At 36.1% G+C, this 288,358-nt stretch overlaps 1 non-coding gene across 1 annotated transcript; it reads right to left on the bottom strand.

The window, feature by feature from the left end:
- Positions 1-260,597: 260,597 nt before the first annotated feature.
- LOC141662460 (small nucleolar RNA R71) lies at positions 260,598-260,704 on the bottom strand. The gene has a single exon (XR_012550576.1). It is a non-coding gene; the product is annotated as a small nucleolar RNA R71 (small nucleolar RNA).
- Between the last annotated feature and the right edge of the window lie 27,654 nt (positions 260,705-288,358).

The raw sequence follows: 288,358 nt of genomic DNA, 5'->3' as shown, positions 1-288,358 counted from the left end.
CAAAGAATGGGAAATTTGTCAAGGAAGGATGAAATGCCATTAAATGTGATGCTTGAAGTCGAGGTCTTTGATGTATGGGGAATCGATTTCATGGGGCCTTTTATCTCATCTTGCAATAATCAGTACATCTTGTTGGCAGTCGATTATGTCTCAAATGGGTCGAAGTTAAAGCTTTACCGACAAATGATGCAAAGACAGTGCTAAATTTTCTTCATAAGCAAATTTTCACAAGGTTTGGAACACCTCGGGTAATCATAAGTGATGAAGGATCACATTTTTGCAACCGTAAGTTCACTTCTATGATGCAGCGTTATAATGTGAATTATTGAGTAGCTACTGCCTATCATCCGCAAACAAATGGTCAAGCGGAAATGTCTAACAGAGAGATAAAGCACATTCTAGAGAAGGTTGTTTGTCCGTCAAGGAAGGATTGGTCTTTAAAGCTCGATGAAGCTGTTTGGGCTTACAGAACAGCATACAAAACTCCACTTGGAATATCACCGTTTCAGTTGGTGTACGGTAAGGGATGTCATCTACCTGCGGAGCTTGAGCATAAGGCCTACTGGGCATTGAAGAAGTTGAACCTGGATTTAGATGCAGCTGGTAAGAAAAGAATGCTTCAGCTTAATGAACTTGATGAATTTCGACTGCAAGCGTACGAAAATAACAAAATGTATAAGGAAAAGGTGAAGAGGTGGCACGATAGGAAGCTACATCCAAAGTTATTTGTGCCAGGGCAACAAGTTCTCTTATTCAACTCTCGGCTCCGACTTTTTCCTGGGAAGTTGAAATCAAGGTGGTCTGGACCTTTTATTGTCAAAACTGTGTTTCCACATGGAGCGGTGGAAATTTTTGAGAATGATCCGGACCAAGCATTCAAGGTTAACGGTCAGCGGTTGAAGCACTACTATGGGGACATGGCAAACCGAGAAGTGGTTAGTGCCATTTTGTTGACTACTTGAGAATGGTACGAAACGTCAAGCTAATGACGAAAAAGAAGCGCTGTGTGGGAGGCAAACCATGAATTGTTGTTACAGGAACCCTTAGAAGTTAATAACATATCCAAAAACACAAAAAAATCAGAAAACAGGGGCTGAAAAAAAAAATTCCAGTGACCTCCTGAGCGCCCGCTCAGCTTTGCTGAGCGACCGCGCAGCAAGCTGAGCGCCCGCTCAGCTTTGCTGAGCGACCGCGCAGCAAGCTGAGCGCCCGCTCAGTTTTGCTGAGCGACCGCTCAGGGGTCGAGTACCAGAATTTTTTTCAGTTCAGAAAAAAAAAAAAAAAAGAAGCAAAACACACAAAAAAAACAGTTTTAGCCCATAAACCCACGATTTATTCCCACTACCCCATCATTTTACTCCTTAATTCCCAAACCCTAATCTAATCCACACCCTATATATACATACACCTATCCTACGTATCTCCCACAAAATTCCTACACTTAAACCCTCTCACAAACATTAAAAATCAGTTCTTACACACTTTTATTCACGAATCAATGGCACCCAAGAGAGCACGCACTGTTGACAGCAGCAGCACAGTTCCTACTGCTGATTCATCGAGGGGTACTGCTGCAAGGCCTCGGTTAACTGACAGAGCTGCAGAGGAGGAGTACACTAGGCTGTTGGGGAAGCCGATTCTGAAGGAGAGGGGTTTTTACCATCAGGGAGGGATGGTGAGTTGCTGCCCATGATTGCAGAGAAGGGGTGGATAGCTTTTTGTGAGTCACCCGAAGCAGTACCGATGAGCGTTGTTCACGAGTTCTACGCGAACGCGAAGGCCGAAAAGAATGGATTTTCTGTGTTCCGTGGGCTGACGGTTGATTATCATCCTGCGGCGATTCACCGTGTGATTGGACAGCGAGAGAGGAAGCCCGAGGAGGAGAACTGGAATGAAAAGACTGCTGAGGATTTTGACTTGGATTTGATTTGTGCGACTCTCTATCGACCGGGCACAGTTTGGACCTGCAGGACCAGCACTAATGAGTATCGTCACTTTCTGGCGATCGCCATGAACAGGTATGCCCGTGCATGGAATGCATTTATTTGTGCTAATATTTTGCCTTCTTCGCATGCACACGAGGTCACAGTTGAGAGAGCATAGTTGTTGTGGGGAATTCTGAATGAGGAATACTATGTGGACCTTGGTGAGTTTATCTACCAAGGAATTCTGAAGTTTTTGAGGGGAGCGAAGCATATGAACATCCCTTATGCATCTACGGTTACGAAGCTATGCCGAGCAGTGGGAGTGAACTGGCCGGCTCATGAGCAGTTGTAGTTGCCAGCAGCTCCGATTGATTCTGGCACTCTGAATAGGATGCAGGAGTGGACCGGTGGTGAGCCTGAGGAGCATGGGCTGGGTTATCGTCTTCCAGGAGGGGGTCCAGCACGAGGTGCTACTATGGCTAAGCCAGGGCGTGATGAGGCTGGTTCTTCGAGAGCTCAGGAGGGTGCTGGGATGGTTGATGCCCAGTATAGGAGGCTTTCACGGCGGATGGATGCCATGTATGAGACGCTAAGCAGGTTTGCTCAGGAGCTCACCCTTGCGTTAGGAACTGCTTTTCGAGGCCTTGGAGCTGATATCCAGTGGCCAGTTTTTGGTGAGGACTCTGCATACCCGCCGCCTGATACTCCACCCACTGAGGGTGATGATGATGATGACTCCGAGTAGGTATACCCTGTGTTCCTTTCTACTACTTTCACTGAGGACAGTGAAGATTTTTAGTTTGGGGGTGGTAGTTAAGGAATATTGTGTGTGTCATTTAGTTGCATATTCATGATATTTAGTTCATATAGTTGCATAATTTATGCCATATAGTTTTTTTTTCTCTCATGCATTTACCATGATCCCTTTTGCAATGATTTATCGACTGAATTATGATATTGATGCGAGTGTAGTGATAGCATTAAAGTGATATTAAGTTGTGTAGGTTGATATGCATGCTAGAAACAATTGTAAGTCCACTAAGTCTTAGAGAATGCGTAAGGGCTAGATTGTTGTTATGATTTGGTTGTCTTCAAGGTCAATCTACTTATTATGCTTAGAATTCGATTATAGGTTCTTAGTGATAAAGACATGAAAAAGAAAAAAATTTGGAGAAAAAAATATGGAAGTTGTTGCTAGTTGTGGCTAGGCGTCAAATGGCAAGTAGCCGGCTCGCATATGGTGCGAGTAGTCTAGGGTTGAGCAAGATGGAGCGAAACGCACTTGCTCAGAAGTTATTAAAAAAAAAATTTTTTTTTTTTTTTTTTGCATAATTGATCAAGAGTGGGCTCTTTGGTATTCGAGTTATTAAGTTCTTAGGGGACTTTGTGCCTAGTGACCTAAGACTTTTAGAGTCTGGGATCCGCTAACCTAACGCTCGTTACATGGATACCATTGTATAAGTCTTTTGTGGACCTCACTCATTGCACGGTCAAATGAGCATTCGAGTTGTAAATAAAAAGCACAATTCCGTAGTAAGCTCCAGAGTTCTTGTAGTGTTGTATATCACTTTGTGCCTAGAATTTTTTATTCTTTGTATAATCATAGGATTGCCTTGAGGATAGTCTAGTCATAGTAATTGGTTTAGTTCCGAAGCATATCTGTTAAGCATTTGCACACACCACATTTCTGGCTGTATGTCCGTTTGCATCAGTTTATTGATCTTTAGTTGTCTAACTGCATTTGTTGAGATGTGACAATTTGGTTGGTTGATTGTAGTAAGGGGGATCGCTGCATTTTCATATAGATTGCATTCATGCATGTTTTTATTTGTTTTTGAGTCTGTGACGCTTGAGGACAAGCATCGATTTAAGTTTGGGGGTGTGATAAGTAGCATTTTATACCACTTAGAGCGTCTTAAAATGGCTTAAATTGGTGTCTTGAAATCAAGTATTTTGTGCATTTGATGCGTTTTTCTAGTGTTTATGCATTTCAGGGTTTTAGTTGCATTTCGGGGGAGGAATCATCAAGAATAAGCCTTGCCATGTGTTCACCATTGCGAGAGGAAAGAAACGGGCAGATTACGGTGAAGAAACGGAGCGAAATCAGAATTTTTCCAGTAGAGGTCTGAGCGCCCGCTCAACATTGCTGAGCGGACCGCGCAGCAAGCTGAGCGCCCGCTCAGCTATGCTGAGCGGCCGCGCAGGGTCGGGAAAAAAGACAAATTATTTTAGGACTTCTACTTCTGTTTGGTTTCCACTTCTATGTAATCTGAGTTTTATGGGACTATGATATAAGTAGATTTGAGACGTTTTCACAAGGGGGGATTGAAGAAGATTGTGTTTTTATGTAAGGAGTGAAGGAGATAAGGAAGAAGACCGATTTAGCACACCGCAACGAAGAGGAAGCATATATTCTTGTGATTCTTGTTTCGTTGTAATGTTGGATGCTAGTTTTCTTGCTTTGAACTTATTTACTCTTGTGACATACTCTGTTTTAATATAATTAGTTTAGTTATTATTTTCTTGTGTTTGTTTATCATGATTTCATATGAACCCATGATGACGATAAGTGCTATTATGGGCTAATCGTGATCATGGGGTTGCAACGGATTTATTATGGAATTCTTTAGTTAATTGTTTAATACTTTAGTGTGTGATGATTGCATGATATCTAGTATTGGTTGTGCGCATTCGTCTTATGTGCGTCGCGAACATATAAGATAGGGTGTTAATCTCTTGTGAAGCGACGGTGGATCTTGAGATTTAGAACTTGCCATGCTAGCATAGGTTCATGTACGTTGTGCATGATTAGTGGGTAACTCTAACAGTTTTATTTGCCCTATGTAATCAAAAGGAATAACTTTTGCTTAAATCGTTGTGTTGTCAATTTCTGTAGACATATGGGAACTCAACATAATTGATGACAATTCAACTTCTATCTTAATTGTGGATGCTTGGTAGAATGGTATTAGTACAATGAAAGTTGGCTTTTATCAGTTTCGTGTTATTCGATTAATATCATCACTGTCTCATGCTAAGGGTAATAACAATGGCTATAGAAGGAAGTAATAATGAAGTTGTGATCTCATGAGTGTTTTATTATTGATAAATTGAAGTGTTAGTTAAGTGATTAATTAAGTAGTTAATTATAGTTAATATTTAATCAACAATTTTAAGTGTTAGTATCTTAACATTGAGAAGTAATCATACATTGGTGAGTGAGTTTAATTAGACAATAATTTAGTCTGAGTCTCTGAGGGAACGAACTAGAAAGTATTCTATATTACTTGCGAACGCGTATACTTGCGTGAATATTAGTGCATGTTTTTGCCCTAACACTGTGATACAGGTTCAGCCTCCAATGGCCTTCTTTCATTTGATAGTCATGAGGTTGAAAACCCACAACATTTATCCCAGACAGTAAAGACAAACCCAGAAACAGAACAACCAACACTCTCTTACCAATAAAATGAAGTATGAATGAGCGTGAGGGAGAAAGTGCCTTAGTGCACCACATAAGGAAGGTTCTGAAGTCAACCCAACAGCTCTGTCTCCTACAAAGATAAGTAGTATTTAAACTGAGGCAACTGCTAGCCCCCATACATTTTCTCAAAAAGATGTTATGGCTGAAAAGGCACAAAAACAGTTACTAGATTCATCCTCTTAACAGGGTGCATCTATTAAAATTCGCCTGTCGGCCAGGGTATCCGATGTAGTGTCACCACCCTAAACATAAACAATTCTTGATGCACAAGGTAGGTTACACACACAAAGGAAGAGTTGACGGAAATAAGAGTTTCGACCATTTTAAGGCCAGATTCGATTGTTCAAGGTTTTTTAATGGACCAATTGCCTTTACAGGTGTTAGGAGAGGATACTGATCTAATAGCCATATGTCAGTGGTCAGTGTCTACCTCCCCAGGCTTAAATCACCTAGATGCATCTGCGGATATTGGATCTGACATAGGTGCAGATCAGCAACTTGTTGACAATGATTTAGATATTACCTGAGGAGTCACAAGGAAATGTCTTCACAGAAATTAGAAGGTAACTTTGATTTTTATGCTAAATTTTTTGGATCATTTTTTACCTTCCCAGAGTTCAAATCTTGAACCCTGAAAGGGAATCCAGCAACTTGTAGATTATGACTTAGATTCATCAGACGAGTTTAACAAGGACGGGGATTTGCGAACTCCCATTGCACCACCTGTGACCTCCTTAAGGATGGCTAAGGTGATTTTGTAACACCCCCAAATCCGGGGTCGGGGATCCGGGTTCTCACGAGTTCCATTTCCCTTAATAACACCCAATCTTAATAAACAATCAACTACTCTGTACTGTGACCCCACAATAAACACACACACCACCAGTTATAGTCTCAGAGATGAATATCCAAAAATAACAAGAGTCATTTTATTCCAAAATTATATGCCATTACAACTTAAAAGGGTTTCTGAATAAATTTACATTTCTTTGCCATTATTACAATTGATAAAGATACATAAGTCTGGTACATCAAAAGTTGAAAGCCTAGCCTATTGGTAGTTCCTACCTCAGCTACAGCGATATCAACGCCTATAGGAAACTATGGAACATTTCCTATCCGCTCGTGAATTGACAGCTTGGTCCTGTTCATCTTGTCTATCTAATGTTATGTGATAAAAGAAGAAAGCAAGGGTGAGCAACAAGCCCACCAAAATAATATGTATAATAATTAACAATATATGAGCATTCTCATAGTACTCATGAAAGTCTTGGTCAAGAAGAAATGAACCAAGCTGATATCTTAATGCGATGAAGTCACAAAATATTCAGTATATATACATATATACTTTTCAAAATCTTGGAAGTCCTCTTCCATGCATAATACACACAGAGTTCCAGTGTATAACTGTATAAAAATATTGTTGTAAGGTGATCTCATATATCTAACCTTGTCTCAACATTTTTCTGAAACCTTTGTCATTCGTAAGACAATCATTAACTAGATATAAGTTTAGAAGATGAAGTTACAAGATACTCCAATATACTTATATCTTTTCCGAATACTACTTGAACTACCATCGTTCAATGCATAAATAGTTCATCCCACAGATTAAGCTACAAGACAAGACTTGTATAGAATCAATCTTTTAAAATATTATCAAAATAAAATGAAGTTATGAGATACTTCATTTGATCCAAACATCATTTTGAAAACTTGACCCTGTCAACACTCAACAATCGCCCAACCGTAGCCTTTCTATCAAACTGCTCTGGGTAGTGTTGCAGAAATATCCAATTGGATGATAAACTCATTACGGGAGTTTGCCGCGCCAGGAAGACCACTTACGATGATCAGTCATAGTAGTGCAACCCCACCATTTTCTACATGTAGAGGAGAACCTGTCGGATTTACTTGTCAACCGAACACTGGACTCCTAAGGAATGGACCGTCTTAGCGGAACTTCCGGGCCATTTGGGCCAATATAATAAGGGTGGGCCGGCGCTACTCGACCACTTACGCCACTCCTAGTTTAGATGAAATCCATGACTCTGAAACTTAAAGCTCGTCCCCCCTTTCCCCAAGTAGAAACTTGTTGATACGGCTCCACCAAAAAGTCGTATCTAGTTGGAAAGGAAAACTCACCGATATTTCCAAGGCGATGCCTGTTAATGGATTAACTTGTTCAAAGAATTTTACTTCCCGAGTATTGGGTAAGTAATCAAAAACTCTTTTATCAAAATAGCAACTTTGCTGCGAATATAAAACACACCACAGAGCCGGATCCCTCAGGTTTTGAGCGAATATTTAAATCCCCTTTGAAAGGAAGATCTTAAATATATAAAAATGAGTTTTGGGGTCCGCTCTAACTTTTAAAATCATTTTGAAGACTCGCAAACATTTTTTTTAAGAATGTTTGGAGTGATGCTGATTTAATAAAATTAATCAGTCCCAATATATTAGGAAATATCTGAATATTATTATTTAAATAACATTCTCATAAAGAATAATCTTTATAAAAATAATTGAAGTAGAAGTTTTAAAACTTATACTCGCAATGATTATTAAATAACCAAAGATATATTATACGAAAGTACTATCTTTAATTGAATAATCAAAAGTGAGTTTGATCATCGACACATTATTCCTTAATAAAATAAAAAATAATAATTAGCAATTAATCAGAGTCATAAGTCCTTGAATGAATATTCAAAATAATATTCATTAATAAAATAAACGGAGTCATAAGCCCTCGAATGAATATTCAAAATAATATTCAATAATAAAATAAACGGGGTCATAAGCCCTCGAATGAATATTCAAAATAATATTCATTAATAAAATAAAGTTATCGAATAAACCTTATTTGATTCATAGTTTTAAAAACTATTCATATATATATAAAAATATATATATATATATTATACTCAGGAGCATCGACTCCCGGTTTTAGAAAAATGTTCTCCTTTGGGTCCCCTATACTAGGGGTATATGCAAATTACCGCTTATCTCTAGCATAGGTATTATCAACTGAATCAACAGATATATGTATCAAGAATATGAAACATGCATGCATATAGACCATATCACATGCTACAATATATCGCAAGAATTTGCTAATTAACCAATCATGCACTTATCATAAGATAATGCATATACATATATTTACATCACAACAACTGTATAACGGTTAGAAAACTTGCATGAGTGCTCCCGGATAGACTTAAGCTTAGAGTGGGTCCGATAACCTATGAACAACAACATAAGTCGGAATTAAACCCCGGTCGCTTAAGAAACTAGACTTTAACCATTTAGAGTCCTAACGTTCACTTTCGCGCTTAACGATTCACTTAAGTCGCTCGAGTACCCTCGGCTCCACCATTTTTAATAAATTAACCATTAAGAGTTTTAAGGCAATTCTCTCACGAGTGCCTTACCAACTACCTAATACTCTTTGCATAATTGTTTCATATCCCAATTAGTCATTTAAAGGGCCTTAACCAAGGTTTCAAAGTAAGGCGAGGGGTAATGGTTCGGTCGTGAAACGCCGTTACTTAAAACGGTCGTTTCTCCTAAACCGTACATCGGATTCAAGCGTACCACATATCAAAACGAAGCTCGTAACATGAAATATCTAAACATGGCAATGGTCAAAACCTAACAGTGAGTTCAAGGGTTCTGATGTTAAGAACAAAAACAGTCTACGGTAAATCGGGCATTACGACGGCTATGTTTACGCGATTACCCAAATTTATACCACTCCAAATCAACCCACAATCAACATCACACTCTTCTTCCATGATTTTTAGGAAGCGATTGTGAAGGAAATTGAAGATTAGATTCATGGGATAGCCATATCTATGTATAAGGAACCTTGGACAATTACCTCATGATTTAACAAAGCTTGGATCTTGGATTTTGATTTTTTTCTCTTTGAAAATGAAGGAAAGCCGAGAGCTTGATGAAGAAAGTGAAATAAACTTTGTGTTTTTGTGTTTTGTGATTTGTTTGCTTGGTTTCTAGCTTTTGTTTTTGATTAATTACCTTTTTAACCATGAAAAATTGTGTGGTTATTAATCAACCACACCTCCTTCCCTTATGTCATGCTTAGGTCATCATGTGATGTCACCCTCTCACACTTGTCCTCTTCTTGTTGGTTTGATGACATCATCATCCCTAACCTTCTTGATTAACTCTTAATTACTTGGCTAATGACCGCTGATCTGTTATACGGTTCACTTAACTTTCGTTTTCGTTTATCGTTTGAGGGATCATACCCGGAATCTTATTAGTTGGGTTTCCTTAACCTTTCTCAATAAATTATATTCCTTTTATGATCCTCTCTTATAATCCTTGAATTTAAATCCTTTTTATCCTGTTACGTTATACTCAATTCTTTCGGTATCTGGTGGATTTTCGGGAAAAATCAAAGTGTTCGGATTTGGATTCTGACGATCTTTACATACACTTATATACCACATAGAGTACTAATAATATCCCAGAAGATCAATAAAAGAACACCTACATAGTGTGGCATGAAAAGTTTTCTTATTCAGCATAATCAACAAAACACTATTCATAAGGGTTTCAAACAAAAATCCAAAATTGGGGTTATTACAGTCTCCCCTCCTTAAAAGGATTCCATCCCGGAATCAGATAGAAAATGAATAGGAATACTCTCTTAGCATTGCACTTTCTAACTCTCGAGTAAATTTTCCCACATTGTGGTCCTACCACCAAACTCTGCCTAGTTTGATAACCCTTCTCCTAAGCACTTGTCCCTTTTTCAGTCTATAACCCTTTCTGGTTGCTCCATATAGGTTACGTCTGGTTGCATGTCTAGGCGCTCATATGCCCCTATTTATCTGGCATCCGAATTACACTTCCTTAACATTGATACGTGAAACACGTTATGACTTGCTACATGTTCGGGGGTAGGGGTAGCTTATTTTCTATCTTCCCAATACGTCTTAATATATCCAAGGGTCCAACAATTCGTGGACTTAAACTTTCCTTTCTTTCCAACCCTCATCAATTCCTTTTTAAGGGAATACTTTTAAAAATACAAGGTTCCCTCCTTCATACTTTTTGTCCTTTCATTTGTCAAATCAGCATACTTCTTATGTCCATCTTGGGCTACTCCCAGCCGTCCTCTGATTAGATCTATTATATTCTTGGTCCTTTGGACCACTGCTGGTCCGAGCATCTTGCGCTCTGCAACTTCATCCTAACATAAGGGAGATCGACATTATCTTCCCTCAAAGATCTCATAAGACGACATCTCGATACCTGACATACGATCTATTATCGTGAGAAAACTTATCCGCGTTAAGTGATCATTCCAAATTCTTCCAAGTCTATTGCACAGACTGTTATTATAGCTTTTAGCATTAGAGCTTTTGCTTCTCAATACCCATTCATTTCCAGTTCGTAATCGCTACTACCTTCCATTCCTAATATTATATTGGTTACACCTTTGCTCGTTAGCATTCTATAACCTTTTAATAATCGCGTCAACCTTAGTATCACGAACACGTTAGAATCGGAATACCACCAAACTTTGTACCACTTCCTCTCTAGCTGCCTCCATCTTCGAAAGCTTGGTCCTTCATATAGAAGTAAAAGAATTTATTGAGAGATCACTATGATCATAAACACTTGTAACATTGCATAGTTAGTACAGAAGGTGGCCAGCCTTTAGTACTTGACAAGCAATTAAACAATAGATGGTATCCTACTCGGCTTCTATCACCCAGATAGATAGTCTTTCGACAATACCTCCCCTTCTGGAAGGGTTGTTCTTCTCAGTTTATATGAAATGAAAAGAAGAGAAAAGAAGGAATTGAAGAGAATTGTATATATGAAAAAATATACTGCCACAAAATATCTGGCTTGGAACCTACCTCTGAACTATAGAGGTTTGTCATAGGAGAACAAAACATATGTATATATATATATATCAACATCAAGTATTATCGCATCATATTTTTCATGCTTAAATATTTTTGCTATTCCGTCCATCATTCAATGGACCCATGCTCTTCCTCGAGCTTATACACAATCACCTTTGAAACTCCTTCGACATCGAGAATCGAATCTGGGATCTCATTCTATACATCATCGTTACTAGAATTCTATGCTTGCACCGCAACCTTCCTCGTATAGTAATACGACTCTCTATTGATAAGAAGGAATAAGTATTCACTAGGTAGATAATCGACCTAGTTTTTTTTTCTATCAAAGATAACTTATACGTCAACACGACCCGATTAGTGGTACTCAATCTCAACATCCATTCAAATACAACTCTCACGGTTGTAATCAGCTCATTACTCGCAGAATCGTTGCTGCATTACTATGGTCTACCACTGACCTACTATCGTCATTCACTTTCCATGAAATCTTAATATCTAACCATACGGAGTCCATACATGTCGTATAGAATTCTTCTAAGGAGTTAACATAATCACCATTCATAATTCATGAAGAACACTCCAAATTCTAACCTACTTTCATGACATGAAGCAGATAAAATTGCAGAAGAGTTTCAATCAAAGCAACGATAGCAGGTTAATACCATTCTTAATTATACGCCCTAAATAGAAGACTTAACTCAAAGGTTCGTCTAGTCCTTTTTGAAACATGGTCCTGGCTTATCTCAAGATAGTATCTTCTGAGATAGATAGCCCGCTCATGACGATTACACGAATTAAACCTTTACCAACTACTATTATGGTTAGGTATTGCACAGTCATTAGAAGGAATGTCAATCTTCCAAACCATAATACAACCATCACAGCTTTAATCATCATCACTGTATTCCTTTGGCACAAGAGCCTATAATTATCCTCTTACCTTTAAAGTATCGGCCACCTCTTTGGCTTTTCCTGATAGTAAAATTTCCTTACAGTCAATGTCGTTTGAACGATCTCCAACTAAATTTTCTACCTCATTTCCAATCACTGCTTGTGTGAAGATGTTTTCCTTAAAATCTGATGAGTAAAAAAAAATACCACCATTTTTCCATAAGTTATTGCCTCAGTCTTTAGAGGTTAATCATTATCACGACTGACTCTCGATCGTACTTAGGACATCTCTTATCTTGGGTCCTTCTTATTTTAACCATTCTTGACCTTCGTTGGGTTCAATCTATACCTTCTCATGGTTTAACATGTGCCCCACTTGGCATTATTTTTATTACGTCATATTTCCTTTATCAAAATTTCTATTCTTGAGAATTTTGAATATTACCTTTCTCCTTGTAAAACCTCTAAGGTTATCCTTGAATCGTTCCTCCTGTATTCCCTAGATACAGGGCATATCAAAATAACCTATACTAATACTAGAACCATTGTCTATATGTTTCTGAAAAAAAATTCTCCACTGATACTTAAAGGTTGTTATTACCTTAATCTTTTCCAATTCATACTGTCAAAACTCATACTATCCCTATTAAGGGTGAAATGCCAACTTTTATGCATTCCCCTAGGATTCATTTTAAGTTACCGATGTTTTATCTTTAATTCCACCTTTAAAAAGGTACATGCATCCTTTCATGGATAAATCAAGTCATATATCCCTGATAAGGGTGCCTTATTCAATCCTTCCCACCTCGATAGTATATGCCTAATTTCACAATAACATCTGTATTCAAAATGAGGTCAATCAATATAGCCTCCAAAAGATAACTACGGTTATCTACTTTTCTTGCTTGATTTGGTAACGATAACAAGGATGTTCTGGAAGATATTGATCGTGTTCAATGTGAATTTCTTCTTAATAATTTCGTATTTACTTTTGTTGTTTATTTCAACAGCCATCTCAATATTGGGATATCTCTCATTCCTGGCGTCGCCCTTCCTGGGTATCAAGCCACCGGTCTTACACTTCACATTCTTGAAGGTCACTTCCTTCATCCAATTTTCCTAATTTCTTACTTCCTTGTCTCCTCAGTCTATCCGCGTCTCATTATTTATCCTTCGAACTATCTCAAGGTTTCCTTGAATCCTCCCAACTTACAGGGGATAAAATATATGTATCTCTTATTCCTTCAATCATCAACTTTAGCTCATAGTGAATCATCCTCATCCTGACGATCACATACTTTTCTATTTCTATTACTATGATTCTTTAGGGTTTCCTCACACCCAACTCCCTTATCATTCCTCAAACTCTATTGCCTTTATATTCCTTTCCACTTCAGTTTCTTTTTATTTTTCTTTCTCTTACAATCATTTCATGAACCCACTAATTATTTACTTCAAACATCACGTCGTTCTGGGATTCTTGTCCTCCGAACGAATCTTTACAACTTTTACAATCTTAGATTCATAATTCATCATACTCGTCTGCCTTTGTTCTGGCTCTAAAGCTTTTACACTATCTCCATAACCTTGGAAATTACATTCCGGAAAACAATTGACTGAACTTTAATCAGTTTATTATAATCTCTTGATGCGTGCCTTCTTTGGCCTTTCACCAGCGGGTGGCCTCTCTCTTAGGAGGGTAAGTAACAAAAACAGTCTTTTGTGATTCGTCAATCATTTAGAATCTCAAATGATTCCTATATTTCCTTTAGCCAGGCTCTTGCCTCGACTGGGTCAACCTGTTCCTTGAAACTCTGAGAGCTTAGCGACTTAAAGGTCATGAAAGAATTTCCTACCGCATTGTTTCCTCAAGGTGGTGGTTGGGGATAATAGTCTAAATTCTTTTTAGACAGGTCCATGAATTGTCGTATAGGAGTACCGTCTCGGGTCTCCTTTCCTTACTCGACTTTCTGTTTCCTTAGTATGAAATATTTCATCCTTCTCCCATACTTGGGGTTATCTTATACGTTAAAATCCTCATTTTTCACTCCATTATGTTATGGGTTCCTTCTATCTTGATGGCGACCTCCATGACTATCACGTTCAGGGTTTGCTCTAAATCTTATTCCTCAACTAGCTTTCATCTAAGATTTCATCTTTAAGCTCTTGAACATTTGGAACCCAAATTCTGTAGGAATACCTTATTATTCCCTTATCATCTTTCTCGGTATTAATCTTTTATCTAATTGTTGGCTTTCTGCCTTCATTCATCACTTTTTCTGGCACAATATGTTCTTTTCCGATAATTCGGACTGTATTGCAATCTCAAACATCTTTTCGGTACCGGCTCCGGTTACCTTCACTTCTATTTTCATTTTCTCAAAATCTCTCATAAACTCTCCCAAAGACATTATCATCTTGAGTTTCTCCTTTTTTACTAGGGGCATCAGCCACCACATTGGCTTTCCCCGAATGATAAAGAATCTCCCAATCAATATTCTTGATTAGCTCTAACCGCCTCCTCTAGCATATGTTGAGCTCTTTCTACGTGAAAATGCACTAGAGCACTTATGGCTTGTGTAAATCTCGCACTTCTCTCCATACAAGTAGTGCCTCAAATCTTTAGGGCAAAACTATTGCCACGAGTCCAAGCTCAAGGGTGGGGATATCGAATTTTATATTCCCTTAATTGTCTCGATGCGTACACGATTACCTTGATGTGCTGTATAAGAAGCACCTTAATTCCTTATGCGAAGCGTCACTACAGATCACAAAATCTTCTTTTCCATCCGGTAATGCCACCATAGGGGCCGTCACCAATCTTTGCTTCAGTTCTTAAAAGCTGTTCTCGCATTTCTCTATCCATTCGAACTTCTCAGTCTTACGAGTAAGCCGCGTTAAAGGGGCTACTATCTTTACAAACTTGAACGAACCTCTGGTAGTGACCGGCCAATCCTACCTCTGGTAGTTGCCCTAACCATGGTCATCAATTCCTCAGTGGTCCTTTATTCATTCTTGTCAGGACCCTTCACAGGATCCTTCTCAGCGATAATCCCTTCTAGGACAACATCCTCAACCGCTACATCCTCAATATGAACATCATCCGGTCCCGTGTTAGGACGCTCTATCGGGTCCATAATCTGATCTCCAATAACTAATAAAACATCATCGCGTTGTTGCTCCTCAACCTCAGGGTTCGGAGTCCCTCTACCATATACGGTAACGAACTACGCTCCTATCACGATATTTATAAGGGTTCCCATAAGGGTTTTAACTATCAGTACTACGTTAGGTAGCCCGACTATGAACTTGGCAAGAGTTCTTATTATCTTAATGAACTTATTATCTTAACGTCACATCATCTCTGAAGTTTATAACGCTTAGCTCTGATACCATTTCTGTAACACCCCCAAATCCGGGGTCGGGGATCCGGGTTATCACGAGTTCCATTGCCCTTAATAACACCCAATCTTAATAAACAATCAACTACTCTGTACTGTGACCCCACAATAAACACACACACCACCAGTTATAGTCTCAGAGATGAATATCCAAAAAATAACACGAGTCATTTTATTCCAAAATTATATGCCATTACACCTTAAAAGGGTTTCTGAATAAATTTACATTTCTTTGCCATTATTATAATTGATAAAGATACAAAAGTCTGGTACATCAAAAGTTGAAAGCCTAGCCTATTGATAGTTCCTACCTCAGCTACAGCGACATCAACGCCTATAGGAAACTACGGAACGTTTCCTATCCGCTCGCGAATTAGGAGCTTGGTCCTGTTCATCTTGTCTATCTGATGCTGTGTGATGAAAGAAGAAAGCAAGGATGAGCAATAAGCACACCGAAATAATATGTATAATAATTAACAATATATGAGCATTTTCATAGTACTCATGAAAGTCTTGGTCAAGAAGAAATGAACCAAGCTAATATCTTAATGCGATGAAGTCGCAAAATATTCAGTATATATACATATATACTTTTCAAAATCTTGGAAGTCCTCTTCCATGCATAATACACACAGAGTTCCAGTGTATAACTGTATAAAAATATCATTGCAAGGTGATCTCATATATCTAACCTTGTCTCAACGTTTTTCTGAAACCTTTGTCATTCATAAGACAATCATTAACTAGATATAAGTTTAAAAGATGAAGTTACAAGATACTCCAATATACTTATATCTTTTCCGAATACTACTTGAACTACCACCGTTCAATGTATAAATAGTTCATCCCATAGATTAAGCTACAAGACAAGACTTGTATAGAATCAATCTTTAAAATATCATCAAAATAAAATGAAGTTATGAGATACTTCATTTGATGCAAACATCATTTTGAAAACTTGACCCTGCCAACACTCAACAATCGCCCAACCATAGCCTTTCTATCGAAGTGCTCTGGGTAGTGTTGCAGAAATATCCAATTGGATGATGAACTCATTACGGGAGTTTACCACGCCAGGAAGACCACTTACGATGATCAGTCGTAGTAGTGCAACCCCACCATTTTCTACATGTAGAGGAGAACCTGTCGGATTTACTTATCAACCAAACACTGGACTCCTAAGGAATGGACCGTCTTAGCGGAACTTCCGGGCCATTTGGGCCAATATAATAAGGCTGGGCCGGCGCTACTCGACCACTTATGCCACTCCTAGTTCAGATGAAATCCATGACTCTGAAACGTAAAGCTCGTCCCCCCTTTCCCCATGTAGAAACTTGTTGATACGGCTCCACCAAGAAGTCGTATCTAGTTGGAAAGAAAAACTCACCGATATTTCCCAGGCGATGCCTGTTAATGGATTAACTTGTTCCAAGAATTTTACTTCCCGAGTATTGGGTAAGTAATCAAAAACTCTTTTATCAAAATAGAAACCTTGTTGCGAATATAAAACACACCACAGAACTGGATCCCTCAGGTTTTGAGCGAATATTTAAATCCCCTTTGAAAGGAAGATCTTAAATATTTAAAAATGAGTTTTGGGGTCCGCTCTAACTTTTAAAATCATTTTGAAGACTCGCAAACATTTTTTTAAGAATGTTTGGCGTGATGCTGATTTAATAAAATAAATCAGTCCCAATATATAAGGAAATATCTGAATATTATTATTTAAATAATATTCTCATAAAGAATAATCTTTATAAAAATAATTGAAGTAGAAGTTTTAAAACTTATACTTGCAATGATTATTAAATAACCAAAGATATACTTATACGAAAGTATTATCTTTAATTGAATAATCAAAAGTGAGTTTGATCATCGACACATTATTCCTTCATAAAATAAAGAATAATAATTAGCAATTAATCGGAGTCATAAGTCCTCGAATGAATATTCAAAATAATATTCATTAATAAAATAAACGGAGTCATAAGCCCTCGAATGAATATTCAAAATAATATTCAATAATAAAATAAACGGGGTCATAAGCCCTCGAATGAATATTCAAAATAATATTCATTAATAAAATAAAGTTATCGAAAAACCTTATTTGATTCATAGTTTTAAAAACTATTCATATATATATAAATATATATATATATATATATTATACTCGGAAGCATCGACTCCCGGTTTTAGAAAAATGTTCTCCTTTGGGTCCCCTATACTAAGGGTATATGCAAATTACCGCTTATCTCTAGCATAGGTATTATCAACTGAATCAACAGATATATGTATCAAAAATACGAAATATGCATGCATATATACCATATCACATGCTACAATATATCACAAGAATTTGCAAATTAACCAATCATGCACTTATCACAAGATAATGCATATACATATATTTACATCACAACAACAGTATAACGGTTAGAAAACTTGCCTGAGTGCTCCCGGATAGACTTAAGCTTAGAGTGGGTCCGATAACCTATGAACAACAACATAAGTCGGAATTAAACCCCGGTCGCTTAAGAAACTAGACTTTAACCATTTACAGTCCTAACGTTCACTTTCGCGCTTAACGATTCACTTAAGTCGCTCGAGTACCCTCGGCTCCACCATTTTTAATAAATTAACCATTAAGAGTTTTAAGGCAATTCTTTCGCGAGTGCCTTACCAGCTGCCTAATACTCTTTACATAATTGTTTCATATCCCAATTAGTCATTTAAAGGGCCTTAACCAAGGTTTCAAAGTAAGGCGAGGGGTAATGGTTCGGTTGCGAAATGCCGTTACTTAAAACGGTCGTTTCTCCTAAACCGTACATCTGATTCAAGCGTACCATATATCAAAACGAAGCTCATAATATGAACTATCTAAAAATGGCAATGGTCAAAACCTAACACTGAGTTCAAGGGTTCTGATGTTAAGAACAAAAACAGTCTACGGTAAATCGGGCATTACGACGGCTATATTTACGCGATTACCCAAATTTATACCACTCCAAATCAACCCACAATCAACCCACAATCAACATCACAACCAAAATCCATCCATAATTCACCATAAAAGCCCCAACAACTCAATATTATCAACTTATACTGCTTCCCAATCATGAACTAAAAGCTTACTTAAGTTTTTTAACTAATTATCAAGATTTACAACTCCAAAAACACCACAAAACCAACTAATCTCTACATACACAACAATCAAGCCTCTCATTAACTATAATACTTATATTATGCTCTTAACATTCAATAACAAAGCTAGGTTAAGAGATTATACCTTCCTTGTGAGTGGGAGTAACTAATTAGCTTGGAATCACCCTTGAAAGTCCTTATCCAAGTTTAATCTAAACAAAAATTCAAGAACAAAAATTTAAGTTCTTGAAAAACACTATTCACCCTCTTCTTCCATGATTTTTAGGAAGAGATTTTGAAGGAAATTGAAGCTTAGATTCATGGGATAGCCATATCTATGTATAAGGAACCTTGGATAATTACCTCATGATTTAACAAAGCTTGGATCTTCGATTTTGATTTTTTTCTCCTTGAAAATGAAGGAAAGCCGAGAGCTTGATGAAGAAAGTGAAATAAACTTTGTGTTTTTGTGTTTTGTGATTTGTTTGCTTGGTTGCTAGCTTTTGTTTTTGATTAATTACCTTTTTAACCATGAAAAATTGTGTGGTTATTAATCAACCACACCTCCTTCCCTTATGTCATGCTTAGGTCATCATGTGATGTCACCCTCTCACACTTGTCCTCTTCTTGTTGGTTTGATGACATCATCATCCCTAACCTCCTTGATTAACTCTTAATTACTTGGCTAATGACCGCTGATCTGTTATACGGTTCGCTTAACTTTCGTTTTCGTTTATCGTTTGAGGGATCATACCCGGAATCTTATTACTTGGGTTTCCTTAACCTTTCTCAATACATTATATTCCTTTTATGATCCTCTCTTATAATCCTTGAATTTAAATCCTTTTTATCCTGTTACCTTATACTCAATTCTTTCGGTATCTGGTGGATTTTCGGGAAAAATCAAAGTGTTCGGATTTGGATTCTGACGATCTTTACATACACTTATATACCACATAGAGTACTAATAATATCCCAGAAGATCAATAAAAGAACCCCTACATAGTGTGGCATGAAAAGTTTTCTTATTCAGCATAATCAGCAAAACACTATTCATAAGGGTTTCAAAAAAAATTCCAAAATTGGGGTTATTACAGATTTCCTTGCAGGTATAGCTGGATTTTGGAGCTATGAGAGGAGTGATAGACTTGTGAGGATGAGTGTAAACACGAGTGGAGAGAAGAGTGAAACACATGTGAGGTACATGATACAGAATCACATACTCACAGTGAGGAAGAAAGAGAAACACCATATCCCATTCCCTATCCTTATATATGGTTTTTGATACTTCGAGTCTCGAATCTGTTTATGATTGGAACCTAACTCTTAGGGACCTAACATTTACAGATTGGTTGAGAATACTTCGAGACCTAACCAGTTGGGAGATAACAATTGGTAATAATTGGTGATCTCACATTTGGGAGGTATAAGGAGTTGGGAATATTGGTGAACATGATGATCAGCAGTGAAGCCATTTTGCAGAATTTAAAGGGACATGGTTGATCAAACTCTGACTTGTTATTTCTATTCCACCCAAGTGAAATATGAGAACTCCTTCAGACAACAGCATACATTCCTTCTCTTAGGGGGAGATAAAAGCTTAAATAATAGTTTGGAGGATTCCTCAACTAAGGGGGAGAAATAGAGGCAGGTGGAAAAAGATAAAGCATATAACCACAACACCATTGTTGTTTGTAACTATAGATCCTATTGTACGGGAGAGGTGGTAAACATGAGGTGATTTCCTAGTGATCAGAAGAAGTGATTGGTTCATCACTATTTTTCATAAGGGGAGAAGCTGTTTTCTAAAAGGGGAGTACCATTGGTTTTTAACTGCGGATCCTATTGTATGGGAGAGGTGGTGAACGAAGGTGATCTCCTTTAAGCAGTTGATTCTCATAGGGGGAGAAGCAAGAGAGATATGCGCTTCTCAACAGGAAATGTGGTTGTACGAAAGAAGCTGCTGATGATTACTTCAAGACTGAGAAGTGTTATCTGGCAGAGATTTGAAGAACCAAGGAAATGAAGATGGAACTACTTGAAGATCAGTTCAGTGCTAGAGGAGCAAGCATCTTTCATTTTAGTTACTTAAGAAATCTGGAAATGCACTATTTGATCCAGAAAACCAGTAGCATTATTTACAAGTCCTGGTACTTTACTTTTTCTAGTTGTTAGTTGAGTTATCCTCTCTATTTAATTTATTTATTAGGATTAACAATCAATAGGGGGAGATTGTTCGTGAGACTGCATAGCTGTATGAACAGTTACGTGATAACTCAACACGAGAACAACACTAGAACAGGACAGGTTTATAATACTATGTCTACATAAGAAATCAGAAGAAATGAAGACAAGGAAAATACAAAGAATCAAAGGATTAGAAGAAAACTTGAAGTCTGTTTATAGGTCACTGAAAGAAGCTCATTAATATGTTCATGCCTCAGTGAAGAATAAAGGTTAAAGACTTTCAGGGTTTCAGAAATGTTGAAGATTCAGTGTATAAGTGCTACCAGAAGATTTTAGTGTATCAGCATTGATTGAAGATAGATAGTGTATGAAGCATAGGAATCTAAAGAATTGAAGACATGGTATAGACAGAGGTTAAAGAAGACAGCTGCAGTCTCGAAGTTATACTCACTGACAGAAGTTCATTTATATGTTCAAGCGTCGGTGAAGAATAGTGAATGAAGTATTCAATATTGTAGTAGCAATGGTGACGTTGTCTAAAGTACCAGAAAGGATTTCAGTGAAAGTACATTTGTTTATTGACAATCAGTGTTAGAAGCAATGGATATTCACCAGCCTGTATCGGCCTAGAAATACAAGACAAATTGAATTAAGTTCACTCAATCCTAGTTGTTTGTGAACCAGACCAGTGCACCAAACATCATTATTCAGGAAGTGATTTTAATTCAGTTACAGAAGAAAGTGTTGATGCAGTGAAGAATGGCAGAACAGAAGCAAAAAAATTTTAAGGCAGAGTGCTTATATCCTTGGTCACCATAGAAGTATAAGGACTATTCCCTCTGTGTAATCTCAGTGGTCACCACAGAGCAGTCTCCATAGAGAATTACTCTAAGGCAACACAGTGGTCGCCATAGAGAATTACTCTAAGGCACCAACTGGTCGCCACAGAGCAACACATGATACACTGGTCACCATGGAGCATCAACTGATCGCCATAGAGCATCAATTGATCTCCATAGAGCATCAACTGATCGCCATAAAGTAACACAGGATACACTGGATTCCATAGAAGAGAAGACAAAGAATGTACCAGTCGCCATAGAACAATTGGTGATTTCCAGTGAATTAAACAAGCAGCAATTCTAAGATTTGTGTGGACATAATAATGCCACCTGTCCAAAGGAATTGAAAGTCTACACAGACGAATATATAACAATAAAAGAGATATTGTTGTTATTGTTGTTCATCTTCTCTCTGAAGGGAGGTGATGAAAACAAGAAACAAAGAGAATACAGCGAAGCTCAACACTTTCATATTCGTCTAACTTCTCACCGGAGAAACGTTATAATGCCCGATTTAACTCTTGTATATTTATAGGGGCATTATAATCGTTATCCGGTAATTAGATCCTTAGGCATACAAAAAGATAGATTATTGTATAGGATTTAATTTGTAATATCTTTGTAGAAGCAAGAACATTGTTGTTCTTGGATTGTAGCCGGTTAATTTATTTACCGGAGTGTAGCAACACCCCTCGAGGATATATATATATCAATATATACTTTTCCGAATATCTTGTGTTCCTCATTTTATATTCCTAAACATTATTCACCTCAAAAACACGGAACCACTAACCGAGCACTAAATCTATATCCGCTAAAGATTCGAAAGAATTTTTAATTTAGTGATTATCGTATTCAACCCCCCCCCCCCTTTACGATAATTCGGGACCTAACAATTGGTATCAGAGCTTGTTGATCGATATACAGATCAGATCCAGTGTGTCAGCCCAAACAGTCAAGTTCTCATATTTTCAGATTTTTTAACTTTCAAAAATTATCAATACTTGAGATTTTTGAATTTTAAATAATTTGGACTTAGCCATAATTTTTATTTCTGATTTATTTATTTTTCCATAAACATTAAAATTCTTAAATATAATTTTTTCTTAAATAATAATTTACATTTTATTTAATTTTTAAGCAAATCAAAATTCTTGAAAATTAGATTTTATGTAAATATTTATTTTTGATTAATTTATTTATTAAAAAATTAAAAATACTGGAAATTTAATTTTTCTTAAATATTTAATTAATGGTACTCAAGGTATTGGTAGACTCAAGATTCCTCCGGGCTCTTAAAGTGGACTTTAATCTTTTGAAGAAAATGAAGATCATGTGCTATTCAGACGGAAAATTCCCGATCACGGAAATTATAGATAATGGTTTTCTTACTCCAATGGAACTGATTTCAAGACCTACAGAAGAAAATTGTGGAACTTCCTCAAAGGCTTACTCCATAGGATACCACTGGGTTTTCAGACGCAAGAATTGAATGAAATTTCTACAGGTACAGTTTTTCTCGGAGATTTTAAGACAACTTTATGATTCCAGATTATACAGTCACACAGTGGTTTGTACCAATGCTATATTTATCCGGGAATCAGTGAGATCATACATGCATGAATTATGGAGGTCAGAGAGAATAGTGGGGACATACAGATATCTCAGTCATAGGTAGTAAAGTTTGAACCTCAGGACAAAATGTAAGAGTTACTGATAGCTGAATTAGATGAAACTTTGGTAGAATTTCTTAAGGGACTGGACGTCAGGGCAGTGTTTCACTTGTCAGGGAAGTTTAGTCGCATCACATTCACAAGGAGTACATAAGCTATATCCAAGGTCAAGTCTATCTATTCTGAAGCAGAGATTCTTACAGATTCAGTTCAAGAGGTGGTTGGAGACTGAGGTTGGGACATAAACAAGATTTGATAGCTACAGGTTTGACAAGCAATATGTGTCAAGTAACTATCAAGTTTTTTGTTACAATAGAACAAGAAGCTTGAAAAACAAGGATGAGTAGGGATTCAGTTGAAGAGTTGAGACAAAGGTGAAATGTTTTCTTAGGGAAGCAGCCAGTCAAAACTTATAGTGCATGGGAAAGAGTTGGGATGGATCAGATGACGAGAATAATGAATATCTTACTTTCATAGCAATCTCTGAAGATGATCCAACTCACATATCTCAGGTTTTTTCTTGAACCAATGCAATATCTTGTTCTCAATATTCAATGCATGATAAGATCTTAGTGTTTAAATGTTTAACACTCGCACAAGCATGATAGCATCACATATAGATAATGATGAACTAGTTCACTAGATTATTTTTCTGGTAACTGGTCACCAGAGAGCATCAATTGATCACCACAGAGCATCAACTCATCGCCATAGAGCATCAACTGATCGCCATAGAGCATCAACTGATCGCCATAGAGCATCAACTGATCGCCATAGAGCAACACATGATACACTAGTCATCATAGAAGAGAAGACAAAGAATGTACCAGTTGCCATAGAACGGTTGATGATTTCCAGTGAATTAAACAAGCAGCAATTCAAAGATTTGTGTGGACACAGTAATGCCACCTGTCCAAAGGAATTGAAAGTCTACACGGAGAAGCAGAATATATAACAATAAAAGAGATATTGTTGTTAATGATGTTCATCGTCTCTCTGAAGGGAGGTGATGAAAACAAGAAATAAAGAGAATACAGAGAAGCTCAACACATTGATATCTGTTTAACTTCTCACCGGAGAAACGTTATAATGCCCGATTTAACTCTTGTTTATTCATAGGGGCATTATAATCATTTTCCGGTAATTAGATCCTTAGGCATACAAAAAGATAGATCATTATATAGGATTTAATTTGTAATATCTTTGTAGAAGCAAGAACATTGTTGTTCTTGGATTGTAGCTGGTTAATTTATTTATCGGAGTGTAGCAACACCCCTCGAGGATTTATATATGAATATATACTTCCCCGAATATCTTGTGTACCTCATTTTATATTCCCAAACACTATTCACCTCAAGAACACGGAACCACTAACCGAGCACTAAATCTATATCCGCTAATGATTCTAAAGAATTTTTAATTTAGTGATTATCGTATTTAACCCCCCATTCTACGATAATTCAGGACCTAACAGAGAGGTTTAAGACTTTACCCTTATCATATGCCTGGCATGAGGTCAAATGTTGAATTTAGTATAGCTATGGCTCGTGTCCCTGTGGAACTACAAACACAGGACAACCAACAGAGGTCTTCCCAAGCTGAGACCATTTCTTCTATACCACTAGAAGCTAGGAAGCCAACCACTTCATCCTCTAAAAAGGGTGAAGTGAGTAAAAAGAAGAGAAAGCAGACAAATATGAAAATCATAAATGAGAGTGGTGAGGAACAACCAGGAACTGAGTCACCCTTGGTCAAAAAGAAACCAAAGAAGGCTAAAAACTTAGAGTTGACCACTCAAGCCACCTCTGCATCCTCCCAAAAAGATGAAGTTATAAAACAGGGATATGAACAAATTCTAGGGACATCCTGTCAACATGGTGTCTCTATTGAAAAGGTCACTCTCCCTAGTGAATCTTGTAATGAGTCTGCACAAGCAATTGAAGCAATCAAATGTATGGAACGAGAAATAAGGATGGCACACACAAAAAGAAAATATCTTTTGAAGCTCTCTCACTTACTCAGAGGGAGCTGCCAACACTCACTTCTGATCAACAAATTCTTATCTATAAAATTTCTTCTTCCTACATAGCACTTGAATCTAATTTGAAAGTGAAATCCCACTCAAGTGACTTGGTTCAAGAAACCTTGTTCACCACCCAGACACCTAATTTTAAAGGTGAGAGGCTACTAGTTGGGGTAGACCTTGATGATATCATGACAAATATGGGGGATTCATCAATTTTCACTAAAGACGTCATGGTGGTTACTAATGCACCTTCATGTGCAAATCAGTCTTCACAAGCTGTTAGGTTTGAGGGTAGTATACTTGAGTGGGAGCTATTTAAATAATCTTCAATTCCATTGAAGGTTCCTGCTATAAGAACAACTCCCCTCATAACCCTAGCTAAAATTACACTAACAATTGAAGCTAGGAGTTTAATTGCCAGTAACCCTGCTATGGGAGAGGAAAGTACATCACATTTATGTGATAGTGTTCTGCGAGAAGCACAAGGGTTTGAGGCTGGTGCACATGACAGTAACCCAACCAAAACCCCTTCAATTCAACTGGAGGTTCCCACCACAAGTGGAGAACAACACCCTATCATAACCACAGTGCAAACCGTGAGTCAAACTGTGACTCATGTCACAGGTGGTTCTGTTATCCTATCACCTTCACACCCAACCAATCAACCTTCCACCTCTCAACCACAAGAACCTCATCTCATTTCCCAATGGTTACAAGAAACAACAGCTCAATCCTCCACTACTGATGATCTAGTGGTTGATCAACTTGATGGCCCTGCACAAATATCACAGCAGCTTCTGTCAAACAAAGACTACAAGGCCATCATGCTTTCCTACCAGACATATGTTGAAGCTCAACAAGCCAAGATTGTTAATGAAGCTGGCCAGGATGCAAATTGTGATGCATGGCTTGACAAGGAATTTTTAATTGAAATGGATGATGTATTAGCTCAGTTCAGGGAAGAATACCTCAATATCTTGGGAAGCAACTCCAGATCCTTATCTCCTCAAGAAGTTTAAGAGGTAATCAATGAAGTATATAAATCTCAAATCAAAACTTCCCACAACTTTGGAAAAGCACTTCAAATTACTTTTACTGGGCATCAGGATAAAATCATGAATATGGTTAGAGAAAAGATGGACCAAATCATCCCTTTACGAATAGAGATAAAAAATAAATTCAAAACCCTTGCTGATCAAATGACAAGATATTATGATCTAAGTGGAGTGGACTCAAGTGTCAAGAATCTTAGAACCTTCTTTGTAGCTCTGCACAACCAAGTCCAGGACCATATCACTCACTTCAATGACACAAGACTGAAGCTGGATCAGATGCACTCTAGAAGATACACTCCTTCATCCTTGCTCATGAAAGAAATTAAAAAGGTTATGTCGGATACTTTTGGGGTCTCTACTTCCTCCACATCCCACTCCTCATCTAACTTGCAAATTTAAGAACTTTAACAAGAGGTGTCTTTTTTCCAAAATTTCAATGACTCACTTAGTGCATAAGTACATGCTCTCACATCCTTGGTGCAAAGTCAACAAACAGATATCAAAACCCTGGTGGACTCTCACAAGCATCTCCAAATGCTGAATATTGTGGCTTTGGGAGCCATAATGGGGAAACTCAATATACCATTGCCCTCATTGCCTGATGATGTAAGTCCAGAAATACCAACTCCCGTAATCATGCCTGTCAACTAGCCTTAGGGGGAGATATAAGCTAGGATTCAACAATCCAAGGATGCTGGTAAATCTAAAGATCATATCACATCAACTAAGCATGGCCAAAGTTCTTCACAAGCTCAACCCTTCAGAGATGTGGGAAAAGACATACTCAACAAGGATGCAGAAGGACCAAATCAAGATCAAGAATTCAGTGAACTTCTTGCAGTCCTAAGGATGTCTCTTTAAAATAGCTACATCATCTACAAAAGAGCATTGGCCAAGAACATCAACTTCATTAGGGCAGTGGTTGTGGAAGTCAATAATTACTTGGAGAAAAGGATTATTGTAAATATCAATGATGATAGTGTGGACAGATGTCTCCAGGTGTCTCTTCCACATCTCAAAACCTTGAGAGCATCTGAGCTGGATGTAGTGATTGACATTACATGTAGTCGTCACCGAGGACACCCAATTACTTCATGAACTCAAAAAGGATCAGATAGATGTTTTTCCAGAAGATTATCTATATCCAAGTAAGGGGTGACCTACATCTGTTCTCAGTCCAAGAAATGCAAGATCTTCAATGTTCCTAAGAACTGTGTAAGAAGACACATAAGGCTGATTATGACAGTTCAATCTGATCTGAAACGCAAAAAGCACAAGAAAATTGAAGATGAAGAAATGATCAGAATTCTTGAAAGGTAGCTTGTGAATGTTGATACCATATTGCCAAACTCACCATACAATTTAAAGGATGACAAGGATGATTATGAGCAGAAGCAAGTTGATCAACCACCTTCTAACTCAAATCCAAGTCAATCCTCTAGAACAACTGGCAGCAAAGAAAAAAAGAAGGATGTGAAGAAAGCAGATAAGAAGAGGAAGGAAGATGAGAGGAAGAAAGGGGATGAAAGAAGAAGAAAGAAAAGGAAAGATGGCTCAGAACCACAGAAACAAACCCTACAATTCCAAATCAATCAGACTCAATCCACTAAACATTTTAGCTCAAACACTCAAACATCTTTCACCTCAAAGCCAAAATTTTTGTACAAGCCAACTGCAAACTCTCTTCTCAAAATCCCAATCATTACCAGCCAAACTAACCTAAAGAAAATCTCAAACCTACCTTCATTTAAACAACCAACCAAGATTCACTTCAAATCTGTTGGGAGAAAAAAAAAGAAACTGCAAGTTACTGAGAGATCTCTCTGGAACTTTTATGATCAATATGACTTTTTGTCACTAAATTGGTGCCTCACATATGAAGAATACTTTCAACAGCTGCCTGAAGAAATAGTCAGAGTCTGGGTTGTATCCTATGCAGAAATCAGAATATTATGATGATAATTCTTTCACTTTACTTGGCAATAACCTAATGGACACACTTTCAACCATAGAATTCAGAAGAGTGATCAGTTTGATGAAGGATAATGATATAATCACAAGGGCCTGTAAAGCTGTATTTTATGTATGGGTGAGAGAAATGGATGAGAGAAATGCAAGGCAAAGGCTGAAAAGGAAGAAAGAGATAGAAAGTATGCAGAAAAACTTGTAAGAATTGAGAAAATATCAAATGAACTTAAAGCAAAAGGGATGAAAAAACTTTCCAAAGATGGACATTTTCTGAATATAAAGGTTGGCAGATTCTCTAGATTTTGAGCTGGTTACTTAAATGGTCATTCATTAGATGAGTGGCTCAAGCTTGTAGAAGCTCTAGGAGGAACTGAAATTATAGAAGAACTTGAAGTGTTAGTAACTCTTAAGGATCTCATTAGAAAGGAGCCATGCTATGAGGATTTTATGTAATGAATGCACTTGTTAAAACTTCTATAACCATTCAATGTTAAATATTGTAATTCTGTCAATTTTTTATGTAATGTTTATTATTCATTGTAGCTTGTGGTTAGTCTTTTTACTATGCATGAATTTGTGATAAGCAATCTTCCTACAAATTGGGGGAGATTGTTGTGCAAGACATGCCTGTACTAAAACATGACTAAGTCAAATTGACAGCCCTAAGTAAGTTATATGATAATGTAAGTTTGTACTTTGTATTATATTACTCGAGTCTGTAAAATTTTAAATGAATTAGACTGGAGTATTTTTCTGTAAACAGTCTCAAGTCTAAGAATAAACTCTGGAAGAAGATCATGAAGATCATGCCTCAGAGACATTGTGAAGAAGCTTGGAGTTGAATAAATCTGTTTTGAGAAAAACATTCTAAGTCAAGAAATCTACATGTCACAGATCAATTTATATGGAGAAGTCATTCGAGAACTCCAGAATGACTTATCGACAAGTCAAAAATAGCTTATAGAGAAGTCTCAGAGGTATCAACAAGTCAAAATGAAGATATGAATATTGGAGATATCGACAAGTCATTTCTGCATTAGAGAAGCCAGAGATATCGATAAGCCAAAATAAAGAGAAGAAGATTTGAGATATCGACAAGCTAACTCTACATGCGAAGACTTGGAGACGTCGACAAGCTAAGCTCATTCGAGAACTCAGAGATCTCGACAAGTCAAGCTCATTCGAGAACTCAGAGATCTCGACAAGTCAAGTTCACATTCGAGAACTCAGAGACCTCGATAAGTCAAAATACTTGTAGAGAACTAAGAGATCTCGGTAAGTCATTATACTTATCGAGATGTCATTTCTCTATAGTTCATATTGGAGATCTCGACGTAAAACTCAAAGTACAAAATGAGACCAGTTAAAGATCCAAGATTATCAATCAAAAAACAAATCAATCACTAATTTGAAAAGTCTACAAAAAGCAGCTTGAAGAGTACAAGATCAAAGGCCAAGATTAACTGTCAAAGTAAAGTCACAAACATGCACGATTTGTAAAGATACACTAAGCCAGAAATAGATAGTATTAGTTAACTTAAATTAGGGTTTATTACATGCTATTGCATGCTGTGTAAAACTTGTGTTTACTATTCTATAAAGTAAACACTGGATGCTTTGTTTTAGATTGGAACAAATAGATCTGAAAAAATTTTGTACTCTCTCAAGGAAGAAGCTGAGTTCTTTATCAACAAAGAATCCAGGAATTTTGTAGCAAGACATACTTAATTTTAATATAAAATTAAGTGAGTTTTGAAGATTTGTGTTCTTTGTTTTTATTTCATTATTTATGTGTTAACACAATTCACTACAAAGAAGACTACTCTGTTCACCAAACCAAATATAATTCAAGAAAAGCCCAAAATCAAGAAAAACACATTCACCCCCCCCCCCCTCTGTGCTTTATTCATTACCTAACAATAATGGTGTAACATTTGATACTATCACCAAATGAGACAATACCCGTAGTAACTTTTCAGATGTTGTTCAAAAGAGATTTATTACTTGTCATGTGCCATGAACAACCACTATCAATATACTAAACATCTTTCTTAGCAACAAGGCACATATATATGAAATATTAATTAAACCTTTTGGTAGCCTTCTTACTTGAGGGTCTGGGTGTTAGTACATGTTAGATATATTTGATAATATCATGGCTAATATGATTTATGTTTAGTTTTCATATCTTACTGGAAGTCAGGACTTAAGGATATCGGTACTTATATTATCAGGAGATAATCATCAGAAGATGGATATCAGAACTTAAGTACTAAAGGACGTTCAGATAAGGACAGCAACTGATTAAAGGAAAGAAGATCGAGATAAACATAAGAAGAGATATGCATGAAGAAGGAATTCTATGAAGAATAGAATACTTGGAAGAAAATATATCTGATTGATATATCTTAGGAAGCAGAATTATATTCCATTCAATTAGTGATTATCTTGTAACTGTGTAGTATATAAACACAGACATAGGGTTTACACTATAAGTGTTATCATTATCGAGAATATTATTCATTGTAACCCTAGCAGCTCTCGTGATATTTGTTCATCACTGAGAGGTAACAGTTCCATACTGTAACAGAGTTTATTGTTTCAATAAAGTTTGTTTTCTGTTACTTGAGTTATTAAAGTTCGATTTGATTGTACTTTACACTGTATTCACCCCCTCTACAGTGTGTGTGTGACCTAACAAGTGGTATCAGAGCCTATCTGTTAACACACAAACAGTTTAAGATCCAAACACAATCATGTCTGACATAGAAACTCCAACTAAGCCCACCAAAACTGAAGAACCTCCAAAAACACAAATTCAAAGTCGGTATGAAACCATCAGAGTTCCTATATTGAGATCATCTGAATATGCCATATGGAAGGTGAGGATGACCATGTTTCTGGAAGCTACAGATCCAGAATATCTTGATAGAATCAAGGAAGGACCTCACAAACCAACCAAGCTCGTTGTTGCAGTTGCAGGTGAAGCAGCAAATACTGTACCAAAGGAGAAGAGTGATTACACTGCTGAAGATATCGCGTCAATTGCTAAGAATGCCAAGGTACGACACTTACTGCATAGTGCCATTGATAATGTAATGTCATACAGGGTAATTAACTGCAAGACTGCAAAGGAGATATGGGATGCTCTGGAAACAAGGTGTCAGGGAACTGATACAATTAAGAAGAACATGAAGACAATACTCACTCAAGAGTATGAACACTTTGACTCAAAGGATAATGAGTCATTGACTGATTTATATGATAGATTTGTCAAACTCTTGAATGATTTGTCACTGGTTAATAAGGAGTATGATCTTGAAGATACAAACCTTAAGTTCCTGTTAGCTCTTCCTGAATGCTGGGATTTGAAGGCAACAATAATAAGAGACAACTACAATCTTGATGAAACAACTCTTGATGAAATTTATGGAATGCTCAAGACTCATGAACTTGAGATGGAACAAAGAAGCAAGAGGAAAGGAGGAAAGTCAAGGACAGTTGTTCTTAAGGCTGAAGAAGAATACCCCAAGGCAGCTACCTCAAGGAAAGACAAGGGTAAAGCTCTTTTCACAAAGTCTGATACTGAGTCATCAAGTTCTGAAAGTGATGATGACTCAGATTCTGAAAGCTTGCCTGAGACTGATGCTGATGAGGAGATGATGAAGCTGTGTGCTCTTATGGTGAAAGGGATCACAAAGATTGCATATAGGAAGTTCAGGAAGGGAAAGAAGTTTTCCAGGAAAGGCACAAGTTTTGATAAGAAGAATTTCAGAAGATCTGAGGGAAGAGGAGGAAAGTCTGATAGAGGAGATTATACCAATGTCAAATGCTATAAATGTGGTGAGAAAGGCCATATATCTCCTGATTGCAAGAAAGTGAAGGGTGACAAAGGCAAGGCTCTTGTCATAAAGAAGAAAAGCTGGACAGACACCTCAGACTCTGAAAGTGAGGAGAATTATGCTTTGATGGCAAATGCTGATAAAGCAAGTGCTGAAAGCAGTTCTGAAGCTGCTGATTCAAAGGTACCTCAGACTACTTATGCTTTTCATACTGATGATATTAATGAGTTGAGAAGATATCTTAAAACCATGTTTCTTAGTTATAGAGATCAAACTTTAACATGTGAAAGATTAACTTCTGAAAACCTTGCTTTTAAGAAAAGAAATGATTTCTTAGAAAAAGAGTTAGTTATGTTCCATCAAACTCAGAAAGATAGAGATGATGCCTTTTATGTTAGGGATGAAGTGCTAAAAATGAATGAAGCTCTAAAAACTGAGTTAGAAAAGGAAAGAGAGGTTATCAGGACTTGGACTAACTCTGGCAGAACAACTCAAAATTCGCTAAGTAGTGAAAATTGGAAGGAGGGCTTAGGTTATGGAGAGGATAAGAATGATAAAGGAACTGTAGAAATTAAGCCTGTTGTTAAGCAAAAGCCAAAGTTAAAACCTGTTAAGTTTGTTTCTGTAAAGTCTGATAATAAGAAATCAGAAGTTAAAGAGGGATTAACTTCTGACAAACTTAAACAGGAAAAGACAGCTGAAGTAAACATAGGTTTAATGACTAAGAAGCAGCTTAAGCATAAGCTGAAAGATGTTAAGAACGCAAACAAGTTAAAATCACTTAGGAAAAATAGGAATGGAAAGGAAGGTGTGAATAAAAGCAATGATTATAAGCCTGTTCCTAAAGCTCCTAGGAAAACGTGTCATAACTGTGGAAGTTCTAACCATCTGGCCTCTTTTTGCAGGAAGAATAAGAACATAAACTCCTTACCTTCAAAGTCAGGAGTTATGAGTCAGTCTGTTAGATATAAGCCACAAAATCCTTATTTTCATTGTGGTAGTTTATGGCATTCCATTTATACTTGTAAGGAATATCATAGTTTGTACTATGATTATTATCAAATAAAACCTTCTTTAAAGAAAGTTTCCATTGTTCCTTCTAGTGTAAATTCTGATTTAAAGTCTGATAGTGTAAGTTCCGATAAGAAAAATGTTAACATAAACTCTGATGCTAAATCCGCTGCAAATGTTAACAAACTTGATAAGGCCATAGGATCCAAGCAAGTCTGGGTCCTTAAAACTAATCATTAGTGGTCTTTGTGATTGCAGGGCAACAGGAAAAATATCCTAGTTCTGGACAGTGGATGTTCAGGACATATGACTGGAAATAAAGCCCTGCTATCAGAATTTGTGGAGAAAGCTGGCCCAAGTGTTTTTTATGGAGATGGCAACATTGGAAAAACATTGGGATATGGCAATATCAATCTTGGGAATTTCATCATTAAAGAAGTAGCTCTGGTCTCAGGACTTAAACACAATCTGCTGAGTATAAGTCAAATATGTGACAGAGGTTATCATGTTGATTTCTTTGAAGAACACTGTGAAGTTGTGAGTAAATCTAAAGGCAAAGTTGTTCTGAAAGGATACAGGTGTGGTAACATTTATGAAGCTAAGCTTTCAACAAGTACGGATGGTTCTGTAATCTGTCTAATGAGTATAGCATCAATTGAAGAAAGCTGGAATTGGCACAAGAAACTCTCTCATTTAAATTTCAACAATATAAATGAGTTGGTCAAGAAAGATCTTGTGAGAGGACTGCCAAAGTCAGTATTTGCTCCTGATGGCCTTTGTGATTCTTGTCAGAAGGCCAAACAAAGAAAATCTTCATTCAAGAGCAAGACTGAATCATCAATTCTTGAGCCTTATCACCTTCTACATGTTGATCTATTTGGTCCAGTAAATGTCATGTCTATTGCAAAGAAGAAATATGCTATGGTCATAGTGGATGAGTTCACCAGATACACATGGGTGTATTTCTTGCACACAAAAAGTGAAATTGTATCCATCTTGATTGATCATGTCAAACAACTGGATAAATTGGTCAAAGATTCTGTGAAGACAATAAGGAGTGATAATGGCACTGAGTTCAAGAATTTGATAATGGAAGAGTTCTGCAAAAACCATGGAATTAAGCAGGAATACTCTGCTCCTGGAACTCCACAGCAAAATGGAGTTATTGAAAGGAAGAATATAACTCTCATTGAAGCTGCACGTACAATGCTTGAAGAAGCAAAGCTTTCAACCTATTTCTGGGCTGAAGCTGTGTAGACTGCTTATTTTACTCAAAATGCAACACTCATTAACAAGCAAGGAAAGGCACCATATGAGATGGTGAAGAAAAAGAAGCCAAATCTGAAGTATTTTCATGTATTTGGATGTAAGTGTTTTGTTCTTAAGACTCATCCTGAACATCTATCCAAATTTGATCTAAAAGCTGATGAAGGAATCTTTGTTGGATATCCACTTTCCACAAAAGCCTTCAGAGTCTATAACTTGAGAACAAGAGTGGTCATGGAATCTATCAATGTCTCTTTTGATGACAAGAAGATTACTGGACTTGAAGATTTTATTGATCATGATCAGCTGAGATTTGAAAATGAAGACTCAAATTCTGATACTGATAATCCTGACAATCTAAGTCCTGATACTACAAACTCTGATAGATTAAACTCTGATGTTATTGAAACTGTGGTGACTACACCAAAGGAAGATGCACCTATGCAGGGGGAGCATACTCAAAGATCTTACCACATCTTAAGAAGCATCAGAACATACAACTGGCTCTTCAAGTTCTGATTCGTCAAGTTCTGATAAGCCAAGTTCTGATAGTTCTGAAAATCCAAATTCTGAAGAATCCAACTCAGAGAGCATAGTTTCAGGGGGAGCATCAGAAAATGAAAATGAAGACAGCATGGATCATGGGGGAGCATCCAGTTCTAGAGAAAACCTTCCATCTGCAAGGAAGTGGACTGAATCACATAGACCTGATTTGATAATTGGAAATCCTGATGCAGGTGTCAGAACTAGAACAGGTACTTCAAACGAATGTCTTTACAATTCTTTTCTTTCTCAGACTGAGCCAAAGAAAGTGGAAAAGCTCTTCAAGATGCTGATTGGGTGCAAGCAATGCAGGAAGAGTTAAATGAATTTGAAAGAAACAAAGTCTAGACCCTAGTGCCAAGACCAAAGAATAGATCTGTTGTTGGTACAAAGTGGGTATTCAGAAATAAAACTGACAGTGATGGCATAATTACAACGAATAAGGCAAGGCTGGTTGCAAAAGGATATTCTCAATAGGAGGGAATTGATTATAATGAAACATTTGCACCAGTTGCTAGATTGGAAGCCATAAGGATATTTTTGGCTTATGTTGCTCACAAAAAGTTTACTGTCTTTCAAATGGATGTGAAAAGTGCTTTTCTCAATAGAGAATTGGAGGAAGAAGTATATGTTGAATAACCTTCAGGCTTTGTAGATTCTAAATATCCAGATTATGTCTACAAGCTTGATAAAGCACTTTATGGACTTAAGCAAGCTCCTAGAGCATGGTATGAGACTTTAGCTCAGTTTCTTCTGGAAAGTAGATTTAACAGAGGAACTATAGACAAAACATTATTCTACCTCAACCATGGAAATGACTTACTTCTGGTCCAGATTTATGTTGATGATATCATTTTTGGTTCTACAAATGACAGACTTTGCAAGAAGTTTGCCAAACTGATGCAGTCAAGGTATCAGATGAGTATGATGGGGGAACTTAGCTATTTTCTGGGCCTTCAAGTCAAGCAGAATGAAGAAGGCACTTTTATTTGTCAAACCAAGTACACCAGAAACTTGCTGAAGAAATTTGGAATGCAAGATTGTTCAAGTGCATCCACTCCCATGGCCACTGCAACAAAACTGAATAAGGATACTGGTAAATCAGTAGATATTACTGATTATAGAGGTATGATTGGCTCTCTACTCTATCTAACTGCTAGTAGATCTGATATCATGTATGCTACCTGTCTTTGTGCAAGATTTCAAGCAGATCCAAGAGAACCTCACTAAACAGTTGTGAAAAGAATATTCAAGTATCTTAAGAGAACAGCTGATCTGGGATTGTGGTATCCCAGAGAATGAGATTTTAAACTAATAGGTTACTCAGATGCAGATTTTGTAGGTTACAAAATTGACAGGAAAAGCACAAGTGGAAGCTGCCAATTTCTTGGAGGCAGATTGGTTTCTTGGTTTAGCAAGAAACAAAAGTCAATTTCCACATCAACTACAGAAGCAGAGTATATTGCTGCAGGAAGCTGTTGTGTACAAATTCTTTGGATGAAGAATCAGTTACTAGATTATGGGTTAACATATTTCAAAATCCCTATTTACTGTGATAATCAAAGTGCTATTGCTATGACAGGTAATCCAGTTCAACACTCAATGACAAAGCACATCAGCATTAGGTACCACTTCATAAGGGAACATGTGGATGAAGGTACAGTGGAATTGCATTTTGTTCCAACAGATCAACAACTAGCAGATATCTTCACAAAACCACTGTGTGAAGCTACTTTTACAAGATTGGTAAATGAACTTGGAATGGTTTTAGGTTCTTTCTCTAAATTTGCTTAGTTTTGTTCTGATGCATCAGACTTTATGATCAGTATTTACAGAAATTACTCTCTTTGTGTATTCTGTGCTTAATTAAAAATTTGCTTAACAACTGACTGTTGTCTGATGTAACTTTCTAAACTCTGAAAATGATATGTCCGTTTATGTAACTATTCGATCCTGTGAGGATACCTGTGCTAGATACTGACCTAGTAGTCTTAAATAAACTAGGGATCCCATGTTAGAAGTAATTATTTCTGTGGAAATCTATTTGACACAAGCAAATTCTGATATTGAACTTAGTTGAGTTTACTTTATCTATCTTATTACTAAGTCACAAACTAGAATAATGCTTCTCATCTGTTAAGTTCTGACGCTAGTAAAACTGTTGAATGTACTAAGTGCTGATAAATATTACGATCGGCATTTTATGTAATATTATCTGTGGATTTTGTGTGATATTAAAGCTGTAAGTGAATATACTTAATGGTTGTACCTTGTGTAAATGAAAAATTTCTGCATTTTAAATTTGCTTTATGTAGTATATGATTTTTTCAAAGCGAGAGTTTATTTATTTCCCTTATTTTTAATTTATAAGGAATATTCTAAACCTTGGAGAAATTTTCTTTTAAAAGTTATTTTATTAACAAATTTCAAAAGTGATTTTATAAAATTTCTAAAAATCCAAGTTATTTTATGGTATAAATTTTATAATTTTTGAACTTGTATTTTATTTTATAAAAATAAATCTTTACAAATTTTATTGGTTATAATTATCAAATTACATAAGAGACCTTGCATGCAAATCACCCTTCTATTCTCGCAAAGGGCAAATAAGACTTTTCCAACCCCACTAACTTATTTGATTATTACCAAATTACTACATTAGCCTTGCATGCAAAATGGCCTAACTTTAGCTAAAGGACATTTTTGTAAGTTCTCACTTCCACTCATTATTTGTCAACCAAAAAGCATAAAACAAAAGTTTAAGTGGGAGAAGTCATTCCACTCATTCCACACTCCAACACCCCACAAATGTTTCTCCTCCCCCCTACCACCCTTGCTCTCGGCCGAAGGCCAAATTCCCCACCCCCCTTCCATTTTTCAATTCATTCTTCATATTCCCAAGTGTAAATCTTCTACTTACATTCATCTTATATACTTTCCAAGTATTTTGTGACTTAGAAGTTGAAGTTCCATGGATGCATGTGCAGTTCTTATGTGATCTCCAAAGAGCAACTCTTGATTCTTGTGAATTCAAGAGCTCTCTATGAGATATATTATGTATATGTGCTAACTAAGTGTTTTATGGAGATATCATGCTTTAAAATCCTTTGCATGCTACTGAAATTTCATTATATATTTATGTTTAGCCATGCATGCTAGTTTTAAGACATTAAAATGATGATCAACCATGTTTTGCATGCTACTCTTTTCGAAATCATGTTGTTATGTTCAAAAATCTATAAATTTCTTATTAATAGTTAAAAGAAGTTATATTTCATAATTATTAAGGATGAGTAATAGGTGCAAGTCAATTTTGCAAGCATTTAAAACTTTATGCCTAGCCGAAATCTTGTTATGTGTTTTCCATGAGTTGCATGTCATATTTTTAGTTGCATGTTGTTAATTTTTGGGCATGGATGATCTCCCCTTCTGTTGAGACACTATTTTAGGACATTAAGACACTAGGTTTGCTTTGGAAAGAGTTGGGTGCTTGGTTTTTAAGTTGGAGTTAAGGTGGAAAGGGATTAGTTGGTGTTTTCATTTTTTTCCAGATTTGATGCACTAGTTTATGGGGAAATTTTGAATGAGCATTTGTTGTGCACTTTGAGGCCCAAGCCACCAGAAGTTAGTATTGGGAGTATATAAAAGGTTTTAGGAGTTGGTTGGAGGTTTGCATGTCGTTTGGTTAGGTGCACAAGTAGAATCACAAAATCAGTCCAGCAGGGGATAGTTTTGTTGCAACTTAGAAATAGGGAAATTGACCATGTCATGGGTAGGCCCTCATTAGGCCCTATTGGGCCTTAGTTAGAGGGAGTAACATAGAAGTGTTTCCAGCCATAGTTCATAGGATATGAGTTAGAACCATGTGTCACAAGTTAATTCAAGTCAGGGCGTTTTCTGCCCAGGAAAACAGGGGAACCTTGGACTTTAAGCTTAGGCCCAAGCTAGGCCCTTGAGCCACATCAAGTTTGGGAGATGCCCTAAGGTCAGGAGAGTCTTGTGTAAGAGTTTTGAAGGAAAAATTGTAGTTTAAGAGTGTCTAATGCACTCAAGAAACCATAGTTCTCATTCTGAAATTTACACCAGTGAGTACTTTCACTTAACATATAGTTTTAGAACACTTAGGAGTGAGATCTAGGTTGACCACCATAGTTGTAAGATAGTATAAGGTCCGTAGAGCAAAAGGCCCAAGTGAGGGTCAATAGGTCTTGGATAGTTTAGTAAAGGCACATCGAGTTAGGAAGCCAAAATTAGAAGACTTTGTCTAGTTTAGCGACCAAGTGACTTAAGTTGGGGGATCGAGATCATCCAAGCCTAGTGTTGCATTATGGTGTATATGGTGTTATTTGGTATTAATATATGATATATGAGTATATGTGGCTATGTGTGTGCAATTATATTTATAAGGTGAATATAAATTAAGTGCATATAGGCCTAAGTGCCATCCGTGTTTAAATTCGGGTTGTAAATAGGTTGAGTTGGTGAGAATATATTATAATGAGGATTATTATTATTTATGTAGGATCTCGAGACGAGGGAAAACTTGCCATAAAGGTTGAGTGAAGCTTCCAGTTGCTCCTACCAGTCAGACCAGACCAGCCTTTCTCAAGGCAAGTGATTCAACATATCTTCGTATTCACTGCAATTGTGTAACAAATAGTTCATATACATTGACGTAACTATCCTGAGTCATTTTAATATATTTAAATCAACATATCTTATGTTCATCTTTGAATCATATAGAAATGCCATGAACCCTCGAGTACGTATTACAAAGTAGTCTTATCATGATAGTATATTAAAGTAAAATGAATGCCATGATAAAATAAAGGGTAGTTATAACTCTTGGTTGATTCTCTTGATTAATATGCTGATGATTCCTAAGTATTGATATCTCATCCTGATACTTGAACCCCTATTGAACCTTACCTTGAACCCTGATAGTCAGATACTTATCAAAGTGATTCCTCATTGATTGATACCCCTCTTTCTTATCCTGAAGCTTGACAATTCTGATATATCCTGAGTTAAAGATCATTTCTGTATACCTTAACACCCTTAGTATTCATGAAGCTTATCTTCTTGATGATCCAGCACTTGAACCTTGATGAGAAACCATTGCTTAAAGCCCAATTTGGCATTATTCTTTTATAATATCCAATAGTCTCACTAAATCCCCTTGTCCAATCTTTGATATATGAAAACCAATCAGTTACTTTAATAGAGTATAGTTTTGTGAATCATGGCCCTGAGACCATATTTCCCGTGTTTCGAGTTGATCTATTATCCCTTGATAAAAAAAATGTTTACTGTAAAAGAGATTTTGTTATAAATCGGCATCAGTTTTTGAAATAAATAAAATGTCGATTTTCAGTCCCAAAGGGGGATAAATGTTTTCTTTGAATAGTGGATCTGGACTGAGATGCGAGTCCTTTCCACACTTATATTGTAGGCTTAAAAGTTGCCTAGGGATCCCATTAATGTTTTAGAACCCAGCGAGGTTCGGGATTACTTCGCAGCTGATCACCGGCTGTAATCCGTAGCGTCATAAAATGATTTTGATTAAGATATGATTTTAAAATTGTTTTGATACAAGCAAAATGATACCACCACCCATAGTTTTATCTCTCGTTATCATTGGTTATGTCTTTCCATTGTCATTCTTTAATGTATATCTCAATTTATGTTTTGTATCGTACTGTTTAGCACTTGTTGAGCATTTGGCTCACTCCTTGCTTTACCCTGATATTACAGCTAACAGCTATGGTTAGATTCAAGCAGACTGCCCGTAAGACCTGTGATGCTGATGCTTATGTTCGAGCTCAGGTAGAATAAGACATAGTAGTTTTGTGTGAGGACTCGCTATTTAAAATCAGTTGTAATAGATGGTAGTGTTGGGCTGTTCCAAACCCTAAACTGCAAGATCTTGGAGTTGGTTATGTTTACTTCTTTTTAAAATGTTGTAGTAGTCATATTTAATTTGTTGTTTAAGTTGGGGGCGTGACAGGTTTTGGTATCAGAGCTACGGTTTAGAGTCCCTGGACAGCCCAATTAGGTTATATGATATATGTGTAGGTTATAGATAATATGCGAGAGAGTAGGTTAAGTAAATTTATTATTAATACTCCTCTTATTGGTTTGTTAGCAAAGGGCGCATTCCTCGTCATCCTCTGGATCGGACGACACTGTTGCTTTCTCCGTGTATGCTGAGTTAAGGCGCGAGTTCGACATGCTTCAGGGCAAGTACGACCGACTGATAGACCGACTGAAGAACGTGTACCCGGACAGCCGAAACTATGAAGGGAAGCCCAATGAGCAGATGACTGCGAGACTTGAGACCTTGGTTCAGTACGTCAACACTAAGCTTGAGAAGATGCCAGCGCACCGGGACCGTACCAGCCAGTATGTCATTCAGATGGTGGCGGATGAGCTCCAGAGCATTGTGAAGACGCTTCGAGAGGAAAAGACTACCAAGCCTCGTTCAAATGGAGTGGAGCCTTAGTTCTTTCCATTTACCTTTCATGTTGTTGTACTATCAGACTCCGTAGAATCCCCAGTTGTTTCCGTTGTTTCCTTTAAATAAGCCTGTTGATCCTAGAATCAGACTTTGTCCTAATCCAGATGTATTGTGACCTTTAAATTTCAATAATCATGCACTATTATTCCATTTGCTCTCAACTGTTATTTTACGCTCTTATATACATCGCCATATCTGCTTAATTTGAAACTTGACCTCATATGTAAATAAGAATGCCATTCGATACCCTCGGATTATTTTATCTTTCATATATGTTTTGACATAACTCTTATTTCAGGATCATGCCTCCCAAAAAGAAGAACCCAACAACCACATCCACCACAGACCCAAATATTCTTCGACTACTGGAAACTTTACAACAGCAAACCAATGCTATAGCTGAACAACAACTAACTCTTCAACAATGAATTGAAAACCAAGATAACCGTGAACCACACCAACCACTTGAACCACCAGTACCACCTAGATAAGTTGTCACTTTCAAGGCATTTCAGAATGTGAATCCACCTGTATTTCATGATAGCACTGATCCAGTAATAGCTAACACATGGATTAAGGAGATGGAAAGGGCTTTTGAGTTGGTACAGTTAGGAGACGATCAGAAGACGCCATATGCTACTTACTTCTTGAAGGGCGAAGTCATCTATTGGTGGGAGTCAGTAAAAGCTATGGAAGCAACTCAGCAGGTTTCTTGGGAGAGATTTAAGAAGTTATTTCTGGACAAGTATTACCCTAAGTACATGCAGAATCAGATGGAGCATAAATTTCTTGAGTTGAAGCAAGGGAATATGACTGTACTGGAGTATGAGAAGAAGTTTACTGAGTTGTCAAGGTTTGTGACAAAGTATACCAGCACTGAGGAGGAAAAAGCAAAGAAATTTCAGCAAGGATTGGAGCCTTGGATTAGAGATAGAGTGGCTATGTTTGAACTTGAAACCTACGCGGGAGTAGTACAGAAAGCTGCTCTGATTGAGAATAATGGGACGCAGTCAATGAAGGAAAGGGATAACAAGAAGAGGAAGGTTCCATTTTATGGAGAAAAGTCTGAAGCAGGAAGTTCATAAGATCGGAATGTAAAGAGGATTGGATTCCAGAAGGGCGGAAATTTTCAAAAGAAAGGAAATTTGGGCAAAAGGCAAGAATCGAAGGGGAACAACCAGGCAAGCCAAGGGCAAGTTGGAGAAAACAGGTTCCAGAGACCGGAATGCAAGCACTGTGGAAGAAGGCACCCAGGAGTATGTAATAAGTTGAGCATGACATGTTATAGGTGCAATCAGAAGGGACATTTAGCAAATGAGTGCAAGATAACGAAGCCAGGAGTTACATGTTACAAGTGTGAGATTAATATTTCGGGGTATAAGTTTTCAGCCGACTTGATACTCTTCAAGTTGGGAGAGTTTGATATAATTTTAGGTATGGATTGGTTAGGAGAGAATAACGCCCAGATTAATTGTAAGACCAAGAAAGTGTATTTCAAGGCGAAGAGTGGAGAGAAGGTAGTATTTAAGGAGCATAGGCAAGAGCAACTATTTCTTATAATCGTTCAGGCTAAAAAGCTACTTAGAAAAGGTTGTGAGTCGTTCCTAGCGTATGTAGTGGATTCAGAAAAGGGCAACCCCAACATAGAAGATATCCCTGTAGTTAACGAGTTTCCCGATGTGTTTCTAGACGAACTACCAGGCTTACCACCAGATCGACAAATCGAATTCGAGATCAACCTTGCTCCAGGCACGGAACCAGTTTCAAAGGCCCTATATAGAATGGCACCAGCAGAAATGAAAGAGTTGGCGAGCCAGCTACAAGAATTGTTGGATAAAGGAGTGATACGGCCAAGTACGTCACCATGGGGAGCACCTGTTCTGTTTGTAAAGAAGAAAGATGGGAGTATGTGGCTATGCATAGATTATCGGGAGTTGAATAAGGTAACGATTAAGAACCGCTACCCGCTACCAAGAATAGATGACCTTTTTGACCAGTTAAAGGGAGCAAAATGCTTTTCAAAGATTGATTTGAAATCGGGATACCATCAATTAAAGATCAAAGAAGAAGATATTCCCAAGACAGCATTTAGAACTAGATATGGGCATTATGAATTCCTAGTAATGCCGTTTGGATTAACCAACGCCCCGGCCACATTTATGGATTTGATGAATCGAGTATTTAAGAAGTATTTGGACAAGTTTGTCGTGGTATTCATTGATGACATCCTTATTTATTCTAAGTCGGAAGAAGAACATAAACAACACCTCTGGATAGCATTGGAGATACTTCGTCCAGAGAAGTTGTATGCCAAGTTTACCAAATGTGAGTTTTGGTTGAAGGAAGTTCAATTTTTGGGGCATGTCATTGGAAATGAAGGAGTTAAAGTGGATCCGGCAAAGATTGAGGCAGTTATGAGTTGGGAGAGGCCAAAGACTCCTACGGAAGTGCGAAGTTTTCTAGGATTGGCAGGATACTACAGAAGGTTTGTCAAGGATTTTTCGAAAATTGCCATGCCATTGACCAAGTTAACCAGAAAGAATCAAAAGTTTGAATGGAGTGCAGAATGTGAGGATAGCTTTCAAGAGTTGAAGCAGAGATTGGTAACAGCTCCGGTGTTAGTGCTTCCAGATGACCAAGGAAACTTTGTGATATTCAGCGACGCTTCACATAAGGGTTTGGGCTGTGTGTTAATGCAACACAGTAAGGTGATCGCGTATGCGTCAAGACAGTTAAAACCACATGAGTTGAAGTACCCGACGCATGACTTGGAACTAGCCGCCATAGTATTCGTACTTAAGATTTGGAGACATTACCTCTACGGAGAGAAGTGTGAAATCTACACAGATCACAAGAGTTTAAAGTATATTTTCACTCAGAAGGAGCTCAATATGAGGCAAAGGAGATGGTTGGAATTGATCAAGGACTACGATTGCTCGATAAATTACCATCCCGGAAAGGCGAATGTTGTGGCCGATGTACTAAGCAGAAGGAGAGATTGAATATGATGGCAACACCAAAGGAATTGTCTGAAGAGATTAAGAAATTCGGATTAGAACTTTGTAAATATGGAATGGTTGAAGAAGTTTGTCGTGCAATGACTTTTCAGCCAACACTAGTGGAAAAGATAAATAAATGTCAAGAAGAAGTAATGGAGAAAGAGAAGAATCAGTTATCTGGAAAGGAGATTAATACTCAAAGGGATGAGCAAGGGATACTAAGGTTTTCCTCAAGAATTTGGATTCCTCATGTACCTGAATTGAAGAATGAGATCCTACAAGAAGCCCCTGATTCAAGATTTTCAATCCACCCAGGAAGCACCAAGATGTATCGGGACTTAAAGCAGAACTTTTTGTGGCCAAATATGAAGCGAGACGTGGCAGAATGGGTTGCGAAGTGTTATACTTGTCAAAAGGTGAAGGCAGAACATCAACGACCAAGCGGATTAATTCAGCCCCTAAAGATTCCAGAATGGAAATGGGAAAATATTGCTATGGATTTTATAGTGGGACTACCACGAACGAAATCCGGTCATGACACTATATGGGTTATAGTTGATCGTCTTACGAAGTCGGCGCATTTCCTTCCAATAAACGAGAAGTCGTCATTGGACAAATTGGTTCATCTGTATGTGCGCGAAATCGTACTAAGGCATGGAGTACCTGTATCAATAGTTTCAGACAGAGATCCCCGATTTAACTCGAGATTCTGGAAGCAATTTCAGGAATGTCTTGGCAAGAAGTTGAATATGAGCACGGCATACCACCCGCAGACTGATGGTCAGAGCGAAAGGACAATTCAAACAATCGAAGACATGTTGTGCAGTTGTGCAATCGATTTTGCAGGAAGTTGGGATGACCACTTGCCGTTGATTGAATTCTCTTACAACAATAGCTATCATTCCAGTATCGGCATGCCACCATACGAAGCTTTGTACAGGCAAAAATGTAGATCACCAACAAGTTGGGATGAAGTAGGAGAAGAAAGAATTCTCGGCTCGGAATTGGTACAACAGTTGCATGATACAGTCAAGTTAATTCAGAAAAGGTTGCTTGCTGCTCAAGATAGACAGAGGAAGTATGCGGATCCAGCGCGTAAGGATGTTCGATACCAAGTTGCTGAAGCTGTTTTGCTGAAGGTGTCACCTAAAAAAGGGTTGTTTAGATTTGGCAAGAAAGGGAAGTTAGCACCTAGATATATAGGTCCTTTTGAAATTTTGAGTCAAGTGGGGAAGGTGGCCTACGAGTTGGACTTACCACCTCAGTATCAGCATGTGCATAATGTGTTCCATGTATCGTTGCTTAAGAAGTACAATCCTGACGCTAGCCATGTGATATAATATGAACCTGTAGAAATTCAGGCAGACCTGTCATTTGTGGAGCAACCTGTCAAATTACTTGACTGGCAAGTAAAGAGTCTTAGGAATAAGTCGGTAAAGTTAGTGAAAGTACTTTGGAGGAACCCCAAGGTCGAAGAATCAACTTGGGAGTTAGAGTCTGATATGCGTTCCCCGTATCCTCATCCGTTCTCTTAGATTCTGGGGACAGAATCCCTTAAGGGGGAGAGGATGTTACGACCGGCATTTTATGTAATATTATCTGTGGATTTTGTGTGATATTAAAGCCGTAAGTGAATATACTTAATGGTTGTACCTTGTGTCAATGAAAAATTTCTGCATTTTAAATTTGCTTTATGTAGTATATGATTTTTTCAAAGCGAGAGTTTATTTATTTCCCTTATTTTTAATTTATAAGGAATATTCTAAACTTTGGAGAAATTTTCTTTTAAAAGTTATTTTATTCACAAATTTCAAAAGTGATTTTATAAAATTTCTAAAAATCCAAGTTATTTTATGGTATAAATTTTATAATTTTTGAACTTGTATTTTATTTTATAAAAATAAATCTTTACAGATTTTATTGGTTATAATTATCAAATTACATAAGAGACCTTGCATGAAAATCACCCTTCTATTCTCTCAAAGGGCAAATAAGACTTTTCCAACCCCACTAACTCATTTGATTATTACCAAATTACAACATTAGCCTTGCATGCAAAATGGCCTAACTTTAGCTAAGGACATTTTTGTAAGTTCTCACTTCCACTCATTATTTGTCAACCAAAAAGCATAAAACAAAAGTTTAAGTGGGAGAAGTCATTCCACTCATTCCACACTCCAACACCCCATAAATTTTTCTCCTCCCCCCTCCCACCCTTGCTCTCGGCCGAAGGCCTAACTAGCATGCATGCTTTAAAATCCTTTGCATGCTACTGAAATTTCATTATATATTTATGTTTAGCCATGCATGCTAGTTTTAAGACATTAAAATGATGATCAACCATGTTTTGCATGCTACTCTTTTCGAAATCATGTTGTTATGTTTAAAAATCTATAAATTTCTTATTAATAGTTAGAAGAAGTTATATTTCATAATTATTAAGGATGAGTAATAGGTGCAAGTCGATTTTGCAAGCATTTAAAACTTTATGCCTAGCCGAAATCTTGTTATGTGTTTTCCATGAGTTGCATGTCATATTTTTAGTTGCATGTTGTTAATTTTTGGGCATGGATGATCTCCCCTTCTGTTGAGACACTATTTTAGGACATTAAGACACTAGGTTTGCTTTGGAAAGAGTTGGGTGCTTGGTTTTTAAGTTGGAGTTAAGGTGGAAAGGGATTAGTTGGTGTTTTTATTTTTTTTCCAGATTTGATGCACTAGTTTATGGGGAAGTTTTTAATGGGCATTTGTTGTGCAATTTGAGGCCCAAGCCACCAGAAATTAGTATTGGGAGTATATAAAAGATTTTAGGAGTTGGTTGGAGGTTTGCATGTCGTTTGGTTAGGTGCACAAGTAGAATCACAAAATCAGTCCAGCAGGGGATAGTTTTGTTGCAACTTAGAAATAGGGAAATTTGACCATGTCATGGGTAGGCCCTCATTAGGCCCTATTGGGCCTTAGTTAGAGGGAGTGTCAGAGAAGTGTTTCCAGCCATAGTTCATAGGATATGAGTTAGAACCATGTGTCACAAGTTAATTCAAGTCAGGGCGTTTTCTGCCCAGGAAAACAAGGGAACCTTGGACTTTAAGCTTAGGCCCAAGAAGGCCCAAGCTAGGCCCTTGAGCCACGTCAAGTTTGGGAGATGACCTAAGGTCAGGAGAGTCTTGTGTAACAGTTTTGAAGGAAAAATTGTAGTTTAAGAGTGTCTAATGCACTCAAGAAACCATAGTTGTCATTCTGAAATTTACACCAGTGAGCACTTTCACTTAACACATAGTTTTAGAACACTTAGGAGTGAGATCTAGGTTGACCACCATAGTTGTAAGATAGTATAAGGTCAGTAGAGGAAAAGGCCCAAGTGAGGGTCAATAGGTCTTGGATTGTTTAGTAAAGGCACATCGAGCTAGGAAGCCAAAATTAGAAGACTTTGTCTAGTTTAGCGACCAAGTGACTTAAGTTGGGGGATCGAGATCATCCAAGCCTAGTGTTGCATTATGGTGTATATGGTGTTATTTGGTATTAATATATGATATGTGAGTATATGTGGCTATGTGTGTGCAATTATATTTGTAAGGTGAATATAAATTAAGTGCATATAGGCCTAAGTGCCATCCGTGTTTAAATTCGGGTTGTAAATAGGTTGAGTTGGTGAGAATATATTATAATGAGGATTATTATTATTTATGTAGGATCTCGAGACGAGGGAAAACTTGCCATAAAGATCGAGTGAAGCTTCCAGTTGCTCCTACCAGTCAGACCAGACCAGCCTTTCTCAAGGCAAGTGATTCAACCTATCTTCGTATTCACTGCAATTCTGTAGCAAATAGTTCATATACATTGACGTAACTATCCTGAGTCATTTTAATATATTTAAATCAACATATCTTATGTTCATCTTTGAATCATATAGAAATGCCATGAACCCTCGAGTACGTATTGCAAAGTAGTCTTATCATGATAGTATATTAAAGTAAGATGAATGCCATGATAAAATAAAGGGTAGTTATAACTCTTGGTTGATTCTCTTGATTAACATGCTGATGATTCCTAAGTATTGATATCTTATCCTGATACTTGAACCCCTATAGAACCTTACCTTGAACCCTGATAGTCAGATACTTATCAAAGTGATTCCTCATTGATTGATACCCCCCTTTCTTATCCTGAAGCTTGACAATTCTGATATATCCTGAGTTAAAGATCATTTCTGCATACCTTAACACCCTTAGTATTCATGAAGCTTATCTTCTTGATGATCCAGCACTTGAACCTTGATGAGAAACCATTGCTTAAAGCCCAATTTGGCATTACCCTTTTATAATATCCAATAGCCTCACTAAATCCCCCTGTCCAATCTTTGATATATGAAAACCAATCAGTTACTTTAATAGATTATAGTTTTGTGAATCATGGCCCTGAGATTTAGTACCATATTTCCCGTGTTTCGAGTTGATCTATTATCCCTTGATAAAAAAAAATGTTTACTGTAAAAGAGATTTTGTTATAAATCGGCATCAGTTTTTGAAATAAATAAAATGTGGATTTTCAGTCCCAAAGGGGGATAAATGTTTTCTTTGAATAGCGGATCTGGACTGAGACGCGAGTCCTATCCACACTTATATTGTAGGCTTAAAAGTTGCCTAGGGATCCCATTAATGTTTTAGAACCCAGCGAGGTTCGGGATTACTTCGCGGCTGATCACCGGCTGTAATTCGTAGCGTCATAAAATGATTTTGATTAAGATATGATTTTAAAATTATTTTGATACAAGCAAAATGATACCACCACCCATAGTTTTATCTCTCGTTATCATTGGTTATGTCTTTCCATTGTCATTCTTTAATGTATATCTCGATTTATGTTTTGTATCGTACTGTTTAGCACTTGTTGAGCATTTGGCTCACTCCTTGCTTTACCCTGATATTACAGCTAACAGCTATGGTTAGATTCAAGCAGACTACCCGTAAGACCTGTGATGCTGATGCTTATGTTCGAGCTCAGGTAGAATAAGAGATAGTAGTTTTGTGTGAGGACTCGCTATTTAAAATCAGTTATAATAGATGGTAGTGTTGGGCTGTTCCAAACCCTAAACTGTAAGATCTTGGAGTTGGTTATGTTTACTTCTTTTTAAAATGTTGTAATAGTCATATTTAATTTGCTGTTTAAGTTAGGGGCGTGACAATAAACCTCTCTTATCAAAAGAAGAAGAAAAGATTCAAGGATTAAAATTCAGGTACTCCTTTGAGATCTAGAGTAAAACTGTGGAAGGAACGACCCAAGTGCATTGCTGGTATTAAGTAAATATACATCAGAAAAGCAAAATATTTTCTTGGTGACTTTTCACACTCTACGATTACGGGAGAAATACTCTGATAATAGCATAAATTCTGATAAGCAGTCGTGACTCACTCACACTGAGAAGCCACTGTAAAATGGAATTTAAAAAGATGCACAAAATTAGCACAAAATAGTTGAGGTGGACTCAAGCATGAACTCATTCAATAGTAGGTTTCAGAATAATGACAGATTTTTAGTAAAGTTTTAGTTATGCCTTATTTCTAAGATGTACTGAAGTGAATCAAACTTTACTCTTTGTCTGATATTTAGCTTACTGCACACACTAAACACTCCATATGAATGATGAAAATTACTGTGGTGATCAATGTTATTTTAGATGAACAGTTTCTGTGTCACATTGCATAAATTCTGAGGACAAGTTCTGATTGCATGTTCTGATGATTAAGTTCTGAAGAATCTAAATCAGAATTTGTGCGAGGACTTACTAAGATAGGCATTCATTTTTCTAGTAGAGAAATTATGTTCTGATAACTGTTAAGTTCTGATATAAGTCCAAGTTCTGATATTACATTCTGATCCTTTACTTGACTTATTTGTGGATAAAATCTAAAAATAGTCTCATTTTAAATCAGAACACGTTTGGGTAGAATATTAACAGTCCATATCATTAGGGATAGTGGTTCACGTACATGTACAGTAATTTTTACTTGTTACTTGTGCGCATTAACCCTGACTTACACTTCCAATGACTGTTTTTGTCTTCCCAGTCTAGGGAGACGAGGTAGAATTAATTCTACCTGTCAGCATTAAATTCCCTTGCGTCTCTTGGCATTCTTTTGCCTATATAAACAACCACTTCACATCAGCCTTCGCATCAACTCTTTTATCACAAACTCATCTTCATTTTCTTTATATCAAAAATACCATGGTAAATTATAATATGCTTTTGAACTATGAAACATTCAACATGGAGCTGTGCTGTGAAGCCTGGCAGCAGGAATGGCACGTCACTGTCATTCCTGATGAGATATGGGACTCAGTTCCCCAGGAGGTACTCACCCACCTCCTGTTCTTCTACATGGATTACCATCGCCATCTGGAGCGATTGGAGGAGGAAAGGCTGGAAGCTCTCCGCCAGCAAGAGCGAATCATCCGACTCGCTATTCTGTTTGTCGAGAGTTGGAAGAAGAAATGATTTATTTTCTTCTTCCAGTTTTTCTTCATCGTCAGCCTTGCCCTGCTTCTTGAGCTAGGACTACTTCTGTTGATGTTAGGTTTAGCAGCTTAGGACAATCTTGTAAAACTTCTGATGTAATTTAAATTTCATGAATGTATTCTCTTAATATATTAATGAAATTTCTTTTTTTTGCAAGTTCTTGTCTCTGAGATGTTCTGTAATGCATTGATAAATCCTGATAAATTTTCATATTCTGATGACCATTACAATTTAAATTTAAACTAAGTTCTGATTTTATGTTATCAGTACTTGTTCTCTCGATTTATTTTGGTCATTCTCACTCAAATTTTTTTCAAAATATTGGTGTTGCAGTGAAAAATAATTGAATAAGTGGGAACAATTTCAATTTTGAATTAAAACTGATTTACCTTGATTAATGGAATTACTGGGTAAGTGGAACGGTTTTTCCTTGAAAAACTGCAAGTGGTTAAGTAATGATTACTGTTTTCCCGTGCCCATTAACTATTCATTATTACTGCATGTCTGACAGGTGTCCAACGGTTACATTTTGTTTAAAAGTATAAGTAAGACAGAGAGAGGATTTTCTAATCTTTTATTCACTTTTATACTTTATCTCTCTATTTGCTTTTACTCTCTTTCTACTCCTGACGTTGGTTTTTTATTTAGACATTTTATCAAACATCTAACAGGCACTCTTAAATCTCGATTTTTCTCATGGCACCTAAGGATTTGATCATTGATGGAGCTAAATTTGTTTCAAACAACTATGCTACAATTCTCGATCATGCTAAAGCTCCATCTGAGTTGCATTTTGTGCAAGATCTTTTTGTACACAGTGAAATCGGGTATGCATTGACCCAACCTTCAGTCTTTTCCGGCCAACAAGTTCTGACGTTTTGGCGGACTGGGCACTTTGATAATGGTGGTACACATGGTACTCCCAGTATTTTTTTCGTAGTGGATGATTCTACACATGTGGTAACTCCTGGTACAATTCGAAAGGATCTACATTTACCAGAAGGATGTACTTTTTCAACCCCGGAGGAATCAGCTTTTAAAGAATTAATGGCTAGTTTGGGGTATGAGCAGAGTTTGGCAAAGCTTGGGCAGTTGAAACGGGCTCATATCAGAAAGGAATGGAGTTTCTTCTTCGACTGTATCACTAAAGCTTTTGGGAATAAGTGTTCAAATTTTGATGCCATCCCTATAATGAGTCAGCACATCGGGTATGCTATCATTAACCAAACTCATTTCGATTTTGCAAATGCTGTGATAGGTTTTATTGGGGATAGGATGACAGAAGATAGGAATGTTGTTTACTTTGCTAGATTTTGTCAGCTTATATATAATTTTTGTTGTGCTGATGAACCCCAACCTACCACTGACTTAACTGCACCTTTCAAAATTGCAAAACGAGCCTTTAATGATTTGGTAAATGCTGATCTTAAGAAAATAGTGGTTAGACCTTTACAGATTCCTCAGTCTGTAAAACAGATCTTGGTAAATGCTGATCCTGACACCTATAGATCTGTTTATCCTGATATCCAATCTACCACCACATCTCAAACACCACAGCAACCAACAGAACATACCACTCATACTACTCAACCATCCCTCAGAACATATCTCAAATCATATCTCTCCACTTCACAGCCAGCTCAACCCTCATCCTCAGCACCTACTGTGAAGCCTTCATCTTCCAAGCCTAAGAGGACAAAGACTGTTCCTCAAACACCTCAGAAGAGAAGGAGGATTGTTTTGAGAGATGAATCTGACAGTGAGGAATAGGTTTCTACATCAGAACCTGTTGTCAAAGAAGCTGAGAAAGTGACTTCTCAGAAGGATTCTGGAATTGGGGGATCTAAGCTTCACAAAAGACTTAGAAGAATGACTGTTAATGAAACTCCTAAGGAATCCATATCTTCAAAGAGATACAAGAAACAGAGGGAAAAAAGGCCAGTTTCAGATGATGAAGAAGTAGCAGCTAAGGAAGGAGATCAGGAATCTCTGATCTCACAAGAAAAGGAATCTGCTAAAGTCACTACTTCTCCATCAACTCCAACTCAGGAAGCTGTTACTGAAAAGGCCAACACACCATCTGTGTCTCCTGTTCAAAAGTCTGTATCTCCTGTTGTTCCAGGCACAAGTGCTGAAATTGATATCCAGAACTTGGTGGTGCCTGAAGTACTTTACTTAGAAGCTCCAACAATAACTAATCCATCAACTACACCTGTTACTGATGCTGTTCAAACTCCAGAATTATCTACTACACCTTCTCTGCATCTAGATGCTGATGATCAGAATATAGGTGAGCATCAGGATATGGCTGTTGATAAGAAATTGAAATCAGATCAGCAATTAGAGGATGCTCCTGAAGCCTCCATTGCTACTCATACTGTTGTTTTATCAGAAGATACTGATTCTATAAGTTCTGATGCTGCAAATGCTGGAGATACTGGTGATGCTGCTCTAACTACAGATGTTGATGAAGCAGGTCCTTTAGGACATGCCCCTCAATAAACAGTTCTTAAATCTGAACTTGTTAAGAAGTTTGTTACCAGAGAAGCACCATTGCCTTGGAGTGAAACTCCTGCTGGTCAGGAGTGGACTAAGGAATTGAACTCAATTACTTGTGTTCCATCTGCAAAGAATCTGGCTGTGCACTTGACAAAAGCTGATGAGATGTTAAATACTGATGATTTCAAAACACAACTTAGAGTCACTACATTGAGTACTAAACATCTACAAGGTCTCCATTCAACTACTCATGCAGTGCTACACAAGATTCAGGAAGAATTTATCAAACAGGAACAAATTCAGAAAATTGACAAGAAAAAGTTCTTCCAACCTACCTTTGACAGAGTTGCTTATATTGAGAAGACTCAAGAGAAACATCAAGCTTAGATTGATGATATTCTGAAAAATCAAGCTTCTCAGCAATCTCAACTTAGTGAAATCCAAGCCTCAGTGGAATTGCTTGTCTCTCTTCTTTTACCTGCTGATGCCAAAAAGGGGGAGAAAGTAATTAAGTCCAAATGCAAGACTGATAAGACACTGAAGGGGAAGGATGATGAAAGGGATGACCAAGAAAACTCTGGAATGGGTAGAGGTCATAGTCAAGGTAGAGGTTTCTCATCAAGAAAAGCTGAAATCACAAGTCACAGGACAAGTTCTGATGCTGGAAAAAGAATTAGTTCTGCTACTGGTAAAAGGATAAGTTCTGATGAACTTTTAGATCTTGATGAAGAAATATCAAGATAGATATTTCTTCAGGAAAATCCAGGAATGAACTTGGAGAGTTTAATGGAAGAAGAAGCCAGACTTAAATCAGAAAAAGTCACATCTAAATCTGAAGCTTCTGGTAAAAAGACACTTCCAAAACTCAAAGGCATTGTGATAAAAGAAAGGACAAATACTGAAGCAACATTGGCTAAATCACAACCACAGATAGATCCAAGATCCAAGGGTAAAGAAAAAGTTGGTGAACCTATCAAGGTTTATGTGCCTCCTGAGAATGAAGAAATTACTGATGAAGATGCTGATCTTGCTCTGACTTCAAGAAAAGTTCTTAAGACAACCTCTGACATAGCTCAAGTTGTTTAGAGTCAAGAGACAGTAAGTTCTGATATTTCGAAGAAGCAAGTAACCTCTGACATAGCTCAAGTTAACTTGATATCAGAAGATAAATCAAAGAAACTCCTACCAGGATTCACTAAAGCAAAACAGACTCAACCTTTGAATACTGCTGCAAGTGGTTTTGAAGCAAGAGTGGTTACTGGAAAGGAAGCAAGAGATAACACTGGATTGGGAAGTGCTGATGAAAGAAGAATACAGAACACTACCAATGATCCAACTTCTATCAGAAGATAAATCAAAGAAACTCCTACCAGGATTCACTAAAGCAAAACAGACTCAACCTTTGAATACTGCTGCAAGTGGTTTTGAAGCAAGAGTGGTTACTGGAAAGGAAGCAAGAGATAACACTGGATTGGGAACTGCTGATGAAAGAAGAATACAGAACACTACCAATGATCCAACTTCCTTGAGTGAACTAGGTATTGGAGCAACTCTTGAGAGATTGAATTAACTAGAATCTGTACAAATGGTTTACCATACCTACTTGAAAGAACACATCTTGTTGTACTTCATGAAAGATGGTAGAGTTTATCATATAAGGCAAAATGCCATTCCATTGAAGTATTTTAAAGAATTGGAGCATGTACTATTCTTACTTCAAGTGAATGACAGATTGACAGGAAGTGCTGCAAACTATTTGAAGGATCAGATTCAGAGACAGAAAAGGCTTTATTCTATTAAGTCTGACAACACATATGTTCCAAAGTACAGAGATCACAAGGGTGATATAGTTGAAATGAAGCCCAACACTGCTAAGATTATAACTACTTTTCTGGGTTACAGGGCTGTGGAATTCAATCTTGAGTCTGATAAAGCTTATTTGATCAGACTGGATCAGGATATAAGAAAAGCTAAGATTAATGATCTCAGGGCTGTAATCTTTCAAATTGGTGAAGATACTGCAGAGCTTAAAGATGCTAAAAGGAGGATGATTGATGAACTTAGATATGCTGAGAGATGTTTGTTGAAGAACTATCTCAGAACAACTCCTGACATCAGAGAGATCAGAAGATGAAGCCAAGTCAAGATCTACAACTGATTAAATTCTGATATTTGTACAGACTGAAGTTGTTATCAGAAGTTAAAGATTGGTAAAGCTTTCAGGACTGCAAGTTGTAGTTATCTAGTCTAATTCTCATGCATTTGTACTTAATGTTTTTGACATCATCAAATATCTGTTAAACTTGTATATTATGCTAATTTACAAGTTGGGGGAGATTGTTAGATATATTTGATAATGTCATGGCTAATATGATTTATGTTTAGTTTTTAGATCTTACTTAAACAGGATAAATTAGTACTTACTGGAAGTCAGGACTTAAGGATATCAGTACTTATATTATCAGGAGATAATCATCAGAAGATGGATATCAGAACTTAAGTACTGAAGGACGTTCAGATAAGGACAACAGCTGATTAAAGGAAAGAAGATCGAGATAAATATAAGAAGAGATATGCATGAAGAAGGAATTCTATGAAGAATAGAATACTTGGAAGAAAAGATATCTGATCGATATATTTTAGGAAGCAGAATTATATTCCATATCAATTAGTGATTATCTTGTAACTGTGTAGTATATAAACACAGACATAGGGTTTACACTATAAGTGTTATCATTATCGAGAATATTATTCATTGTAACCCTAGCAGCTCTCGTGATATTTGTTCATCACTGAGAGGTAACAGTTCCATACTGTAACAGAGTTTATTGTTTCAATAAAGTTTGTTTTCTGTTACTTGAGTTATTAAAGTTCGATTTAATTGTACTTTACACTGTATTCACCCCCTCTACAGTGTGTGTGTGACCTAACAGTAAATCATATGGCGTTCGAGAATTTGCTTATAAAAATTTAGGCATAAGATATTCATCATTTATACCAAAAAGATTTCGAGATGCTTTAATCCTATTTAAAATGTCATAGGGATTCCTACGAGGAGCATATGTCATATATTTTGGAACAATATTAGCATTTACAAGTCTCATATATGCAAGATGCTTCATGTGTTGTCTATATGAATTATCATGATAATGCATATTATGATCAACATGAGATCTATTTTTTTGCACATAGTTATGAATTGGTCTATTTTGCAAATGAAGCGTATTCCTAGGGCATAAAATAAGTATTGTTCTTACGAGTATGATCATTTCCATTAAAATTCTTGTTCATCTTTTCTTATTTAAGAATGTTAAAAAATTGACTAACATTAGTACTTGTACTAGATTGGTTTTTGACATTTTGTTGTTGAAAACTAATTGGTTCTTGATTATAATGAAACTTTGGTTGCTTTTTATCATTTTCAGTGTTTTCTTTTATTTTGACCAAATTTTATTTTATTATTTTTCTTTATAAGTTCACTTTTAGGAATCCGTTTATACTTCCTTTTTCTTTCACCTACTTTAGCTTTGCAATATAGACTAATATATCCGTCTTTATTACAATATGAACATTTGTTCGAGGATGACTTAGGAGATTCATCCTTTGAGGTTTTAGAAATTTGAACTTTTTTTAGGTGGAGTGTTTGAATCATATCCTAAACCTTCCCGATTATGTGATTCCTCAGAGTTAAATACCATTGATCTAATATGGCATTACTCTAAGTGAATTGTTTAATAGTTTTCTCAAGGTTTCCCTTTTCTATTAATTAGACATTGATCCTATTATTTAGAAAGGTTTCTTGATGAGCTAACTTATGAGATTATTATTATTTTCGGTTTGAAGCTTATATTCTTCCAACATAACCACTTTAATTCCTAGATAACTTATTCTCATTCATTAAGTTTGGTTTCAAATTTACTAGTTAATTTCATAAATTTATAATCCTTTTATGGTAGGATCAATTGGTAGTCAAATTTCTTTTCTTTAAAGGATTCCCGAAGCTCTCTTCAACATCTCACGTTAAGGATTGTTCAAGATCTTTTATCGTTCACTATTTTTCTCATTCACTTGAATCAATGATTTATTTCGAATTTTTAAATTTAAGATATCTACATGGAGATCATTAGTATTTTTGGATAATTAAATCTTTTCATTTTCCATCTCTTCCGCTTGAAGTGTTAAGGAAGCAATTTCGATTTCGAGTTTTTGAATTGTTTCTTCCTTAATGTTTACATCGAATTTCAAACATTTTTTTTGAGAAGAGAGTAAATTATAATATTCTATGTCGTTGACTTGAGTATCGGCCGACCGAGTGACCTCTTTTTTTAGTTCAAAATTTATTTCTCACATTTTATTCCTTTCGGAATTAATGATAATAAATCGTTGGCTAATATCGTAATTACTAGTTTTCATCCTTTTTACAAGGAGCAATAAATCAAAGAAGTTTAAGTTGGTATGATCAACATTAGACATATTTAAATCAAGATCATTACTACTACTAAAAGAAGCCGAATTATCTAAAGGATTACGGCTTACCTTTTAATGAGTAGTGGAGCTTTTCTTTGATGTTTCTTCGTCATCGAGTGCCATCAAGCATAAGTTAACAACCTCTTCGCTTTGTTCGGGAGCTTCTTCATTCACTAATTTCCATCCATTTTCAGCAACAAAGCTTCGGCCTTTAGCCAATTTTGGACATTCACGTTTAAACTGAACGGGTTGTTTACATTCCAAACACATATCATGTTTTTTTCATTTGATGGTTCCTTAGGCTTAGATGCAACATATTTGTTCGAAAAATTTGAATTATTATTTTTATTATTATAACCAATATTTGCTTGCTGCATAGATTTACCTTTGTTCAAGTTCGAAGATCGGAAATTATTACTTTCATAATTTGGTCTTCTTATCAAGTTAAATACGTGTTATTGGTTGCTTGACATTGTGACGGCCTCTATCCTGGGGTCAGGAGTTGACATCACCAAACACATTTACCAAAATATAAAACAACAAGATTATTATTAAAATATACTAACTTGACCCCAAACCAAGATCCGATCCAGGTTCAAGTATGATTCAGGTTCTCATTATTACAAACCATTTATTCAACATCTAACACACTCTAACTTTATTCAGCAACTCGTCAGACCTCATGGTCTGACACAACTACCTCAGAGGAGCCGGGTCCAAAAGGGGCGGGAACACGGGTATGTCTGACTGGTCTTCTAGGCATCTGCGAGATATACATGACAGTTTTCCAGGGTGAGCATAATCGCTCAGCAGTACCAACATATGAATAACATAATAAAAAAAGTAATGTAACAATAATAGGAACAGAGCTGTAGTCAAGGCATCAACATTATATAATGAAAATCGAAGATAACTGGATGTCACTAACTAGCATGCTTTATCAAAACAACGTAGTAGTGTACTATGTAAATACCAGAGTCCAATTTTAGCATGCTAATCACATTTATAAACCGTTGTATCAACCACTTATACCCTTACGGGAATCACAACTTGAAATCAGATACGTACCAGATATGTGAAGACAGCTGATCAGGCTATCAACACCAGACGGCTCTAACTGCCATCCCATTTACCTGTTCCGGAACTCAGAGACTAGCTAGGTCTCTGACCTGCTATACTAATCGGTTATATAATGTGCGCAACCGAATTAGCCTCTTACGCCACCTCAATAGGCCTACTCTGGCCCCTATATATCCCATATCTGATCATTTTATCCAGTTTTCAAAACACTTGTACCTATCTCATTTCAAAAACATTTATTTAACTAACACACATATAAAATCCAGTTCGCAATTCATTTCATTCGAGATAGGTACCTTTCGAAGTTACTTTTCCCCAAAATAATTTGAAAACAGTGATTTATATCTACAAAGGATATGTAACTTAAAACATTTCTGTTCCATTACGAGAATAAAACATTTAGTTATTCATACATAGTGAACCATACAAGAATGGTCAGGGGTACTTTCCTTGTAACGCTTTACCAAACCCTAAATAGCTTTCACACTGATTTCAATCCTGGGAAACTCGGCGGGGATCTACAAATACAGAATAACCTATTCAGTTATACCGACATGCTTGATATCCTCAAATCCTAATAACCTAATCCGATAACCCGACTCGTATGTTATTACACACATAATCACGTAAACACGTAATCCGAACACAAATAGGGGTAACACATATAATATAAGTATGTACGTTTACAAATACATTTTTCGAAAATTTTGGCAGCAACTCCTTTGTTTATAAGACTACCCGTCGATCGCAATCGACGTCCAAATTTCACAATAATCCAAAATCTCAATTTGCAACACCATTTCACAATACCAAAATTATTTACATATGAAACTGGTTATTCGAATTATTTTATTTATTTACAAAATTTAGGACTCAGAACAACGTCATCACCATCCACCGTTGACTCACCGAAGTTTATTGTCAACGGCGGTATAATTTATTGGCGCCCGATATAATACGGGTTCCCAAATAAATTACGCCGATTAAAATAATTTTCTCGCAACAAAAATTTTTATATCACGAATATTATTCGTTTATTTTCTTGCAAAAAAGAAAAGAAAATTAATTTTATTAAAATATCAAACCCATCTGCATAAACAGGCCCAACAATAAGGCCTGAAACACCCGGCCCAAACTGCAGCCCAAACCACAAAGAGCCCAACAACATCATAGCCCAAAAATACAGCCACCACTGTCACCGCACACACGGTCTTACGGCCGACGCACACACACAAAACACGAACCACACACACATCACAAAACACACATACACATATCACAAAACACACACACCACAAAACACACACACACACATATCACAATAGCACACACAGATATATACATACATGTATATATATATATATGCAAGGAATTGAATCACAATAGAACTGAGGAAAGCCGAAAATATTACCGAAAGTAGAGCTACTGGAGATAACGCCGGAAATGAAAGGAAGAAACAGAGGAAGATAGAAAAGAAACTGAGAAACGAGAGAAGAGAGAACAACAAGGAGAGATAAGGCGCGTGCCACAGGGGAAGGGGGTGTGGTTTATTAATTTTTTTTTTCTACTTCTCTGAAATTGCAACACCTGTTAGCCTGTTTATTGAGAAGTAAACACGTAGCAATTGCGATAAATATGAAGGTTTAAGGGCCCAATTTGTCCCGATAATTTGAAATTAACAAATTTAGGTGTACGAAAAATGATTTCAGAAAATTACGAAAATAATATCAAAATGTCATAAATATCCCGAAGTTTACAAAAACATAAATTTTGAAATTTTTAAAACAATTTTTAAGGTACACTTTCTACCCGATTTTCAACAAATAACGAAACGACGTACGGGTGAAACGAACCCCGAATTTTTTTAAAATAATTTTAAAATTCTCAGAATAATACGAACTTATAAAATATAATTTCATGATTTTTGAATATTTCCATAATTAAATATGGATTTTACAATTAAACATACTCAGAAAATCATTTAAAAATAAATAATTAATGGAATATTGATTTCTTAATTTTATAAAGTTCTAAAAATAATTATTAAAATCATAAAATTATAAAACCAATTTTAGAGATCATCCAAATATTTATGAAATTAAAACTGCAATAAAATCACTTTTACAAATGAAATAAAATTGTATAACTCAATAATAAAACAAACAATTCAATCCCACATATCAACAGATCACAAATAACTAAATAACAATCAATAACTACTGCCAAAATTAATACACACATTTATTTAATTATTTAAACCATTATTACACTTTTAGTTATTAAAATAAAAAATACACAAGTCATATCCTTTCCCCCTTAAAAAGATTCTTTTCCCAGAATCTGACTTAGTTAAACAAATGAGGATATTTATCAAGCATGTCTGACTCTAATTCCCAAGTAGACTCTTCTACTCGAGGATTTCTCCACAAGACTTTCACTATGGGGATCGACTTATTCCTAAGAACTCGCTCTTTACGGTCTAGGATTTGGATCGGTTGTTCCACATAGGACAAATTTGGCTGAAGTTCAATCGGTTCATGTTCTATGACTTGATTCAAACTAGGGATATAAGGTTTCAACATAGATACGTGGAACACATTATGAATGTGCTGCCACTGCGGTGGTAACGCTATCTCGTAAGCAACCTTTCCCACTTTCTTCAAAACCTCAAAGGGTCCTATAAATCTAGGGTTAAGTTTACCCTTCTGACCAATCATACTAACCCTTTCCAAGGTGATACCTTTAGTAATACCAGAGCTCCTATTTTGAAGTCCATATCCTTCCTCTGCAAATCTGCATACTTTCTCTGTCTATCTTGGGCTGCTTCTAACCGTTTCCGAATCAACACTATTGCATCTCTGGTTTGCTGAACCAACTCAGGACCTAATATTTTCTTCTCTCCTACTTCATCCCAATATAATGGTGATCTACACTTACGCCCATACAAAGCTTCGTAAGGCGGCATCCCGATACTGGCATGGTAACTGTTATTATACGAGAACTCAATCAAAGGTAGGTGTTTATCCCAATTACCCTTAAAATCCCAAACACAAACTCTCAACATATCCTCTATGGTCTGAATCGTTCTTTCACTCTGTCTGTCTGTCCGTGGATGATAAGCGGTGCTCATATTTAACTTTGTTCCGAGGCACTCTTGGAATTTAGTCCAAACCCTGGAATTAAATCTCGGGTCTCGATCTGACACTATAGACATAGGCACTCCATGTTTGGTAACTATCTCATCCAAGTATAACTTAACTCGCTTTTCCAATGAATACCTTTCATTGATCGGAAGAAAATACGCAGACTTAGTCAATCAGTCAATGATTACCCAAATAGCGTCGTGATTTGCTCTCGTCCTTGGCAATCCCACTACAAAATCCATAGCAATCTCTTCCCACTTCCATTGGGGAATCTCCAAAGGTTGTAACAATCCACTCAGTCGTTGATGTTCCGCTTTCACCGTTTGACACACATTTCACCTACTTACCCAATTGGCAATATCCTTCTTCATTCCTGGCCACCAAACATTTCTCTTCAAGTCTTGGTACATCTTAGTACTACTAGGGTGGATAGAAAACCAGAGTTATGCGCTTCGTGTAATACCTCATTCTTCAATTCCGTTACATTAGGAATCCAAACTCTGGATGAAAATCTATACAAATCTTGATTATCTTTTTGAGTACACAACTCTTCTCCCGTCAAAGTATCTGACTCTTGTTCTATAACTCCTTCTTGACACCTTTTGATCTTTTCCATCAATGCCGGCTGGAAAGTAACTTCATATAGTTGCTCTTGATTCTCACTAGGTACTCAAACCTCAATCTACATTCTTTCCAAGTCTTGGGCTAGTTCTTCCGCAATCTTAATCATATTCAACCTTTCTTTTCTACTCAAGGCATCCGCCACCACGTTAGCTTTACCTGGGTGATAATTAATCGAATAATCGTAGTCCTTGATCAGCTCCAACCACCTTCTCTATCTCATGTTCAAATCCGTCTGCGTGATTATGTACTTCAGGCTCTTATGATCCGTATAAATATCGCATTTCTCTCCATACAAGTAGTGACGCCATAACTTCAGAGCAAACACTATAGCCGCCAATTCAAGGTCATGAACCGGATATTTCTGCTCGTGAGGCTTTAACTGTCTAGAGGCATAAGCAATAACTTTGTCATGCTGCATTACTACGCAACCCAATCCTTTCAAAGAAGCATCACTATAGCTCACAAATTTTCCCGTCTCATCTGGAAAGGCTAATACTGGAGCCGTCACTAATCTCCGTTTCAATTCCTGGAAACTTTCTTCACACTTTTCCGTCCAAATGAACTTTTCATTCTTTCTGGTCAACTTGGTTAATGGGGATGCAATCTTCGAGAAATCTTTCACAAACCTTCGATAATATCTTGCTAACCCAAGAAAACTTCTTATTTCCGTCGGTGTCTTCGGTTGCTCCCACTTTGATACGGCTTCAATCTTTACTGGGTCTACTTTGATACCTTCCATACTCACCACATGTCCAAGAAACTGCACTTCTATCAAAAAAATTCACACTTGGATAACTTTGCATATAATTGCTTTTCTCTTTTTTGAAGAGCAATCCGTAGATGCGTTGCGTGATCTTCTGGATTCTTTGAATATATGAGGATGTCATGAATAAATACAATAACAAACTTATCCAGATACTCCTTATACACCCTATTCATTAAATCCATAAAAGCCGCTGGCGCATTCGTTAATCCAAACGACATCACTAGAAACTCATAATGGCCATACCTTGTTCAGAATGCAGTCTTGGGGATATCTTCAGGCTTTATCTTCAATTGGTGGTAGCCAGATCTTAAGTCAATCTTTGAGAAATAACATGCTCCCTTAAGCTGATTAAACAAATCATCGATGCATGGCAAAGGATACTTATTCTTTATCATCAACTTGTTCAGCTCTCTGTAGTCAATACACAAGCTCATACTTCCATCCTTTTTCTTCACAAATAGCACTGGAGCACCCCACGGAGAAACACTGGGTCGAATGACTCCCTTATCCAATAGTTCCTGAAGTTGCTGAGCCAATTCTTCCATTTCTATTGGGGCCATCCTGTATGGAGCCTTAGAAACAGGTTCAGCTCCAGGTATCAAATCAATGGAGAACTCTATCTCTCGATCAGGTGGCAATCCTGGTAACTCTTCTAGGAAAACGTCAGGAAATTCTCTCACTATGGGAATCTCATCCAAAGTAGAGGTCTCTTTCTTCGTATCAACCACATGAGCCAAATACGCCTCACATCCTTTCCGCAACAATCTCTTTGCTTGCATTACTGAAAGGAACTTTTTATCCTACCTCTGCCCTTGGTAGTTGATCCTTTTATTATCTGAGGTATACATAACAACTCTCTTTTTCTTCCAGTCAATATTCGCCTTATATAGAGACAACCAATCCATACCTAAAATAACATCAAAGTCTCCCAACTCGAAGGGTATTAAGTTAACAGGGAACATATACCCTGAAATCTCTAGGGAACATCTAGGACAAAATTGACTTACGGGAACCTTATCTCTATTAGCCACTTCTATGGTCAAAGGTTCCTCTAAGTCTTCCAACATCAATTGCATTTTATTCACATAATTTACAAATATAAAAGATTTGGACACTCCCGAATCAAACAAAATAATAACAGGTACGGAATTAAGAGAAGGCGTACCTGCAACCACATCAGAATTATGAACTGGAGACTTCTTGGTCATCTTAAAAGTCCTAGCTCTAGCAGTACTAGTTGCTGGTCCTTGGGACACACTTCTTCCAACATTATCTTGGATCACCGACTTGCAATTCCTAGCTATGTGTCCCACTTTGCCGCAATTAAAACAAGTGACTCCTTGAATCTCAGACTTACACTCCGTGGAATAATGACCTTTCTGCCCACACTTAAAATAGTTGATATTTTCTCGGCACTGTCCACTATGCTTCTTCCCACATATCTTACAATCAACTACTGGCTTACTAACCCTCGTCGAGGAAGAGTTAACTGAAGTAGTACTGGGTCTAACCTGGGGAAAATTCTGCCTCTTAAACCTCTTATTCTTACTCTTTCCAAACCAATGCTGGAACTTCCGACTTGCTATTCCTGTTTCTGACCCAGCAGGTCCACTTTCAAATTTCCTCTTCTTCTCACGCTGCTCCTTTGCAGCTAACCTCTGATCACTCTCTATCACTAGGGCATCCTGAACTACCAAGTATATGTCTTGAGTTGTAAAGCTACAACTCCACTCCTTATTTCTGGCTTCAACCCTTGTTGAAACCGCTTCGCTCGTTGAGCTTCCGAACTCACATATTTCGGTGCTATACGGGCCAACTCCGTAAACTTCACTTCATATTCTGTAACACTCCTATCTCTTTGTTTCAATTCCAAAAATTCCATCTCCATTTGACTCTAGAGACAGTACGGAAAGTATTTCTCCAAAAACAACTCTGTAAATCTGGCCCAGGAACAGGACCTTCTCCTTCTAGGGCTCGCGTAGATTCCCGCCAATAATTCGAATCATTCCTCAGAAAATAACTAGCATAATCCGTCTTTAAATCCTCACTCACCTTGGTGAGCGGAAACGCCTTTTCCATGTCCTTTAACCATATCCTGGCAGCAACAGGATCTACTTTTCCTTTAAACTCTAGGGGCTTTACTGCCTGAAAAGACTTGAAACTAACACCCTGATTGGTCCCCCTCATCTCATGATGCAGCTGGATTTGTAGTTGATGTTGTTGGATTTGATGTTGTTGTTGTTGTATGAGCTGTTGTTGTTGTTGTTGTTGTTGTTGTTGTTGTTGTTGTTGCTGCTGCAATTATTGTTGCTGCTGCTGGAATTATTGCTGTTGGGCCAGCTGTGTAGACTGCTGACACAACAAATTCATCAATTTACTCATGGAAGGATCCCCAGTAGATCCGTTATTGGGTTGAGAGTTTCTCTTTAGTGGCATCTCCTGAAATATAACAGTCATATATAAGAAAATGGATTGCTCCAGGCAGTTTATATTCATGCGTCAGGAGAGCGTTGCCACTAAGACAATATCCTCATCCCCAGTTTAATTGGATCCATTCTGAGTGAATGATTATAATCTAAAAATGCCAGCAATAGAAGCAACAATAATAGTAACAACAATAATAGCAACGCACAATATATATAAAAACTGAACAATGGAATAAAGCAGCTACAATACAATAACCAACAGGATCCAACTAGTACAACTGAAAATCCAACTGAAAAGAAACCATCTGAATACTCACCAAAATCGGCTGTCATAGCTGCCCTGCCTACTACAACCTATCACAACATAATATACATATACAAAGTAAACAACTATAGAACTCCTGGAAGTCAACTCTGAGCTATGTATCTCTCTGCTGCAAACCTGGTCTAGCCACTACCACTGCCACCAATGGAACCTAGCTCAAACACTAGACAGTTCACTAGGTCCTGATACTCCACAGCTCTGAACTCTGAGCTAATGAAACGGTCAACGGATCTAGCCCTCTCAACAGCCATCTGGGTCAATACTCGCACATGGGCCCGCACCTCAGGGGAAGGGGCAGAAATGCCTTGGAAAGGTGCAATAGGTATCTGATCAAACTGAGCAGCCAATCCCGGACTCTGATCTCTGATAAAGGAAGTATTCACCGCTCGGTGAACATGGTAAGGGATCGGTGAAGAAGTACCACTAGGGGCCACAAGAGGTACTGGAGGTCTCATCAAGGAAGAACTAGGACCACAGCCGGGAGGGAAATCCCTAACGGTAGACACAGACCTACGTACCCAACGGGGACGAGTACCAGGTCCAGGGATGTCTCTCGGCACAAAGGAAGGAACTGGTGGAGGAGGCATAGGGGTCTCCTCGGCAACAACATCCAGGGTCCTCTCAGAATCTGAGCTATCCGAGTCAGAGGGATTCTCCCGAGGTGGAGAACTCGAAATCACAATAGGCCACTGTCAACATAATAAATATACAGGGAAGAATCAACCAGGTCAAGGCAATTCTATTAAAACATTTAATAGATGTCAGGGTAATGTCGTCGGAACCCTCGACTGACTCTAAAGGTTTGCTCCTCTATATGAGTTGCTGACTCACACCTAAAGACTCCCGTTATCACCTACTCGACACAATCCCTAACCTGGATTAGGGACTTGAACCTGTAGCTCTGATACCAACTGTGACGGCCTCAACCCCGGGGTCAGGAGTTGACGTCACCAAACATATTTACCAAAATATAAAACAACAAGATTATTATTAAAATATACTAACTTGACCCCAAACCAAGATCCGATCCAGGTTTAAGTATGATTCAGGTTCTTATTATTACAAACCATTTATTCAACATCTAACACACTCTAACTTTATTCACCAACTCGTCAGACCTCATGGTCTGACACAACTACCTCAGAGGAGCCGGGTCCAGAAGGGGCGGGAACACGGGTATGTTTGATTGGTCTTCTAGGCATCTGTGAGATATACATGACAGTTTGCAAGGGTGAGCATAATCGCTCAGCAGTACCAACATATGAATAACAGAATAAAAACAGTATTGTAACAATAATAGGAACAGAGCTGTAGTCAAGGCATCAACATTATATAATGAAAATCGAAGATAACTGGATGTCACTAACTAGCATGCTTTATCAAAACAACGTAGTAGTGTACTGTGTAAATACCAGAGTCCAATTTTAGCATGTTAATCACATTTATAAAACCGTTGTATCAACCACTTATACCCTTACGGGAATCACAAATCCAAATCAGATACGTAACGGATATGTGAAGACAGCTGATCAGGCTATTAACACCAGACGACTCTAACTACCATCCCATTTACCTATTCCGGAACTCAGAGACTAGCTAGGTCTCTGACCTGCTGGACTAATCGGTTATATAATGCGCGCAACCGAATTAGCCTCTTACGCCACCTCAATAGGCCTACTATGGCCCCGATGTATCCCATATTTTATCGTTTTATACAGTTTTCAAAACACTTGTACCTATCTCATTTCAAAAACATTTATTTAACCAGCACACATATAAAATCCAGTTCGCAATTCATTTCATTCGAGATAGGTACTTTTTGAAGCTACTTTTCCCCAAAACAATTTAAAAACAGTGATTTATAACTATAGGGGATACGTAACTTAAAATGTTTCTGTTCCATTACAAGAATAAAATATTTAGTTATTCATACGTATTGAACCATAAAAGAATAGTCAGGGGTACATGCCTTGCAATACTTTACCAAACCTAAAATACCTTTCACGCTGATTTCGATCCTGGGAAACTCGACTGGGATCTACAAATACAGAATAACCTATTGAGTTATACCGACATGCTTGATATCCTCAAATCCTAATAACTCAATCTGATAACGCGACTCATATAGTTATTATACACATAATCACGTAATTCGAACACAAATAGGGGTAACACGTATAATATAAGTATGTACATTTACAAATACATTTTTAGAAAATTTTGGCAGCAACTCCTTTGTTTATAAGACTACCCGTCGATCGCAATCGACGTCCAAATTTCACAACAATCCACAATCTCAATTCGCAACACAATTTCACAATCCCAAAATTATTTACATATGAAACTGGTTATTCGAATTATTTTATTTATTTACAAAATTAGGACTCAGAACAACGTTATCACCGTCCACCGTTGACTCACCGAAGTTCATTGTCAACGGCGGTATAATTTATTGGCGCCCGATATAATACAGGTTCCCCAATAAATTACGCCGATTAAAATAATTTTCTCGCAACGAAAATTTTTATATCACGAATATTATTCATTTATTTTCCTGCAGAAAAGAAAAGAAAATTAATTTTATAAAAATATCAAAGCCATCTGCATAAACAGGCCCAACAATAAGGCCCGAAATACCCGACCCAAACTGCAGCCCAAACCACAAAGAGCCTAACAACATCACAGCCCAAAAACACAGCCACCACTGTCACCGCAAACACGGCCTTACGGCCGGCGCACACACACACAACATGAACCACACACACATCACGGAACACACATACACATATCACAGAACACACACAGACCACAAAACACACACACACATATCACAATAGCACACACAGATATATACATACATGTATATATATATATATGCAAGCAATTGAATCATAATATAACTGAGGAAAGCTGGAAATATTACCGGAAGTAGAGCTACCGGAGATAACGCCGGAAATGAAAGGAAGAAATGGAGGAAGAAGGAAAAGAAACCGAGAAACGAGAGAAGAGAGAACAACAGGGAGAGACAAGGCGCGTGCTACAGGGGAAGGGGGTGTGGTTTATTAATTTTATTTTCTACTTTTCTGAAATTGCAACACCTGGCAGCCTGTATATTGAGAAGTAAACACGTAGCATTTGCGATAAATATGAAGGTTTAAGGGCCCAATTTGTCCCGATAATTTGAAATTAAGGAATTTAGGTGTACGCAAAATGATTTCAGAAAATTACGAAAATAATATCAAAATGTCATAAATATCCCGAAGTTTATAAAAACATAAATTTTGAAATTTTTAAAACAATTTTTAAGGTACACTATGTACCGGATTTTCAACAAATAACGAAACGACGTATGGGTGAAACGAATCCCGAAAATTTCCAAAATAATTTTAAAATTCTCAGAATAATACAAACTTAATAAAATATAAGTTTCATGATTTGTGAAGATTTCAATAATTAAATATGGATTTTACAATTAAACACACTCAGAAAATCATTTAAAAAAAATAATTAATGAAATATTGATTTCTCAATTTTATAAATTTCTAAAAATAATTATTGAAATCATAAAATTATAAAACCAATTTTAGAGATCATCCAAATATTTATGGAATTAAAACTGTAATAAAATCACTTTTACAAACGAAATAGAATCGTATAACTCAATAATAAAGCAAACAATTCAATCCCACATATCAACATATCACAAATAACTAAATAACAATCAATAACTGCTGCCAAAATTAATACACACATTTATTTAATTATTTAAACCTTTATTACACTTTTAGTTATTAAAAAAAAAAAATACACCAGTCGTTAAAGACATCCTTTCCGTATCTTTGAGTTTTACTTCGAAAAACCCGATGAAGGTATCGCGAAAGTAATGCAATCTCTTGTTCATCGAGATTTTACAATTCTTCGTTCAACTCATCGTCATTTTCATCTTCATCGATTAATATTATTTTTAAGGCCATATTTTTATGCATGTCTTCAACTTTCGAAATGACCTTTTTCGGAATATTATCTTCCTCGTATGTACAAAGATTTTCGAATAAGCTATCGATTGAATATAAATTTAGGTTATGCATTTCCTTTATTATGGTAACCTTAAATTTCCAACTAGGAGGTAAAGCTTTTAATATTCTATGATTTTTCTCATTCGTAGTATAAGTTATCCGAGTTGTGAAAGTTCACCAATTATACAAGTAAATCTCATTTCCATATCGATGATGGTCTCGCTTTCGCGGAGTTTAAAATTTTCATATTCTTGAATTAAAGTATCCATTCGAGATTCTTTAATATCTTTTGTACCCTCATAAGTAATGACCAATTTATTCCATATTTCTTGTACGGACTTGCAGTTATTAACACGTTTGTATTCTTTTTCTACAAGTGCACTAGTCAAGTCCTTTTCCGCTTTAGTGGCTATGTTCATTTAACTTTATTTTTCGAGGTTATATTCACTAACTCATTTCTCGACAAGTTCATCATCTACGGTTTTCATAGGTACAAGAACACCATCCTCGATGGCCATCCAAACCTTGACACCTTATGATTTCACGTATATTTTAAAATGAGTTTTCCAAGTGTCAAAGTTTATGCCGTCAAATAGAGGTAATCGAGAACTTGAGAGTCCTCCCCCCAACCAATCGTAGTCAACTACGCCATTTAAAAGTTGTCCTTTTTACGATTTTACTTAACAACTTTTTATACTAGTCGATAATTCGTTAGAATCTACTTTTTGTCTTGTTCCTTGATTACCCTGATAATTGATATATACGGTTAAAAGCACTGCTCTGATACCAGCTAATAGGTCCCGTGTAGAGGTAAGATAAGCTAGAAGGGGGGGTTGAATAGCTTATCACCTATTTTCAAATTTATAGTTTAGTTTTCTGAAAATTTCTTTTCTCCTCTTTTACTTTAACTACTTATATGCAAGTATGTTAAATGCGAAATATAAAGATACGAAAAGAAGATAGATGACATAGAGTCCACCCACCCCTAGTCCATTCCCCGAGCTAATCCCCAGACTCGACATTTTATCTATTATAAATTTACTCCTTTATAGCAGGCGAAGAAGCCGTTACAACTAAGCACTATCTATTTATCTTAGAGTGTTACACACAAGTAATCTCCTCAAAACAAAATAGCTAAACTATGTTACGAGAACTACCTTGGAGTGAAACAACCTAGTCACCTCCTCAAGTGCTTGGAATCCCATTTGTAGCCTAAGTACTTCTACTTCTTTGTTGGTCTTGGGTCTTAGGTCTTAGATCTTGGGTCTTTCCTTTTCCTCATGGTGCAAAGGAGACTAACTCCCCATTAGTACGGCTAATACTTGGGTCTCAGAATAAGGATCACCTCACTGCACTATCACCTCATATCAAAGAAAATAATACGAGCTACTTCCTTAACCTGGTTGAGATAAAAAAAGTGTCGGATGCCATTATGCGTTAAGCTAGTGTGTAAAATATTATAAAGGTTGTCGGGATATTCCACACGAAGGATAAATCACACAAAAACTGAAAGAAAAGTAAACATGAATGCACTATAATGTTCTATTTAGCCGAATATAAACAAGAAAAGGCCGAGTAGAATTATTAACTCGCGAGACGAAAATGAGTTACTATAATTTTGCTCTTCACGTCCTTTTAAAATATGAACTCTTATATGATTTCAGGACTATGATATAAATGCTATAGCTTGCTATATGCACTTGGTAAATATATTTAATCAATCAAAATCTGACCAAGGCACCGAGGACAATTATTCGACTAAATGTGTAAACCGAATGCTTTTCTGTCTCGTTTCTTTAAGTCCTTTCAAGAGATAACTTTGAAAGAGGGTCAAGGAATTAATAAAATAAGACTAAAGGTAGCTAATTACACTTTCTATATTAATAAAAAATGAAGGAAAAGACGAGGCACTTAGGCTTTGTATTCGGCCTAGACTGGCTCGAATGGGTCGAACAAGTTTCGAACTTGTTTTGATCAAGTTCTAGTGGTCAAGCTTGTAAGACTCTTTTTCAATGTACTCACCTGATAATCAAGAATAAATTAAAAAATCCAAGACCAGGCTTAAGCTATATTTTGATTTACAAAAATCAAGATATAACCACTTAAGGTAGATACGAGTTTTAGGGACGTAGGTTTGAATCGAAAATCGTTTAGTTGCCTTTTTTACTTTGATCTTATTGAGTCAAGTACAGAGAATTATAAGATCATTAGATAAAAGCTATAAAACTCTTCTCAAGTTTCAACTAAGGCTCCAAAATGTACTAAACGAATAAATCAAGAACAAGTACGTTTTAATGCCAAAGTACTCGAAACTTGTAATAACAAAGTGTAAAAATGATAGATCTAGCAAGGATGGGTTCCAATATACTTATTACATTCAAACGAACCAATTTATGATTGTTGACCTTACAAAGGTCCAAGTTCCTCAAATAATCGAGTGGGCTACAAGAGATACGAGAAGGTTTCGTAACCGAAAACACACATAAAAGTCTCCGGATATGGCCGAAAAAGGGTGTTTCGCTACTGACTTGGAGACAAAAATTAATAAATGTATACAAAAAGTCAGCAAGATGATAGTCTTGGAGCTGCTCAAAGAAGAGTCCGAGTGGGTGTGTGTTTGGGTGAAGAAATGTGATAAAAGTTAAGCCAAAATCAAGTTAAAATATGAACAAAAGATGGCCAGAACTCAAGAAACGTTTTTGCTATTCAAGAGAAGTTGAATGAGTGTTTCAAGACTAGTTTTTATCATCATAAAGTTTGCTCACCAAGGACCTGAAAGAATGAGAGGTTTAGGTGCCTTTTTATATCAAAAAATGTGTACTTTTTAGCTTAAAAACTAAGCAATAATTTACAAAGAAAAATCAAACAAGGGCTGCATTTCTAGGCTATATCAGGTTTGGGGAATTCAAATTTGAAGACAAAAAGTGGATGGGACATTTCTATCATTTTTGAAATGAATTAAAACTGAATAGTACGCTTACCGACGACCGGAAATGTGTTTTTCAACGAAAATTGAAACATCATTCAAAAATTATGAAATTTTGAGGATCCTTAATAAATAGTCCCAGAAGAACAAAAAAAAGTTCACTTTAAAATTCATTATCCTTCTATGACTTATAAGCGACTGTTAAATCAATTACGTATCGATTTTAGGGGTCCCGGAAAATAATCATCCAAAATTCAAGAAATTGTTTTACATGGTAGAAGGTAATATGCAAGTGAAAAATTTCAAGTCTAAAGGATATCTGGAGAATATTTTAGAATTTTTTGAATGTTAAAACATCCTTCTGGATCGACAAAAGTGCACATTTATCTTTACCAACGAGTAAGACAAACAATTTGTCTTCTAAAAAAATTGAAACATAATATTTCTTATAAAATATATACTAAAAAATCAAACATATAATATATACTATAAGGTTTGAGGAATAATTAAGTTTGATTTAAAAATGATTTTATCCGAATAAATAAGGATTTACGGGCATTTTTGAATAAAATCGATTTTTGTCTACCGACAAGGTTTTTGACGCTATAAAATTGAACATAAATATTCATTAAATATATTCAAATATATTTGAGATTAAAACATTTTAGTCTGACTCGCTTTTAAATAATCTGATCAGTCTTGGCTCGTAAAAGCAGTGTTTGAATTTCCTTGGAAAATGTGTCTTTAGTCGATGCCTTTGTATATTTGACATAAACAACCTAATGTTGAAATCTCCTTCGGTTGATTATATATATATATATATATATATACTAAGCCACGTGTAACAAAATGTGTCAAGAATATATTTTTGAGAGGTTTATCCAGAATATCTTACTTCGATTCGATTCTGGTAAGTGTCACACAAGAAACCCTAAGGGAGGATTTTAAGTGACTTAGAATATAATTTAATTCTCACTTTTATTTTGACAAATCACCAAAACCTAAAGGTAAAAGTATTGACCTCTCGGATCTTTTGGATAAATACGAACAAATATTATTCCACCAAACTATACAAGAGTTATACAGTTGATATAATTGACAAATATTGTCTACCTAAATAATCATGTTTTAGAAGAAAAACCTAAGTTGACCTAAGGTGTGATGAAATATGGATCTTGGCACACTAGAAAGGATATAGAAGATATTTTTTCCAACTGATAGTTAGGGCTATTTATTTGATAAAAATAGTGGAAGATATATATTGTAAATATATATGAATAATCACTTGAACATAATTTAATGATCATCTGTAGGTTAATTCATTTTATGCACTTTAATATTGTAGATATCAAATAACACAAATAACTTCTCTATGAAATAGTCCTTGAGAAGGACAAGTTAACATGAAATATTTTCTCGAATGACATAGGAACTTGAGGATCATCCTATGGTTCAAGTATGTCACTCAACCCCCTCCCTTTTTCTTCTAGCTGTGAATGAAACATGTGTTAAATAAAATGCTTATAAGAAGCAAATTGATGCTTATACTTACAATTATGAGTGTTGAACTTTAAAACATGTGTTTAATGTCTTATACTTACAATTATGAGTGCTAAACTTTAAAAGAAATGAAAGCATATTAATGCTTATGATGTGATTGAGCACCTTCAAAGGACGTTTGAAGGATAGGCTCATAAAGAAAGATTTGACAATAATTAGGCACTATATATCCGAATAAAAAGGAGAGTAAGATCCGGTTGAACCACATGTTCTAAAGATGATAGGTAAAAATACCTTGATATTTTGGGTTTAAAGATTGGTCTAGAGACTCATCTTAATTTGATCAATAAATCTTTAAACAAGTTATACTCTTAGTTTGTTATGAACAAAATGTATGAGATAGAAAAAACACCCACTAAGTTGTGAGGCATGTTTAGAACTGTTGAAAACAACATGGTAAATGAATGAACTACATTCATATTGATGTTGTACACATGGAATGCAAATGGAAAAAGAAAGTGGACAGGCAAGGTGAAGATATGATCTTATTTTATGCCAAACCAAAGTCCAATCCCAAAGGGCTGGTGAAGCCTAATAGCGGTGTATCTAAAGAAAAAGATTGTAACTTCTGTGGAAATAATCGGATGATTGGAAGTTAAACTATCGATTTTATTTAGTATATTTGAAGAAGAATACCAACAACGGTCAAGCTTCAGGTATCGGGTTATAATTGGAGCAAAAGTTGTTTCTCTAGTTGGAAAACTAGGTACCTAATTTCGCCCATAAGGCGCGATTGGGTACTTGGTAAATTGGCATTATGTGTCTGCCTTTAACGGATACATTATATCAATTCTTGTCAGGACAAGAAAGGTTTTTCATTTTAATTAAAAAAATATAGTTTTATATTTTATTTCAGTGATAAGGCTCATAAAGTTGCATAATTAGTTAACAATTTATATGTTCTAAAATGACTCAAATTAAACATTATCTCCAACATTGTCCTTTAATCCATATTAATGATAAACGCATTTCAGAGTTACACATATATGAATACTTGGATAAGTTTGATTGTGAATCATATGAAAGATTCGAACCTTGTCTCATTGGAAATCTGACAAAGCTTCTACTACCTGATAAGGTGAAAGTACCACCAAATGATTAGGACTTATACATAATGATGTATGTGATTAAATACGTTTGATGGAAAGGGGTGGCTTTTACTACTTCATAAAATTTACTGATGACTTCATTAGATATGGATATGTATATTTTATGAAGACCAAATCTGATTCTTTTGAAATGTTCAAAGAATATAAAGCCGAAGTAGAAAAGCAAACAGGGGAAAGTATAAAAGTTCTACGATCAGATCGTGAAGAAGAATATTTAAGCCTCATATTCTAGAGTTTCTTAGAGGCGTGTGATATTGTATCACAACTTACTCCTAATGGAACACCTCAATGGAATAGAGTTTCTGAGAGGAGAAATCATACCTTGTTGGATATGGTACGATCGATAATGAGTCAAGCGGATCTTCCATTAGTTTCTGGGATTATGCTCCATAAATGGCTGCATATACACTTAATCGTGTTCTGAAAAAGCGGTTCAAAAGACTTCATATAAGACATGGACTGAGAAACATTCATAGCATGTCATTTATAAAAATTTGGGGACGTGAAGTGTTTTTGAAATATTTAGCCATTAACAATCTTGGACAAAAATTAAATAGATGCTATTTTGTGAGATACCCAACAAAGACTAAAGGGTATAGTTTATGTAATCTTACCGAGAACAAAGTATTTATTGCTCGAACCATTGTGTTTCTTGAAGGAGAACAACTTTCTAAGAAAATCTGCGGGAGGGCCATAGATCTTGATGAAGATAAAAAACCACATGATGACATTGAACCAGAGTTGGAACCAGACCAGGATGTACATTAAAATGTAGAAAGTGATCATGTTCAGAAAACACATGTTATTCGTAGATCTAGTATGATTCACCATGAGCTTTAAATATATGATGGATTTCTCTAAACTCAAGATGGTGTTGTGATGCTTATGGATAACAATGAGCGTGTTACTTATCAAGAATCTATAAATATTTCAAAATCCAAGAGATGGATGGAGGCCAAGAAATCCCTGATAAAATCCATTTATCAAAATAAATTATAGACTTTGGTTGATCCATTATAAGGGGTAAAACTTATAGGCTGTATGTGGATTTTCAAGAAGAAAATTGACATGAGTGATAAATTACAGACTTATAAAGTTCATCTAGTGGAAAATATTTCAAGCAAATTCTTGGTATAAACTATGATGAGACCTTTTCACCAGTTGCTACGGTCAAGTTCATAAGGATTTTGCTAGCAATAGCTGCTTACTATAACTCTAAGATCTGGAAAATATATTTGAAAATCACTTTCTTAAATGGGAGCCTTGAAGAGGATGTATATATGATACAACTTGATGGTTTTATCAATCCAAAGATTGCTAAGATGGTCTGTAAGTTGCTTATATCTCTTTATAAATTGAAGAAAGCCTCAATGAGATGGAATATTCATTTTGATGAAACAATCAATGAGTTTGGCTTTATTCAAAATGAAGATAAATCATGTGTTTACAAGAAGTTTAATGGGAGTCATGTGGCATTCCTAGTATTATATGTAGAGGATATATTACTAATAGAGAATGTTATACCTTCTCTTTTTAAGATTTGGTTGTAAAATAGTTTGTCAATAAAAGACTTAGGTGATGCTACCTATATGTTAGGTATCAAGATCTATAGTGATAGATCAAGGAGATTAATCGACCTAAGTCAAAGTACATACATTAATAAAGTATTGCATCATTTTGGGATTCATGAAGCAATATCTCATGGGATAGTGATCTCATATGATAACTACCCTAAATCTTACATTATAAAGACCGTCTTAGAAAAGTTTCATATACTTTAGTAGTTGGATCTATAATGTAATCAATAATATGTATGTGTCATGATGTTTCATATGATTTTAGCATGACGAGCGGATATCAGTCTAATCTAGGTGAGGATAAGTAGATAGTTGTCAAGAATATTCTCAAGTACTTAAAGCGGACTAAAGATTCATTCTTGGTAAATGAAGAAGATAGGGAACTGCTTGTAAAGGGTTACACTAATGCTGGTTTCAGAAACTAATTTTTTGGATAGATAAGGATAACTTTGTGTCTAAGGCTGGTTTTATGTTTTATCTAAATGTAAGTGATGTAAGCTGGAATAGTTCACAGCAAGAACATTGACGATTCTATAATGAAAGCCGAATATATTAATGCTTTTGAAATAGATAAGTAGACTGTTTGGGCATGTTCCTAGGCGATATCACCTTATAATGAGATTAATGATCAAAGAGATATATATATATATATATATATGTTAAGGTCATACTAATGATAATGTTGCAGACCCACTAACTGAGGATTTGTCACATCAAATGCATGAAGGTAATACTAGTTTCATTAGTATTAGACACATGGGTGATTGACTCTAGTGCAAGTGGGAGATTATTAGTGTTTATGACCTAGAGACAATATTTTAATGTTTTAGTTTAATACATTTGGATTATTAATGTTTATGTTCTATCAATTATTCCCTTTATAATTTAGTATGTCTTAATTAACTGCAATATAAATGTTAGATTAATAAATGTCTTTGGAATATGATACACATTCTATATATCTAAGTACGTAATTTAGAAATGAGATTATGATAATAATATCAATATTCCTAAAGGTCCCTAGCCGAGTTCTATTAGTAAGGAACAATAATAAATGCATTAATAATGGTGCATTTATTGACTGATGATCACATCTCACTAATCATAGGTATAAGGATATTAAACTTAAAAACACAAGCACATGTATTTGTATATATACATGGTGCTAGATATACCTAATTTGAGAATCTATATGTTTGTGGTGTGCTTAGACTTGAAATCATTATATTTCTGTACGAGAATTATAATACTTTGATTACATTAAAAGTTACGTTTGACCGGGTAATTATAAAAGTGCATTTCATGTATATTATGAATCATACAAGAAATATAAATGATCTAGAAAGAAAATAATACTCTTAATTTTAGGAGTGGTATCATTGACCACTTGTATGAGCTAGATTATGAAATGCGTGACCACGCTCAAATGTTGATTCGATATGATAGTCTACTCATTATTCAAGGAAACCTGGATTAAACTATGACGAGAATGACACATTACATGCCTCTAGTTTAATCTATAATATGTGGTTATATGGATTATATTATATTGTACATTATTCATGAAAGGTTTAATCGATTACCGATATAATTATCATTACTTGGGTAACAATGATGTATTATTGGATGCCGCTCATTTTTTATGATTTTAAATTAGATTTAAAATTTGTTGCCAACGTAATAATAACTTATTGGGTCACACACAAAGAATGCTTGAAGGATTATTTAATTTATATTGGATTTAAATAAAATTAAAGTAATTTGAAGTATTTAAAATATTAATTAAGTATAACTTAAATAATATTATAAATAATGATATTCGCATTTATTAATATTAATTATAAAATTCAGTTGTTAAATAACTAAATGTGACTTAATTAATATATAAATAGGAATTTCAAATTAATAATAACTCCTAATTAATTAAAAGTTATAATTAAATTTTCTACTCTTTATATAATATCTCTTGTGAATGATTTTTAATATGAGACTTTTACTAAAATTCCTAGCCACCAAGAGAGAAGATGGAGAGAGAGTAAGAAGAGACGTTTTTGTGCTAGTACACATCTGATCCTTGAGTTCAAGCATTCGTGTGGATCCCGATAAAATATGATTTAAAATATGAACTCTTATATGATTTAAGGACTATGATATACAAGAATATAGCTTTCTATATGCACTTGGTAAATATATTTAATCAATCAAAAGCTGACCAAGGAACCGAGGATAATTATTCGACTAAATGTGTAAACCAAATGCTTTTCCGTGTCATTTTTTAAGTCCTTTCAAGAGATAACTTTGAAAGCGGGTCAAGGTCTTAAAAATAGAAGACTAAAGCTAGCTAAGTGCACTTTCTATATTGATAAAAAAAAGCAAGAAAAAGACGAGGCACATAGGCTTTGTATTCGTCCTAGACTAGCTTGAATGGGTCGAACAAGTTTCGAACTTGTTTTGATCAAGTTCTAGTGGTCAAGCTTGTTAGATTCTTGTTCAAGGTACTCAATTGATAATCAAGAATAAATTAACAAATCCAAGACCAGGTTTAAACTATATTTTGATTTACAAAAACCAAGATTATAAACACTTAAGGTAGATACGAGTTTTAGGGATGTAGGTTTGAATCGAAAATCGTTTAGTTGCCTTTTTCACTTTGATCTTATTGAGTCAAGTAAAAGGAATTATAAGAGCATTAGATAAAAGCTACAAAATGTTTCTCAAGTTTCAACTAAGGCTCCAAAATGTACTAAATGAATAAATCAAGAACAAGTACGTTTTTATGCCAAAGTACACGAAACTTGTAATAACAAAGTGTAAAAATGATAGATCTAGCAAGAATGGGTTCCAATATACTTATTACACTCAAAATGACCAACTTATGATTGTTGACTTTACAAAGGCCCAAGTCCCTCAAATAATTGAGTGGGCTACAAGAGATACGAGAAGGTTTCGAAGTTGAAAACACACAAAAAAGTCTCCAGAAAATGGCCAAAAAAGGGGGTTTCGCTACTGAATTTTCAAGTATTAAATAGATACAAAAAGGGAGCAAGACAATAGTCTTAGGGCTTCTCAAAGAAGAATCAGAGTGGGTGTGTGTTTGGGTGAAAAAAAGTGATAAAAGTTAAGCCAAAATCAAGTTAAAGCATGAACAAAAGATGGCCAGAACTCAAGAGATGTTTCTTCTATTCAAGATCAGTTGAGTGAGTGTTTCAAGACTGGTTTTTATCAGCATGAAGTTTTCTCACCAAGGGCCTGAAAGAATGAGATGTTTAGGTGCCTTTTTATATCCAAAAATGTGTACTTTTTAGCTTTAAAACTAAGCAACAATTAAAAAAAGAATAATCAAGTACAAGGGCTGTGTTTCCAGGCTAAGTCAGGTTTGGGGAATTCAAATTTAAAGAGAAAAAGTGGCTGGGACATTTTAATCATTTTTGAAATGAATAAAAACTGAATAGTACGCTTACCGACGACTGAAAATTTGTTTTTCAACGAAAATTGAAACATCATTCAAAAATTATGAAATTTTGGGGATCCGTAACAAATGGTCCCAGAAGAATAACAAAAAAGTTTACCTTAAAATTCATTATCCTTCTATGACTTCTAAGAGACTGTTAAATCAATTACGTATCGATTTTAGTGGTCCCGGAAAATAGTCATCCAAAATTCAAGAAATTATTTTACATGGAAGAAGGTCATATGCAAGTGAAATATTCCAAGTTTCAAGTCTAAAAGATATGCGGAGAATATTTCAGAATTTTTTGAATGTTAAAACAGCCTTCTGGAGCGACTAAAATGCACATTTTTCTTTACCGACGAGTAAGACAAAAAAATTGTCTTGTAAAAAAGTTCAAACATAATATTTCTTATAAAATTGATACTTTAAGGTTCAAGTAATAATTAAGTTTGATTTAAAAATAATTTTATCCGGATAATAAGGATTTACGGGCATTTCTGAATAAAATTTGTTTTTGTCTACCAGCAAGATTTTTGACACTATAAAATTGAACATAAATATTCATTAAATATATTAAATTATATTTGAGATTAAAATATTTTAGTCTGACTCGCTTTTAAATAATCTGATCAGTCTTGGCTCGTAAAAGCGGTGTATGAATTTCCTCAGAAAATGTGACTTTAGCCGATGTCTTTGTTTATTTGACATAAATAACCTAATATATAATATATCCTTAGGTTGTTATATATATATATATTTATATATCCTAAGCCATGTGTAATAAAATGTGTCAGAAATATATTTTTGAGCGGTTTATCCAGAATATCTTTGTTCGATTCAATTCCGGTAAGTTTCACACATGAGACCCTAATGGAGGATTCTAAGGGAATTAGAATATAATTTAATTCTCACTTTTATTTTGACAAATCACTAAAACCTAAAGGTAAAAGTATTGACCTCTTAGATTTATTGGATAAATATGAACAAATGTTATTCCACCAAACTATTCAAGAGTTATACAGTTGATATAATTTATAAATATTGTCTACCTATGTAATCATATTTTAATAGAAATGCCAAAGATGACCCAAGGTGTGATAAAATATGGATCTTGGCACACTAGAAAGGATGTGGAAGATATTATTTTCCAACTGATAGTTAGGGCTATTTGTTTGATAAAAATAGTGGAAGATATATATATGTATATATATATATATTGTAAATATATATGAGTAATCACTTGAAATAATTTAATGATCATCTGTAGACTAATTTAATTTATGCACTTTAATATTATAAATATCAAATAATAAATAACACAAATAACTTCTCTATGAAATAGTCCTTGAGAAGGACAAGCTAACACGAAATAATTTTCTCGACTGACATAGGAACTTGAGGATTGTCCTATGATTCAAGTATGTCACTCAACCCCCTCCATTTATCTTCTAGCTGAGAATGAAACATGTGTTAAAACAAAATGCTTATAAGAAGCAAATTGATGAGGCAAATGATGTTTAATGTCTCATACTTACAATTATGGGTGCTGAACTTTAGAAGCAACAAAAGCATATTAATGCATATGATGTGATTGAGAACCTTCAAAGAACGTTTGAAGGATAGGCTCTTAAAGAAAGATTTGACAATAAATAGGCACTATAAATATGAATAAAAGGGAGAGTGAGATCTGGTTGAACCACATGTTCTAAAGATGATAGGTAAAAATACCTTGATATTTTGGGTTTCAAGATTGGTCTAGAGACTCACCTTGATTTGATCAAGAAATCTTTGAACAACTTCTACTCTTAGTTTGTTATGAAAAAAATGATGAGATAGAAAAAACACCCAATGAATTATGATTCATGTTTAGAACTGTTGAAAACAACATGGTAAATGAATGAACTACATCTATATTGATTTTGTACACATGAAATGCAAATGGGAAAAGAAAGTGGACAGGCATGGTGATATTTGATCTTATTTTGTGCCAAACCAAAGTTCAATCGCAATGGGCTTTTGAAGCCTAGTACCAGTGTTTCTAAAGAAAAAGATTGTCGCTCCTATGGAAATAATTGGATGATTGAAAGTTAAATTGTCGATCATATTTAGAATACTTGAAGAAGAAGACCAACAACGGTCAAACTTCAGGTATCGGGTTATAATTGGAGCAAAGTTGTTGCTCTAGTTGGAAAATTAGGTACCTAATTTCGCCCATAAGGCGCGATTGGGAACTTGGTAAATTATTATTGCGTGCCTGCCTTTAACGGATATATTATATCAATTCTTGTCAGGACAAGAAAGTTTTTTATTTTTATTAAATAATAAAAAATTATTGTATTTCAATGATAAGGTTTATAATGTTGCACAAATAGTTAACAATATATATATTTTAAAATGATTCAAATCAAACATTACCTCCAACATTGTCCTTTAAGACATATTAATGATAAACACATTTCAGAGTCACATATATATGGATACTTGGATAAGTTTGATTTTGAATCATACAAAAGATTTGAACCTTGTCTCATTGGCAATCTGACAAAGCTTCTACTACCTGATAAGATGAAAGTACCACCAAATGATTAGGACATATACATAGTGATGTATGTGATCCAATACGTTCGATGGCAAGGGGTGGCTTTTACTACTTTATAAGATTTACTGATGATTTCATTAGATGTGGATATGTAAATCTTATGAAGAACAAATCCGATTCTTTTAAAATGTTCAAAGAATATAAAGCCGAAGTAGAAAAGCAAATAGGGGAAAGTATAAAAGTTCTACGATCAGATCGTGAAGGAGAATACTTAAGCCTTATATTCAAAAGTTTCTTAGAGGAGTGTGATATTATATCACAACTTGCTTCTTATGGAACACCTCAATGAAATAGAGATTATGAGAGGAGAAATCGTACCTTGTTGGATTTGGTATGATCGATGATGAGTCAAGAGGATCTTCCAATCAGTTTCTAGGATTATGCTCTATAAACGGCTGCATATACACTTAATCGTGTTCCAGAAAAAGCGGTTCAAAAGACTTCATATGAGACATGGACTGAGAAACATTCATAGCTTGTCATTTATAAAAATTTGAGGACGTGAAGTGTTTGTGAAATGTTTAGCCATTGACAAGATTGGACAATAATCAAATAGATGCTATTTTGTGAGATACCCAACAAAGACTAAAGGGTATAGTTTCTATAATCGTACCGGGAACAAAGTATTTATTGCTCGAAACATTGTGTTTCTTGAGGGAGAACTACTTTCTAAGAAAATCTGCGGGAGGAACATAGATGTTCATGAAGATCAAGAACCACATTATAATATTGAACCAGAGTTGGAACCAGACCAAGATGTACATCAAAATGTTGAAAGTGATCCCAGATAAAATCCATGTATCAAAATAAATTATAGACTTTAGTTGGTCCCCCATAAATGGTAAAACTTATAGGGTGCAAGTGGGTTTTCAAGAAGAAAATTGACATGGATGATAAATTACAGACCTATAAAGTGCGTCTAGTGGATAATGTTTCAAAACGATTCATGGTATAGACTATGATGAGAGCTTTTCACTAGTTTCTACCATCAAGTACATAAGGATTTTGCTAGAAATAGCTGCTTACTATGACTATAAGATCTGGAAAATGTATGTCAAAACCGCTTTCTTAAATGGGAGCCTTGAAGAGGATGTATATATGATACAACTTGATGGTTTTATCAATCCAAAGTTTGCTAAGATGGTCTATAAGTTGCTTCTATCTATTTATAGAGTGAAGCAAGACTCAATGAGATTGAAGCAAACCTCAGAGTTTACTAATGAAAATGTTGCAAACCCTCTAACTGAGGCTTTGTCACAGCAAAAGTACGATGGTCATACTAGTTTCATTAGTATTTGGCACATGGGTGATTGGCTCTAGTGCAAGTGGGATATTATTAGTGTTTGTGCCCTAGAGACAATATTTTAATGTTTCAGTTTAATATATTTGGATTATTAATTTTTATGTTCTATCAATTATTCCCTTTATAATTTAGTATGTCTTAATTAACTGTGATATAAATGTTAGATTAATAAATGTCTTTGGAATATGATACACATTCTATATATCTAAGTACATGATTTAGAAATGAGATTATGAGAATAATATAAATATTTCTAAAGGTCCATAGTCGAGTTTTATTATTAAGGGACAATAATAAATGTATTAAAATTGGTGTGTTCGTTGACTAATGATCACATCTCACTGATTATAGGTATAATGATACTAAACTTAAAACACAAGCACATGTAAATGTACATGGTGTTAGATATACCTAATTTAAAAATCTACATGTATGTTGTGTCATAAGTAATTCTCACTGTTATAATAATGTAATGGTGCTTAGACTTGAAATCATTATATTTTTATACGAGAATTATAACACTTTGATTACATTAAAAGTTATGTTTGACCGAGTAATTATAAAAGTGCATTTCAGGTTTATTATGAATCATACAAGAAATATAAATAATCTAGAAAGGAAATAATCCTCCTAATTTTAGTAGTGTTATCAGTGACCTCTTGTGTGAGCTAGACTATGAAATGTGTGGTCAAGCTCAAATGTTGATATGATATGATAATATACTCATTATTCAAGGAAACCTGGATTAAACTATAACGAGGATGAAACATTACATGCCTTTAGTTTAATCTATAATATGTGGTTACAGGAAGTATATTATATTATATATTATTAACGAAAGGTTTAATCGATCACCGATTCAATTATTATTACTTGGGTAGAAATGATGTATTACTAGATGTCGCTCATTATTTATGATTTTAAATTAAATTTAAAATTCATTGCCAACGTAATAATCACATATAGGGTCACAAACAAAGAATGCTTGAAGGATTATTTAATTTAAATTGGATTTAAATTAAATTAAAGTAATTCGAAGTATTTAAAATATTAATTAGGTATGACTTAAATAATATTATAAATAATGATATTAGTATTTACTAATATTAATTATTAAATTCAGTTGTTAAATAACTAAGTGTGACTTAATTATTATACAAATAAGAATTTTAAATTAATAATAACTCCTAATTAATTAAGAGTTATAATTCATTTTCCTACTCTCTATATAATATCTCTTGTTACTGATTTTTAATATGGGACTTTTACTAAAAGTTCTAGCCACCAAGAGAGAAGTTGGAGAGAGAGTAAGAAGAGACGATTGTGTGCTAGTACACATCCGATCCTTGAGTTCAAGCATTTGTGTGGATCATGTGGTGGGTTTCAAAAATTCTAGTTTTCACATTTTTTATTATAGTTTCTGTTATGTTTTATTCCTCGAAACCCTTCAATAGCATCAGAGCTTCTTGCAAAAAGCATTTAATTTGTTTATGTGTTGATTGGTTTTACGATGATAGCATGTATACGATCTGCCATGACAGTTATGTATGTGATTTTGAATGTTTTACATGTTGCTATATTTATATATATGTATGTATGTATATATTTTGAATATATGATATTCATGAGAGTTTTATAATCATATGATGATTATATAATCTGTATATATACTGATATATACATTTTTTTTGTTCTTATTATGAGAATCATATTTGACATGATATTGAATCGCATACAACATATTTGCTGAAATCTGGGTCTCGTGTCCGATTTTCGCAAACCAGTATCTTTTCCGAAAGGAAATCACGTATCTAAATAAAACATATGACTAAAGCTGTAATATCCGGGATATCGCGTCCAATTATTTTATCAATATATAATTATTACGTGATTATTATGTGAATTTTAATGAATTATTTGATGATTGATATTAATATTTGGGTGTTTATATCTGATAAAATTAGGATATTTTAATTTTTAATTATCCAGAATAAAATACAGATAATTTTGATATTTTTTTCTGGGATATTTTTTATTGTTATGTGATTTTATAACGATTTATAGAATTAATAATGATTACTTTTTTCGTAATTATAAAATTACTTTTTATAATCAGAAATCGTCCCACTTCAACCGTTTTTGTTTTTTTACAACCCGAAACTCTTCCGAAAACTCCTTCCTAACCTAATCTGATAATTCTGAACACTTTTCGTGTTTTGACTTTTTCGATCCGAGGTACGGTTTGACCCGTACGAGTCCCAGCGTAAAATTTTTGATACGCTAATCATTTTATAAATCGGTAAAACCCTTATTCTCGAAAGACGGGATGATATTACTTTATTTTTGTATAAAATGTTTTATAGGAAGCTCAATTTTGATAATTATCCAAAATTGATATTAAATTGTATCATTTTACAGTTACTTAGCGGCTATGTATCTATTTTCGGATCCGATATATAAATATAATCATCGAATTATTCAATAAATAAAATATGGGATGGTTCTGTCAGCTGTGCGTTACTTTATTATTAATTATGTGTAATTAGTTCGGTGTGAAGATTAATTTTATAATTAATTATTGAGCTATATGAATTCATTTTTGCTTTTAAAATAATTTTTATTAAATATTTATTCTCTTAAATGTAAAAGTTGTTTCAAAAATTATTGTTGTTGCTTTATAATTTTATTTATTATTTTTAGGAATTTATAAAATTTTCTGATTATTTATCTTTAAATGGTTTTCTGATTGTATTTAAGGGTAAATTTTGTATTATATTCCAGAATGCTTCAAAAATCACAAGATTCATATTTTATTAAGTTTGGAATATTTCGATAATTTTAAAATTATTCCGGTAAATTTTTTGCTTTTATTTACTCACGCGTTTATTCATTAAATAATTAAAATACGGGTCTGATGTAAGTTCGAAAAATGATTCAAAAATCATAAAACTTTTATTTTACTAACTTATGGATATTCAGAAAATTTTGATATGTAATTTATAATTTTTCGATAAATTCTTGCGCGCAACTGCTTCGTTAAATTACAAGAACACGAATCAGAAATTGGAAAAAAATTAGTAAAATAAATAGTAATTACGATAAGGCAAACAGAAGGCGGTAAACACAGCCTTCATCTCTTATTTTCTTAATCTCTCTACGATCTTTCAATGTCATCTCTCTCTATCGATCTGTTAATCTCTCTCACTCTTTCTCTTTCTTGCTTTCTTCCTCCTTATCTCTCTCCTTCCCTTCTGTTACTCTGGTGCTCCCGTGTTTCCGGCGAGTTGTCGCCGCCTACCTCCTGCTTCCTCTATATATATATATGAACGTATGTATATGTTTGGATGTGATCTTCTTGTTTTACTTCATGTTGCCTCCGCCCCTCACCGTTTCCGGTAAGGACGGTGGCGCGTGGCTATCACAGATGCGTTTTTCCGGTTATTCCTTTTTCCGATTGCAATTGCTTTGCTTTGGTTGACTGTGTTGCCTTGCTGTTGCTCTGTTCGATTGTTTTTGATTGATTAAATTTTATTATTTTATTTCTTGCAAGAATTATTGAAAATATATATATATATATTCGTGATATAAATATTTATTTCGTGTAGGAATAAATTATATTAATCGGTGAAATTCGCGTAGGATGTCCGATAAATGGAAACCCGTGAATTTTACCGTCGTCGACGATGAGCCTCGGCTAGTCGACGATGGACGGTGATGATTTTTATCTGAGTCCTACAGTTATAAATTAAACAAATTAGTTCGTGGAATTAATTTCGAAATTAATAGTATGAATAAATTATAAAAATACGAATAAAAATATAAAATACGAGTGATAATAGTAATTAATTGAATCGGAGGTTGGGATTTGTGGAGTTTCGAGGATGTGAACCATAATTGTTATGTGTATTGTAATAATACATATAAATATGAGTCGGGTTATGAAATCGTATGGGTAGAAGAGATAGTGGTATTACGTTCAGCTAGACGATTATCTGAATTAGGGTATTTCAACCTTGTGGGTCCTAATCGGATGACCGAGGAGTGACGTTGGACTAAGAATAGCCTAGTGGTCAATCATCAGACTCGATGAGATTCCAATCGAAGGACATGATGGATAGAATTGTATCCAGAATAGGCTAGTGGTTTGATGATAAATCCGAACGTTCAAGTCGAACCAAAGTCAACCAGTAGTAGTGGTTAAAGCTTATCAAGGCAAGTATTCCTTACTTTTCTCGTAACATACTTCAAATATCTCTTCATTCCTATTATAAGTTCAGAATAATTAACTATTTTATATTTCGCTGCAATTACTCTTAATTATGCAAGTTCCTTTCATTATTGTTCCTATATTATCGATTGCTCTCTTGAGCAAATACCCATTCTTTCGTGTTATTTGCGACCCCTGAATTGGAATGTTTTGAAATCAAAATGATTTGACATCAAAATACTCTACGGGCTGGATGGTTACTGTAAGGGCCAGTGATGAGCTGGATCCTATGGGCCGGGGATGGACCGGACCTTTGGGCGATGGTGCCTGGGTACCCGAATGGATCTATATATTGAGATATAGATATAGATCTACACTGTATCATGACTGATCAGCAAGGTATGAGTGTGAACTAATGTCCATTCTAAGTTATTGTTGATCGCTATTAACGGCATTCTCTCTCGAAAAGTTTTATGACTCTAAAATCGGACAAAACCCAGATTTAGGAGATGAATCTGGGAATTGCTCGTGACTTCTGTTTTATAATCCAGGGTTGGTAACAACCAATGTTTATTCGCTCAACTACTTCAAAGAAATAGAAATGTTATAAGCTATTTAAAGATTCTGTCCGGAAAAGTTCTTTTGATATTGATACTTGAAAATCACTTATATACTTGCTGGGCATTATTGGCTCACTCTTACTTTGTAAATTCTTATTTCTCAGAAGCAGATAAGGATAAAAGTGAATAGCTTTCGATAGACAGCAGAAGTTAGAAAGATCTCCGCTGCGAGAGGACGAAGATGTTAGAAAAATAAGACAAGGGCATTAGTACAAAGTTATTTAAACTTGTATTCTAGTTGTTGCGAATTGTAGAAGGTTAGATTCTTGTTTCATACCATAACCTGCAAATGATCCGGGTTTTAAGGGGTTATTTATATATTATTTTATTTTATGTAAAGATTGTTTAGTGATACCAAATCTTGACCCCGGATTTGGGCTGTTACAAGTTGGCATCAGAGCAACAGGTTATTGGTCCCTGAAATAAAAATAGGTGAGAGTAAGATAGGCGTGATATGCCATATATAGGAAATACTTAGGCATACTCATTTTAAGTTCGAATTGAGTGCGAATTAGGATTAGCAGGTCCGATATAGAATTGGTAAGATAGGATTGTTGAGGAAAGTGTAAGGTGAATATCGTTACGCTATAGATATATTGAGTTCTCAGATCCTATAGTAATGAGGAGTTGACAGCTCGACGGAGACTGGGTATGTTACACTACTTTTCAGGTGGTTTTAAAGGAAAATGTAATTGATTCTTGTGAGAACTTCATGTAAGGAAAGCTAGGTGAGTTTTAGTACGATTTAACTTAGAATTAGGTAATAGGACAAGCTCCACGCTGGAGGCAACGAGTTGATGGAAGCTGATGAAGAACCAAAGTTGCAAGTTTCAAAGGCACCACCGTTATGAGAAGATTTTTATCACTTATCGGGAGCCGCACCAGGAATGATATTTATCTTATTAGATATAGGTAAGACTAGCAAGAAGGTGCGACCTTATCTACAAACGGAACGTCGAATTGCATTAGTAGTCTTAAGCATAACATCAAGGACGGCGATGAGAATGTCAAAAATAGTATCAGGCGTCAGCATTGGGTTAGAGTTGCGAATAAAATGGTATACAACGATAGAGGAAATTTCATCAACCGATAAATGCAAAAAGAATCTAAGGAGAAATAGGGAATACACCAAAGTGGAGAGATCCTTATACAGACATTCTTTTAATTAGATACTTCATTAGCGAATTATAAGAATAGCAAGTAACTTATATAGTAATGATGACCAAATATCTGATTTTTAAAATCTTAAAATGAGTTTTTTCGAAAAAGAATTTTCTTAATAAACTTTCAGAAGATCTTTGCATAAAATGAGTTTCACAATTTGGTTGTCAAATTACTACTTAAGTTCTTGTTATTATAAGTAGAAAATGACCTAAAAGAATAATGGATCTAGACTCAGTGTTATTAGTTCGGAGGACCAAGTAGACCCACTACCGGGAAGAAAGTTTAAAGTTTTCCCGTGAAAGACGGATGTAAACTTTGTTCAATAATATTAATAATTGAATCAACATGTTAAAACATTAGTTACCCAATTCATGAAATTATTAAAAATTTAAAAAAATTCTTGATTCGAACAGACAAAGGATGATTGAAGGAAATGGAGGACTCTTCCAGATGATTGGAGAAAAATCGTATTTCTATCGACGAAGTTGAGGCGTTGCGTGATCGATGGTTATTCTACGCGGCATAGATGAAATTGGAAGCAGTGATTATAAATTTCGTAAGGACGTGATTATGATCAAATCATTAAAGCATCTATTGTGGAGGCATTTCCAGACGACATTCCGAAGTTATAATGTGACCTAAATACTAAATCTCATATTCGAATGATTCCTGAAAGCATACGGAAGTGAAGCGTGGACGGCGATCAACGCTGTCATTCTTTTCTCTAATACGATAGCATATGTTCTTCTTGGTTCTTGAATACGTATGAGCTTCTCGTATCGATAAATTATATGAGGTGAAAATGAAAGAAAATTTATTATATTCCTTCTAAATTATTTCTCTTCTCAAATTATTGATTCCTGATTGACACAAACAGTGTTGTGGTGTGACGCTTTATCGAAATGATGAAGAGTCGGGTGGGATGCCACCTAATCATGTGTTGTATGCCATATAGTATGAAAGACTGGCCATATTGAGTACAAATATGGTTGTCTCATTCATATCTAAATCTTCACTTATTCTTCTTCCTTCAAATTATGATTTATTGACTTGCGGATTCTCCCAATCATTTGTTGCATTGTTATTCCTTATCCAGTTTTTCAATCAAAATCATATTCACAAATTCTCATTTTGCATAAAATTGCAAGCCGGTAAATGATGAACATCTGCGGGAAAGGAAGAACGAATTCACCGATAACGTGGTTGTGGCAAAGACATCAAGTCAGACAGTTGTTCTTGTTACGAGAATTTCATTAGTACGGTAGATTACGTTAACGCGATGCACTTCAAATCAGAAGATTTCGTCATGAAATGAATAGTTAGTCAACTGTAATAAATTAATTATAAAATAAGGAAGAAAAGCTGTGAACACTAGACAAAACGAATGAGTGTTGGGACGACAACCGAAGGTCAAGGAATTCTGAATAATAACTTAGGCAGGCAATAAATACGTGAAGCATCCCTTCGACGTGGGAAGATATTTGTCGTGAAGATTCAAGAACGAAGAAATCTTAATTGCAAACAAATTTTGAACGTGTTCTTCAAGAAATTATGAGGTTCTCTAACTTGAGTAAATAAGTGATGATGAATTTAATACCTATAAGCGGGCCAGGGATGAAAGTTCGATACGAGAACATAAGTGGAGATGAATAAATGGTGATTCGACCGTGAAACCTTTTAAGAAATAATGATCTGATGATTGAGTTTCACCAGATTGTGATGATGATAATTAAGACATGCGTGGTTATTAAAAGATAAACAGATTAGTTAATGAAATTGAGTGTGTATTATCAAAAATAGAGGATTGGTGTGATTAGTTGAAGGATGCGGTATAATTCTTAAAAGTACCTATACATAATTAGTGATGGCAATAAATAAGTTAAAAAGAATCGCGAAATAAAGTCCTTGAAAAACAACAAGATAATTTTAAGTTCATTAATAATATTCTGTAATACTCTAACAGAATTAAAAAAGGTATAATTATATTAATCATTGTTGGTTAAAACCGTAACCCGATTAAAAGCAATGCATGTTATATGAAGATAGTAGTATATGTGATTAACAACGTGACGTATTCTGAATTATGTTGAACTAATAAATTTGGTTGATGAAAGTGGGCGGATATGATTGTGGATGATTTGGTTGATTGATGGTGTCGGCTTGAGTCCGACTGGTAGTTGATAGTATAGGGGAAGTGCTGCCCAAGTTTTTAGAAATTACCCTACTTTTAAGAATACAGAAGTATATTTTTATTCCCAGTTGTACTCCAAATGATTGTGATCTTGGTTCTTGAGAAAGATTATTATGACCAAACCGACTTTATATAATTGGTCTTTGATTCCAGTTAGCTAGTCATCACTTGGTTTAATTTATCGATTAAAAGAGTTAATTGATTAATGTTACGAACTAATGATCAGTTAAATGGAGATCGATTCCAATTAGATTAAGTCAAATTCTGACATGATTTTCAGATCCGAAATCAAAGCGATTAGAAATTTGGAGAAAGTAATGGCATTGGCAGAAATCGGAAATTTAGTAGAATTGGCGTGATGTTACTGCAGGCATGAGCGCGGTTTTATCTAGATGAATAGGCCTTTGCAATAAATAAGAAGAACATTTTTCAAGAACTGAAGGTTTAAGAAAAAACAAAGAAATTTTATCCTCTGTAATAGCGTTTCAGGAAGGACTTGAACGAATACCCATATCGAATGATGACTTAATAGAAGATACTGTGAAATACTGGAAAACTCGCAAATCCAAGTATCCGATGTAAGGCATAGACTGACGAATTCCGCATGTGAATTCAAGAAAAAGAAATGTTAATCAATTGGGGAAAGCCAAATATGCAATCAGTGATGATTTAAGCGAGGTTAAGAAAATAGCTACCGATGAATTTTGATAATTTTGTTAGTAAGAATTTAAGTATTATAAATAAAAGCCTTCATTCCAGTATTAACTTCAGAGATGTCTTATCTAATAATGAACATATTAGTATTATCAAAAAAAAAGAAATTCCTTATGTTTGAAAGAGATAATGAATATTGAGAATAAAGAACTAATTAAGAAAAGAAGTGGAATCAAAAGGATGATAAAGAAATTTTATAAAATAGTTCAGGATATAAGCTAGTTGTAAACGTCAGTTGTGCCAGAACTGATATGAGAATGAAGTGAAACGCCGATAATTGGAGATATGAATTTCATTCAAAGAATACGCGTAAACAGGGAAGATTAAACAAATATATTAGTGGCGAACTCTTAGAGAAGAGCGTTACAATGAATCTCATATCAGAATTCTCTATAATTAAAATACAGTCCCGAAGGTTCTAACGAATGATTTACCAAGGTTAATTCAGAGCATGAGGTAAAATTTCTCATTGGTTACTGCACAGAGTCGAGCTGGTGTCAAAAGCCCGTATCGTATGGCTCAGTAAGGATTAAGTAATTAGTTAAGGAAATTTCAGGATTTTGGGATGAAGAAATAATGAGATAGAAATAATGAGATAAGGTGTATTTCGCTTTCTGCACATGTGGTCATAGAAAAGAAGAATGGAGGTATGAAGTTATGCATTGATTATCAGAAGTTATAATCTTGAGGTCACACTAAAGACTGTGTTTATAGTAAGGTATGGGTATTATAAGTTCTAATGATATTATGTACCCGTCAGTCCTGGGGATTAAATTAACATAGTGTATAAGGAGTATTTGGATAGTGTAATTGTATTTCTTGATAACATTCTCGCCCTTTCAAGGACTAAGGAAGACCAAGTTGAACGCCTGAAGAAATGCATACAAAGGGTTGAAAAGTAGCAACTGCGTTCTAAGCTTCAAAGGTATGAATGCAGGTCATAATTGATGATGAGCTATGGAGGTTTGGTTAACTACCAACCAGGCAACGTTCATTTAGGGACAGATGTCTTGAGTAGAAAAGAAAGAGTGAAAATCATTAAGATTGCTGGGGAGTGGGTAAAGGAATTGGAAAAGTTAGAAATTGAAAATCAGGTTTTGACTCAGTTTCTGGTTCATGTTGATACTTACTTGTTGTTAGATATCAAAGGTGGTATTAATATAGATGATTAATGTTGACTTCAGTATGGAATTTTGTGAGCGTCAAAGTTTGTATTGATATCAAATTTGATATGACAATAAAATGAGTATTATTACCAAGAGTTCGGTTTTGAATAAAGTTATGATTCATCCTATTCCAAATTAATATATTTTCTTCTAGATAGTAAAAGATTCTCGCTCGATTAATCTACTCGATAGTGATTAAAAAGAAATTGAGGTATACTATTAAGTGGTGAGTTAAATCCAATTGTCGAGATTTTCTTTTTAACTTTAAATTTTAGAATAGACTTAAGATATCTAGAAACCGAAGACGCCAGGAGTTCCGTATATGATTCGCAGATGAATGAAAAGTACAGGAGATCGATTAAGGGTTCTCGAATATGATTAAAAATGATCATAGGTCAGACTAATTGAACAGAAGGAGACATGGAAAATAAAGTAAATTATCCAGTGAAAATGGATGGCATTCATGAGCACGAATTATTAGAATGAGAAAGAATATAAAATTAGTATAAATTGAGTTAGTCCTTGAGATAGTAAGAAAGTAGAAAAATTGTAAATGAGTGGCCTTGTTGTCACAGGTATAACGAGTTCATAAGACTTGTACATGGATGTAACCCGGAAGAGCAATTTAGCTCCATATGTAGAAAATAAAGAAGTGAGTCAGGTTGCATGAGCAACTGATAAATTTTAATGTCAGTAGGAAACCGTTGAATAGTAATTACAGGAACGAGTCCTGGGAAATTATAAGTGAGATACTTGAAAAGTATGATTCTGAGGACATTATCTTTTAAGGGGGGAGGATGTAATATCCGGGATATCGTGTGCAATTACTTTTATCAATAGATAATTATTATGTGAATTTTGATGAATTATTTGATGATTGATATTAATATTTGGGTGTTTATATCTAATAAAATTAGGATATTTTAATTTTTAATTATCCAGAATAAAATACATATAATTTTGGTATTTTTTCTGGGAATTTTTGGATTGTTATGTGATTTTATAAGGATTTATAGAATTAATAAAGATTATGTTTTTCATAATTATAAAATTACATCTTAAAATCAGAAATCGTGCCACTTCAACCGTTTTTGTGTTTTTACAACTCGAAACTCTTCCGAAAACTCCTTCCTAACATAATCTGATAATTCTGAACACTTTTCGTGTTTTGACTTTTTCGATCGGGGGTACGGTTTGACCCGTACGAGTCCTGGGGTAAAATTTTCGATACGCCAATCATTTTATAAATCGGTAAAACCCGTATTCTCGAAAGACGGGATGATATTACTTTATTTTTGTATAAAATATTTTATAGGAAGCTCGTTTTTGATAATTATCCAAAACTGATATTAATTTGTATCATTTTATAGTTACTTAGCGGCTAAATAATCTATTTTCGGATCTGATATGTAAATATAATCATCGAATTATTCAATAAATAAAATATGGGATGGTTCTGTCAGCTGTGTGTTGCTTTATTATTAATTATGTGTAATTTGTTCGGTGTGAAGATTAATTTTATAATTAATTATTTAGCTATTTGAATTCATTTTTGCTTTTAAAATGATTTTTATTGAATATTTATTCTCTTAAATGCAAAAGTTGTTTCAAAAATTATTTTTGTTGCTTTATAATTTTATTTATTATGTTTAGGAATTTATAAAATTTAAAAATCAATATTTTATTAATTATTTATCTTTAAATGATTTCCTGATTGCATTTAAGGGTAAATTCTGCATTAAATTCCAGAATGCTTCAAAAATCACAAGATTCATATTTTATTAAGTTTGGAATATTTCGATAATTTTAAAATTATTCTGGTAAATTTTTGGCTTTTATTTACTCGCGCGTTTATTCGTTAAATAATTAAAATACGGGTCTCATATAAGTTCCAAAAATGATTCAAAAATTATAAAACTTTTATTTTGCTAAATTATGGATATTCTGAAAATTTTGATATGTAATTTATAATTTTTCGATAAATCTTGCGCGTAACTGCTTCGTTAAATTACGAGAACACGAATCAGAAATTGGAAAAAAAATTAGTAAAATAAATAGTAATTACGATAAGGCAAACAGAAGTGGGTAAACACAACCTTCATCTCTTATTTTCGTAATCTCTCTACAATCTTTCAATCTTATCTCTCTCTATCGATCTGTTAATCTCTCTCACTCTTTCCCTTTCTTGCTTTCTTCCTCCTTATCTCTCTCCTTCCCCTCTGTTACTCTGGTGCTCCCCTGTTTCGGCTTTGCCGCTGCGTTTCTAATTTTCCGGCTAGTTGTCGGCGCCTGCCTCTTACTTCCTCGATATATATAAGAACGTATGTATATGTTTGGATATGGTCTTCTTGTTTTACTTCCTGTTGCCGCCGCCCCTCACCGTTTCCGGTGAGGACGGTGGCGAGTGGCTATTACGGATGCGTTTTTCCGGTTATTCCTTTTTCCGATTGCAATTGCTTTGCTTCGGTTGACTGTGTTGCCTTCCTGTTGCTCTGTTCGATTGTTTTTTATTGATTAAATTTTATTATTTTATTTCTGCAAGAATTATTGAATATATATATATATACAAATATTTATTCGTGTAGGAATAAATTATTTTAATCGGTGAAATTCGCGTAGGATGTCCGATAAACGGAAACCCGCGAATTTTACCGCCGTCGACGATGAGCCTTGACGAGTCCACGGTGGACGGTGATGAGTTTTATCTGAGTCCTACAGTTATTAATTAAACAAATTAGTTCGTGGAATTAATTTCGAAACGAAATGTATGAATAAATTATAAAAATATGAATAAAAATATAAAATACGAGTGATAATAGTAATTAATTGAATCGGAGGTTGGGATTTGTGGAATTGGTTTGTGATTGGATTGTTGTCGTGGATTTGACGTCGAATCGATTCGACGGGTAGGCCGATAAACAAAGGAGACGCTGCCCGATTTTTGGGAAATTAATTCTGAAAATACCGGAACGTAACCTATAATTATCGGAGACGTCGAACGAGGATATGTAATTAAATTTTACGAAACCTAATTACGGGTTGAGACAAGATATTTTATAATTAATCGATTACCTTATTTTTTAAAATAACGAGTATATGTACTTTCCGAAAATAAGTACCGAACCGAGTTTCAAGGATGTGAACCATAAATGTTATGTGTATTGTAATAATACATATAAATATGAGTCGGGTTATGAAATTGTATGGGTAGAAGAGATAGTGGTATCACGTTCTTCTAGACGATTATCTGAATTAGGGTATTTCAACCCTGTAGGTCCTAATCGGAAGACCGAGGAGTGACGTTGGACTAAGAATAGCCGAGTGGTCAATCATCAGACTCGATGAGATTCTAATCGAAGGACATGAAGGATAGAATTGTATCCAGAATAGGCTAGTGGTTTGATGATAAAGCTGAACGTTCAACTCGAACCAAAGTGAAGCAGTAGTAGTGGTTAAAGCTTATCAAGGCAAGTATTCCTTACTTTTCTCGTAACATACTGCAAATATCTCTTCATTCCTATTCTATGTTCGGAATAGTTAACTATATTATATTTCAATGCATTTACTCTTAATTATGCAAGTTCCTTTCATTATTGTTCCTATATTATCAATTGCACTCTTGAGCAAATACCCATTCTTTCGGGTTATTTGCGAACCCTGAATTGGGATGTTTTTAAATCAAAGTGATTTGACATCAAAATACTCTACGGGCCGGATGGTTATTGTAATGGCCAGTGATAAGCTGGATCCTATGGGTCGGGGATGGACCGGACCTTTGGGCGATAGTGCCTGGGTACCCGAATGGATCTATATATTGAGATATAGATCTACACTGTATCCTGACTGATCAACAGGGTATGAGTGTGAACTAGTGTCCAGTCTAAGTTATTGTTGATCGCCATTAATGACATTCTCTCTCGAAAAGTTTTATGACTCCAAAACCGGACAAAACCCTGATTTAGGAGATGAATCTGGGAATTGCTCGTGACTTCTATTTTATAATCCAGGGCTGGTAACAACCAATGTTTATTCGCTCAACTACTTCAAAGAAATGGAAATATTATAAGCTATTTAAAGATTCTGTCCGGAAAAGTTCTTTTGATATTGATACTTTAAAATCACTTATATACTTGATGGGCATTTTTGGCTCACTCTTTCTTTGTAAATTCTTATTTCTCAAAAGCAGATAAGGATAAAAGTGAATAGCTTTTGATAGATAGCAGAAGTTAGAAAGATCTGCGTAGCGAGAGGATGAAGATGTTAGAAAAATAAGACAAGGGCATTAGTACAAAGGTATTTAAACTTGTATTCTAGTTGTTGTGAATTGTAGAAGGTTAGATTCTTGTATCATACCATAACCTACAAACGATCATTTTTATATTATTTTATTTTATGTAAAGATTGTTTAGTGACACCAAATCTTGACCCCGGATTTGGGATGTTACAAAAGCCATCATCGACTCGTCAATAAGGCATTTGACGTCGTTTAAGCCCTGTAATCTGCGATTTAATGTTATCAGGTTTAATTTCGAATTTTCTGAATTTTACCATATTTGATTTTTATGATTAGATCATGATGGGTATGATATGTTAAGATCAGATTATGTGTTTTTAAAATGTTCTTATGTATTAATTGAGCATGGTGGATGGTTATGGCTTATGACCTTAGGTTAATGGTTTTGGTTTTTAAAATACGGCTTGCATGTCGTTTTATCTTATAATTTTTAAATCTCGAATATAACTCGAGTTCTTCTTATAAGTTCATTTTTATATTTCATTCTTTTAATGTATATTAAGACATGAAGATTTAAATATCAAGGAAGGGTAATCTCACATGGAGGCCATCCAAGGAAGCAATACAAGGAAGAGACAACTCAAGAAAGAAGACATGTAATAGTTAGCTTGTATTTATTTTCCACAATAGATTGACCTAGATCTTTGCAATAGCTTGATGAAAATCATATAGGATGAAGCCATAACCAACCACGTTAACTTTATTGCACTTTACAGATATATGCTCATATAATGAATGTATGTGTAGAGTAGTTTAATGATGCATGCTTAATTAGATTTAGGATATATGTATTAGATAAGACACATATGCCATTCTGGCTAAACAAGATAAAATCTGTAATGATTTAAGATTTTAAAATTAACAAACGATTATGAGATTCTCGTGTTTATGAAATGCGGAATAAAATACGATTTTCTTTATTTCTGGCATTTGGAGATTTTATCAAAAGCAGGTTCATTGAACTTGTAAGGTTGTTGGTTTAAGCAAGACCGTTGTGACTCCCTCACTACCTAGAAATAAAACCATTGACAAATATTGATTTGAAGTATTTTGTTCATGGAAAATTTGGGAATCTCTTTATGATGGGATCAAGATTGTTTTAAAATAATGAAACCTTAAAGTTAATATGAAGTTGATCAGATGCCTTCCAATGAGTCCAATGCGTTAACCCCTAGATTGATAAGTAGCGGGTTCGCCAAAGCAAAGTACTCCCATCCATCGTGGGAGATGTGTTGAAGTATATTGATACTTTTTTGTTAGGTCACACAACAATATAGAGGGGGATTGAATACAGTGTTTATACAATCAAATCGATTTCAACACAAGTATGTAGCAAAGATCAAATATATTCAATAAATTCTGTTACAATATGAACTGTTGTTCTCTCTCAGTGATGAACAATTATCACTAAGAGCTGCTAGGTTACAATGTATAATCTTCTAGATAATGATAACACATATAGTGTAAAACCCTAAGCTGTGTTTATATAGTACACAGTTACAAGATACATTCTAATTGATATGGAATACAATTTTGTCTCCTAAAATATATCAATCTGATATCTTCTACAAGTCTTCCAGTCCTCTAACTCTTTTCATGCATATCTTCTATTGTTTTAGTCCAGATCTTCTCCTGTAAATCAGCCGCATTCCTTATCTGAAAGTCTTCCCGCACTTAAGTTCTGATATGACCTTAAGTTCTGATATTAAGTTTTGACTTCCAGTAAGTCCTGATTTGTCCTGTTGTTAAGTTCTAAAAACTAAGCACAAATCATATTAGACATGACATCTCAAATATATCTAACAATCTCCCCCAACTTGTAAATTATGCAAAATATACAAGTTAATAAATTTGATGATGTCAAAAACATTTAAGTACAAATGCAATAAGAGTTTAACTAGATAACTAACTATAACTTACAGTCCTTGTAGCTTTTACCAATCTCACTGAGTCTATCTGAATCCATAATGATTCTTGACAAAGTTTAAAATCAGCTTTTCTTCTTTATTCCTCAGGACTTGAGATAGTGTAGCTTTGAATTGCTTCAAATCTTCATCTTGACTTCCAATCTGGTAGATTGCAGTCCTTAGAGTAGAGATATGGTTTCTTTCTAAATCATCACCCAGTCTTATTACCTTTGGATGAGAAGAATCTTCATTGTAGCATAGACATTTCTCTTTCAGAATCACTTCAAGTTTAGGAAAATCCTTCTTCATTGGAATCTCACTTCCATCATCTTCAACTATATTTGAAATGAATTTCGTAACCCTTGAACCAGAAATTCTAGCTTTATCTCTTATGGTCTTCATTATGAAAGTTGACCATCTCCTGGTAATTTTAGACTTTACCTCTAAAAGGTAATAAAAGAATTGAAGTTCTTTCAAAGATTTGTTCAACACATCTGATTCTGACATTTGATATGTCCTTCCATCTTCAAGAAATAGTATCGGATTTTCTTTGACATTATGCTTATCATGAGCATCCAGTACCACTTGAACAGAGATAACCTTATCAAGGTGTTTTTGTGTAACATCTTCAAGAGGTTTGTCAGTTAACAAAAATGGATCTCTAGTAGTAACTTCAACTCCTGTCCTGATATTAGCTTCATCAAAACCTAGCCCTGCTCTGTCTCTTGGTTCTCTAGCATTTAACCCAATAGTCATAAAATCAGACAGTAATTGGCTTTTCTTTGGATCTGATGGTTTGACATTTTTCCATAGAAGTTTCTTTTTTTCAGCTACTTTCATCTTGTCTAAATCAACTTGAGCTATGTCAGAGGTTGATTTCTAGATAACTCTATCAGAACTTGTTGTTTCTGTTATAGCTTGCAGTTCTTCACTCTGAACAACTTGAGCACTGTCAAAGGTTGTATTTGATTCTTCAGAAATCTTCCTTCTTTTCAGAGTTTGAACATCTTCATCTTCAACAAGAGTATCATCATGAACTTGAACCAGTTTACACACTGGTTTCATCAGGATTTGAGGAATTTTCATCTCCAATGGCTTGGTTGGTTCATCAACTTTTCCCTTCCCTTTATCTTTGGGATCAATCTCAGTCTATGATCTAGTCTTGGGCTTTGATGCCTCAATATTTGACTCCTCCTTGATCACAATGCCTTTTTCCTTAGGCCTTAGAGGTTTTTTTGCAACAGAAGCTTTTGGCTTTAGATTTGTCTTTTCAGCTTTAAATCTAGCTTCTTCCTCCTTGAGATTTTCTAAATCCATTCCAGGATTATGCTTCAGAAATAATCTTCTAGCAATTTCTTCATCAAGTGTCTAAATTTTGGGATCCTTGTAGTAGACTGTAGTCTGCTTCCCCTTTAGCTTCATAGTTTGCAAAAACTTCTGAGAGTCTTGACTTCCACCTTGTATCATAACATCAGGCTTTGTCATCAGACTTTTCTTATCAGAACTTGATATTAGATTTTGTTTATCAGCACTTGCTATCAATTTTGAGCAGCTTCAAAACTTGTCTTCTTTTGAGTAGAAGATTTTCTTGCATCAGTAATTAGTTTCCTAGAAGAAACCTTGCTTCTTTGACCTTGACCTTGATCTTTTCCATGACCTCTACTCTTATCAGAGTTTCCCTGGTCATCACTTTTATCATCCTTCTTCTTCAGTATTAGAGTAGGTGAGCATTTTGACTTAACTATCTTCTCCCCTTTTTTGGCATCATCGGGTAGTAGGAGAGAGAAAAGAAGTTCAACTGAAGATTGGATTTCATTAAGTTGAGCTTGTTGAGAGGCTTGATTCTGCAGGACCTCAGTAATTTGGGCGTGTTGCTTCTCTTGAGCTTTTTCAATTGCTTCAACCTTCTCATGTATAGGTCTGATAAGTCTTGACTTGTCTAACTTGAAAGTCATATCTAGCTTTTCAGCTGACTCAAGAAGTTTATCAACCTTAGCATGAGTTTGAGAGTGTAGACCTTGAAGATTTTTGGTAGACAGAGCTGTGTCTTGAAATCAGAATTTGTGAGAAACTCATCAGCTTTTCCAATATGGTCTTTTAGTACTTTGGAGCTTGGAATGAAATCAGTTTCATTCCACTTCTTGGTCCACTCCACACCTCTGTGAGTATCTTCCCAGGGAATAGGTGCATCCTGTTCAACAAATTTTTGGATCAATGCCTCCTTTCCAAGAATAGGAGCTGGAGTATGTACTGAAACACTGTCTTCAGAACTGGAAGAAGACTCATTATCCTCTGACAGTACAAGAGTATGTGAGGCAACTGGAGATTCTGGAATAACTTCATCTAAATTCTGATCATAAGAATTTATCTCCAGAAAAGGAGTTGTTGGTATCTCATCCTGTAGAATAGGAGAATTGACTGTAGATGAATGAGCTGTTGTAGGAGCTTTAAGATATAGCACAGTTGGAATGATCAGCTTGTGGATGTCAATTTCAGGACTTAATCCTGAATCTTCAACTGTTTTATTTTCATGAATTGGAGAGACAGGAGGTGTGATCACTGTATCATTAGCAGTGTCTTTGGCTTGAGCTGGAGGTGGCAAAGATTTAATCACAATTGGCTTTGAGATCAGAGATTCCTGATCCCCTTCCTCAGCTTCAGTAGTATCCTCAGATGGAGGCTTAGCCATGTGCCTTCCTGCCCTCATTTTCTTAGATCTCCTAGATGGTGTAGGAGTTGCCTTAGCAGCATCAGAACTTACAGTTCTCTTTCTCTTCAAAGTATTAGAACCTTCAGCTTCAGTATTTATCTGAGAAATTCCCTTTTCAGCTGCTATTTCTTTCTGAAAATTGACATTTTCAGCTTCAACAGTCACAGGTTCTGATGCAGGTGCTTGTGCTTCTTCATCATCTGACTCATCCCTTAGAATCATCTTCTTTCTCTTTGGTGGAGGTTGAGGAACAAACTTTACCCTCTTAGGCCTAAAAGATGAAGGTCTGATGGTAGGTGCTGATGGTTGTTGTTGTGAGGATTGAGCTGGTTCAAAGTATGTTCTGATGGTAGGCTGAGTTGGTTGAGGTTGAGAGGTGGTTGGTTGTTTAGTGGTTGGAGGTGCTGATGGAGGTCGGGTTGGTTGGACATCAGGATATTTAGTAGTGTATGTGGCTGGGTCAGAGTTTACTAAAAACGGTTTGACTAATTGTGGAATTTGGAGGGGTCTTAGAACAATTTTCTTATTATCAGTAGATAATAAGTCAGTAAATGCTCTCTTAGAATGTTTAAATGGTGAAATCAACTCACTTGCTAGTTGGGGTGCATCAGAGTTACAAAAGTTGTAAATAAGTTGACAAAATCTAGCAAAATATACAGTATTTCTATCTTCCGTCATCCGATCCCCTATGAATCCTAGTACAACAGTAACACAATCAAAATGAGATTGAGTAATCAGAGCATACCCACTTTGCTGACTTAGGATAGGAATTGCATCAAAGTTTGAACTTTTGTTTGCAAAAGTTCTGGTGATGCAGTCAAAGAAGAAACTTCATTCCCTCCTGATGTAGGGTCTCTTCAACTGCCCAAGCTTTGACAAACTTTTCTCATAGCCCAGATTGGCCATTAGCTTTTGAATAGCTAGTTCCTCAACTGTTGAATAAGTGTAGTTTTCTGGCAATTGTAGTTCTTGGAGAACTGTAGCCACAGTCACCACATGTTCATCCTCCCCTATTGTGAAAATAATACTAGGGGACCCATTTGCTCCACCATCATCATACACACCACTCCTCCAAAACTCGAGCACTTGAGTTTTTGAGAGAGACTGAGATTGGGTCAGTGCATACCCAATCCCGCCGTTAGCAAGGAAGTCCTAAATGAAATGAAGATCTGATGGGGCTTCATCCTTGCTGAGAATAGCTAAGTAGTTGTTAGGAACAAACTTAGCTCCATTGAAAACAATGTCTTTTGGTGCCATTTCTGTAAGAAATAAGTGAGCGAATAGAATGTATACAAGGTGTTTGATAAAAGGCCTGTAAGAAACTAGCTTCAGAGAATATTAGAGAGAGAGAATAAGAGAGATTAGAGAAAGAAAAATATGTAAAAGATTATAAAATCTTTTAACTCCCATATATATACTCTCTTTTTGACAACTGTTATGATTGAAGCAGAACAGACTTTAGACACCTGGCAGCATATCATTAGTCAAAATATTATTAGTGGGCACGGGTAATAAGCAGTAATAAATGTGCACATGCAGTGTTTCAAGGAAAACACGCTTCCCACTAACCAAATGATTATGACTATTTTTATCTCACCTAATTATAATATGAAAAAATATGACTGTTACAATATTTACCATAAATAAGTCAAGTAAGTAAATAATGCCACGTAAGCATCAGAGTTTCCATCAGAATTTAATATCAGAACTTGACTTTTATCAAATTTTAACAGTCATCAGAACATGGTTTCTGTACTCAAAAAGTTCATGTCTGTTTCTGTGATTCTTCATACAAATACTGACTAGATTCTTCAGAGTTTAAGCATCATAACTTCCATCAGAACTTGTCCTCGGAATTTATGCAAATGACACTTAACTGTTTGTCAAAAACAACTTAATCACTATAGTAATTTTCATCATTCATATTGAGTAAAAGTGTGTGCATTAGCAAAATATCAGATAAAGATTAAAGTTTGATAAACTTCAGTACATCTTAGAAATAAGGCATAACTAAGAAAAGTGCTTAAAATTTGTCATTAATAATGAATTCTACTATAAAATAAATTTATGCAGGAGTCCACCTCAACTGTTTGTGCTCATTTTATGCATCTTTTGTAATTCCTTTTTACAATGGCTTCTCAGTGTAAGTGAGTCACAACTGCTATCAGAATTTATGCTATTATCAGAGTATTTCTCCCATAATCAGAGAATGTGAAAAGTCACTAAGAAAACTTTATTTGCTTTTCTAATGCATATAACTTAATACCAGCAATGCACATGAGTCTTCTTTTCCACATATTTACTCTAGATCTCAAAGGAGTACCTGACTTCAATTTTCTTTTATTTTCTTTTCTTTTCTTCAGATAAGTGAGGCTTATCAAGCATGTGGTTCATCCTTAAGATTTACTGACATCAGAATTTGACAGATGAGAAGCAAGAATCTAGTTTATGACTTAGCAATAAGATATACAGAGTAAATTTGACTAAGCTCATCATCAGAATTTTTTTCTGTTAATAAGTTTCCACATAAACAACTAATTCAAACATGGTATTTCTAGTATGTTAAAGACTACTAGGTCAGCATCTAGCACAGTAATCCTCACTGGATTGAATAGTCACAGAACATTCAAAACACTATCAGAGTATTTAGAATCATATCAGATAACAGTCAGTATTTAATGTATTAAAATTTAAGCACAGATTACATAGAGATAAGACAATCTGTAAACACTGATCATAAAATCCGATGCAAGAGAACAAAAACTAAGCAGATTTTGAGAAAGAACCTAAAACCATTCCAAGTTCATTTACCAGTCTTGTAAAAGTAGCTTCACATAGTGGTTTTCTGCTAGTTGTTGATCTGTTGGAACAAAATGCAATTCCACTATACTTTCCATCACATATTCCCTTATGAAATGGTACCTTATGCTGATGTGCTTTGTCATTGAGTATTGAACTGGATTACCTGTCATAGCAATAGCACTTTGATTATCACAGTAAATAGGTATTTTAGAAAATTCTAACCCATAGTCCAGTAACTAATTCTTCATCCAAAGAATCTATGCACAAAAGCTTCATACAGCAATATATTCTGCTTCTGCAGTTGATGTGGAAATTGATTTTTGTTTCTTGCTAAACCAAGAAACCAATCTGCCTCCATGAAATTGGCAGCTTCAACTTGTGCTTTTCCTGTCTATTTTGCATCCTGCAAAATCTTCATCTGAGTAACCTATGTTGTGCATATGTTGTGTACTTGATGATGACATAAACAAAACACCTAAGTAGATTTTACTTCGTGAAATAATGTAGCACTCGACGGATAACTCATTACAGTCCCGACGGATGATGACTTATTATCCATCGAGTGAGTAGCTTATGTAATAATAAGTCTGTAGCACATTTCTGCATACACGTTTGTATAGATTCTGTAGTAGCATATGAGTCATGTTGACTTTAACTAGATATGCAGAATAGGTTGATTAATTGTACATAGATGATGTCTTGTAATTCTGCGTAAGTAAAATAAAGTCAAGTGCCTGATTGCTACCCGACGGATAATCTACAAAGCACCCGACGGATGATCAACAACCCGACAGATGATTAACAATCCGAAGGATGATCATGAACCTAACGGACAAAGAATTCAAACATCAGCTGACAGTGACAACTGGTCACATGCATCGGGATGTATGCAAAAGGAATGAGGAAACCTATTAACTGGGTAATAGAGAACAAAGTAGCAAAGCATAAAAACTGATAGTTTTTATAATGATCCTATCTTTTGACTTTGTAATCTTGGTAATATATAAACCAAGAAGTAGCAAATAGAAACCAAGATCTGAGATACACATAGAGAAACCTTTGTAAGCTGAATTCTTAGCATTTCTCTGTATTCTCAGTAGTTCAACATTTGTAAAGCAGCTGTGTTCATTACAAAGAGTTCTCTCGATATAATATATATATCTCTGGTGATATTGTTTAAATCCACCAGAAAGTTTTTAAAGACTCTCGTTTTTAATTACTTGTGTCTTGATGCACGTAAGTTCTTATTCCGCATTGTGCTAATCAATACACTATATATATATATCTGAGTTTGAACATTATTATTTCAAGAAAAAGGTTCAAGAATTCCATTCAACCCCCCTTCTGTAATTCTTGCTATATTGTTAAGGGACTAACAATTGGTATTAGAGCAAGCTCTTAACTTACAAAGAGTTTAAAGATCAAAACAATACAGCAAGATGAACAAGAAAGATGCTGGAGTCAAGATTCCTTTTCTGGATAAAGATAATTACCATCATTGGAAGGTAAATGTAATAACCCAAAATTTTGAACTTTTTTGTAACCCTTATGAATAGTGTTTTTGCTGATTATGCTGAATAAGAAAACTTTCATGCCACACTATGTAGGGGTTCTTTTATTGTTATTCTGAGATCTTATTAGTACTCTATATGATATATAAGTGTATGTAAAGATCGTCAGAATCCAAATTCGAACACTTTGATTTTTCCCGAAAATCCACCAGATACCGAAAGAATTGAGTATAAGGTAACAGGATAAAAAGGATTTAAAATTCAAGGATTATAAGAGAGGATCATAAAAGGAATATAATGTATTGAGAAAGGTTAAGGAAACCCAAGTAATAAGATCCCGAGTATGATCCCTCAATCGATAAATGAAAACGAAAGTTAAGCGAACCGTATAATAGATCAGCGGTCATTAGCCAAGTAATTAGGAGCTAATCAAAGAGGTTAGTGAGGATGATGTCATCAAACCAATAAGAAGAGGAAAAGCATGGGAAGATGACATAAGATTGATGACCTAAGCATGACCAAAAAGGGAAGGAAGTGTGGTTGATTTCAAGCCACACAAAAATCACCATGGTTAAAAGGTAATTAATTAAAACAAAAGCAAAAACAACCAACAAACAAATCATAACACCAAAAACACAAAGTTGACTTTCATTTTGGAGAACAAAGCTCTCGGCCCCTTTCCATTTTGCAAGAAAAGAAAAACCCAAATCCAAGTTCCAAGCTTCATTAATTAGTGAGGTAATTATCTAAGGTTCCTTGTGCATAGATATAGATATCCTATAAGTTTAAGCTTCAAATTCCTTCACAATCCCTTCCTAAAATTCATGGAAGAAGAGGGTGAATAGTGTTTTTCAGGAACTTGAAATTTTGTTATTGAGTTTTTGTTTAGATTAAGCTTTGGTAAGGACTTTCAAGGGTGATTCCAAGCTCCTTAGTTACTTTTACTCACCAAGGAAGGTATAATCTCATACCCTAGCCCTACTTTTGTATGTTTAGAGTTTTTGTGTTTGGTATGGTTCATGAGAAGCTTGATTATTGTATATTTAGAGATGTGTTGGTTTTGTGATGTGTTGGGAGTTATAAATCTTGTTGATTAGTTAAAGAACTTAAGTAAGCTTTTAGTTCATGTTTGGGAAGTAGTATAAATTTGGAAATATTGAGTTGTTGGGGCTGTTGTAGTATTGTATGGATGGAGTTTGGTTGTATGATTGAATTGTGGTTGATTTGGAGTAGGATAAAATTTGGTAATCGCGTAAACATAGTCGTCGTAATGTCCGATTTACTTTAGACTGTTTTGTTCTTAACATCAGGACCCGAGAACTCACTGTTAGGTTTTGACCATTGCCATGATTAGATAGTTCATGTTACGATCTTCATTTTGATATGTGGTTCGCTTGAATCCGATGTACGGTTTAGGAGAAACGACCGTTTTAAGTAACGACATTTCGCGAACGAACCATTACCCCTCGCCTTACTTTGAAACATTGGTTAAGGCCCTTAAATGACTAATTGGATTATGAAACAATTATGTAAAGTGGGTTAGACAGTTGGTAGGATGCTCGCGAAAGAATCACCTTAAAACTCTTAATGGTTAATTTATTAAAAATGGTGGAGCCGAGGGTACTCGAGCGACTTAAGTGAATCGTTAAGCGCAAAAGCGAACGTTAGGGTCTAATTGGTTAAAGTATAGATTCTTAAGCGACTTTGGTTTAATTCCAACTTATATGATGTTTATAGGTTACCAGACTCATCCCAAGACTGTTTTTGTGATGTATATATGTATATGCATTATCTTGTGATAAGTGCATGATTGTAATTAGCAAATCTTGTGATATATTGGAGCATATGATATGATATTTATATGCATGCTTGTTTCGTAATCTTGATATCTAATTGTTGATTCAATGCTTATAAGTTGCATAATAAATATGCTAGAGATAAGCAGTAGTTGCGTATACCCTTAGTATAGGGGACCCAAAGGTGAACATATTGCTAAACCGGGAGTTGATGTTCTCGAGTATAATATATATATACATATATATATATATTATAGTTTTCAAAACTATTAATCGAATAAGGTTTATTCAATAACTTTATTGTATTTAATGAATATTATTTTGAATATTCATTCGAGGACTAATGACTCCGTTTATTTTATTTAATAAATATTATTTTAAATATTCATTCGAGGAGTTATGACTCCGCTTATTTTATTAAATAATATTCTTTATTTTATTAAAGAATAATGTTTCGATTATTCAAATAAAGATCGTATTTCGTATAAGTATATCATTGGTTAATTATTATTCATTTCAAGTATAAGTTTTAACACTTCTACTTCAATTATTTTTATAAAGATTATCCTCTATGGGAATATTATTTAAATAATAATATTCAGATATTTTCTAATATATCGGGACTGATTTATTTTATTAAATCAACATTACTCCAAACATTCTTAAAAATGTTTTTGAGTCTTCAAAATGATTTTAAAAGTTAGAGCGGATCCCAAAAACTCGTTTCCAGATTTAAGATCTTCCTTTCGAAGGAGACTTGAATATTCGCTCAAAAATCTTAGGGATCCGGCTCTGTGGTGTATTTTATATTCGCAACGAGGTTGCTGTTTTGAGAAAACAATTTGATTACTTGCCCAATGTTCGGGAAGTAAGTCCATCTAATTGAGTCGGCATAAGCGACAGGTCGGGGTACGGTCTATGAAGGTGTAAGAGGCTGTGTGACAGTCCATCCACGCGTGAGTGGCCGGGTAACGGTCTAGCGCGAGGTCCTAATGCGGCCAGGGTGATGACCGGCGAGGAATTCATCCATCTACAGTAGAAAAGATTACTTATTGGTATCTTTTCCTGATCAGCAAGATATCGGGTTTATGCCAAAATTCTTTTCCTTTCCAAAATTCATTGGATGTTACAAACTCTGTTCATACTTTACATAACAGAGGTTTCCAGGAAATGTATAAGAGATATATATGTGGATATATATATCGGGACTAAATAAAGTATCTCGTAACTTCATTTCATTCAATAATATTTCAAAGATTGAATCTATTCAAGTCTTAACTTGTGGTCTCATCTATGGGATGACCCTTTTGAAACCTATAATACTTTGAACAGTGGTAGTTCAAGTAGTTTTATAAAATGGTATAAGTATAGTGAAGTAATTGGTAATTTCATCTTCCTTTAAGCTTATATCCAGTAAGTAATTACCTTACACTTGATAAATGGTTCTAGTAAGTTATCCATTTAGATACTTGCATTATTGTTTACATTATATATTATCTTGCGAGCTGTAATGCTCACTCTTGCTTCATTTCTTCATCACACAACAACAGTTAGGAAAGATGGCCAGACTCAAGCAGACCCAGCGCAAGCGCGTGAGAAGCGTCCCGCGTCTTCCCGTTGATGTTGTAGCTGCTATAGCTGCAGAGGTAGATCTATTGGTAGATCATGCATTCTACTTTTGGGAACCAATTATGTATAATTATAACTTGTGGAAGATAATGGCAATTAACTGTAAACTTATCAAGTAATCATTTTGGGTTGTAATAACTTTTAAATTGTGGATTCAAGGACTTGTACTTATTTCAATTTCATCTCTGAGACTATAACGGGTTGTGGTGTGTGTTAGTGTGGGGTCACATCATGAGGTTATTTATTATTAATTAAGTTAAGTGATATTGTGGAAAGAAAGACCGTGACGACCCGGATCCCCGACCCCGGATCTGGGGGTGTTACAGTAAAGATGCATCTTCATATGCTTTCTCAAGATGAGGCCTATGTGGACTGCATAGAAAGAGGCCCTCATGTTCCAATGAGAGCTGCAACAGGAAACGAGCCATCAGTCCCCAAGCCAAGGCATGAATGGTCTGATCCTGACATTGAACAAGTCAGGAAGGATAAAAAGGCCATGAATATTCTGTTTAATGGAGTTGATGCAGATATGTTTGACAACATTATCAACTGCAAAACTGCCAAGGAGGTTTGGGATACTATACAGATAATCTGTGATGGCACTGAGCAAGTTAGAGAAAATAAGATGCAGCTCTTGATTCAGCAATATGAGCATTTTCACAATGAGAAAAGTGAGTCTCTCACTGACATTTTTAGTAGGATTCAAAAACTACTAAATGCTCTCAAGTTACATGGAAGGGTCTATCAGACTAAAGACTCTAATCTGAAATTCCTTAGATCTCTTCCAAAGGAATGGAAACCAATGACAGTCTCATTAAGAAACTCTCAAGATTATAAGGGGTTTACTTTGGAGAGACTGTATGGCATCCTGAAAACCTATGACCTTGAAATAGAGCAAGATGAAAGGATGGAGAGAGGAAAGAAGAAAGGAAGATCCATTGCACTAGTTACTGAGTTGGAAAAGGAGAAGGAAGTGAAGATGAAAGCTATTGAATCAACTTCAAAGGTCTGTGAGAGCAAGGGCAAGGGGCTTGCAGTAGAAAGTGAAGATTCATTGAGCCAAGATGACATGGAGGACATTAATGAGCACCTAGCATTTCTTTCCAGGAGATTTTCCAAGCTCAAGTTCAAGAAGAACTTTGGAGCAGCCAAGCCAAATAGAAACATGGTGGATAAGTCAAAATTCAAATATTTCAAATGTGGCTTGGCAGGGCATTTTGCCAATGAGTGTAGAAAGTCATATTCCAGTAAGAAAAAGTTTGAGTCTATGGATTATAAGCAAAGATACTTTGATCTACTCAAACAAAAGGAAAGGGCTTTTATTACACAAGAAAATGACTGGGCAGCAGATGGTCTGGATGAAGATGAAGATGTCAGATATGTCAATCTAGCCCTAATGGCCAAGTCTGATGAGACAGAGACAAGTTCCTCAAGCAATCAGGTAAATACTACAAACCTTGCACATTTATCTAAAGCTGAGTGTAATGATGCCATAAATGACATGTCTACAGAATTATATCATTTGCGTGTTACACTTAAGTCTCTTACTAAAGAAAATGCTAAAATCAAAGAAAACAATTTGTTTTTAAGTGAGAGGAATAATGTGCTTGAGTCTCAGTTTATTGATTTTGAGAAATTAAGAATTGAGTGTAAGATTGCCAAGGAGGAATTAACTGAGTCCTTGAAAAAGGAAGAGATTTTAAAGAAGCAGCTCGAGCGTGAACAAGAGGTAATTAAAGCATGGAAAACATCCAGAGATGTCCATGCTCAAATCACCAAATTTCAAGGAATTGAGTCTTTCGGTGATGAAGCCTGGAAAAAGAACAAAGAGAAACTAGAACCTAATTTGGTAGATGGACTGCTAACAGATGTAGACTCGACGAATGATGAGGACTATCCGTCGGATAACAAAAAGTGTTATCCGTCGAATGATGAAAATCCTCATCCGTCGGCTGTGAGCAAGCCCATTAACAAAGCCAAACTAGTTAAGCTGAATGAGAAGTATGGGTCTGTTTCCAAGAACTTTGTTTCAGGAGATTCAAGTCAAGTTAAGAAAGGGAAAAAGGCTAATGTTGGTCACATGACTGTCAAACAGTTAAGTGACAGACTTGAGAAAATTGAGGTAAAAATAGAGACTAAAAGGAAAAACAATAGGAATGGTGAAGTAGGGATTAACAAACACAATAACTACACACCTGATAAATATGCTCCTAGAAAAATCTGTGTCAAGTGTGGTAGTGTAAATCATTTATCTGTTAATTATAATTCTGCCATGCCTACTCCCATGTCTGTTCAGTCTCAATTTCCTAACATGAATGCCATGCCTCCCATGCCTGTTAATGTCGTGCCTACACAAAATATGAATGCACAATTTGCTAATATGCCATTTGCACCTAATCCTCATTATGCTGCATATAGTATGCCACAAATGCCATTTAGCATCCCTTACTGGAATAACATGTTTACACCAAGCATGCCATTTCCTGTTAGTCATAATATGCATGATAATTCTGTTGCAATGAATGGTTTCAAAGGTCCAACCCAAATGACTAAGGATGAATCTGAAATTCCTAAGTCAAATGAGATAAGACCTAAGAAACAGAAAAAGAAAGCTAACAAGGCAGGACCCAAGGAAACTTGGGTACCAAAATCAAATCGTTGATTTTGATGTGTGTAGGGAAACAGAAAGAGTCTTTGGTACTTGGATAGTGGTTGTTCAAGACACATGACTGGTGATTCTACCCTGCTCACAGAGTTCAAGGAGAGAGGTGGCCCAAGTATTACTTTTGGAGATGACAGCAAGGGTTATACTGTGGGATATGGCTTGATTTCAAAGGACAATGTCATCATTGAGGAGGTTGCCTTAGTGGATGGTCTCAAACACAATCTGTTGAGTATCAGCCAGCTTTGTGACAAAGGTAATTCAGTAACCTTCAACTCATAGGCCTGTGTTGTGACTAATAAAAGAAGCAACAAAGTGGTTCTCACTGGTGTAAGAAGAGGAAATGTGTATCTAGCTAATTTCAACTCACCTAATGAAGAATCTGTAACTTGTCTTCTCAGTAAAGCAAGTCAAGATGAAAGTTGGCTATGGCACAAGAAGCTATCCCATTTAAACTTCAAGACCATGAATGTGCTGGTAAAGAAAGAAGTGGTAAGAGGCATTCCTCTAGTGGAGTTTTCAAAGGATGGACTGTGTGATGCCTGCCAAAAAGGGAAGCAGATTAAAGCATCATTCAGGAAGAAACTTGATACAACAATTGAAGAGCCTTTGCAACTGCTTCACATGGATTTGTTTGGACCAGTCAATGTATTGTTCATCTCAAAGAAAAGATTTTGCCTAGTAATTGTAGATGATTTCTCAAAGTTCTCTTGGACATATTTCCTAAAGTCTAAAGATGAGGCTAGTGAAATCATCATCAATCACATAAGGCAAGTCAACAATCATCCTGATTTCAAAGTTAGAAGAATCAGGAGTGACAATGGAACTGAGTTCAAGAATTCTGTCATGAGAGCATTTTGTGAGGAAAATGGGATTCTGCATGAGTTCTCAGCAGCAAGGACTCCACAACAGAATGGAGTAGTGGAAAGGAAGAACAGATCACTTATTGAAGCTGCAAGGACAATGCTTGAAGAATCTAAATTGCCAACATATTTCTGGGCTGAAGCTGTAAATACTGCTTGCTACACTCAGAATATTTCTGTGGTTAATCAAGCAAGATGCATGACTCCCTATCAATTGTTCAAGAACAAGAAACCAACTCTAAACTTTCTTCATGTCTTTGGTTGCAAATGCTATATTCTGAGAAATCAAACTGATCAAAATGGGAAGTTTGATGCTAAAGCAGATGAAGGAATTTTTGTTGGATATGCTGTTGGTAAATCATATAGAGTCTACAATCTAAGAACCAACATTGTTGTGGAATCTATACATGTTGTGTTTGATGATAAAAAGATTGAAGGACTGAAAGATGGAGATTACCATGAGAGCCTCAAATTTGACAATGCGGAGATGGTTAGTGATGACAGTGATGATGAAAGTGATCAAGAAACAGTGTCTAAGGATAATGCAGATAAATCTACTACCAATGAAGCAGAAAACTCAACATCTGTCGAGTTGCATAATGCTTCATCCGTTGGGAGGCAATCTGCGTTATCCGTCGGGAGACAACCTGCCTCATCCGTCGGTACTCAAAATTCATCATCCGTCGGGTTATCAAAAGAAGCAGGAGATCAAGACAGATCACCTATAGAAAGTTCCCCTTTCTCAAATCAAAGATCCACAAACTCAGGGGGAGTTTCTAACAATCAAAACTCAATCACACATCAAGACAACAATGAGGTTTCTTCATCTAGAGCTAATCTACCTCAACAAAGGAAATGGACAAAAGATCACCCCTTTGAGCTTATCATTGGTGATGTTTCTTCTAGAGTTCAAACAAGAAGAGCAACTCAGGAAGAATGTCTATACAGCAGCTTTCTTTCCAAGAAAGAACCAAAGAAGGTAGAAGAAGCTTTGTTGGATCTTGATTGGATTTTAGCTATGTAGGAGGAGCTAAACTAATTTGAAAGGAATAATGTATGGAAGCTAGTACCCAAGCCTAAAGGAAAGAATCCAATAGACACCAAGTGGGTATTCAGAAACAAGATGGATGAAAATGGCATAGTAGTTAGGAACAAAGCTAGATTGGTTGCTAAGGGCTATTGTTAGCAAGAAGGAATAGATTTTGATGAAACATTTGCTCCTGTTGCAAGACTTGAAGCCATCAGAATCTTCTTAGCCTATTCAGCCCATTCCAATTTCAAAGTCTATCAAATGGATGTCAAAAGCGCCTTTCTGAATGGAGATTTGGAGGAAGAAGTGTATGTCAGTCAACCTCCTGGTTTTGAAGATCCAAATTTTCCAGAATATGTCTATTATCTTTTGAAAGCACTTTATGGACTGAAGCAAGCACCTAGAGCCTGGTATGACACTTTATCAAAGTTCCTTTTGGAAAATCACTTCACAAGAGGTACTGTAGATAAAACTTTATTTTTCAAGAATGTTAATGGCTCTAGTATACTTGTTCAAATTTATGTAGATGATATTATTTTTGGCTCTACAGATGAGAAACTTTACAAAAAGTTTGCCAAATTGATGCAAAGTAAGTATGAAATGAGTATGATGGGAGAACTAACTTACTTTCTTGGTTTACAAGTTAAGCAAGTTAGTGATGGAATATTCATTAGTCAAACTAAATATATTTTTCATCTTTTAAAGAAGTTTGATCTAATGGATTGCACAGCTGTAAAAACTCCCATGGCCACAGCAACTAAGCTTGAATTAAACACTACTGAAAAGTTTATGGATATTTCAAGTTATAGGGGCATGGTTGGCTCACTTCTGTACTTAACAGCTAGTAGGCCAGATATAATGTTTGTTAGATATATTTGATAATGTCATGGCTACTGTGATTTATGTTTAGTTTGCAGATCTTACTTAAACAGGATAAATCAGTACTTACTGGAAGTCAGGACTTAAGGATATCAGTACTTATATTATCAGGAGATAATCATTAAAAGATGGATATCAGAACTTAAGTACTGAAGGACGTTCAGATACGGAAGGCAGCTGGTTAAAGGAAAGAAGATCGAGAGAAACATAAGAAGAGATATGCATGAAGAAGGAATTGTATGAAGAATAGAATACTTGGAAGAAAAGATATCTGATTGATATATTTTAGGAAGCAGAATTAAGTTCCATATCAATTAGCGATTATCTTGTAACCGTGTAGTATATAAACAACGACATAGGGTTTACACTATAAGTGTTATCACAATCGGGAAGATTATTCATTGTAACCCTAGCAGCTCTCGTGATATTTGTTCATCACTGAGAGAGAACAGTTCCATACTGTAACAGAGTTTATTATTTCAATAAAGTTTGTTTTCTGTTACTTGAGTTATTAAAGTTCGATTTGATTGTGCTATACACTGTATTCACCCCCCTCTACAGTGTGTGTGTGACCTAACAAGTGGTATCAGAGCCTATCTGTTAACACACAAATAGTTTAAGATCCAAACACAATCATGTCTGAAGCAGAAACTCCAACTAAGCCCACCAAAGCTGAAGAACCTCCAAAGACACAAATTCAAAGTCGATATGAGACTATTAGAGTTCCCATATTGAGACCATCTGAATATGCCATATGGAAGGTGAGGATGACCATGTTTCTGGAAGCTACAGATCCAGAATATCTTGATAGAATTAAGGAAGGGCCTCACAAACCAACCAAGCTCGCTATTGCAGTTGCAGGTGAAGCAGCAAAGTCTGTACCAATAGAGAAGAGTGATTACACTGCTGAAGATATCGCATCAATTGCTAAGGATGCTAAGGTACGACACTTACTACATAGTGCTATTGATCATGTAATGTCAAAAAGGGTAATAAACTGCAAGACTGCAAAGGAGATATGGGATGCCTTGGAAACAAGATGTCAGGGAACGGATACGATTAAGAAGAACAGGAAGACAATACTCACTCAAGAGTATGAACACTTTGACTCAAAGGCTAATGAGTCATTGACTGATTTATATGATAGATTTATCAAACTCTTGAATGATTTGTCACTGGTTAATAAGGAGTATGATCTTGAAGATTCAAATCTTAAATTCCTGTTAGCTCTTCCTGAATGCTGGGATTTGAAGGCAACAACAATAAGAGACAACTATAATCTTGATGAAACAACTTTTGATGAAATTTATGGAATGCTCAAGACTCATGAACTTGAGATGGAACAAAGAAGCAAGAGGAAAGGAGGAAAGTCAAGGACAGTTGCTCTTAAGGCTGAAGAAGAATCCCCCAAGGCAGCTACCTCAAGGAAAGAGAAGGGTAAAGCTCTCTTCACAAAGTCTGATACTGAGTCATCAAGTTCTGAAAGTGATGATGACTCGGAATCTGAAGAAGATGATGAAGAGATGATGAAGCTGTGTGCTCTTATGGTGAAAATCACAAAGATTGCATACAGGAAGTTCAGGAAGGGAAAGAAGTTTTCCAGGAAAGGCACAAGTTCTGATAAGAAGAATTTCAGAAAATCTGAGGGCAGAGGAGGAAAGTCTGACAGAGGAGATTATACAAATGTCAAATGCTACAACTGTGGTGAGAAAGGCCACATATCTCCTGATTGCAAGAAAGTGAAGAGTGACAAAGGCAAGGCTCTTGTCACAAAGAAGAAAAGTTGGACAGATACCTCAGATTCTAAAAGTGAGGAGAATCATGCCTTGATGGCAAATGCTAATAAGGCAAGTGCTGAAAGCAGTTCTGAAGCTGCTGAATTAAAGGTACCTTAAACTACTTATGCCTTTCATACTGATGATATTAATGAGTTGAGAAGATATCTTAAAACCATGTTCATTAGTTATAGAGATCAAACTTTAACATGTGAAAGATTAACTTCTGAAAATCTTGCTTGCAAAAAGAGGAATGATTATTTAGAAAAAGAGTTAGTCATGTTCCATCAAACTCAGAAAGATAGAGATGATGCTTTCTATGTTAGGGATGAAGTGCTTAAAATGAATGAATCTCTAAAAGCTGAGTTAGAAAAGGAAAGAGAGATTATCAGGACTTGAACTAACTCTGGCAGAACAACTCAGAATTTGTTAAGTAGTGAAAACTGGAAAGAGGGCTTAGGTTATGGAGAGGATAAGAATGATAAAGGAACTGTAGATATTAAGCCTGTTGTTGTTAAACAAAAGCCAAAGTTAAAACCTGTTAAGTTTGTAGCTGTAAAGTCTGATAATGAGAAATCAGAAGTTAAAAAGGAATTAACTTCTGACAAACTAAAACAGGAAAAGACAACTGAAGTAAACGTAGGCTTAATGACTGAGAAGCAGCTTAAGCATAAGCTGAAAGATGTTAAGAATGCAAACAAGGTAAAATCACCTAGGAAAAATAGGAATGAAAAGGAAGGTGTGAATAAAAGCAATGATTATAAGCCTATTCCTGAAGCTCCTAGGAAAACGTGTCATAACTAAGGAAGTTCTAACCATCTGGCTTCTTTTTACAGGAAGAATAAGAACATAAACTCCTTACCTTCAAAGTCAGGAGTTAAGAGTCTGTCTGTTAGATATAAGCCACAAAATCCTTATTTTCATTGTGGTAGTTTATGGCATTCCATTTATACTTGTAAGGAATATCATAGTTTGTACTATGATTATTATCAAATAAAACCTTTTTTAAAGAAAGTTACCATTGTTCCTTCTAGTGTAAGTTCTGATTCAAAGTCTGATAGTGTAAATTCTGATAAGAAAAATGTTAACATAAACTCGGATGCTAAATCCGCTGCATATGTTAACAGACTTAATAAGGCCAAAAGATCCAAGCATGTCTGGGTCCTTAAAACTAATCATTAGTGGTCTTTGTGATTGCAGGGCAACAGGAAAAACATCTTAGTTCTGGACAGTGGATGTTCAGGACATATGACTGGAAATAAAGCCCTGCTATCAGACTTTATGGAGAAGGCTGGCCCAGGTGTTTCTTATGGAGATGGCAACATTGGAAAAACATTGGGATATGGCAATATCAATCTTGGGAATGTCATCATTAAAGAAGTAGCTCTGGTCTCAGGACTTAAACACAATCTGCTGAGTGTCAGTCAAATCTGTGACAGAGGTTATCATGTGGATTTCTTTGAAGAACACTGTGAAGTTGTAAGTAAATCTAGAGGCAAAGTTGTTCTGAAAGGATACAGGCGTGGTAACATTTATGAAGCCAAGATTTCAACAAGTACTGATGGTTCTGCAATCTGTCTGATGAGTAGAGCATCAATTGAAGAAAGCTGGAATTGCACAAGAAACTCTCTCATTTAAATTTCAACAATATAAATGAACTAGTCTAGAAAGATCTTGTGAGAGGACTGCCAAAGTCAGTATTAGCTCCTGATGGCCTTTGTGATTCTTGTCAGAAGGCTAAACAAAGGAAATCCTCATTCAAGAGCAAGACTGAATCATCAATTCTTGAGCCTTATCACCTTCTACATGTTGATCTATTTGGTCCAGTAAATGTCATTACTATTGCAAAGAAGAAATATGCTATGGTCATAGTGGATGAGTTCACCAGATACACATGGGTGTATTTCTTGCACACAAAAAGTGAAACTGCATCTCTCTTGATTGATCATGTCAAGCAACTGGATAAATTGGTCAAAGACTCGGTGAAGATAATAAGAAGTGATAATGGTACTGAGTTCAAGAATTTGATAATGGAAGAGTTCTGCAAAAACCATGGAATCAAACAGGAATTCTCTGCTCCTGGAACTCCACAGCAAAATGGAGTTGTTGAAAGGAAGAATAGAACTCTCATTGAAGCTGCACGTACAATGCTTGATGAAGCAAAGCTTCCAACCTATTTCTGGGCTGAAGCTGTGCAGACTGCTTGTTTTACTCAGAATGCAACACTCATTAACAAGCAAGGAAAGACACCATATGAGATGGTGAAGAAAAAGAAGCCAAATCTGAAGTATTTTCATGTATTTGGATGCAAGTGTTTTGTTCTTAAGACTCATCCTGAACAGCTATCCAAATTTGATCTAAAAGCTGATGAAGGAATCTTTGTTGGATACTCACTTTCCACAAAAGCCTTCAGAGTCTATAACTTGAGAACAAAAGTGGTCATGGAATCTATCAATGTCTCTTTTGATGATAAGAAGATTACTGGACTTGAAGATTTTATTGATCATGATCAGCTGAGATTTGAAAATGAAGACTCAAATTCTGATACTGAAAATCCTGACAATCTAAATCCTGGTACTGCAAACTCTGATGGATTAAACTCTGATGTTATTGAAACTGTAGTGACTACGCCAAAGGATGATGCACCTATGCAGGGGGGGCATACTCAAGATCTAACCACATCTCAAGAAGCATCAGAATATACATCTGGCTCTTCAAGTTCTGATTCGTCAAGTTCTGTTAAGCCAAGTTCTGATAGTTCTGAAAATTTAAATTCTGAAGAATCCAACTCAGAGAGCATAGTTTCATGGGGGAGCATCCAGTTTTAGAGAGAACCTTCCATCTGCAAGGAAGTGGACTAAATCACATACACCTGATTTGATAATTGGAAATCCCGATGCATGTGTCAGAACTAGAACAGCTACTTCAAGTGAATGTCTTTACAATTCTTTTCTTTCTCAGACTGAGCCAAAGAAAGTGGAAGAAGCTCTTCAAGATGCTGATTGGGTGCAAGCAATGCATGAAGAGTTAAATGAATTTGAAAGAAACAAAGTCTGGACCCTAGTGCCAAGACCAAAAAACAGATCTGTTGTTGGTACAAAATGGGTATTCAGAAACAAAACTGATAGTGATGGCATAATACAAGGAATAAGGCAAGGCTGGTTGCAAAAGGATATTCTCAACAGGAGGGAATTGATTATGATGAAACATTTGCACCAGTTGCTAGATTGGAAGCCATAAGGATATTTTTGGCTTATGCTGCTCACAAAAAGTTTACTGTCTTTCAAATGGATGTGAAAAGTGTTTTTCTCAATGGAGAATTGGAGGAAGAAGTATATGTTGAACAACCTCCAGGCTTTGTAGATTCCAAATATCCAGATTATGTCTATAGGCTTGATAAAGCACTTTATGGACTTAAGCAAGCTCCAAGAGCATGGTATGAGAATTTAGCTCAGTTTCTTCTGGAAAGTGGATTTAACAGAGGAACAATAGACAAAACACTGTTCTACCTCAACCATGGAAAGGACTTACTTCTGGTCCAGATTTATGTTGATGATATCATTTTTGGTTCTACAAATGACAGACTTTGCAAGAAGTTTGCCAAACTGATGCAGTCAAGGTATCAAATGAGTATGATGGGGGAACTTAGCTATTTTATGGGCCTTCAAGTCAAGCAGAATGAAGAAGGCACTTTTATTTGTCAAACTAAGTACACCAGAAATTTGCTGAAGAAATTTGGAAGGCAAGATTGTTCAGGAGCATCCACTCCCATGGCCACTGCAACAAAACTGGACAAGGATACTGGTAAATCAGTAGATATTACTGATTACAGAGGTATGATTGGCTCTCTACTCTATCTAACTGCTTGTAGACCTGATATCATGTATGCTACCTGTCTTTGTGCAAGATTTCAAGCAGATCCAAGAGAACCTCACTTAATATCTGTGAAAAGAATTTTCAAGTATCTTAAAGGAACAGCTGATCTGGGATTGTGGTATCCCAGAGAATCAGATTTTAAACTAATAGGTTACTCAGATGCAGATTTTGCAAGTTGCAAAATTGACAGGAAAAGCACAAGTGGAAGCTGCCAATTTCTTGGAGGCAGATTAGTTTCTTGGTTTAGCAAGAAATAAAAGTCAATTTCCACATCAACTGCAGAAGCAGAGTACATTGCTGCAGGAAGCTGTTGTGCACAGATTCTTTGGATGAAGAATCAGTTACTGGATTATGGGTTAACATATTTTAAAATCCCTATTTACTGTGATAATCAAAGTGCTATTTCTATGATAGGTAATCCAGTTCAACACTCAATAACAAAGCACATCAGCATCAGGTACCACTTTATAAGGGAACATATGGATGAAGGTACAGTGGAATTGCACTTTGTTCCAACAGATCAACAACTAGCAGATATCTTCATAAAACCACTGTGTGAAGCTACTTTTACAAGATTGGTAAATGAACTTGGAATGGTTTCAGTTTCTTTCTCTAAATCTGCTTAGTTTTGTTCTGATGCATCAGACTTTATGATCAGTATTTACAGAAATTACTCTCTTTGTGTATTCTGTGCTTAATTGAAAATTGCTTAAGTACTGACTGTTTCTGATGTGACTTTCTAAACTCTGATAGTGATATGTCTGTTTATGTAACTATTCTATCCTATGAGGATACATGTTCTAGATGTTGACCTAGTAGTCTTTAATATAGTAGAGATCCTATATTAGAAGTAATTATTTATGTGGAAATCCATTGACACAAGCAAATTCTGATATTGAGCTTAGTTAAGTTTACTCTGTCTATCTTATTACTAAGTCAAAAACTAGAATAATGCTTCTCATCTGTTAAGTTCTGATGTTAGTAAATCTGTTGAATGTACTAAGTGCTGATAAACCTCACTTATCAAAAGAAAAATGGAAAAGAAAAAGAAATAAAAATCAGGTACTCCTTTGAGGTCTAGAGTAAAAATGTGGAAGGGACAACCCAAGTGCATTGCTGGTATTAAGTAATATGCATCAGAAAAGCAAAATATTTTCTTGGTGACTTTTCACACTCTATGATTACTGGAGAAATACTCTGATAATAGCATAAATTCTGATAAGCAGTCGTGACTCACTTACACTGAGAAGCCACTGTAAAATGGAATTTAAAAAGATGCACAAAATTAGCACAAAATAGTTGAGGTGGACTCCAGCATGAACTCATTCAATAGTAGGCTTCAGAATAATGACAGATTTTTAGTAAAGTTTTAGTTATGCCTTATTTCTAAGATGTACTGAAGTGAATCAGACTTTACTCTTTGTCTGATATTTAGCTTAATGCACACACTAAACACTCCATATGAATGATGAAAATTACTGTGGTGATCTATGTTATTTTAGATGAACAGTTTATGTATCAGATTGCATAAATTCTGAGGACAAGTTCTGTTGAACGTTCTGATGATTAAGTTCTGAAGAATCTATATCAGAATTTGTGTGAAGAATTACAAAGATAGGCATTCATTTTTCGAGTTAAGAAATCATGTTCTGATGACTGTTAAGTTCTGATTTAAGTCTAAGTTCTGATATTAAAATTTTGATCCTTTACTTGACTTATTTGTGGATAAAATCTAAAAACATTCTCATTTTAAATCAGAATATGTTTGGGCGGAATATTAACAGTCTGTTGGATTTTTAACGCAGCGGGGGCATGGCAAAACACTTTTACACATACAAAATCCAAATAAAAGCATATAAATCGTGAATAAAAATTCGAGGGATCGAATCTTACCTTTAAAAATAATTCGGAGACAACGATCAGAGATCCTTAGCAGTTGCTCCTCAAGTGTGAAGCACTCCACCGGTATCCACCAAGAAAACGATGTTAAGGAGGAGGAAGGAGGTGGAGAGAATTGGGTTTTCCAAACTTTTTGGGTTTTCGGGTTTGATGTGGGTTAGAATAAAATAGGGTCTATAATAGTGTATTTATAGGCAAAATTTTCAGCTGAAATTTTCCCATAAATAATATTATTATTATCCCATTTATTATTCTCATTAATAATTAAAACATCTTTTAATTATTAATCCTTTTTCTAAACACTTTAGAAATAATTCTCTCTCTTGATTTAATTTCCAAAAATTAAATCCTTAATTAATAATATTAAGAACTTTTCTTAATTAATTTATAATCAATTAAATCTCATTTAATCAATTATTAAATTTGCCAATTAATTATTTATTTCATAAATAAATAATTATTAGCCATTATTAATTAATTCCTCCACCATTAAATCATTCTCTTTTTATGGTGTGACCCTTTAGGTTCAATATTAAGCCGGTAGTAGAAATAAATAATAATAAAACTATTTTATCATTATTTATATAAATTCTCTAATTTATTAAATATGATTAATTAATTAATCACATTTATTCTACATCGTGAGGGATACTTCTCAGCATATTGCGACTATCCGGATAATATGAATTCACTGCTTAGAATACCAAGAACCTATTTAGTGAATAGTTACCGTACAATAAACTCCTTCTACCCTACAATGTCCCGATTAAATACAAGGCATGGATCTCGTGTCAAGCCTATCTAATTTAATCACTTGCTTACCATTTACTATGCGTAGTTCTATGCAAATTAGAAACTCCTTTCTAATTTCATTCACTCTGGCCAGAGATTCCTGAACTAGCATAAGTGGATCAGCCTTGAACATTCGCTTCCTTCACTGGAAGGGGTAGATCCTTTATTGATCATACACTATCTTCGTGTACAAATTCCTATACCCAGAAGAGCCCTAATAATTGTCCCTGGAGATTAAGAACTAAACCAAAGCATAGTTCAGTGTACACAAGATGACTATGATGACCTCATGTCTAAGGATACTTGTACAACTATCACTATGTGAACAACTATTGACACGTGAGTGAACTCCATCAGTTGTTCAGCTGTGCGAGTCATGTTCAGTGAACTTATTCCATAATAAGCACCTACATACTAGCTATAGTGTCACCACACAAATGTCTATGAGAACAGACATCCTTCATAATGAAGCAAGCATAGTATGTACCGATCTCTGCGGATTATTAATTACCAGTTAGTAATCCTACGACCAGGAACTATTTAAGTTTAGAGTTATCATCTTTTTAGGTCTCACTATTATGATCTCATCATAATCCATAAAAAGCTTTACTCTAAACTATGGTATATCTTATTTAAACACTTAAATAGATAGAGCCCGTAATAAAAACAAAACAAGTCTTTTATTAAAATCAATGAAATCAAAACAGATTTTATAAAAAGTTATTCCTAAATCCTAATACATGATTGGACTTAGGACATATTCCTTTCAATCTCCCACTTGTACTAAAGCCAATCACTCTGGTATCTAATACCCATCTTGTCTTAATGATGATCAATGTGACTTTCATAAAGTAGCTTTGTGAGTGGGTCTGCTATGTTGTTATGTGTGTCAACTCTAATTCAATGCAACACAAGAAATGTTATCGCGCTCCCACTAACCCTTTTGTAGATGCATGGTTCATCTGCGTTTTTGATAAAATCAAACTCTTTGATTGTCTCATCAAAACAAATGTTCCATCTTTCAAGAAGTTTGCTTTAAACCACACATGGTTCGCAGCAGCTTATACACTAGGTTTTCATTTCCCTTGGAAAGAAAACCATCTGGCTATATGCCAGATCTCATAGTCGTATTAAGCAGCAATCGCAAGCAAAATCCGAACTGATTTTAACAGGGCTACGGGTAAAAGGTTTCATCAAAGTCAATCCATTGCCTTAGTTTGAATCCTTTTGCCACAAGCATGGCCTTATAGGTCTCCACCTGGCCATCTACTATAATCTATCTTTTGTATACCGTATACATAGATTCCATTCTGGATTTCATGGAACTATGCCATTTCTCTGAGTCTACACTACTCATAGCCTCATTATAGGTTACAGGGTCGTCATCATCAATGATCGACAACTCATTGTCATTCTCAATGACAAGGCCATAATACCTCTCAGGTTGGCGAGACACTCTCCCTGATCTATGAATGGGCTGTTCCACAAAAGGTTGTTCAGTCAGAACAGGTGTTTCCACTTGATCCGTAGTAGTTTGTGCTTCTTGAAATTCATCAAGTTCAATTTTGCTCCCAATGTTTCCTTCAAGGATAAACTCCTTTTCCAGGAAGGTAGCATGTCTGGAGTCAAACACCCGATGATCGGTGTAAAAGTAATACCCTAAAGTCTCTTTAGGATATCCCACAAAACTACATTTTACGGATCGATATTCCAGCTTATCTGGGTCAACTTTCTTGACATAAGCTGGACATCCCCAAATCTTAACGTGTTTAAGACTCGATTTCCTTTCTTTCCATATCTCATACGAAGTTTAAGGAACAGATTTTGGAAGGCACCATATTCAGTAAATATGCTGAGGTTTCCAATGCATAACCCCATAGGAATACTGGAAGATTTGCATAGCTCATCATGGACCGAACTATGTCTAACAAAGTTCGATATCTCCTTTCAGATACCAATCTGGAGGCGTCCACTGGGAGACTATACCATTTACTTTGAGATAATCTAGAAACACTCCATTAAAGTATTCACCACCTCGATCTGATCGAAGAGTTATAATACTATGTTTAATTGTTTCTCCACTTCATACTTATATTCTTTGAACTTTTCAAAGGCCTCAGACTTGTATTTCATCAAACACATATCCGAATCCAGATCTATCATCTATGAAAGTAATGAAGTATGAAAATCCACCCATGGCTTGCGTAGACATTGGTCCACATACAACTGTGTGTACCATTCCTAGCAAATCTGCAGCCCTCTCTCCATGTCCACTAAATGGAGACTGCAGTGCCACTATGAAGTGAGATTTTTATCATCCCTTTTCTTTTATTAGTTTGTTCAATCTGAAGTAAATTATGTCACATTTATACAGACCATTATTTAAAGTACCACGTCCATAAAGAATATTATCTCTAAGAATAGAACATTCATTATTCTCAATAATAAATGAAAATACAGCCAAGTCTAACATGGGAATAATATTCCTCACAATCGAGGGAACAAAATAACAATTATTTCAAACAATAGTCTTGCCCGTAGGCATATGTAAATGAAATGATTCTACATCTTCAGCAGCAACTCTTGCTCCATTTCCCATCAGTAGAATCACCTCCTCTTCCTCAAGAGTCCTACTTCTCCTTGGTCCCTGCAACAAATTGCAGATTTGAGAACCACAGGCGGTATCGAATACCCATGTAGAAATTTGATTTAATGACATATTCACTTCTATCATGAACATACCTGAATCAGAAGCGGTAGTCTCACTACCCTTCTTCTTCTTCAATTCTGCAAGGTAAACCTTGCAGTTCCTCTTCCAGTGCCCCACCTTGTTACAGTGAAAGCAAACAACTTTGCTCTTGAGGTCTTCAGCTTTTGGTGGAACCGGCGTTTTCTCACCTACTTTCTTCTTCTTGGAAGAGTTCCTCTTCCTTTTCTTAGGATTGGAACCTTCACCAATTAGAAGAACATAACTCTTCTTAGGGGGAAAATTCGATTCTGCAGTCTTCAACATGTTGTGGAGTTCAGGCAGGCTGACATCCAACTTATTCATGTGAAAGTTCACAACAAACTGCGAGAACGAACTCGGAAGCGATTGCAAGACCAAGTCTTGGCTCAGCTCCCCATCCATGGCAAAACCAAGTTGTCCAAGACGTTCAATCAAATTGATCATCTTAAGTACATGGTCATTCACAGATGATCCCTCAGACATCCTACACCCGAACAACTCCTTCGATATCTCATATCGAGCTGTCCTCCCTGCCACATCATACAACTCTTGTAGATGCATGAGGATAGTGTGAGCATCCATATGCTCATGTTGCTTCTATAGCTCAATGTTCATAGAAGCTAGCATGATGCATTGAGCAACATTTGCATCATCTATCCACTTACGATACACAACATGTTCATCATTATGTGCATCACTAGCAGGTTCAGTAGGCTTAGGTGAGTCAATCACGTATTCCAGCTTCTCAATCCTGAGAACAATTCTCAAGTTTCGAAGCCAGTCAGCATAATTTGGACCAGTAAATTTGTGAGCATCTAGTATGCTCCTGAGTGATAGTGCAGAAGACATAACGTACAAAGTAAATCTGTAAATGATAAACACATAACAACACTTAGCAAATATTCGATTTTATTTCAAAACACTATATGAATCGGGTCTTTATTCATAAGTGCCTCCCACTAGTTTTCCTAATTTATTCAACCCCCTACGTGAAAAATTAAGCATTCATAATGCTAGTGGGAATAGGGATCCTACATTCCTTTACACGACCCCGGCTGTAGCACGAACCGCCATGTAATGTTTAATAGGCAGACAACTCTTGTCAATTACATCTCATGTTATTCCTTAATCAAACTTTAGCCTCTTGAATAATTGAGTCTCGGCTGTAGCATGACAAACTCAATATTCTAAGTCAAGTCTAACCCAACATTCCGTACAGTTGAATCAGTCCCCAAAGGCCCACGGCTGTAGCACGTACCGACCTTTAGATTCTTATTCAATGTACACATCTCTATGTAATAGACAAGTATTTCTTATTTCGAAATCAAAGCCCTCGGCTGTAGCACGAACCGACAATGATTCAAAAATAAGAACTACTTTTCTATCATGTTGGAAGGTTATGACCGACACAAGCCCGTTGTGTCATTGGCCAATTACTACTTGATATTATTTAATTTTAGAGGGATTATATTACGTTACAATCATAATCGTATTATAAAGAGATTCTTCCTTTTAAATTAAATATTTCAAATCAATAATCAATAATCAGATGATTCCCAGATCGGGTGGAGCATTGTCAAGAGGTGTCACTTAATAACCCTTTCTTACAGATAGAAATTTGTTGTTGACAGAATCATCCTTTCTCTCATATCGAAAATTCATATTCAATTACGTGTTTCATAAACACAAGAATCTCATGATTGTATTCATAATATTATTATTAAGGTTATGAAACAATTTCACTATACTAGGTTGTCTAACAAACGCCTTATGTTTATTTAAGTTCACCTAAATCTATCATCGCATGATAAACTAAGCATATATCACATATATCAACATGAATAAACATCAAGGTAGGCATGTTATATCATCTAGCACATTAGTCTAAGCATTATACATCTCTATGTATCACATGAAGAATTTAAAAGCAAATAAAAACAATCAAAAACAGCTTTAAAACACTTCATGGAAATATAAACAGTTCAAAACTTTTATATAAAAAAATTGATCACTCCATTAGATCCGTCTCGGAAAAACGAATCCAACGGTATATTGCACGCCTAAAACGGAGTTACGAAACTCCCAGAAAATCAATTTTAAAATTAACAGACGGGCTGTAACGCATTACAGGAACGCGTTACAAGACCTGTAACGCATTCCGGTGATGCGTTACACCCCTTTTAAGCCATTAAAGGGTGTAACGCATTACGTGAATGCGCCACAGGTGTGTAACGCATTCCCGGAATGCGTGACACCCCTATATTTTTTTTTTGCAGCAGCCGCAGCTTTCCTCGGTTTGCGCGCCTGACAACTGTTCTCTGTTCTACTTTCCTATCCGTGCAGCAGCATAAACCACAGACAAAGATAGCAGTACAGCAGATGCAATATATATATATATATATACTTACAATCAATTTATATATATATATATGATTTATTTAATTACGAATTTAATTATAAGAACTTCAAAAATTCATAATAAAAAATCTATACATCATAAAATTATGAAAAAAATACCCAGACGATCTACAACACTTGTACAACCCAGATCAACAATCAAAATTATTCTGAGAAATGATTTCTCATCAGACAAAATTAATCCATAATATAACTTGTAAAAATAATAATTAATTGATACAAGCACATAAAATTCTGAAATTTTTACCACAGATCTATATGCATACAACCTATGCTCTGATACCATTGTTGGATTTTTAATGCAGCGGGGGTATGGCAAAACACTTTTACACATACAAAATCCAAATAAAAGCATATAAATCATGAATAAAAATTCGAGGGATCGAATCTTACCTTTAAAAATAATTCGGAGACAACGATCAGAGATCCTTAGCAGTTGCTCCTCAAGTGTGAAGCACTCCACCGGTATCCACCAAGAAAACGATGTTAAGGAGGAGGAAGGAGGTGGAGAGAATTGGGTTTTCCAAACTTTTTGAGTTTTCGGGTTTGATGTGGGTTAGAATAAAATAGGGTCTATAATAGTGTATTTATAGGCAAAATTTTCAGCTGAAATTTTCCCATAAATAATATTATTATTATCCCATTTATTATTCTCATTAATAATTAAAACACCTTTTAACTATTAATCCTTTTTCTAAACACTTTAGAAATAATTCTCTCTCTTGATTTAATTTCCAAAAATTAAATCCTTAATTAATAATATTAAGAACTTTTCTTAATTAATTTATAATCAATTAAATCTCATTTAATCAATTATTAAATTTTCCAATTAATTATTTATTTCATAAATAAATAATTATTAGCCATTATTAATTAATTCCTCCACCATTAAATCATTCTCTTTTTATGGTGTGACCCTGTAGGTTCAATATTAAGCCGGTAGTAGAAATAAATAATAATAAAACTATTTTATCATTATTTATATAAATTCTCTAATTTATTAAATATGATTAATTAATTAATCACATTTATTCTATATCGTGAGGGATACTTCTCAGCATATCGCGACTATCCGGATAATATGAATTCACTGCTTAGAATACCAAGAACCTATTCAGTGAATAGTTACCGTACAATAAACTCCTTCTACCCTATAATGTCCCAATTAAATACAAGGCATGGATCTTGTGTCAAGCCTATCTAATTTAATCACTTGCTTACCATTTACTATGCGTAGTTCTATGCAAATTAGAAACTCCTTTCTAATTTCATTCACTCTGGCCAGAGATTCCTGAACTAGCATAAGTGGATCAGCCTTGAACATTCGCTTCCTTCACTGGAAGGGGTAGATCCTTTATTGATCATACACTATCTTCGTGTACAAATTCCTATACCCAGAAGAGCCCTAGTAATTGTCCCTGGAGACTAAGAACTAAACCAAAGCATAGTTCAGTGTACACAAGATGACTATGATGACCTCATGTCTAAGGATACTTGTACAACTATCACTATGTGAACAACTACTGACACGTGAGTGAACTCCATCAGTTGTTCAGCTGTGCGAGTCATGTTCAGTGAACTTATTCCATAATAAGCACCTACATACTAGCTATAGTGTCACCACACAAATGTCTATGAGAACAGACATCCTTCATAATGAAGCAAGCATAGTATGTACCGATCTCTGCGGATTATTAATTACCAGTTAGTAATCCTACGACCAGGAACTATTTAAGTTTAGAGTTATCATCTTTTTAGGTCTCACTATTATGATCTCATCATAATCCATAAAAAGCTTTACTCTAAACTATGGTATATCTTATTTAAACACTTAAATAGATAGAGCCCGTAATAAAAACAAAACAAGTCTTTTAATAAAATCAATGAAATCAAAACAGATTTTATAAAAAGTTATTCCTAAATCCTAATACATGATTGGACTTAGGACATATTCCTTTCACAGTCAATATAATTAGGGATAGTGGTACACGTACATGCACAGTAATTTTTACTTATTTCTTGTGCGCATTAAACCCTGTTTTACCTTTCCAATGACTGTTTTTCTTCTTCCAAGTCTAGGGAGATGAAGTAGAATTATTTCTACCTGTTAGCATTAAATTTCCTTGCGTCTCCTGGCATTCTCTTGCCTATATAAACCAACACTTCACATCAGCCTATACATCAATTCTTTTCTCACATACTCACTCTCCTTTCCATCATACCAACAAAACCATGGTCAACTACAACATGTTCTTGAACTATGAGACCTTCAACATGGAGCTGAGCTGTGAAGCATGGCAGCAGGAATGGCACGTGACTGTCATTCCTGATGAGATTTGGGACTCGGTTCCCCAGGAGGTTCTTACCCACCTCCTGTTCTTTTACATGGACTACCATCGCCATCTGAAACGATTGGAGGAAGAAAGGCTGGAAGCTCTCCGCCAGCAAGAGCGAATCATCAGACTCGCTATTCTTTTTGTAGAGAGTAGGAAGAAGAAATAACTTATTTTCTTCTTCCTGTTTTTCTTCATCGTCAGCCTTGCCCTGCTTCTTGAGCTAGGACTAAGGCTGTTGATGTTAGGTTTAGAAGCTTAGGACAATCTTGTAATGCTCTGATGTAATTTAAATTTCATGAATGTATTCTCTTATTATATTAATGGAATTTCTACTTTTTACAAGTTTTTGTCTCTGAGATGTTTGTAATTTAAATGCACTGATAAATCCTGATATACTTATATTCTGATGACCATTTCATTTTTTATTTAAATTAAGTTCTGATCTTAAAATATCAGTACTTGTTTATTTGATTTATTTTGGTCATTCTCAACTCGAATTTTTTTTCCAGAATATTGGTGTTGTAGTGAAAATAATTGAATAAGTGGGAACAGTTTAAATTTTGAATTAAAACTGATTTACCTCAATTAATGGAATTACTGGGTAAGTGGAACGGTTTTTCCTTGAAAAACTGCAAGTGGGTAAGTAATGATTACTGTTTTTCCGTGCCCATTAACTATTCATTATTGCTGCATGACTGACAGGTGTCCAACGGTTATATTTTTTTTACCAAGTATAAGTAAGAGAGAGAGAAGATTATACAATCTTTTATTTACTTTTACACTTTATCTCTCTTTCTTTGCTTTTACTCTCTCTCATCTCATGACGTTCGTTTTTCATACAGACATTTTATCAAACACCTAACAAGCAAATCTTAAATTTCAATTATTCTCATGGAACCTAAGGATTTGATCATTGATGGAGCTAAGTTCGTTCCAAATAACTATGCTGCAATTCTCGATCATGCTGAAGCTCCATTTGAGTTGCATTTTGTGCAAGATCTTCTTGCACACAGTGAAATTGGGTATGCATTGACCCAGCCTTCAGTCTTTTCAAGTCAACAAGTTCTGACGTTTTGGAGGACTGGGCATTTTGACAATGGTGGTGCTAATGGTACTCACAACATTGTTTTTGAAGTGGATGATACTGAACATGTGGTAACTCCTGGTACAATTCGCAAGGTCTTACATTTACCAGAAGGCTGTATTTTCTCAACACCGGAGGAATCAGCTCTACAAGAGTTAATGGCAAGTTTGGGGTATGAGCAGAGTTTGGCTAAGCTTGGATAGTTGAAACGGGCTCATATCAGAAAGGAATGGAGCTTCTTCTTCGACTGCATCACTAAGGCCTTCGGGAATAAGTGTTCCAACTTTGATGCCATTCCTATAATGAGTCAGCACATCGGGTATGCTATTATTAACCAAACTCATTTTGATTTTGCAAATGCTGTGATAGGTTTTATTGGGGATAGGATGACAGAAGATAGGAATGTTGTCTACTTTGCTAGATTTTGTCAGCTTATATATAATTTCTGTTGTGCTGATGAACCCCAACCTACCACTGACTTAACTCCACCTTTCAAAATTGCAAAACGAGCCTTTAATGACTTGGTAAATGCTGACCTTAAGAAAAAGGTGGTTAGACCTTTACAGATTCCTCAGTCTGTAAAACAGATCTTGGTAAATGCTGATCCTCAAACCTATAGATATGTTTATCCTGATGTCCAACCCACCACAACAACCCAAACACCACAGCAACCATCAGAACATACCACTCATACATCAATTCCTCAACCTTCCCTCAGAACATATCTCAAATTGTAACGACCGGGAAATTTACGTTATATTATATCATGTTTATAATAAAATATGTGTATTAATATGTCATTTATGTGTGATTATCTGTTAAACCCTAATTGTTATGTGCTACGTGTATTCCGTATCATTTCTGTATTTTTAAGGTATTTTTCAGATGTTTTATATCGTATTCATGGGTTTCATTTCAAACGTTTTATGACCCAAACAATAATTTTAAAGCCAGTATTTCAAATAAAATAATGGGCCTTATTTTTCATCAAACGGCTTTTACAATCGCAATATTCTGAACATCTAGATATTTTATAAATTTTCTCATTTTACGAAAAATGAATTTTCCGGGCCCTATTGGGTGTTAAAAACCCCACAAAAATCACATTTTTATTTTTATAAAATTATAGGACTTTTATTTATACCATTTCTTTGTATTTTTGAATTATTCACAATTTTTGGGAATTTTTGGCATATATATTGTATATATAAAATATTTATAAATTAAATTTTAATACCCAAAAATTATGGAAATTAGGGCCAAATTTTTTTATTAGGAGTGTAATTAGACCCTTAATTTTTTTAGGGGTATTATTTTACATAGTATAAATAGTTGATTTTTCAGTAAATAATTATTAATTAATTATAAAAAAATCAGAAAAATAAAAAGAAAATTCAGAAGAGGAATTAGGGTTTGTGTTGGTGAAGAACAAGCAGAGAATCAAAGCTGATTTTGAAGGTGATTCCGGAGTCCAAATCGTTAGTGTAAGTACTCGTTTTGAAGCTTATGATCTCTAGTTTTCGATTATATAGTTGTTTTTCGTGTTTAATTGATCGAATAGAAATTTATATTTTCGGGTTTAAGTTCTTGAATTCGGGTTTTGATTATGGCTGCTTGTTTGATGTTATTGTTACTGGAAACGATTAGATCGTCAAAAACCGAGTCGAACGGCATAGGTTTCGTAGTGTTTGGTTGTGGTTTGCGTGCTCGACGAGGAAGGAGGACGAAGGAGGTCTGGGAACGAAGGGGAAACGAAGTCGCAGAAGAACCGTGCCTGAAAAGCTGAGTTTCATCGTCATTGCTCGCCGTTTTCGCCTCGCCGGAAACCGCCGCCGAATTTTGGGACGGTGACGGCTGTTCTTCCCGACCCGAGGTCGACCCGGTTTCGACCCAGGAAACGACCCGGGTTTGATCCTAAAAACCCGAACCCTGATTTTGTTTTTGTGTTTCTGATTAATTAATTAATTATTTATATTTTAGTATATTAAAATCAGTTTTTAATAATTCTAATAATTATATAAAAATCAGTTTTGAATTCTCAAAAATAATATTATTAATTTCTGAATTATTTTATTAAATTATAAATTCGGATTTAATTATTTAATTAATTATTTAATTAATTATCTAATTATTTATTAGTTATCTAATTAAGTAATAATTAGGTAATTAATTAATAGTTAGGTAATTAATTAATAAATAAGGATTAAAAATAATTAAATAATATGATTAATAATCTAATAATTAGTAATATTACGAATAGTGATTCGATAATGAGAATTATTATTCGAACGTTAGTTATTCGAATAATATTGCAGTAATTATTCGTATCGTATAATTAAATACCGATAATTAATTGACTAACGAGTCGTTTAAATTCTAAAAATAATATATTAGTTCGGTAATATTCGAGAATAGTGCGTAATTCGTAATTATGCGAGTAATTGATCGTTGAGTTGGTTTATAATTCGAGTAATTCGTAGTTATTCGATAAATAGCGTATCGGTTAATTAAATCGTTTGATTATTTGTAAATAATCGATCTAATCAAATAAATAACGATAAGTTGTAAATATTTGTAATAAATTATGATTAATTCTAATAATTAGGGATTAATTATTTTAAACTAGTAAATAATTATTTATTAATTATTTATTAGTTATTTATTTATTAAATATTTAAAGAAGTGATTAATTATTTCGATAATTAGTCACATAATTTTCGATAAATCATAACTTCTTCATTTTAACTCCAAAAATTATAAAAAAAAAATATTTTTGACTTTGATTTTTCTTAAATAATTATTTAAAAATTATTTTTGGATTTAAAAATTAGCAATAATTATTTATATTGAATAATAAATTGAATTATCAGTGTTTAATTGATAATAATTCAACCGTTAGTCCGAATTGAGCGAAACGAAAGCCTGTTGACTCAGAAAAATGAATTCTTTTCACTAAAAATAATATGAAGACCTAATTTATTCTCGAAATTAGTTGACTTTATTGATTGCTTGATTATCAGTCGAAATGCGTACCGAGACGAATTCGAAAAATTCCGGAAAAATGGGAAATGAAGCAGAAGGTGATCAACGGAGCAATCAGCGAGTCGATTTCGATTCTAAAATTTATTTTAACTATAAAAACGATTATGTGCTTATGTGTATTATGTGGTTAATCGAGTTTTACTTGCTTATATATAATATTCGAGTTGGTTATAAACGTATGGGTAGATAGTAGGAACAAAATGAAGTCGATTCAAGGTGCAACCGAAGTACAAAATGAATTAACCAGTCTATTTTGCTAACATAAACTAAGCCAGCAAGGCAGGTCAAGTAGGGGATAGACGGAAGTGATTTAATTGCAGTAAGTCGCTCAGAAGGCAAGTTTCTCCTCTATTCTATTTTCCAGAATAGTGATATTCTCTTCAGATTCTTATTACATTTGTATTACTTTAATTCCTTTATTCATATCTCAGTTCGATTCTTGAATTATTCTTTTCATTTGAATTTATTATTCATATTCCAATTGTTACTCACAATTATTGATATATTCTGGTGATTAGAATATATCAAAGTATACCGATTGTTCCGGTTGTTATTCCAGGAACTGGATAACATTACTTTTGGGGATTAAGTTTACTTAATCCTAAGGACCGGGACATAACCGGATCCTTGAGATGGGCCGTAGTGCCTGGGTGCCCGACGGGATCTATATAGTGAGATATAGATCTGTACTGTATATTGGCTGATCAGCTGGGTATAACTGCGAACTTGAGTCCAGTGTAGTTCGTTTGTATTTGCCAGCAATGGCCTTCTTTTAATTCTTATGAGGTTATATCTTTGCAGATATACCTGGGATACGGATTCAGTTATATTGCTTTAACATTGTGTATATTTCGTAGATTTGTTGAGCAATTTTGGCTCACCCATTTTTGTTGTTATTCACCTTATTGTTTCAGTTAAGAAGGAATATGAAACCCGTCAGGACACGAGTGGTAAAGAAGCGGGTCAAGCCTCGGGATCCTCTTATACCCAAGGTGTTGATTCCAATCCAGGTGGAAAGCTTTGAGTTGCCCGAGCAGGTGGAGTGTTGATAGATAGTATGTGTGTTTGAATAAAAGCTGAACTTAGTTTAAAATGAGTTAGACAATGGTTTATAATAAAGAAAGTTTGTGAGATTCTAAATGTTGGTTTGTAATAAATGTAGTTAGTGGTTCTTGTTTTCATACTTCAACCTAAAAAGGTCCTGGTAGTTGTTAAAGGGTTTAGTTTCATTTTTTTATTATTTATTAATAAGCTTGTACAGGTTTGATGATTAGCTCGTAACCCCCAGACTTATACCCTGGGTCTGGAGGGCGCTACATAAATCATATCTCTCAACTTCACAGACAGCTCAACCTTCATCCTCAGCACCTACTGTGAAGCCTTCATCTTCCAAGCCCAAGAGGACAAAGACTGTTTCTCAAACACCACAGAAGAGAAGGAGGATTGTTCTGAGAGATGAGTCTGATAGTGAGGAACAGGTTTCTCCATCAGAACCTATTGTTAAAGAAGCTGAGAAAGTTCCTTCTCAGAAGGATTCTGGAATTGGGGGATCTAAGCTTCTCAAAAGGCTTAGAAGAATGACTTCTGCTAAACCTCCCAAGGAATCCCCACCTTCAAAGAGATACAAGAAACAGAGAGCTAAAAGGCCAGTTTTAGATGATGAGGAAGCAGCAGCTAAGGAAGGAGATCAGGAATCTCTGATCTCACAAGAACCAGAATCTGCTGAAGCCACTGCTTCTCCATTGACTCCAATTCATGAAGCTGCTACAGAAAAGGTCAACACACCATCTGTGTCTCCTGTACATAAGACTGTATCTCCTGTTGATCCAGGCACAAGTGCTGAAATTGATATTCAGAACCTGGTTGTGCCTGAGGTACTTTACTTAGAAGCTCCAACAGCAATTAATCCATCAACAACACCTGTTACTGATGCTACTCAAACTCCAGAATTGTCTACTACACCTTCTCTGCATCTAGATATTGATGATCAGAATATAGGTGAGCATCAGGATATGGATGTTGATCAGAACTTGGAACCAGATCAGCACTTCGAGGATGATGTTGAAGCCTCAATTGCTTCTCATACTGTTGTTTTATCAGAAGATGCTGATTCTGTAAGTTCTGATGCTGCAAATGCTGATGATACTGGTGATGCTACTCCAAATGCAGATGCTGATGAATTAGTTAAGAAGTTTGTTACAAGAGAAGCACCAGTGCCTTGGAGTGAAACTCCTGCAGGACAGGAGTGGACTAAGGAATGGAACTCAGTTACCTGTGTTCCATCTGCAAAGAATCTTGCTGAGCACTTGACAAAAGCTGATGAGATGTTAATTACTGATGATTTCAAAACACAGCTTCGAGTCACTGCATTGAGTACTAAACATCTACAAGGTCTCCATTCAACTACTCATGCAGAGTTATATAAAATTCAGGAAGAATTAATCAAGCAAGAACAAGTTCAGAAAATTGACAAGAAAAAATTCTTCCAACCTACCTTTGACAGAGTTGCTTATATTCAGAAGACCCAAGAGAAGCAACAGTCTCAGATTGATGCTATTTTGAAAAATCAAGCTTCTCAGCAATCTCAACTTGATGAAATCCAAGCCTCAGTGGAATTGCTTGTCTATCTTCTCTTACATGCTGATGCCAAAAAGGGGGAGAAAGTAATTAAGTCCAAATGCAAAACTGATAAGACACTGAAGGGGAAGGATGATGAAAAAAGATGACCAGGGAAACTCTGGAATGGGTGGAGGTCATAGTCAAGGTAGAGGTTTCTCATCAAGAATAGCTGAAATCACAAGTCACGGGACAAGTTCTGATGCTGGAAAAAGAATTACTTCTGCTACTGGTAAAAGGATAAGTTCTGATTAACTTTTAGATCTTGATGAAGAAATGTCAAGACAGTTATTTCTTAAGGAAAATCCAGGAATGGACTTGGAGAGTCTGATGGAAGAAGAAGCTAGACTTAAATCAGAAAAAGTCAAATCTAAATCTGAAGCTTCTAGTAAAAAGAAACTTCTAAAACTCAAAGGCATTGTGATAAAAGAAAGGACAAATTTTGAAGCAACCAAAGCTAAATCACAACTGCAGATAGATCCAAGGTCCAAGGGCAAAGAGAAAGTTGGTGAACCTATCAAGGTTTATGTGCCTCCTGTGAATGAAGAAATTACTGATGAAGATGCTGATCTTGCTCTAACTTCAAGAAAAGTTTCTAAGACAACCTCTGACATGGCTCAAGTTGTTCAGAGTCAAGAGATAGTTAGTTCTGATATCTCAAAGAAGCAAGTAACCTCTGACATAGCTCAAGTTAACTTGATATCAGAAGATATATCAAAGGAAACCTCTGACATTGCTCATGTTAAACCTTCAAAGATACTCCTACCAGGATTCACTAAAGCCAAACAGACTCAACCTTTGAACACTGCTGCAAGTGGTTTTGAAGCAAGAGTGGTTACTGGAAAGGAAGCAAGAGATAAAACTGGATTGGGAAGTGCTGATGAAAGAAGAATACAGAACACAACCAATGATCCAACTTCCTTAAGTGAACCAAGTATTGGAGCAACTCTTGAGAGATTGAATCAACTAGAATCTGTACAAATGGTTTACCATACCTACTTGAAAGAACACATCTTGTTGTACTTCATGACAGATGGTAGGGTTTATCATATAAGGGAAAATGCCATTCCACTGAAGTATTTTGAAGAGCTGGAACATGTATTATTCTTACTTCAAGTGAATGACAAAATAACAGAAAGTGCTGCAAACTTTTTGAAGAGTCAAATTCAGAAACAGAAAAAGCTTTATTCTGTTAAGTCTGACAGCTCAAATCTTCCAAAGTACAGAGATCACAAGGGTGATATTGTTGAGATGAAGCCCAATTCTGCTAAGATTATAACTATCTTTCTGGGTTACAGGGCTGTGGAATTCAATCTTGAGTCTGACAAGGCATATTTGATCAGACTGGATCAGGACATAAAGAAAGCTAAAATTAATGATCTCAGGGCTGCAATATTTCAAATTGGTGAAGATTCTGCAGAACTTAAAGATGCTAAAAGGAGGATGATTGATGAACTCAGATATGCTGAGAGATGTTTGTTGAAGAACTATCTCAGAACAACTCCTGACATCAGAGAGATCAGAAGATGAAGCCAAGTCAAGATCTACAAATACTTAAATTCTGATATGGAAACAGACTAAAGTTGTTATCAGAAGTTAAAGATTGGTAAAGCTTTAAGGACTATAAGTTGTAGTTATCTAGTCAAATTTTCATGCATTTGTAATTAATGTTTTTGACATCATCAAATATCTATTAAACTTGTATATTATGCTAATTTACAAGTTGGGGGAGATTGTTAGATATATTTGATAATGTCATGGCTAATGTGATTTATGTTTAGTTTTCAGATCTTACTTAAACAGGATAAATCAGTACTTACTGGAAGTCAGGACTTAAGGATATCAGTACTTATATTATCAGGAGATAATCATCAGAAGATGGATATCAGAACTTAAGTACTGAAGGACGTTCAGATAAGGAAGGCAGCTAGTTAAAGGAAAGAAGATCGAGACAAACATAAGAAGAGATATGCATGAAGAAGGAATTCTATGAAGAATAGAATACTTGGAAGAAAAGATATCTGATTGATATATTTTAGGAAGCAGAATTAAGTTCCATATCAATTAGCGATTATCTTGTAACTATGTAGTATATAAACACAGACATAGGGTTTACACTATAAGTGTTATCACAATCGAGAAGATTATTCATTGTAACCCTAGCAGCTCTCGTGATATTTGTTCATCACTGAGAGAGAACAGTTCCATACTGTAACAGAGTTTATTATTTCAATAAAGTTTGTTTTCTGTTACTTGAGTTATTAAAGTTCGATTTGATTGTGCTATACACTGTATTCAACCCCCCCCCTCTACAGTGTGTGTATGACCTAACAATGTTTGCTACTTGTTTATGTGCTATATTTCAGGCTGATCCTAGAGAATCTCACTTAATAGCTATTAAGAGAATTTTCAGATATCTCAAGGGAACACCAAACCTTGGCATTTGGTACCCTAGAGATTCTGGTTTTGATCTAACTGGTTATTCAGATGCAGATTATGCAGGTTATAAAATTGATAGAAATAGCACAACAGGAACCTGTCAATTTCTAGGAAACAAGCTTGTGTCCTGGTTCAGTAAAAAGCAAAATTCAGTTTCTACTTCTACAGCTGAAGTTGAATATATTGCTGCTGGCAGTTGCTGTGCACAGATTTTATGGATGAGAAATCAATTGCTGGACTATGGTTTGCAAGTAGAGAGGATTTCTATTTTCTGTGATAACACAAGTGCAATTGCCATCACTGAAAATCCAGTGCAACATTCAAGGACAAAGCACATAGACATCAAGTACCATTTCATAAGGGAACATGTAATGAATGGTACTGTGGAGCTTCATTTTGTTCCAAGTGAGAAGCAACTTGCAGATATCTTTACTAAGCCACTGGATGAATCCACCTTTTCAGGGTTGGTAAGTGAGTTAGGTATGCTTAATTACTCTTAAATCTATCTGAGTTATTTTGCAAGTTGATAAGCAGCCAGAAATTTAATTGATTTTTCAGTCTTGGATGAAATTTTGGCTAAGTCAAAATTTACACCTCAACGGATGACCCTTATCTATCGAGTTTGGTCATCCGTCGATATACAATTTGCTAATAAAAATCAATTTCTTTTCTGGAATATTTTATGTCTCGACGGATAATAATTTATCCTCATCCGTCGAATTGTCTTAATCTCAGCCGTTAATTCCCTGTATATTATCCATCATGTATACTTACAGTTTGTAAGCATTACACGACGGACAATGGGTGGAATTTTTTTACAGTTTATTTTTAAACGGCTATTTTAGGCAATTTCTATTGGTTAATTTACTTCACTTTATTATTTTTATCAGTTATTTTAGAGATAGTATAAAAGCTTATTTCATTGCAATTGTTTTCTTTTATCATTCTCAAATTCAACTGCTTTAATTTCATTCTCTCTCAAGCACTTACTCTCCTTCTCTTCAAGCTTTCATTCTCTAACAATGGCACCTCTAGTAAAGATTATGTCATAAACTGGGTTCATTTATGAGAAGAACAACTTTACTGCATTAGTCAACAAGGGTATTCAGCAATCGGAGGACTATCACAAGATGATGGACTTTGTGAAGAATTGCAAGCTAAATTATGCCATGCTGGAATCACCCACAATCTTCTGTGAAGTTATTGAAGAGATGTGGACCACTGCTACCAACAGCTGTACAGATAAGACCATCACTCTAACCATCAAAGGTAAAGAATTTTGTATCAATAGTGATGTGATAAAAGCATGTTTCAAAATACCTGATAACAATGTAACTGCACCACACAATGACACTGATATCATAAATATGCTTAATTCCATGCACTATGCACTTCCTACTTCTAAACTGAGTGATATTAGAAGAATGGGTCTTAGGAAGGAGTGGAGTTTCTTGTGTGATGTAGTTACTAAGGTTTTCTCTGGAAAAATCAGTAATTTTGATTCAGTGAATATTTCCATGCTTAACATGCTATACATGCTAGTTATAGATAAATTTTATAATTTCAGTGACCTTGTCTTGTTTGAGTTAGGTTTCAAATTAGGAGAGTTAAATAAAAGAGGTAAGAATGTGTATTATGCTAGATTTCTCATGTTATTGGCTAACCACCTTTGTGAAGAGATTGTGCTAGAGAACCCTAACAACAAACTGGATTGTTGGGTTCAAGAGAGAAGACTCATTACAGATTTGAACAGGGCCAATCATCACAAGGATGTGCCAATGTTCTACTTTCCTGTAATGCAGGCACCTCAGGTAAGTGAGGTAAGTTCATCCATCCCTACAACTATTCCAACCTCCACAATTTCTTTGAATTCAGGAATAGCTATGGTAACTGTGCCAATGACCAAACAGTTGCCTACCAAAGCTTCCAAACCTACTACTATTTCCAAATCTAAATCAAAGAAAACCCCCTCTGGTATCTCTCAAAAGATGCCAGTTGAAAAATCCACAAAAGCAAAAGAGGGGAATGTGAAGGAGGGAAAGTCAGGTGAGGGAAGGGGTGAACATCAAAGAAACCCCAAGAATAAGGTTGGAGAGTTGAGTGAATCCCAGCCTAGCCACACTGCAGTTTCCCAACAAACTGTAGTGCTTAAAAAGGATAAAAGCTCACTTCTAGCTGCATCCTCCCAAAAGGATGTAGTTATTGAACAAAGCTCTCAACCAAGAGCACAGGCCAAGAGGGTTAGGGACACAAGCTCACCCCAAACTTATACAGTTAAGAAGAAATCTAAAACCTCTGGGGATGCACAGGGTACACACATTGTGCAAACTGGTGCTAAAGACATAGTCACTGCACCTTCTCAAGTTCAGTTTGATGTGGCTCCAATAAATATGGAGTCACAGCCAAAATCTCTAGTTATAGAAGCACCTCATACACCATACTCACCAACAAACTCTCTGGATGTGGATATGATAAACACATCAATTCCTGATTCCCCTTCTTTAACTCTGTTGCGGAAGCCAAATTCTAGTGTAAGTGAGCATCATCTTTTAGATGATCTGTTGGCTCACTTGCCAATTCTTTCAGAAACTATTGTGACATATGTGCCCAAAATATCTTCAATCATCACAGAGTCAACCATAGTTTCTCTTCCCAACTCATTCATTTCTACTCTCTCGGCGGATATTGCTCATCCGTCGAGTAGTGATTGTATCCTGATGGATAAGCCTAACAGCAGTTATCCGCAGTTATCCGTCAGATAGCATTACCACTCACTCGATGGATATCACTCATCTGTCGAGTATCTCTGCACAGCTTCAAACTTCAATTATTTCAAGTGAAGAAGATTTAGTGGTTGTACAGTCACTCTTAGGATTGAGAGAGGATAGTGTTTTGAGTGAGAGGTTGGGTTGCTCCCAGGCAAAAGGAGAGGAAATGAGTGAAAATCTGCAATCCATTTCTTCAGGATTGGCAAAAGGGAGTGAGAGGAGTCCCACCTTAGTAGGTGAAGGTGAGGGTGTGAGGGTGGGGAGCCAGGGTGAGACCCTGATGCAACAAAAGAGAGAACATGAGAGAAAAGCAGGTACGGAGGGTATAAGGGTGGAGCCAGCCATTGCTCATGAGTCAATGACTGTGGATGATGCTGAAAAGGAAAGACAATTTCAGCAACATTACAAAGCTGTAATTGATAACATTTCCTTGGATGCTGACACTTTTACTCATCCTGTGTCAGCCTATCAACTGTTGGCTGCGAAGGGCAATGAGGAGGCAGAGAAGACTTTAAATCTAGTACATACTTTAGAATCTCTACAAAGGAATAAAGCTGTTGTCAATTTAATGCCTTCTACAGCTGGTGAGCCATCTGAAGAATTTGGAGTAAATTCTAATGATGATGACTCTGTTTCATTTGATGGAAGCATGAACTTAGGGGGAGATGAAGGCCCAAGTTCTATATCAGATCAACCTGAATGGGCATTGACAAAGGAGTCTACACCAGGACAATTCAATGTATCTTTAGTCAAACAAATCATGTCTATCCAAAAGGCCATTCAGAACACCTAAAATGCTGGTACCAAGGCTATTCTTCAAGCCCACCTAGATTCTCTACATCTCATAAAGCTGCAACAATTAAGACATAATCTAAGTGTGGATGAGCTTAAAAAGGATATAGCTAACTTGAAGACCTACAATTCTGAGAAGCTGGATTCAATCATGCCCTATGGTACCATGCAAGATCTGCTACTGAGACTGAGAAAAGAATCTGATGCTGAAAAGAAGCTGACCAAATTAGAGGACAGAGTTCAAGCTATTGAAAACTCTGTGGTCACCATTCTTCAAAATCAACAGTCTCAGACCAGCCTACTAATGCAACTGGCTAAAGCACAAGGCTTAACTCCTCAACTTGATGATAACAAAAAGGGGGATAAAGGACCAAGTGAGGGGGGGAAACTTCAGATACAGATCAGTAAAGTAATTATGCCTTCAATTACTGTCTCAAAGCCACCAGTTACAGATGGTATAGATTTGATTCAAGCAGCAGCAGCTAACTTGAAAGTTGCTGAAAAAGAACAGTTGAGTTTGGTCAACTGGAAGAAGATTGATGAGGAGATACAAAAAAAGTTTGAACTTGTCGAGGAGCCAGAAAAGACAGCCATCCATCACTCTCAATTCAAGCAAATCAGTGTGAATGAGATGAGCATGAACTATCTGGAAAGAGGAAAATCTTCCTGCATCAAGTCTCCAAAGGCTGAAATAATTCTTAAACCAAGGGCAAACTACTCAAAATCATCCTTGAAGAACCCCTTGGACACTGTGTATGAGACACCCAAGCCTGATGAAAAGAAGCTTATGTCAAGATCAGTTGCCTTCTATAAAGATCCAGCTGATTCAGCTTTAAAAAGAAGAATTGCTAAGATATTCAGAAATGGAAAGGAAATTTGTGTGGTAGGTGGACATCCACAATTTGCTCAAGCAAAGAGAGAAGAAAAAGCAAGATTGAAGTAGGAAAAGAAGCAAGCTGCTCTAGATGCAAAGAAGACTAAACAAAAGAAATAGTAGATTGCTATCTTGGCCAAGCTACAGGCTGTGAATTCGTCTCAACAAATTCCCTCTCAACCATCTGAAGCTACTGAATCAAGGAAGCAAGTTGAAGAACAGAAGAAATCTCCAAGAAAGAAAGAATTGGCTAAAAGTACAAAAAGGAAACTGGATATTGTTGACAAAGAATTAGAAGATCAATTTCCTAAGGAACCCACACCAGCTACAACTCAAGCATCAAAGCCCTCTGTGGTATTTGAAGATATAAGGGTGGTGGATCCCTACAGAAATATTCATGGTGAACCTATTGTGCCCAAGAATGAGCCAATAGAATGGGATAACATACCAATTCCTGACCTCAGTCTACCAATCCTTAGCAAGCCAAAAAGAACAAAATCAAGGGTAGTCAAGAAAGTGAAGTTGTCACCTCTCAAATCCAAATCTGTAATTAAAGCGCAGCCCAAAGAAAATAAGGGAGACTACTTGTACTTGTGTGACATCAAAGAATTTTCTGATCTAAACCTCTATATGGATGAACTGGATGAAGTGAGGGGAATTGATGCATACAGAAACCTACCTAAAAGGTTCGTGTTCAAGTACAAAGGAGGAAGGGAGATTCAGTGGCCACTTCACAGGATTCTTCAAGAGAGCCAATCTGTACTGATTAAAGTTTATTCATCCTTCAAGAAGAACTTTGGATTCAATGTCACTACAAGAAGACTAGTATTGAAGAAGATTGAAGAACTAAGGAGTGTTAGAGCTAAAGATGCACTCCCAAAAACTTTAATCATCCCATACACAGGGAGAAGAGTGCATCTAAGGCCCTACTGGCTGCTGGAGTTCATGGATGATAAAGGTGTGAGAAGATTCTTCAGATTAAAAGACCAATTGAGCATCTCTAGCAATGAAACTCTCTTGGAAATTCAAGGAAAGCTAAATCTCACAGAATCTGATGAACTGAAATTCCACAGGCAGCTCCAAAATCAGATTGATGAAAACAACAGAAAGCTTGGAAGAAGATCCAGACCTTCAAGAAACTAGAAAAATCTGCCCAGGCTAGAGGAACATCTTGAAATGACTGTGAGCCAAAACTTTGTACATTTTGATTATTTGAAGCACTTTCAGTATTATCTACTTTTCTTTAAAGCTGCATGTTTAGGATGTTTTGTTATCATCAAGTATCTCTTAATTTATGGCTACAATTCCAGTAGACATAAATTGGGGGAGATTGTTGTGCATATGTTGTGTACTTATGATGACATAAACAAAACACCTAAGTAGATTTTACTTAGTGAAATAATGTAGCACTCGACGGATAAGAATTATAGTCCCGACGGATAACTCATTACAGTCCCGATGGATGATGACTTATTATCCATCGAGTGAGTAGCTTATGTAATAATAAGTCTGTAGCACATTTCTGCATACACGTTTGTATAGATTCTGTAGTAGCATATGAGTCATGTTGACTTTAACTAGATATGCAGAATAGGTTGATTAATTGTACATAGATGATGTCTTGTAATTCTGCGTAAGTGAAATGAAGTCAAGTGCCTGATTGCTACCGATGGATAATCTACAAAGCACACGACAGATGATCAACAACCCGACGGATGATTAACAATCCGACGGATGATCATGAACCTAACGGATAAAGAATTCAAACATCAGTTGACAGTGACAACTGGTCACATGCGTCGGGATGTATGCAAAAGGAATGAGGAAGCCTATTAACTAGGTAATAGAGAACAAAGTAGCAAAGCATAAAAACTGATAGTTTTTATAATGAACTTATCTTTTGACTTTGTAATCTTGGTAATATATAAACCAAGAAGTAGCAAATAGAAACCAAGATCTGAGACACACATAGAGAAACATTTGTAAGCAGAATTCTTAGCATTTCTCTGTATTCTCAGTAGTTCAACATTTGTAAAGCAGTTGTGTTCATTACACAGAGTTCTTTCGATATAATATATATATCCCTGGTGGAATTGTTTAAATCCACCAGAAAGTTTTTAAAGACTCTCGTTTTTAATTACTTGTGTCTTGATTCACGTAAGTTCTTATTCCGCATTGTGCTAATCAATACACTTATATATATCTGAGTTTGAACATTTTTATTTCAAGAAAAAGGTTCAAGAATTCCATTCAACCCCCCTTCTGTAATTCTTGCTATATTGTTAAGGGACTAACAACCTATTAGCTTAAAATCTGATTCTCTAGGATACCACAATCCTAGATCAGCTGTCCTCTTGAGGTACTTGAAAATTCTTTTCACAACTATTAGATGAGGTTCTCTTGGATCAGCCTGAAATCTTGCACAAAGACAGGTAGCATACATGATATCAGGTCTACTTGCAGTTAAATAGAGTAAAGAGCCAATCATACCTTTGTAGTTAGTAATATCTACTGATGCTCTAGTATCTTTATCTAACTTGGTTGCAGTGGCCATGAGAGTGGATGCAGTTGAACTGTCTTGCATTCCAAATTTCTTGAGTAAATTTATGGTGTACTTAGATTGACAGATAAAAGTACCTTCTTCATTTTTCTTGACTTGAAGTCCCAGAAAATAGCTAAGTTATCCCATCATACTCATTTGATATCTTGACTGCATTAGCTTTGCAAACCTTTCATAGAGTTTGGCATTTGTAGAACCAAATATGATATCATCAACATATATATGTACAAAAAGTAAGTCCTTTCCATGGTTGAGGTAGAACAATGTTTTATCAATTGTACCTCTGTGAAATCCACTTTCCAGAAGGAATTGAGCTAAAGTCTCATACCATGCTCTTGGAGCTTGCTTAAGGCCATAAAGTGCTTTGTCAAGCCTATAGACATGATTTGGAAATTTTGAATCTACAAAGCCTGGAGGTTCTTCAACATATACCTCTTCTTCCAATTCTCCATTGAGAAAAGCACTTTTCACATCCATTTGAAAGAGTTTAAACTTTTTGTGAGCAGCATAAGCCAAAAAGATTCTTATGGCTTCTAATCTAGCAACTGGTGCAAAAGTTTCATCATAGTCAATACCCTCCTGTTGAGAGTAGCCTTTGGCAACCAGCCTTGCCTTGTTCCTTGTAATTATGCCATCACTGTCAGTTTTATTTCTGAACACCCATTTTGTGCCAACAATGGATCTGTTCTTTGGTCTTGACACTAGGGTCCAGACTTTATTTCTTTCAAATTCATTTAACTCTTCCTGCATCGCTTACACCCAATCAGCATCTTGAAGAGCTTCTTCCACTTTCTTTGGTTCAGTCTGAGATAGAAAAGAATGATAGAGACATTCATTTGATGTTTTTGTTCTAGTTCTGACACCTGCTTCAGGATATCCAATTATTAAGTCAGGTGTATTTGATTTGGTCCACTTTCTTACAGATGGAAGTTTATTTCTAGAACTGGATCCTCCCCCATGATCCATGTTGTCTCAATCAGCATTTTCTGATGCTCCCTGTTGTGAATATATTGTGTACTTGATGATTTCATTAACAAAACACCTTAGTAGATTTTACTTAGTAAAAAATGTAGCACTCGATGGATAAGGAATATTGTCGCGACGGATGACTGAATATAGTCCCGACGGATGATGATCAATTATCCATCGAGTGAGTAGCTTATGTAATAATGAGTCTGTAGCACATTTCTGCATACACCTTGTTTAGTTTCTGTAGTAGCACTCAAGTCATATTGACTTTAATTAGATATGCAGAATAGGTTGATTAATTGTACATAGATGATGTCTTGTAATTCTGCATAAATGAAATGAAGTCAAGTGCCAGATAGCTACCCGACGGATAAATAACAATGCTACTCGACGGATGATCAACAAGGCAACTCGACGGATGATCATGTACCCAACGGATAATCAATTCAAACATCAGTTGACAGTGACAACACAGTCATATGCGTCGAGTGTATGCAAAAGGAATGTGGAAGCCTATTCAACTAGGTTTTAGAGAACAAAGAAGCATTGCCATTTCCATGCTATTTTGAAGATATTCAAAGATGCTGGAATAAAGTAATGAAGCAACATAGTATTAGACTTGATAGCTTTTGTTTTATTATCTTGTCTTATTACTTTGTAATCTTGGTCATATATAAACCAAGAAGTAGCAAATAGAACAACAAGAACACTAAGCAAGAAATTCTGTGAGAAATATTTGAAAGCTGTATTTTTAGCATTTCTCTGCAAACTTAGTTGTTCATATTTGTAAGCAGCTGTGAGCAAATCTTGCTACACAGAGTTCTATAGATATAATATATATCTCTGGTGGATACATTCAAATCCACCAGAAAGTTTTTAAAGACTTATGTTTTTAATTACTTATGTTTTGATTCATTCCAAGTTATTATTCCGCACATTGCAAATCAATTCACACAGATATATATTTTAAGTTAGAACACTTTTAAACCAAGAAAAAGTTTCACGAATTTCATTCAACCCCCCTTCTGTAATTCTTGTTGCATTGTTAGGGACTAACAATTGGTATCAGAGCAAGCTCTTGATAAACAAAGAATTTAAAGATCATAACAAAATAGCAAGATGAACAAGAAGGATGTTGGAGTCAAGATTCCTTTTCTAGATAAAGATAATTACCATCATTGGAAGGTAAAAATGCATCTTCATTTACTTTCTCAAGATGAGGCCTATGTAGATTGTAATAACCCCAATTTTTGGAAATTTTTGAAACCCTTATGAATAGTGATTTTGCAGATTATGCTGAATGAGAAAACTTTTCATGCCACACTATGTAGGGGTTCTGTTATTGATCTTCTGGGATATTATTAGTACTCTATGTGGTATATAAGTGTATGTAAAGATCGTCAGAATCCAATTCCGAACACTTTGATTTTTCCCGGAAATCCACTAGATACGGAAAGAATTGAGTATAAGATAACAGGATAAAAATGATTTAAATAAAAGGATTATAAGAGAGGATCATAAAAGGATTAGAATGTATTGAGAAAGGTTAAGGAAACCCAAGTAATAAGATCCCGGGTATGATCCCTCAAACGATAAACGAAAGCGAAAGTTAAGCGAACCGTATAACAGATCAGCGGTCATTAGGCAAACAATTAGAAGCTAATCAAAGGGATTAGTGGGGATGATGTCATCAAACTAATAGGAAGAGGACAAAAGAGGGAGGGTGACATCACTTGATTATGTAAGCATGACATAAGAGGAAAGAGATGTGGTTGATTTAAAACCACACAAAGTCAAGGTTAGAAAAGTAATTACCCAAAAACAAATCAAAAGCAACCAAGGCAAGCAAAACAAATCACAAACACACCAAGCAAGCAAAAAATTCAGTTCCTTTCTTTTTCTTCTTGAAGCTCTCGGCCCCTTTTCTTAAAAAATGAAGATCCAAGCTCCACCACTTACTATTTGGCAAGGTATTTATCTAAGCTTCCCCATAGATAGTTACATACTTCCTATAAGTTTAAGCTTCTAATTCCAAGCCAATCTTTTTTTATAAATCAAGGAAGAAGATGGTGAATAGTACTTTCTTGAAATTAATTTTTGTGTTCTTGATTTCTTTGAAAGAACAAGCTTGTAGGAGGTTAGATTAAGGCTTCCATGGGCATTCCAAGGATCTTTCATGGATTAAAAGCTTCAAGGAAGGTATAACTCTTCATGATCTTAGTCTTAAGTTTTGTTGTTTAGATTTCCTAATGTTTAGATGATGGGTTAGTGTAATGGGTGTGTAATCATGTTTAAAGCTTGTTATGAGTAGTTTAGTTGATGAGAGGCATGATTATTGTGTGTTTAGAGATTGGTTGGTTTTGTGATATTTTTGGAGTTGGAAATCTTGGTTATTAGTCAATGAACTTAAGTAAACTCTTAGTTCATAATTGAGAAATAAGTATGAATTGTTAATGTTGAGTTGATGGGGCTGTTATGGTGAGGTATGGATGGAGTTTTGATTGGGTTGTGATTGTGGGTTGAATTGTGGTTGTTTTGGAATGGTTTAAATTGGAAATCGCGTAAACATAGCCGTCGTAATGTCCGATTTACTTTAGACTGCTTTTGTTCATAACATTAGGACCCGAGAAACCCCTGATAGATTTTGACCATTTCCATGTTTAGATAGTTCATGTTACGAGCTTCGTTTTGATATGTAGTTCGTTTGATTCCGATGTACGGTTTAGGAGAAACGACCGTTTTAAGTAACGGCGTTTCGTGAATGAAACATTACCCCTCGCCTTACTTTGAAACATAGGTTAAAGACCTTAAAGGACTAATTGAAGTATGAAACATTTATGTAAGGTGTAATAGGCAGTTGGTAAGACACTTGCGAAAGAATCGCCTTAAAACTCGTAATGGTTAATTTATTAAAAATGGGGGAGCCGAGGGTACTCGAGCGACTTAAGTGAATCGTTAAGCGCGAAAGCGAACGTTAGGACTCTAAATGGTTAAAGTCTAGTTTCTTAAGCGACCGGGGTTTAATTCCGACTTATGTTGTTGTTCATAGGTTATTGGACCCACTCTAAGCTTAAGTCTATCCGGGAGCACTCAGGCAAGTTTTCTATCCGTTATACTGTTGTTGTGATGTATACACTTGTATATGCATTATCTTGTGATAGATGCATGATGGTTAAATTAGCAAATTCTTGCGATATACTGTATCATGTGATATGGTATGTATGCATGCCTATTTCGTATTCTTGCCATATATATCTGTTGGTTTAGTTGATAATACCTATGCTAGAGAATAGCGGTAATTTGCATATACCCTTAGTATAGGGACCCAAAGGTGAAAACATTTTCTAAAACCGGGAGTCGAGGATCCCGAGTAGATTTTATTTATATATATATATATATATATTTATATATATATGGTTATAGTTTTCAAAACTATTAATCGAATAAGGTTTATTCGATAACTTTATATTATTTAATGAATATTATTTCGAATATTCATTCGAGGGCTTATGACTCGGCTTATTTTATTTATTGAATATTATTTTGAATATTCATTCGAGGGCTTATGACTCCTGTTATTTTATTTAATGAATATTATTACGAATATTCATTCGAGGGCTTATGACTCCTTTTATTTTATTTATTGAATATTATTTGAATATTCATTCGAGGGCTTATGACTCAGTTTATATTATTTAATGAATATTATTTGAATATTCATTTGAGGATCTATGACTCTGATTATTTGCTGAGATATATTCTTTATTTTATTAAAGAATAAGGTGTCGATAATCAAACTTATCTTGATTATTCAAAGAAAGATAGTACTTTCGTATAAGTATATCTTTGGTTATTTAATACTCATTTCAAGTATAAGTTTTACAACTTCTACCTCAATTATTCTTTATGGGAATATTATTTAAATAATAATATTCAGATATTTTCTAAATACATTGGGACTGATTTATTTTATTAAATCAGCATTACTCCAACCACTCCTTAAAGTGTTTTCGAGTCTTCAAAATGATTTTTAAAAGTTAGAGCAGATCCCAAAACTCATTTTTATATTTATGATCTTCCTTTTTAAAGGGGATTTAAATACTCGCTCAAAACCAGAGGGATCCGGCTCTCTGGTGTATTTTATATTCGCAACAAAGTTGCAGTTTTAGTAAATGAATTGATTACTTACCCAACATTCGGGAAGTAAGTCCATCTATCGAGTCGGCATAAGCAACATGGGCTCAGTGGGCGTCCATGATAGTGTAAGTGGCTCAGTGGGAGTCCATCAAATGCATAAGTGGCTGAGTGGCAGTCCACCATAAGGTCCTATTGCGACCAGGGTGATGACCAGTGGGGAATTCGTCCATCTACTAGTAGAATAGGTTACTTATTGGTATCTTTGCCTGATCAGCAAGATATCAGGTTTATGCCAAAATTCTTTCCTCTCCAAATTTATTGGATATTGCAATTCTGTTCATACTTTACATGACAGAGGTTTTCAGGAAACGTATGTATATATATAGGTGTATATATATATATATCGGGACTTAATGAAGTATATCATAACTTCATTTCCTTCAAAATATTTCAAAGATTGAATCTATTCAAGTCTTATCTTGTAGTCTCATCAGTGTGATGAACTTTTGAAACTAATTATAACTTGAATGGTGGTAGTTCAAGTAGTATTCGGAAAAGATATAAGTATATTGGAGTATCTTGTAACTTCATCTTTTAAACTTATATCTAGTAAATGATTATCTTATGCATATCAAAGACTTTCAGAAAAACGTTGAGACAAGGTTAGATATATGAGATCACCTTGCAACGATATTTTTATACAGTTATAAACTGGAACTTTGTGTATATTATACATGGAAGAGGACTTCCAAGATTTTGAAAAGTATATATGTATATATACTGAATATTTTGCGACTTCATCGCATTAAGATATCAAACTTGGTTCATTTCTTTTGACCAAGACTTTCATGAGTACTATGAGAAGGCTCGCATATTGTAAATCATTATACATATTATTTTGGTGGGCTTGCTGCTCACCCTTGCTTTCTTCTTTCATCACACAACAACAGATAGAAAATATGAACAAGACCAAGCTTCCAATTCGCAAGCGGTTAGGAAACGTTCCGCAGTTTTCTGGAAGCGTTGATGCCGCCGTAGCTGTGGTAGGAGCTACCAATAGGCTAGGCTTTCAACTTTTGATGTACCAGATTATGTATATTTATGAATTGTAATAATGGCAAAGAAATGTAAATTTATTCAGAAACCCTTTTAAGGTGTAATGGCATATAATTTTGGAATAAAAATGACTTGTGATTATTTTTGGATATTCATCTCTGAGACTATAACTTGTGGTGTGTGTATTTATTTTGGGGTCACAGTACAGAGTAGTTGATTATTTATTAAGATTGGGTGTTATTAAGGGAAATGGAACTCGTGACAACCCGGATCCCCGACCCCGGATTTGGGGGTGTTACAGAAGTGGTATCAGAGCTAAGCGTTATAAACCTCAGAGATGAAGTGACGTTAAGATAATAAGTTCACTAAGATAAACATGAACTCTTGACAAGTTCATAGTCGGAGTACCTAATGTATTACTGACAGTTAAAACCTTTATGGGAACCCTTATAAATATCGTGATAGAAGCGTAGTTCGTTATCGTATATGGTAGCGGGACTCCGAACCCTGAGGTTGAGGAGTAACAGCGCGATGATGTTTTATTACTAATTGGAGATCGGATTGTGGATCCGATAGAGCGTCCTAACGCAGGACCGGATGATGTTGATATTGAGGATGTAACGGTTGAGGATGTTGTCCTAGAAGGGATTGTTGTTGAGGAGGATCCCGTGAAGGATTCTGACAAGAATAAATAAAGGACCACTGAGGAATTGATGACCATGGTTAGGACAACTCCCAGAGGTAGGATTGGCCGGTCACTACCAGAGGTTCGTTCAAGTTTGTAAAGATAGTAGCCCCTTTAACGCGGCTTACTCGTAAGACTGAGAAGTTCGAATGGACAGAGAAATACGAGAACAACTTTCAAGAACTGAAGCAAAGATTGGTGATGGCCCCTATGTTGGCATTGCCGGATGGAAAAAGGAGATTTTGTGGTTTGTATTGACGTTTCGCATAAGGAATTAGGGTGCTCTTATACAGCACAACAAGGTACTCGCGTAGGCGTCAAGATAATTAAGGGAATATAAAATTCGATATCCCCACCCATGAGCTTGGGCTCGTGGCAATAGTTTTGCCCTAAAGATTAGAGGCACTACTTGTACGGAGAGAAGTGCAAGATTTACACAAACCATAGGAGCTCTAGTACATTTTCACGCAGAAAGAGCTCAACATGCGCCAAATGAGGTGGTTAGAGCTAATCAAGGATTACGATTATGAGATTCTTTATCATTCGGGGAAAGCCAATGTGGTTGCTGATGCCCTTAGTAAAAAGGAGAGACTCAAGATGATAATGTCTTTAAGAGAGTTTACAAGAGATTTTGAGAAAATGGAAATAGAAGTGAAGGTAACCGGAGCCGGTACCGAAAAGATGTTTGAGATTGTAATACAGTCCGAATTATCGGAAAAGAACATATTGTGCCCGAAAAAGTGATGAATGAAGGCAGAGAGCTAACAATTAGATAAAAGATTAATACCAAGAAAGATGATAAGGGAATAATGAGGTATTCCTACAGAATTTGGGTTCCAAATGTTCTAGAGCCTAAAGATGAAATCTTAGATGAAAGCTAGTTTGAGAAATAAGATTTAGAGCAAACCCTGAACGTGATAGTCAGGGAGGTCGCCATCAAGATAGAAGGAACCCATAACATAATGAAGTGGAAAATGAGGATTTTAACGTATAAAATAACCCAAGTATGGGAGAAGGATGAAACATTTCATACTAAGGAAACAGAAAGTCGAGTAAGGAAAGGAGACCCGAGACGGTTCTCCTATACGGCAATTCATGGACCTGTCTAAAAAGAACCTAGACTATTATCCCCAACCACCACCTTGAGGAAACAATGCGGTAGGAAATTCTTTCATGACTTTTAAGTCACTAAGCTCTCAGAGTTCCAAGGAGCAAGTTGACCCAGTCGAGGCAAAAGCCTGGCTAAAGGAAATAGAGGAATCATTTGAGATTCTAAATGATTGGCGGAGTACAAAAGAGTGTTTTTATCACTTATCTTCCTAAGAGAGAGGCCACCTGCTGGTGAAAGGCCAAGGAAGGCACAGAGCAAGAGATTATAATAAACTGATTTAAGTTCAGTCAATTGTTTTCAGGAAAGTACTTCCCAAGGTTATGGAGATAGTGTAAAAGCTTTAAAGCCAGAACAAAGGCAGACGAGTATGATGAATTGTGAATCTAAGTTGTAAAAATTATCAAGATTCGTTCTGAGGACACGAATCCAGAATGACGGGATGTTTGAAATCAATGCTTATGTTATGTTGGTTCATGAAATAATGATAAGAGAAAGGAAAATAAAAAGAAACTGAAGTGGAAAGGAATATAAAGGCAATAGAGTTTGAGGTATGATAAGGGAGTTGGGTATGAGGAAACCCTAAAGACTCGTAGCAATAGAAATAGAAAAGTATGTAATCGTCAGGATGAGGGTGATTCACCATGAGTTAAAATTGATGGTTGAGGGCATAAGAGATACATATATTTTATCCCCTGTGAGTTGGGAGGATTCGAGGAAACCTTGAGATAGTTCGAAGGATAAATAATAAGACGCGGATAGACTAAGGAGACAAGAAAGTAAGAAAGTAGGAAAATTGGATGAGGGAAGTGACCTTCAAGAATGTGAAGTGTAAGACCGATGGCTTGATACCTAGAAAGGGAGACGCCAGGTATGAAAGATATCCCAACATTGAGGTGACTGTGGAGATAAACAACAAAAGTAAATAAGGAATTATTAAGAAGAGGTTCACGTTGAACACGACCAATATCTTCCAGAACATCCTTGTTATCGTTACCAAATTAGGCAAGACAAGCGGATAACCGTTGTTATCTTTTGGAGGCCATATTGATTGACCCCATTTTGAATACAGATGTTATTGTGAAATTAGACATATACTATCGAGGTGGGAATGATTGAAAAAGACACCCTTATCAGGGATATATGACTTGTCCATGGAAGGATGCAGGTACCTTTTAAAGGTGGAATTAAGGATAGAACATCGGTGACTTAAAATGAATCCTAGGGGAATGCATAAAGGTTGGCATTTCACCCTTAATAGGGATAGTATGAGTTTTGACAGTATGAATTGGAAAGGATTAAGGTAATAACAACCTTTAAGGATCAGAGGAGAAATTTTTCAGAAGTACATAGACAATGGTTCTAGTATTAGTAAATGGTATTTTGATATGCCCTGTATCTACGGAATACAGGAGGAGCGATTCAAGGATAACCTTAAAGGTTTTACAAGGAAAAAGGTAATATTCAAAGTTCTCAAGAATAGAAATTTTGATAAAGGAAATATGACATAATTATAATAATGCCAGGTGGGCCACGTGTTGAACCATAAGAAAGTATAGATCGACCCAATGAGGGTCAAGATTGGTGAAAACAAGAAGGACCCATGATAAGAGACGTCCTAAGTATGATCGAGAGTGAGCCGTGACAATGTTCACATCTAAAGACTAAGGCAATGACTTATGGAAAAATGGTGATTTTTTTTTCTTTCTTTCTCACCAGGACTTAAGAAAAGAATTTTCACATAAACAGTGATTAAAATGAGGTAGAAAATTTAGTTGAAGGTGGTTACAAGACATTGATTATAAGGAACTATTACTATCAGGAAAGGCCAATGAGGTGGCCGACACTCTAAGTGCAAGAGAGCAATTATAGGCGCTCGTGCCAAAGGAATGCAGTGATGATGGTTAAAGCTGTGAAGGTTGTATTATGGTTTGGAAGATTGACATTCCTTCTGATGAATGTACAATACCCAACCGTAATAGTAGTTGGTAAGGGTTTAATTCGTGTAATCGCCATGAGCGGGCTATCTATCTTAGAAGGTCCTATCTTGAGAATAAGCCAGGACCATGTTTCAAAAAGGACTAAACAAACCTTTGAGCTAAGTGTTCTATCGAAGGCATATGATTAAGAATGGTATTAACCTGCTATCGTTGCTCTGATTGAAACTCTTCTGCAATTTTATCTACTTCATGTCATGTATGTATGGCAGGATCAGGAGTGTTCTTCATAAATCATGAATGGTGATTATGTTACCTCCTTAGAAGGATTTGATACGACATGTATGGACTCTGTATGGTTAGATATTAAGATTTCATGGAAAGTGAATGACGATAGTAGGTCACTGGTGGACCATAGTAATGCAGCAATGATTCTGCGAAGTAATGAGCTGATTACAACCATGAGAGTTGTATTGGAATGGATATTGAGATTGAGTACCACTAATCGGGTCGTGGTAATGTATAAGTTATCATTGATAGACTAATTAAGTAGAGTATCTACCTATTGAATATTTATTCCTTCTTATGAAAAGAGAGTCGTATTACTATATGAGGAAGGTTGCGGTGCAAGCATAGAATTCTAGTAACGATGATGTCTAGAATGAGATCCCAGATTCGATTTTCGATATCGAGGGAGTTTCAAAGGTGATTGTGTATAAGCTCGAGGAAGAGCATGGGTCCATAGAATGATGGACGGAATAGCAAAAATATTTAGGCATGTGAAATACGATGCTATAATACTTGATGTTGATATAAATACATATATATTTTGTTCTCCTATGACAAACCTCTATAGTTCAGAGGTAGGTTCCAAGCCAGATATTTTGTGGCAGTATATTTTTTTTATATTTACAATTCTCTTCAATTCGTTCTTTTCTCTTCTTTTCATTTCATATAAACTGAGAAGAACAACCCTTCCAGAAGGGGAGGTATTGCCGAAGGACTATCTATCTGTGTGATAGAAGCCTAGTAGGATACCATCTATTGTTTAATTGCTTGTCAAGTACTAAAGGCTGGCCACCTTCTGTACTAACTATGCAATGTAACAAGTGTTCATGATCATAGTGATCTCTCAACAAATTCCTTTACTTCTATATGATTGATCAAACTTTGGAAAATAGAAACAGCTGAAAAAGAAGTAGTATCAGTACGGTGGTATTCCGATTCTAACGCGTTCGTGATACTAAGGTTGACGTGGTTATTAAAAGGTTATAGAACGCTAACGAGCAAAAGTATAACCAGTATAATATTAGGAACGGAAGGTAGTAGCGATTACGAACTGGAAAAGAATGGGTATTGAGAAGCAAAAGCTCTAATACTAAAAGCTATAATGAGAGTCGGTGCAATAGACTTGAAAGAATTTAGAATGATCACTTAACAACGGATTGAGTTTTCTTACGACAATAGATCATATGTCAGTATTGAGGTATCGCCTTATGAGATCCTTGAGGGAAGACAATGTCGATCTCCCTTATGTTAGGATGAAGTCGTAGAGCGCAAGATGCTCGGACCCGCAGTAGTCCAAAGGACCAGGGATATAATAGATCTAATCAGAGGATGGCTGGTAGTAACCCAAGATGGACATAAGAGGTATGCTGATTTGACTCAAAAGGACAAAGAGTATGAAATAGGGGACCTAGTAATGTTATAGGTATCCCTTGGAAAGGATTAATGAGATTTGGAAAGAAAGGAAAACTAAGCCCAAGATACCTTGGACCTTTTGAGATACTAAGACGGATTGGGAAGTTGGCTTACGAGCTAGCCTTGCCCCCGAACCTGTAGCAAAGTTCATAATGTGTTCCGTGTATCAATGTTAAGGAAGTATAATTCGGATGCCAGATAAATAGGGGCATATGAGCGCATAGGCATGCAACCAGACATAACCTATAGGGAGCAACCAGAAAGGGTTATATATCGAAAAGGAACAAGTGCTTAGGAGAAGGGTTATCAAACTAGGCAGAGTGTGGTGGTAGGACCACAATGTGGGAAAATTTACTCGAGAGTTAGAAAGTGCAATGCTAAGAGAGTATCCCTATTTATTTTCTATCTGATTCCGGGACGGAATCTTTTTAAGGAGGGGAGACTGTAATAACCCCAATTTTTGGAAATTTTTGAAACCCTTATGAATAGTGATTTTGCAGATTATGCTGAATTAGAAAACTTTTCATGCCACACTATATAGGGGTTCTGTTATTGATCTTCTGGGATATTATTAGTACTCTATGTGGTATATAAGTGTATGTAAAGATCGTCAGAATCCAATTCCGAATACTTTGATTTTTCCCGAAAATCCACTAGATACGGAAAGAATTGAGTATAAGGTAACAGGATAAAAAGGATTTAAATAAAAGGATTATAAGAGAGGATCATAAAAGGATTAGAATGTATTGAGAAAGGTTAAGGAAACCCAAGTAATAAGATCCCGGGTATGATCCCTCAAACGATAAACGAAAGCGAAAGTTAAGCGAACCATATAACAGATCAGCGGTCATTAGGCAAACAATTAGAAGCTAATCAAAGGGATTAGTGGGGATGATGTCATCAAACTAATAGGAAGAGGACAAGGGAGGGAGGGTGACATCACTTGATTATGTAAGCATGACATAAGAGGAAAGAGATGTGGTTGATTTAAAACCACACAATGTCAAGGTTAGAAAAGTAATTACCCAAAAACAAATCAAAAGCAACCAAGGAAAGCAAAACAAATCACAAACACACCAAGCAAGCAAAAAATTCATTTCCTTTCTTTTTCTTCTTGTAGCTCTCGGCCCCTTTTCTTAAAAAATGAAGATCCAAGCTCCACCACTTACTATTTGGCAAGGTATTTATCTAAGCTTCCCCATGGATAGTTACATACTTCCTATAAGTTTAAGCTTCTAATTCCAAGCCAATCTTTTTTTATAAATCAAGGAAGAAGATGGTGAATAGTACTTTCTTGAAATTAATTTTTGTGTTCTTGATTTCTTTGAAAGAACAAGCTTGTAGGAGGTTAGATTAAGGCTTCCATGGGCATTCCAAGGATCTTTCATGGATTAAAAGCTTCAAGGAAGGTATAACTCTTCATGATCTCAGTCTTAAGTTTTGTTGTTTAGATTTCCTAATGTTTAGATGATGGGTTAGTGTAATGGGTGTGTAATCATGTTTAAAGCTTGTTATGAGTAGTTTAGTTGATGAGAGGCATGATTATTGTGTGTTTAGAGATTGGTTGGTTTTGTGATATTTTTGGAGTTGGAAATCTTGGTTATTAGTCAATGAACTTAAGTAAACTCTTAGTTCATAATTGAGAAATAAGTATGAATTGTTAATGTTGAGTTGATGGGGCTGTTATGGTGAGGTATGGATGGATTTTTGATTGGGTTGTGATTGTGGGTTGAATTGTGGTTGTTTTGGAATAGTTTAAATTGGAAATCGCGTAAACATAGCCGTCGTAATGTCCGATTTACTTTAGACTGCTTTTGTTCATAACATTAGGACCCGAGAAACCCCTGATAGATTTTTACCATTGCCATGTTTAGATAGTTCATGTTACGAGCTTCGTTTTGATATGTTGTTCGTTTGATTCCGATGTACGGTTTAGGAGAAACGACCGTTTTAAGTAACGGCGTTTCGCGAACGAAATATTACCCCTCGCCTTACTTTGAAACATAGGTTAAAGACCTTAAAGGACTAATTGAAGTATGAAACATTTATGTAAGGTGTAATAGGCAGTTGGTAAGACACTTGCGAAAGAATCGCCTTAAAACTCTTAATGGTTAATTTATTAAAAATGGGGGAGCCGAGGGTACTCGAGCGACTTAAGTGAATCGTTAAGCGCGAAAGCGAACGTTAGGACTCTAAATGGTTAAAGTCTAGTTTCTTAAGCGACCGGGGTTTAATTCCGACTTATGTTGTTGTTCATAGGTTATCGGACCCACTCTAAGCTTAAGTCTATCCGGGAGCACTCAGGCCAGTTTTCTATCCGTTATACTGTTGTTGTGATGTATACACTTGTATATGCATTATCTTGTGATAGATGCATGATGGTTAAATTAGCAAATTCTTGCGATATATTGTAGCATGTTATATGGTATGTATGCATGCCTGTTTCGTATTCTTGCCATATATATTCGTTGGTTCAGTTGATAATACCTATGCTAGAGAATAGCGGTAATTTGCATATACCCTTAGTATAGGGACCCAAAGGTGAAAACATTTTCTAAAACCGGGAGTCGAGGATCCCGAGTAGATTTTATATATATATATATATATATATATATATATATTTATATATATATGGTTATAGTTTTCAAAACTATTAATCGAATAAGGTTTATTCGATAACTTTATATTATTTAATGAATATTATTTCGAATATTCATTCGAGGGCTTATGACTCGGCTTATTTTATTTATTGAATATTATTTTGAATATTCATTCGAGGGCTTATGACTCCTGTTATTTTATTTAATGAATATTATTACGAATATTCATTCGAGGGCTTATGACTCCTTTTATTTTATTTATTGAATATTATTTGAATATTCATTCGAGGGCTTATGACTCAGTTTATATTATTTAATGAATATTATTTGAATATTCATTTGAGGATCTATGACTCTGATTATTTGCTGAGATATATTCTTTATTTTATTAAAGAATAAGGTGTCGATAATCAAACTTATCTTGATTATTCAAAGAAAGATAGTACTTTCGTATAAGTATATCTTTGGTTATTTAATACTCATTTCAAGTATAAGTTTTACAACTTCTACCTCAATTATTCTTTATGGGAATATTATTTAAATAATAATATTCAGATATTTTCTAAATACATTGGGACTGATTTATTTTATTAAATCAGCATTGCTCCAACCACTCCTTAAAGTGTTTTCGAGTCTTCAAAATGATTTTTAAAAGTTAGAGCGGATCCCAAAACTCATTTTTATATTTATGATCTTCCTTTTTAAAGGGGATTTAAATACTCGCTCAAAACCAGGGGGATCCGGCTCTGTGGTGTATTTTATATTCGTAACAAAGTTGCAGTTTTGGTAAATGAATTGATTACTTACCCAACGTTCGGGAAGTAAGTCCATCTATCGAGCCGGCATAAGCAACATGGGCTCAGTGGGCGTCCATGATAGTGTAAGTGGCTCAGTGGGAGTCCATCAAATGCATAAGTGGTTGAGTGGCAGTCCAGCATAAGGTCCTATTACGACCAGGGTGATGACCAGTGGGGAATTCGTCCATCTACTAGTAGAAAAGGTTACTTATTGGTATCTTTGCCTGATCAGCAAGATATCAGGTTTATGCCAAAATTCTTTCCTCTCCAAATTTATTGGATATTGCAATTCTGTTCATACTTTACATGACAGAGGTTTTCAGGAAACGTATGTATATATATAGGTGTATATATATATCGGGACTTAATGAAGTATATCATAACTTCATTTCCTTCAAAATATTTCAAAGATTGAATCTATTCAAGTCTTATCTTGTAGTCTCATCAGTGTGATGAACTTTTGAAACTAATTATAACTTGAATGGTGGTAGTTCAAGTAGTATTCGGAAAAGATATAAGTATATTGGAGTATCTTGTAACTTCATCTTTTAAACTTATATCTAGTAAATGATTATCTTATGCATATCAAAGACTTTCAGAAAAACGTTGAGACAAGGTTAGATATATGAGATCACCTTGCAACGATATTTTTATACAGTTATAAACTGGAACTTTGTGTATATTATACATGGAAGAGGACTTCCAAGATTTTGAAAAGTATATATGTATATATACTGAATATTTTGCGACTTCATCGCATTAAGATATCAAACTTGGTTCATTTCTTTTGACCAAGACTTTCATGAGTACTATGAGAAGGCTCGCATATTGTAAATCATTATACATATTATTTTGGTGGGCTTGCTGCTCACCCTTGCTTTCTTCTTTCATCACACAACAACAGATAGAAAATATGAACAAGACCAAGCTTCCAATTCGCAAGCGGTTAGGAAACGTTCCGCAGTTTTCTGGAAGCGTTGATGCCGCCGTAGCTGAGGTAGGAGCTACCAATAGGCTAGGCTTTCAACTTTTGATGTACCAGATTATGTATATTTATGAATTGTAATAATGGCAAAGAAATGTAAATTTATTCAGAAACCCTTTTAAGGTGTAATGGCATATAATTTTGGAATAAAATGACTTGTGATTAATTTTGGATATTCATCTCTGAGACTATAACTTGTGGTGTGTGTATTTATTGTGGGGTCACAGTACAGAGTAGTTGATTATTTATTAAGATTGGGTGTTATTAAGGGAAATGGAACTCGTGACAACCCGGATCCCCGACCCCGGATTTAGGGGTGTTACATAGATGGCATAGAGAGGCCCTCATGTACCAATGAGAGCTGCAACTGGAAATGAGCCATCAGTCCCCAAGCCAAGGCATGAATGGTCTGATCCTGATATTGAACAAGTCAGGAAAGATAAGAAGGCCATGAATATCCTTTCATTACACAAGAAAATGACTGGGCAGCAGATGGTCTGGATGAGGATGAGAATGTCAGCTATGTCAATCTAGCCCTAATGGCCAAGTCTGATGAAACAGAGACAAGTTCTTCAAGTAATCAGGTAATCACCACTAACCTTGCACATTTATCTAAAGCTGAGTGTAATGATGCCATAAATGGCATGTCTACAGAATTATATCATTTGCGTGTTATACTTAAGTCTCTTACTAAAGAAAATGCTAAAATCAAAGAAAACAACTTGTTTTTAAGTGAGACGAATAATGTGCTAGAGTCTCAGTTCATTGAATTTAAAAAATTAAGAATTGAGTGTAAAATTTCTAGGGATGAATTAACTGAGTCCTTAAAGAAAGAAGAGATCTTGAAGAAGCAGCTTGAATGAGAACATGAGCTGATTAAGGTATGCAAAACATCTAGAGATGTTCATGCTCAAATCACCAAAGTTCAAGGTATTGAGTCCTTTTGTGATGCGGCCTGGAAGAAGAATAAGGAGAAGCTGGAATCCAATTTGGTTGAAGGATTGCTAACAGATGTAAACTCGACGGATGATGAGGGTCATCCGTCGGATAACAAAAAGGGTTATCCGTTGAGTGATACAAATCCTCATTCGTTGACTGTGAGCAATCCTGTGAGTAAAGCCAAACTTGTCAAGTTTAATGAGAAATATGGATCAGTTTCCAAGAATTTTGTTCCAGGAGAATCCAGTCAAGTGAAGAAGGAGAAAAAGGCTAATGTTGGTCATATGACTATCAAACAATTGAGTGAGAGACTGGAAAAGATTGAGATTAAAATAGAGGCTAAAAAGAAAAACAATAGAAATGGTAAAGTAGGAATTAACAAGCATAACAACTACACACCTGATAAATATGCTCCAAGAAAAATCTGTGTCAAGTGTGGTAGTGTAAATCATTTGTCTATTAATTGCAAAACTGCCATGCCTACATCCATTTCTGTTCCATCTCATTTTCCCAACATGAATGCCATACCTTCTTTGCCTATGAATGTTATGTCTACACAGAATATGAATGCACAGTTTTCTAATATGCCATTTGCACATAATCCTTATTATGCTGCATTTAGTATGCCACAAATGCCATTTAGCATGCCCTACTGGAATAACATTTTTACCAATAGCATGCCATTCCTGTTAATCAAAATATGCATGATAATTCTGTTGTAATGAACGATTTCAAAGGTTCAACTCAAATGACTAAGGATGAATCTGATATCCTCAAGTCAAATGAGATAAAGCCTAAGAAACAGAATAAGAAAGCTAACAAGGCAGGACCCAAGGAAACTTGGGTACCAAAATCAACTTGATTTGATTTTGATGTGTGCAGGGAAATAGAAAGAATCTATGGTACTTGGATAGTGGTTGTTCAAGACACATGACTGGTGATTCTACCCTGCTCACAGAGTTCAAGGAGAGAGCTCGCCCAAGTATTACTTTTGGAGATGACAGCAAGGGTTATACTGTGGGATATGGCTTGATTTCAAAAGATAATGTCATCATTGAGGAGGTTGCCTTAGTGGATGGTCTCAAGCACAATTTGTTGAGTATCATCCAGCTTTGTGATAAAGGCAATTCAGTAACCTTCAGCTCAGAAGCCTGTGTTGTGACAAACAAAAGAAGCAACAAAGTGGTTCTCACTGGTGTGAGAAAAGGAAATGTGTACCTAGCCGACTTCAACTCATCAAATACATAATCTATTACTTGTCTTCTCAGCAAAGCAAGTCAGGATGAAAGTTGGTTATCCCATTTAAACGTTAAGACCATGAATGAACTTGTAAAGAAAGAACTAGTTAGAGGCATTCCTCAAGTGGATTTTTCTAAGGATGGACTGTGTGATGCTTGCCAGAAGGGAAAGCAAATTAAAGCATCATTCAAAAAGAAGCTTGATTCAACAATTGAAGAACCTTTGCAACTGCTACACATGGATTTGTTTGGACCAGTCAATGTGTTGTCCATCTCAGGGAAAAGATTTTGCTTAGTAATTGTAGATGATTTCTCAAAGTTCTCTTGGACATATTTCCTAAAGTCTAAAGATGGGGCTAGTGAAATCATCATCAATCACATAAGGCAAGTCAATAATCATCCTGATTTCAAAGTTAGAAGAATTAGGAGTGACAATGGAACTGAGTTCAAGAATTCTGTCATGAGAGCATTTTATGAAGAAAATGGGATTTTGCATGAGTTTTCAGCAGCAAGAACTCCACAACAAAATGGAGTAGTAGAAAGGAAGAACAGATCACTTATTGAAGCTTCCAGGATAATGCTTGAAGAGTCCAAGTTACCAACATATTTCTGGGCTGAAGCTGTAAATACTGCATGCTACACTCAGAATATTTCTCTGGTTAATCAAGAAAAATGCATGACTCCCTATCAATTGTTCAAGAACAAGAAGCCAACTCTAAATTTTCTTCATGTCTTTGGCTGCAAATGTTATATCTTGAGAAATCAAACTAATCAGAATGGGAAGTTTGATGCTGAAGTAAATGAAGGAATTTTTGTTGGATATGCTGTTGGTAAAGCATATAGAATCTACAATCTAAGAACCAACATTGTTGTGGAATCAATACATGTTGTGTTTGATGATAAAAAGGTTAAAGGACTGCAAGATGGATATTACCATGAGAGCCTCAAATTTGACAATATGGAGATGGTTAGTGATGACAGTGATGATGAAAGTGATCAAGAAACGGTATCAAAGGATAATGCAGAAAAATCCACTACCAATAAAGCATAAAATTTAACATCTGTTGAGTTGCAAAATGCTTCATCCATCGGGACACAATCTGCTTTATCCGTCGGGAGACAACCAGCCTCATCCGTCGGTACTCAAAATTCACCATCCGTCGGGTCATCAAAAGAAGCTGAAAGTCATAATAGATCACTTACAGAAAGCTCCCCTTTCTCAAATCAAAGATCCATTAACTTAGGGGGAGTTTCTAACAATCAAAACTCAATCACACATCAAGACAATAATGAGGCCTCTTCATCTAGAGCTAATCTACCTCAACAAAGGAAATGGACAAAGGATCACCCCTTTGAGCTCATCATTGGTGATGTATCTTCTAGAGTTCAAACAAGGAGAGCAACTCAAGAAGAATATCTATACAATAGCTTTCTTTCCAAGGTAGAACCAAAGAAGGTAGAAGAAGCTTTATTGGATCCTGATTGGATTTTAGCTATGCAGGAGGAGCTAAACTAATTTGAGAGGAATAAAGTATGGAAGCTGGTGCCCAAGCCTAAAGGAAAGAATCCAATAGACACCAAATGGGTATTCAGAAATAAGATGGATGAAAATGGCATAGTAGTCCGGAACAAAGCTAGATTGGTTGCTAAGGGCTATTATCAACAAGAAGGAATAGATTTTGATGAAACATTTGCTCCTATTGCAAGACTTGAAGCCATCAGAATCTTCTTAGCCTATGCAGCCCATGCCAATTTCAAAGTCTGTCAAATGGATGTCAAAAGTGCCTTTCTAATTGGAAATTTGGAGGAGGAAGTCTATGTTAGTCAGCCTCCTGGTTTTGAAGATCCAAATTTTCCAGAATATGTTTACTATCTTTTGAAAGCACTTTATGGACTGAAGCAAGCACCTAAAGCCTGGTATGACACTCTGTCAAAATTTCTTTTAGAGAATCACTTCACTAGAGGTACTGTAGACAAAACTCTTTTCTTTAAAATGTTAATGGCTCTAGTATACTTGTTCAAATTTATGTAGATGACATTATTTTTTGCTCTACAGATGAAAACTTTGCAAAAAGTTTGTAACACCCTCCAAATCCGGGGTATAGATTTGGGGCATTACTAATATTAACTACTCACCAATCTTGCACAAGTGAAATATAAATAAAATAATTACCCCGAACTACTATTACTCAGGATCTTTTAAGGTTAAGATTTGAAAATAAGAACGGCACACTAACTTTATTACAAACCAGCTTAGAAACAATCTGTCTCAAGAACTCTCTTTGTTACAAAACTTTATTCTATTTACATCTCATACTAAACAACTTTTATTCAACTCATCACTATTACTTATCCTGCTACACCTGATCTGGTAACTCAAAACTCTCTTCTGATAAAAGTATTGGAATATGAATAGAGGATTCAATAAATTGGGAGAAATCAAGAATCGAAAGGAAATATAAACAAGAATCAATAATTGTGTATAAGTATATATGAACAAGAATTATCAAAGTGTAACTGATATGGAAAGTGGGGTATATTTCACTATTTTGAATTTAGAATAGGGGAAAAATTTGCCTAGCGCGTACCTTAACCTGGTTCAACTCACCGCCTACTGTCTCCTGCTTGGTCTGCCTTGTTGATACTAGATCAATCATAGAAATATAGTCGTTTAGATAACTTACTTCATACGCGTATCTCGAACTGATACCACGTAATCTTAATTATCTATCCATACGTTTCTAACTGACTTGCATATCAAAACATATAATTACATAGCACATAAGTTTCATATAGTAATGTAAAGCACATAGCACATAAAGCACATAATTGATTTTTGGACTTATAAATATTTTTAGAATCGATACTAGACTCATACCTGTATTAACTAACCCTATTTGATTTTATTTATAATTTTTCGGGATTTATTTGACTCGATTCTACCTATATTAGGGCCTATAAACAATTAACTATCACGATACGACTCTCTTTCAGAAGAAATTATGACTTACAATTATTCTTATTGAATTCGTTTCATTTTTCTGAGTCGAGGGGTCTTCGTTTTACTTAAATCGGACTAACGATTTATTTATTATGAATTAAACAAGATTTAATTAATTAATAATCAATTATAAATAATTAATTATAATTAAATAATCCTTAATTATATTTTTAAATAATTGTTTAATAATTATTCCATTTTAAAATAATTAATCCTTAATTATTAGGATTAATTACAATTTATTACAATTATTTAAAAATTATTATCAATTATCCGATTAGATCGACTATTTATAAATAAATAATCGATACGAATAATTATTACGACACTTCTTCGAATAAATAAATTATCACTCGAATAATAATTCAACACATCGATCGATTACTCGGATCACTACGAGTTACTCACATTGTTGTACTAATTACCGAATTATTATCATATTATTGGATTATTTTTAATATTATTTATTAATTAATTACTTAATTACTGAATAATAGATAAATAAATAAATTATAAAGTAAATAATTAAATGATTAAATAAATAATGATTTTTGAATTTCTAAATTAATAAAATAATTCAGAAATTATTAATAATATTTTTCAGAATTTAAAACTAATTTTTATTTGATTTTTAGAATTATTAAAACTGATTTCTGATTTACTAATATATAATTAAATAGTTAATAAATCAAAAACACAATTCAGGGAATTGGTTTCAGGTTTTAGGGATCAAACCTGGGTCGTTTCCCGGGTCGAAACTGGGTCGACTCGGGTCGCTCAAAAACACGCTGGCCGGTTGCCCAGAATCCGGCACCGGCGGCCCTTCTCCGGCGAGACAAAAACGCGGCTAACGATAACGAACCCAACTGATAGGGAATAAAATAAATCATGATTGCGTAATTAATATCGCATTAATTGTATTAACATTGGGCTGACAGTTAATCGCATTAGAAGAGGCCCAAGGCCCTAAATATTAATTAATTTCGTGATTAATTAATAAGGGATAAATTAGCTGTCAAGATGAGTCTCAATGAGGATATAAATCCTTGAAGATTAGCCCCCAAGGGACCTGATAGGATAAGGAATCAGTTTCCTACTTCCTAGGACTCCAAAGTCCATTCTAATTCTGAGACTTGCCCACCAAGTCTCCTAACCCAAGTCCAATTCAAGGACTCCTAACATCTATATAAGGGGCCTCACCCCACAAATCAAAATGACATTTTGGCTTAATCCTCAATTAAGGACATACAGGCCACTACGTCCTTGGTGTGCCCTCGCCGCCATAGCCCCGAGGGCATCATTCAAGAACTACGTTTTTGGCTTGATTCTCTAATTCACAGAGATACGTAGGCATCCCGTAAAGGCAGAGTTAAGCTACGAAACACGAGAGCAGCCATTAAAGGCCTTGAGCTCCCGAACCTTAGTAAAAAATACAGCAATTAATATACCTTAGTTTTTAATCCATAACATTTGGCACCGTCTGTGGGAAGGCACAACAACAACCATGGGGAGAACACGGAGAACAATTAGAGCCCTTGAAGGAGGAACACCAACAGGGACAACCCAAGTGATTTCGTCAACCATGGAGGTACCTCCTCATTCAACTTATGCAGCCACGCAAGGAGAAGCCCAGATAGGGGAAAGTGAACCTCAGCCATAAGGGACGATTCCCTCGGCTACTCAAGGTATGAATCCTCAAGTTCAATAACTACATGCACCTGTGAATTCTCGACCCATTGGGTATGAGTATTCAACAATTGTGACTACTAACCCCCCATATGGGATGCCCCTTTACCCCGAGGTTGGAGGAAGCGGACATGCTGGGTGGAGTGAAGCACGAGGACGATCGCCCCCCTATATACAAGGTTTAGCTCCAATCCCTGAGGATCAGGAATTTTCTGGTCCTTACACTGAGAGAGACTCTGAATCTTCAGATGATGAAGTGGCCCCAAGAAGGAGGCGTGCTGGCAAAGAGTCGATGGCTGATGGTCACCAACGTCCTAGGAGCATCCAAGGGACGAATTCCAAAGAAGTGCAGGAAAGGATCAGGGCTCATGAGGATGAGATTCAAAGGCTGAAGCGCGACTTGAAGTCACACCAGAACACCAGACCCCCATTACCCCCAAGGGGGAGGAATCCTCCCCCTATCATAGACCTGGATGGTCCGATACAGAGAAGGGCTGTTGTCCCAAGGGCTGATCCAATCAATTTTCTTCCCCTTGGAGATCCTGATGATCCTACCCCAACATTCACTGAAGAAGTAATGAATTCCCATATCTCAAGGAAGTTCAAGATGCCCACTATTAAAACTTATGATGGCACTGGAGATCCCGCCAATCATGTCAGGACATTCTCCAATGCACTGTTGCTACAGCCCGTGAATGATGCTATTAAGTGCTGGGCCTTTCCTCAATCCTTGTCGGGTATGGCTCAAAGGTGGTATAGTCATTTACCCCCAAACTCTATTGGTTCCTTCAGAGATTTAAGTCACGCTTTTATTAAGCAATTCATCAGTGGGGGAGTGCATGAGAAAATTCAGCATCCCTCATGAGCATTGTGCAGGGGGCAAAGGAATCCTTAAGAGACTACCTGAATCATTTTTTAAAGGAAGCTTTAAAAGTCCCGGACCTTGATGACAAGGTAGCCATGATAGTACTGCAACAGGGAACTAGCGATGAGTTTTTCAAGATGTCATTGGCCAAACGCCCCCCTGAAAGCATGTTGCAGCTCCAAGATAGGGAAGGGAAGTATATCAAGGTAGAAGAGAGTATGAGGAAGACGGTCGTGAGCAACGAGCCCGCTAGAGGCAAGAAGCAGAAGACCGATATGAAATACATCGCTAAGGAGAAGTGTCCTAGAACTGAGCAAAATCCTGACTCAACTCCGAAGAGAGGAGGATCTGGACAAAAATTCACTGAGTATGCTAAGCTAAATGCTCTAAGGAGCCAAATTTTAATGGAAATCGAGAAAGATTGAGATATTCACTGGCCTAAGCCCTTGAAGGCCGATCCTGCCAAGTTAGATAAGAGCAAGAATTGTAGATTTCACAAGGATGTTGGTCATGACACCGATGAGTGTAGGCAACTGACTCCAACCGACATGCCGATATATGGATTTGCGGGAGTGGAGTGCCCCGTAGAAGGGATAATCAAGTTGCCAATAACCATAAGACAGGAACCAAGGCAAGCAACTCAGATGTTGGACTTTGTGGTGGTGAAGGCTAGTTCGACTTACAATGCTATCATGGGAAGAACAGGGATACACGCCTTCAAGGCAGTCCCTTCTTCCTACCATTCAGTTATGAAGTTTCGAACCCGGGATGGGATCGGAGAAGAGAGAGGAGATCAAAAAATGGCTAGAAGTTGTTATGTGGCCTCTTTGAGGGCAGATGGAGTTGGGGGGCATGTTCTTCCTATTGAAGATCTGGATATCCGAGAGAAAGATGAGAAAAGAGGGAAGCCAGCATAAGACTTGGTTTCGATTCCTTTAGCCCCCGAGGATCCTGGGAAGGTGACTTTTATTGGAGCCACACTCGAGGAGCCCCTTAGAGGGAAGTTGGTGAAATTTTTGCAAGAAAATAGTGACGTATTTGCATGGTCAGCAGCTGATATGCCAGGCATAGATCCGGAACTGATTATTCACAAGCTGAATATGGATCCAAATCGGAAGACAGTGAAGCAAAAGAAAAGAAGTTTTGCTCCAGAGAGGCAAGAAGCTATAAAACAGGAAGTAGAGAAGCTCTTAGAAGCTAGTTTCATTGAGGAGATTCAATTTCCAGAATGGTTAGCAAACCCTGTAATGGTGAAGAAGGCCAATGGAAAATGGAGGATGTGTGTGGACTTCACTGATCTGAATGATGCTTGTCCTAAGGACTGTTTCCCGTTACCAAGGATCGATACTTTGATAGATGCCACTGATGGGCATGAGATGTTGAGCTTTATGGATGGGTTTAGTGGATACAATCAGATCAAGATGCATAAGGACGACATTCTAAAGGTATCATTCATCACTGACTTTGGTGTTTATTGTTATCTTGTTATGGCATTTGGTCTCAAGAATGCAGGAGCCACCTATCAAAGGTTGGTAAATAAAATTTTAAGGATCTTATTGGCAAGACTATGGAAGTCTATGTTGATGACATGTTAGTCAAGAGTCTAGTAAAGACTGACCATATAACCCATTTGAGGGCAACTTTTGAGGTCCTGAGGTATCATAAGATGATGTTAAATCCTATTAAGTGCGCTTTCGGAGTAGGGTCTGGAAAGTTTTTAGGATTAATGGTCTCCAAGAGAGGAATCGAGGCCAATCCCGATAAAATAAAGGCAATCCTGGACATGGAACCACCAAAAACTATCAAAGATGTTCAGAAGCTCACAGGAAGGGTTGTTGCGCTGGTACGATTCATCTCCAAGTCAGGAGACAAGTGCTTGTCGTTCTTCAAGTCCTTAAAGAATGTCAAAGGTTTTGAATGGAGTGAGGAAAGCCAGAAGGCATTTGAGGAATTAAAGAAATATATGGCTCAGGCCCCGTTATTGGCCAAGCCAACTTTGAATGAAGTTTTATACTTATACTTGACCGTTTCAGAGAATGCCTTGAGCGCTGTATTGGTTAAGGAGGAACTGAAAATCCAGAAACCCGTATACTATGTAGTGGAGCTGAGTTGAATTATTCAACTATTGAGAAGTTTGCTTTAGCCTTGGTAATGGCTTTGAGAAAGTTGCATCCTTACTTTCAGGCTCATAAGATTGAAGTGCTAACAAATCATCCCTTGAGAAATATTATTCACAGTCCCAAGGCTAGTGGGAGGTTGATCAAGTGGGCAATAGAGCTGGGAAAATTCGACATCAAGTATAAGCCACGAACGACAATAAAAGCCCAGGCATTGGCTGACTTCGTGGTGGAATGTACCATATCCAACCAAGAAGTCGGGGGCAGGAGGATACCATACCTCAGAACAAGGAAGTTGATAAGGGGGACAAAGAATAGGATGATAAAGAGAAAGAATATTGGGTTCTCTATTTTGATGGAGCATCAAAAACAAATTCAAGTGGAGCAGGTTTGGTTTTACAAAGCCCTGATGGGTTCTTGATTGAGTATGCCATGAAGTTAGACTTCCCGACCACAAATAATGAGGCAGAATATGAAGCTCTGATAGCTGGCCTCGGCCTAGTAGGGACACTGAGAGTCAAGAACTTGAAGGTCTGCGGAGACTCGAAGTTTGTCATATCCCAAGTGAAGGGAGAGTTTGAGGCAAGAGATGACACGACGCCTAATTATGTCCGCCTAGTAAGGGCTGTGATGACTCAGTTCGATGAATGCCATGTTGAGCACATCCCAAGGGAGGAAAATGCTAAGGCAGATGCATTGTCTAAATTTGTTTCATCTGAGATAGAGGAAAGTTCAGGAAGTGTATACTTCCGTGTTCTGAAGATACGGAGCATTGATGTTAAGCTTGTAGCTCCTATAGGTCTGGGGACATCATGGATATATCCCATCAGGACCCATATTCAAATCGGTTGGTTGCCAAATGATGCTATTGAAGCACGGAAGTTGGCTGTTCGAGCACTGGGATACTCCTTGATAGATGAAATTTTATATAAAAGATCTTATGTAGTTCCTTACTTAAGATGTCTCAGGCCCGATGAGGCACGCTTGGCTCATGAAGAAGTGCATGAAGGTATCTGTGGACAACACTTGGGGGGCAGAGCACTAGCTCATAAGATAACTCGTTTAGGCTTCTATTGGCCAGAAATGATGGCTGATGCCAAAGAGTATGTGAAGAAGTGTGACCGCTGTCAGAAGCATGAACCTGTCGTTAGACAACCCCCCCCCCTGAGATGCTGACCTACATCAACTCACCTATCCCCTTTGCTATATGGGGAATGGATATACTTGGGCCTTTCCCAATGGCCACGGCATAAAGGAAGTTCCTAATTGTAGCCATTGACTATTTACTAAGTGGGTTGAAGCCAAGCCTTTGGCCAAAATCACAACTAAGCAGGTTGCACAATTCCTGTGGGAAAATATTATGTGCCGGTATGGAATTCCTCGCATCCTAGTCACTGACAATGGAACACAGTTCAACAATGAGGAATTCAAGAAGTATTGTGAGGAGAATGAAATTGAATTATGATTCACCTCTGTGGCTCACCCGCAAGCCAATGGGCAAGCGGAAGTGGCGAATCGAATAATCCTGGATGGACTAAAGAAGAGGATCGAGAAGTCGAGGAATAACTGGGTGGATGAAATACTCCCAATACTATGAGCCTATAGGACTACCTGTAGAGTCACGACTGGATCAACTCCCTTCATGTTAGAATATGGGGCAGGAGCGGTTGTTCCTTTAGAAATATCACATTCCTCTCCCTGGATTCAAGCTTTCAATATTGAAGAAAATGAGGAAGGGAAAAGGTTAGCCCTGGATCAAGTCGACGAGGTCAGAGATGAGGCCAATGCCCGCAATGCAGAGTATCAACGAAGAACCTCCCTCTATTTTAATAAAAGGGTTAAAGAAAGGTTCTTTTACCAAGGAGGCTTGGTCTTAAGAAAGATTGAGGCTTCAGGAGTTGAAGAGAAAGAAAAGCTAATCCCTAACTGGGAAAGACCGTATAAGGTCGAGAAAACATGAGGACGAGGATCCTACAAGTCGGAAACCCTGAGCAGTAACAAAGTGCCTCATACCTGGCACATTTCAAAGCTGAAGTTTTAATATGTTTAGGATATGAAAGACATGTTCCTGGTACTTAGTAGTAAATGGAGGAATAAGGTCGACCAGTGTACGAGCATCCAATGAATAAAATTCCCGAAGGACCAAAGTACGGAAAATAAAAGACGAGTATGAAATCAAACTACAAATGCAGGAGATCCTGAAGGATCAGAAATCAAGTCATGATGAACAATTAGGTTACACACTGAAGATGTTCAAGTCCATGAAGGACCTCAAATAGATAAAAGCCACGCACGACAAACAAAGCCATGCAAGGCCTAAACACTGAAGGACAATCCATAGTCCAAAATCAGATGATTAACCAATAATGGCAACCTCGAAAACAACCCAAAGGCTAGGAATGCCCCGTAATTTTACCATATACGGGTAAGAGCTATGAACAGAGCCAATGGACATATTAACGGAGCGCACCTCATCATCATGGGAGTCCATCATCTTGAATAAGTCTTCCGACCGTCGATAAACGCTAAGAGAGCTCTAGAATCCCAGTCCTGAAACTTTCTCTCAAGTTTCTTCATCAATGCCGCCAAGGCCATGTGCTCCCTCCTTCATTTTGCACTCCTAGTGAAAGAAGCTGCGAAGTAGGCGTTGGCCTAATAAGAAAAAGATATTAAAAATCTAACTTCACGAAATGTATATGGTCAATTAAAGTCTACATTACAAACTCCAGCCTACCAAAAGAGGCTGATCAGCCTCAAGAGAAAGCCTTTGACCAACTGGAGATCCCTCAGAAAGGGCTCCAGCAGACCGGCCTCCAAGGGATGTCTTAAGCCAGCCAGGCTCCTCCTTTAATTTGTGAAGTATTGAAAGTTCTAAAAAGAATAGATGTACCAAATACAAGGCATGAGCCCCGCATATCCCCACCTTAGGAAGCTGTTCGCCTAATTGGAACAAACTTAACCAATGGGAAAATAAGAGGGGTTAGGTCAACTTTAACAAGGTTCCTTTGAATTATGAGGACCCATCAAGAACACGAACGTGATAGTTTATGTTCGAGGTCCATCGAGACATGTTGCCAAGAAAGAAAAAATATTTCCCCTTGACCGACTAGAGGAGGTCGAGTAGCCATCCATGAAGATCTTTGACCGTCTAAAGGGTCCTTGGATGAGGTCCCCACCCGACAAGGCACTCCCTCGAATAAAAACGAGAGAAGTCTAATCCATGAATTGATATTGAGAATATTGAAGTTCAAGAACTTCCATGAAATATGATCCCAAAGGGCCAAGAAGCTCTATTTATTAAGGTTACGGCCGACCAGGGCCTTAAGGGCTTGGTCTCATGGCCGACCAAGAGTCCTTGAAGCTAACCCCTCCACATGGAGGGTTAGGTCGACTAGGACATCCTGGAAGGAACGTCTACAGACGTCCGGAACTAATATGGATGACTCCTAAGAGAAGGTTCCAAGAAAACCATAAACTAGAGCCAAGGGATGCTCCTAGTGAAGAGTAGAACGTTCACGAGAACAAGTACATAACGCTCACTAGAAAAAGGGACAAACATCCAAATATGGTAGAATTTGCCGACCAGACCACATGGAGGCCTCATAGCCGACCGGAACCCATGTAGGGTTGATCCAGACCCTCCTAAAGGTTTTCTGGTGGAACTCCTATGAAATTCCTTGAGAATTCTTGAAAAATTAGGCGCCCAACGAGAACAAGTTTGAAGACTAGAACGCCCATTAGAAAAAGTTCCATGAAGGCGAAAGAGTCCATGAGAACAAATTTCGTGAAGACTAGGACATCCACGAAAACAAGTTTCATGAAGAATAGAACATTCACTAGAAAACGATATGGAAAAGCCTGGCTGAGGCTAAACAACAAATCGATAGACTTAAGGGACGATTATATTAATCACCATAACCTCGAAGATTCTTAACGATTTCTTTGATTCTTAATGGATTTGGAAATATAAAGGCCCCAGTCAAGGCTCAAATGCAAAGAATCAAAGCCCAAATCCAAATAGGATTTGAAAATATAGAGGCCCAAATCCAAAGAGGATTTGGAAATATGGGAGGCCCGAATTAAAGCCCAAGTACAAAGAAGAGCCAAAAAGACCAGGATCTAAGTCGAGATCTAGGTCGTGAATCCTACACGAATTAGTTCGAATATGAGCCTAAAGATGAGGAAAATTTCAACCAAGACCCAGGTCGTAAACTCGACTAGGATCCAGGTCAAAATCCTGGTCATGAATTTTAGTCGAAGTTTCACGAACAGGAGTCAAAAGGTGGCATGAATTTCGACCAAGACCCAGGTCGTAAACTCGACTAGGATTCAGGTCGAAATCCTGGTCATGAATCCTAGTCGAAGTTTCACGAATAGGAGTCAAAAGGTGGCATAAATTTTGACCAAGACCCAGGTCATAAACTCGACTAGGATCCAGGTCGAAATCCTGGTCGTGAATCCTAGTCGAAGTTTCACGAACAGGAATCATGTCGCAGCCAAAATTTCGACCAGGATCCAGGTCGTTAACTCGACTATGATCCAGGTCGAAATCCTGGTCGTGAATCCTAGCCGAAATTGTTCGACCGGGGCTTAGGAGCAGGCCCAAATTCGACTAGGATCCAGGTCGAAATTTCGACTAGGATCCTGGTCGAAAAAGGACTGAAAATTTCAGAAAAATCCCAGAAAAATTATGGAAAATTTGAAAATAATTTCAAAAATTATTTTTGATAAAATAATTTTTTAAATACTAAAGAAGTAATATCTGTGAGTATCAGAATATTCTTGAAAATTAGAAAAAAATCCCAGAAATTAAGGGAAAATTCTTGAAATGTACCAGAAAATTCCTAAAGAAAGGGAAAAAGGTAAGAAAATAATAGGGAAGTTCTAAAAACAACCCTGAAGCCGTGTACAAGGCAAATCGTTGTAAATGTGTAGGTCGATCCACACTTTACGCCAAAACGATACCCTGTAAGGGAACAAATGAACTTAACTCCTGCGAAAGCTTTTACGGTTTCCCAGAAGTTGGGGGGCAAATGATAGGGAATAAAATAAACCCTGATTGCGTAATTAATATCTCATTAATTGTATTAACATTGGGCTGACAGTTAATCGCATTAGAAGAGGCCCAAAACCCTGAATATTAATTAATTTCTTAATTAATTAATAAGGGATAAATTAGCTGTCAAGATGAGTCCCAATGAGGATATAAATCCTTGAAGATTAGCCCCCAAGGGACCTGATAGGATAAGGAATCAGTTTCCTACTTCCTAGGACTCCAAAGTCCATTCTAATTCTGAGACTTTTTCACCAAGTCTCCTAACCCAAGTCCAATTCAAGGACTCCCAACATCTATATAAGGGGCCTCAGCCCACAAATCAAAACGACGTTTTGGCTTAATCCTCGATTAAGGACATACAGGCCACTACGTCCTTGGTGTGCCTTCGCCGCCATAGCCTCGAGGGCATCATTCAAGAACTACATTTTTGGATTGATTCTCTAATTCACAAAGATACGTAGGCATCCCGTAAAGGCAGAGTTAAGCTACGAAACAGGAGAGCAGCCATTAAAGGCCTTGAGCTCCCGAACCTTAGTAAAAAATACAGCAATTAATATACCTTAGTTTTTAATCCATAACACCAACAATTTGTACTTCGTTCCTCCTGTAGCTTCATTTCCCATCGTTCCCAGGCCTCCCCCTTCGTCCTTCTTCCTCATCGAACACAGCCGGAGAGCGAAGAACGGCGGCGGCGGCGCCGTCTCCGGCGACCTCAAAATCAACGCTGAACTCGACGAAACCAGTGTTAAATGACTCTAATTTCAACGATCTATACGTTCCCATCAACAAAATTATCAATCGATTACACAAACACCAAACCCGAATTCACAAATTAAACCCGAAAATACGAATTCCAAATTGATTCAACAAACAGCAAAAATAGTTACATAATCATAAACTAAAATTCACAAGCTTCAAAATGATTACTTACATGTTTGATTGGGTTAACTGAATCACCTTCAAATCTGTGATTGAATCCCTTGAGTGTTCTTCACCAACAACCCTAGTTCTTGATTTTCTGATTTTTTTATGATTATTTAGTAATTAATTAATATAAATTAGGCTATTTATATTATGGAAAATAATACCCCTAAATAAAATTAAGGGGCTAAATATACATCTAATAAAAATATTTTTCCCCAATTTTTATAATTTTTGGGGTATTAATAATGAATTTTTAAATATCCAATAAATACAAAATTAATGCTAAAAATTCCCAAAAATTATTAATATTACAAAAATACAAAGAAAAATGATATATGATAATTTCATGATCATATAAAAATAAAAATGTGATTTTTGTGGGGCTTTTGGTACTCGAAGGGGTCCGGAAAAGTCGTTTTTTATTGCGAAAAAGGTAAATTTGTAAAACGTCTAGGGGTTCAGAATAGCGATATGGTATAGGTCGTTTTTGGAAAAATAGGACCAATATTTTTGTTTGAAATACGGGCTTTTAAAACACTGTTTGAGTTGTACGGGCTTTGATATAAAACATATAACTTACGATAAAACACTCAATAAATATCCAAATCATATTCGGATCAAAATAGACAACACGTAGCACATAGAAATTAGGGTTAAATGACTCAACACATTTAATCACATAATAATACACATAATTTATCTTTATTATAATATAATACAAGCATAATTTTCTCGGTCGTTACATTCTCCCCCCTTAACAGGATTCTGTCCTCAGAATCACGCTATGAAAATAACTGAGGATACTTTTCTAACATATCATTCTCGAGCTCCCAGTTTGATTCCTCAACCACTGGGTTTCTCCACAAAACTCTTACTAACGGTACAGATTTATTCCTTAATACCCTCTCTTGTCGATCTAGAATTCTTATCGACTGCTCTACATATGACAAATCTTCCTGAAGTTCTATTGGCATATATTCTATTACATGCCTTGTATCAAGGTTGTACTTCTTAAGTATGGACACGTGAAATACATTATGAATATGATGCATATGGGGTGGTAAAGCTAATTTGTACTCCACTTTTCCGACTTTCTTCAAAATTTCGAATGGTCCAACATAGCGAGGTTTTAATTTGCCTTTGTTTCCAAACCTAGTCAATCCTTTCCATGGCGAGACTTTTAAAAATACATACTCTCCTTCTTGATAGTCCATATCCTTTCTGGCTGAATCTGCATATTTACGTTATGGATTCTGCGCTGCTTCGAGTCGCTTTCGGATAAGTTCTACTTTTTCCCTGGTCTGCTAAATCAGTTCTGGACCTAGAATCTTGCAATCTCCTATTTCATCCCAATAGGTAGGTGATCTGCATTTTCTTCCGTATAAAGTTTCATAAGGTGGCATCCCGATACTTGCTTGATAGCTGTTATTGTAAGAAAATTCCATTAGGGGTAAGTGCTCGTCCCAATTACCTTCAAAATCTATTGCACACACACGTAGCATATCTTCAATTATCTGAATAATCCTTTCACTTTGCCCGTCCGTTTGTGGATGGTAAGCGGTGCTCATATTCAACTTGGTTCCTAGACATTCTTGGAATTGTCTCCAAAATCTTGAATTAAAACGGGAATCTCGATCCGATACAATAGATATAGGTACTCCATGACGCATCACGATTTCCTTGAGATATAAGTGTACTAACTTGTCCAGTGAAAACCTTTCGTTGATCGGAAGGAAATGTGCTGACTTCGTTAAACGATCAATAATAACCCAAATTGCATCATGATTTGCTTTCATCTTTGGAAGTCCCACTACAAAATCCATAGCTAAGTGCTCCCATTTCCATTCGGGAATATCTAGTGGTTATAGTAATCCGCTCAGGCGTTGATGTTTAGCTTTAACTCTTTGGCTCGTATAACACTTACTAACCCATTCCACTATTTCTTTATCCATGTCTGGCCACCAAAAGTTTTTCTTCAAGTCTCTGTACATCTTAGTGCTTCCGGGATGAATTGAATATCTTGAACTATGAGCGTCTTATAAAATTTCCGCTTTCAATTCTGGTACATTAGGTATCCAGATTCTCGAAGCAACTCGAAATATTCCTTTGGTATCCTTCTGACTAGGGGTGAGTATTTGGTTATTCGGTAACCGAACCGAAATATAATTCGGTTACCGAATACCGAATAAGGGTAAAAATCAGAACCGAATAGTGAACCGAAATAATTTTGGTTATTTACCGAACCGAAATAATTATTTTGGTTAAAACCGAAAACCGAATTAAAAAACCGAATTAGGAAATTTTTTTAAAATTTTAATAATAAAATATTTAATAAATTACAACAAAGATTAATGATCGTACAACAGTTAACTTATACTCTTAGCTCCACTTTCATGCACCTGAATATTATGGTGTGGTGTCCTGATTACAATAAAAGTACTTCTAATTAGTTAGTTTATTTTTTTATTTTAACAACTAAATTGAAGATCATGAAAACTAAATACATTAAAATCTAAATTAGGCAAATAACAATTAAATATAACAAATAAAAAGAGAGGAAAAGTGAAGTTGGGAACGGAGAATTGATAATTCAAGTGAAAAAAAGAAAGGAGCTAGGTAAAAATAAGTAATTTATAAATAAATATATTTATGTATATATTAATATATATATACATTTTTTTTATTATATTTCGGTAATTTCGGTAATTCGGGTATTTCGGTAAAAAAACCGAAAAAACCGAAATACCGAATAACATAAAAAATCAAAACCGAATTAAAAACCGAATTATTTCGGTTCGGTAACCGAACCGAATTATTTCGGTTATTTCGGTTCGGTATTCAGTTAACCAAACTGAATGCTCACCCCTACTTCTGACTGGTAATCTCTTCTCCTGTCAAATTGTCAATTTCCTGATCCATTACTTCTTCTTGACACCTTCTTATCTTTTCCAATAATTCTGGTTGAAAGGTCTTGGCATAAATTATTTTAGTAGAGCTTTTGGAACACAAACTTCAATCTCCTGTTTATCAAATTCCTTGATCAAGTCTTCTGAAGAGGTTAACATGTTCAATCGTTCCTTTCGACTTAGCGCATCTGCTACTACGTTAGCTTTGCCTGGATGATAATTGATTGAAACATCATAATCCTTGATTAACTCTAGCCAGCATCGCTATCGCATGTTGATTTCCTTCTATGTGAAAATATATTTCAAGCTTTTATGGTCCGTTTAAATCTCACATCTTTTGCCGTATAGATAGTGTCTCCGGAGTTTCAGTGCGAATACAATTGCTGCTAGTTCGAGATTGTGCATCGGATATTTCTGTTCATGCGGCTTTAGTTGTCTAGAAGCATATGCGATCACGTTGCCATGTTGCATCAGAATACATCCAAGTCCTCGATACGAAGCGTCGCTGTATATGACAAAGTCTCCTTGATCATCAGGTAAAACAAACACAGGTGCAGTTACCAATCGATTCTTTAATTCCTGGAAACTTACTTCACATTTCTCGTTCCATTCGAACTTTTCATTCTTTCGTGTCAACTTCGTCAATGGTGTGGCTATCTTTGCAAAATCTTTAATGAATCTTCTGTAATAACCTGCTAATCCCAAGAAACTTCTGACTTCCGTTGGAGTCTTCGATCTTTCCCAATTTAAAATAGCTTCAATCTTCGCTGGATCCACTTGAATTCCTTCAATACTAATGATGTGTCCTAAAAATTGCACTTCCTTCAACCAAAATTCACATTTCAAAAATTTTGCATAAAGCTGTTCTTTTTGTAACGTCTCCAATGTCGTTCTTAAGTGAGCTGCATGTTCTTCTTCTGTCTTCGAATAAATCAAGATGTCATCAATAAATACAATGATAAACTTATCCAGGTACTCCTTGAATACTCAATTCATCAAATCCATAAATGTTGCAGGTGCATTAGTCAATCCAAATGACATCACAAGAAATTCGTAGTGCCCATATCTCATTCTGAACGCAGTCTTTGAAATGTCTTTTGCCTTGATCTTTAACTGATGATAGCCTGATCGTAAGTCGATTTTCAAAAACCATGCTGCTCCTTTCAGTTGATCGAATAAGTCGTCGATGCGAGGTAAAGGATAATTATTCTTCATAGTTAACTTGTTCAGTTCACGATAATCAATACATAGTCGCATGCTATCGTCCTTCTTTTTCACGAACAATACTGGTGCACTCCATGGGGATACACTCGGCCTTATGATTCCTTTGTCGAGAAGATCCTGTAATTGCTTTGCTAATTCCTTCATTTCAACAGGTGTCATTCGATATGGAGCTTTCGAAATTGGTTCAGTCCCTGGTGCCAAATCAATAGTGAACTCGATTTCTCGATCCGGAGGTAGTCCTGAAAGTTCATCTGGAAAGACGTCGGGAAACTCACAAACTACAGAAATATCTTCAATCTTCGGGCTTTCTTTTTCGGTGTCCAATATGTAGGCTAAATAGGCTTGACATCCTTGACATAATAATCGTTTCATCTGCATTATTGTTAAGAATCTCTACTTTTGCTTTTCACCTTTAAATGTTACCGTTGTATTTTCTTCGGTTTGCAATTTCACTTTCTTATTTGCGCAATCAATCTGAGCATTATTACTAGCTAGCCAATCCATTCCTAAAATAATATCAAATTCTCCTAACCTGAAAGGTATCAAGTCAACTGATAAATGACATCTTCCTATCTCAATATCATAACCTGGACATACTCGATCTACCGTAACCTGATCATCATTTGCTAATTTTATGACTAGCACTTCATCGAACCACTGAATCTCACAATCTATTTTAGAAATAAAATCTTCAGAAATAAAAAATCTCGTAACTCCTGAATCAATCAATACTTGAGCATTTACGGAATTTACAGGGACTGTACCTGCAACCATATTTGGACTCTGCACAGCTTCCTTCATTGACATGTTGAAAGTCCTTGCCCTGGGCTGATTTTGTGGTGGTAGTGGAGGTGGAGGTAATGCTAAAACCCTTGGAATGCTAGCGGCCATTGCAACTCCTCTGCAGTCCTTGGCAATATGTCCTTTTCTTCCGCACTGGAAATAAGTGACTTTTACCTTTCCCATCGGACATTCTCCAGAGTAGTGTCCCCTCTTCTTGCACTTGAAACACGTGACATTTGGCTTGTTGCAAATCCCAGTATGCTTTTTACCACATGTTCTGCAATCAGGTATAGGCGGTCGGATAAGTTTCTGCTGATTTGGAGCTGGAAGTCGATTACCCGTCCTCCAGTTGCCCTGTTCTGGTCTCCTGAAGTTTACCTTTCCCCGGGCTTGAAATCCCGGCCTTCTGTTGAAATGGTTCTGGGAATTTCCTGGTCCCTTCTCTTTCTGAGCTGCTTCACTCTCACCTTCAATGATCATAGCCTTCTGAACAACAGTCGTATAAGTCGTCAGCTCAAATATTGTTACTCTGCTATGAATCCATGGCTTCAATCCCTGTTGGAATATCTTGGCCCGCTTTTCATTCGTATCCACTTGCTCAGGAAAAAATCTTGCCAACTCAGTGAACTTGGTTTCATAATCCGCGACCGATAAGTTTTCTTGCTTCAGTTCCAGGAACTTGATCTCCATCTGATTCTTCATATAGCGAGGAAAATATTTCTCCAGGAAAAAATCAGTGAATCTATCCCAGGTCACCACACCTTCTCCTTCCAAAGCTTTCTTTGATTCCCACCAATAATTAGCTTCGCCCTTCAGAAAGTAGCTAGCAAAATCCGTCTTTTGTTCTTCCTCAACCTTAACCAACGCAAAAGCATTTTCTATCTCCTTCTACCAAGCTCTCGCCTTTGTAGGATTTACGGAACCGACAAATTCTGGAGGCTTTACCGACTGGAATTGCTTGAAAATAACTACAGGTGCTGCTGGGGGTACTTGATGTTCTGAATGAGCGGCTTACTATAGCATTTATTGTTGAAACTGCTGTTGTTGCTGCTGCATCTGTTGTTGCATCATCAGCATCTGTTGTTGCATGAGATGAAACATCTGATCCATATGATTATTATCGTTCTGACCCTCGTTATTTCCGTTAGATGTGTCAGGTCTCGCTTTTCTTTTAAGTGTCATAGTTCTGATAATAAAACAATTGGTTCTTTTAATAACAATTTTACTAAACATGTGTTATGAAATAGAAACAGTCTTTATAATATTAAAACAACATTAAAACCGTTGATATGGGGAAGAAAACAATTTATTAAATATCTAAATAAGTGAGTAAAAATAGTGTGATGTTTAAATAAACCATTTTGAAATAATTTAAAAATTTTGAAAAATAAAGGATATAACATGATTGTAAATAAAAACAACATTTTTAAAATATGCAACGGTAAAATGATAAAATAAATGTAAATGCTTAAATGACTGGAAAAATAAAATAAAAAAAATATGAAAAGGTTCATCTTATATATATATATGTAGGACACCAGCTGCAGGTGTCAATGCTTAATACAAAAGTCTATAATATGTCAGTCGTACTACTACTGCTATCAGTCAAAACTAGTAGCTACACTCATACAACCTAGTCATACAATACTACGCTGCATCTATCTACAGATAATATACAAGATACAACACTCTACTGTCTACTGAGATCAGAATCCAGGTGGCACGCGGCTCAGCTCCTCCTGCAAAGCCTCTAACACTGCCTCTGTAAGTCTCATCGCCCTGCGATACGCTGCCTCGATACGTATGTCCTGCTGCCTCAAATCAGTAAGCTCCTGAGAACCAGCCCTAGGGATCTAGCGTAGTCTCTCTCTCAAGATGTAATCTGGTCGGAGTGCTCGAACTGGACCGTCCTCCTGTATCTCAAACAACCCAAGAATCTCCCTACAGTGATCCTGCCATCTGACCCTCTCCTCTCTCTCTGACTGGTACCGCTGATATGTAACCGTGCGAGGCTCGCGAAGATCTGTAAGGGAACCTCCAGAAGGTAATGGTAATCACTGATCCATCACTACCTCATCCATAAACTCTAGTTGCGGAAACTGATATACTCCGGGCACAGGGACATAGACAGCTAGCGGTGCAGGAAACAAAACAGGCTGCTCCTGGGGTGCATGTACTGGTGGCTCTAACTCTGGCTCCATCTGAGGAATCTCTGGAATCTCAAACTGTGGCATAGGAACCTGTGGCTCTAAGTCCTCCCACTGTGGAATGTCAACCATATCAGGAACATCAAACATCAGAAACTCCAAAGGTGGAAAGTCATGTATCTCCGGCTTAAAATAAGGGAAATAATCAACAAAGTCTGGTACCTCTGGTGCAGGGGGTACCGGCAACTGCTCTTGTGCTGGACCCTGTGGTAGAGGTGGAGGTGGTGGTAATGGAGGAAAAACCTGCAGTGATGCTGGAGCTAGTACTGGTGCTGCTACTGGGTCTGACTCAGTCCGCTCCGCAGATGACGCTAAAGAAGCTATCTAATATACACAACAATAATAACGCAAGAACAATCAAATCACAATCCTAGATCTCATAACTTCTAATCACATAAACAAACAATCTTAACATTCTTATTTCTATCCTATAAGATCTTCCTATCTTATCTTAACCCTAATATTCTTGTTTTTAAGGGTCAAAACCTATGCTTTGATGTCAACTGTAACACCCTCTAAATCCGGGATATAGATTTGGGGCATTACTAATATTAACTACTCACCAATCTTGCACAAGCGGAATATAAATAAAATAATTATCCCGAACTACTATTACTCAAGATCTTTTAAGGTTAAGATTTGAAAACAAGAACGACACACTAACTTTATTACAAACCAGCTTAAAAACAATATGTCTCAAGAACTCTCTTTGTTACAAAAATTTATTCTATTTACATCTCATACTAAATAACTTTTATTCAACTTATCACTATTACTTATCCTGCTACACCTGATCTGGTAACTCAAAGCTCTCTTCTGGGATAGGGATGAACACTCTTGGTATAAGAGGGTCCCGCCGCTTGACTCGCTTCTTGACTATGCGGAATCTGATGGGTTTCATTCTCTACCTTAACTGTAAAACAATAGGAATAACAATAAAAGGGGATGAGCCAAAATTGCTCAACAAGCCTGCAACAATATATATATAGTGTAAAGGAAGAGAATAAATGAATCGGTAAGCTGCTGGTTTGAACAACCATCTATTTCTGTAAAGAATAACAATTTGCCAATACTGGAGAGTGCCAAATGAACAAGACTGGAAACAAGAACCAACATATGCACTATAACCCACTGATCAGTCAGGATACAGTGCGGATCTATACCCAACTGCATAGACCCAACCAAATAAGGAGTACTCAGGCAACTATGGCCTATTAATATAAGGTCTGCCTAAAACACAGCTCGTATCGTAACCATCCAGTCCAAAGCTTAGCATCCGGAACAATCGGAATGCTTTTGATGTATCCCAATATCAGGATATATCATAGTATATATAACAAGGGTAAAAGTATTGGAATATGAATAGAGGATTCAATAAATTGGGAGAAATCAAGAATCGAAAGGAAATAGAAACAAGAATCAATAATTGTGTATAAGTATATATGAACAAGAATTATCAAAGGGTAACTGATATGGAAAGTGGGGTATATTTCACTATTTTGAATTTAGAATAGAGGAAAATTTTGCCTTGCGCGTACTTAACCTGGTTCAACTCACCGCCTACTGTCTCCTGCTTGATCTGCCTTGTTGATACTGGATCAATCATAGAAAGATAGTCGTTTAGATAACTTACTTCATACGCGTATCTCGAATTGATACCACGTAATCTTAATTATCTACCCATACGTTTCTATCTGACTCGCATATCAAAACATATAATTACATAACACATAACTTTCATATAATCATGTAAAGCACATAAAGCACATAAAGCACATAATTGATTTTTGGACTTATAAATATCTGTAGAATCGATACTAGACTCATACCTGTATTAACTAACTCTATTTGATTTTATTTATAATTTTGCGGGATTTATTTGACTCGATTCTACCTATATTAGGGCCTATAAACAATTAACTATCACGATACGACTCTCTTTCGGAAGAAATTATGACTTACAATTATTCATATTGAATTCGTTTCATTTTTCTGAGTCGAGGGGTTTTCGTTTTACTCAAATCGGACTAACGGTTTAATTATTATGAATTAAACAAGATTTAATTAATTAATAATCAATTATAAATAATTAATTATAATTAAATAATCCTTAATTATATCTTTAAATAATTATTTAATAATTATTGCATTTTAAAATAATTAATCCTTAATTATTAAGATTAATTACAATTTATTACAATTATTTATAAATTATTATCAATTATCCGATTAGATCGACTATTTATAAATAAATAATCGATACGAATAATTATTACGACACTTCTTCGAATAAATAAATTATCACTCGAATAATAATTCAACACATCGATCGACTACTCGGATCACTACGAGTTACTCACATTGTTCGACTAATTAACGAATTATTATCATATTATTCGATTATTTTTAATCCAATTTATTAATTAATTACTGAATAATAGATAAATAACTAAATTATTAAATAAATAATTAAATGATTAAATAAATAATGATTTTTTAATTTATAAATTAATAAAATAGTTCATAAATTATTAATAATATTTTTCAGAATTTAAAACTAATTTTTATTTGATTTTTTGAATTATTAAAACTGATTTCTGATTTACTAATATATAATTAAATAATTAATAAATCAAAAACACAATTCAGGGAATTGGCTTCAGGTTTTGGGGATTAAACCCGGGTCGTTTCCCTTGTCGAAACCGGGTCGACTCGGGTCACTCAAGAACACGCCAGCTGGTTGCCCAGAATCCGGCACCGGCGGCCCTTCTCCTGCGAGACAAAAACGCGGCTAACGACTACGAACCCAACGATTTCTACTTCGTTCCTCCTGTAGCTTCGTTTCCCTTCGTTCCCAGGCCTCCCCCTTCGTCCTTTTTCCTCGTCGAACACAGCCGGAGAACGAAGAACGGCGGCGGCGGAGCCGTCTCCGGCGACCTCAAAATCAACGTCGAACTCGACGAAACCAGTGTTAAACGACTCTAATTTCAATGATCTATACCATCCCATTAACAAAATCATCAATCGATTACACAAACACCAAACCCGAATTCACAAATTAAACCCGAAAATACGAATTCCAAATTGATTCAACAAACAACAAAAATAGTTACATAATCATAAACTACAATTGACAAGCTTCAAAACGATTACTTACATGTTTGATTTGGTTAACAGAATCACCTTCAAATCTGTGATTGAATTCCTTGAGTGTTCTTCACCAACAACCCTAGTTCTTGATTTTTTGATTTTTTTATGATTAATTAGTAATTAATTAATATAAATTAGGCTATTTATATTATGGAAAATAATACCCCTAAATAAAATTAGGGGCTAATTATACATCTAATAAAAATATTTGGCCCCAATTTTTATAATTTTTGGGTATTAATAATGAATTTTAAATATCCAATAAATACAAAATTAATGCTAAAAATTCCCAAAAATTATGAATATTACAAAAATACAAAGAAAAATGATTTATGATAATTTCATGATCATATAAAAATAAAAATGTGATTTTTGTGGGGCTTTTGGTACCCGAAGGGGTCTGGAAAAGTCGTTTTTTTGCGAAAAAGGTAAATTTGTAAAACGTCTAGGGGTTCAGAATAGCGATATGGTATCGGTCGTTTTTGGCAAAATATGACCAATATTATTGTTTGAAATACGGGCTTTTAAAACACTTTTTGAGTTGTACGGGCTTTGATATAAAACATATAACTTACGATAAAACACTCAATAAATATCCAAATGACATTCGGATCAAAACAGACTACACGTAGCACATAGCAATTAGGGTTAAATGACTCAACACATTTAATCACATAATAATACATATAATTTATCTTTATTATAATATAATACAAGCGTAATTTTCTCGGTCGTTACAAAGTTTGCCAAATTGATGCAAAGTAAGTATGAAATGAGTATGATGAGAGAACTAACTTACTTTCTTGGTCTGCAAGTTAAGCAAGTTAGTGATGGAATATTCATTAGTCAAACTAAATATATTTATGATCTTTTAAAGAAGTTTGATCTAATGGATTGCACATCTGCAAAAACTCCCATGGCCACTGCAACTAAGCTTAAATTAAATACTACTGAAAAGTCTGTGGATATTTCATGCTATAGGGGCATGGTTGGCTCACTTCTGTACTTAACAGCTAGTAGACCATATATAATATTTGCTACATGTTTGTGTGCTAGATTCCAGGCCGATCCTAGAGAATCTCACTTAGTAGCTATTAAGAGAATTTTCAGATATCTCAAGGGAACACCAAAACTTGGCATTTGGTACCCTACAGATTCTGATTTTGATGTAACTGGTTATTCAGATACAGATTATGCAGGTTGTAGAATTGATAGAAAAAGTATAACAGGAACCTGTCAATTTCTAGAAAAGAAGCTTGTGTCCTGGTTCAGTAAAAAGCAAAGTTCAGTTTCTACCTCTACAGCTGAAGCTGAATATATTGTTGTTGGCAGTTGCTGTGCACAGATTTTATGGATGAAAAACCAATTGCTAGACTATGGTCTGCAAGTGGAAAGAATTCCCATTTTCTGTGATAACACAAGTGCAATTGCCATCACTGAAAATCCGGTGCAACATTCAAGAACAAAGCACATAGACATCAAATACCACTTCATAAGGGAACATGTAATGAATGGTACTGTGGAACTACATTTTGTTCCAAGTGAAAAGCAGCTTGCAGATATATTTACCAAGCCACTGGATGAATCCACCTTTTCAAGGTTGGTAAGTGAGTTAGGTATGCTAAATTTCTCTCGAATCCTTATAGATTGTTTGCAAGTTGTAATGCAGCCAAAAATTTAATTGATTTTTCAGTCATAGATGAAATTTTGGCTAATAGATTGTTTGCAAGTTGTAATGCAGCCAAAAATTTAATTGATTTTTCAGTCATAGATGAAATTTTGGCTAAGTCAAAATTTACATCTTGACAGATAATCACTATCCATCGAGTTTGATCATCCGTCGGTATACATTTTATCAATAAAATCAATTATTTTTCTGGAATTTTTATGACTCGACGGATAACTGATTTATTCTCATCCGTCGAATTGTCTGAATCTTAGCCGTTAATTCCCTGAACTTTATCCATCGAGTATACTTACAGTTTATAAGTATAACACGACGTATAATTGAAGGAATTTTTACAGTTTATTTTTAAACGGCTATTTTGGGCAATTCTTATTGGTTACTTTATTTTACTTTATTATTTTTGACAGTTATTTTTGAGATAGTATAAAAGCTTAACTCATTTCCATTACTTTCTTTTATCATTCTCAAATCATCTGCTCCAAATTCTCTCTTTCTCAAAAGCAATTATCATCTCTATCTCTGCAATTTCCACTCTCTAACAATGGCACCAGTAGTCAAGATCATGTCTCAAATTGGATTCATCTATGAGAAGAACAACTTTACGGCTCTAGTGAACAAGGGGATTCAACAGTCTGGTGACTACCACAAAATGATGGATTTTGTGAAGAACTGTAAACTCAACTATGCCATGCTAGAATCACCCACCATCTTCTGTGAGGTTGTTGAGGAAATATGGTCAACTGCTATGTACAACTCAACTGATAAGACCATCACACTTACTATTAAAGGTAAAGAATTCTGTATTAACAGTGATGTTGTTAAAGCATGTTTCAAAATTCCTGATAATATTGTAACTTCACCACACACAGACACTGACATTGTTAATATGCTTAACTCCATGAACTATGCACTCTCTACTTTTAAGTTAAGTGAAATTAGGAGGTTGGGTCTTAGGAAAGAATGGAGTTATCTATGTGATGTAGTTACTAAGGTTTTCTCTGGTAAAATCAATAATTTTGATTCTGTCAATATCTCTATGCTTAACATGCTTTACATGCTAGTTACTGATAAGTACTTTAACTTTAGTGATCTTGTTTTGTTTGAGTTGGGGTTTATGTTAGGAGAGTTAAATAAGAGGGGCAAAAATGTTTACTATGCTAGATTTTTCATGATGTTAGCTAACCACCTCTCTGAGGGAATTGTGCTTGAGAACCCAACCATCAAATTAGATTGTTGGGTTCAAGAGAGAAGAATTATTGCAGATTTGAACAGGGCAAACCATCACAAAGAGGTGCCACTCTTCTATTTCCCTGTAATGGAAGCACCTCAGGTAAGTGAGGTAAGTTCATCTGTCTCTACTATTCCAACCTTATAAATTTCTTTGCAATCTAGTGTAGCTATGGCAACTGTGTCAATGACCCAACAGTTGCCTACCCAAGCTGCCAAATCCAAAATTTCTAAATCCAAGTCAAAGAAAGCCCCCTCTGGTATCTCTCAAAAGATGCCAGTTGCAAAATCCACCAAATCTAAAGAGGGGAGTGTGAAGGTGGGTAAGGTAGGTGAGGGACAGGGTTAACATCAAAGAAACCCTAAGGATAAGGTTGGAGAGGTGAGTGTTTCCCAACCTAGCCATACTGTAGTTTCCCAACAGACTGCAGTGCTTAATAAGGAAATTAGCACATTACTAGTTGCATCTTCCCAAAAGGATGTGACTATTGAACAAAGCTCTCAGCCAAGAGCACAGGCCAAAAGGGTAAGGGACACAAGCTCACCCCAAACCTATACAAGAAAGAAGAAACCAAAAACCTTTGGGGATGCATAGGGTTCACACACTGTGCAAACTGGTGCTAAAGACACAGTCACTGCACCTTCTCAAAGTCAGCTTGATGTGGCTCCAATAAATGTGGAGTCACAACCAAAATCTTTAGTTATAGAAGCACCCTAAACACCAAATTCTCCCACAAACTCTCTGGATGTGGATATGATCAACACATCAATTCTTGATTCCCCTTCTTTAACTCTGTTGGGGAAGCCAAAATCTAGTGCAAGTGAGCATCATCTTTTGGATGATTTGTTGGCTCACTTGCCAATTCTTTCGGGAACTGTTGAGACATCTGTGCCAAAATTTTCATCAATCTGCACAGAGTCCAGAATAGTTTCCACTCCTAACTCATTTATTTCTACTCTCTTGATGGATATTTTTCATCCGTCGAGTAGTGATTGTATCCCGACGGATAAGCTTAACAGCAGTTATCCGTCGGATAGTCAAACTGCTAACCCTACGGATATCCCTTATTCATCGAGTGTCTCTGCACAGCTTCAAATTTCATTAATTATTTCAAGTAATGAAGACTTAATAGTAGTATAATCACTCCTAGGATTGAGGGAAGAGTGCGTTATGAGTGAGAGTCTGGGTTGCTCCCAGGAAAAAGGAGAGGAAAAGAGTGAAAATATGTAATCCAGTTCTTCAGGATTGGAAAAAGAGAGTGTGTGGAGTCCCATCTTAGATGGTGAACGTGAGGGTGTGAGGGTGGGGAGCCAAGGTGAGACCTTGATGCAATAAAAGAGATAAAATGAGAGAAAAGCAGGTACTGAAGATATAAGGATGGATGTTATTGTGTGAGTTAATGAATATCCAGGATGCAGACAGGGAGAGACTATCTCAGCAACCTCAAGCTGTTATAGAATCGACCTCCCTTGATGCTGAGACATTTACTCACCCTGTTCCAGCATATCAACTTCTAGCTGAACAGGGCAATGACAATGCAGAAAGGATGCTCAACTTGGTGCACACCATACAGTTAATGCTAAGAGCTAAGGATGCCATCACAGCTTTGCCCTCTACAGCTGGTGATGTTGATTATGAGACTGGTGGTTCAGAAGAATTCTTTGGAGGTGAAGGTAGAGATAGTGAAGAAGAGCCATTGGACATAGGGGGAGAAGTAGGCTCCAGTTCAAGATCAGGCATGCCATCTTGGGCATTTTCAAAGCACTGTGATGAACACTACTTCAAGACAACCCTGATTCAACTAATAAATCAGATAAATTCTGCTCTTCAAACCACACAAATGCCAACACCAAAAAGCTCCTTCAAGCACATCTTACTTATCTGCAACTGCAACAAATCCAAGGTTTTCAACATGCTCGAGATGTCAACACTATCAAAGGTGATATTGATGAGATGAAAAAGGTCATTTCTGATAAGATGGACTCTAAACTTCCAGAAGCTACAATGCTTGACATTAAGAGACAACTTAGGAAAAATTTTGATCTTTCCACAAAGATAGATGCCTTAGATAGAAGAATGACAGCAATAGAAGCATCTCTTACAGCAATTCATCTACACCAAGCTCAACAGACAGACTTGCTTCAGAAACTGGTGGCTGCTTGCTGATAACAAAAAGGGAGAGAAAGAGAATTCTAGGAGTGAGGGGGAGCAAAAAGTGCTCAACATTGAAGTTAGCAAAGTAATTGTGCCTTCAATTACTTTCACCAAGCCACCAGCCAAAGATAGCATTGATCTAATAAATGAAGCAGCAGCCAATTTAAGAGCAGCTGAAAAGGAGCAGTTGAAGCCAATCAACTGGGAGAAGATTGATGAGGATATTGAGAAGAAGTTTGGGCTAGCAAAGAAGCCATAAAAGTCAGCTATTCATCACTCTCAAGTCAGGCAAATCTCTGTAAATGAAATGAGCATGAACTATCTAGAAAGAGGACAGCCATCCTGCATCAAACCTCCAAAGGCTGAAGTACTTTTGAAGCCAAGGGTGAATTATCCAAGAACCTCTCTAAAGAACCCTTTGGACACAGTGTATGAGACACCAAAGCCTGATGAGAAGAAACTGTTGTCAAGATTCATTGCCTTTTACAAGGATCCAGCTGATTCAGCTTTAAAAAGGAGAATTGCTAAAGTTTTCAGGAATGGTAAAGAGATTTGTGTGGTGGTTGGACATCCTCAATTTGCTGAAGCAAAGAGAGAAGAAAAGGCAAGATTGAAGCAAGAAAAGAAGCAAGTTCCTCTAGATGCTAAAAAGGCTAAACAAAAGAAAGAGCAAGCTGCTATCTTAGCCAAGCTACAAGCTATGAAACTAACACAACAAATTCCTACTCAGCCATCTGAAATCACTGAATCTCAAGATCCAAATAAGCAAGTTGAATCACAACAAAAGAAATCTCAAAGATACAAGGAATTGGCCAAAAGAACCAAAAGGAAATTGAACTTTGTTGGTAAGGAATTGGAGGATCAGTTTCCTAAGGAATCCATTCCAACTACAACTCAAGCATCAAAACCCTCAGTGGTATTTGAAGACATTAAGGTGGTGGACCCTTACAGGATCATTTATGGTGAACCTATTGTGCCTAAGGATGAACCAATAGACTGGGAAAGTCTACCAATTCCTGACTTCAATTTGCCAATCCTTAAAAAGCCAAAAAGAACAAAGTCAAGAGCAGTCAAGAAAGTGAAGTTGTCACCTCTCAAATCCAAATCTCTAGCCAAAGCTCAATCCAAAAACAACAAGGGAGATTACTTGTACTTATGTGACATCAAGGAATTCTCTGACCTAAACCTCTATCTAGATGAACTGGAAGAAGTTAGAGGGATTGATGCCTACAGGAATCTACCTGAAAGGTTAGTTTTCAAGTACAAGGGAGGAAAGGAGATTCAATGGCCACTTCACAGGATCCTTCAAGAAAGCCAGTATGTGCTGATAAAGGTTTATTCATCATTCAAGAAGAACTTTGGATTCAATGTAACTGCAAGAAGACTAGTTTCTAAAGAAGATTGAAGAACTGAGGAGTATTAGAGCTAAAGATGCACTCCCAAAGACTCTAACTAATCCTTACACAGGAAGAAGAGTGCATCTAAGGCCCTATTGGTTGATGGAGTTCATGAATGACAAAGGGGTTAGAAGATTTTTCAGATTAAAAGACCAATTGAGCATCTCTAGCAATGAGACCGTTTTGGAGATGCAAGAAAAGCTAAATCTCTCAGAATCTGATGAACTAGAATTCCATAAACAGCCCCAAATCAAATAGAAGAAAACAACAGAAAGCTTGGAAAGAGATCCAGACCTTCAAGGAACTAGATAAATCTGCTCAGGCTAGAGGAGCATCTTGAAAAAGACTGTGAGCTAATCTTTGTACATTTTGTTATTTGAAGCACTTTACAGTTTTATCTACTTACTTTTAAAGTTGTATTTTTAGGTTATTTTGTTATCATCAAGTTTCTCTTAATTTATGGCTACAATTCCACTAGACATAAATTGGGGGAGATTGTTGTGAATATGTTGTGTACTTGATGATTTTATTAACAAAACACCTTAGTAGATTTTACTTAGTGAAAAATGTAGCACTTGACGGATAAGGAATATAGTCTCGACGAATGACTCAATATAGTTCCGACGGATGATGATCAATTATCCATCAAGTGAGTAACTTATGTAATAATGATTTTGTAGCACATTTCTGCATACACCTTGTTTAGTTTCTGTAGTAGCACCCAAGTCATGTTGACTTTAAATAGATATGCAGAATAGGTTGATTAATTGTACATAGATGATGTCTTGTAATTCTGCATAAATGAAATGAAGTCAAGTGCCAGATAGCTACCCGACGGATAAACAACAATGCTACTCGACGGATGACCAACATGGGAACCCGGTGGATGATCATGTACCCGACGGATAATCAATTCAAACATCAGTTGACAGTGACAACAAAGTCACATGCGTCGAGTGTATGCAAAAGGAATGTGGAAGCCTATTCAACTAGGTTTTAGAGAACAAAAAAGTATTGACATTTCCATGCTATTATGAAGATATTCAAAGATGCTGGAATAGAGTAATGAAGCAGCATAGTGTTAAACTTGATAGGTTTTATTTTATTATCTTATCTTATTACTTTGTAATCTTGGTCATATATAAACCAAGAAGTAGCAAATAGAACAACAAGAACACTAAGCAAGAAATTCTGTGAGAAACATTTGAAAGCTGTATTTTTAGTATTTCTCTGCAAACTTAGTTGTTCATATTTGTAAGCAGCTATGTACAAATCTTGCTACACAGAGTTCTCTTGATAAAATACATATCTCTGGTGGATACATTCAAATCCACCAGAAAGTTATTAAAGACTTGTGTTTTTAATTACTTGTGTTTTGATTCATTCCAAGTTATTATTCTGCACTTTGCAAATCAATTCACACAGATATATATTTTAAGTTAGAACACTCTTAAACTAAGAAAAAGTTTTAAGAATTCCATTCAACCCCCCTTCTGTAATTCTTGTTGCATTGTTAGGGACTAAGACTCCCCCTGTAGTTATGCTCTTTGAGACTTCAGAATTTAAGTTGGATCCTTCATGATTTGAAAAATTAGAGTTTCCAGAATTATCAGAATTTGGCTCATCGGAACTTGATGGATCAGAACTTGAAGAGCCAGTGACAGGTTTTGATGCTTCTTGGGAGTCTTGAGTTGTGGTAGGATCTTCAGCTTGCTCCCCCTGAACAGGTGCAGTTTCCCATGGAGTAGTTACCACAGTTTCAATGACATCAGAAATCAGAATTTAACCCGTCAGAACTTACAGGATCAGGATTTAAGCCATCAGAATTTATAGAATCGGAATTTAAATCTTTATTTTCAAATCTCGGCTGATGATGATCATTGAAATCTTCAAGTCCAGTAATCTTTTTATCATCAAAAGATACATTGATAGATTCCATGACAACCCTTGTTCTTAAATTGTAGACTCTGAAGGCTTTTGCGGAAAGTGGATATACAACAAAAATTCTTTTATCAGCTTTTAGATCAAATTTTGACAGTTGTTCAGGATGAGTCTTAAGAACAAAACACTTACATCCAAATACATGAAAGTATTTCAGAATTGGCTTCTTTTTCTTCACCATCTCATATGGTGTTTTTCCATGCTTGTTTATGAGTGTAGCATTCTGTGTAAAACAAGCAGTCTGTACAACTTCAGCCCAAAAGTAGGTTGGTAGCTTTGCTTCATCAAGCATAGTTCGTGCAGCTTCAATGAGAGTCATGTTCTTTCTTTCTACAACTCCATTTTGCTGTGGAGTTCCAGGTGCAGAAAATTCCTGCTTAATTCCATGCTATTTACAGAACTCTTCCATGATTGAATTCTTGAACTCAGTGCCATTATCACTTCTTATAATTTTGACAGAATTTTTGACCAATTTATCCAGTTGTCTAACATGATCAGTTAGAGTAGATGCAGTTTCATTCTTCTTGTGCAAGAAATACACCCAAGTGTATCTTGTGAACTCATCCACTATAACCATAGCATATTTTTTCTTTGTAATTGACATGACATTGACTGGACCAAATAGATCAACATGTCGTAGGTGATAAGGCTCAAGAATCGAGGATTCAGTTTTGCTCTTGAATGAAGATTTTCTTTGTTTTGCCTCTTGACATGAATCACAAAGGCCATCAGAAGCAAATACTGATTTTGGAAGTCCTGTCACAAGATCTTTCTTTACTAGCTCATTATTTATGTTGTAGAAATTTAAATGAGAGAGTTTCATGTGCCAATTCCAGCTTTCTTCAATTGATGCTCTACTCAGCAGACAGATTGCAGAACCATCAGAACTTGTTGAAAGTCTGGCTTCATAAATGTTACCATGCCTGTAACCTTTCAGAACTACTTTGCATGTAGAATTACTTACAACTTCACAGTATTCTTCAAAGAAATCCACATGATAACCTCTGTCACAGATTTGACTCACACTTAGCAGATTGTGTTTAAGTCCTGAGACAAGATCTACTGTTTCAATGATGACATTCCCAAGATTGATATTGCCATATCCCAGAGTTTTTCCCATGTTTCCATCTCCATAAGAAACTCCTAGGCCAGCTTTCTCCAAAAAGTCTGATAGCAGGGCTTTATTTCCAGTCATATGTCCTGAAAATCCACTGTCCAGCACTAGGATGTTTTTCCTATTGCCCTGCAATCACAAAGACCACTATTGGTTAGTTTTAAGGACCCAGACTTGCTTGGATCCTTTGGCCTTTTTAAGTTTGTTAGCATTTGCAGCGGATTTAATTTCAGAGTTTATGTTAACATGCTTTTTATCATAATTTATACCAAACTTTGCATCAGACTTTACACTAGAAGGAATAATACTAACTTTCTTCAAAGAAAGTTTTATTTGATAATAATCATAGTACAAACTATGATATTCCTTACAAGTATAAATGGAATGCCATAAACTACCAAAATGAAAATAAGGATTTTATGGTTTAAACCTAACAAACTGACTCTTAATTCCTGATTTAGGAGGTAAAGAGTTTATATCTTTATTTTTCCTGCAAAAAGAAGCAAGATGGTTAGAGTTTCCACAGTTATAACATTTCTTTCTAGGAGCATTAGGAACAGGCATATAATTATTGCTTTTATTCATAACTTCCTTACCATTCCTATTTTTCCTAGCTTCCTTTACCTTGTTCACATTTCTAATCTCTTTCAGCTTATGCTTAAGCTGCTTCTTTGTCATTAAGCCTATGTTTACTTCAGTTGGTTTATCCTATTTTAATTTGTCAGAAGTTGACTTTTCTTTGACTTCTATCCTAGACTCTTTCATCTTTTCAGAATCAGACTTTACAGTTTTTTCTACAAACTTAACAGGATTTACCTTTGGCTAAGCAGTCTGCTTAACAACAATTGGCTCAATTTACACAGTTCCTTTCTTACTTTTATCATCTCCATAACCTAAGCCCTCTTTCCAGTTTCCACTACTTAGTATATCCTGAGTTGTTATGCCAGAGTTAGTCCAAATTCTGATGATCTCTCTTTCCTTTTCTAAATTAGTTTTTAGAGATTCATTCAATTTTAACACTCCATCTCTAACATATAAAGCATCATCTCTTTCTTTCTTAGTTTGATGAAGAAAAACTAACTCCTTTTCTAAACAGTCATTTCTATTTTTAAAGGCAAGATTTTCAGATGTTAATCTCTCACATGTTAAAGTCTGATCTCTATAACTAATGAACATTGTTTTAAGATATAATCTCAACTCAGTAATATCATCAGTATGAAAAGCATAAGTTGTTTGAGGTACCTTCAATTCAGCGGTTTCAGTATTGCTATCAGCATTTTCCATCAAGGCATAGTTCACCTCATGTTCAGAATATGAAGTGTCTGTCCAGCTTGTTAGATATATTTGATAATGTCATGACTAATATGATTTATGTTTAGTTTTCAGATCTTACTTAAATAGGACAAATCAGTACGTAACTAAAATCAGCACTTATACTGAAGTCAAAACTTAAGTTATCAGTACTTAAGGTTCAGGAGATATTTATCAGAAGATAATATCAGGACTTAAAGGAAAGTTCAGATAAGGAAGGCGGCTGATTAAAGGAAGAGAAGATCGAGACAAACGTAAGAAGAGATATGCATGAAGAAGGAATTCTATGAAGAATAGAATATTTGGAAGAAAAGATATCTGATTGATATATTTTAGGAAGCAGAATTATATTCCATATCAATTAGCGATTATCTTGTAACTGTGTAGTATATAAACACAGATATAGGGTTTACACTATAAGTGTTATCATTATCGAGAATATTATTCATTGTAACCCTAGCAGCTATCGTGATATTTGTTCATCACTGAGAGAGGACAGTTCCATACTGTAACATAGTTTATTGCTTTGAATAAAGTCTATTTTCTGTTACTTGTGTTATTAGAATTCGATTTGATTGTGCTATACACTGTATTCATCCCCCCCCCCTCTACAGTGTGTGTGACCTAACAAGTGGTATCAGAGCCTATCTGTTAACACACAAACAGTTTAAGATCCAAAAACAATCATGTCTGAAGTAGAAACTCCAACTAAGCCCACCAAAATTGAAGAACCTCCAAAGACACAAATCCATAGTCGATATGAGACTATTAGAGTTCCCATTCTGAAGCCATCTGAATATCCCGTATGGAAGGTGAGGATGACCATGTTTCTGGAAGCAACTGATCCAGAATATCTTGACAGAATCAATGAAGGGCCTCACAAACCAACCAAGCTCGCTGTTGCAGTTGCAGGTGAAGCAGCAAAGTCAGTACCAAAGGAGAAGAGCGACTACACTGCTGAAGATATCGCTTCAATTGCTAAGGATGCTAAGGTACGACACTTACTGCATAGTGCCATTGATAATGTAATGTCAAATAGGGTAATTAACTACAAGACTGCAAAGGAGATATGGGATGCCTTGGAAATAAGGTGTCAGGGAACTGATTCGATTAAGAAGAACAGGAAGACAATACTCACTCAAGAGAATGAACACTTTGACTCAAAGGCTAATGAGTCATTGACTGATTTATATGATAGATTTGTCAAACTCTTGAACGATTTGTCACTGGTTGATAAGGAGTATGATCTTGAAGATTCAAACCTTAAATTCCTGTTAGCTCTTCCTGAAAGCTAGGATTTGAAGGCAACAACTATAAGAGACAACTATAATCTTGATGAAATGACTCTTGATGAAATTTATGGGATGCTCAAGACTCATGAAATTGAGATGGAACAAAGAAGCAAGAGGAAAGGAGGAAAGTCAAGGACAGTTGCTCTTAAGGCTGAAGAAGAATCCCCCAAGGCAGCTACCTCAAGGAAAGGCAAGGGAAAAGCGCTCATCACAAAGTCTGATACTGAGTTATCAAGTTCTGATAGTGATGATGACTCAGAATCTGAAAGCTTGCCTGAGATGGATGCTGATGAAGAGATGATGAAGCTGTGTGCTCTTATGATGAAAGGAATCACAAAGATTGCATACAGGAAGTTCAGGAAGGGAAGGAAGTTTTCCAGGAAAGGTGCAAGTTTTGATAAGAAGAATTTCAGAAAATCTGAAGGCAAAGGAGGGAAGTCTGACAGAGGAGATTACACAAATGTCAAATGCTACAATTGTGGTGAGAAAGGCCACATATCTCCTAATTGCAAGAAAGTGAAGAGTGACAAAGGCAAGGCTCTTGTCACAAAGAAGAAAAACTGGACAGATACCTCAGATTCTGAAAGTGAGGAGAATTATGCCTTGATGGCAAACGCTGATATGGCAAGTGCTGAAAGCAGTTCTAAAGCTGCTGAGTTAAAGGTACCTCAAACTACTTATGCCTTTCATACTGATGATATTAATGAGTTGAGAAGATATCTTAAAACCATGTTCATTAGCTATAGAGATCAAACTTTAACATGTGAAAGATTAACTTCTGAAAATCTTGCTTGTAAAAAGAGGAATGATTATTTAGAAAAAGAGTTAGTCATGTTCCATCAAACTCAGAAAGATAGAGATGATGCTTTCTATGTTAGGGATGAATTACTTAAAATGAATGAATCTCTAAAAACTGAGTTAGAGAAGGAAAGAGAGATTATCAGGACTTGGACTAACTCTGGCAGAACAACTCGGAATTTGTTAAGTAGTGGAAACTGGAAAGAGGGCTTAGGTTATGGAGATGATAAGAATGATAAAGGAACTGTAGAAATTAAGCCTATAGTTGTTAAACAAAAATCAAAGTTAAAACCTGTTAAGTTTGTAGCTGTAAAGTCTGATACTGAGAAATCAGAAGTTAAAAAGGAATTAACTTCTGAAAACTAAAATAGGAAAGGACAATTGAAGTAAACGTAGGCTTAATAACAAAGAAGCAGCTTAAGCATAAGCTGAAAGAAGTTAAGAATGCAAATAAGGTAAAATTACCTAGGAAAAATAGGAATGGAAAGGAAGGTGTGAATAAAAGCAATGATTATAAGCATGTTCCTGATGCTCCTAGAAAAATGTGTCATAACTGTGGAAGTTCTAACCATCTGGCTTCTTTTTGCAGGAAGAATAAGAACATAAACTCCTTACCTTCAAAGTCAGGAGTTAAGAGTCAGTCTGTTAGATATAAGCCACAAAATCCTTGTTTTCATTGTGGTAGTTTATGGCATTCCATTTATACTTGTAAGGAATATCATAGTTTGTACTATGATTATTATCAATTAAAACCTTCTTTAAAGAAAGTTAGCATTGTTCCTTCTAGTATAAGTTCTGATACAAAGTATGATAGTATAAATGCTGATAAGAAAAATGTTAACATAAACTATGATGCTAAATCCGCTGCAAATGTTAACAAACTTAATAAGGCCACAGGATCCAAGCAAGTCTGGGTCCTTAAAACTAATCATTAGTGGTTGTTGTGATTGCAGGGCAACAGGAAAAACATCCTAGTTCTGGATAGTGGATGTTCAGGACATATGACTGGAAATAAAGCCATGCTATCAGACTTTGTGGAGAAGGCTGGCCCAAGTGTTTCTTATGGAGATGGCAACATTGGAAAAAATTGGGATATGGCAATATCAATCTTGGGAATGTCATCATTAAAGAAGTAGCTCTGGTCTCAGGACTTAAACACAATCTGCTGAGTGTTAGTCAAATCTGTGATAGAGGTTATCATGTGGATTTCTTTGAAGAACACTGTGAAGTTATAAGTAAATCTATAGGCAAAGTTGTTCTGCAAGGTTATAGGCGTGGTAACATTTATGAAGCCAAGATTTCAACAAGTACTGATGGTTCTGCAATCTGTGATGAGTAGAGCATCAATTGAAGAAAGCTGGAAATGGCACAAGAAACTCTCTCATTTAAATTTCAACAATATAAATGAACTGGTCAAGAAAGATCTTGTGAGAGGACTGCCAAAGTCAGTATTTGCTCCTGATGGCCTTTGTGATTCTTGTCAGAAGGCTAAACAAAGGAAATCTTCATTCAAGAGCAAGACTGAATCATCAATTCTTGAGACTTATCACTTACTACATGTTGATCTATTTGGTCCAGTGAATGTCATGTCTATTGCAAAGAAGAAATATGCTATGGTCATAGTGGATGAGTTCACCAGATACACATGGGTGTATTTCTTGCACCCTAAAAGTGAAACTCCATCTATCTTGATTGATCATGTCAAGCAACTGGATAAATTGGTCAAAGATTCTGTGAAGATAATAAGAAGTGATAATGGCACTGAGTTCAAGAATTTGATCATGGAAGAGTTCTGCAAAGACCATGGAATTAAGCAGAAATTCTCTGCTCCTGGAACTCCACAGCAAAATGGAGTTGTTGAAAGAAAGAATAGAACTCTCATTGAAGCTGCACGAACTATGCTTGATGAAGCAAAGCTACCAACATATTTTTGCGCTGAAGTTGTGCAGACTGCTTGTTTTACTCAGAATGCAACACTCATTAACAAGCATGGAAAGATACCATATGAGATGGTAAAGAAAAAGAAGCCAAATCTGAAGTATTTTCATGTATTTGGATGCAAGTATTTTGTTCTTAAGACTCACCCTGAACAGCTATCCAAATTTGACTTAAAAGCTGATGAAGGAATTTTTATTGGATATCAACTTTCCACAAAAGCCTTCAGAGTCTATAATTTAAGAACAAGGGTTGTCATGGAATCTATCAATGTCTCTTTTGATGATAAGAAGATTACTGGACTTGAAGATTTCAATGATCATGATCAGCTGAGATTCGAAAATGAAGACTCAAATTCTGATACTGAAAATCCTGAAAGTCTAAATCCTGATAATGCAAACTCTGATGGATTAAACTCTGATGTTATTGAAACTGTGGTGACTACGTCAAAGGAAGATGCACCTGTGCAGGGGGAGCATACTGAAGATATATCCACATCTCAAGAAGCATCAGAACATACAACTAGCTCTTCAACATCTGATTTATCAAGTTCTGATAAGCCAAGTTCTGATAGTTCTGAAAACTTAAATTCTGAAGGATCCAACTCAGAGAGCATAGTTTCAGGAGCAGCATCAGAAAATGTTGATGAAGATAGCATGGATCATGGGGGAGCATCCAGTTCTAGGGAAAACCTTCCATCTGCAAGGAAGTGGACTAAATCACATACACCTGACTTAAATATTGGAAATCCTGATGCAAGTGTCAGAACTTGAACAACTACTTCAAGTGAATGTCTTTACAATTCTTTTCTTTCTCAGACTGAACCAAAGAAAGTGGAAGAAGCTCTTCAAGATGCTGATTGGGTGCAAGCAATGCAGGAAGAGTTGAATGAATTTGAAAGAAACAAAGTCTGGACCCTAGTGCCAAGACCAAAGAACAGATCTTTTGTTGGTACAAAGTAGGTATTCAGAAACAAAAATGATAGTGATGGCATAATTACAAGGAATAAAGCAAGGTTGGTTGCAAAAGGATATTCTCAATAGGAGGGAATTGATTATGATGAAACATTTGCACCAGTTGCTAGATTGGAAGCCATAAGGATATTTTTGGCTTATGCTGCTCACAAAAAGTTTACTGTCTTTCAAATGGATGTGAAAATTGCTTTTCTTAATGGAGAATTGGAGGAGGAAGTATATGTGGAACAACCTCTAGGCTTTGTAGATCTTAAATATCCGGATCATGTCTACAGGCTTGATAAAGCACTTTATGGCCTTAAGCAAGCTCCAAGAGCATGGTATGAGACTTTAGCTCAGTTTCTTCTAGAAAGTGGATTTAACAGAGGAACTATAGACAAAATACTGTTCTACCTCAACCATGGAAAGGACTTACTTCTGGTTCGGATATACGTTGATGATATCATCTTTGGTTCTACAAATGACAGACTTTGCAAGAAGTTTGCCAAACTGATGTAGTCAAGATATCAAATGAGTATGATGGGGGAACTTAGCTATTTTCTGGGCCTTCAAGTCAAGCAGAATGAAGAAGGCACTTTTATTTGTCAAACTAAGTACACCAGAAATTTGCTGAAGAAATTTGGAATTTAAGATTGTTCAAGTGCATCCACTCCCATGGCCACTGCAACAAAACTGGATAATGATACTGATAAATCAGTAGATATTACTGATTACAGAGGTATGATTGGCTCTCTACTCTATCTAACTGCTAGTAGACCTGATATCATGTATGCTACCTGTCTTTGTGCAAGATTTCAAGCAGATCCAAGAGAACCTCACTTAACAGCTGTGAAAAGAATTTTCAAGTATCTTAAAGGAACAGCTGATCTGGGATTGTGGTATCCCAGAGAATCAGATTTTAAACTAATAGGTTACTCAGATGCAGATTTTGCAGGTTGTAAAATTAACAAGAAAAGCACAAGTGGAAGCTGCCAATTTCTTGGAGGCATATTGGTTTCTTGGTTTAGCAAAAAATAAAAGCCAATTTCCATATCAACTGCAGAAGCAGAATACATTACTGCAGGAAGCTGCTGTGCACAAATTCTTTGGATGAAGAATCAGTTACTGGATTATGGGTTAACATATTTTAAAATCCCTATTTACTGTGATAATCAAAGTGCTATTGCTATGACAGATAATCCAGTTTAACACTCAATGACAAAGCACATCAGCATTAGGTACCACTTCATAAGGGAACATGTGGATGAAGGTACAGTGGAATTGCACTTTGTTCCAACAGATCAACAACTAGCAGATATCTTCACAAAACCACTATGTGAAGCTACTTTTACAAGATTGGTAAATGAACTTGGAATGGTTTCAGGTTCTTTCTCTAAATCTGCTTAGCTTTTGTTCTGATACATCAGACTTTATGATCAGTATTTACAGATATTACTCTCTTTGTGTATTATGTGCCTAATCGAAAATTGCTTAAGTACTGATTGTTGTCTGATGTGAATTTCTAAACTCTAATAGTGAAATGACTGTTTTTGTGACTATTCAATCCTATGAGGATAATTGTGCTAGATGTTGACCAAGTAGTCTTTAATATACTAAAGATCCCATGTTTGAAGTAATTATTTATGTGGAAATCTCTTAACATAAGCAAACTCTGATATTGAGCTTAGTTCAATTTACTTTGTGTATCTTATTAATAAGTCAAAAACTAGAATAGTGCTTCTTATCTGTTAAGTTCTGATGTTAGTAAATCTGATGGATGTACTAAGTGCTGATAAACCTCACTTATCAAATGAAAAAGGAAAAGAAAAGGGAATAAAAATCAGGTACTCCTTTGAGATCTAGAGTAAAAAAAATGTGGAAGGGACGACCCAAGTGCATTGCTGGTATTAAGTAATATGCATCAGAAAAGCAAAAATAAATATTTTTCTTGGTGACTTTTCACACTCTATGATTACTGGAGAAATACTCTGATAATAGCATAAATTCTGATAAGCAATCGTGACTCACTTACACTGAGAAGCCACTGTAAAATGGAATTTCAAAATATGCATAAAATAAGCACAAAACGGTTGAGGTGGACTCATGCATGAACTCATTCAATAGTAGGCTTCAAAATAATGACAGATTTTAAGTAAAGTTCTTAGTTATGCCTTATTTCTAAGATGTCCTGAAGTGAATCAGACTTTACTCTTTGTCTGATATTTCGCTTAATGCACACACTTACACTCCATATGAATGATGAAATTTACTGTGGCGATCAATGTTTTTTTGATGAATAGTTTATTTGTCAGATTGCATAAATTCTGAGGACAGGTTCTGATGGAAGTTCTGATGATTAGGTTCTGAAGAACCGAAATCAGAATTTGTGTGAAGAATTACAGAAATAGGCAGTCAACTTTTCGAGTTAAGAAATCATTTTCTGATGACTGTTAAGCTCTAATATAAGTCTAAGTGTTGATATTAAATTCTGATTCTTTCCTTGACTTATTTGTGGTTAAAATCTTAAACAGTCTTAGTTTAAATCAGAATATGTTTGGGTGGAATATTAACAGTCAATACAATTAGGGTTAGTGGTACACGTCCATGCACAGTAATATTTACTTGTTTCTTGTGCACATTAAATCCTGTTTTACACTTCCAACGGCTGTTTTTATTCTCCTCAGTCTAGGGAGATGAGGTAGAATTATTTCTACCTGTCAGCATTAAATTTTCCTTGTGTCTCCTGGCATTCTATTGCCTATATAAACCAACACTTCACTCCAGTCAGTACACTTTTCAAACCTTTTCAAACCTACCTTTGACAGAGTTGCTTACATTGAGAAGACCCAAGGGAAGCAACAGTCTTAGATTGATGAAATTTTGAAAAATCAAGCTTCTCAGCAATCTCAACTCAATGAAATCCAATCCTCAGTGGAATTGCTTGTCTCTCTTCTCTTACCTGCTGATGCCAAAAAGGGGGAGAAAGTAATTAAGTCCAAATGCAAAACTGTTAAGACACTAAAGGGGAAGGATGATGAAAAATATGACCAGGGAAACTCTGGAATGGGTGGAGGTCATGGTCAAGGTAGTGGTTTTTCATCAAGAAGAGCTGAAGCTACAAGTCATAGAACAAGTTCTGATACTGGAAAAAGAATTACTTCTGATACTGGTAAAAGAATAAGTTCTAATGAACTTTTGGATCTTGATAAAGAAATATCAAGACAGTTATTTCTGAAGGAAAATCCAGGAATGGACTTTGAGAGTCTGATGGAAGAAGAAGCTAGGCTTAAGTCAGAAAAAGTCAATTCTAAATCTGAAGCTTCTGTTGGTAAAAAGAAACTTCCTAAGGCCAAAGGCATTGTGATAAGAGAAAGGACAAATGTTGAGACAACCAAGGCTAAATCACAATTACAGATAGATCCAAGGTCCAAAGGCAAAGAAAAAGTTGGTAAACCTATAAAGGTTTATGTGCCTTTGTGGATGAAGAAATTACTGTTGAAGAGCTGATCTTACTCTGACTTCAAGGAAGATAGCTAAGACAACCTCTGACATGGCTCAAGTTGTTCAGAGTCAAGAGATAGTTAGTTCTGATATTACAAAGAAGCAAGTAACCTCTGACATAGCTCAAGTTGTCTTGATATCAGAAGATAAGGAAAAGGAAACGTCTGACATTGCTCATGTTAAACCTTCAAAGATACTCCTACCAGGATTCACCAAAGCCAAACAGACTCAACCTCTGAAGACTGCATCAAGTGGTTTTGAAGCAAGAGTGGTTACTGGAAAGGAAGCAAGAGATAAATCTAGATTGGGTAGTGCTGATGAAAGAAGAGTACATAACACAACCAATGATCTAACTTCCTTAAGTGAACCAGGTATTGGAGCAACTCCTGAAAGATTGAATCAACTAGAATATGTACAGATGGTTTACCATACCTACTTGAAAGAACACATCTTGTTGTACTTCATGACAGATGGTAGGGTTTACCATATAAGGGAAAATGCTATTCCACTGAAGTATTTTGAAGAATTGGAACATGTTTTATTTTTACTTCAAGTGAATGACAAAATAACAGAAAGTGCTGTAAACTATTTAAAGACTCAAATTCAGAGACAGAAAAGGCTTTATTCTGTAAAATCTGACAACACATATCTTCCAAAGTACAGAGATCACAAGGGTGATATTGTTGAGATGAAGCCTAAATCTGCTAAGATTGTAACTACCTTTCTGGGTTACAAGGCTGTAGAATTCAATCTTAAGTCTGACAAGGCATATTTGATCAGACTGGATCAAGACATAAGGAAAGCTAGAATTAATGATCTCAGGGCTGCTATCTTCCAAACTGGTGAAGATTCTGCAGAACTTAAAGATGTTAAAAGGAGGATGACTGATGAACTCAGATATGCTGAGAGATGTTTGTTAAATAACTATCTCAGAACAACTCCTGACATCAGAGAGATCAGAAGGTGAAGCCAAGTCAAGATCTATAACTGCTCAAATTCTGATATCTATACAGACTGAAGTTGTTATCAGAAGTTAAAGTTGGTAAAGCTTTAAGAACTGTAAGTTGTAGTTATCTAGTCAAATTCTCATGCATTTGTACTTAATGTTTTTAACATCATCAAATATCTGTTAAACTTGTATATTATGCTAATTTACAAGTTGGGGGATATTGTTAGATATATTTGATAATGTCATGACTAATATGATTTATGTTTAGTTTTCAGATCTTACTTAAACAGGACAAATCAGTACTTAACTGAAATCAGCACTTATATTGAAGTCAAAACTTAAGTCATTAGTACTTAAGGTTCAGGAGATATTTATCAGAAGATAATATCAGGACTTAAAGGAAAGTTCAGATAAGGAAGGCGGCTGATTAAAGGAAGAGAAGATCGAGACAAACGTAAGAAGAGATATGCATGAAGAAGGAATTCTATGAAGAATAGAATACTTGGAAGAAAAGATATCTGATTGATATATTTTAGGAAGCAGAATTATATTCCATATCAGTTAGCGATTATCTTGTAACTGTGTAGTATATAAACACAGACATAGGGTTTACACTATAAGTGTTATCATTATCGAGAATATTATTCATTGTAACCCTAGCAGCTCTCGTGATATTTGTTCATCACTGAGAGAGGACAGTTCCATACTGTAACATAATTTATTGCTTTGAATAAAGTCTATTTTATGTTACTTGTGTTATTAGAATTCGATTTGATTGTGCTATACACTGTATTCACCCCCCGCCCCCTACAGTGTGTGTGACCTAACACGGCTTTTCTTCTTTGTGACAAGTGCCTTGCCTTTGTCACTTTTTCCTTTCTTGCAGTCACGAGATATGTGGCCTATTTCACCACAGTTGTAGTATTTGACATTTGAGTTGTCTCCTCTGTCAGACTTTGCTCCTTTGCCTTCAGACTTTCTGAACCCTTTCTTACCAGAACTTCCACCTTTCCTGGAAAACTTCCTTCCCTTTCTGAATTTCCTGTAGGCTATCTTTGTGATACCCTTCACCATAAGAGCACATTGTTGCATCATCTCTGCATCAACATCTATTTCAGGTAAACTTTCAGTTTCTGAATCATCATCATCAAAATAATCAGACTTTATGATGAGAGCCTTTCCTTTGCCCCTCTTTGGGGCAACCACTTTAGGAGATTCCTCCTCAGCTTTAAGAGCAACTGTCCTTGACTTTCTTCCATGCCTCTTGCTCCTTTAATCCATCTCAAGTTCATGAGTCTTGAGCATACCATAAATTTCATCAAGAGTAGTTTCAGTAAGCTCATAGTTGTCTCTTATGGTAGTAGACTTCAAATCCCTATTTTCAGGAAGAGCTAAAAGGAATTTTAAATTTAAATCTTCAAGATCATATTCCTTGTCCACCAGTGACATATCATACAAGAGTTTGGAAAACCTGTCATATAAGTCAGTTAATGATTCATAAGCTTTTGAGTCAAAGTGCTCATACTCTTGAGTGAGTATAGTCCTCCTGTTCTTTTTGATTGCATCAGTTCCCTGGCATCTTGTCTCCAAAGCATCCCATATCTCCTTTGCAGTCTTGCAATTAATTACCCTGTTTGACATGACATTATCAATGGCACTATACAGCAAATGCCTTACCCTTGCATCCTTAGAAATAGATGAGATGTCTTGAGCTGTGTAATCACCTTTCTCCTTTGGTATGGACTTTGCTGGTTGATCAACAACTGCAACAGAGAGCTTGGTAGGCTTATATGGTCCTTCATTAATCCTATTAAGGTATTCTGGATCTGTAGCTTCCAGAAACATAGCCATCTTCACTTTCCATATGGGATACTCAAAAGGTCTCACAATGGAAACCCTAATAGTCTCACATCGACTATGGGTTTGGGTGTTTTGAGTTTCTTGAGTTTTGGTGGGCTTAGTTGGGGTTTGTATTTCTTCAGACATGATTGTTTGGATCTTTGTTGTATGTGTGTTAACAGAAAAGCTCTGATACCACTTGTTAAGTCACACAATACTGTAGAAGGGGTTGAATACAATGTTTATACAATCAAATTAATTTTAACACAAGTATGTAACAAATATCAAATCTATTCAATAAACTCTGTTACAATATGAATTGTTTTTCTCTCTCAGTGATGAACAATTATCACTAAGAGCTGCTAGGTTACAATGTATAATCTTCTCGATAATGATAACACATATAGTGTAAACCCTAAGCTGTGTTTATATAGTACACAGTTACAAGATATATTCTAATTGATATGGAATACAATTCTGTCTCCTAAAATATATCAGTCAGATATCTTTTACAAGTCTTCCACTCCTCTAACTCTTTCCATGCATATCTTCTATTGTTTTAGTACAGACCTTCTCCTGTAAATCAGCCACATTCCCTATCTGAAAGTCTTCCTGCACTTAAGTTCTGATATGACCTTAAGTTCTGATATTAAGTTTTGACTTCCAGTAAGTCCTGATTTCAGTAAGTCCTGATTTGTCCTGTTGTTAAGTTCTGAAAACTAAACACAAATCATATTAGACATGACATCTCAAATATATCTAACATTTTTGACTATTGGATTTGACTTAACTAAATTACCATAATAGAACTATGAATTTAGAGGCATAGACTTTGGCGAGATTTATTAGATAAATATAAAAAAATATTGTTCCACTAAGCTATCCAAAAGTTATATAGTTGATATAACTGACAAATAATTTCTACCTAAATAATCATATTTTAGGAGAAAAGCCAAAGTTGACCTAACGCATGGTGAAATATGGATTTTGCCTCACTAGAAAGGATATAGAAGATATTCTTTCCAAATTAATGGTTAGGGCTGTTGATTTGATAAAAATTGTGGGAGATATATATATTGTGAATATATATGAATAATCACTTGAACTTAATTTAATAATCGACTGTAGACTAATTCATTTTATGAATTTTAATATTGTAGATATCAAATGATAAATAACACAAATACCTTCTGAATGTTGTAGTCCTTAAGAAGGAAAAACTGACATGAAATAATTTCCTCGGCTGACATGGGAACTTGAGGATTGTCCTCAAGTTTAAGGATGTCACTCAAACCCCTCCTTTATTTCTTCAAGATGAGAATGAAACATGTGTTGAACAAAATGTTTACCAGAAGAAAATTGATTATACAACTGATGTTTCATGTATCATTCTTGCAATTATGATTGCCGAGCTTTAGAATCAAAAAGAGCATATTGATACTGATGATGTGATTAAACACCTTCAAAGGATGTTTGAAGGATAGGCTCGTCAAGAAAGATTTGATAATAATAAGGCACTATACATTTGTATAAATGGGAGACCAAATGTTCTAATGATGATAGGTATACATACCCTGATATTTTGGGTTTCAAGATTGGTCTAGAGACTCAGCTTGATTTGATCAAGCAATCTTTAAATAACTTCTACTTTTAGTTTGTTACGAATAAAATGAATGAGATAGATAAAACACCCAGTGAGTTGTGAGGCATGTTAGAACTGCTGAAAACAACACGGTAAAGGCATGAACTACATCCATATTGATGGTGTACACATGGAATGCAAATGGGAAAGGGAAGTGGACAGGCAAGGTTATGATTTGATTTTATTCAGTGCCAAACCAGAGTCCAATCCGGAAAATTCGTGTATTGTATTTTATGAATAAATGTGAATTTGTGTAGAATTAAAAATGATTATATGGATATACTTTGTTTCAAATTGATGTGTCCCTAAGTGGTAAATGTATCGATGTTGATAGACCAACGAAATGGAAGCGTGATCAATACAGTTATCGTGTAATATACGTAAATGAGTACGTGCATCATTTTATTAGAAAATAATTATTTATGAGGATTAAAGAAAAGTTAATGAGTTATGATTTTCATGGGAAAGTATGTGAATATATGATGATGTGATCATATGTATTAATGCGGTTAAGGGAATAAAGTGAAGAAATGATCAGTAAATGTTATTAGACTTTATATGTATAATGAAAATGGAAAAGTGAGAATATCTAAAGATTTAATATGGAAAATAAGTGGAATTATGAGTTGTGATTGTGAAATACGTGAATACGTGTTATATAACTTATATGACTTGGATCATGTGATTGATGTGTTTTTAAGTGAATTTAAATGCTTTATTATGTGAAAATATGATTATATGAGTATTTAAGTATTTTCATAAAATAACTGGGATATGATTAAATGACGAGATTTGTTGTATTATCTCAAGAATACCCCTAGAGACTTTATAAAAATGATAGTTGAATTTATTTTTGTGATTTAGTATTTTTAAATAATTTTTAAAATAATTATTTTGATTTTTGAGTAGTAACTTGTAAAATTCGTATAAAATAATCTATACTCTAAAAATTTATTTTAAAAATATGGGGAGAAAGCTAATTTCATCGTCTACATTTTAAAAATAAAATAGGTAGTTTTCTAGATCGTTCCTGATTAGTTAATATTCTTACAAAATCGGTTTTACACTAAAAGAAAGACAAAAGAGGGTGGGTTTTAGTTTTACAATTACTAAACTACCCTTGGGATTTTAACTCTCTAAAAACCAGACCCTAGCCCTGTTTCTTCACAATCACTCTCGGGTCCTCTCTCTCTCTCTCTCTCTCTCTCTCGCCCCCTCCCTTCCTTAATTCTGGGTTGATTCCATTGAATCAAGGCCGAATATTTGGTCCTTTCGTTCTCTTAAAGACTGATATGTGCTTGTATGTGTGTAGAAGTGTAAGTATAGTTCAGATTTTGAATAACCCATTTCAGGTTTGGTTCGAGTTCTCATATTATTCTTCGATTATGATGATTTATATATGAGTTTGATGTGGGTTTAAATTCTAAAGATTTAATTGGGAGAAAATGAGTTGTAAACCCCTTTTTTGGGCACCACTGTTTGATTCTACCATCGTCGATGAACTCCGGTGAACCGATGTAGTGGGCAATGATGTTCTTGAGCCCGAAAAACACTAAATGCTCTATAAAATTAGTTATATCAGTGGCAAGTTATGGGTTCAAAATTTTTAGATTTTTGGATGAATAATGGTTCATTTTTGCTTGTTAAAATCGATATATAAGAAGATGTGGAGTAAGTTCATGCTTACGAATTGTTGTGAAAGTCATATGAAATTATTTATAAAATTTTCATATTTTCCAGATTTTGTTTCAAGGGGTTAGTACGAGTTTTTGATTAAATGAGGTTGTTAGTTGTGGTAGGATTATATATGATTGTGTATGTGAAATTTCTGAAATTTATTTGATTAATTAAGATGTTTGGACCGAATTTTTAGTCTTGATAAATAAAGGGTTTTATCAGTTTGTGTATGATTATAATGGAAGTGTTGACGGATTGTATAATGGTAGATGGTACGATTGCGTGTTAAATTACACCAAAGAGTGTAATAAGAAATCAAAACTATTATATCTGTTGATTAACGTATAAAATTACACCAAAGACGTGTAATAAGAAATCAAAACTGTAATATGTGTTGATTAATGTATAAATAATATACGTGAGTTGAATACAATAATTAGATATGGCTTGAATGATTGTTGGTGTCAGTTTGAGTTCAACGAGTAATTAATAAAACAGAAGAACTGCTTTTCTTTTGCAGTAATTTTTAAAATAATAATAAGTAATGTATTGATTTCTTAAAAAAGAAAAGAAGCGCACTTCTGTGTTTTATTAATTTATCTGTTTAATACTAAAATGATTTCAAAATAGAGTGCTACTTAAACTGACTTGATCTAATTGGTTTTAAATTATATTTAAATAATTTTTATTTGATTTAATTAATCATTTAAAGAGAGTTAATCGAATAATTTTATTGACTAATGATTTATTTAAATATTAATTAACTCCAGTTAAGTTAAATTAATTTTAAATGTTATTTTAAGAACCAAAACTCTTTTATACTTGACTTTTATTAAATATTTTATCAAAGGGTTTAAACCCAATTTACACGACTCAAATGGTTTTATAAAGACAAGATAGTTTTAAAATATTTTCAAAACTAGTTAAGAATGACTTGACGTGGCGATGTACTACCTGCTATGTGTTGATCGTATATGTGTATACCAGTTTGGTATATGTGAAGTATATGTATGTTATGATATATGCATTTACTATATGAGAATCGAACGGGTAGTTAGGTTTATAATTTCAAGGTGAATGTCGGTTTACTGAAGTAGTGTCTTTATGGCATGTAGATTCGAAAGACGAGAATGTGAGGCTTAGGAAAGGGAAATCCAAACTAGTTGATGTGAAGTATGTTATAAGGCAAGTAATTTTTCAACCCTTGCCTACCATATTATTGTTAAATACCTATTGTCACCTTATGATTAGATTTATGCAAGAAAATGATTTGATTCGCTCTTTCTAAATAGCATGCTTTATTTCAAATGCAATTGCTATAAAATTGGTAATACTTATGATTCCATGAATAATGATTCTTTTGGATATACCTTACTCCATGTGAACGTAATAATGTCTTCAGAAATTGAAATTAAGAATGATTTCAGTTTTGTAATAGTCTCACAAATTCAAAGGATGGTAATGATTTAAAAATGAAAAGTATTTTAAAAAGTGAAAAAATTCAATCCAAATGATTTTTACGGCCTTCCAGTGATTGGAGGCGTAAGTGGCCTAGTAACGTCGATCCAGCTATGTGATTATGAAGACCAGTGAGGGCTGGCATATTATGAAGACCAGTGAGGGCTGACATTTGAAAGGCTAAATATATGGCCTTATGGGTACTTTATTCATGTCCAGAGTAGCTGTAAAGTCCGATATAGGGATTGTACGTGGCTGATCACTCGTGCAATCCAGAGCATTATACACTCCAATCAAATAAAATATTTTATGTGAATGATTTGTCCAGATGATTGGACTATTTTGAAAAAAAATGAGATTGTTATTGCAAATGAAGGTAAGTTCAAATAAAGAACTATTTAATGTTTTCTATAAAAAATGTCTAGATGATTGGGATATTTTGAAATTGAGATAATTTTCTTGAACGGAAGTGAAGTCCTGATAAAAGAACTATTATGGAAGAAAATGTTTTGATAAAGAACAATTTTATGAAAGATTTTAGAAAATAAGAGGTTTTCATGAAAATAATGGTTTATAAAAATAATGATTTATCAAGAAAGAATCATAATCTTGAACTTCTCCTAAGACTTAATAACTTTAGCCTATAATTAGAAACTTTTCATTTTATTACATTGAATAGTTGCTTGCTGAGCTCTTGTAGTTGATTTCATTATTTTTCTAACCATGGAAGTTAAGCATAAAGATGGAAATACTAAGAGAATGCTAGGTAGAGCATTAACAATGGACTTTTACGGATAGTAAGTCTCTCGGTGCCTCCGCAGGTAGAGAATCTTCGACAGACAGCTAGTGGCAATAAGCCACTTTGTTTAATTTATAAATAGTTGCTTGTTTCATACCATTACCTGTTAAAGATTAGGATTAATGTAAGAGGTTGAAAGGCATATGTCATAGCCTACTCGTTTATTCGAGTATTTAACTCAACTCAAATAAGAATGTAATAAGTAAATAGTGGATCAAGCATCAGAGAGATCTCACAAAGTAACATCTGTCAAAGAATAAAGAAACATTGTTCATCTGCAGACTTAAAGATTCACTGGAAGAAGTTCAAGAATTTGATCATGCCTCAGTGATATAACTCAAGATCGTGGATTTAATCAAGTGACAGAGATCTCGTCAAGGTATCATTTATTATAAGGATTCAATGAGAACAACAAAGTCAAGACATGAAGAAACGTCACGAAAGTTAGTCACTCATGAACCAGACAGTACATCGAGTGTCAGCATTGAAGTGGCGGAATTGATTCATAAGTCTCAGTGACTTTCAGAAGATTGTCAGAAGAATGGATGCTGCTCAGGGTTAGTATTAATTCTCTATTAATTAATTAAGTCATATAATTTTAATTAAGAAAATAAATTATATCTGCAAGGATTAATTTATTGATTAATTGAATTAAATTGATTAATTAATTTAGAATTAATATTAAGGATTTACAGAATTTTAATTGGTTAAAATCTGTTTTAATTCTAAAAAGACAAGTAATTGTACTAGTATGACAATCGGTATGACAATTGATAGTCATACCGAATGTCATGCTAATTCAGTTGATTGTCTTGATAGAATTATTATTTAGATTAAAATCACTTATTAATTCAGTAAAACAATTTAGTTTGAACTAATATGACAATCGGTATGACAATCAATAGTCATACCGAAAGTCTTGCTAGTTCATTTTAATTGTCTTCCTAGCTCTAATAGATTGTCTCACCGAAAGTCCTTCAAGCTCAAATAGATTGTCACACCAGTTCAATAACTTCGGCTGTGATTGTTTAAAAGAAAGCAGAAGACAATATCATCCAATAATTTTTTCAGCAATCAAACAGAGCACATACAGAACAAGAAAACACAGCAGAAAACAAAAGAAAATATTTCATCATTCATCTGCTTATTCAAGATCAAATATTCTAGTTTGTTAATGTTAAATCCAAACCACTAGAATTACTTATCTTGTTCTTGTATATCAATCTAGCGGATTAAAATCCCTAGAACTTAATCTCAAATCGCTTTTAGCATTTGATCTTTTAATTACAAAAATAGAAAAAGTTCATGTCGAATTTATTCTAAATTTGTAATAATTGATTTGAGATTAATCCCTTGTAACCGATACCGTAGTTGTAACACCTTTCAAGTTTAATAAAAGTTTTATTTAACTTGAATTTTGTTTCACAATTTTATTCCGCATTTTATTCGACGAAACGGTATTGTTTGCATTCAACCCCCCCCTTCTACAAACAAATTGGGACCTAACAATTGGTATCAGAGCCTTCTGATTAACGTACAAATCAAGATCCTAGACTTTTGTGTTTCTTTCACTTCTTGAATTTTTATTCACTCAAAAATTCATAATGACTACACAAAAAGTTGGAACCGTTAAAATTCCACTTTTCGATAAAGAAAATTATGTGATGTGGAAGAAGAAGATGCTACTGTTTTTACAGGTTGCTAATCCCAAATATTTGCAAGTGTTGAAGAAGGGTCCAAAAATTCCTATGGTTATTGAACCAGAGGTAATAGAGAATGATGTGGTGATCACCGAAGCGAGAACTTATGTGAAGGATCCTGAGGACTTCTCTCCTGCTGAAATAGAAGAAGCTTCCCTGGATGCTAGCCTTCAATTAATCTTAGTAGATTCCCTTAATCCCCTAATGAACAGACATGTGATGAATTGTAAAGATTCTAAACATATCTGGGAAACTATTGAGATTATTAATGAAGGCACAGAGGAAGTTAGGGAGAACAAACTAGAAATCCTAACCTCTGAGTATGAATACTTCAAATCTAATCCAGGAGAAGGAATCACTGAAGTGTTTGAGAGGTACAATGCATTGATCAACAACCTGAACATTAATGGTAAATACTATTCCATCAGGGAGGTCAATAAAAAGTTCCTTTTAACACTGCCAACTCATCTCGAACATAGAATCACTGCCATAAGAGAAGCAAGAGATCTGAGTGAGATTTCTTTGGAAAGGCTCTATGGTGTGTTAAAGACTTATGAGTTGGAGCAGATTCAACAGAAGGAAGTTTACGGGAAAGGAAGAGTGGTCAGCACGTCTACTGCTCTGGTAGCTGATGAACAACAACAACAACAACCACTATATCAACAACAATCTCAACAGTCAGATAGAATGGTACAGTCTTCCAAGGTTGAAGATAATGTGATAGTAGCAGAATTTGATTCACCTACTACAAATCAATCAGGAGATGATTATTATTCCTTGGAAGAACTGGAGCAATTGGAGGATGAGTCAATGGCCCTGATTGTCAAGAGATTCTCAAATGTCAGATTCAAGAGGAATCCCAAGTTCAAGTACAAGTCCAACTACAACAGATTCCAGAAAGGTGGATCTTCATCCTCTAACACCAGCAGGGGTGGGTATAAAACAGGGATGGTTGATCGAAGCACCATTCGATGCTTCAACTGTAATGAGTTGGGACACTTTGCCACAGAATGCAGGAAGCCAAAACAAGCAAGGAAGAACTCTTACGATTCTAATCAGAAGAGTAAATCTGAAAGGGCGTACCTGGCAAAGGGAAGAAGCTGGGATGATACTGACAGTGAAGATGAAGAAGTTGGGAATCTTGCTCTCATGGCTAGTGATGCAAGCACCTCATCGTCAAGAAAAGAGGGCATTAAACAGGTACAACCGGTAGTGTGGATTCTTGATAGTGGATCGTCAAGACATATGACCGGAGATAGAGCCCTGCTATCAAATGTGGTTGAGAAAGCTGGCCCAGTGGTTACCTTTGGAGATAACAGCAAAGGTTTAACGGAGGGATATGGCTGTTTGCAAGCTGGAAATGTTATCATTGAAAATGTATATCTTGTGCAAGGACTTGAACACAATCTGCTTAGCATTAGTCAGTTCTGTGACAACGGCTACAATGTTTTATTCGACAAGCTGAAGTGTCAGATTCTGCACAAGAAAAGTGAAAAACCCTCCTTAATGGGAATACGGAAAGGAAATCTGTTCGTAGCTGACATGAACTCTGGAAGCAATCTTGAAGTCAATTGTTTCTATGCAAAAGCATCGTCAAATGAGAGTTGGCTATGGCACAAGAGACTTTCCCATCTCAATTTCAAGACAATGAATTCTCTTGTCAAAAGAGAATTGGTAAGAGGTCTGCCTCAGCTGGAATTTTCTCCAGAAGGACTATGTGAGGCTTGCCAGAAAGGAAAGTCAAAGAAAGCAAGTCACAAAGGCACTGACACATCTTCCATAACTGGTGTTCTGCAATTATTGCACATGGATTTATTTGGTCCAGTTAATATCCTTTCTATGTCAAAGAAGTGTTACTGTCTTGTGATAGTTGATGACTATTCCAAGTATACGTGGGTTTTATTTCTTCACTCTAAGGATGAAACACCACAAGTTGTGATTGATCATATCAAGATGATTGAGTTAGATTCTAACGTCCCTGTTAGAGCAATAAGGTCAGATAATGGAACAGAATTCAAGAATGCACTTCTAAATGGATTCTGTACAGACAAAGGGATTACCAGACAATTTTCAGCTCCTAGAACCCCTCAACAAAATGGAGTGGTAGAAAGGAAGAATCGTACATTGATTGAAGCTGCAAGAACGATGTTAAATGAATCAGGTCTTCCAATGTACTTTTGGGCTGAAGCTGTCAATACTGCATGTTATACTCAGAATCGAACTCTAATCAACAAAGACTTCATGAAAACTCCTTATGAGATTTTGAATGAACAGAAACCTTCTATCAAATACTTTCATGTATTTGGTGCCAGATGCTTCGTGCTCAAGGATGGAGATGATCGTCGTGGTAAGTTCGAGGCAAAGGCATATGAGGGTATTTTTGTTGGATATGGAAGAAGATCATATAGAGTGTTTATCATTGATCAACACAAAGTAACTGAAAGTGTCAATGTTACATTTGATGACACTAAACTCCCTAGTATCCAAACTGAAGATCCTTCTGAGAAACTGAAGTTTGATGATACGTCAGATTCAGAGTCAGAACATGGTCAAGAACCTGAGGTTGTTGCTGTTGAAGAACCTATTAATCCTAATAATACTCAAGGTAATAGTGATGGAAACTCTGGAAACAATGGAGATACCACTGCTACTGACGGAGAATCTTCAAGTCAACATGGCAACAACTCAGGGGGAGATGCTGAAGGATCATCTAGTAGGACACAACATCACAATGAATTTCAAGGTGAATCATCAAGATCAAATCTTCCAAGACAGACTGTCTGGAATAAAGCTCACCCTTTTGAGTTGATTATTGGTGATCCAGATGTTGGAGTCAGAACTAGACGTGCTACTCAAAATGAGTGTCTGTTCTCAGGATTTCTTTCTGAGATGGAACCTAAGAAAATTGAAGAAGCACTAACTGATCCAGATTGGGTGATTGCTATGCAAGATGAACTCAATCAGTTTGAAAGTCAACAAGTCTGGAAACTGGTACCTAGGCCTGTACACAAGAAAGCTGTTGGTACAAGGTGGGTATTCAGGAATAAACTAGATGAAGATGGTGTGGTTACAAGAAACAAAGCAAGACTGGTAGCTAAAGGGTATTCTCAAGCTGAAGGTATTGATTATGATGAAACCTATGCTCCAGTGGCTAGACTTGAGGCAATCAGGATATTTCTGGCATTCGCAGCATTTTCAAACTTTAAAGTTTATCAAATGGATGTCAAGAGCGCCTTTCTGAATGGAAAGCTGGATGAAGAGGTATATGTAGAGCAACCTCCTGGTTTTGAAGATCCAGATCATATGGATTTTGTCTTCTTTCTTTTCAAGGCTATCTATGGGCTAAAACAGTCACCAAGAAAATGGTATGACACTCTCTCTGAATTTCTTATTGAAAATAGCTTTATTAGAGGTGTCATAGACAAAACTCTCTTTTCTAAAAAAACATAAGAATGATACTATATTAGTCCAAGTCTATGTGGATGATATAATATTTGGGTCTACTAATGATAATCTCTGTAAGAGATTTGCTAAGTTAATGCACAGCAAGTTTGAAATGAGCATGATGGGAGAGCTGAAGTTCTTTCTTGGATTACAAGTAAATCAAAGGTTAGATGGAACATTTATTTGTCAATCCAAGTATCTCAAGGAACTCCTCAAAAAATACAATCTAGAGGATTCTGCATCAGCAAGGACTCCATCAACTACAGCTGTCAAGCTTGGACCATGTGAAAACTCCATTAAGGTAGATGTCACAAGCTACAGAGGTATGATTGGCTCGTTACTCTATCTTACTGCGAGTAGACCAGATATTATGTATGCTACATGCCTATGTGCAAGGTTCCAAGCGGATCCTAGAGATATTCATCTCGTTGCTGTTAAACGAATCTTAAGATATCTTAAGGGAACACCAAATCTAGGTATTTGGTACCCTAAAGAATCTGGTTTTAACCTTGTCGGATATACAGATTCAGATTATGCAGGAAGTGTTGTTGATAGGAAAAGCACCTCAGGAAGTTGTCAATTCTTAGGAAGCAGGCTAGTCTCATGGTACAGCAAGAAACAGCAAACAGTTTCCAACTCAACGGCCGAGGCTGAATATATTGCTGCTGGAAGCTGCTGTGCTCAGATCTTGTGGATTAGGAACCAACTACGAGACTATGGCTCTGTATTGAACAAGATTCCTATTTTATGTGACAACACAAGTGCAATAGCCATCACCAACAACCCTGTGCAGCACTCGAGGACAAAGCACATTGACATCAGGTATCATTTTATTAGAGAGCACGTCATGAATGGTACTGTTGAACTATTTTTTGTTCCAACAGAAGAACAAATAGCAGATATTTTCACTAAACCACTTGACGAATCCACATTTACCAGATTAGTTGGTAAATTGGGCATGTTAAATGTTTTTGTGATTAATTTAATTAATATCTGGAATCTGTTCTTGAATGAATTTACAAATGAATTTTTCATAAATGAAAAATTCATTTGCAAATTTATTTTATCATTTTATCATATTTCTTGCTTATTTCTATGTAATATATATTATCTTATCTATTTTTATTTTTTTTCCCTATTTGTTAATTTAAAATATCTCAGAATATTTTATTTCCTCTAAAAATATTCTTCTATGAATTTTATTTGCTAAAATTCAATAGAAATCTATTTTTGGAATAAAAATAATAAATTCTGATATATTATCTTTGTTTCTGTAAAAATTTTAAGTGTTTATTTCAGTTTTACTATTTTGAAATATAGTTTCAGTACATAAATAGAAGTCTGTACATATTTGAGTGTTTTTCTACTGCAATGACAATCGGCAAGACAATTGAATTGTCTTGCTGAAAATCATTTCAGTACTTATATATATATATATACTTATTTTCATAATTAATTCTGTGTGAAAACCTTTTATTTTCAGAATGACAATCGGCAAGACAATTGAAATTGTCTTGCTGAAAGTCATTTGCGAATATAATTGTTATTTCAGTTTAGTTTTATACTGGCAAGACAATCGGTATGACTATTGATTGTCTTACCAGTTATAAACATTATATATATATATCTATTTTATTTTATTTTGCCTGGTATGACAATCGGTATGACTATCAGATTGTCATACCAGTTATAATTTTAATACTTATTCGTGTATTTCATTTCCTTCTTTTTGCCTGGTATGACAATCGGTATGACAATCCCGGATTGTCATACCAGCTGTTATATAAAGGCGTTTGGTGTATTGTTTTTAAACCATTTCATCAGTTCACTTCATTTCAAAAAAAATCTAACAGTTTTTATCTCTTAATTTTCTCTCTTCTCTCTCTTCGAACCAAACAATCAATCTGGTTATTTCCTTGCTCGAGTTTTTACTCAGCAAACTTAATCATCACTTTAGTGATATATACATATAAGTATATACATAAACAAGTGCTGTTGAATTTTCTGTAAATTCAGTTTGCCCCTTCAATTCCTTTTTAATCTTAATTTCTTATTTGTGTCTTTTGGTGTGTCAAAACTGTGTTAGTGATTTAAGAATTTTAACGAGATACATTTCTGTCTAAATTTTTCGATTATAATTAATTTAATTCGAATTATTAAATTAATTTAATTAATTCGAATTTTCTTAATATTATTCTTAAAATTCTGAAAGTGTGTGCCTTATTATTATTTTAAAATGGCTCTCAATTTCCAAATTGTCGCGCATAATCTAGTTGGTTATTTCAATCCGGAAAAATGTGATGTTGAAAAATTTAAGCCTTGGATTAGATTTTTAAATGACCATTCGATTGTTAGCTCTGCTATTAAATCAAATATGATTTTAAATATCGATCTTCTTAGACTGATTTGCACAACCTCTACTGTGGCCGATGATTCAAAATCTTTTTCATTCACCGTGGCAAACACACAGTATGTAGTTGATGAAACAGTCGTCAATCGTGCGCTAAATTTTCCACTTGACAATTTCTGTAATTTACCCTCTGAAAATGATATCACAAATTTTTTCATTGCTATTCACTATCAGGGGGTGATCAATTTAACCAAACTTTCTAAATCAAATTTGGTGTCTGAATGGGATATTTTCTTCGATACACTTTCCAAAGTGTTTGCCAACTGCACAAAATCCAATTTTCATAACATCACTTCCACCCTGCAGTATATTGGTCTTGCGGTTGTTTTCAATCAAAGGATCAATTTTGGCAAACTACTTTTTCCCATTCTCTTGAGACGTCTAACTTCTGCTTTACGTGATCATTCTACAAATCGTAGGGTATCATGTTACTATGCTCGTTTTCTTATGCTCATAGCAGATCATCTACTCACCCCTGAACACAAAGCACTTTTTGCTAACTCTGCTGTAACCGAACCCCCACCAGTTAGCAAAAAGATTTACACTCGCCAAGACACAACCTTCAAATTTATGCAAGTACCAGTACTTGTATCTGCTTTCATGACCAATTATATTCCCTTGCCTATTTTTAATCTTCCCGGCCATGAACAGCAACCTCAACCTCCAGTGGTTCAAGCCACCCAGGCTCTTCCATTACAGGTAGTAACTCCTCACACTCTCTCTCAATCTCTTCCTACTTCTGTTAACAGACCCTCAGTGGTTGATAGGGCTGACCATGAAGTTGTAGAACCACAGCTTCAATCCCAGGTCATAGAGCCAAACACAGAGTCTCATTCTATCTCACCCTCTCCCCCACTGTCTAAAATGTTACCCAGAAGATTATTAGGAAGTAGTACAATGTCAAATATGAGTGAACCCTCAGCTCTGCCTCCTCCTAAGAAAAGAAAAACCTATTCTGAGGCATCTGATAGCTTATCCTTGTCCTCCCAACAGGACATGGACTTTGAAATGGCCAATGAACAGTTACTAGAGGCATTCTCTCAACAGGATGCATCTATTGAAATTCGCCATCGGGCCATGGCATCTTGTACTGAGTCAAGCACAATTCCATTACTCACAATGGAACCATACACTTCCCCAGATAATACTCAGGACACCCAGCGAGGAGTGCACGTAGAGTCGGTTACAGTGCCTGCCATAGTTACGGCAGAAGAGCAGTCACATGCTTCAGAGGGAAAATCTGACTCTCCGCCATCTTTAATAGAGTCATTTTCTCCCCTCCCAGATCCAACAACTCTGGCTCCCTTATGGGATTCTCCACTCGCAGATTTATCTGGAGAAAGTGGAGGGCAACTCGGTCAATCTATCCCTGAAGCAATTCAGACATCTATTCCAAAAGATTTGATAGCATTGACTGAGGATCGGGACTCGCGAATTCCCATTGCACCACCACTGACCTCTCTTGAAGAGGCTAGGGTGATTTTTAATGCAGGTACACAAGAACAGCAATTGGAAGACTCCTCACGAGCAATCATATTGAGAGAAACACATGCACGTGAGATGAGTGAACCAAATACGAGTGAACTTCAGGTGAGAGCACACACAGACACTGATACTATCAACCTGTTAGCTCAGATTGCTGCCCTGAAAGAAGAACTTGCTAAAAGTCAAGCTGAAGCTCAAGCATTCAAAGCACAGGTGGTTGAACGGTCTTCTTCTTCCACCTCTGTCGACAATCAACTTGCAATCATAAGGAATGACATCTCAGATTTAAAGACTACTGTAATACCAAAGCTCAATTCTATTCAGGACACTCCAAATTTATCAGCTGATGACATATCCAACTTCTGCTCCCTACATACAAGAATGACTTCTCTTGAAGACCTCGTTGAGATGAATCATTCACTGGACAACTCAAGATTTCTAAAGATAGAGACGGGCATGGAACATCTAAATGAAGGCATGAAGCACTTATATTACATGATCAAGAATTCTCATTGCCCTAATGAAGAACAAAGAGCTTATTTTGAAGGACCGTCTGGTGGAGGATCAGGCTCAGGAAGTGGTGGAGGTTTCAAAGGAAAGTCAGTAGAGGATCCCTCAACTAAGGGGGAGAAGAAAGGGAGTAGTTCCAAAGGGAAAGAAAAAGATACTTCTGCTGGAGATAAAGGAAAGGCTGATGATGCCTACTACAGTGGAGAACAGGATGACTTCGATATTTTTGACATTCCCACTGAACCAGTTCAGGAAGATAAAGATGGGTTATTTGAAGCTGAAGAAGAAAGTGATTTTGAAGATTGGGAAGAAGAAGATTCAGTGGATCCTAGGTTTGAGAAAGAATTTCAGAAAGAGCAGTCAGAGATGCAAAGAAAAGAAGCTGAACTCAAGAAGGTCTCACAGATCATTGATAGGAGAAAAGACATACAAAGAACAGAAACTCTTCAAAAGCAACGTCTTCATGACATTAAAGCTCAAGAAAGGAGAAGAGATGTCAGACTGAAGATTGGTGGAAAGTGGGATGAAGCTAGGAGAGTACTCGATATGCCTCAGCTATGCACTAACAATGATAGGCAGTTCTTACATCTTCTTGACAAGCTGGAAATCTCAAATCCTAACAATGACATGTACATGAATGCTATCAAGACTGAAGTCTCAAGGATCACAGCTGCTTTTGATAGATCCCTAAATGAGATGAGCATTTTTGTATATTGTCAGAGTGAAGGATCATTCAAAGTGTCACTTCATCTATTTGAGAATCGTTCGTTGTCAGAGATTTGGGTTCTTTTAAACAAAGTGAAAAGAAGCTCAGAGTTGAATGAAGTTCTTCGGGAAAGGCTTAAAGAGTTTGCCAGCAGGGCTAGTCCTCAAGTGGTCAACAATCCTCATCAAGTGAGATTCTTTAAGTCTGATTGTCTTCAAATCTGTCAGCTAGATGTACAATCTCTTAAAGACTACTCAGCTAAGCATCTGGTCTGGATGGAACATCATTTGAGAACTGCTGGATATTCATCCATGTTGAAGACTCAAGCTGCTGACTTGATTCAAGCTTATTGTGAGAAGAATGTTAAAAGGTACAATCAACTCAAGAATAAGTTGAAGACAGTTGGAGTTCAACCAGTCAGACCTGCAAGCTTCACTTCAGAAAAGGATCGTGTTTTTGACAAGGAATTGCTTCAAGATTTAGAAGAAGGTGAAGTCAGAAGAGAAGACAACTAAAGTCAATTAGCTCAAAACTCAATGTAATATGATTAGAGCGTTATGAATCAAGATAGACTAATGTAGTTATATGTTCAGGCTAGAGGAACATCTATCTTGTATTCACTTGTAAATTTCATTTGGAATCTGGAAAATGTTAAATATAATCCAGAACTTTTCTGCTATTTACTTTACATTACTGTTTATATCTTTTTCTTATTTGTTAGTTGAGTTATCCTCTAGGTATTTGTTGTTATTGTCTAACAAGCAAATAGGGGGAGATTGAAAGGCATATGTCATAGCCTACTCGTTTATTCGAGTATTTAACTCAACTCAAATAAGAATGTAATAAGTAAATAGTGGATCAAGCATCAGAGAGATCTCACAAAGTAACATCTGTCAAAGAATAAAGAAACATTGTTCATCTGCAGACTTGAAGATTCACTGGAAGAAGTTCAAGAATTTGATCATGCCTCAGTGATATAACTCAAGATCGTGGATTTAATCAAGTGACAGAGATCTCGTCAAGGTATCATTTATTACAAGGATTCAATGAGAACAACAAAGTCAAGACATGAAGAAACGTCACGAAAGTTAGTCACTCATGAACCAGACAGTACATCGAGTGTCAGCATTGAAGTGGCGGAATTGATTCATAAGTCTCAGTGACTTTCAGAAGATTGTCAGAAGAATGGATGCTGCTCAGGGTTAGTATTAATTCTCTATTAATTAATTAAGTCATATAATTTTAATTAAGAAAATAAATTATATCTGCAAGGATTAATTTATTGATTAATTGAATTAAATTGATTAATTAATTTAGAATTAATATTAAGGATTTACAGAATTTTAATTGGTTAAAATCTGTTTTAATTCTAAAAAGACAAGTAATTGTACTAGTATGACAATCGGTATGACAATTGATAGTCATACCGAATGTCATGCTAATTCAGTTGATTGTCTTGATAGAATTATTATTTAGATTAAAATCACTTATTAATTCAGTAAAACAATTTAGTTTGAACTAATATGACAATCGGTATGACAATCAATAGTCATACCGAAAGTCTTGCTAGTTCATTTTAATTGTCTTCCTAGCTCTAATAGATTGTCTCACCGAAAGTCCTTCAAGCTCAAATAGATTGTCACACCAGTTCAATAACTTCGGCTGTGATTGTTTAAAAGAAAGCAGAAGACAATATCATCCAATAATTTTTTCAGCAATCAAACAGAGCACATACAGAACAAGAAAACACAGCAGAAAACAAAAGAAAATATTTCATCATTCATCTGCTTATTCAAGATCAAATATTCTAGTTTGTTAATGTTAAATCCAAACCACTAGAATTACTTATCTTGTTCTTGTATATCAATCTAGCGGATTAAAATCCCTAGAACTTAATCTCAAATCGCTTTTAGCATTTGATCTTTTAATTACAAAAATAGAAAAAGTTCATGTCGAATTTATTCTAAATTTGTAATAATTGATTTGAGATTAATCCCTTGTAACCGATACCGTAGTTGTAACACCTTTCAAGTTTAATAAAAGTTTTATTTAACTTGAATTTTGTTTCACAATTTTATTCCGCATTTTATTCGACGAAACGGTATTGTTTGCATTCAACCCCCCCTTCTACAAACAAATTGGGACCTAACAGAGGTCGTTATCTTATAATACTATTATCATTATTTTCAGGATATATGTATTATATTATTGAGTCGTGACCCTCTGATCTATACCCCGAATCGGGAGGGCGTCATAGGTTTGTATCAGAGCCGCAATTTTTGGTCACTGAAACAAGCGTAGGTCTTGTCTAAGATAAGACATGCATATCACCTAATCTAGGAGCGATATTAAGCAAACTCATATAAAGTTTAAGTTGAGATTGTATGATATTGCCTTGAATACTAAGATAGGATAGAGGTATACTTAAGATGACCCTGGTTCGAGTGTGACGTATTAGTACACTTCCTGGACACTATGAGTGATGAGATGATAACCCGTTAGAAATTAATTGTACCGCCAAAATCTCATGAAACCTGATACTAGTTTGAATTTGAGCACTCCGCAGACCTTGCCAAAAGGGTGGCAATTGGTAATAAGTATGAAATGTTGGAAGATTTCATGAATGTGGATTCAGTGAATCCACAAAGGTGTTCGTCGAGTCGAATGCTGAGGTTGGTGAGACCTGTAAGCATGTAAAGATACTCATTGAGCTTTCGGAGTTAGGGTAAACACAAGTATAGGGAAGTAATGAAAATATATTTAGAGTTGATAAGAAATATTCAGGAAAGAAATAAATGAGATAATTAGGAGAGTATTATGGTTGTACCATCGACTTATCATGATGTTGTTTTTTGTCGAGTAGTTTGTTTTATTATTTAGAATCTTAAATAAACTTAGATACAGTGGCGAAAACTAGTCTAGGTAATTGGATTTATTACAATGAGTAGGAAGGTTAACCGTGATAATAGTGGTCCGATTACTTCGACGTTCGGCGCTGGTGTATGAAATAATGAGACACAGTTAGAAATGATATGGATGAACATCAATGAACAATGCATTTTAAAAGGAATACCTAATTTTTATGTACCTGATATATTTTATTAACTGAGCTGATTGTTAGTTTAGCACAACCACAATAAAGATAGTAATATCAAGTTTAATTGAGGTAAAATTTTTATGTCTACCTGTTAAATTAAAAAAGGCATAGACTAGACAATAAATGCTAGTTAAATTTTGAAGTGGAAAAGCTAATTATGATTCGGAAAGAAGGATAATACTAAGACCTAGAAAGAAAGCTTACATTTAAGGTAAAATTTTCAGAGCCATTTTCACGAGAGGTAATATTTTTAGTCTAGGAAAAACATGAATCTTGAAAGATCAGAACAGGGAAATGGAGGACAAGGAAAAATAAGAACATTGTTATAATAAGTAATAAAAAATAACTACTACGGATGAAAAAAAGGTGAATAAACATGTTAAGGAGTATAAGGTGTTGGTTCTAGTGGGTAATATGTCAAGATATTAACATGACCAACCCTCTAGCTCAACAAAAGGCAAAGAGATTTAATATCCCCATGAAAGACACTGCTCAGAGTGCAGATCTTATATGGGTTATAATGAAGTGAGTAACGGTAAGATTTTGGATCCAGGGATGATTCATCGAAATAAGAAAAAAAGGATGAGAGTTATGTTTCAGATACATAAACAAGTAAAGAAGTTTTGATTATCATATAGGACAAAAGGTTATTATGCCGAGTATATGGAACTAATATTGTTCATGTGATAATAAACATCTAGCATTACCTTACAATAGAGAAGTTGAATATGCTATCAACTTAGCACCCAAAATAGAATCCGTTTCAAAGATATTGTATTGAATTGAAATTGTGGAAGTTAAGGGTTGACAACTCAATTGCTAGAGTTGTTAGGCAAATAAGTTAGAAGACTAAGTGTAATAACATAAGAAGATGTGATGTTGATGAATGAGAGGGATGGAAATAGAAACTGTAAGTCCACTATAGAGAGCTTAGAGAATTGATAATCAAGAACAAATATTTAAGACTAAAAGTTTGTCCGATTAGTTGGAAGGAGCATCTTCTTTCTCCAAGAAATAGTTAAGATCTATCATATTTCAAGTTATAAGAAGTAAATGCACTTTATGAATAGATTGGTAAGCAGATACGAAGTGCAATTTAAAAATATAAGGGTAAGTTAACTTCCAAGAAAGATAAAGAAGTTCCATTTCAAGGAACAGAAAAGATAAACTAACTCTGATAAAAAAACAATAATTTTAAAAACAATGTAAGGTATGTTTGACGTGCGCAGTAGAGTTTTATAAAGAACCACCCAGGATGAAAGAGATATTGTTGTCAATGAAATTCCAGATGTCACGAGTTTCCAGAATCACCATCTTATTGAGGAATAGACTTTAAGATTATTATGACACCAAAAATATCAAAGGGGGCCATAACCCGAAACGAATCACTCTACGAAAGAGAAAAGGTTTTAAGGCTAGTTGTATATTACACAAGATTTAAACTAGAATTTTTCAAAGACGACTATCTTACTAATCGAGATAACGAGAAAGAATAAGAGTTTATATGGGCAGTGTATCTCCCAAGATCTTATAAATAGAATTTTTTAATAAAATACGAATAAATGCGTAACTTTCATTATTTGCTATATTTTGATATACTCCGAGTCAGAAAGAGAACAAGTGGAACAATTAAAGAGAGTTTTGGAAATTCTAAAGAAAGAGATATATAAGAGAATTTTAGAAGTTCTGGAGTTGAATAAAGAAAGTGAAATTGCTTGGACAAGTGGAAAATAGTGAAGAGATTAAGATAGAATCCCTACAGAGTGAAGTCGTCATGGACAAAGAAAGATCAAAGAAGAATGATAAAATTTGAATGAAATAAAAAGTGTGGGAAAAGTTTTAAAGAGTTAAAGAAAAGGTTAATATTTGCACTAGTATTGGTATTGCTAAATGACAGAAGTGAATTTTATGGTCTATTAGGGGCTTCTCATCAAGCCCTAGAAGGTGTATATAGGAACAAGACAAATGATCGTACGTGTTTTTGGATAACTGAAATCTACTGAGGAAAAAGTATTTAACTCGTGATTTAAAACATGTAGTAATGACATAGTATTGGTGCCTAAATTGTTAGTGGTATGGAAAGAAGTGCAAGATCTACACGGGTCATAGAGTTGAAGATATTTTTATCGAGAAAATGCTTAATATAAGTTAATGACGATGATTAAGAGAGAATCAAAGATTATGACGGTGTTATCCACTAACATCCAAGTAAGATGAACGTAATGGTCTTTGTGTTGTGCGGAATAGAAAGATTAAATATATTGACCTCATCGGAAAAATTGAATAAATGATTTAAAAAGTGAAGATTGAACACATATGCTAGATGTAATAGAATATGTGAATTATTCATTAATATATCCGCCATAAATATTAGAGAAGATCAAAAGATATCCAGAATAAGTAAGGATGCATGATGAATACAAATTAACAAGAGATGAGATACCAAGTCAAATAGGTGATAATGGATCCCAAAGGTTTTTCTTTACGTATTTGGAATCCTAATATGTATTGAAAAATGAGACTTTTTTTTGCTTTCAGGATTTTTTTTAATCAATGACTGATTTTTATTAAATGAAAAATTAATCATTTATTTATTTAATTTAATATCACATTTGATTTTAAAATAAATAAATTAAAATTTATTTTTATTAAATGAATAAATGAATCTCAATATATTTATTTATTTAATTTTGATATCAATATTTAATTTTGGAAAATAAAATTAATGTTTGAATTTTATTTAAATAAATAAATAAATTCATAGTTTACTTATTTATTTATTTTAATATCAAATATTTACTTTATTTTTTAATTGCCAACGAGTTGAATTCAAAATAAAAGGAAAAGAATTAAACCTGTACAATTCATTTAACAACAGGAGTATAGAAGTTGTGTTGTGCTGTTGATTGAGTTTTGTTGCGGGATCCAGGTGGATTTAACAAAGGAAAGAAAATCGAAATGAAGTGAACAACACAAGAAAACAACAGAGAAGTTGGAAGAGCTTTATTTCCTTCCTTCATGGCCTCACTCGCGCGTGACGAGCACGCGGTAACCTTCCTGCCTTTTCTTCCTGCGCGTGCTTCTCAAATGAAGTCCCTGGCGCGTCTCTGTTTCCCACGTGATGCTCCTGCCAGCTGCATGTGGTACAAATCAATAAACCAAAACAAAACCAGCCTTTTGTTTAATTTGTACTCCCTCCTTCCCCCTCGATTCTTTATATGGGGGACACGATTTTTTATATTGGGGGATACGGGCTTGACACGCACTTTAATACTCTTATTAAATGTATTTGCATAGTTTTTTTTAAAAAAAAATTCTTCTAAATAAAAATATAATATTTAAACTCCTATATAAAAAAAAATTTAAAAATAAATCACGGAGATATATTTTATAGTTACCTTAAAATACGTGTCAAGCAATAAAAAAAACTATAAAAAAATGAGAGGGACGGAAGTCGTACAAAACAGTGTACACATCAGAAATGAATCAAAGCTCAACAATGAAGCGCAGGTTAAGATTCTGCTCTGTTGAGTCGCAACTTAAATAGAACAAAGCACAACCCTGATGTGTCGCAGGTTGAGACTATTTTTCTACTGGTCGCAAGTTGGAGTCTTGCTCCTGGAAGCCTGTGTTAATTCGATTGCAAGGACAATTGTACTGAATCAAAATACAAGTCGTAAGTTGTGTATAATTTGGAGTTGCAGGTTGTGTTTCAAAACAGAGCGCAGGTTGACAAATTGTGGATCGCAGGTTGATTTATGCAAGCTGTAAATTCAAATTGTATGGGCTCAAATCAGCCACGTGTCTCTCTTTTCTCTCCACCTTACCAATCTACATAATCAATCAGCAGTAAATAGGATCCAAATCTCCTCCATTTTCAACCCTGCAAAGCTCTTGTAAATTAATCTCAGCACTTCTTAAAAGCTTCATTTTACAAGGGGAGATCATGTCCAATTTGTTTCACACCATTTAAAGTCTTGCAAACTTGTAACACTCATTATTTAAGGCTCTCTTGATTCTATTTAATACATTTTGATAGAAGCTTTAAATTCTTAGAGTGATAGATGGAACCCTAGATTGATAGCTATTATTTTGGTTCTCTCTATATTTGTTGTTTCGAATTATTTATATTCGTAGTTTTAAGCAAACCTTTACAGTTTAATTTCTTAATAATAAGAATTATTTCGTGAATCTCTTTGTGTTTGTTTATTTCGTTTTCGAGGTTTATTTTCCGCTGCAATTAATTTTAGAAAATGAAGAACATACATTCACCCCCCCTCTGTATGTACATTTTGGACCTAACAATTGGTATCAGAGCTTGTTGATCGATATACAGATCTGATCTGTTAGATTAGAAAGTTTTGTTGTTGATTTTGGTTGTACGGAGTCTGGGAGTGCTTTCGGTATGTAGATCTGAATTGGATTTGTTGGTTTTGACTTGACTGGTTTGGTATTGTTGACTGACTGGGTTATTGTATTTTGAGACGGTTTATTACGAATTTTTCTCAGATCTGAAAAGATGAGTTCTCGGAAAGTTAGTAGTATCAAGGTTCCTCAGTTTGATAAATCAAGATATAATTTATGGAAAAAGAAAATGTTATTGTATATTCGGCCGTCGAATCCAGAGTATATGAGAGTGTTAAGAGAAGGATGACATGTGCCGATGAAGGATCATCTGGAGTTGCCTAATATGAGAATGTCATGTCCTGAAGCTGAAAGGAGTGCATGTGACAAAGAACTGATAGCTCTGGATGAAGGCCTGCAGCTTATTTTGGTGGATTCGATGGATGATGATATGAGTCACCAAATAATGGTCTGTGAAAGTGCCAGGCACATGTCGGAAACCATATAACTGCTTATGGAAGGAACTGAAGATGTCAGGAAGAATCGATTGGATATCTTGACTTCACAATATGAGGCCTTTAAGTCCTTGCCTGGAGAAAGTATCACTCAAGTCTTTGAAAGACTAAACAAACTGTTAAATGAATTAAGTATTCATGGCAATACTTATCCTCAGAGAGAAGTCAACAGGAAGTTTATGCTAGTCCTACCTCACCACTTAAAGAATAAGGCTTCATCTGTTCGTGAGCGTGTTGACTTTGAAACCATGATGCTTGAGAAGTTGTATGGTAAGCTGAAGACATAAAATGGAGTAGGAACAAAGGAAGATCATCTATGGTGGTGGCACAGTTGATAACAAGAATGCTGAACTACTCAAGACAACTGCGCTGAACTACTCAAGACAACTGCTCTTGCAGCCAGTGGAATCAAAGAGCTTGACATTACTGCTGAAAAGCCTAAGTCTAAAACTGAAATGCTCTTTGAAGCTGAGATGGATGATGGAAACCTCTTTGGGAATCCAAGTGAATACTACACCACTGAGGACCTGCAAAGTATGGAAGATGCTACTATGGCCACTCAGCTGGCATGTTCAGTAATATCAGGTTTAGAAGGAAGCAAGGCTTTAGGGGTTCTGGAAGCAGCAACCGTGGTCAGAGGTCAAGTTCATCTTCTGGATCAGGTTACAAGACATGGATGGTTGATGGAAGCAAGTTCAGATGCTATAACTGTGATGAGGTTGGGCACTTTACCACTGAATGTAGGAAGCCTCAACAAACAACGGAAAAAGGCAAAGCTTATCAGGATAAGGACTCAGGTAGCTCAAGGAAGTATCCAATGAAATCTTACATAGCTGAGAGGAAGAGATGGGATGACACTGATGATGAAGAAGAGCAATATGGAAATCTAGCATTGATGGCAGAATCTTCTTCTCAGGTAACATTTCCAACTATTCGTGCTTTACCTCCAGATAACTTGTGTGAGAATGAACACTGTGTCGCCTTCAGGTATACTATCCTAGTGTATGGAAATGCTGTTTCTCATCACTATCTTAAGGCACGATGCAATATAAAGGAATGCATTGAACAATATGATGCCATAAAAGAAGTGTATAGAAACGTTAGTACTACACTAAGATGTACTATGCTTGATGTCGAAGATCTTAAAGTAGAACTAAAGAAAGTTAAAATGAAAATGATAAGTTAGTTCTAGATAGGGTCAGTGTTGAGAATCTTAAGCAAACCAATAGATATTTAGAGCTTAAGATTACTAAGCACCTTGAGACAGAGGAAAAGCTTAAGAACAATAATGCAGAATTAGAAACTAAATTGCATGCTTTTACTGATTCCGCAAATCTTGCTAAGAAGCTCATAGCTGATCAAGTAGTAGGTGGAAAAGTTGGGATAGGCTTAGACTACGACGAACTTAGAAAAGCTTCTAAGAAACGAGTAGTTGAAAATGAGCCAGTAGAGAAAGTTGTTAATCCCCCTAGTACACCTCATGTGTAACACCCCCAGATCCGGGGTCGGGGATCCGGGTCGTCACGGTCTTTCTTTCCACAATATCACTTCACTTAATTAATAATAAATAACCTTATGCTGTGACCCCACACTAACACACACCACAACCCGTTATAGTCTCAGAGATGAAATTTAAATAAGTACAAGTCTTTGAATCCACAATTTAAAAGTTATTACAACCCAAAATGATTACTTGATAAATTTACAGTTAATTGCCATTATCTGCCACAAGTTATAATTATACATAATTGATTCTCAAAAGTAGATGGTCTGATCTACAATAGATCTACCTCTGCAGCTATAGCAGCTACAACATCAACGGGAAGACGCGGGACGCTTCCCACGCGCTTGCGCTGGGTCTGCTGGAATCTGGCCATCTTTCCTAACTATTGTTGTGTGATGAAGAAATAAAGCAAGGGTGAGCAGCAAGCCCACCAAAATAATATGTATAAAGATTAACAATATATGAGCCTTCTCATAGCACTCATGAAAGTCTTGGTCAAAAGAAATGAACCAAGTTGATATCTTAATGCGATGAAGTCGCAAAATATTCAGTATATATATATATATACTTTTCAAAATATGGGAAGTCCTCTTCCATGCATAATATACACAGAGTTCCAGTGTATAACTGTATAAAAATATCGTTGCAAGGTGATCTCATATATCTAACCTTGTCTCAACGTTTTTCTGAAAATCTTTGTCATGCATAAGATAATCATTTACTAGATATAAGTTTAAAAGATGAAGTTACAAGATACTCCAATATACTTATATCTTTTCCAAATACTACTTGAACTACCACCGTTCAAGTTATAATTAGTTTCGAAGTTCATCACCCAGATGAGACTACAAGATAAGACTTGAATAGATTCAATCTTTGAAATATCATTATAAATAACGAAGTTACGAGATACTTCATTAAGTCCTGATATATATATCCATATATATATATATATATATATATCTCATATATTTCCTAAAAATCTCTGTCATGTAAAGTATGGACATAGTTATAATATCCAATGAATTTTTTTTTGGAAAGGAAAAGAATTTTGGCATAAACCAGATATCTTGCTGATCAGGCAAAGATACCAATAAGTAACCTTTTCTACTAGTAGATGGATGAATCCCCCACCGGTCATCACCCTGGCCACATAAGGACCTTGTGCTGGACCGCCACCCGGCCTCTTACGCGTTGATGGACTGCCACCCAGCCACTTACACTTTGATAGACCGTACCCCGGCCTGTTGCTTATGCCGACTCAATTAGATGGGCTTACTTCCCGAACATTGGGCAAGTAATCAATTCATTTATCAAAACAGCAACCTTGTTGCGAATATAAAATACACCATAGAGCCGGATCCCTCAGGTTTTGAACGAGTATTTAAATCCCCTTTAAAAGGAAGATCTTAAATATAAAAATGAGTTTTGGGATCCGCTCTAACTTTTAAAAATCATTTTGAAGACTCGAAAACACTTTATAGAGTGTTTGGAGTAAAGCTGATTTAATGAAGTAAATCAGTCCCCAGAATATTTAGAAAATGACTGAATATTATTATTTAAATAATATTCCCATAAAGAATAATCTTTATAAAAATAATTGAAGTAGAAGTATTAAAACTTATACTTGAAACGAGTATTAAATAACCAAAGATACACTTATATGAAAGTATTATCTTTATTTGAATAATCGAAAATAAGTTTGATTATTGACACCTTATTCTTTAATAAAATAAAGAATATATTTCAGTAATAAGCGGAGTCATAATACCTCGAATAAATATTATAAATAATATTCATAAAATAAAGGAGTCATACATCCTCGATTGAATATCCAAGTAATATTCAATAATAATATAAATTGAGTCATAAGCCCTCGAATGAATATTCAAATAATATTCAAATAATAAAATAAACTTAAAGTTATCGAATAAACCTTATTCGATTAATAGTTTGGAAAACTATAACCATATATATATATATAAATATATATATATATCCATATCCATATATACAAAATCTACTCGGGATCCTCGACTCCCGGTTTTAGAAAATATTTTCACCTTTGGTTCCATTTCACTACCATTTCAAATCCCAAACTCTAAATCACAACAACAAGCTACAATAGCACCCTACTAATCAAAATCATCTTATAATATATAGGAATCTAGGGTTTGGAGATGGTATACCTTCCTTGAAGTGGTGGGAGGAGCTAGGAAGCCTTAAGAAGCTTTGAGAAGTCTTAGGAATGCTTGGATCTTCAAGGAAAACAAGAAAAACTTCAAGTTAAAAACTTGAAAACACTATTCATAGTCTTCTTCTTTGATTAAATGAAGAAGATGGAGAAGGAATTGATGGCTTAAACTCATGATATAGCCCTAACTAAGCATGAAGATGATTAGGGAATTAACTCACCAATTTAGGAAGCTTGGATCTTTGATTTTGAATTTCTTGCTCTTTTGAATAGTAAAAAGCCGAGAGCAAAGATGAACCATGCCTTGGTTGCTTTTTGATTTTGATGAAAAATGATTTTGCTTGGCTTGGTTGGCTTGTTTTTGTGTTTGATTTAGTTAATTACCTTGTTGCCCTTGAATTTGTGTGGTTACAAAGCCACCACACCTCCTTCCTTTTTTGTCATGCCTATGTCACCTTGCACATGTCATAATGCTCCCACTTGTCCACACCTTGTGGTTTGATGATGTCACAATCCCTGGCTTCTTGTACAAGCTTGTCTCTTGGTCACTTATTTGTTTTACGGTTCGCTTATCTTTCGTTCTCGTTGATCGTTTGAGGGATCATACCCGGGATCTTATTACTTAGGTTCCCTTAACCTTTCTCAATATATTATATTCCTTTTATGATCCTCTCCTATAATCCTTTAATTTAAATCCTTTTTATCCTGTTACCTTTTTCTCAATTCTTTCCGTATCTAGTGGATTTCCGGGAAAAATCAAAGTGTTCGGAATTGGATTCTGACGATCTTTACATACACTTATATACCATATAGAGTACTAATAATATCCCAGAAGATCAATAACAGAACCCCTACATAGTGTGGCATGAAAAGTTTTCTCATTCAGCAAAAACACTATTCATAAGGGTTTCAAAATCTCCAACAATTGGGGTTATTACAGTCTCCCCTCCTTAAAAGGATTCCGTCCCGGAATCAGATAGAAAACAGTTGGGGATGCTTTTCTAGCATTGTGCCTTCTAACTCTCTAGTCAATTTTCCACATTGTGGTCCTACCACCAACTCTGCCTAGTTTGATAATCCTTCACCTAAGCACTTGTTCCTTTTTCAATCTATAACCCTTCCTGGTTGCTCCATATAGGTTACGTCTGGTTGCATGTCTATGCGCTCCTATGCCCCTATTTATCTGGCATCCGAATTACCCTTTCTTAACATTGATACGTGAAACGCGTTATGACTCGCTACATGTTCTGGGGTAAGGCTAGCTCATATGCTAACTTCCCAATACTCCTTAATATATCCAAGGGTCCAACAATTGGTGGACTTAGCTTTCCTTTCTTTCCGAATCTCATTAATTCTTTTCAAGGGAATACTTTTAACAAGCCTCCTTCCTATTCTTTGTCCCTTCGGGTCAAATCGACATACTTCTTATGTCCTTCCTGGCTACTACCAGTCGTCCTCTGATTAGATCTATTATATCCTTGGTCCTTTGGACTACTGCGGGTCCGAGCATCTTGCGCTCTACAACTTCATCCTAACGTAAGGGAGATCGACATTGTCTTCCCTCAAGGATCTCATAAGGCGATACCTCAATACTGACATATGATCTATTATCGTAAGATAACTTAATCCGCGTTAAGTGATCATTCCAAATTCTTTCAAGTCTATTGCACAGACTCTCATTATAGCTTTTATCATTAGAACTTTTGCTTCTCAATACCCATTCTTTTCCAGTTCGTAATCGCTACTACCTTCCGTTCCTAATATTATACGGGTTATACTTTTGCTCGTTAGCGTTCTATAACCTTTTAATAACCACGTCAACCTTAGTATCACGAATGTGTTTCCATTCCGCATACTACCACCACTTTATTACTCCTTTTTCAGTTGTTTCTATTTTCCAAAATTTGATCAATCAAATAGAAGTAAAGGAATTTGTTGAGAGATCACTATGATCATGAACACTTGTTATATCGCATAGTTAGTACAGAAGGTGGCCAGCCTTTAGTACTTGACAAGCAATTAAACAACATGTGGTATCCTACTCGGCTTCTATCACACAGATAGATAGTCATTCGGTAATACCTCCCCTTCTGGAAGGGTTGTTCTTCTCAGCTTACATGAAATGAAAAGAAGAGAAAAGAACGAACAGAAGAGAATTGTATATTCATAAAAAAATTTATTGCCATAAAATATCTGGCTTGGAATCTACCTCTGAACTATAGAGGTTTGTCATAGAAGAACAAAACATATATGTATTTATATCAACATCAAGTATTATAGCATCGCATTTCCCATGCCTAAATATTTCTATTTCGTCCATCATTCTATGGACCCACACTCTTCCTCGAGCTTATACACAATCACCTTTGAAACTCCCTCGACATCGAAAATCGAATCTGGGATCTCATTCTATACATCATCGTTACTAGAATTCTATGCTCGCACCGCAACCTTCCTCGTATAATAATACGACTCTCTATTGATAAGAAAGAATAATTATTCACTAGGTAGATACTCTACTTAATTAGTCTATCAATGATAACTTATACACTACCACGACCCGATTAGTGGTACTCAATCTCAACACCCATTCCAATACAACTCTCACGGTTGTAATCAGCTCAATACTCGCAGAATCATTGCTGCCTTACTATGGTCCACCACTGACCTACTGTCGTCATTCACTTTTCCATAAAATCTTAATATCTAACCATACGGAGTCTATACATGTCGTATCAAATCATTCTAAGGAGGTAACATAATCACCATTCCTGATTCATGAAGAACACTCCTGATCCTGACATACATACATGACATGAAGCAGATAAAAGTGCAGAAGAGTTTCAATCAAAGCAACGATAGCAGGTTAATACCATTTTTAATCATATGCCTTAAATAGAAGACTTAACTCAAAGGTTCGTCTAGTCCTTTTGGAAACATGGTCCTGGCTTATCCCAAGATAGGACCTCCTAAGATAGATAGCCCGTTCATGGCGATTACACGAATTAAACTTTTACCAACTACTATTACGGTTGGATATTGCACAGTCATCAGAAGGAATGTCAATATTCCAAACCATAATTCAACCTTCAAATTTTTAACCATCATCACTGTATTCTTTTGGCACACGCGCCTATAATTATCCTCTTACCTTTAAAGTGTCGGCCACCTCTTTGGCCTTTCCTGATAGTAAAATTTCCTTACAGTCAATGTCATTTTAACCACCTCCAAATAAATTTTCTACCTTATTTCCGATCACTGCTTGAGTGAAGATGTTTTCCTTAAAATCAGATGGGAAGAAAAAAAAAATATCACCATTTTTCCATAATTTATTGCCTCAGTCTTTAGAGGCTAATCACTGTCAAGACTGACTCTCAATCATACTTAGAACATTTTTTTTTTCTTAAGTCCTAATTGCCCTGAACAATTTCGACCATTACTGGTTCGATCCATACTTTCTCATGGTTTAACACGTGCCCCACTTGGCATCATTATAACTACGTCATATTTCCTTTATCCACATTTCTATTCTTGAGAATTTTGAATATTACCTTTTTCCTTATAAAACCTCTAAGGTTATCCTTCAATCGTTCCTCCTGTATTCCCTAGATACAGGGCATATCACAATACCATTTACTAATAGTAGAACCATTGTCTATATACTTCTGCAAAATTTCTCCACTGATTCTTAAAGGTTGTTGTTACCTTAACCCTTTCCCAATCATACTGTCAAAACTCATACTGTCCCTATTAAGGGTGACATGCCAACCTTTATGCAGTCCCCTAGGATTCATTTTAAGTTACCAATGTTCTATCCTTAATTCCACCTTTAAAAGGTACCTGCATCCTTCCACGAATAAATCAAGTCATATTTCCTTGATAGATTATCATATTCATCATTCCCACCTCGATAGTCTATACCTAACTTCATAATAACATCCTTATTCAAATTGAGGTCAATTCATATGGCCTCCAAAAGATAACAACGGTTATCCGCTTGTCTTGCCTAATTTGGTAACGATAACAAGGATGTTCTGGAAGATATTGGTCGTGTTCAACGTGAACTTCTTCTTAATAATTCCTTATTTACTTTTGTTGTTTATCTCAACAGTCACCTCAATGTTGGGATATCTTTCATACCTGGCGTCTCCCTTTCTGGGTATCAAGCCACCGGTCTTACATTTCACCTTCTTGAAGGTCACTTCCTTCATCCAATTTTTCCAAATTTCTCACTTCCTTATCCCCTTAGTCTATCCGCGTCTCATTATTTATCTTTCGAATTATCTCAAGGTTTCCTCGAATCCTCCCAACTTACAGGGGATAAACTATATGTATCTCTTATGCCCTCAACCATCAATTTTAACTTATGGTGAATCACCCTCATCCTGACGAATGCATACTTTTCTATTTCTATTGCTACGAGTCGTTAGGGTTTCCTCATACCCAACTCCCTTATCATACCTCAAACTCTATTGCCGTTATATTCCTTTCCACTTCAATTTCTTTTTATTTTCCTTTCTCTTATCATTATTTCATGAACCAACACAACATAAGCATTGATTTCAAACATCCCGTCATTCTGGATTCGTGCCCTTAGAACGAATCTTGACAACTTTTACAACTTAAATTCACAATTCATCATACTCCTATGCCTTTGTTCTGGCTCTAAAGCTTTTACACTCTCTCCATAACCTTGGGAATTACTTTCCCGAAAACAATTGGCTGAACTTTAATCAGTTTATCATAACCTCTGGCTCCGTGCCTTTCTTGGTCTTTCACCAGCGGGTGGCCTCTCTCTTAGGAGGGTAAGTGACAAAAATAGTCCTTTGTGGTTCGTCAATCATTTAGAATCTCAAATGATTCCTCTATTTCCTTTAGCCAGGCTCTTGCCTCGGCTGGGTCAGCTTGTTCCATGGAACTCTGAGAGCTTAGCGACTTAAAGGTCCTGAAAGAATTTCTCACCGCACTGTCTCCTCAGGGTGGTGGTTGGGGATAATAGTCTAAGTTCTTTTTGGACAGGTCCATGAATTGCCGTATAGGAGTACCGTCTCGGGTCTCCTTTCCTTGCTCGACTTTCTGTTTCCTTAGTATGAAATGTTTCATCCTACTCCCCATAATTGGGGTCATCTTTTAATTTAAAATCCTCATTTTCCACTCCATTATGTCATGGGTTCCTTCTATCTTGATGGCGACCTCCCTGACTATCACGTTCAGGGTTTGCTCTAAATCTTATTCCTCAAACTATGGCTCTCATCTAAGTTCTCATCCTTAAGCTCTTGAACTTTCGGAACCCAAATTCTATAAGAGTACCTCATTATTCCCTTATCATCTTTCTCAGTATTAATCTTTTATCTAATTGTTGGCTCTCTGCCTTCATTCATAACTTTTTCTGGCACAATATGATCTTTTCCAATAATTCGGGCTGTATTGCAATCTCAAACAGCTTTTCGGTACCGGCTCCGGTTACCTTCACTACTATTTCCATTTTCTCAAAATCTCTTATCAATTCTCCCAAAGACATTATCATCTTGAGTCTCTCCTTTTTACTAAGGGCATCAGCCACCACATTAGCTTTCCCCGAATGATACATAATCTCCCAATCATAATTCTTGATTAGCTCTAACCGCCTCCTCCGGCGTATGTTGAGCTCTCTCTACGGGAAAATGTACTAGAGTACTTATGGTTTGTGAATCTCATACTTCTCTCCATACAAGTAGTGCCTCAAACCTTTAGGGCAAAACTATTGCCACGAGCCCAAGCTCATGGGCGGGGATATCGAATTTTAAATTCCCTTAATTATCTTGACGCAGACGCGATTATCTTGCCGTGCTATATAAGAAGCACCCTAATTCCTTATGCGAAGCGTCACTACACTTCACAGAATCTCCTTTTTCCATCCGGCAACGCCAGCATAGGGGCCGTCACCAACCTTTGCTTCAGTTCTTGAAAGCTGTTCTCGCATTTCTCTGTCCATTCGAACTTCTCAGTCTTACGAGTAAGCCGCGTTAAAGGGGCTACTATGTTTACAAACTTGAACGAACCTCCGGTAGTGACCGGCCAATCCTACCTCTGGTAGTCGACCCAACCAGGGTCATCAATTCATCAGTGGTCCTTTATCTAATCTCGTCAGGATCCTCCATGGGATCCTCCTCAACAACTATCCCTTCTAGGACAACATCCTCAACCGCTACATCCTCAATATCAATATCATCCGGTCCTGCGTTAGGACGCTCTATTGGATCCACAATCTGATCTCCAATTAGTAATAAAACATCATCGCGTTGATGTTCCTCAACTTCAGGGTTCGGAGTCCCGCTACCATATACGATAACGAACTACGCTCCTATCACGATATTTATAAGGGTTCCCATAAGGGTTTTTAACTGTCAGTACTACGTTAGGTAGCCCGACTATGAACTTGGCAAGAGTTCTTATTATCTTTGTGAACTTATTATCTTAACGTCCCATCATCTCTGAGGTTTATAACGCTTAGCTCTGATACCATTTCTGTAACACCCCCAGATCCGGGTTCGGGGATCCGGGTCGTCACGGTCTTTCTTTCCACAATATCACTTCACTTAATTAATAATAAATAACCTTATGCTGTGACCCCACACTAACACACACCACAACCCGTTATAGTCTCAGAGATGAAATTTAAATAAGTACAAGTCTTTGAATCCACAATTTAAAAGTTATTACAACCCAAAATGATTACTTGATAAATTTACAGTTAATTGCCATTATCTGCCACAAGTTATAATTATACATAATTGATTCTCAAAAGTAGATGGTCTGATCTACAATAGATCTACCTCTGCAGCTATAGCATCTACAACATCAACGGGAAGACGCGGGACGCTTCCCACGCGCTTGCGCTGGGTCTGCTGGAGTCTGGCCATCTTTCCTAACTGTTGTTGTGTGATGAAGAAATAAAGCAAGGGTGAGCAGCAAGCCCACCAAAATAATATGTATAAAGATTAACAATATATGAGCCTTCTCATAGCACTCATGAAAGTCTTGGTCAAAAGAAATGAACCAAGTTGATATCTTAATGCGATGAAGTCGCAAAATATTCAGTATATATATATATATACTTTTCAAAATATGGGAAGTCCTCTTCCATGCATAATATACACAGAGTTCCAGTGTATAACTGTATAAAAATATCGTTGCAAGGTGATCTCATATATCTAACCTTGTCTCAACGTTTTTCTGAAAATCTTTGTCATGCATAAGATAATCATTTACTAGATATAAGTTTAAAAGATGAAGTTACAAGATACTCCAATATACTTATATCTTTTCCAAATACTACTTGAACTACCACCGTTCAAGTTATAATTAGTTTCGAAGTTCATCACCCAGATGAGACTACAAGATAAGACTTGAATAGATTCAATCTTTGAAATATCATTATAAATAACGAAGTTACGAGATACTTCATTAAGTCCTGATATATATATCCATATATATATATATATATATATATATATATATATCTCATATATTTCCTGAAAATCTCTGTCATGTAAAGTATGAACAGAGTTATAATATCCAATGAATTTTTTTTTGGAAAGGAAAAGAATTTTGGCATAAACCAGATATCTTGCTGATCAGGCAAAGATACCAATAAGTAACCTTTTCTACTAGTAGATGGATGAATCCCCCACCGGTCATCACCCTGGCCACATAAGGACCTTATGCTGGACCGCCACCCGGCCTCTTACGCGTTGATGGACTGCCACCCAGCCACTTACACTTTGATAGACCGTACCCCGGCCTGTCGCTTATGCCGACTCAATTAGATGGGCTTACTTCCCGAACATTGGGCAAGTAATCAATTCATTTATCAAAACAGCAACCTTGTTGCGAATATAAAATACACCATAGAGCCGGATCCCTCAGGTTTTGAACGAGTATTTAAATCCCCTTTAAAAGGAAGATCTTAAATATAAAAATGAGTTTTGGGATCCGCTCTAACTTTTAAAAATCATTTTGAAGACTCGAAAATACTTTATAGAGTGTTTGGAGTAAAGCTGATTTAATGAAGTAAATCAGTCCCCAGAATATTTAGAAAATGACTGAATATTATTATTTAAATAATATTCCCATAAAGAATAATCTTTATAAAAATAATTGAAGTAGAAGTATTAAAACTTATACTTGAAACGAGTATTAAATAACCAAAGATACACTTATATGAAAGTATTATCTTTATTTGAATAATCGAAAATAAGTTTGATTATTGACACCTTATTCTTTAATAAAATAAAGAATATATTTCAGTAATAAGCGGAGTCATAATACCTCGAATGAATATTATAAATAATATTCATAAAATAAAGGAGTCATACATCCTCGATTGAATATCCAAGTAATATTCAATAATAATATAAACTGAGTCATAAGCCCTCGAATGAATATTCAAATAATATTCAAATAATAAAATAAACTTAAAGTTATCGAATAAACCTTATTCGATTAATAGTTTGGAAAACTATAACCATATATATATATAAATATATATATATATATATATATATATATATATATCCATATCCATATATACAAAATCTACTCGGGATCCTCGACTCCCGGTTTTAGAAAATATTTTCACCTTTGGGTCCCCTATACTAAGGGTATACGCAACTACTGCTTATCTCTAGCATAGGTATTATGCAACTATAAGCATTGAAATCAACAGATAGATAACCAGATTACGAAACAATCATGCATATATACCATATCAGCATGCTCCAATATATCGCAAAATTTGCTAATAACAATCATGCACTTATCACAAGATAATGCATATACATATATTTACATCACAACAACAGTATAACGGGTAGAGTACTTGCCTGAGCGACTGGGGGTGATAAAAGGCTCGGGACGAGTCTGGTAACCTATAAACAACAAGTAAATTGGAATTAAACCAAAGTCACTTGTAAATCTATACTTTAACTAACTTAGACTCTAACGCTTGTTTTGCGCTTACTGATTTGCTTAAGTCACTCGGGTACCCTCGGCTCCACCATTTTTAATAATTTAACCTTTACGAGTTTTAAGGCGATTCCTTCGTGAGTGTCTTACCAACTGCCTAACACACTTACCATAAATGTTTCATACATTAATTAACCCTTTTTGGTCTTTAACCTATGTTTCAAAGTAAGGCGAGGGGAAAAGTTTCGTTCGCGAAACGCCGTTACTTGAAACGGTCGTTTCTCCTAAACCGTGCATCGGAATCGAACGAACTACATATCAAAACGAAGCTCGTAACATGAGCTATCTAGATATGGCAATTGTCATAATTTAGCAGGGGGTTCTCGGGTCCTAATGTTATGCACAAAAATAGTCTAAAGAAAATCGGACGTTACGACGGCTATGTTTACGCGATTTCCAATATTTTAAACCATTCAAAACCATCCCAAATCAACCTCAAATCCAACATACAACCAACATCCATCCTTATCACATCATAACAACCCCAACCAATTCAATTTAATCATTCATACTTATGCCTAAGCTTAACTTTAATCATATTTAAGTCCTTTTAATCAAAACCACAACATTCACCATTCCATTTCACTACCATTTCAAATCCCAAACTCTAAATCACAACAACAAGCTACAATAGCACCCTACTAATCAAAATCATCTTATAATATATAGGAATCTAGGGTTTGGAGATGGTATACCTTCCTTGAAGTGGTGGGAGGAGCTAGGAAGCCTTAAGAAGCTTTGAGAAGTCTTAGGAATGCTTGGATCTTCAAGGAAAACAAGAAAAACTTCAAGTTAAAAACTTGAAAACACTATTCATAGTCTTCTTCTTTGATTAAATGAAGAAGATGGAGAAGGAATTGATGGCTTAAACTCATGATATAGCCCTAACTAAGCATGAAGATGATTAGGGAATTAACTCACCAATTTAGGAAGCTTGGATCTTTGATTTTGAATTTCTTGCTCTTTTGAATAGTAAAAAGCCGAGAGCAAAGATGAACCATGCCTTGGTTGCTTTTTGATTTTGATGAAAAATGATTTTGCTTGGCTTGGTTGGCTTGTTTTTGTGTTTGATTTAGTTAATTACCTTGTTGCCCTTGAATTTGTGTGGTTACAAAGCCACCACACCTCCTTCCTTTTTTGTCATTCCTATGTCACCTTGCACATGTCATAATGCTCCCACTTGTCCACACCTTGTGGTTTGATGATGTCACAATCCCTGGCTTCTTGTACAAGCTTGTCTCTTGGTCACTTATTTGTTTTACGGTTCGCTTATCTTTCGTTCTCGTTTATCGTTTGAGGGATCATACCCGGGATCTTATTACTTAGGTTCCCTTAACCTTTCTCAATATATTATATTCCTTTTATGATCCTCTCCTATAATCCTTTAATTTAAATCCTTTTTATCCTGTTACCTTTTTCTCAATTCTTTCCGTATCTAGTGGATTTTTGGGAAAAATCAAAGTGTTCGGAATTGGATTCTGACGATCTTTACATACACTTATATACCATATAGAGTACTAATAATATCTCAGAAGATCAATAACAGAACCCCTACATAGTGTGGCATGAAAAGTTTTCTCATTCAGCAAAAACACTATTCATAAGGGTTTCAAAATCTCCAACAATTGGGGTTATTACATCATGTTCTTAAGGAAGCTAATAAGCCTCTATTTAAGAAAGCTACTGTTGAGCCCTTTGATGAAGATAATCTTTATATTCATCATGAGATGCTTGTTGAGGATCTCGAGCTCTCAAGGAGAAAAAAGGCAAAGAAACCTATGTTTGTTGCTAGTGACTCTGACTTATCTTTTGCCGGACTAGGTTTTACTTCCAAGAATAAGAAGAATAGAAGTAGGAATGGTAGGATAGGAACTAATGGCCCTAGGAAGTTATGTAACAACTGTGGTTCTGCTGGTCACCTTACTCATGTTTGTAGAAAGGTTAAAGTAGACAATGTTAAGAATGCTTATGTGCATAACATGCCTAACATACCTAAAGTTTCTAAGTGTGATAAATCAGTTTGCATGCCATGTGTAGTATCTTTCATGCACACTTATCTTGATTCCACACACTCACATAATACATCTCATGATCATGATAAGCATCTTAGTAAGAACACTGGTAGATCAAAGACTATAAGCCCTCATAAAGCTAGGAAAGTGGCACATGTCACTAAGCCTAAGAGCAAGTCTGTTGGTGCTTTTGAAAGTGATAAAGAAACAGTCAATGATAAAGCAAAAATTGTTAAGCCTGTCAATTTTGTTAAGAGAAATGTTTTATATTCAAATACTTCTAAGTCTTCTGGACCCAACTTAGTTTAGGTACCAAAGAAAACTTAATCACTTTTGTTTTCAGGGCATTAAGCAGAAGAATGTCATGTGAATCATGGACTGTGGATGTTCAAGGCATATGACTAGGGATAGAGCCGTGCTATCAAAGGTAGTTGAGAAATCTGACCCAGTGGTTACTTTTGAAGATGACAACAAAGGTTATACTACGGGATATGGCTGTTTGGAAATTGGCAATGTCATCATTGAAGAAATCTCTCTGGTTGAAGGTCTTATGCATAATCTCCTCAGTATCAGTCAGTTCTGTGACAAAGGATGCGAAGTTTTGTTCAAGAAGGAGATGTGTTTGATCTCTAATCAGAAGAATGAGAAGCTAACTCTCAATGGAGTTAGAAAGGGTGATTTGTTCGTAGCTGACTGGAATTCTGCAGATGGTCAAGTAATGTGCTTCTACAGTAAAGCTTCTCTAGATGAAAGTTGGTTATGGCATAAGAAGCTCTCCCACTTGAACTTCAAGACCAGGAACTCTTTGGTTAAGAGGGAATTGGTGAGAGGATTGCCCGAGATGGAATTCAGTCCTGATGGACTTTGTGAAGCATGTGAGAATGGAAAGTCAAATAGAGCATCGCACAAGAAGAAGATAATTACTGACATCACTGAACCACTACAACTCCTTCACATGGATTTGTTTGGTCTTGTCAATGTCATGTCTATGTCAAGAAAGAAATATGGCTTAGTGATTTTTTATGACTATTCCAGATACACATGGGTGTTATTCTTCCATTCAAAGGATGAAGCACCTGATATGATTATTGATCACATCAACAAGATTGAGTTAGAAGCTGGAGTGCCTGTACGAACAATCAGATCAGATAATGGAACAAAATTTAGAAATGCAAAGCTGAATGAATTTAGTGTCGAGAAGGGCATCTCAAAACAGTTTTCAGCTCCAAGGACTCCACAACAAAACGGAGTGGTTGAGAGGAAGAATCGAACATTGGTTGAAGCTGCAAGGACTATGCTTAACGAAGCCAATCTTCCTACCTACTTTTGGGCTGAAGGAGTTAACACTGCATGCTATACTCAAAATAGAACCCTGATCAATAAGGTATATGAGAAGACCCCTTATGAGCTAATGGCCAACAAGAAACCAACAGTGAAATACTTTCACGTGTTTGGAGGAAAGTGCTTTGTGCTTAAGGACGATGAGCATCTTGGAAAATTTGATGATAAAGCTGAAGAAGGTATCTTTTTGGGCTATTCTCTGGAGTCAAAGGCTTACAGGGTATATGTGATTAGTGATCAAAAGGTTTTGGAAAGCCTTAATATAACATTTGATGACGGCAGCTCCCAAGTATTTAGAAGGAAGATGATAGTGATAATCTTGATGTTGAAGATCTTTCTGATGGAGAAGATGAACCTGAAGTTATTCCAGACAATGACAATGGAAATGATCCTGATGATCATAATTCTGATGCAGATTCTGAAGGTAATGGTCATGAGACAAGTCACACTATCTCAGGGACTAGTCCTCAAGCTTCAGATTTTGGAGATCAAGCTGGCAACAACTCAGGGGGAGCAGAACAAGGAGAGGAACAAGGATCTAGTAGTCACACAGAACACAATTCTGGAAATGTTGAGTCATCAAGGGAGAGTCTACCAAGACATAGAGTATGGAGTAAAAACCACCCTCAGAACTTGATACTTAGTAATCCTGACAGTGGAGTTAAGACTAGAAGAGCTACAGCAAATGAATGTTTCTATTTTGGGTTTCTATCTCAAATGGAGCCAAAGAAAGTAAATGAAGCTCTTGGGGATCCTGATTGGGTGATTGCTATGCAAGAGGAACTCAATCAGTTCGAACGTCAGAAAGTGTGGAAGCTTGTACCCAGACCTAAAGACAAATCAGTGATTGGCAGAAAATGGGTTTTCAGAAACAAGCTTGATGAAGATGGAATTGTAACAAGGAACAAGGTGAGACTGGTTGCTAATGGATATTCTCAAGAAGAAAGGATTGACTATGATGAAACCTTTGCACCAGTTGCTAGACTTGAAGCCATCCGGATGTTTTTAGAATTTGTAGCACATTCAAACTTCAAGGTATATCAGATGGATGTGAAAAGTGCTTTCCTGAATGGTGAGCTTGAAGAAGAGGTCTATGTGGAGCAACCCCCTGGTTTCATAAATCCTGAGTTTGAAGATTTTGTCTATTTTCTCTTCAAGGCTCTTTATTGTCAAAAGCAAGCGCCGAGAACATGGTATGACACTCTATCAGAATTTCTTCTTGAAAATGGTTTCACTAGAGGTGTCATAGATAAAACTCGGTTTCATAAGAATCATAAAGATGATACCATATTTGTGCAAGTCAATGTTGATGAAATTATATTTGGATCTACGAATGATGCACTTTGTGCAAGGTTTGCTAAGCTTATGCAGAGTAGGTATGAGATGAGTATGATGGGTGAGTTGATGTGGTGGCCTCAACCCCGGGGTCAGGAGTTGACGTCATCCATAATATAACAACCAACATAATATAATTCATTTCACTGATAAAACATAATCACGACCCCTCTTACCAAGATCTTTTCCGGGTTTAAGTATGACTTAGGTTATAATTACTACAAAACTAACTCATTACAACCACCTTGACAATACTATCTTAATACAGCAACTCAATGGACCAGTTTTGGTCTGACACAACTACCTCAGAGGAGCCTGACACGGAAGGAACTGGAACTCTGCCCTGACTACCACGGAAGAATCTCCTAGGTATCTGCAATACATATATGAAACATTTTGCAAGGGTGAGCAATCAATTGCTCAACAGTACCACTATATGAATAATAATCAAAAACAGTTTATGATAAGCATTAATGGGAACAGAAATCATAACTCAGTTATAGAAAACAAGTAAAACAAGTGAAAAAAAGATGAAAATTGATGAAAACTAGATATCAATAGCTAGCATGATCTATAAAACATCTCATTAATTGTGTTGTGTATATACCAGAGTTTAATTTTAGCATGCTACTTTCATTTTCAAATCTTCCGTTCCATTACAGGAACCATAAAACCAATCTCCTAGGTATCTGCAATACATATATGAAATTTTTTATAAGGGTGAGCAATCAATTGCTCAACAGTACCACTATATGAATAATAATCAAAAATAGTTTATGATAAGCATTAATGGGAACAGAAATCATAACTCATTTATAGAAAACAAGTAAAACAAGTGAAAAAAGATGAAAACTAGATATCAATAGCTAGCATGATCTATAAAACATCTCATTAACTGTGTTGTGTAAATACCATAGTTCAATTTTAGCATGCTACTTTCATTTTTAAATCTTCCATTCCATTACAGGAACCATAAAACCATTTGTCCCATTACGGGGACCCAAAACCATTTATTCTGTTACGGGAATCACAAAATCTCGCTCATATATAAAAGTATTGGATGATCCCTGGTAAGATAGATGATTAGGCTATCTCCATAGGATGACTCTCTTGGCCATCGCATGAAACTTGTTCCAAAACTCAGAGACTAGCTAAGTCTCTATCACGCTAGGCTGGTGGTTATAATAGGGTGCGCAACCACTTCGCCTCTTACGCTATCTTCCTGGCCGTTACGGGCCCTTGCGCACACTCATCCAATTATCTGATCAACTTATCCAGTTTTCCAAATCACTTACCTATCTCTTTTCAAAATAATTCTATCACAACACATTTTCCAAAACATTTTCATTTTATTCAAGCTTAGAGATAGGTATTTTCAGAAGTTACTTTTGCCCCAAAACACAAGTTAACAAAACAATTTGAACCCAGGGGATACGTAACTTAAAACGTTCTGTTCCAGTACGTAAATTTAAATCAACAATTATTCATATATTACTGAACCATAAGGATATGGTCAGGGGTACTTGCCTTGCGAAGCTTTACACTAACACTGGCTTGACTCTAAACCGACTTTACTACTGGATCCTTCGACTTGAACCTACAGAATCGAAATAACCTAGGTTAGACGACTAGTTATGCTTGACATATCCTCGCTAGACATTTACCCAACGCCAATGATTCCCGACTCGTATATATTTGAATAATATTATACACGTAATAATACACGTAACAATTAGGGTTTGATTTGTATTTATTTAGATATATATACTCGATTCATATAAAAAAGTAATTTTCAAAAAAAATTTGGACAGCGATTCCTCTATTTATAGACCTACTCGTCGAAACATCAATCGACGTCAATTCCCAACAAATCAAATTCGCAATTCAATACGACTCATCACACAAATATTTATTTATGTTCCAAAAATAATTAGTATGAATTGTTTTATTTATTTAAAATTTTTGGTTATTAAGGTTAGGACTCAGATAACGATCATCACGGTCCACCGTTGACTCACCGTAGTTCATCGTCAACGGTGGTAAAATTTACGGGTACCCGATTTATTCCGGGTTTCCAACGTAAATTTTACCGATACGAAATTAATTTCCCAGCAGCAATTTGTATTATTTCAAGAAATTTAATCAATTTATGCCTGCAAAAATTAAATAAAATCACATTAAAAACCAACTACACAATAATCAGCCTCAATACTAGAGGCCCAACTGCCAGGCCCAATAACAGGCCCAACATCACAGCCCAACAGAGAACAGGGGAAGACAGAAGCGAAGCAAGACCACAAACACGGCCGTCGCACGCAGCAATACACACCAACACACGCACACAACACACACTTTACTCACACACGTAATTACACACACAACAATTTATATATATATATATACATACAAAACAAGACTGAGAAGGTACAAGACCAACCGGAAAAGGAAACAGTCGGAAAACGGTGATCAACGACGAGAAGAACAGAGAGGAGGAGAGAAAAGAGACGGGGGAGAGAGAAAGAGACAGAGGGATTAAAAGAGAGAGAGAGAGAGAGAGAGAGAGAGAGATGAGAGAATTTTAGAGAGAGAGATCAGGGATGGGTAAGATGAGAGAGAGAGAAAGATGTGATGAAGAAAATATGCTGCCACACAATTGCGGCTAGGCCGCGTGTCTAAAAATAAAGGACACGTGGCTATCTTTCTTTGCACTAAGCCGAAGTATAACACCGAATTATGAAATTAACGATATAAATCGCATGCAAAAATTAATCAAAATAATTCCAAAATAGTCTCAAATGATCACAAATAATTTGAAGTTCCTAAAATAAAATTTTCATAATTTGTAATCCACTTTTGAAGCGCAAATCGTACCCGCAATTGACGATTAAACGAAACAGCATGCCGGTGAATTTAATCCCAAAAATATTCAAAATAATTTTAAAATTCTTAAAATATTAAAAACCTAATAAAATATGAGTTTCGTAATTTTTGAGAAATTCTGGAATTAAATACTGAATTTTTCATTTAAATTAGCTCAGAAAATCCTTTAAAGAGAAATAATTACTGAAATATTGATTTGTAAATTTTATAAAATCCCAAAAATAATTATTAAAATTATGAAGCAATAAAAATGATTTTTAAGATTATCCAAGTATTCATGAAAATAAATCTTGAATAAAATCACCTTTAAATATCAAAAACAAAACAACACGGCTTCACAACTAATCACACAAATAATCCTCGAACACCGACAATCACATATGATTAATAACAAAATAATATCCAGCTGACTGAACCCATACACATATTTTATTTAATAATTACACATTTAAAGTAATGCGAAGTATACGAGTCGTTATAGTTGAGCTACTTCCTTGAACTACAAGTGAGTCACAAATCAGATTGTATCTTCATTTGTGTAATGAAGTACATCAGAGATCTTCTGAAGAAATATCAGTTGGAAGACTCAACACCTTCAAAGACTCCGATGGCAACTGCCACAGTACTTGATCAAGACATGTCTGGTACGATGGTGGACATCACTTATTATCGAGGCATGATTGGATCATTACTCTACCTGACTGCAAGTCGTCCAGAGATTATGTTTTCTACATGCTTGTGTGCACGGTTCCAAGCTAATCCGAAGGAATCTCATATGATAGCCGTCAAAAGAATTTTCAGATATCTGAAGGGTACACCTAATCTAGGTAACTGGTATCCTAAAGATACGGGCTTTGATCTCATAGGCTACACAGATTCTGATTACGCTGGTTGTAAGATTGATCAGAAGAGTACTTCAAGAAGCTGTCAATTTCTTGGGAGAAGATTGGTTTCTTGGTTTAGTAAAAAGCAGCATTCAGTTTCTACATCTACTGCTGAAGCTGAATACATTATTGTTGGTAGCTACTGTTGATAAGTGGCATTTTGTGTCTACATCTACCACTTAGAACGTATTAAAATGGCTTAAATTGGTGTCTTGAAATCAAGTATTTTGTGTATTTGATGCGTTTTTCTAGTGTTTGTGCATTTCAGGGTAATAGTTGCATTTCGGGGGAGTAATCATCAATAATAAGCCTTGGCATGTGTCTAGCATCGCGAGAGGGAAGAAAGGAGCAGATTACAACGAAGAAACGGAGCAAAAATCAGACATTTTCCAGTAGGGGTCTGAGCGCCTGCTCAGCTATGTTGAGCGGCCACGCAGGAAGCTGAGCGCCCGCTCAGCTATGCCTGAGCGGCCGCGCAGGGACGGGAAATTAAAATATTTATTTTAGACTTCTACTTCTGTTTGGCTTCCAACTTCTGTGTAATCTGAGTTTTATGGGACTTCTATATGAGTAGATTCAGAGACGTTTCACGTGTGTTGAATCATTGTATTAATCGAGGAGCGAAGGAGATAAGGAAGAAGACCGTTTTAGCACACCGCAACAAAGAGGAAGCATATTTTCTTGTGATTCTTTATTTCGTTGTAACGTTGGATGCTAGTTTTCTATGCTTTGAACCTATTTACTCTTGTGACGTACTCTTGTTTAATATAATTAGTTTAGTTATTATTCTCTTGTGTTTATTTATCATGTTTTCATATGAACCCATGATGACGATAAGTGCTATCATGGGCTAATCGTGATCATGGGGTCGTAACGGATTTACTATGGAATTCTGTAGTTAGTTGTTTAATACCTTAGTGTGTGATGATTGTATGATATCTAGTATTGGTTGTGCGTATTCGTCTTATGTGCGTCACGAACATATAAGATAGGGTGTTAATCTCTTATGAAGCGACGGTGGATCTCGATATTTAGAACTTGCCATGCTAGCATAGGTTCATGTATGATGTTGCATGATTAGTGGGTAACTCTAACTGTTTTATTCACCATATGTAATCAAAAGGAATAACTTGTGCTTAAATCATTATGTTATCAATTTCTGTAGACATATAGGGACTCAACATAATTGAGGCCTATTCAACTTCTATCTTAATTGTGGATGTTTGGTAGAATGATATTATTACAATGAAAGTTGGCTTTTATCAGTTTCGTGTTATTCGATTAATATCATCACTATTGCATGCTAAGGGTAATAACAATAACTATTGAAGGAAGTAGTAATGAAGTTGTGATCTCATGAGTGTTTTAATATTGTTAATTCGAAGTGTTAATTAAGTGGTTAAATTTAGTAGTTAATTATAGTTCATAATTAGTTAATATTATTCCAAGTGTTATTGTCTTAACATTGAGAAGTAAACATACATTGGTGAGTGAGTTTAAGTGAACATAATTAGTCTGAGTCTCTGTGGGAACGAACTAGAAAGTATTCTATATTACTTGCGAACGCGTATACTTGCGTGAATATTAGCGCGTGTTTTCGCCCTAACAAGTTTTTGGCGCCGCTGCCGGGGACTCGGCGTATTTGTTCAGTTTATGTACTTACCATCATTGGTCGTTAGGACTCAGTGATTAAGACGTGTTACTTATTGTTTCCGGTTGTGTTTCAGGTACTTTAGCCAGCGTTTATGCAAACTCGTTCTCGTACTCGCAAGAGGACTTTAGATACAACTGAGCAGACAGACGAAGTTCTTGGTATTCCGGAGAAGATAGATTTTGAAGATTCGGATTCAGGAAGTGAGCAGAAAGAACCAGTAATCATGGGTGATCGTATTGTTCCGGCCGATCCAGCTCTTATGGACTTTTCTCGGCCTAAAATTGATGACATTCAGTCAAGCATTCTTCATCCGGCTATTCAAGCTACACCTTTGAAATCAAGTCGGGCACTATTCAGATGGTGCAGAATTCTGTTTCTTTTGGAGGAGCTGCGACTGAAGACCCTAACATGCACATAAGGAATTTTGTCGAGATCTGCAGTACTTTCAAATATAATGGCGTGACTGATGAGGCTATCAAGCTGAGGCTTTTCCCATTCTCACTGAGGGACAAAGCTAAGGACTGGTTACATTCTGAACCAGCTGGGTCCATCACTACTTGGCAAGATCTTGCGCAAAAGTTTCTGGTGAAGTTTTATCCAATGGCAAAGACTGCTGCTATGAGGAGTGCTCTTACTCAGTTCGCACAGCAATCTACAAAATCTATGTGCGAAGCTTGGGAATGCTTCAAGGAAATATTGAGAAAGTGTCCACATCATGGAATGCCCGATTGGATGGTGATCACTAGTTTCTATAATGGTTTGGGGGCTCAATCTCGGCCAATGCTCGATGCAGCAGCTGGAGGCGCCTTGTGGGCTAAAAGCTATACTGAGGCTTATAATCTTATCGAGACTATGGCTGCAAATGAGCATCAAAACCCCACTCAGAGGATGATGCTTGGGAAGGTAGCAGGTATTCTGGAAGTCGGTGCAGCCACCGCTATTGCAGCGCAGCCCCAAGCGCTGTCTATGAAGGTCGATTCTCTAGCTACCTACGGAGTCAATCAAATAGCTATGGTCTGTGAGCTTTGTACAGGTTCTCATGCTACGGATCAGTGTTCTCTTGTCAACGAATCTGTTCAGTATGTGAACAATTATCAGCGACAACAGCAGCCTGTGCCAGCTACTTATCATCCTAACAACAAAAATCATCCAAATTTCAGCTGGGGTAATAATCCAAATGCTATTCAGCCACCATATTAGCAAGGTGTGAGTAAACAGTTCAATCCACCTGGATTCCAGCAACCACAGCAGTATGCTCAAAGGCAATCATATCCTCAACAGGGAAGTGCAGATGCACCCACTAGTGCTGATTTTGAGGAACTTAAGCTATTGTGCAAGAGTCAGGCGGTCTCTATCAAGACCTTGGAAAATCAAATCGGTCAAATAGCTAATGCATTGTTCAATCATCAACCTGGAACACTTTCCAGTGACATGGAAGTACCAGGCAGGAAGGAAGCTAAAGAGCAAGTCAAGGCTATTACCTTAAGGTCTGGGAAAGTTGTTGATGCTGAAAAGGCAAAAGAAGGAGAAGCTGAAGTTGGAGATGAAGAAGCTATGCAAAAGGAGAAAGCGGCGGAACCAAGGAAGACTACTGTTGAACACACTCTGCCTGAGGGTAATACATGGGAGAAACAGCTCTATCCTCCACCACATTTTCCTAAGAGATTGCAACAACAAAAGCTGGATAAGCAGTTCGGTAAGTTTTTGGAGGTGTTCAAGAAACTTCACATCAATATACCTTTCGCTGAGGCTCTGGAGCAAATGCCTAGTTATGCGAAGTTTATGAAGAGTATTCTTTCAAGGAAGGGGAAACTGGAGGACCTTGAGACCGTTGCTCTAACGGAAGAATGCAGTGCTGTGCTGCAGCAAAAGTTACCTCCAAAGCTTAAAGATCCAGGTAGCTTCACCATTCCTTGCACCATTGGCAAGTTGTCGTTTGACAAGTGCCTTTGTGATTTGGGAGCAAGCATCAATCTGATGCCGTTGTCGATCTTTAAAAAATTGGATTTGCCTGATCCAAAACCCACCTACATGTCTCTACAATTGGCTGATCGTTCTATTACTTACCCAAGGGGCATAGTGGAGGATGTGCTAGTCAAGGTGGATAAGCTCTTCTTTCCTGCAGACTTTGTTATTCTGGATTTCGAGGAAGATAAGAAGATTCCCATAATCTTGGGAAGACCTTTCTTGGCTACTAGCCGTACCTTGATAGATGTGTAGAAAGGTGAACTTACTATGCGGGTGCAGGATCAGGATGTGACCTTCAATGTATTCAAAGCAATGAAATTTCCTACAGAAGATGAGGAGTGCTTAAAAGTGGATGTGATTGATTCTACGGTTACTTCAGAACTCGATCATATGCTAATGTCTGATGCATTAGAAAAGGCCTTAGTGGGGGATTTCGACAGTGATGATGAAGATGGCAACGAGCAATTACAATATCTTAATGCTTCTCCCTGGAGGCGAAAGCTGGACATGCCGTTTGAATCTCTTGGTACTTCTGACCTCAAGAATGCTGAAGGAAAGCTCAAACCATCAATTGAGGAAGCACCTACCTTGGAGCTTAAGCCATTACCTGAACATTTGAGGTATGCTTTTTTAGGTGATGCATCTACTTTACCTGTTATTATTGCATCTGACCTTTCAGGTAGTGAGGAGGACAAGCTCTTAAGGATTTTGAGAGAATTCAAATCAGCTATTGGATGGACCATAGCAGACATCAAAGGGATCAGCCCTTCATATTGCATGCATAAGATTCTGCTAGAGGAGGGTAGTAAGCCAACTGTTGAGCAACATCGCAGACTTAATCCTATCATGAAGGAGGTGGTGAAGAAAGAAATTCTAAAATGTCTGGATGCAGGCATCATTTATCCTATTTCTGATAGTTCTTGGGTGAGCCCCGTGCAATGTGTGTCTAAGAAAGGAGGTATCACTGTGGTAGCAAATGAGAAGAATGAGCTCATTCCCACTCGAACAGTTACAGGATGGAGAGTATGCATGGACTACCGAAAGTTGAACAAGGCCACGAGGAAGGATCACTTCCCTCTTCCATTTATTGATCAGATGCTTGACAGGTTGGCTGGTCATGAGTATTATTGTCTTCTGGATGGTTACTCCGGGTATAATCAGATTTGTATTGCACCAGAGGATCAAGAAAAGACTACCTTCACTTGTCCATTTGGCACATTTGCTTTTCGCAGAATTTCGTTTGGGTTATGTGGCGCACCGGCCACTTTTCAGAGATGTATGATGGCTATATTCTCTGACATGATTGGAAATAATGTTGAGGTGTTCATGGACGACTTCTCCGTCTTTGGACATTCGTATGATGAATGTTTGAATAATCTTCGTGCCGTGCTCAAAAGATGTGTGGAAACTAATTTGGTGCTCAATTGGGAAAAATGTCATTTTATGGTGCGTGAAGGCATAATTCTTGGGCATAAGGTCTCTAGCAAGGGTCTTGAGGTGGATAAATCCAAGGTGGGAGTCATTGAAAATCTTCCACCACCTATTTCTGTGAAAGGAATCCGTAATTTTCTTGGTCATCCGGGTTTTTATCGGCGGTTCATCAAGGACTTTTCGAAGATATCTAAGCCGTTGTGCAACTTGCTTGAGAAAGATGTGCCTTTCAAATTTGATGATGAATGTTTGACGGCATTCAAGACTCTTAAGAAGAGTTTAATCACTGCGCCAGTTATTACAGCACCGGATTGGACAGAACCTTTTGAGATGATGTGTGATGCGAGTGATTATGCGGTAGGTGCAGTTCTTGGGCAGCGCAAGAATAATCTCTTTCATGTGGTCTACTATGCTAACAAGACCTTAAATGGGGCCCAAATGAACTACACCACTACTGAGAAGGAGCTCTTAGCTATAGTCTTTGGTTTTGAGAAATTTCGATCTTATCTGCTTGGGACAAAAGTGACAGTATTCACTGATCATGTGGCCATTCGCTATTTGGTTTCCAAGAAGGATTCGAAGCCGAGACTCATTCGTTGGGTGCTCTTACTACAGGAATTTGAGTTAGAGATCAAGGATCGGAAAGGTACTGAGAATCAAGTAGTTGGCCACCTCTCTAGATTGGAGAATCCCGAGTCTACTTCACAGGATAAGACATTGATCAACGAGTCTTTTCCAGATGAGCAGTTGTTCGCAGTTCAGGAGGAAGAGCCATGGTTTGCAGATATTGTAAACTATCTTGTCAGCAATATAATGCCTCCTAATTTGACCTCAACTCAAAAGAAGAAGTTTCTGCAGGAGGTGAAGTGGTATATGTGGGATGAACCATATTTGTTTAGACAGGGAGCTGACCAGATCATCAGGAGATGTATCCCGTTCTGTGAGATGGAGGGGATATTACGAGACTGCCACTCCACAGTTTATGGTGGACACTATGGTGGTGAGAAGACGGTAGCTCGTATTCTGCAAGCAGGTTTTTTCTGGCCTACTTTGTTTAAGGATGCTCATCAATTTGTTTTAAGCTGTGATCGTTGCCAACGAGTGGGAAATTTGACGAGAAAGGATGAGATGCCGTTAAATGTGATGCTTGAAGTCGGGGTCTTTGATGTTTGGGGAATCGATTTTATGGGGCCTTTTGTCTCGTCCTGCAACAATCAGTACATCTTGCTGGCAGTCGATTATGTCTCAAAATGGGTAGAAGTCAAAGCTCTACCGACAAATGATGCAAAGGCAGTGTTGAATTTTCTTCATAAGCAGATTTTCACAAGGTTTGGAATGCCTCGGGTAATCATAAGTGATGAAGGGTCGCATTTCTGCAACCGTAAGTTCACTTCTATGATGCAGCGTTATAATGTGAATCATCGAGTTGCTACTGCCTATCATCCGCAAACAAATGGTCAAGCGGAAGTGTCTAACAGAGAGATCAAGCGCATTCTAGAGAAGGTTGTTTGTCCGTCAAGGAAGGATTGGTCTTTAAAGCTCAATGAAGCTGTTTGGGCTTACAGAACAGCATACAAAACTCCACTTGGTATGTCCCCATTTCAACTGGTGTATGGTAAGGGATGTCATTTACCTGTGGAGCTTGAGCATAAGGCCTATTGGGCGTTAAAAAAGTTGAACCTGGATCTAGATGCAGCTGGAAAGAAGCGAATGCTTCAGCTTAATGAACTTGATGAATTTCGACTCCAAGCGTACGAGAACAATAAAATGTATAAGGAAAAGGTGAAGAGGTGGCACGATAGGAAGCTACATCCTAAGTTATTCATGCCGGGGCAACAAGTTCTCTTAATCAACTCTCGTCTCCGACTTTTTCCTGGGAAGTTGAAATCAAGGTGGTCTGGACCTTTTATTGTCAAAACTGTGTTTCCACACGGAGCGGTGGAGATTTTTTAGAATGATTCGGACTAAGCATTCAAGGTTAATGGTTAGCGTTTGAAGCACTACTATGGGGACACGGCAAACCGAGAAGTGGTTAGTGCCGTTATATTGTCAACTTGAGGAAGGTACGCAACGTCAAGCTAATGACGAAAAAGAAGCACTGCGTGGGGGGCAACCCATGATTTGTTGTTACAGGAACCCTTAGAAGTTAATAACCTATCCAAAACCATAAAAAAATCAGAAAAACCTGGCTGAAAAAAAATTCCAGTGACCCCCTGAGCGCCCGCTCAGCTCTGCTGAGCGACCGCTCAGCAAGCTGAGCGCTCGCTCAGGGGTCGGCTGAATGAAATTTTTTTGTCAATAAAAATACAAAAAAAATCAGAAAAAATAAAACACAAATTTCAACCCATAAAACCCACGACTCATTCCCCATTTTCCCATGATTTTTTACCCATAATCCCACTCCTAATCAAATTCTACCCTAATCCATTCCCTATATATACATACACCTATCCCACATATCTCCCACACAACTTCTACACTCAAACTCTCTCCCAAATACAAAAACACAATTCTCAAGCACTTTTATTCAGATTCAATGGCACCCAAGAGAGCAAGGACTATTAATAGCAGCAGCATTGTGCCTACGGCTGATTCTTCGAGGGGTACTGCTGCGAGGCCTCGGTTGAATGACAGGGCTGCAGAGGAGGAGTACACTAGGCTTTTGGGGAAGCCGATTCTGAAGGAGAGGGGATTTTTACCATCGGGGAGGGATGGTGAGTTGTTACCTATGATTGCTGAGAAGGGGTGGATAGCTTTTTGTGAGTCACCTGAAGCAGTGTCGATGACCGTGGGTCGCGAGTTCTATACGAACGCGAAGACCGAGAAGAATGGGTTTTCTGTGGTCCGGGGGATGACGGTCGATTATCACCCAGCGGCGATTCTCCGTGTGATTGGGCAACGAGAGAGGAAGCTCACGGAGGAAAATTGGAATGAGAAAACTACTGAGGATTTTGACTTGGATTTGATTTGTGCTACTCTCTGTAGGCCGGGCACAGTTTGGACCTTCAAGACAGGAACTAATGAGTATCGTCACTTTCCGGCGATCGCGATGAACAGGTATGCCCGTGCATGGAATGCGTTTATTTATGCTAATATTCTGTCTTCTTCGCATGCACATGAGGTCACAGTTGAGAGAGCACAGTTGTTGTGGGGAATTTTGAATGAGGAATACTATATGGACCTTGGTGAGTTCATCTACCAAGGAATTCTGAAGTTTTTGAGGGGAGCTAAGCACATGAACATCCCGTATGCATCCACTGTTACTAAGCTTTGCCGAGCGGTGGGAGTGAACTGGCCGTCTCATGAGCAGTTGCAGTTGCCGGCCGCTCCTATTGATTTCGGGACTCTGAATGCGATGCAGGAGTGGACCGGTGGTGAGCCCGAGGAGCATGGGCTGGGTTATCATCTTCCAGGAGGGCGTCTAGCACGAGGTGCTACTATGGCGAGGCCTAGGCGTGATGAAGCTAGTTCTTCGAGAGCTCAGGAGGGTGCTGGGATGGATGGTGCCCAATATAGGAGGCTGTTACGGAGGATGGATGCTATGTATGAGATGCAGAGCAGGTTTGCTCAGGAGCTCACCCTTGCGCTAGGGACTGCTTTTCGAGGCCTTGGAGCTGACATCCAGTGGCCAGTTTTTGGTGAGGACTCTGCATATCCGCCTCCTGATACACCACCTACTGAGGGGGATGATGATAATGACTCCGAGTAGGTATACCCTGTGTTCCTTTCTACTACTTCACTGGGGACAGTGAAGATTTTAAGTTTGGGGGTGGTAGTTCAGGAATATTTTGTGTGTGTGTCATATAGATGCATATTCATGATAGTTAGTTCATATAGTTGCATAATTTTTGCCATATAGTTTTTTTTATATATCGTTTTATTTGTGTATCATATCATGTAGCTCATGCATATACTATGATCCCTTTTGCGATGATTTACCGACTGATTTATGATGTTGATGCGAGTGTAGTGATAACCTTAAAGTGATGTTGAGTCATGTAGGTTGATATGCATGCTAGAAACACTTGTATTTTCACTAAGTCTTAGAGAATGCTTAAGGACTAGATTGTTGTTATGATCTGATTGTTTTCGAGGTTAATCTATTTATTATGCTTCGAATTTTATAATAGGTTCTTAGTGATAAAGGCATGAAAAAGAAAAAAAAAATAGAGCAAAAAAAAGGAATTTGTTGCTAATTGTGGCTAGGCGTCAATTGGCTAGTAGCCGGCTCATATGTTTATGCGATTAGTCTAGGGTTGAGCGAGATGGAGCAAAATGCACTTGCTCAGAAATTTTGAAAAAAAAAGAGAAAAAAAAAGAGTATGCATAATTGATCACGAGTGGGCTCTTTGGTATTCGAGTTATTAAGTTCTTAGGGGACTTTGTGCCTAGTGACCTAAGGTGTAATAACCCCAAAATTTTGAACTTTTTGTAACCCTTATGAATAGTGTTTTTGCTGATATTGCTGAATAAGAAAACTGTTCATGCCACACTATGCAGGGTTTCTTTTATGGATATTCTGATATTTTATTGGTACTCTATATGGTATATAAGTGTATGTAAAGATCGTCAGAATCCAATTCCGAACACTTTGATTTTTCCCGGAAATCCACTAGATACGGAAAGAATTGAGTATAAGGTAACAGGATAAAAAGGATTTAAATTAAAGGATTATAAGAGAGGATCATAAAAGGAATATAATGTATTGAGAAAGGTTAAGGAAACCCAAGTAATAAGATCCCGGGTATGATCCCTCAAACGAGAAACGAGAACGAAAGTTAAGCAAACCGTATAACAGATCAGCAGTCATTAGGCAAACAATTAGGAAGTTAATCAAGGAGGTTAGGGATAATGAGGTCATCCAACCAATAAGAAGAGGGCAAGTAAGGAATGATGACATCATAAGCATGACATAAGCATGACATTAGGGGAAGGAGATGTAATTTATTTAAAACCACACAAAGTTCAAGGTTAGAAAGGTAATTAACCAAAAATAAAACAAAAACAACCAAGCTAAGTTAAACAAATCAAAAACAGAAAATCATTTCATTTCTCCCACATTTGCTCTCGGCTTTTCTCCATTTCAAGAAGAAAAAATTTCAAAATTCAAGTTCCAAGCTTCCTTAATTGGTAAGTTAATTATCTAGTACTCCTTATGCATAGATATAGCTATCTTATGAGTTTAAGCCTCCAAATCATTCACAATCTTCTCCAAGAAATCAATGAAGAAGATAATGAATAGTGATTTCAAGGTTTTTAACTTGATTTTTCTTGTTTTTCCTTTAAGATCCAAGCATCCCTAAGACATCTCAAGGCTTCTTAAGGCTTCCTAGCTACTCCAATCACTTCAAGGAAGGTATAACATCTCCAAACCCTAGCTTTACTTTGTATATTGGGATGATTTTGATAGTTATGGTAAAAGAGTAGCTTGATGCTTGTTGGTTTAGAGTTTGGGTTGGAATGGTAGTGAATTGAATGTTGAAATCTTATGGTTTGGTTAACGGACTTAAGTATAGTTTAAATTCAAGTTTAAGAATAAGTATAAATTGTTAATGTTGAGTTGATTGGGGCTGTTATGATGTAGTGAGAAATGATGTTGGTTGTATGAATGAATTGGGATTGATTGGTGGTTGAATTGGAATGGTATAAAATTGGGAAATCGCGTAAACATAGCCGTCGTAATGTCCGATTTACTTTAGACTGCTTTTGTTCATAACATTAGGACCCGAGAACTCCCTGCTAGGTTTTTACCATTGCCATTCTTAGATAGTTCATGTTATGAGCTTCGTTTTGATATGTGGTTCGTTTGTTTCCGATGTACGGTTTAGGAGAAACGGCCGTTTTAAGTAACGACGTTTCGCGAACGAATCATTACCCCTCGCCTTACTTTGAAACATATGTTAAAGACCTAAAAAGGGCTAATTGGAGTATGAAACATTTATGTAAAGTGTAATAGGCAGTTGGTAAGACACTCGCGAAGGAATCGCCTTAAAACTCGTAATGGTTAAATTATTAAAAATAGTGGAGCCGAGGGTACTCGAGTGACTTAAGAGAATCAGTAAGCGCAAAACGAGCGTTAGGGTCTAATTTGGTTAAAGTATAGATTTACAAGTGACTTTGGTTTAATTCCAACTCACATGTTGTTTATAGGTTACCAGACTCGTCCCGAGCCATTTGTAACCCCCAGTCGCTCAGGCAAGTTTTCTACCCGTATAACTGTTGTTGTGATGTATATGTGTATATGCATGATTTTGCGATAAATGCATATTTGTTATTAGCAAATTCTTGCGATATATTGTAGCATGTGATATGGTATATATGCATGCCTGTTTCATATTCTTGATTTATATATCTGTTGGTTCAAATGCTTATAGTTGCATAATACCTATGCTAGAGATAAGCGGTAATTGAGTTTACCCTTAGTACAGGGGATCCAAATATGAACATATTTCTAAACCGGGAGTCGATGTTTTCCCGAGTATATTATATATATATATAATTATATATATATGGATATAGTTTTCAAAACTATTGATCGAATAAGGTTTATTCAATAACTTTATTTTATTTAATGAATATTATTTGAATATTCATTCGAGGACTTATGACTCTGTTTATTTTATTTAATGATTATTATTTGAATATTCATTTGAGGATGTATGACTCCGTTTATTTTATTTAATGAATATTATTTATAATATTCATTCGAGGTATTATGACTCCGCTTATTATTTAATAATATTCTTTATTTTATTAAAGAATAATGTTTCGATAACCAAACTTATTTTCGATTATTCAAATAAAGATAGTACTTTCATATAAGTATATCTTTGGTTATTTAATATCCATTTCAAGTATGAGTTTTAAAACTTCTACTTCGATTATTTTTATAAGGATTATCTTTATGAGAATATTATTTAAATAATAATATTCAGATATTTCTAATATATCGGGACTGATTTATTTTAATAAATCAGCTGTACTCCAAACATTCTTAAAAATGTTTTCGAGTCTTCAAAATGATTTTTAAAGTTAGAGTGGACCCCAAAACTCATTTTTATATTTAAGATCTTCCTTTCAAAGGGGATTTAAATACTCGCTCAAAACCACGGGGATCCGGCTCTGTGGTGTATTTTACATTCGCAACTTGGTTGCTGTTTTGAGAAAACAATTTGATTACTTGCCCAACGTTCGGGAAGTAAGTCCATCTAATTGAGTCGGCATAAGCGATAGGACGGGGTACGGTCTATCAAAGTGTAAGTGGCTGGGTGGCAGTCCATCAACGCGTAAGAGGCCGGGTGGCGGTCCAGCACAAGGTCCTTATGAGGCCAGGGTGATGACCGGTGGGGGATTCATCCATCTACTAGTTGAAAAGGTTACTTATTGGTATCTTTGCCTGATCAGCAAGATATCGGGTTTATGCCAAAATTCTTTTCCTTTCCAAAATTTATTGGATGTTACAAACTCTGTTCATACTTTACATAACAGAGGTTCCAGGAAATGTTTAAGAGATATATATGTGGATATATATATCGGGACTAAATAAAGTATCTCCTAACTTTATTTCATTCAATAATATTTCAAAGATTGAATCTATTCAAGTCTTAACTTGTGGTCTCATCTATGGGATGACCTTTTGAAACCTATAATACTTCGAACAGTGGTAGTTCAAGTAGCTTTATAAATGATATAAGTATAGTGAAGTATTTGATAACTTCATCCCTTGTTTTTGCTTATATCCAGTAAGTAATTATCTTTCACCTGATAAAGGTTTCCAGCAAGTTATCCATTTAGATGCTTGCGTTATTGTTTACACTATATATTATCTTGCGAGCTATAATGCTCACTCTTGCTTTATTTCTTCATCACACAACAATAGTTAGGAAGGATGGCCAGACTCAAGCAGACCCAGCGCAAGAGCGTGGGAAGCGCCCTCGCCTTCCCGTTGAGATCATAGCTGCTATAGCTGCAGAGGTAGATCTATCTGTAGATCAGACCTTCTACTTTTGGGAATCAATTATGTATAATTATAACTTGTGGCAGATAATGGCAATTAATTGTAAACTTATCAAGTAATCATTTTGGGTTGTAATAACTTTTAAATTGTGGATTCAAAGACTTGTACCTATTTCACTTTCATCTCTGAGACTATAACGGGTTTTGGTGTGTGTTAGTATGGGGTCACAGCATAAGGTTAACTGTTATTAATTAAGTGAAGTGATATTGTGGAAAGAAAGACCGTGACGACCCGGATCCCTGACCCCGGATCTGGGGGTGTTACAGAAATGGTATCAGAGCTAAGTGTTATAAACCTCAGAGATGATGCGACGATGTAATAATAAACTCACAAAGATAATAAGAACTCTTGCTAAGTTCATGGTCGGACTACTTAAAGTAGCACTGACAGTTAAAACCCTTACGGGAACCCTTATAAGTATCATGATAGTAACTTAGCTCGTTTAATGTGTAGGCGCATGAGATAGAGGACCCTGAGATGTTCGAGCGTGAGCATGATGAGGCACTGCTAGATGTCGAGGATCAGGAGGAGCCTGCGATGGAGGAGGATGAGGAGGACACCTCAGAGGAGTCAGAGACAGAGGTTGTTGCGATTTCAGATGAGGAGGACCCGGATGAGGTCCCAGTGGCTGAGGACCATGTCGGAGCTATGGTAGTGTACATTGGTACCCCTTTACCCTCACTCCCTGTGGTCAGAGCTCCTACCCCCCCCCCCCACTACCATCCTGGAGCACTTATGATGATAGCTCTGAGACTGATACTCCCGAGTCTAGGCAGACCGAGGAGGCACCCCCACCGGCTCTGGATTCACCACCTCTCGACCCTGCCCATAGGCAGTCTTTGTTAGCCCACGGCTATGTTCAGGATGTACTGAGGACCCGAGTGGCCGTTGCTGAGGCCCGGCTGGATGAGGTCAGGAGGGAGTTGGATGCGGAGAGGGCGGGTAGGCGTACCCGAGCTTATGAGACCAGGGCTGCTATACCCCGATCCTTGAGGAGGGAGCTGACGGGGATAGAGCTCACATCCCGAGCGAGACTCAGATCGCTCCAGGGGGACAAGCATGGTAGGATATCCAGGCGGCAGGCCGACTATATCTTCCATCGTGCAATGAAAAGGGTATGGGAGCTGACCCGCTCCGGTGTGTGATTCAGGACTGACGATGGGATAGTCTAGTTGTCGAGTTAGTCGAGGCCTTAGTAAGAGCCAATTTTCCGGGATAGTTGACTTGTATATAGCATCCCTTTTTCTAACTAGACAGATAGACTCTTGTGTATCACTTTTGGGACAGATGGCTGTAGCACTGTTGTACTTTTGACCAGATCAAACTATGTATTTCTCACATTATGTATATATTTGTTTCCTTTCGGTTTAGTTCTTAGTGACGAGATCACTGTTTTTATCATTATTATTACTGCACTTCTTATTAGAACTGTCATAATATAATGGAATTGCGAGATACATTCTCCCCATTATAGAGCTATGCAAGCCACAATATTGTGTATGATTGTGACCTAACGTTGAATTTTTCCCAATAATTTTTTTTTATCAGTATCATGCCGCCAAGAAAGATTGGAACTAGGGCGAACCCTGGGTCTGAGGACCAGGGAAGCCATAACCAGGATGATAGGAACCAGGAACACAGTGAAGAGGATGATGAGGATTATGTGGAACAGGATGACTCCTTGTATGAAGAGGAAGAGGAAACATATGATGTTGAGGGATTTGAGATAGAGGCTGAGGAAGGAGAAACTGAGGTTGAGCAACCAATACCAAACCCAGTCATGGATCCCATGGGCCAGTTCATGCAACTACTAAGGCAGAACTTGGAACGTCAACCCAACCCACCCCCTCAAGGAAATAACAATGCTGTGGCAAAATCTTTCAGGGCTTTTAAGTCCCTTAAGCCCCCTGAGTTCCACGGATCAGCCGACCCAGTTGAGGCAAGGGCATGGATAAAGGAAATGGAGAAATCCTTTGAGATTCTGAGTATCGATGAGGCATAGAAGACTGTATTTGCTACCTACCTTCTGAAAGGAGAGGCTAACTACTGGTGGGAGGCCAAGAAAAATATGGAGACAGATGCTATTATAACCTGGGAAAGATTCAGTCAGTTGTTTCTGGGAAAATATTTCCCGAGGTTTATGAAAAACCAGATGGAGCTCAAGTTCTTGGAGCAACTAAATCTTTTATATCAAGGGACTTTGCGCGTAAATTAAGACTTAAATCTGAACCCTTGATAGAGCCCTTACAAGTAGAAATAGCCGACCATGAAGTTATTCTTGTTAATCTAATTCACCCCGCCTGTGAGTTAGGCATAGGGGAACAATCTTTCAGTGTTGATCTGATTCCTTTTAAGTTATGGGAATTTGATATAATTTTGGGAATGGACTGGCTATCTAGCAATGATGCTCAGATAGACTGTAAAGGGAAGAAAGTTAAGTTGAATATTCCAGGAAAGAAAGAAGTCATATTTAGGGGAAAGAGGCAGACGTAGAAATTTTTGACTATGGCCCAGGCCAGAAGGATGCTACGAAAAGGAAACGAGGCTTACCTAGCCTATGTGGTAGACACGCAAAAGGAGGTGCCTAACTTACCAGATATTCCAGTAGTCAACGAATTTGAAGATGTATTCCCACAAGATCTTCCGGGATTACCACCCGATAGAGTGATTGAATTTGCGATTGAGTTGGCCCCAGGGACGGCGCCAGTTTCAAAAGCACCTTACCGGTTAGCCCTGTTAGAAATGAAGGAATTAGCTACCCAATTGCAGGAACTCTTGTATAAGGGTATGATAAGACCCAGTGTGTCTCCGTGGGGAGCACCAGTGTTATTTGTTAAGAAGAAAGATGGGAGCATGAGGCTGTGCATCGACTATCGAGAGTTGAACAAGCTACCCATAAAGAACAGGTACCCGTTACCTAGAATAGACGATCTGTTCGACCAGCTAAAGGATGTTGTTTATTTTCCAAGATTGACCTGAGAACTGGATATCACCAAATAAAGATTAAACCCGAAGATATTCCCAAGACAGCGTTCCATACCAGGTATGGGCATTATGAGTTCTTGGTAATGTCCTTTGGATTAACCAACGCCCCAGCAGCTTTGATGGATTTAATGAATAGAGTATTTAAGAAGTACTTGGACAAGTGTGTGATAGTTTTTATCGATGATATTTTGATGTACTCAAGGACTGAGGTAGAACATGCAGAGCATTTGAGGATAGCTCTAGGAATACTCAGAGAGGAATAGTTATATGCCAAATTCTCGAAGTGTGAATTCTGGCGGAATGAAGTACAATTTTTAGGACATGTGATCAATAAAGAAGGAGTATTGGTCGACCCCTCCAAGATAGAGGCGGTCTCAAATTGGGAAAGGCCAACCACACCCACAGAGGTAAGGAGTTTCATAGGATTGGCCGGCTACTATCGTAGATTTGTACAAGACTTTGCGAAGATCGCAGCCCCTTTGACACGACTTACTCGTAAGACAGAGAAGTTTGAATGGACGGAGAAATGTGAGAACAGTTTTCAGGAATTAAAGAAAAGGTTGGTAACAGCCCCGGTGTTGGCATTCCCAGACGGAAAAGGAGATTTTGTGATATATAGTGATGCGTCGCACAAAGGATTAGGGTGTGTGCTTATGCAGCACGGTAAAGTGATTGCGTATGCGTCGAGACAACTGAAGGAATACGAGATTAGATATCCTACTCATGACCTTGAGCTTGCGGCTATAGTTTTTGCCCTAAAAATTTGGAGGCACTACTTGTATGGAGAGAAGTGCGAGATTTTCACAGACCATAAGAGCCTCAAGTACATATTTACGCAGAAAGAGCTCAACATGCGCCAGAGGAGATGGCTAGAACTAATCAAGGACTATGATTGTGAGATTCTCTATCATCTGGGGAAAGCCAATTTGGTGGCTGACGCCCTCAGTAGGAAGGAAAGGCTCAGAATGATAATGACTTCAGAGGAATTAATCAGGGATTTTGAAAGAATGGAAATAGAAGTAAAGGTAACCGGAACCGGAACTGAAAAGCTGTTTGAGATCTCAATGCAGCCAGAGTTATTAGAAAAGATCAGATTGTGCCAAGAGAAAATAATGAATGAAGGCAGAGAGTCAATGACCGGAGAAGAGATCCATACTGAGAAAGATGATAAAGGGATGATGAGGTACTCCTACCGGATTTGGGTTCCGAACGTTCAAGAGCTTAAAGATGAGATTTTGGATGAAAGCCATAGTTCAAGGTATTCCATTCACCCGGGAAGCACCAAGATGTATAGGGATTTGAAGGAATATTACTGGTGGCCCAACATGAAGAGGGACGTAGCAGAATGGGTAAGCAAATGTTTAACTTGCCAAATAGTAAAGGCAGAGCACCAGAGACCCAGTGGACTTTTACGACCCCTGGAGATTCCCGAATGGAAATGGGAACAGATAGCGATGGATTTTGTTGTAGGCTTGCCAAGGACGAAAGCCAATCATGACGCCATATGGGTAATTATAGACCGACTGACAAAGTCAGCTCATTTCATTCCTATCAATGAGAGATACACAATCGATAGACTGGTGGACATATACCTTAAGGAAATAGTGACGCGACATGGAGTCCCAGCGTCCATTGTCTCAGACCGAGACCCCAGATTCAACTCCAGATTTTGGAAGAGCTTTCAAGAATGTGCGGGGACCAAGTTAAAAATGAGTACCGCGTACCATCCCCAGACGAATGGGCAGAGTGAAAGGACCATCCAGACACTAGAGGATATGTTAAGAGTCTGTGTAATAGACTTTAAAGGAAGTTGGGATGATCACTTGTCGTTGATCGAGTTTTCTTATAACAATAGCTTTCATGCTAGCATCGGAATGCCACCTTATGAGGCCCTGTATGGAAGAAGGTGTCGATCTCCCTTATACTGGGATGAAGTAGGAGAGCGGAAGATGCTCGGACCCGAGGTGGTCCAAAGGACCAAAGACATAGTGGATCTCATCAGAGGACGGCTGGTAGCAGCCCAAGACAGACAGAAGAAATATGCAGACCTAGCCCGAAAGGACAAGGAGTATGGAGTAGGGGACTTAGTACTACTAAAAGTATCCCCTTGGAAGGGGTTAATGAGATTTGGAAAGAAAGGAAAACTAAGCCCAAGATACATTGGACCTTTTGAGATACTAAGACGGATTGGGAAGTTGGCTTACGAGCTAGCCTTACCCCCGAACCTACAACAAGTTCATAATGTGTTCCATGTGTCAATGCTAAGGAAGTATCATCGGGATGCCAGACACATAGTGGAGTACGAGCATGTGGATATGCAACCAGATCTGACTTACGTGGAGAAACCAATAAGGATTATAGATAAGAAGGAGCAGGTGCTTCGGAACAAAGTGATCAAGCTAGTCAGAGTGCTATGGCAGAATCATAATGTGGAAGAATCAACTTGGGAACTAGAGAGCGCAATGCTAGAGAAGTACCCCCATTTGTTTTCTATTTGATTCCGGGACGGAATCCTTTTAAGGAGGGGAGACTGTAATAACCCCAAAATTTTGAACTTTTTGTAACCCTTATGAATAGTATTTTTGCTGATATTGCTGAATAAGAAAACTGTTCATGCCACACTATGTAGGGTTTCTTTTATGGATATTCTGAGATTTTATTGGTACTCTATATGGAATATAAGTGTATGTAAAGATCGTCAGAATCCAATTCCGAACACTTTGATTTTTCCCGGAAATCTACTAGATACGGAAAGAATTGAGTATAAGGTAACAGGATAAAAAGGATTTAAATTAAAGGATTATAAGAGAGGATCATAAAAAGAATATAATGTATTGAGAAAGGTTAAGGAAACCCAAGTAATAAGATCCCGGGTATGATCCCTCAAACGAGAAACGAGAACGAAAGTTAAGCAAACTGTATAACAGATCAGCAGTCATTAGGCAAACAATTAGGAAGTTAATCAAGGAGGTTAGGGATGATGAGGTCATCCAACCAATAAGAAGAGGGCAAGTAAGGAATGATGACATCATAAGCATGACATAAGCATGACATTAGGGGAAGGAGATGTGGTTGATTTAAAACCACACAAAGTTCAAGGTTAGAAAGGTAATTAACCAAAAACAAAACAAAAATAACCAAGCTAAGCTAAACAAATCAAAAACACAAAATCATTTCATTTCTCCCACATTTGCTCTCGGCTTTTCTCCATTTCAAGAAGAAAAATTTTCAAAATTCAAGTTCCAAGCTTCCTTAATTGGTAAGTTAATTATCTAGTACTCCTTATGCATAGATATAGCTATCTTATGAGTTTAAGCCTCCAAATCATTCACAATCTTCTCCAAGAAATCAATGAAGAAGATAATGAATAGTGATTTCAAGGTTTTTAACTTGATTTTTCTTGTTTTTCCTTTAAGATCCAAGCATCCCTAAGACATCTCAAGGCTTCTTAAGGCTTCCTAGCTACTCCAATCACTTCAAGGAAGGTATAACATCTCCAAACCCTAGCTTTACTTTGTATATTAGGATGATTTTGATAGTTATGGTAAAAGAGTAGCTTGATGCTTGTTGGTTTAGAGTTTGGGTTGGAATGGTAGTGAATTGAATGTTGAAATCTTATGGTTTGGTTAAAGGACTTAAGTATAGTTTAAATTCAAGTTTAAGAATAAGTATAAATTGTTAATGTTGAGTTGATTGGGGCTGTTATGATGTAGTGAGAAATGATGTTGGTTGTATGAATGAATTGGTATTGATTGGTGGTTGAATTGGAATGGTATAAAATTGGGAAATCGCGTAAACATAGCCGTTGTAATGTCCGATTTACTTTAGACTGCTTTTGTTCATAACATTAGGACCCGAGAACTCCCTGCTAGGTTTTGACCATTGCCATTCTTAGATAGTTCATGTTATGAGCTTCGTTTTGATATGTGGTTCGTTTGTTTCCGATGTACGGTTTAGGAGAAACGGCCGTTTTAAGTAACGACGTTTCGCGAACGAATCATTACCCCTCGCCTTACTTTGAAACATATGTTAAAGACCTAAAAAGGGCTAATTGGAGTATGAAACATTTATGTAAAGTGTAATAGGCAGTTGGTAAGACACTCGCGAAGGAATCGCCTTAAAACTCGTAATGGTTAAATTATTAAAAATGGTGGAGCCGAGGGTACTCGAGTGACTTAAGAGAATCAGTAAGCGCAAAGCGAGCGTTAGAGTCTAATTTGGTTAAAGTATAGATTTATAAGTGACTTTGGTTTAATTCCAACTCACATGTTGTTTATAGGTTACCAGACTCGTCCCGAGCCATTTGTAACCCCCAGTCGCTCAGGCAAGTTTTCTACCCGTATAACTGTTGTTGTGATGTATATGTGTATATGCATGATCTTGCGATAAATGCATATTTGTTATTAGCAAATTCTTGCGATATATTGTAGCATGTGATATGGTATATATGCATGCCTGTTTCATATTCTTGATTTATATATCTGTTGGTTCAAATGCTTATAGTTGCATAATACCTATGCTAGAGATAAGCGGTAATTGAGTTTACCCTTAGTACAGGGGATCCAAAGATGAACATATTTCTAAACTGGGAGTCGATGTTTTCCCGAGTATATTATATATATATATAATTATATATATATGGATATAGTTTTCAAAACTATTGATCGAATAAGGTTTATTCGATAACTTTATTTTATTTAATGAATATTATTTGAATATTCATTCGAGGACTTATGACTCTGTTTATTCTATTTAATGATTATTATTTGAATATTCATTTGAGGATGTATGACTCCGTTTATTTTATTTAATGAATATTATTTATAATATTCATTCGAGGTATTATGACTCCGCTTATTATTTAATAATATTCTTTATTTTATTAAAGAATAATGTTTCGATAACCAAACTTATTTTCGATTATTCAAATAAAGATAGTACTTTCATATAAGTATATCTTTGGTTATTTAATATCCATTTCAAGTATGAGTTTTAAAACTTCTACTTCGAATATTTTTATAAGGATTATCTTTATGAGAATATTATTTAAATAATAATATTCAGATATTTCTAATATATCGGGACTGATTTATTTCAATAAATTAGCAGTACTCCAAACATTCTTAAAAATGTTTTCGAGTCTTCAAAATGATTTTTAAAGTTAGACTGGACCCCAAAACTCATTTTTATATTTAAGATCTTCCTTTCAAAGGGGATTTAAATACTCGCTCAAAACCTGGGGGATCCGGCTCTGTGGTGTATTTTACATTCGCAACTTGGTTGCTGTTTTGAGAAAACAATTTGATTACTTGCCCAACGTTCGGGAAGTAAGTCCATCTAATTGAGTCGGCATAAGCGACAGGCCGGGGTACGGTCTATCAAAGTGTAAGTGGCTGGGTGGCAGTCCACCAACGCATATGAGGCCGGGTGGCGGTCCAGCACAAGGTCCTTATGTGGCCAGGGTGATGACCGGTGGGGGATTCATCCATCTACTAGTAGAAAAGGTTACTTATTGGTATCTTTGCCTGATCAACAAGATATCGGGTTTATGCCAAAATTCTTTTCTTTTCCAAAATTTATTGGATGTTACAAACTCTGTTCATACTTTACATAACAGAGGTTCCAGGAAATGTTTAAGAGATATATATGTGGATATATATATCGGGACTAAATAAAGTATCTCCTAACTTTATTTCATTCAATAATATTTCAAAGATTGAATCTATTCAAGTCTTAACTTGTGGTCTCATCTATGGGATGACCTTTTGAAACCTATAATACTTCGAACAGTGGTAGTTCAAGTAGCTTTATAAATGATATAAGTATAGTGAAGTATTTGATAACTTCATCCCTTGTTTTTGCTTATATCCAGTAAGTAATTATCTTTCACCTGATAAAGGTTTCCAGCAAGTTATCCATTTAGATGTTTGCGTTATTGTTTACACTATATATTATCTTGCGAGCTGTAATGCTCACTCTTGCTTTATTTCTTCATCACACAACAACAGTTAGGAAGGATGGCCAGACTCAAGCAGACCCAGCGCAAGAGCGTGGGAAGCGCCCCGCGCCTTCCCGTTGAGATCATAGCTGCTATAGCTGCAGAGGTAGATCTATCTGTAGATCAGACCTTCTACTTTTGGGAATCAATTATGTATAATTATAACTTGTGGAAGATAATGGCAATTAATTGTAAACTTATCAAGTAATCATTTTGGGTTGAAATAACTTTTAAATTGTGGATTCAAAGACTTGTACCTATTTCACTTTCATCTCTGAGACTATAACGGGTTGTGGTGTGTGTTAGTATGGGGTCACAGCATAAGGTTAAATGTTATTAATTAAATGAAGTGATATTGTGGAAAGAAAGACCGTGACGACTCGGATCCCTGACCCCGGATCTGGGGGTGTTACATAAGGCTTTTAGAGTATGGGATCCGCTAACCTAACGCTCGCTACATGGATACCATTGTATAAGTCTTTTATGGACCTCACTCATTGCACGGTCAAATAAGCATTACTGTTAGGAATAAAAAGCATGATTCCGTGATAAGCTCCAGAATTCTTGTAGTGTTATAAGTCACTTTGTGCCTAGAATTTTTATTCTTTGTATAATCATGTGATTGCCCTGATGATAGTTGAGTCATAATAATGGATTTAGTTCCGGAGCATATCTGTTAAGCATCTGCACACACCACATTTATGGCTGTATGTTAGTTGGCATGGTTTGATTGATCTTTAGTCGCCTAATTGCATTTGTTGAGATGTTGTAAGTTGGTTGGTTTGTTCGAAGTAAGGGGGCTCGCTGCATTTCATATAGATTGCATTCATGCATGTTTTTATTTGTTTTTGAGTCTGCGACGCTTGAGGACAAGCATCGATTTAAGTTTGGGGGTGTGATAAGTGGCATTTTATACCACTTAGAACGTCTTAAAATGGCTTAAATTGGTGTCTTGAAATCAAGTATTTTGTGTATTTGATGCATTTTTCTAGTGTTTGTGCGTTTCAGGGTAATAGTTGCATTTCGGGGGAGTAATCATCAATAATATGCCTTGGCATGTGTCTAGCATCGCGAGAGGGAAGAAATGAGCAGATTACAGTGAAGAAACGGAGCAAAAATCAGACATTTTCCAGTAGGGGTCTGAGCGCCCGCTCAGCTATGCTGAGCGGCCGCGCAGGGACGGGAAATTAAAATATTTATTTTAGACTTCTACTTCTGTTTGGCTTCCAACTTCTGTGTAATCTGAGTTTTATGGGACTTCTATATAAGTAGATTCAGAGACGTTTCACGTGTGTTGAATCATTGTATTAATCGAGGAATGAAGGAGATAAGGAAGAAGACCATTTTAGCACACCGCAACGAAGAGGAAGCATATTTTCTTGTGATTCTTTATTTCGTTGTAACGTTGGATGCTAGTTTTCTTTGCTTTGAACCTATTTACTCTTGTGACGTACTCTGGTTTAATATAATTAGTTTAGTTATTATTCTCTTGTGTTTATTTATCATGTTTTCATATGAACCCATGATGACGATAAGTGCTATCATGGGCTAATCGTGATCATGGGGTCGTAACGGATTTACTATGGAATTTTTTAGTTAGTTGTTTAATACCTTAGTGTGTGATGATTGTATGATATCTAGTATTGGTTGTGCGTATTCGTCTTATGTGCGTCGCGAACATATAAGATAGGGTGTTAATCTCTTGTGAAGCGACGGTGGATCTCGAGATTTAGAACTTGCCAGGCTAGCATAGGTTCATGTATGATGTTGCATGATTAGTGGGTAACTCTAACCGTTTTATTCACCCTATGTAATCAAAAGGAATAACTTGTGCTTAAATCATTATGTTGTCAATTTCTGTAGACATATAGGGACTCAACATAATTGATGCCTATTCAACTTCTATCTTAATTGTGGATGTTTGGTAGAATGATATTAGTACAATGAAAGTTGGCTTTTATCAGTTTCATGTTATTCGATTAATATCATCACTATTTCATGTTAAGGGTAATAACAATAACTATTGAAGGAAGTAGTAATGAAGTTGTGATCTCATGAGTGTTTTAATATTGTTAATTCGAAGTGTTAATTAAGTGGTTAAATTTAGTAGTTAATTGTAGTTCGTAATTAGTTAATATTATTCCAAGTGTTATTGTCTTAACATTGAGAAGTAAACATACATTGGTGAGTGAGTTTAAGTGAACATAATTAGTCTGAGTCTCTGTGGGAACGAACTAGAAAGTATTCTATATTACTTGCGAACGCGTATACTTGCGTGAATATTAGCGCGTATTTTCGCCCTAACAGCTGTTCTCAACTTCTTTGGATGAGAATTCAACTCTGAGACTATGGACTTGGTTTAAAGAATATTCCTATCTACAGTGACAACACAAGTGCCATAACAATCTCAAACAATCCTGTTCAGTATTCAAGGACCAAACATATTGATATAAGGTATCATTTCATTCGAGAGCATATAATGAATGGTATTGTGGAACTTCATTATGTTCCCACAACGGACCAAATTGTAGACATTTTCACGGAGCCACTTGATGAAGTTACCTTCAATAAGTTGGTTAGTGAACTTGGCATGATGAATTTGTCCAATTAATTAGAAATCAACAAATGTAATTTGGTGTGGGTAAACTTTACTACCCCTATGATGATGCTTTGAGGGGAAAGTAAGTTTACATATATATTCATTATATATATCCATGTTCGTAAACTTGTTTTGAAGCTAACTAATTACCATGCTTTACATGTTATATGCAAGTGGTAAGTAAGTTAGAGTTTTTGATGCAATATATGAGTTGTTTGAATGTTTACATGATATATGTTATCTCTGATGCAAACACTTTTGATATTGATATTTATTTTAGCACACACACACACATCTCAATATTGTTGCACTCTGATTTAAGATTCTGTAATCTCTTTTGTGACTATATCATAATTCTGATTTATAGGCTTAGATCCTGCTTAAGATTCTGTGCAACTAGATTGAATTCTCTGATTATATTCTGTGTAATTGTATCATGTTTTCTGAGTAATTCTGTATGATTTTTGAGTTTCAGACCCTAGGAAACTCTGACAACAGATTCCTTGGTCACTCTAATTCTCTGTTTATAATAGAACAACTTTTTCTGCTTTGTGCTAGAATAAATATGTAGCATAACTAGTGATATGATTGATTGTATGACCTATATGTTGATCATATGTGTAACTCTTATGATCTTGCTATGCTTATACTCTGTTTTGGATATTAAATCATGATATATTCCTTATACTCTGATTACATTATGCAAGTCTTATAAGCTTAGAACAATGTTCAATCTCTTTCCTCTATAATATTGATCTGTATTGGACTAACCTGAACTGTTTTGGGCTAATAAGATTTGATTGAGTAGTACTATCAAAAGAATCAGAAAGCATGATCATCTGAGACATCCTTCATGAATCCATATTGTGGTAAGTAAAGGTAAAAAATCTCTGATTCTGAAATCACTTTGTTCTTGATCATTAAACTCTCTGATATTGTACTTCAGATGTGTGTGATCTTCAACACCCTTAGTGGTTTTAGGAACTAACTAAGAGCCTATCAAACCTCATAGGTTCTAGCCCAAGTCATTAGAACCAAACACTTCTTAAACATTATTCCATTACCTTACTCTGATACATCCCCCAGATTTTGCTCTGATTCACTTAATTTTCTTGAGATATCAACTCAGTGATCAGACAAAATTATCATTTGGTTTTGGAGTTGTGTTGAGAATGAGGGAGATAGTGCCAAGAAGCACCACATAAGGAGGGAAAGGTCAACCCTATAGCTCTGTCTCTCACAAAGAAGTGGAGTATCTATAATCTGAGACATGTGTAAGCCCAGCTGTATTCTCTCAAAAGGATATAGAGCTAAAAAGGTATAAAAATAGTTACTAGGTTCATTCTCCCAACCGAATGTTATCTATTGAAAATACGCCTATCAGCCAAGGAATCTGTATAAGAGTCACTACCCCTTGATTAAAATATTTCCAATGCACATGTGAGATTTACACACACAAGGAAGGTATTGACACAACAATCATTGTCAAACCATATCAAGGTCAATGGCAATAGGTTGAATCCTGGATCATGTTCTACTCTTTATCTCTGATGTTGAATGAGAACATATGATCCTGGTTGGTTACTTTGATAAGTCCTCCTAGACATCAGAAGAAATCTTTGATCCCTAATGGCTTATCATTGGTTATTGGTTATCTTCCCATAATTCAAATCTGGATATAATTTTGACTTAGTCAAAATAGCAACCTGTAAATGAGGACTCAGATATCAACTGACGAGTTTATAAGGTATACTTCTTCATGGAAGTTGAGGGATATCAGGAATTATGCCACTTAAAAGAATCCTAATTTCCCCTCTCAGAAGGAACATTTCTGAATCTCTTGACTAAGAGTTTCCATCCTTGAAGGTGCAAGGCAACTTTTCTATGAAAAGGATTTTCTCGCAGGTACACTTGGATGTTTGGAGCTTTGAGTGAGTGATACACTGTGAGACTGAGTGACAAACACTTGAGTGTAGAGTGGAGTGAAACACAGTGTGAGATCACTAAACAGAAATCACACACTTACACTGTGAGGAATGGTTACCAAATAATCTCTTCGATTGGTTGGTTGATCCTAAGGTTTTAATCTGAATACACTATAAAGGATTACTCAACTAAGGGGGAAAGATTATAAAGAGATTATGGACTGATAGTCTTTCTATAACTAAGAAGAGGAGTTTCGAACTTTATTGTACTAAGGAAGGGATTCTTCATCTTAGGGGGAGAGATTATTGGGTTTCGGTTCTGGATTCCAAAATGTTTTCTATGCGCTTTATGGGAAGATCTGAAAGTTATTGAAGACATTGTTTGGAAGACGTATCTATATGCAACTTTACATAAAGGAGAGAAGAATATGTTCTCTGCTGAAGCTGAATGCTTATAGAAGATGTGGTAGATATAAGATAGTATTATTTCCAAGTCCAGGATTGAAAGTTGAAAGCTGATTGAAGATTTTTGGATAAGGTTAGTTGAGTTATCCAACAAACTGTTGCTTCTCCATTATTATTTGACCGTCAGGTGTAACAGTCAAAAAGGGGAGATTGTTGAGCAAGATTGTAGTTGTATGTTTAACTCAACAATATTGGTTTGGATGATATAGGACAAGGACTTTGAAATAATCTATGTTTCACTAGGATCAGTACAGATTGTTAATCGGGTATATGCACAAAAGGTTTTGTTAACTGCAGTGAAGAAGACGTCAACAACAATCCGTATGAAGTTCATTATTATGTTCAGGCATCGGAGGAATAAGGTTGGAGTCATTCGAAGCAATTATCAGAATTAGTGTGAAGACCTCAAGGATTCCTAGTGGAGTTAGTTATATTTGGTAGAAGACTTAACAGTGATTTATATGGATATAATGCGAAGGCCTGAGAGCCGAACTAGTCGTCTGTGAACCAGACCCGTGCACGAGACGTCAGTGATCCGTGAAAGGAAACGGAGTATTATTTTTAGGAACACTGTTAAGTGGTTTTTGTACTCGAGAAGTTGGAGTCTTGCTCCTGGCTGTGTTAATTCGATTGCAAGGACAACTGTACTGAATCAAAATATAAGTCGCAATAATTTGGAGTCGCAGGTTGTGTTTCAAAACACAACGCAGGTTCACAAATTGTGGATCGCAGGTTGATTTATGTAAGCTGTAAATTCAAATTGTATGGGCTCAAATCAGCCAGGTGTCTCTCTTCTCTCTCCACCCTACCAGTCTATATAATCAATCATCAGCAAATTGGATCCAAATCTCCTCCATTTTCAACAGTGCGAAGCTCTTGCAAATTAATCTCAGTATTTCTTAAAAGCTTCATTTTACAAGGGGAGATCATGTCCAATTTGTTTCAAAGCATTTAAAGCCTTACAAACTTGTAACACTCATTATTTAAAGCTCTCTTGATTGTATTTAATACCTTTTGATAGAAGTTTTAAATTCTTAGAGTGATCGATAAAACCCTAGATTGATAGCTATTATTTTGGTTCTCTATATTTGTTGCTTCAAATTATTTATATTCGGAGTTGTAAGCAAACCTTTACGGTTTAATTTCTTAATAATAAGAATTATTCCGTGAATCTCTTTGTGTTTGTTTATTTCATTTTCGAGGTTTATTTTCCGCTGCAATTAATTTTAGAAAACGAAGAACATACATTCACCCCCCCCTCTGTATGTACATTTTGGACCTAACACTCTGCGTGAAAGAAGGGCATATTATTCTCGAATTAACCTAGAAATATTTGATCTAGAAGTATATTATATTAACGATCAGATTAATAAGTGTTAAATATGAATTGAGCAAGAAAATGATTTTGTGTGTATAGGTGGGTGTATATGAGAGACTCACCCTAATGAACACCTATAATTAATGCAAAGAAATAAAATGTCTAGTAGAGAGATTTGATATGAATTTAGAATTTACTCTCATAACGTAAAAGTTCAAATTATGAATGTGATATGAATGCGTGAATGACTAATCTATGGGAGATGATCAATGTCAAAATACTTTTCTATAATTCAGAAGCGTAACCTCTTGTGATTCTAAATTAGTATGAATCTATTTTACTACTACCTCTCTCTTTCAAAATCATTTTATTTTCTCAAAATTTTATCATTCGATTGAGACGAACGATGCATATGGTGTGACTGATTGTCTGTGTGTCAAAAGGTCCAGTGGATGCCACCTAATTATGTGTTTTAAATTGTATGTGTAATAACCCGAATTTTTTGGACTTTGTAAAATATTCGATGAATAGTAACCCTGATGATCGGGGAAAACTTTGTAGCCCACACTATGTTATGCATGAAAAATTAGGTTTCCAAGTCGATATTGTGATTATACATACCAAATGAGTGTATGTAAAAGTCATTAGTTTTCGAAGAAAACCAACTTTGTAAAATGACCTTATCTTACGAACCATCAAAGAATACGAGAATCACGTTACAATAATGAATCTAGAATTCTAAAAATTAAAACCCAAGTACAATATTAGAAAGCATAAAGGACTTATAGGAAACGTATTTACCCGCGAATCACTTACGAGGATTTATCACAATAACGAATAAGCGACCAAGCGAATACGTAAGCGAATAAATAAACTTATCAAGCCCATGCAAATTCCCATGCAAGCCATGCAAACTAATTAGTATGAAGTGCAACCAAGGATTGGTAATCAAATAGTAACCATCTAAGAAGCATAGTAACCTAGTTATAAAAAAATAGTAAGATGCATGTAGTAGTACTTGGCTAGTATTTTTAGACTTTGACAAAGGACCATGCTAGTAGATGATAAGTGGATTTTATATCTACTTGGAACGCTACATTACAAGCTTAAGTTGGTGTTTTTGACTCAGGTTATTGGTAATTTTGATGTGTTTCTGTGTAATTGCATTACAGGCATTAGTTAGATGAATAAATGAGCTTCTCAATGAAATATGCTGAAAAAGATCCGAATTGGAAGCATAGGCCATGTTCATGTTGAAAATAATCTCAATAGCTTTGCGTGGACTATTAAATCACCAAATTCTGACAAACGGAACTCAAGTTAAAGCGAAAACAAGAAATTACAGAAAAATCCACAAGCTTGGCGCGCCCGCGCGGGGATGCGGGGCGGCCGCGCCAGAGAAGCAGAATTTGCACGCGCCCGCGCGGAGTGTGGGGCGGTCGTGCCAGTTATATGGTCCAGAATCTTGTTTCAATCCTGTTTTGAAGAATTTGAGAGCTCAGGTCATCCAGAAGCTTATATAAACCAATAAAAAGATGTTTTTAATAACAAGGAGCCAAAGGAGAGAAACACGAAGACCTAGAGAGCACAAGACAGCTACGGAGAAGAAGACTTTCATATTCTTCATTTAGTTTATACTTTGGATGCTTGTTTTCTATTTGTCTTTGAAC

Source organism: Apium graveolens, chromosome 5, assembly GCF_009905375.1.
Source record: "Apium graveolens cultivar Ventura chromosome 5, ASM990537v1, whole genome shotgun sequence".
NCBI lineage: Eukaryota > Viridiplantae > Streptophyta > Magnoliopsida > Apiales > Apiaceae > Apium > Apium graveolens.
Note: the sequence above shows the minus strand (reverse complement) of the source record. Positions and strands in the feature narration are given on the sequence as shown.